The 231,371-nt window shown below is 47.9% G+C and overlaps 1 protein-coding gene and 4 long non-coding RNA genes across 12 annotated transcripts; 3 read left to right on the top strand and 2 right to left on the bottom strand.

Annotated features, from left to right (window-relative positions):
* Positions 1-5,112: 5,112 nt before the first annotated feature.
* SEZ6L (seizure related 6 homolog like) lies at positions 5,113-197,828 on the bottom strand. Of its 4 annotated transcripts, none has more exons than XM_086346041.1 (17): positions 197,231-197,825; positions 74,569-75,336; positions 73,674-73,807; positions 71,347-71,539; positions 68,917-69,102; positions 64,836-65,001; positions 60,832-60,998; positions 60,043-60,237; positions 57,916-58,054; positions 34,173-34,369; positions 28,931-29,125; positions 28,423-28,614; positions 17,198-17,392; positions 13,310-13,342; positions 10,331-10,445; positions 10,114-10,216; positions 5,113-8,399 (listed from the first exon to the last, which is right to left on the bottom strand). In XM_086346041.1, the coding sequence occupies exons 1-17, from the start codon at positions 197,808-197,810 to the stop codon at positions 8,370-8,372; spliced, it is 3,588 nt and encodes a 1,195-aa protein (XP_086202167.1). In that variant the 5' UTR covers positions 197,811-197,825; the 3' UTR covers positions 5,113-8,369. The 4 variants fall into 4 exon arrangements, with proteins under 4 accessions (XP_086202167.1, XP_086202168.1, XP_086202169.1 ...); XM_086346042.1 differs by having other exon boundaries at positions 10,331-10,442; XM_086346043.1 differs by having other exon boundaries at positions 10,331-10,439.
* Positions 75,114-94,407, top strand: LOC147355681 (uncharacterized). Of its 2 annotated transcripts, XR_015144029.1 has the most exons (3): positions 75,200-75,295; positions 90,683-90,876; positions 91,916-94,407. It is a non-coding gene; the product is annotated as an uncharacterized LOC147355681 (long non-coding RNA). The 2 variants fall into 2 exon arrangements; XR_015144030.1 differs by lacking the exons at positions 90,683-90,876; positions 91,916-94,407 and adding an exon at positions 79,343-80,648 and having other exon boundaries at positions 75,114-75,295.
* Positions 184,839-188,891, bottom strand: LOC147355680 (uncharacterized). Its single transcript, XR_015144016.1, has 2 exons — positions 188,752-188,891; positions 184,839-185,682 (listed from the first exon to the last, which is right to left on the bottom strand). It is a non-coding gene; the product is annotated as an uncharacterized LOC147355680 (long non-coding RNA).
* On the top strand, positions 186,143-192,638 carry LOC147355679 (uncharacterized). Of its 3 annotated transcripts, XR_015144019.1 has the most exons (5): positions 186,143-187,127; positions 187,333-187,463; positions 188,617-188,895; positions 189,638-189,749; positions 192,319-192,638. It is a non-coding gene; the product is annotated as an uncharacterized LOC147355679 (long non-coding RNA). The 3 variants fall into 3 exon arrangements; XR_015144018.1 differs by lacking the exons at positions 186,143-187,127; positions 187,333-187,463 and adding an exon at positions 187,476-188,139; XR_015144017.1 differs by lacking the exons at positions 186,143-187,127; positions 187,333-187,463 and adding an exon at positions 187,476-188,139 and having other exon boundaries at positions 188,545-188,895.
* LOC147355677 (uncharacterized) lies at positions 197,685-207,648 on the top strand. Of its 2 annotated transcripts, none has more exons than XR_015144027.1 (4): positions 197,685-197,820; positions 199,216-199,334; positions 205,028-205,173; positions 207,277-207,648. It is a non-coding gene; the product is annotated as an uncharacterized LOC147355677 (long non-coding RNA). The 2 variants fall into 2 exon arrangements; XR_015144028.1 differs by having other exon boundaries at positions 204,917-205,173.
* The last annotated feature ends 23,723 nt before the right edge of the window (positions 207,649-231,371 follow it).

The raw sequence follows: 231,371 nt of genomic DNA, 5'->3' as shown, positions 1-231,371 counted from the left end.
ACTGATTGTCCTTCACATTCTTCTTAGCTTGTGGCACGACATTCTGCTGCAATAAACAACCCTTGTAAAAAATCCTCCACCCCTGGTGCCTTGTATTTCTGTGGGATAAGTGGAATAAATTATGATTTCGCACACCATAGGCTATAACTCAGCTTTAGAAAGAATGAGCTGGAGCTTTGTGTAATGACCTGGCGAGATGCTCAGGATAGATATGTCCTCTCGCTATCAAGGGGGATTTTTAAAAAGCAAGGTGCAGAATTTTTTCTCTTTTTTGAGGAAAATGAAATCTCTCCTTTGTCTTTTTAGGAGCGAAGGGAATGAATGGTGTGGAAGGAAACCCATCGCACAGTGAATATTACTGTTTTAAGGATGTGGGACTAGACTTGAGAAGGTTATTAGCTCACTTGCTAGTCTGGTGGATTGTGTGAATTGTTTTAATCTGCCTGGGCTATTTTTGTACACATATATTTCACATGCAAGCAAAAATGTAAAGACAGAAATAAATATGTGGCATTTATGAATGACCTCAAAGTAACAAACTCTACCCTTTCTGCTGACCCCCGCTTCTCAAACAGTTGAGGAAGGAGGTCCAGGTTGGGGGTTGGGGAAATGAACAGGCATATCTTGCTTTTGCAGAAGAGGGTGGTAGGGTTGGTAGATAAAATATCCAGTTAAATGTGAATTTCACATAAAGGATGAATACATTTTAGTATAAGTATATCCCTAACTGCACGTTCCCACTGGCTCAGCTTGGGTCATGTGACCATCTTGGGACTAATCAAGGAAACTCTGATTGCTCAGAGGGTACTCAGGTGCTCACAGACTCAGAACTTACTTACACTACAGAGTTACATATATTAAAAAATCTGATTTTCAAATTTAACTGGTGTCCTAGAGTTTTATTTTCTAAATTCGGTGACTCGATGTGAAAGGAAGGAAGATGTCCGGTGGGGGGTGGGGGTGGTGAGCAGCGGGCCCCAGTTCTAGAGCGGGAGAGCGCGTTAAAGTTTGGGGAGGGAGAGAGATGAGGACAGGTGCCCAGGAACATGAGACTCTTGGGGACAGAACTGGAGACAGAGGATTTAAAATAAGTTTCCTTGGCAGATATGCCTCCCCCTCAGTTCCCTTGAGGGACCGTCAATAGAATTCGATTCTCACCAGGCTTCCCTGGTGGCTCAGATGGTAAAGAATCCACCTGCAATGAGAAGACCTGGGTTCAATCCCTGGGTTGGGAAGATCCGCTGGAGAAGAAAATGGCTACCCACTCCAGTATTCTTGCCTGGAGAATCCCACGGACAGAAGAGCCTGGCAGGCTAGTCCCTGGCGTCACAAAGAGTCGGACGCGACTGAGTGACTAATATTTGTGAACTTAGAGTGGTTGAGGGTGAATGAGCCCTGGGTCCAAGGTGAGCCCATTTTTTAACCATAGCACCTTTGGCCTGTTTCGTGGGCAAGGAGGAAGAACCAGGGACGTTTGTTTCTCTTTCTCTGTCAAGAGTCAAGGGCAGTGCACTCATCCTTCAAATTGAAAACCATTGTATCAGAAACAATGCATCTCATCGGATGACTTTGTCCACAGGGAATGACCCACAGGCAGTGACGCGTGCCTGTCCTTTAGGATTAGGCAGACCTTCAACTAAAGCCAGGCGGAGGTTGCCACCTGGTGGAGGAAAGCTACCCAGACCCTTGCAACCAGTCATACTTTGGTTGATATTCTTTCTTCACAAATACTTAAGAATGCCTGTGTCAGGCAACAATGTTGCCAACAGTAGTATTAATAGCATTGTCTTAAAATGGGAATTTCTGGGGCTTTCTGGTGGTTGAGTGGTTAAGACTTTACACTCCCAATGCAGGGGGCCACGGGTTTGACCCCTGGTTGGGGAACTAAGACCCCGCCTGCCATAGGGTGTGGCCAAAAAAAAAAAAAAAAGATAAAGGACTTTTATTGTGTGTTTTTTTTTTAAGTTGTACATTAAAAAATAAATAAAATGGGTATTTCTTAGTTGAATGTAAATAAAAACTTAGAAATGTGAGGAAATAAAAAATAGGTCTTTAAAACTTGTAAGCCATGAAATTCATATTAAAGCTACTTTTTCTGTCCTGTGCCATCTTTTAGGTCAGAAGGTTAGTAAATCTTGGACAGACTCATAACAAGGACAGAGAAAGATGGGGAGAAGAGGGAAGACATCGGAGGGAGGTGAGAGACTTGGAATGGGAGGTTGGTGGGGGCACAGGAGCTGAAACATTGATAGAACTTTCCAGAAAGTGGCATTCATACCTTATCTGTGCTTTTAGGTTCTGCTTGGGTGAAATATTTTCTCTGTTTATACAGTTTCTGAACATACAGAACCATCACCTGTGTTCACGGAGCTGGTTTCCAGCATTATTATTCTTGGGACAGGTAGGTGGATGTTGGCGCCACCAGAGGCCCAGAGTTTTCTATCCACTTAGTATCTGTCCATGCTTAGTGTCTTGCCTTTGTCCTCATGCTGGAGTCTTTCATTGCATGATGGACACTCAAGTCCTGAAGCATCATGACTAGGTTCAGAAAGGAGGAAACAGGGAGCAGGGATGTTGGTGCTGTATCAGCTGAGTCTGTCCCCTCTTCCCAGGAAGGCAAAGACTTTCGTAGACAACCCTCCCTCCCCAGCAACACACACACACACACACACACACACACACACACACACACACAGCCAACTTCAGCTAATGCGCATTGACCAGAAGGAGTTAGAAGATCAACCCTAACACCAAAGGAGGCTGGGGAAATGGGTAACAGGATTGTCATAATTGAAACCAACCGTGACCTGTTGTTGGAAGATGGGCTCATGGCTGCTGTTGTTGCTGAGCAAAACTGCAGTTCTGTTAGCAGAGAGCAGAGAAACAGACATTGGATAGGGTGACTTTCAGTGTCTGCCCCAACATTCTATCACTTTTTCCTCCCACACACAGGGATGTAGAAGCCCCATACCAGGGAGCTTCACAATGATGTAGAAAGACATCTCCTTCCTATTGGGGTCCCTCACCCCAATATGCTGCTTATCATTGATTGAGTCAAGATTCAGACTCAGAGCTCTAGCTCCTAACCACTGCTGAGTCCAGCCAAACACCTCCTGGGACAAAGCCAAGAGAGGCTGACACTGCATTCAGGGGGTCCATGGGATAAAAGCCTGCTTGGGTTCTGGGTGCTCCAGGAGGGAGCGGCACTGCTCAGGCTGGCCTGCAGGCATTCCTACCCTAGACATGGACCAGGAGCCGGACCTCCTGCGTTCCTTCCCTCATGGACAAGCTGTGTGGACTTGGGCGAGTGACTTGGCCTCTCTGAGCCTCAGGCGCCACATCTGTAATGACAATAATTTTACTAAGAGTAGAGCCCAAATGAGAGATTAAAGGGCATCAAATAACTAGCAAACCCAAAAGAGAGAGGGCTTCCCTGGTGGTTCAGTAGTAAAGAATCTGCCTATCAATGCAGGAGATGCAGGTTCGATTCCTGGGTGGGGAAGATCCCCTGCAGAAGGAAGTGGCAACCCACTCCAGTGTTCTTGCCCGTCAAATCCCATGGACAGAGGAGGCTATCGGGCTACGGCCCATGGGATCACTAAAGAGTCGGACAGGACTGAGCGACTGAACAACAACAAATTTAAAATGTAGGAAAAAACGAAACGGCACGCAGTCAACAAATGCTAGTGACTAGGACTATAATGGTTATTGTTGCTGTACTATCCTGGGAGGGGTCTCACTGGTCACTGCCTTAGGGTTATCTTGCTTCTGGCCCAAGGCAGCCCGTACTGCTCAGTTTGAAGCGCATTTACTGGTGCGGGTGGGTTCCAGTCTCAGGGAGAGTTCTTGTCTCTCCACTACTGTTCTAAACCTGCAGGCAGTCGGGCCTGGGAAACAGACTCTCGGTTTCCGAAAGTATCCTAGGCACACTACCTTGTCTTCTTTATCTAGTCTGTCCTTCCTCCTCGTCTCCGTTCCAGGACTGATTGAGTGACAGGCCTATGGGTGAGTCAGCCCCACCCTGGTCCCGCCAGCGGCCCCGCCCCCTAGGAAGGTTCTCCCCGGAGGACCTTTCAGAAGCCCCGCCCCTTCGTTTCATCGCGGAAGATGATTGGACAGCTGCGAGGAAGGAGCACGCCCCCACCACCACAGGGATGCTACCGCACGTGCCTCCCCAGCCCTTTCTCCATTTGTTGTGAGTTGTCCCTGAGATCTAGAGCGACCTTGGAGACCCTGTTCCCCTAATCCTTGAGAATTACTTAAGCTTTGGATTCGATTCCCCACGTGGCCGCCGGAGAGAACATTAAACAGAGTCCAGTCCTGTCTCCCTGCTTGGGGTCTGTCCCCTTGCACCCTCTCCGCCCCTCTCCCACCAAGCAACCCCCTCGCTCCACCTTCCAGCCACACTGGCCTTGTCCTTCAAAGAGGACAAACTCCCATCGGCCTCCCTCTGCCCCGAGGATTCCCCAGCAGCCCGGTATGGCTCTATTCCTCTAAAATCACCTCCTTGATCGCTCACCCCCAATCCCCCTCCGCACCTGGCTCCTCCCGGCACTTGTCATTCTTGGCACGAATCGTGGCTTGCAGTCATCTATCAGGATTTCTCTACTTTCTTCTGGGTACCACCTGGAGCATCGCTTCGTCAAATGGAGACATGCTAGTGATGGTTAATTGTATGTGTCAACTTTACTGGGCTAAGGGGTGCTCAGCTAAGGCTAAGGGGTGAGTCTGTAAGGGTGTCTCCCCTAAAGATTAGCGTTTGAATTGGGAAACTGAGTTACAAAGATCACCCCCACCTAGGCAGGTGGGCATCTTCCAATCCACAGAGAATAAAAGGTGGAGGATGGAGAATTTGCTGGGCTTGAGGTAGAACATCTCTGTTCTCCTGCTCTTGGACATGGATGCTACTGGTATGTCCTGGATGGTGGTGTGTCTGATGACGGCAGTGGACACACTGTTCTGCACTTTCCCAGAACCATTCCCGAGCTGGCAGTCCTGCCTTGGCATCAAAGTGTCAGTATGTGTCACCCCAGTCAAATCCCCAGAAGCAGGAAACAGTTCCCTCGGTGCCATCCTGGAGTGTTTATAACAAAACCCCCATAGCTTTGACTCTTTTTCGTTTGTTTTATTAGCATCAATATATACAAAGTGGAAAATGACTTCATTATTTTAGCTTAGAAATTTTGTTTTGCATTTAATTTGGGCAAAAAAATGGAAATGAAAACTCCCCAGGAGAAAGCCTACCTACCTTTGGGGGCTCTAAACAACTCAATAAAACCTGACCTCAAATGACCCAGTGACCTCAAAAAGCATAGGAAAGTCAGACCCTTTGGGTCGACCCTAAAGAAAAAGTCATTTTTACCAAGGCTCACACTCAGCCTCAATCTACCCATGTGTTTGCCAAGTCCCGTCCACGTATACAACCATTTGGGTCACGCAGCCACTTTGTTTCTTGCTGGGCTGTTTGGCAGTTTCCAAAGCCATCAGCCTGAGGTTCTGCAGGCTCTCCAAGGAGCTGGCTTCAAAAGATCATTTTTTAAAGCATGTCTGTGGAACTAAGTAAGGATGGCCATCAAGTAGCGACCGGAATACTTATGTTGGCTAAATAATTCTACCCTCTACCCCTGAAAAAAGCAGAAGGATGAGTTCCAAGCTGAAGAGGATTGAGTGTGTGCCTTTTAAAGCACAAGGTGGTAGCTGGCAGATACAGCTTATACGAATTAGCATGTAATACACACCATCACATGCATTCTTTGAAGCTCGAAATCTCTGTAAACGTATTTCCCCGATGTTTTACAAAGGGTAGCTTGTAGGACGGTTCAGTCCGTTCTCGAGTTTCTCAGGATTGTAGCCTATTCAAAAATATTTAATCCCAGCAGATTTTAACATTGATCTTAGAAAAACAGACATGACAGGAGCTGAAGTGAGATGCCTGGTAAATTTTTGGCATGATTATCATGATTTGTTTCACCTTTACATATTACAAAGACACATTCAGATATTTGAGAAAGAAAAATAGACACCAACCTGTCCTTCAATCACACTATACCTTGTCAAGCTTGCATGATCCAACTTTTGGCTTAAACAAACTTTTAAAACATGGTTACAGGAGCTGTACTACTAAGACAGAACTGATACATTGGAATCCTTAAAAAAAAAAAAAGAAAGAAAACAAAACTCCACCTCTCTACTCTTTCCAACAGCCAGTAAGAAAGCCTAGGCCATAGCTTGGCCAGTTTTAGGGAACGGGGTTAGAATGAAGATTTTATTTTTTGTCAGTCTGTACGAAAGGCAAACGTTTAGTGTTCACGTAACCATAGTCTGTTCTAATATTAAATGTCATTAATAGACTTCTTCATTCTGGATGACCCAGGGTTAGGGCTAAATCAGCCACAAATAGATATCAAAGCAACGACTGGATTCTGCCTTTTTTTTTTTTAAAAGGGTTTGCATTATTTGCATTGCTGCTGTTTCTCCAGACATGACATTGCTCACTAACGGTCTGGAACATTTCTCCTCTGGTTCTTTCATAGAATGGGGTGGACTCTGGGCGGATGGAAGGCAGCGTTTTATGGCCTCTTGCTGTGCATCATGAGTGCATGCTGGAAGGAGCAAGTGTGCAGGATCCTTTTCTGGCAGAAGGAAAATATAGTGGGCCTCAGACCCCCCGAGACTGAGGACCACGGTCCTGCTGGGAGGAGGGTGTATGTGTCTGTGTGTCTGCAAAGCCAACTGCTCTATTCTGTTCCAGAGGCTTTCTAAGCAAGCGTCCAAGACGTGGACTCCAGGCCATTGCCCCAAAGGCAGGGCAGCCTGAAAAGCCTTTCAATGTTTGAAAACCGGCTGATTTAAAACAATTCTAGAGAGCATGAGAAGGTGCCAGAGAGGACCCCCAAACCACCAGGCTGGTGCACCTCTCTGAGCCATCAGCCATCACTTGGGAGATGAACTAGCCTCACATGGGCTATTACTTCCGAGCATCCTTACCCCTTGCCTTCTCTTTACACCTATATTTAGAAAAAAAAATCTTCCAGATAATCACATGCTCACCAGTCCTATTGGGGTGGGGCAAAGGACCCTGATAAAATACCAGGATGCTCACAGGATTAATGAGCTGCTGAGAAGCCCTTCCCGGCCTGAAACTTCTCCTTCCCTCCTCATTGGAGTGCAAATAGTATGATGGGATGCCATGGAGGTTTTAAATCCCCTTTCCTATTTCTAAGCACCTCCATGGTCAAGCATTCACACCACCATTCAACATCTGGCTAGAGCTTCAGAGAACAGAAAAGCAGTTTCTTCCTATGGGACCCTCCCTCCAAAATACTTAAATGTAAGGGTCTTCTGAAGGTGCCACCTTGCTTGAATCTCCACTATGTTAAGGGCTCTGGTGTTCCAGCATCCCGGGAGGGCATCAGAGCTCATCTCTGGATTCCTCCTATGCAACCCTATACCCTTTTAACTATACGGGCAACATTCCTCATGCCTCCAAAGCATGCAGATCAATCATCACAGCTTGAGGGTGGCCTTGCTGAACACAGTGATCGATTCTGGCCCTGGGGGCATAAATTACCTGCTCCTTCATCATTGGAAGAGTGTCACGGGAAAGAACATTTTATCCACTCCATTCCCTTACCCAGCGATCCCCCTCATCCAGTTCTTCACTGGAATTCAAATCGCTCATCTTCTCTGAAAACTTTCCTTTGTCATCTGTCACCTTTATAGAAAGAAAACATTTTCTTAGTTTGCCAGCAGCCAGGGAGGCTGGGGTGGTGAAAGAGAATGTTCATGTCACAACTTTGCTGCCCTCAGAGGGGCCAGGGGGGAAGAAGCTGGGGCGAATCCTTTGAGAAGCCCGGGAAATCGGAAGGATGGATGCAGACTGATTTTGGAGCAGAGCTGTTTAAGTCTCCGTGCCAAATTCCAACCCCAGTTAATTCAACAAGAAATACCCCTTTCCAACCTAACCTTAGATTTGTACGAAAACACCATGGGCATGGATCCTGAAGATGCATGCAATCTGATGCAGCCGTAGTTGCTTATGGGAGAGACAGCCTGTTGCGTTCTGTTTTTTTCCCCTCTTCCCTCAGCTGCTGCGTTTGCCGTTTTACAGGTCCTCCACCCGCCTTCACGACTGAGGCCGTGCCACGAATTTGGCTGCAGCTGCTATACATCCAACCACACACCTAAACTCGATTTTAAATATAATAAATACAGCGAAGAAAACAGTAAGTCTCCAGTAAAGAGTCTAAAGAAAAGCCAGCCGACACTCCGGGGTTTCCATCAAATGCCACATGGTCTCTAGATGGGTCTCTCAAGGAGGTTGTAGCTGCGTTCGTATTTGTACGTTCCCGTCCCACGTGGAGCTCTCTCTAGATGGAAACTTCGTACTCTCTGGTTTCCTGTGAGAAAGCGGAGCACAGATCTGGTGACCCCTTGTGTGGCAGAGGGACTCCTGGCATGGTTCTGGATCTCCACTCCTCCCTGTACCCAGCACTGGACAGAGGACTTTGCAGTGCTCTTGGCTCTGGCCTTGACCTGCTTTTGCCAGTGGGTTATGGTAAAGTGGGGCTTAAAGAGTGCATGTGTGTTTCTGCCTGTGTCTGCCCTTCTGCCATCAACATAAGTGGAACATGCCTTGATGGCCTCTGGCACGATCAAGATGCTGATGAGAAGATGAGAGTTCTGGACAGCAGAGTTGGGTCACTGGCCAACAAGCCAGTCCCAGATGTGTACGTGAGGGCTGCTGAACCAGGACTACTGCCCAGCTGAAACTAGCCAAAAACATTGTCCCATGGATCGATGAGCAAATTAACGCTTTTTGGTTTGAGCGACTGACTTTAGGGGCTGTTTGTTACTCAGCATTATCATAGTTCTAGGTGACTGATACACAAAAGTCTAATACACATAATGATACACATGAGTCTTAATAAGGTCTACTTTCCAAAGTACTATTTTTCGTCAGCTTGACCTTCTTTGAGGATTCAGAAACAAGCTACATATGTGTAAAATAACATATGACTTTGTCTTACCAGTGGCAAATCTAAAATGACCACAACATGTAGGCAGCAATCATTTCCATTTCTCCAATATTCACTGAGTGTGTGTGATACACTCCAGGCTCCCAGGGCAGAGAAGGGAGATACAGGAAGTCAGAGACTTGGACCTGGAGGGGTTGCTGTCATATGCTTTAATGGAAGTCTGTATTTCCCACTGGGTCAACACAGATAAGCAATTCTGTCTGTGTTTCATGGTAGATGAGACTGTGGTGGGAAGACTCCAAGGTGGTCCTCATGATCCCCATCTGCCTGGCTTTCACATGCTTGTATGATCCCTTCCCCTTAACTGTGGACACAACCTATGACTTGCTTCTAAGCAACAGAGTACAGAAAAGGTGTTAGGATGTCACGTCTGTATTTTATATTTTACAGGACTGTGGCTTCCTCTTACAAGGGGACTCTCTCTCTCTCTGATTTTGAAAAACCAAGCTGCTATGTTGTGAGTCGTTCTACAAGAGGGACACACGGAAAAGAACTGAGGTTGACAGCCTACAAGAAACTGAGCCCCTCGGTCCAACAACCTGCAAGGAACTGGATGCCATCAGCATCCATGTGAGCTTGGATGTGATCCTTCCACAGTCAAGCCTCAGATGAGAACGTAGCCTCGACTGACACCTTAACTGCAGCCTGTGAGTCCTGGAGGAGAGGACCTGCATAAGCTGTTCCTGGACTCCTTACCTACACAATCTATGAAGTAATAAATGGGTGCCTTTTCAGGTTCCTAAATTTGCAGTAATATTGTCACACACCAATCAATAACCAGCGCAGGAGCTCAGAGTAAGTGGGAGTGCGAGAAGGTTAGCAGGGACAAGGAACAAGTCAAGTTTATGCCCCCCAAGTACTGGGAGACAATTGTACACCATCACACAGTGAATTTGAAGGGCTGTGATGCTGCAGAATCACGAGTAGTCTTCTGGGGTCTTGGGGGGGATCAGCCACTGGCCATGCCTTTCTGTCAGCAGCATCGTGAGCAAGAGAAAATTAAGCCTCTTGTTTTGATGTCCATGAGTTCAGAGCAAAGAGGGAGATCCCAGGGAGAGAAGGGAGACTGACTCACCCCCGTCTCATAGATGGGGTTGTCGAACTCGGTCTCCACGGTGATCTGGCTGTAGGGGTGGGAATACATCAGAGGCAGGCGGAGGTTGGAGTAGTAACGGCACCTGGAGAGAGGCGGTCAAGGGGACAGAAGTGACTTCTCCTGCACAAGGAGACCTCAGCTTGCTGGTCGTTGAGGGGGTTGAGAGCCCCCATCCCCACCCAGAGCCCCGCCGTACCTGGTGATGTAAATGTAGGCTCCTCCCAGCAGTAAGGAGATGATGAGGACAGGGATGAAGATAGCCAGAGCCATGTTTCCTCCTTCCAGAGATGTCTCTGCTGCCGCTTCTGCTACTGAACACACAGCCGGTGAGGGTACCCGGCGCCCAGCGCGGGGCCCCGCCCTCCCAGCCCTGCACCTACTCCAGGAGCTAATGCCGGAGTGGGTGAAAGCCTTCCTCCTTGGAGAGCTGTCTCCAGAAGGGAGAAGAGGCGGAGACTGGAGGAAACGGGGCTGGTCCTTTGCAACAGAGCCCAGACTCAACCCTGGATGGGGTGGTCATGGACACCATGGAGAATTACACGCTTTTAACTCGGCTCAGTTGGTAAAGAATCCACCTGGAATACAGCAGACCCATGTTCGATTCCTGGGTCAGGAAGATCCCGTGGAGAAGGGATAGGCTACCCACTCCAGTATTCTTGGGCTTCCCTTATGGCTCAGCTGGTAAAGAATCTGCCTGCAATGTGGGAGACCTGGGTTTGGTCCCTGGGTTGGGAAGATCCCCTGGAGAAGGGAAAGGCCATCCACTCCAGTATTCTTGCCTGGAGAGTTCCATGGACTATACAGTCCACGGGGTTGCAGAGTCCAACAGGACTCAGCGACTTTCACTTTCAATTCGTTTCTTCTAGGGCGGGGTGAGGTGATTAACAGTTACAATCTGGTTAAAACCGAATCCAAGGGAAGACTTGGAGAAAACTCACAACGTGCTAACTGGAAAGGCAGGTTTGCTCGACTTCAAGAGAAGACAGGGTTGTGTCTAGAATGGCAGGTCCCCTCCAGACCTGCTTAATCAGACTCACCAGCAGAGGGCGCTGGGCAGTCAGGTCAGTGCGCGGTACCCACACGCCCCATGACACCCCAACTGTGCCAACTCGGGTTTGATTCTCAGAGGCCGCGGCTGCACACTCCCGGGTAACCCTCTCGGCCTCACCTGGAGCCCCCCACTATCTCCCAGTAATCTGCAGAAATCACAGGAACTATCAGAACTGACGGAGGACGAGATGGCTGGACGGCATCATCGACTCCACCGACAGGAGTTTGAGCAAACTCCGGGAGATAGTGAAGGAAGGGGACCCTGGCGTGCTACAGTCCATGGGGTCGCGAAGAGTTGGACACGACTGAGTGACTGAACAACAACAAAATGATAATTCAGTGTGGAGGTGAAGGGGGGATGGGGGTGTTTTCCCAGCAAAGCCCCGCATCCCTTTTGGACACTTGACCTCCGTTTTTCTCTGCCATTCTCTGTGGCCATGTCTAACAGAGCTCGGCTGCATGCCAATCTATAATCCATTAACTGCCACTGTTTGGGCCTGAAAAATCAATTTTAATACCTATGATAAATGCGTGAGCACAGAACATCACAATGGCATCATGCCCTCTGAACATCATGCCCCCAGGCGTTTGAGACGTTCTCACGGTTCACAGGTTCTTGGAAGACAGCAAAGGAAGGGCCTGAGTTGAGCATAAATGCCCTGTTTTTCCAGCGGACAGGCTAATACAGGCTCTGTTCCTGTACACACTTGAGCCCCAGTTCCATCTGCTCGGATTAAAATGTCATCTGTTGCAAGAGAGTGCAACTCATGACATGTAATTCCTACCGCCCCAGATTCTAAGTGAACTGCGTATAGTCAGAAAGACAAGTGGCTCCAAAAATAATTTAGAAATCATCCAGTTGGTTAAACTTAAAAGATAGTTAATTTGTTTTGGCTGTGCTGGGTCTTCACTGCTGCACAGACTTTTCTCTAGTTGCGGCGAGTGGGTTTCTCATTGCTGTGGCTTCTCCTGCTGTGGAGCACGGGCTTAGGGAGCACCATCTTCAGTAGTCCTGCTGCACAGGCTTGGTTGCTCCGTAGCACGTGGGATCTTCCTGGATCAGGAATTGAACCTGTGTCTCCTGCACTGGCAGGTGGATTCTTTACCACGGAGCCACCAGGGAAGCCCTAAAACTTTTTCTTTTTTTTTAAACAAAATATTATTATTATTTTCTGACTTGAGTGGTTTTGGACCAAACTAGATAAAGGTTATACAGAACAGAACATTTTATGTATGAGAGGGGTTGAAAAGGGAAGACAAAATCCTGTATCACTTTTAACATCTGTTCCCCATTAATAAGTCTCGCTTGGTAATTTCTAACAAAAGAATAGAAAACAGGGACTTTCCCGGCAGTCCCTTGGTTAAGAATCTGCCTGCCAGTGCAGGGGCCAGGGTTCGATCTTGGGTTTGGGAAGATCTCAGGTGCCGTGGGGCAACAAAGCCCGTGTGCCACGACTGTAAGACTGAGCCTGCACGCCCTAGAGCCTGTGCCCCGCAGCAAGAGAAGCTACCAGGGTGAGAAGCCTGTGCCCGCAACCAGAGAGCAGCCTCCACTCACGGCAACTAAAAAGAGCCCACGTGCAACAACAAAGACTCAGCACAGCCAAAAATCAGAAACATACACACACAAAAACAAGGGGCGGGGGTGAGGTGGGGTGGGGTTGCCCAGGTATAGCTGTATTTGGGGGAAGCAAAAGATGGAGGGAAAACCAGGTCGCAGAGCATCCCCTAGGGAAGAGGTTTCCCTCCTGAAACCAGGAGTCTGCTCAGCATGAAAGGTGAGGCGTTCCTGGATTTAGTTCCTCAAATAGCACCACATGGTTGAAAAGTTTGACAAGAGGAGCGTGTCTTTCTCAGGCATGTGGACCCCCAGATGTTTTCCGCTTGGCATCATGAACAGAACTGGCGTCTGATCTCTTTCGGGTCATGGTTAGGACCATAAATTGCAAATGCAATTTTTTTTTTCTTTACAATATCATTTGTTTTCAAATTAGCTTCAGCAATGTGAAGGCAGAATTTTTGCTTTTTTTTTTTTTTTAAGCATCTGGATAAGGATTTCCAAGGGCCTTCCCTTGCTTTCTGCTCTTAGCTTGGTTAATGAGGTGTTTTTCTTCGTGGGACTCACCTTCTAAGGCGTGTTCAAAGCTGTCTTGATTAACTGAAAGAGAAAAATTGGAGCACTGGTTGGTGTCGGGTGAATTCACTCTGCTTGTATGAAACGAAGGTGCCCCCCGCCTGCCCCCCTGGCGCTCCCCTGCCCCCCGATTAAGTGCATAAGTCCATGCCCTGCTTTGCTGAAGTTAGTGCTGCATTTGTCTGTTTGTTTGAAATCTTGGGCTTCTGGAATTAGTGGGAATGCCTGGCCTCATTCCCTCCCTATGTTCCTTAGAGAAGATGAGACATACGAAAGGAACAGGGCAGAAATCACTGAAGACTCACCACGTGTCAGATACCAGGCGTCAAGACCTTTATATATATTTGTGCTTAATCCCATTGGGTGCTTACTATTATCATCTCCATCTAACAGATGAGCAAACAGAGGTTCAGAGAAGGGAAGTGATTTCTCTGACACCACACAGCTTCTAAGCGATGGAGGCAAGATTTGATCCTGCTTGGCTTCCTGCGGCCTCTGCCCTTAACTACATAGTTCTGATCCCTTTAGTGTTTTTCAAACTTTGAAACTTTTCAGTTTTCAAAGGCTGATGGATGGTGAGGGGTGAGGCAGAAATCTCCAGTCCTCAGCCCAGCCAGGGGAGACACTGTTCTCCTGCTTGGAAATATGCATTTATGTGAACCTTTCTAATTTCACTGTTATTTTGTATTGATTTGGAATATAAGGTTTATATGCCATATTTTCATTCATTTATTGCCTTAGACTGGAACTCTCTGGACTTTGTTTATTCACTGTGCAACTTCTTTGGAGGTTGAGGATGCTGGAGGCTGGCATCTTCATGCTTTGGCATCTAAGTCATCATGATAACTGAGCACAAAAATATACCCACACAGGGACTTCCCTGGTGGTCCAGTGGTTAAAACTTCACCTTACAATGTAGGGGTTGCAGGTTCGATCCCTGGCTGGTGAGCTAAGATCCCGCGTGCCCTGTGGCCCAAAGGCGAAAGCGTAAAACAGAAACAAGACTGTAACAAACTCAATAGAGACTTTAAAAATGGTCTACATCAAAAAAAGTCTTTAAAAAATATACCCACACAGGTGGGGTTCAAGGATGGAAACCCCCAGAGTGAAGGGCCTTGATGAAAAGATTGTATGATAAGGTAATGAGAAGCGGTGACCCACCCCAAAGGCTCGGCGAGCCTCACGTCATACCTAATACCAAGGCTTCCTAATTAGAGCTTTGGTCAAAGTGACTCTGACTTCCATCATTACCAAGTGATGATAACAAAACCAGCTGAAAAAATAGTGTACTAACTCATTCACTGACTCCAGCCATCTCTGGAGCCAGGGCTTTAGGAAAATGGAAGGATTAAGGCAGATGTTTTCCACCCAAGACATGAATGGGGCCTTGACTGTGTGTCTGGGGGAGGGGGCACGTAAGCTTCCATGAAACCTTAGAAATGGAAGGAGATGTGGAGCCAAGTGTGATCAGTGGCCTTGTTGGGGGTGGGGGGAACACATGCCAAAAAGCAGCTTCTTGGACTCTTTTCTGGACCTGCCAGTGTGGCATGTTTGGGGGTGCATGTCTGAAACTCCAGGATTCTGAAGCTGCTGACCCAGCCACTGACTCTCCCTTAGAAGCCCTGACCTCAGTTCAGTCCAGTTGAGTCGCTCAGTTGTGTCCCACTCTTCGCGACCCCATGGACCACAGCATGCCAGGCCTCCCTGTCCATCACCAGCTCCAGGAGTTTACTCAAACTCATCTCCATTGAGTTGGTGATGCCATCCAACCATCTCATCCTCTATCGTGCCCTTCTCCTCCCGCCTTCAGTCTTTCCCAGCATCAGGGTCTTTTCAGATGAGTCAGCTCTTTGCATCAGGTGGCCAAAGTATTAGAGCTTCAGCTTCAGCATCAGTCCTTCCAATGAATACTCAGGACTGATCTCCCTTAGAAGCCCTGACCTGGGCTTACCCAGTTATCTCACACAAAGGGAAACCAAGGTCGGAGGTGGTGGGGAGCGGGGCTTCCCCAAGGCCATACAGGTGGTCCAGGGCAGAGCCAGGCTGGAGCCTGGGGTCCCTCAGTCCCAGGGGGTGGCTTTATATTGGTGCTCAGTCATTCCTCCAACTCTAGACCATAAGCGATGAACCTCACTTATTTGGGGAAGAGGAAGTGATTTATTATTTCCTTACAGAGCTGGTGGGGTAGGTCTCAAGAGTGGCAATGGAGCAGAGAGACAAAGGCAATTATCTCCCAAGGCAGTGTCTTTCCTGGTGGGCAGTCTGTCACAACTGAGGGGCCAGGACCAACTCAAACCTGGCGGGGTTTCAAAGGCAAGGAATTCACCATTAGCAGAGGTGGGTGCAAATCCTAGGCTTATCTCGTTACCAGCTGTGTGGTTTAGGGAAAGTCACTTAACCTCTCTGAGCCTCTCTGTCCCCATTTGTGAAATGGCTCACCGATCTCAGAGTAGAGTCATGCGGCCTCCATGAGGTGATTTGGGGAAAATCTTTTTTATATGGGTAAAATTCACATAAAATTAACCATTTGAATTCTGTGTCCAATTCAGGGGGCACTGATGACATTCAGTGCTGTACAACCATCACCTCTATTTAGTTCTAACACCTTTTCCTCATCTCAAACAGAAATTCAGTATCAATTAAGCAGTTACCTCTCCCTCTCCCCAGTCCCTGGGGCATAACTAATACCAGTCCCATCTCTGTGGATTGACTTATTCTGGGTATTTCCCTCCGACTGAGTCTACACTACGTGACCTTCTGTGTCTGGTTCTTTCACTGAGAATAACTTCTTGAAAGTTCATCCACATTGTAGCACAGATTTGTATTTCATTCCTTCTTATGACTGAACAGTGTTCCCTTATATGAATATGCCACATTCTGCTTATCCATTCATCAGCAGATGGACACTTGGGGTGTTTTCATCTTTTGTGAATAACGCTGCGCTGGTCGTTTGTACCAGTGTTGGTCTGAATACCTGTTTTCACTTACTCTGTGCCCATACCAAGAAGTGGAAATTCTGGCCAGGAAAGTATTTTTAAGCCCTAATGCCGAACTTCATTAACAGGCATTTGGGGATCTGCTGAAGTTATGGGCTCCCAAGGAGAAACGTAGAACTGTATGTCTCTCTTCCCCTGGGGAGAGAATTCAGAGGATTTCTGCCTGATTCTAAAAAACGGTATTAATATTTTAAAAGGTTAAATCCACTTGCCTACAGCATTGAATGTATTTAGGATACGATTAAGAACGTCACACCTCAAAGATGCGAATAAGTGGACCCAAATCTCACTAGGTGCGTCATAACTTAATTTCAATGATTAGAAAGAGTTCACTGATTCTAAAATACATTTCCCCTCTTTTGCCCATCTCGGAGATGGGGGTGTCTTACAATCAATCACACGGGAGTTACAATCAGTGCCACCAGGTGGCGCTCACGATGCCTGTGCCTCTGCAGCCTTCAGTCCAGGACCAATAGCCTTCGGAGATGGGGGTGAGCATCTCGGGAGAACACCCCAGAGATGACAGGGGAATACCCATCACCCTCGGGAAACAGGTGGTTGTGAGAAGGGGCTGAAGGCGGCAGGAAATGTTTAAGCCATGCTGTCCAAGCAGGAGTCACAAACAGGCAGCCTCTCCTTTATGATAGAAATCAAAGCTCATTTAGGAAGTACAAACATAAATGCTAAGCACGGAGAAGGCACCGTGTCATGGTTTAATTGGTAGCCATTTCCTTTCTCAGCGGTGCAGAAAATAACGGTGGTGTCTTAGTTGTAGCGAAAGTAGCTCGGCTTTTTAAAGCAAATTTAGAGTCACTGCAAGTCAGTCTCGGCACCTCTGGATCCCTCGGTCCCCATGACCCTGGGAGGGGGCGGGGTTCTTTACCTTTGCAGACGGGCAGCGGCCCGTTCCAGTGCGATGGCTGTCCCAGGATGCAGCGAATGGTCACTTCGCCCATCAGCTCGAAGCCCTCGTAGCACATGAAGGTGAGGGACTCTCCAGGCAGGTAGAGTCGTTTGTAGAGGATCTGGTACCCGTTCTCCGGCAACCCTGGGTTGTCACAGGCCAGGGACTCCTCCGCTGAAGCGCAAGCCAAAAGGAGCTCTGATGAGATGACGCGAACCTTTGGGGCCTCCCATTCTGAGCGCGTGTGATCTGAGGCCAGGCTCTGCAGCCTCATTTCTTTGCAACCCCGCCTCGCACTGAACTGTCTCGAATTCACCTTTCCCTCTCCCACCTCTGGGCCTGGGTTACATGTGGGCACAGCAGAGTGTACTAAGCTGTGGAATCTGGGTTAAAAATCTGGGTTCTGCTGCTCGCTAGCTGTGTGACCTCCAGCATGGGCCACAACCTCTCTGAGCCTCAGCTTTCTCAATGGTAGAATAGTAGCAGTACCTATCTCACAGGGATTTGGAAGATTCAATAAGATAACGTGTACAAGTGCTTAGCATGCCCTTGAAATGTAGGTACTCAGTAAATTATGAACTCTTCCTCTTTCTTCTCAACTTGCACCTCACCTGCTCAACCAGTCTGGGTAAGTCTTGTCTTTCAACACGCAGTCCTCATGTCTCCTCCTCCAGGAAGCCCTCCCTGATGCCCCCTACCCCTAATTGAGTCACTGGTCTCTTGGGGGTTCTTCCTCCACCACAACACTGCCTACGCTGTACTGTATTTAATAACAGTCTCTTTCACTTGAGATGAGCCTGTTAAGGCATGCCTGAACCCTGTTAAAGCGTACTTGAAGCTCAGGGCCTGGTATACAGTAGGAGCAGCATAAATGACCTCAAGAGATACAGTAGGAGCATCATAAATGATGCCTACTAGCTTAAGAATTATTGGAGAGTTGAACTGCTGGTTTAACCCATTCCAGGGCCAGCGTGTGATATAGTTCCTTTTCAGCACCTGGATGGAATGGACACCCAGTGAAAATTGCTCTGCATACAAGACTACAAATCCTGAAACATTAAAACACGTTTATTATTTAAAAAAATTAAACTGTGGTAAAATCCACAATATAACATGGACCATCTTAACCATTTTAAGTGCACAGTTGAGGAGTGTCAAATACATTCCTACTGTTGTGCAATGTCCAGAACTCTTCATCTTCCCAAATGGAAACCGTCCCCATCTAACACTGACGCCCCATCGCCGTTCCCAACCAGCCCTTGGCAACCACCATTCTACTTTCTGTCTCCGTGACTTTGACTATTCTAGGAACATTATGTAACTGGAATCACACTGCATTTGTCTTTTTGTGACTAGCTTATTGCACTTAGCATGATTTCCTCAAGAGTCATCCATGCTGTAGCATATGTCAGAATCTTCTTTCTTTTTAAGGCTGAGTCATATTCCATGGAATATGATGCTTAAATGATGCTTACTCCTTGGAAGGAAAGTTGTGACCAACCTAGACAGCATATTAAAAAGCATAGACATTACTTTGCCAACAAAGGCCCGTCTAGTCAAGGCTATGGTTTTTCCAGTAGTCGTGTATGGATGTGAAAGTTGGAGTATAAAGAACGCTGAGCGCCAAAGAATTGATGTTTTTGAAATGTGGTGTTGGAGAAGACTCTTGAGAGTCCCTTGGACTGCAAGGAGATCCAACTAGTCCATCCTAAAGGGAATTAGTCTTGCATATTCATAGGAAGGACTGATGCTGAAGCTGAAACTCCAATACTTTGGCCACCTGATGTGAAGAACTGACTCATTGGAAAAGACCCTGATGCTGGGAAAGATTGAGGGCAGGAGAAGGGGATGACAGAGGATGAGATGGTTGGATGGCATCACCAACTCAATGGACATGAGTTTGAGTAAACTCTGGGAGTTGGTGATGGACAGAGGGGCCTGGCGTGCTGCAGTCCATGGGGTTGTAGAGTTGGACACGACTGAATGACTGAACTGAAGTGAATATTCCATTGTATAGAGAGACCACATCTTGCTTATTCATTCAGCCATCAATGGACACTTGGATGGCTTTCCCTTTTGGCTACTTTGAGATAATGCTGTTATACAAACACGGGTGTGCAAACCCCTCTTTGAGACACTGCCTTCAATTCTGTGGGTATATACCCAGAAGTGGGATTTCTAGACCGTATAGTAATTCTAGGTTTAACTTTTTGAGGAACCTCCATTCTGTTTTCGACAGGAGCAGTACCCCTTTGCATTCGCACAGAGAACCAAGGTTTCAGTTTCTCCATGCCAAATCCTAAAACATTTCTTTCCTCCTGGATCTTGCTTTGCTCTACAAAGACCCAGGCCTTTACACATCACAGCTGCACTTGCCATCCATGTTTCAGAGAAACTGGCTTCTTTCAACAGCTTTCAGTGCTCACTTGATTAGCGAAACTTCTCAGAAGAGATGACATGCTGTCTCTTTTACCTGAAGGATTCCTGTAATATCTGAGTGATTTCTACAACTTAGAGGTATTATTCGCCAGCTTGTCATCAACCTGACTCTTCAGGCCCTCAGCTTAGAACATGGAGTAGGCGGTCTTTTATTATTTCATAGCTGGTGATTCTGTTCCACTGGGGGAAGAGGCAGGTTCTCCTGGTTGGGCTGTCACAGCTTTGTGCGTCGGCTTCCTGCCCTCCTCTTGGCTGGTTCCTGGCTTTACATTGAATTGGCCATATTGTGCTAGGTGGGTTGATGCTGATCCCTCTGCCCGAAATGCCCTTCCCCTTCCTATCTAGAGGAGAGTGCAGTGGAAAGGCTAAGACAGACCTCAACAATCTTCACCTGCCACATTAATGCTCTTCGTAGCAGGACCTGTGACTCACTTCCAACCAATAAACTCACAGGAAGAAACGCTGTCACTTCTGTGAGGATGTAACCGAAGACTGTGGTTTTGTCTTGCTAGCGCACTCTTGTCTTCAGAGCAACAACTGGCCATGTAGCAAGGAACTGAGGGTGACGGCGGCAAGGAACTGAGTCCTTCCATTAACCACGCAAGCTGGAAAGCGCCTCCTTCCCGTGCTGAGCCTTCAGATGAACCAGGGAACCCAGGGAAGCCGTTTCCCTGACTCCTGAGTGTTATCTGCAGTGCAGCAGAGTGGCCAGCAGGGGGCAGTGGCAACTCAGAAGACTCCTCGCCCACAAACTTTCCCTGGAATTTTCTTTCATAAATGAACGGATGAATGAATATAACAAAATAATTCACTGAGCACTTTCTATGTGCCTGTCACTGTTCCTGGCCCTGGGGAGATAGAAAGTGACAAAGGACAAATTCTAGGACCTGGAAGCAAAGGACGATACGGCAGGAAGAGGAGAGGGAGCTGTGTCCAGCTGTTCTCGCCCGGCTTCATACGAGAATCACCCTGGGTTATTCAGTGAGCTGGCTCTGCCCGCTAAGGTATTTTAATCAGTCCCCCAGAGCATTCTTTTTAAAGTTCCACAGGTGATTCTAAAATCCAGCCAGCAAAGAAGATGTACTGAGAGCCAAGAGGCACACGAAAAGATGCTTCACATCGCTAATTATTAGAGAAATGCAAATCAAAACTATAAGGGACCACCTCACACCAGTCAGAATTACTGTCATCAAAAAGGCTACCAATAATAAATGCTGGAAAGGGGGTGGAGAAAAGGAAGCCCTCCTACCCTGTTGGTGGGAATGTCAATTGGGACAGCCGCTATGGAGCAGTATGGAGTTTCCTTAAAAAAAAACTAAATATGGAGTTACCATGGGACCCAGCAATCCCACTCCCTGAGCATACGTCTGGAGAAAAGTCTAGTTCAAAAAGACACAGGTAGCATTGTTTACAATAGCTAAGACATGGAAGCAATCGAAACGTCCATCAGCAGAAGAATGGATAAAGATGTGATGTATTTAGGGCTTCCCAGGCGGTGCAGTAGTAAAGAATCTGCCTGCCAATGTAGGAGACACAGGTCCAATCCCTGGGTTGGGAAGATCCCCTGGAGAAGGAAATGGCAACCCACTCCAGTATTCTCGCCTGGAAAATTCCATGGACAGAGGAGCCTGATGGGCTGTCGTCCACGGGGCTGCAAAGAGTCAGAAGTAACTGAGTGACTGAGCATGCATGCATACATGCATGCCGTGGAATTCTGTGCTCACTCAGGCGTGTTGGACTCTTTGTGACCCCGTGGACTGTAGCCTTTCAGGCTCCTCTGTCCATGGATTCTCCAGGCAAGAATACTGGAGTGGGTTGCCATTTCCTCCTCCAGGGGGTTTTCTCAACTCAGGGATTGAACCTGAGTCTCTCATGTCTCCTGCGTTGGCAGGCAGATTCTTTACCATAAGCACCACCTCTTTTAACTATTACAACCCCAAGACACACTGTTGTGGCCATCCCCACTTTATATCTGTGCAAATGAAGAACTGCTGGGGTATCCCACTGGATAACCTGTCAAGCCAGTTAGTGGGAGAGACAGGATTCACATCCAAGTGGTCCAAGTCCTGTTAATCGCTGCACCAGAGAGCCCATTTTACAGATGAGGAACCTGAGGCTCGGGCAGAGGTCTCTTGTGAAAGGTACACAAGAAGGAAGTGGCTGAGTTGTGGTTTGATTCTCTGCCTCCAGAGTCAGTCCAATTCAGTTTTGACCCAATCATCAGTAACAGTGAGAAGAATTCCACATGGAATTCCATCCCTGGTAGAAACCAACCGTCTTCGAAGGCATCTGTGTTTATCTCCAGTTCCCAGAAGACGGCAGGAAAGTGACATGGGAAGTAACTTGAATTTGAAACTGGAGGCCAGGCTCTGCCGCTCGCTTCACGTCTCTGGACTTCATTTTTTTCCTGCCTGTTAAGTAAACGGACTGGACCAAGACCTCATCTGTGAGCTGAGATGTGGCTGGACAATGGCATTCTCCCTGTGAGGATGTACTCACACTTTGAAATAAGATTGTTTAAGGCAGGTATTTTCCAACCTAGATGCTACTGACATTTTTGGGCTGGGTAATTCTTTGTGGGAGGGGGGTGGTCCTGAGCCTTGCAGGAAGTTGGACAGCATCCCTGGCCTCTGCCCACTAGATGCCAGCATACCCTCTCCCAACAACAATCAAAGATGCCTCTAGAAACTGTCACTGACAGCTGTCCCCTGGGCAGCAAATTCAGCCCGGTTGAGAATCACTTGTCTGAGGTCTAAACAATTCTGATGGTAATCTGTGTGATGTCGTCCTGACCTCTCCCAGGAATTCAAGTGAGTTGGACTCACGGCTTATAGACATAATCACCAAGCTACCCTCATTCCCTCCCAGCCACTCCTCTCTCCCCTTTGGTACAGGAGAAAATGTACATTTATGGAGCACATGTGAGAAAAATGCTCAAAATCAGGTTGCTTGCTTATTGCTATGAATGGTTTATAACACACTCTACAGTAGTGGAGCATTGAAACTGAGTGGTAATTAGCAACCAGTATTAACCGAACACTTATATGCTAGACACATGGTTATGAGCATCTGTATCTATGGTTGTCATGGTCAGTTTTTCTGATGAGGACACCAGCTTTGGCTTGTTTAAGTCACGCAGCTGATAAGTGGCAGGGCAAACTTGACCTGCTGGATTTGAAGTCCTGTGCACTTAGTGGTTCTGTGATAATGAAGGTTTGTTCCAGTTGGAGCTAGTGGTAAAGAACCTGCCTGCCAATGCAGGAGATGTCAGAGATGCAGATTTGATCCCTGGGTTGGGAAGATTCCATGTAGAAAGGAATGGCAACGTGCCCCAGTATTCTTACCTGGAAAATCCCATAGACAGAGCCTGGTGGGCTACAGTCCATTAGGTCGCAAAGATTTGGACATGACTATAGTCTAAGCTATAGACTTAGCACAGCACACATTGCTTTCACAGAGACAGGAATCTCTAAATGCTCGAGCCTGGCATGCTGGCTGAGGTGAGGCTGCTGGGGACAATTCATCAGTGGAAACTTTTACTATGGCCACCATCTGGCCATGAGGGTTCGGTCCAGGTCGGGAACTTTCCAGGTCTCGTATTTGTGGGTTCTGGGCTATGAAGGGCCAGGGCCTCTTGGGGGATCCCTACAAGCCTCCCTGGAGATTCCATCCAGAAAACCCTCACTGACTGTGTCAGATCCTCATGACTTTTCACTCCCTCCAAAGAAGGGAGGTTGCAACGAAGCCACAAAGCGTGATAAAGAGCATGTTAGCACTGCCAACCATGACAAAGACAGTAACTGCAACAAATACTGTCATTTTTTTGAGTCTGCTGGGACCGAGGGATACAATGACCAAATGGATACATTCCTGGTAAGTGTGTGACTCTGAACATAACAGCAGATCATTTCAACCAGCTGCAGCAAGTGCTGTGCAGCTATAGGAGCCGTGGGAGCACGGAGGAGGGAAGCATGACCTTGCCGAGGTGGGCAGGGAGGCCTTCCTGGAGGAGGTGATGCTGAAGATTCATTGTTATTCCTTTTACCGACTCGTGTCTCCTCACACATCTTCAATAGATCCCAGGCTTCCTGACTATGCGGATTGTGTCTGTTTATATATCGCTGTGTTTTTTGCTGTATTTTCAGGACCTACCACCACTGTTCCCAAACTATGGACCGTGGTGCCCGGGGTGCCACTGTGAACTCATGAGGGTGCTGTGAGGTTTTTAAAAATGTGGAGGAGACACAGTGACGCTTTCCAGCCCCATGTGAACTCCTACTTTGGGGAAGCTCACTATTTTAACATCAGACTGAGCTATGTCCTTTTCGATGATGCTAGGTTTTCTCTGGTTGCTCTGCTAAAAAATCAAGATGGACCAGGAGATGCGGGTGGCAGAGCCCAGCCTGACGCTAAGAGGCTGAAATGTTTGGGAGAACCCAGACGGCACACACATCCCCACAGTAGTAATTGTGTTATTAATTACAGATAAGGGGACGGGGGAGCCTGGTGGGCTGCCGTCTATGGGGTCGCACAGAGTCGGACACGACTGAAGTGACTTAGCATAGCATAGCATAGCATTATTTAAGAATGAAATAAAAATACGATCCTTTCTGTGAATTCATGGGCATTACTTTTTCAAGCAGCTACTAAGTTGTCAGGATATAGCTACTTATTAAGTGGTTTGGAGCTAACTGGTTAATAAGTGTAACTGCTAAGTGTTCTATCCTGGGAAATCTATGAAACAATCCTGGCATTCTAGAGATTCTGTGAATTGAGAAAGTTGGGGGGCCTCTGTGTCGGCATCTGCTTGCATATAAGAGGACCCATTAAATGACTGAGCTACATCCAATAACCCTGCCTGGTAGGAAGTAGTAATCCCCTTTTCACAGATGAGGGATCGAGGCCCAGAGAGGGCAAGCTACTTGCCCAAGGTCACCCAGCAGAGCCGGGGGTGGGTCTGATGGCAAACCCCAGACTCTTCCTTCTCTTATGATCTGTCTCTTCTTCAAGTGGCCTGGGGTAAAGGAACCAAGAGTGAGAACTCATGGCTCTGAGTCCCAGCCTGACCAAATTATGGCGTTGGTAAGTGACAGTCAACAGAGGCTGCAGACATCCTGAGCTTATACAATTTGCCGTCTGCTTCCTGATTCTCTTGGTAGAAGAGCTTGGTCAGCAGCAGAGCCCCAGAGCTCTGCCCAGGAGCTATGACTGCAGAGAGGCGAGGCGGGAAGATGATGCTTTGGGGGGTTAGTCAGGCTTGAGCTGGAATCCTGAGCGCTTCCCTCGCCTGCTGTGTGACTTCAGGAGAGGTGCTCACCCTCTCTGGGCCTTCTCAGCCTGCTTTCGAGTGCACACACGCACACAGCTCATGCAGTTTTGTGAGGGTTAAGCGTGTGAATGTTGGGGAAGGGCTGGGCACAGCCACAGTGCCCATCAAACTGGGCTGTTTCCTTGGCTCAGCAGAGGAAACATCTTAGAGCTGCTTTAGGTTCAATAACCTCATTCTCATCACGGAATCCGGATGCAGCCTCCCCCTCATTCTGGGCACCTCGCTGCTAGACCCTGGCAGTCCTCCCGTCTCACGCGTCATCTCCCGTCAGCCCCGCCAGGCCTGGAATGATGCTGGAACCCCACGCCAGGTTCTTCCAGCATCTAAGAGGAGGACGGCGTGTCTCCTGACACCCGGCTTGACTTGTGAACTCATTAGCACGGGTGTCAGGGACGCCTTCTCACCAGAGTGCTGCGGATCCCGGGAGAGGCAGAGGCCCCGAGGCAGGGGACTGCCTTCTGGGAATCCCAGCAGCTGCTGCGGCCCAGAGGCTCTTTGAAGACTGTGCCTGATGAGTGAGGGGCCTTTCCTTTCTTTTTAAAAAATATCTCCACCCTTCAGTATTTTTAAATCAACAGCTATTTTTAGCTTTTCATCTGTAGGTCTCAGCAGCTTGCATGACTCAAGATGCTTCTGACCACCCCCCTCCCACATTGGGTGCAGTTCACCTTCGGGGCTTCCCTGGTGGCTCAGCAGTAAAGAATCTGCCTGCTAATGCTGGAGACCTGGGTTCAGTTCCTGGGTCAGGAAGATCCCCTGGAGAAGGGAATGGCAACCCACTCCAGTATTCTTGCCTGGAGAGAATCCCATGGACAGAGGAGCCTGGCGGGTTACAGTCCATGGGGTCGCAAAGAGTCAGACACAACTGAGCATCTTTCACTCACTCACAGTCACTGGGGGACATGAGATCTGTATTTGCTTCCTGGGCGGCTGTAACAAAGGTCACTAGCCAGGGGGCTTAGGACAAAAGTCACTCCTTGTCTCCTAGCTCTGGAGGCGAGAAGCCTGAAGTCAAGAAGGCAGCAGGGTCCTGCTCCCTCCAAAACCTCCAAAGGCGGGTGCTTCCCTGCCTCTCCCCAGCTTCTGGTGGTTGCTGGCCATGCCTGGCACCCTCGATTTGCAGGCGCGAAACTCCCATCTCTGCTTCTGTCATCACGGGATGCTCTCCCAGCGTCTCTGTCTCCATCTTGGACCAAAATCTCCACTTTACTACAACATTTGCTTTTATCGTGGTTGTCTGGACCTGAACCCACAGTAACTCCAAGGGCTGCCTGTATCTGTTTATCCAGTAGAAGAGGACAAGGACTTTCCGGCTTTCCAATTGTCCTCCGACAGCGACGGCTTTTACCCGTCTGAATGGCAGGACCGCTTGTTTATGTGGTCATGAAAAAGGTCCACGAAGCCTATTTGGAAGACTCGTGAGAAGCGATAAAACATAGCCGCTGGAGCGGAAAGCCACGTCCTTAAGCCCTTTGCATCAGATGTAGATGAAGTGAAGTGAAAGTCGCTCAGTCGTGTCTGACTCTTTGCGATCCCATGGACTATAGAGTCATGGAACTCTCCAGGCCAGAATACTGGAGTGGGTAGCCTTTCCCTTCTCCAGGGGATCTTCCCAACCCAGGTACTGAACCCAGGTCTCCTGCACTGCAGGCAGATTCTTTACCAGCTGAGCCCCCAGGGAAGCCCCCAGGTGTAGATGAGTTTACAATAAACATGAATAATCAACATCTACCTTCTTGGTGTTCTAACTCTTGATTCTCCAATACTATCGGAGGCCTCAGTGTGGCTCTGGGAGCTTGGGCTGGCTGTGGATCTGCTTGAAACACACTCACGCAAGACAGCGCACAAACAGCAGTGTTGCCGATGCCTCTGAATCCCGGACATTGCGTGAGGCTTTGAGCCTTCTGCGGAGCCTCTGCTGCTGCTGCTGCTGTCACTTCAGTCGTGTCCGACTCTGTGCGACCCCACAGACGGCAGCCCACCAGGCTCCCCCATCCCTGGGATTCTCCAGGCAAGAACACTGGAGTGGGTTGCCATTTCCTTCTCCAATGCGGGAAAGTGAAAAGTGAAAGTGAAGTCGCTCAGTCGTGTCCGACTCTTAGCGACCCCATGGACTGCAGCCCACCAGCCTCCTCCGTCCATGGGATTTTCCAGGCAAGAGTACTGGAGTGGGCTGCCATTGCCTTCTCCGCTGCGGAGCCTCAGGCTTTCCTTAAGCAGTGGGTCCCATCCCTCTCAGCACAGCAGAATCCCTGGGGAGCTTCTGAAACTCAGGCTGCAGCCCAGACCTACAGCGTCCGGATGTCCAGGGAGTTTGCAGACATTCTAGACGACTCCCACGCGCTCCTGAGGCTGAGACCTCCAGACCCCCGCTCTCCACCTCCTCTGCCTGGTGAGAATACGGTGTTTCTCTTCCATTCTCAGCGTGACCTTAGGAGCCTTTTTGGGGTTTGTATGGTAGAGAAACCCCCAAAGAGTTTTTTTTAAAGCCAAACATTTGTTTTGATGGCTCCGTAGAGGAGGCCAAAGAGTTTAAATCCACTCTATTTACTGCCCTGTGGATGCTTGATTTTAAGCACGCAGGGTCAGGCCGGTCTGGATCTGCCTCTGGCGTCCTGCATAACTAACTATGCTGTGTGACCTGGGGCAACGATTTCATCTCTCTGAACCTCAGTATCTTCTTCAGAAGATGGAGACAGTACTGCTGTGTTCACAAAGCTACTAGAGGAGGAAGAGAGGGAATTCTGGTAAAGGAATCAACCAGTGTGTGTGTGCACGCACGTGTGTGTGTGTGTATGTGTTAGTCGTGTCTCTTTGGGACTCCATGGGTTGTAGTGTGTGTGTGTGTGTGTGTGTGTGTGTATGTTAGTGGCTCAGTCGTGTCCAACTCTTTGGGATGCCATGGGCTGTAGCGTGTGTGTGTGCGTGTATATGTATGTGTTAGCTGCTCAGTCATGTCAGGCTCTTTGGGACTCCATGGGCTATAGCGTGTGTGTGTGTGTGTGTGTGTGTGTGTGTATGTGTATGTGTTAGTCACTCAGTTGTGTCCGACTCTTTGGGACTCCATGGATTGTAGCCCGCCAGGCTCCTCTGTCCATGGAATTCTCCAGGTAAGAATACTGGAGTGGGCTGCCATTCCTTTCTCAGGGGATCTTCCAGAACCAGGGATCGAACCAGGGTCTCCTGCATTGCAGGCAGACTCAGCGCAGTGCCTGATAACTCACTGTAAATCTTAACCATATGATAATGTTTACCATAAATGTTGGAGTAGCAGCACCCTCAATCCTGTGAGCTGTGGTCATAGGACGGTAATCATAATAAATGCTCCCAACAGTGGGTGCTGCCTCCTCACAGCCCAGCCCTCCACCAGTAAGAAAAGGAAGCCAGCCCTCCCGGCAGGGTCCCCCGGGGGCTCAAGTCAGTGCGGAGGACTCACAAACACAGTGGGGCAGGCGAGAGGTCCAGATGGGGGTGCCGGTCTCGCGGCTGTAGCAGGTCAGGAGCGAGCTCCCCTCCAGCACGAAGCCTGGGTTGCAGGTGTACTGGATGGTGGTGCCCACCAGCAGCACGGGGTCAGAAATCAAGCGGGTCGAGTGGTCCACTTCCCCGGGGTCAGTGCAGTACATGACTGTGCGAGACAGATCAGACCAGGCGGCGTTAGGGCCACACGACCATCGGTTTGCTGAGAACTACAGAACGATCTGGAACACTTCCCCACTTAGTTTTTTCCTCATTTGAAAGACAATGCATGTGGCTGGAGAATAGGCCAGGACAAAAGAGACTTGATTTTAATTTCGCTTTTAAGAATTGGCGCTCCCGAGAAATGTTTGTGCCAGGGTCCGAGGACCCGTATGCAAGGTTGCACACTGCACCTAATGGTATTTGTAATGGAGGGATTTACCGTCTGATGACCTAAAGGGAAAAAAAGCCAAGACGGCTCTTACTTTTCTCGCAGAATGGGGGGTCGCTGCTCCAGCTGAGGTCCCACTGGCAGGTGAGGGTGTCGCTCCCCACGATGTCGTAGCCGGGGTCACACTGGTAGGTAATTCGGGCCCCCCTCACGAGCTCCGTGTGGGAAGTGGTTTTCCAGCCGTTCTGGATCTCGGGCAAATCAGAGCAGGAGTCGTTCCTCGACACCTCTTTAAAACAAAAATGTCATCCTTAGATGCGAAGGTGGCCTCTCTGTTGGGGGTTTGTTTTATGAATGTCAGAGGGAAGAGCAAATAGAAGATGAGGCCTCTGGAAATATGCAATACAACTTCTGAAACCTGGCAGGAGCTCTTAACCTGCAGGAACTCTTAACCTGCAGGAACTCTTCTAGAGGGGGCTTTTACGATGACTTTTTCCCACTGTAGATGTGCGACCTCCGGCCCCAGTCAAGCCTTCGGATGACAGCAGCTTCAGCTGACATCCTGACCACAACCTCACGAGAGATCCCAACTCAAGACCACTCAGTGTGAGCTCCTCAACTCTTGACTCACAGCAACTGTGAGGCAGTAAACATTTATGGCTAATTTGGGCATGGGGAGTCATCTGTCACATAGCAGTAGGTTGCTCCTGTCCTCAGCCTTGGGCTTCCCAGGAGGCTCAGTGGTAAGGAATCTGTCTGCCAACGCAGGAGAGACAGGTTCCATCCTGGGGTTGGGAAGATGCCCTGGAGAAGGAAATGGCAACCCACTCCAAAATTCTTGCCTGGGAAATCCCATGGACAGAGGAGCCTGGTGGGCTACAGTTCACAGGATCACAGCAGTCGGACATGACTAAGCATGCATACATGCACATGGCCTCAACCTCATCCTAAGAAATGTCCATAGATCTATGGGCTTGATGGATTAGCCACATACATTTTTTGTACTGCAGATTGAGACAAACATGTAACTATTAAGATAGAATAACTATTGGTTGCATTCTTCAGATCCCATTGCCTGCCATCAGTGAACATTAACCACACTCCAGAAAATGCTACACACAGCTTATCATCACACAGTCTTCCTCCAGAATAACTCTGTTTTCCTCCTGCCAACCTTTGTTACTAAGGTAGCAATCCAAAGCCCACCACTACGACTCTCGCTTCAGAGTGCCCACTGCACAGATTTTGAGACAAGAGCTAATTACACCATATAATTAATTTGTGGCTCTTCTGTGCTTCTGGGGGAAGCAAAGCACCTCCTCTGTCTGCGGGAAAGTCATTCTGAGAAACAAGCAATGGTTTTTCCCCGGGATTTCATCATGATTTTATTTGAGGGAAGGAGATCTCCTGGGTGTCTGCGAGAAGGAGGGGAGCGGGAAACGGCTTCCAGAATTGCCTGGTGGGGAGCAGAAGCCTCTATTTTTAGGCCTTTGAAAAATCAGCCAAGCCCTGGATTTGGGACACAGCTGCAAAAGCTCAGACTCGGATGAAAGAGGAGAAATGGGGGCAAAGACGGAATCTGCGGTCTGCCTTGTGCCAAGAGTTTTGAGACAGAACGATTTGCTTGCCTGACTTATTTTTTTGCATCTTCTTTTTTTTTTTTAAATATTTATACTTTAATTAGAGTACAATTGCTTGACAATGTCATGTTAGTTTCTGCTGTACAACAGCGTGAATCGGCTATATGCACACATATATATCCCTTCCCTCGAGAGCCTCCCTCCCGCTCCCCTCCCGCTCCCCTCCCGCCCCTCTAGGCTGTCACTGAGCACGAGTGGAGCTCCCTGTGCTAGACGGCAGCTTCCCACTAGCTGTCTATTTCACTCAGTGCTACTTGCTCCACCCGTCCCTCCCTCTCCTGCCTCAACGTGTCCACATGTCTGTTCTCTACATCTGCATGTCTGTTCCTGCCATGTGAATAGTTTCATCAGTACCTTCCTTCTAGATTCCATATATGTGTGTGCCTTTTCAGTGAGCCGACACGACTAAACATTTCCACAGGACCTCCAGTCTCCTCCAGGGCACTCATCACGTTTGCCATTGCTCAGCGCTGCCACCGTGCAGCAGAGCCTTGGCTCAAAGTGTGGCCCCACTGTCCACTCACTGGGTGACCTTGGCCCAGTCACACAACCTTCTCTTCTTCAGTTTCAGATTCAAGAGACCCCCCTGGAGACCCTGCTTCAGGAATCTACGTGTTCACCAAACATGCCAGGTGAAGGTTCTGGCATGATCTGTTCCTATGAAACTCTGTTAACTTTGCCAAACTTGCCTAGGAGGCAGATAACTTCCCTTCTAATTTTTTGTTGTTATCGTTCATTTTTTAGAAGCTGTGTGGCGCCTGTCACGTCAGTAAATATCTCTGAGCCTCACTGTCCTCAATCATAGAGTGGAGACAAGAATCATGACCCTGACTATCCCTAGAGGCAAGGTGGGAACTAATCAATGTGCAGGATGCCAGAATAACACTGATATGAGACGTATGGAGTCAGTGATTTGTTTTGACTAAGACGTGAGTGCCTACCATGTGGCAGGTGCCAGGATTTAGGGATCTGAAGTCATGGTTCCATTTTCATGGTCAAGATCAGCACGATGGTCCAATTTTTGGCAAAATATGTATTGAGTACATGCAACCACTTCCCAGTCTTATGCTCATAGCAGACATCACTAATCAATCACAGCAACTTCTTTCTTTGAGTCAAGCTGAAACCTCCCAATCCTTTTCCACACAACACTCCAGGGAGCCACAGTCATTTGATTGGAGCTAACCCACAATGTGGAGCTTATTTATTATCCTGGGATTAGAGGAATAAACACACAAGTGACCAATAACTCTTTGCAAAACACTGCTTACTCATCTCTGCTTTTTAAGTCCCTTCCCTCCCATATGCTTGGCCACAGACAATAGCAAAACATAAGAAGCAATGAGGAGACTGTGTCTTTGCTTCTGTCTGTGCAGAGAAGAATTATGGGAAGTCAGAACCATGTAGGTTCAGAGTTCCCATGGACAGTTCTGACAGCATCCAGGGCAGATAAGCCTTGGCCACCTTGCAGAGCTGGGGTCAGGCCTTGAGATCAGTCTAGGAGCTTCAGAATTCTCTAGATGACAAGAGAAACCCCCAACCCTCCCGTTTGACCCCTCTACTGGACGGGAGTTGCATCTACATCTGGTTAAATCTAGACCCAGTGTAGCAAACACCTCTCCCGTACCCATGACAGACATCACTAATCAATCATGGCACCCTTTTCCACTGACTTCAGACCTGGCTTCCTCTGAAATCAACATGGTCTTCAGGCCAGGTTCAGTTCAGGTCAGTCGCTCAGTCGTGTCCGACTCTTTGCGACCCCATGAATCGCAGCACGCCAGGCCTCCCTGTCAGGCCAGGTAGTGATGAACAATTGATTGACATCAAAATTAAATACAAGGTTTCCTCGGTGGTCCAGTGGTTGAGAATCCACCTTGTAATGCAGGGGACCCCAGTTTGATCCCTGGTCTGGGAAGATACCACATGTCGTGGAGCAACTGGGCCTGTGCGCCACAACTCCTGAAGTGGTACAGTTAGAGGCCATGCTCTGCAGTGAGAGAAGAGGCCCCAACAAGAAGCCTGTACCCCGCAGTTAGAGAGTAGCCTCTCTAGTAGCCACACCTAGAGCAAAGCCCATTTGCAGCAACAAAGACCCAGCACAGCCAAAAAAAAAAAACTGTTAAAAAAATTAAATACAGAAATTAGCTATGTATTTCTTTAATAGAAATAAGAAAAACCGGAACTGTTCTCTCTTTTTGTGTTACCTATACGAGCCAGGCTGTGCACCCCGGGGAAGCACTTGCTGGAATCCTGTGCTCATCAGGATATGGTCCTGCTATTGTCTGCTAATGGGACTCTCTCTCCCATTTTTACTAACTGGCTCAAGGGCAGGGAGAGAATTCTATTTGTTCCTGTATCCTGATGCCTTGCACAGGGCCTGGCATGAAAGTTTGTGAACCAAACTCTCTGGAAACAGAGACAATGGATTTGAAGATGAAATAAAATAATACACATAATAGTGCTGGCCAATTTCAAATTGTCACACGAATCTGAGTTTTCCGGCATCAATTAACAAGAACACCTCCTCTTCAAGATAGTGCCAAACTGAACACTGGCCGGGCTTTCTGGTCAACCTTGGGCAGCCTTGGGGAGAGTCAGATTTCCATCATCAAGCTGAATGCAATTTTGGAAGACTGACCCGGGTACCAGAGGAGACAAATGAGCAAAACCTATGACCTCATCTTCCAGGAGGGAGGGAGGTGGGGAAGAAAGGTCTAAGGAGATGGATTGAAGCTGAGTCACCAGAAACTCTCCCTCCAAAGGCAGCTGACTCCGGAGGGCACCTGGCCTGGAAAGCCTCTGCCCAGGGCATTGGCCGGTAAAGAAGGCGTGGAAAGTGGCAGCCATAACACTCTGAAGAACTCAGCACTGCAATCAAGGGTGAAAAGGCCCCCGAGACACGTAACAAAGAAGACAGACACTTGTGACTGCTTTTCTGAGAGATGCATGTAGAGCAGGGAAGGGATGGGAGTGTCCACCAGCTGGAAATAAAAAGCAGGGGACCAAGAGGGCTATTTTGAGGCATTATTCTGCCATCTTCTCTGTCTGCCAGCTTCCCAAATGAAGTCATATTCCCTGCCTCAACAACAACACCAACAAGCAAACAAAACCAAACAAATGCAGGGGACTTATTTTCAGACGCATGAAGCTCCTTAAGACAGCCAGTGGTCAGGGAAGTGGATTGCATTCTGGAGGCCAGAGAAGGTACAAAGAGAACACTTTGCATCGGCTGAATATGGGCAAATCTTCAAGCCAGTGGGAAGAACCAAAGACATGGAATCTTGTTCAGGTAAGACTACTGATGGAGATGCACTATGGCCACAGGAGGAGTTAAGTTCCTGCAAAAATCTCCAGGTCAATAACGTGTTAAGTCATGATCTACTAAGTCCTGGCGTCAACCCCGTGGAAGACGCATCACTATTTCCATTTTACAGATGACAAGAAGAGGCTCAGAGAGGTTAAGTAACTTGCCCAAGGTCACACAGCCATTGATGACAGTGCTAGGACTCGAACCCTGGTCCTTCCGATTAGAGAGCCCACCTCTTAAAAAAATGAAAAAACAATGTATATTTCCTGTGCCAATATATTAAAAAAACTCAGATAGCACCACACTCCCCAAAAGACACATCTAGAGGGAACGGTCTTGGCTTGCATCTAACACAAAGACAGACAGTAACTGGCTAAAACACTTACCGATGTAGTTCATGATGAATCCCTGGCCCTTCCCAAAGATGAGGCCGGCGGGGTCCGAGTGGAACTGGATGGTTAGGTCCGGCGTGGACGAGTACAGCTTCTGGGGGCCGCTGTTTCCCAGGTACTGTCCCAAGATGTGGGGCATGACCTCGTCACCGTCGTAGATGGTCAGGATGTCACTGTTGCTGAGGTTCAGGCTTGGGGGACAGAGAGAAGAGGAGGGGTCTTGAGAAGCCAAGTTACAGGCATTCAATAAGACTATTATTTTTTTTCAGGCAGCACTCATTCTCTCGAGATATACTATGTGGTCAGGGCCCAAGCTAAGAAGTGGGGGGTGAGGGAGCCACAGGCTGAACCTGTAAATGGCCCATGCTGGTCTTTCCTGCACGCAGGAATGGATCTGTGCATGGACTGGGCTTTTGAAGACTCATTCGTGAAATGACCATTCCTGCCGAGAGGTCACCGCAGGGCCAGCAGGTGTGCCTTCGATACCCCCGTCATTAACAACCCTTCCCTGGGGGAAGTGAGTGCTGGCCCTGAGCCCCCTGCTGGCGGTGTGACATCTTTCTCTGACGCAGAACAAGCTGACTGCTTGCTAACTATAACTTGCCTCCTCATATAAAGTGAAATGATCTTTCCACTTATTATGTGGCAAATGCCTCAAAATCAGCCAGGTTATCTATTATGTTTTGAGGATGGGACCGCGGGTGGGGTGGAGAAAGACAAAAGATTCATGGAAGATGCTCCAACCTGCCATCACTATTCATACTGGCATGGGATGACACACTTTTAAAGACCCAAACACAGGACAGTCCACTGATGAAGGACAGTTAACAATCCAGGAAGCACTTCAGTAAGGCCCAGAAACCAGGGCTATGGCAGGCGTGCTGGACAAAACTGATTTCTGATTGTAGGGACGCCAGATAATTCAGCTTTGGCTGCATCAATCAAGGCAGTCCTGATTGTGTCCCCTCCCTTCCTTGTGTCCCCTCCCTAATATTTCCAAGAATTTACTAGGTGTTAGGGCTTCCCAGGAGGCACTAGTGGTACAGAACCTGCCTGCCAGTGCAGGAGATCTAAGAGACACGGTTTTGATCCCTGGAGGACGGCATGGCGGACCACTCTAGTATTCTTGCCTGGAGAATCCTATGGACAGAGGAGACTGTGGGCTACAGTCCGTGGGGGTCACACAGAGTCAGACACAATTGGAGCAACTTAGCATGCACGCAGCATGTGGCAGGCGCTGTGTGGCGCTCAGAAAACAGGAGGAGCCGCAGAGCAGTGGTCTGTTCAGACTAGAAAGCCAGGGATTGCGGCAGGAGTTATCATCGTAAGTGCAGAGAAGGGAGTCTAACGTAGATGGGGCGCAGCATGGAAGCCTCCCTGGAGGAGGTGGCACTTGCTCAGGACCCAAAAGAAAGAGAAGGGGACCACAAGGCAGGTGTGCAGGAGAGGCAGAGAGGGCAGTGCCCGTGGCAGAGGGAGAAAGGGAGAAGGGTCACGGCTTCCAAAGGGGCACACCTGGCGGCCCCTGTGCCCAGCTTTGGGAACAGATGTGGGAATGGAGACTAGGCCACGAAGGATTTAGAGAGCCAAGTTTAGGTCCTCTGGGTGTCACCTTGCAGGGGATGGAAGACATGAAAGGATATTAAACAGGAGCATCCTGACGGACTAACTCACTGCCAGAGGAGAGGCGTTCCAGGAAACGGCCTTCAGTGAAGTTCTGGGAACTGATGCAGGATGATGACGCCTCCCCCCACCAAGCTTCATCCAACGCCCAAGGGCAGTGTTTGCTGCCACTCTGGGAGCGGGGAGGAGATAAGAAAACTGCCCCTGGTGGTGCTTCGAGGAGTAAGAACAAAGCGACACAAACACAAGGCCCGCCGCTGAAGGTCTGCTTCCAGCAGGCAGGGGGTGCGCGGCATCCTCCATCCCTCATGTCTAGTTGCTCCAACGAGTGGCTTTGGGAGATTCCAACTGCCCCCACACCCTCCATCAGCTTCCCCTGCACCACTCCTCAGAATATCCTCTCCTGAAAAAAAGGTCTGCGCTTGCTTTGCACACAGGGCTTTAAGACTAAGTTCCCAGACTCTGCCTATCCCCTGCCAGTTTCCAACTAAATGACAACCTCTAAACCCCTATTACATTGACATTCAGGAGTCACTACCTTCTTCTGCATACAGTAGGTGCCCAGTAGATGCTATGCTATGAAACAGCCTGCCGGAGAGTCTATTTGGCAACAGAAATAGTAGGGTTAATGTCAGCTTTTGGACTATGGAAGAGCCTCTTAACTCTAAGTACCATGAAACATCAATGGCTCATGAAAGCGCTGGAGCAGGCCAGTATGAAACGCAGCAGAGTGGAGACGTTTGTTCCATAAGCCGACTTCACAGCCAATTCGCTGCAACAGTGGTTTGCAGACATGCATGACTTCACTTTATTCTATCATTCATTTCAATGATCTCAGTGCAGCAGAAGCATCTTCTAGGGTGCAAACACCTTTCATTTGAAAACCCAAGAGCAACTGTCTGTTCTTTCTAAAATAGGAAGGAACAGTGCTCTGAGAAGAGCACACAGCCTTGGGAATCAGAAAGGTCTGGTTTGATTCCTGTTTCGACACTTTGATGGAGGGCTTGTGGTTTTTCTGAAGTTCCTTGCCTATGAATTGGGCTTACCATTTCCAGTCTGTGTCATGGGCTTTCAGAGTGATATAAGGGATGCAGGAGATCTGGGATCAGATTCTAGGTTCACTGATAGCACCTGGGCAGAATGTTATGTCATGTTGTAATGTTATTATGGGCATCATCACCATCCCCATCATCATCACCACCATCATCATCACCAACACCACCACAACCATTATCATCACCATCAACACCATCATGACCACAACCATCATCACCACCATCATCAACATCACCACAAACATCAACACCACCACTACCATCACCACCACCACAAAAATCATCATCATTATCATCATGACCATTATAATCATCACCACCACCACCACCATCATCCCGATCATCAACACCACCACCACCATCACCACCATCCCGATCATCATCACCACCACCAACACCATCACTACCACCACCATTATCATCACCACCATCATGACCATCACCACCACCACCACCATCATCACCATCATCAACACCACCACCACCATTATTATCACCACCACCACCACCATCACCACCATCCCGATCATCATCACCACCACCAACACCATCACTACCACCATCATTATCATCACCACCATCATGACCATCATCACCACCACCATCATGACCATCATCAACACCACCACCATCATCACCATCATTACCATCATCAACACCACCACCATCATCACCATCATGACCATCAACACCACCACCATCATCACCATCATGACCATCATCAACACCACCACCATATTGACCATCATCAACACCACCACCATCATGATCATCATTACCATCATCAACACTACTGCCATCATCAACACCACCACCATCACAATCCCCACTTTGATGCTTACCAAGAAAACAGTAATGATAAAAATTAGCCTGGAGCTGCTGCCTTGCTGGGGGCAGAACAAAGGAAGAAAGGGGAGGTACTGGGAGTGAGCCGCCCATCACTGGCAAGAACAGAGATGTTTCCCAGGTCTGGATGTGAACCCTGATGAAGGCAGCCCCTGTGCATCTCCTTAAAAATGGTCCCACCCTGAAAGGGCAATAGAATCCAGCAGAGGGCAAGGTCCAGACCATCCAGGCTGCTGCTGTTCAGTCACTTCAGTTGTGTCCGACTCTGTGTGACCCCATAGACGGCAGCCTACCAGGCTCCCCCGTCCCTGGGATTCTCCAGGCAAGAACACTGGAGTGGGTTGCCATTGCCTTCTCCAATGCATGAAAGTGAAAAGTGAAAGGGAAGTCGCTCAGTCATGTCTGACTCTTAGCGACCCCATGGACTGCAGCCCACCAGGCTCCTCCATCCATGGGATTTTCCAGGCAAGAGTACTGGAGTGGGGTGCCATTGCCTTCTCTGCCAATATCAAATACGCTCTATAAGAGCAAGGAAAAAAGATTAGCACTCTATACCTTCCATAGTGTAACAGGGTGGTGACGTTTGGCTGTCCTGTGAGAAAGAAACAGCCCAGAGCCCCTTTCTCATTGCAGAATTCCAAGCCCAAGAAGACCTGTAGAGGGAGGGGTGAGCTTTTACAACAAATAATCTTTACAGCTATATGATTATTAGACTCAACTACACTTGTTGTGACCAGAAGACCCATGAGAACAAAGCTTTCAGCCAGAGAAGCAAAACAATGGAGAAGGTGTATGAAGGATAGTGGGAGAAAGAATAAAGGTACTTTCTCCTGTATCCTTCTTGTTCAGTCGCTCAGTTGTGTCTGACTCTTTGCGACCCTGTGGACTGCAGCACACCAGGCTTCCCTGTCCTTCTGGATCCATCTTTTTGAGAGGCTGGTTCCAATGATATACACAAATGCTGGTAATTGATTTTCCCTCCTGATCCAAAGATGAGCCTGTGTTTTTGCTTGCCTATTCAGCTGTGTTTGATACACTGAGTTCATCCAGGGTCCCTGCCGCTGGGCCACCCCCCAGCAATCGAGAGGGAAATGCAGAGACTTAACGGCGGGCAGATTGGCCACAGGGCAGAGCAGGGCTTTCAGCAGGGGATAGAAGAGAGATGTCAGCTAGATACAATCTGAGGAGGCGCCGAGAAATCAGGATGTCAGTTTGACTCCAGTGCCAACGGGAGATGGAGAGGTGCTGGCAGGCAGGCGGGTTTGATCTGACTGGAATTGGGTGTAGCAGGTCCCCCGCAGGGAGGATTCCACGGGAAGACAGAGCTCCCCACGGCCAGCCCCCGCCTGTGCCAGCCCCCCTTAGCTGTCAGAGGGAAAGGCTTTCCTTGGGCGCAGGGGTCTTGAGCTCTTGCCGGAAGATCGCGGCCTCTGCGTCTCCTTCGACACAACAAGCCATCTCTTTCTCCTTAGTCTCTGCCATTGGCTTTTCTCCATCTTTCAGCTGGATTGTGGGGCGATCTGAAGGCTTACTGACTCCGTCCTACCCTGGCTCCCACCCCTCTCCCAGCAGCGGTCAGGTAAATCCTTCCCAAACACAAACCTGGACGCCTTCCCTCAACAGTTCAGTAGAGGAGCAGACGAGGTCTATTCACCCAATGGAATCTTATTCAACCATGAAAAGTGTCTGGGGACAAGACCTCACTTAGCATTTAAGTGACGCTACTGGCTCAGTATTACCCATTCAAACAGCAACCCCACAAACTAAGACATATTACCATTTCCTCACAGAGAAGGAAACTGAAGGTCAGCCAGGAGAAGCCATCTGCCTAAGGTCACATATGTGGTCACATATGATCCACACCTTGGATCAAACCTATGTCTGTCAGAGCAAAAGCCCAAGATAGGAACCACTGTTTCATACAACATCCCATGAAATTCCCACACAGATGTGCCCCCAAAGTGTACCCAGACAAGGACCTATTGTATAGCATGGGGAACTATATTCAATATTTTGTAATAATCTATAAGGGAAAATAATCTGAAAAAAACACTTATAACTGAATCAACTTGCTGTATGCCCGAAACACATACAACACTGTAAATCAACAACACTTCAATAAAAACAAGAAAGAAAAAGTATGCTCAGGTTCAGTCTTATCTCAGAAAATGCAAATTAAAAATTACAAATAAAACTTGCAGAATGAGGAAACCTTGTTTCACTGTTCCCTGCATCCCAATATGCCTTTGGTTCACATGCTGTCATGACTAGAGTTCATTTGAATATTTCTTCTTTCTACAGACTCCCCATGTAAAAAATATTTTGTCTCCCAAACATTTTACATTTCTTGGTCACAAATTTGTTTCATCTTGTTGCTGATGGCATATAACAGAGTATGTGATAAAGTCAGTGTTAAACTGACTACTTGGTCTGGGTGATTTTATTTCAGTAGAATGAGATTTGTTACAATTTTGCAAATATTTTAAGAGTCTGGAAAAGATGCTTAAGAAACGGATATAGCGTTTGCCTCGATGGAGGGGGCTGTTTGCTGGGGAAGGGTGGGAAACTTTCATAGTAGACCCTTCTGTACCTTTGGGGTTTGAATCATGTGGGTATTTTATCTCTTCACAAAGGATAAAACCAGCCCGAGGGACCCTCATCATAGCTTCCACAAGGGTCTAGAAAGCCAAAGAGGTGAAGATAGAATGTAAATTTGAATCTGACATATATTAGCAAGTGTACTTCCTCTTGACCAGCAGAGGGCAGTGTGCACTTAAGCAAGACACAGGCATCTCTTTCCCCTGCAGGGCAACCCCATCTCCCCATCCTTACTCCAACAAACCAGGACCCTGCAAGTGGGGAGAAGGTGGTAGGGGAGCTTTGTAACCGCTGAGCTGTAGTTAATATTCCACAGAAGGCGCAGAAAGAAATGACGAGCAAGCCACCTTGCTTCTCTTACTCCTTTCCTAACAAACATCTGACCTTTGCTTAGCAATCTCGCCTTTAAAAGCCTCTCCTGAGTAGTATTCACAAGACGATTTGCGGTAGACAAACATCTTTGGAAATGTCTAATGGTTATGTATTTATTTAAATGTGAATTAGAAAAATATATAAATATATGGTTTGCACATCAAACTTCTCATTTCATGGACATTATCTTGCTTAGAGGAAGTCAAGTGAAAAAGGCAAGCCAATTTAAGGAGGGAAATAAAAAGCAGCTGGTAATAGAATTGGGCTGTGGAAATAGCAAAAATTAGCCCACAGAATTCCACTCCGTTTTTCAGCCTTTCAGGACTTCCATGGGGTCCACGGGGCAGGGGAGGGGCGGGCAGCCCACCTCTGCTGTCTCAAACATCTTTGGACACCAGATCCTTTGCAGCCTCAAGACCTGCCTTAGCCAGGCTGGTCCTCTAATCTGGAATGGCTCTCCTCTCCTCTCTGCCTGACGTCATTTTATAGGTCCCTCTGCGCTTCCTACACCCTCCTGCATCTATGGCCGTATGATAGCTAGCCAAGGCTTTCAGAAGGCTCCCTCAGAGCCAGGAGCTGTTCTTAGCACTTCACACGCACCCTTTCATTTTATCCTCAGATGAACTCTCCAAGAAGCATCATTCTTACCCATTCCACAGATAAGCAAACTGAGGCACCCAGAGGTGAAGAAACACGCTGAAGCTCACAGCTGGTCATATGGGAGAGCCGTGTAGTTATAAGGCATGATTCTAGCACTGAACCGTGGGACTCTACCTGCCTATGTCAGCTCTCATACCAGGCTGCGAGCTCCCTGAAGGGACATGCCCAAGCTCAGGGCTTCATAAAGGTGAAATAAATGATGAATGATGGTGAATTTATTTCTGCTTTTTCCAGGTGAGCAAACTGAGGCTCAGAGGGATTTAATGACTTTCTCAAGAAAACACCACCTTGCAATCAAGGCAGGACCTCCACCGGACCACAGAGATGGGTGATTAAATACACCATTGACTTTAAATAAGGGAAAGAGGAGCAGAACCCATAAATGCAGTTGTAAGTGCAATAAAACTTCTATAAAACACGTTTTTTCTGAAGGCCTTAAGAAAAAGACTTGTTTAGAATTCTTTTGTATCCGTTCTCTCTTCATATCCCCTCAGCCACATGGTGAGGAGACCTGAGAAAATGAAGTCCCATTTCACAGAGAAGTAAACTGAGCCCACGAAGGCCCGGATCCCATGGCCTCGGCTCCTTCACGAAGCCACGCGGCCAATGCCAGGCGCTCCCTGGCACCGTGGAATTGCTGAGGGACCCTCTGGCCCAGGGCTAATTTGGTTTCAATTTAATTTGATAGAATAGAAGGTGGGACAAGAAACCATGTCACCTCCGGGGAGGGCAGAGAAAACCAATCTCTCTGGCTCCCTAAAAAGACCCATTAAAGCATAAAAAATGAACAGTTTTCTCATTTCCTTCTCTGTCCTTCCCTATTTCTCTGCTTTCTTTCCTTCCTTTCTCTTTCAGATGCTCACCAAGTGCATGTCTGTGTAGGGCTCAGACCCAGCCTTCACTCAGTCCCGGCTACACAAGAGAATCTCTGGGGAGATTTAAAAACTCCTGATGATGTCCAGGCTGCATCCCAGGTCAACGGGACCCTCGGCATCTCGGGGTGCAGGTCCCGGGCATCAGTGTCACTGAAGTTCCCCAGGAGATTGTGCTGGCAGCCGGGACTGACGGCTGCTGCCCTGGAGGTTTCAATGTGGGTGAGACCCCACCTCTGTTCTGCCTCTCTTCCCTCCTTTTCCTCCACTTTTCTCCTTGTCTTGACCAATTCCCCCTCGGATCTCCAATCAGAAGGAGAAGAAACATACTCCCCCCTCACTGGATGTGCCTTTCCTCTGGGGCCACCCCACGGGCTGACCTGCCTCATCCCTGGGCTGAGCTGATTCACAACATGGCGGGCAAGGCTTCAGCAGGATCAACAATAAGGCACATCGCCCCCAGCGCTGCAGACCAGTGGCAAGCCCAGCACTTCTCAGCTGCCTTGCTGGGAAAGCAGAGAGAAATCAGTCCGTAGCCGCCATGGCGCTTTTTGCTCCATCTTGAGAGGTAGTGTGAAGAGAATGAACTCTGGGTTCAAATCCTCAGTGTGCTGGTTTCTAGCTAGGCGACCTTGAGAAAGTGACTTAACCTCATTGATCCTCAGTGTCCTCACCTGTAAAATGGGGATAATATTGCTGAAAGCTGTCAACATAATAGTCAATGCCAGGAATTCAATTAACAGAGCATATTTTTTTTTGTCTGTGAAAAAAATATATTCGTAATGAATTATACAGCCTGCTAAGGGGAGAGGGTTGTGGTGTCAGGAGATATCATTGAGAGCCCCCCCTCCCCCTGTTGCTTCTTTGCTTTGTGACTATGGACAAGGCACTTGCCCAGCCTGGGCCTCAGTTTTTCTAGATGAAAATCTCAGAAAGCACCAATTGTAAAAAAAAAAAAGAAAAGAAAAGCAAGAAAGTGTGGCCACAGTTTCCTTCTGCTTCACGCTTTCCTTCTCCCCAAGAGGTCGGACCCCCATCTTCCCTGCCCTCTCCATCACGAGCAGGTAAGGGATGGGGTTGAGAACTCAGGGATTCGGACACAGGCTGGTGAAGCTTGGGTTTCCCGCACCCAAGGGTGGCCAGAGGCGGCCTCGCAGCTCTTCCCGGACTTTCCTGTGTGCAGACACCCACATCGCTCCCTCTTTCTGGATAGGAGTTTCTCCACATTTACACAGTTAGTGGGTGGGACGGAGGCCTTCTTCATTTTAGGACCTCAGTCAGGGTAAAAGAGCTGAACTTGAGAGAGTATAATTAAAGCATAAATTAGAGTTTAATTAAGGGTGGGTTGGGACTTGTGGTGTGTGTGTAGTGCGTGTGATGTGTTGTCTGTGTGTCTTGTGTGTGTAGTGTGTATGGGGTATGTGTGTAGTGTGTGTGTTGTGTTGTGTGTGTGGTGTGTTGTGTGTGTGGTGTGTTGTGTGTGTAGTGTGTGTGGTGTGTTATCTGTGTGTGTTGTGTGTGTAGTGTGTATGGGGTATGTGTATAGTGTGTGTGGTGTTTGTGTGTGTGTGTTGTGTGTGTAGTGTGTATGGGGTATGTGTGTAGTGTGTGGTGTGTTGTGTGTGTAGTGTCTGTGTAGTGTGTGTGGTGTGTTATCTGTGTGTGTTGTGTGTGTAGTGTGTATGGGGTATGTATATAGTGTGTGTGTGTTGTGTTGTGTGTGTAGTGTGTATGGTGTCTGTGTAGTGTGTGTGGTGTGTTATCTGTGTGTGGTGTGTGTGTAGTGTGTATGGGGTATGTGTATAGTGTGTGTGTGTTGTGTGTGTAGTGTGTACGGGGTATGTGTATAGTGTGTGTGGTGTGTTGTGTGTGTGGTGTTATGTGTGTGTGTTGTGTGTGTAGTGTGTATGGGGTATATGTGTAGTGTGTATGGTGTGTAGTGTGTGTGTGTGTTGTGTGTGTGGTGTGTTGTGTGTGTAGTGTGTACGGGATATGTGTATAGTGTGTGTGGTGTGTTGTGTGTGTAGTGTGTGTGTGTTGTGTGTGTGGTGTGTTGTGTGTGTAGTGTGTATGGGGTATGTGTGTGTTGTGTGTGTAGTATGTGTGGTATGTTGTGTGTGTAGTGTGTGTGGTGTGTTATCTGTGTGTGTTGTGTGTGTAGTGTGTATGGGGTATGTGTGTGTAGTGTGTATGGGGTATGTGTGTGTTGTGTGTGTAGTATGTGTGGTATGTTGTGTGTGTAGTGTGTGTGGTGTGTTATCTGTGTGTGTTGTGTGTGTAGTGTGTATGGGGTATGTGTGTAGTGTGTGTGGTGTGTAGTGTGTGTGTGTGTTGTATGTGTGGTGTGTTGTGTGTGTAGTGTGTATGGGGTATGTGTGTAGTGTGTGTGGTGTGTTGTGTGTGTAGTGTGTGTGGTGTGTTATCTGTGTGTGTTGTGTGTGTAGTGTGTATGGGGTATGTGTGTAGTGTGTGTGTGTTGTGTGTGTAGTGTGTATGGGGTATATGTATAGTGTGTGTGTGCTGTGTGTGTAGTGTGTGTGGGGTATGTGATCTGTGTGGTGCGCATGTTGTGATCTGTATGTGGTGTGTGACGTGTGTGTTATGTACGTATGTGATATGTGGGGTGTAAGATGTGTGTGGGGTGTGCATGTGTCTGTGTGGTTGTGTGTGCATGGTATGTGAGTGCACACAAGCGCACACACACACACTCCTGTGCAGAGAAACGCAACCCCGGGCCCCGCATCGCTGGAGGAAGGTGCTCCGGGCTGTCACAGCGGGAGCCGACAGCTGCCGGATCTGTTTGCTGTCACTCTGAGTCCCCATCATGACGCACCCTCTTGAAGCCATCCCCTCGTACAGCCTGGTGTGGCTCATCTCAGCTGCCAAAACACATCCCGTGCAACCCAGGGCAGGCTCCGGGAGGGCAGGAACGGTCCTCCAGGAAAAAACCAACCATTGGGAACCTCGAGGGCTCCCCTGGGCTTCCCCTGGAGGTGTGATGTAGCTGCACAGGGGCCCCCCGGCCGTCACAGGGCCATGCTTGGAGCCTCTGCCCCCGCCTGGCTGCCAGACCCCACTGTGTGAACTCACGGGTTGTTTAGAGAATTAACTAAGTTGACAGAGGTGATGCACTCCAAAGAGTTTGGCGTGCAGTAACTGAGTGTTTTCTCCAAGCCTCTGATAAGCTAACGCAATGCCAGGCACGTGGTGGGTCCTCACCGAACACTGGCTGGAGAGTGAGTGCCAGGGTCACTGCACATCAGACAAGCGATGTGGCTCGCGGGACGCGGGACGTCAGATCTAACTACGTCTGAGCGCCGTGGGCTCCTGGGTGTGCACCAGCAAGGCAGGGGCCAGGCTTGAGATGGGGGGTGGAGGGGGGTGGTCCCTCCCACGGCTGCAGATGCCAAGGCTGCGAAGAGCTGACACAGCCGAGGAGTGGAAAAGGGCATGTGCTGGGGAGGACCTGTCCTAGGACTGTGTTTCCGGTTACCACTCACACCAAAAATGGGGGGAAGGGGAGTGATCAATCAGTAGGACGTCTGGGGAGTGCCTTAGGATGAAGCTTCTTCATCCCTCAGTGCCCGAAGTTGGGGGCAACATTTGTGTGTGTGTGTGTGTGTAGTTGTATGATAGAGCTCAATTTGTACACACATCATGGAAGGAGCTCATCATCATCATCATCATCACAGCTGCCAAGTAAACTACTGAGTGTGTGCATGGTGTCAGGCCCTTGCCAAGAGTTCCATCTTCCCAGGAACTCTAAGAGGTGGGGACTCTATTATTATCATCCTCCTTTTAAAGGCAGGGAATTGAAGCTCACAGAAGTAAAGTGATTCATCCGAGGTCACACAGCCAATGAGGCGCAGAGTTAGGACCTGAACTCAAAACTTCCTTTGCTGTTGTCGTTCAGTTGCTAAGTTGTGTCCCACTCTTGTCGATCCCACAGTCTGCAGCACAACAGGCTTCCCTGTCCTTCACTATCTCCTGGAGCTTGCTCAAACTCATGTCCATTGAGTTGGTGATGCCATTCAACCAACTCATTCTCTGTCGTCCCCTTCTCCTCCTGCCTTCTTCAGTTTTTCTCAGCATCAGGATCTTTTCCAATGAGTCGGCTCTTCGCATCAGGTGGCCAAAATATTGGAGCTTCAGCTTCAGCATCAGTCTTTCCAATGAATATTCAGGGCTGATTCCCTTTAGAACCGACGGGTTTGATCTCCTTGCAGTTCAAGGAACTCTCAAGAGTCTTCTCCAGCACCATAGTTCAAAAGCATCAACTCTTCAGTGCTCAGCCTTTTTTGTGGTCCAGTTCTCACATCCATACATGACTATTGGAAAAACCATAGCTTTGACTATACGGATCTTTGACAGCAAAGTGATGTCTCTGCTTTTTAATATGCTATCTAGGTTTGTCATAGCTTTTCTTCCGAGGAGCAAGTGTATTTTTAAATTTCATGGCTGCAGTCACCATCCTCTATGACAGGCAAAAGAAGGGCTTTTCCTCTTCCTGAAAAAGTCTCAGGATCTTTTGAGAGTGCCTTCCGCATGTCAAGAAGCATCAGGTGGAGACAGAAACATTTTCTGATTCTTTATGCCAGGCACTGAGCCCTGGGTAGAATTCATAGCTGTGGGATCATAGGCAAGTTACTTTACTTCTCTGGGCCTCAGTTTCTTCATCTGTAAAATGGGGACAATGATAGTCATCTCCTAGGGACAGTTGTGCACAGGGATATCATTTGGAGCTTCGGACTGGGACCAGGAGACCTGAGTTCTCACCCCTACTCTTTGTTGGGTTTAGCTTGAGTGCAGAAATTATTTCAAAGCTCTGGAGCTCCCTCTGTGTCCAGACCCTTTGTATGGAGGCTCCCAAACATCTGCCACCAAGAAATGGAGTCCACTTCTCCATCCCTCGAATCTGGTCTGGCCCTTCCTTTGTGATTCGCCATAGGATACCAATGATGTCGTGCCAATTCCTGGTCTAGGCTCACTCAAGAGGCAGTGAATGCTTCTGCTAATGGCTGTGGAATGCTGGCCAGTTGCTACAGGAAGGAGACCAAGCCAGCTGTTGGATGATGAGAGACCCATGGAGTAGAGGTGAGCCATCCCAGGCTACGGCTGCTTAGACTGACAGCCAGCCCACCCCAAATACGTGAGGCCAGCCATGGACCCATGGGGCCACCTACCTGGCCCATAGTTGTCCGCAGACACAGCAGAGAGTCAGCTCAGACCAGGAGAACCCCCCTTGCTGACCTGCAGACTCATGAGACAGGACACAAATTTTCTGCCAAAGCCTTTGACTGTGGGGATCACAATAAATTGTGGAAAATTCTTCAAGAGATGAGAATACCAGACCACCTGATCTGCCTCTTGAGAAATTTGTATGCAGGTCAGGAAGCAACAGTTAGAACTGGACATGGAACAACAGACTGGTTCCAAATAGGAAAAGGAGTTCGTCAAGGCTGTATATTGTCATCCTGTTTATTTAACTTATATGCAGAGTACATCATGAGAAACGCTGGACTGGAAGAAACACAAGCTGGAATCAAGATTGCCGGGAGAAATATCAATAACCTCAGACATGCAGATGACACCACCCTTATGGCAGAAAGTGAAGAGGAACTCAAAAACCTCTTGATGAAAGTGAAAGTGGAGAGTGAAAAAGTTGGCTTAAAGCTCAACATTCAGAAAATGAAGATCATGGCATCTGGTCCCACCACTTCATGGCAAATAGATGGGGAAACAGTGGAAACAGTGTCAGACTTTATTTTTCTGGGCTCCAAAATCATTGCAGATGGTGATTGCAGCCATGAAATTAAAAGATGCTTATTCCTTGGAAGGAAAGTTATGACCAACCTAGATAGCATATTCAAAAGCAGAGACATTACTTTGCCAACAAAGGTTCGTCTAGTCAAGGCTATGGTTTTTCCTGTGGTCATGTATGGATGTGAGAGTTGGACTGTGAAGAAGGCTGAGCGCTGAAGAATTGATGCTTTTGCACTGTGGTGTTGGAGAAGACTCTTGAGAGTCCCTTGGACTGCAAGGAGATCCAACCAGTCCATTCTGAAGGAGATCAGCCCTGGGATTTCTTTGGAAGGAATGACGCTAAAGCTGAAACTCCAGTACTTTGGCCCTCATGCAAAGAGCTGATTCATTGGAAAAGACCCTGATGCTGGGAGGGATTGGGGGCAGGAGGAGAAGGGGACGACAGAGGATGAGATGGCTGGATTACATCACTGACTCGATGGACGTGAGTCTCAGTGAACTCCGGGAGTTGGTGATGGACAGGGAGGCCTGGCGTGCTGTGATTCATGGGGTCGCAAAGAGTAGGACACGACTGAGCGACTGATCTGATCTGATCTGATCACTGAATTTGGGGTAATTTGTTATACGGCAATAGCTGACTGAGAGGGCAATCTTGGGACAGGCTTTCCCCATCTCTGGGCCACAGTTTCCTCATGTGAAACAGGATGAAATTTGGGCTCTATGAACTGTGCTGCTCCAGATTCCCTAGAGTTTTTGGCTCTGGAAAAAAATCCTTTCTCTCTCCGCTAATGGACTGGAGGGCTTTCTTTCTATTGCGGCCATTTCTCTTCATGATTTATGCTTGCTGTCTGGATATGGGTTCCCTTGTGGCTCAGATGATAAAGAATCTTCCTGCAATGCAGGAGACCCGAGTTCAATCTCTGGGTTGGGAAGATCCCCTGGAGACGGGCATGGCAACCCACACCAGTATTCTTGCCTGGAGAATCCCATGGACAGAGGAGCCTGGTGGGCTACAGACCATGGGGTTGCAGAGTTGGACACAAATGACTGACTAACACATTGAGTGTCTGTGCTTCTGGGGGGCTGCCCTCAACTCTTTAAAAATATATATTAGTGGCATGCAGGATCTTTGCTTCATCATGCAGGATATTCCATTGCAGCACATGGACTCTGTAGTTGTGGCTGTGGGCTCTCTAGTCATGGTGTGTAGTGTCTCTAGTCATGGCTGTGGGCTCTCTAGTCGTGGCTGTGGGCTCTCTAGTCGTGGCTGTAGCTCTCTAGTCGTGGCTGTGGGCTCTCTAGTTGTGCTGCGCAGGCTCCAGAGTGCTTGGGCTCATCAGTGGTGGCACATGGATCTTAGTTCCCCAACCAAAGACTGAACCCCTGCCCTCATATTGCAGTGTGGAATCTTAACCACTGGGCCACCAGGGAAGTGCCTGCCCTCAACTCTTGGCTCTCCCTTCTTGCCTGGCTCTTGGGCTGAGTTCTCACCTCCCAAAGAAGCTATATCTGTTTGATGGACAGGAGTGCCCCTGGACAGGCACTTAATTTTTAGGGTTTGGAATTAACTTAGCGCAGAATGGGTTGGCAGCAGCTGAAGAGACATATTCCATAGCTATCAATCATATGGTTACTGGGGTTTGCTATTAGGTTCTTTTATTTCTTGGCTGATGGATTGTGCTGGGGTCCATAAACAGGGAGAGATTTGGGGCTGTGCTCCACAGTGGACCCAAGAAAAGCAAACTGGAGCCTGGCTGAAATTTCTTTTTTCCAGAAACATATATATGTATATATAGAGAGGAAGTAGGTGTGTATATATATATGAAGTAGATGTCCAGGAAAAGGGAGGAGGGTATCTCTTCAAGCCTCAATATTTCCTTCTGTAAAATGGGTCAAGGGATTTCTCCTTCGCCGAACACTTCATTATCATTTACTGTGTGGGTATAATACTGGATTTTGGCCCCAGAGACCTGGGTTCAAATCCCGCTTGGTTTCTTTCTAGCTGGGTGACCGTGGGCAAGTGACTTCACCTCTCTGAGCCTCTTGAGTTTTCCCATCTGTAAAATGGGGGCAATCACAATGTGACCACACAGGTTTCTCAAGTGAGAGTTATATGACTTGAAAAGCACTTAGTGGCTGGCAAACAGGAAATGCTCAATGAATTTAGATATTTTGATGCCAATGATAACTGCCATCATCATTCATGAAATAATTCCTGCCAAGTGTTTGCCATAAAGTCTGGCATATAGGAGGGATGATTATCTGCCAATTTGATGCCAGAAACCTTACTGAGAACTTTACATGTTGTTTAATAAACATACACATTCAAGATATCTCTCTCTCTCTCTTTTATTCAACAGATATTTATTGAGCACTTACTGTGTGCCAGGCCCTGGGGATATAAACAAAATATCCCATTGCAAGGCAGCCACCTTCTGTCACCTGCCTGAAAATGCAGTCTGTAAGCAGCAGAGTCAGACTTCAGAGGAACTCTCTCTGACCCTAAAAGAGCTGATACCCACTCTAATGGCAGAAAGTGAAGAAGAACTAAGAACCTCTTGATGAGGGTGAAAGAGGAGAGTGAAAAAGCTGGCTTCAAACTCAAACTTAAAAAAATGAAGATCATGGCATCTGGTCCCATCACTTCATGGCAAACAGATGGGGAAAAGTGGAAGCAGTGACAGATCTTATTTTCCTGGGCTCCAAAATCACTTTGGATGGTGACTGCAGCCACAAAATTAAAAGACGCTTGCTCCTTGGAAGAAAAGCTGTGACAAACCTAGACAGAGTATTAAAAAGCAGAGACATCACTTTGCCAACAAAGATCCATATAGTATAAGCTATGGTTTTTCCAATAGTCATATATGGATGTGAGAGTTGGACCATAAAGAAGGCTGAGCACCAAATAATTGATGCTTTCGTACTGTGGTGTTGGAGAAGACTCTTGGGAGTCCCTTGGACTGCAAGGAGATCCAACCAGTCAATCCTAAAGGAAATCAACCCTCAATATTCACTGGAAGGACTGATGCTGAAGCTCCAATACTTTGGCCACCTGATGCAAAGAGTCAACTCACTGGAAAATACTCTGATGCTGGGAAAGACTGAGACAGAGGATGAAATGGTTGGATGGCATCACCGACTCAATGGATATGAGTTTGAGCAAACTCCAGGAGATAATGAAGGACAGGGAAGCCTGGTGTGCTGCAGTCCATGGCATCTCGAAGAGTCAGACATGACTTAGCTACTGAACAACAACTCTTTGACTCTAGAAGCTTCGTGTCTGGCATGCAGCATCTCTGAGGTTGTGGCCCCAGGGCTCAGCTCTTGCAGCCACACTCAGGCTGTCTTTCAGGGCCTAACTCTGACTTGCTGCGCAGTGCTGGGCAAGCCACCTTCCCTCTCTGGGCCTCCTGCCAGGTATTCCATTCTTGAGCCTCTTCTCCAACCACTCCTTAGTTTCTTTATTCCCCTTTTTATGCTTTACATTTTGAGAGAGCAAGAATGAGAAAGAAGAGAGATTTAAGAAATTCAGAAGGCTTCAGGGACTTCCGTCGTGGTCCAGTCACTGGGCCTGTATGCTCCCAACGCAGGGGGCCTGGGTCCAATCCCCGCTCAGGGAACTAGGTCTTTTTGCTGTGGTAAGACCCCATGTGTTGCAAAGATGATCAAAGATCCTGTGTACTGCAACTAAGACCCTGGCTGCTGCTGCTGCTGCTAAGTCACTTCAGTCGTGTCTGACTCTGTGCGACCCCATAGACGGCAGCCCACCAGGCTCCGCTGTCCCTGGGATTCTCCAAGCAAGAATACTGGAGTGGGTTGCCATTTCCTTCTCCAATGCATGAAGTGAAAAGTGAAAGTGAAGTCGCTCAGTCATGTCCGTCTTTTATCGACCCCATGGACTGCAGCCTACCAAGCTCCTCCATCCATGGGATTTTCCAGGCAAGAGTACTGGAGTGGGTTGCCATTGCCTTCTCCGGAGACCCTGGCACAGCAAAATAAATAAATAAATATATTTTTAAAAAATTCTGAAAGATTTAAAAGATTCACATCCAGATGCACTTTAGGGTAAGCAGCGGATTCCTGACGGAACTGGCAAGTACAAGGTGGGTCAAGGACTAGGTATTTTGGGTATGAAGGAGGTACAGTCTGGGGGCTCCTGACTCATCCTACCCACCTTCTTACCTATGATACTGACAACACAATTAGAGGGTTCTAATTACTGCTGCCCCTTGGAAGAAAAGCTATGACCAACCTAGATAGCACATTAAAAAGCAGAGACGTTACTTTACCAACAAAGGTCCAAATAGTCAAAGCTACGGTTTTTCCAATAGTCATGTATGGATACGAGAGTTGGACCATAAAGGAGGCTGAGCACTGAAGAACTGATGCTTTTGAACTGTGGTGTTGGAGAAGACTGTTGAGTCCCTTGGACTGCAAGGAGATCCAACCAGTCCATCCTAAAGGAAATCAGTCCTGGGTGTTCATTGAAAGGACTGATACTGAAGCTGAAGCTCCAGCAGTTTGGCTACCTGATGGGAAGAGCCAACTCATTGGAAAAGACCCTGATGCTGGGGAAGATTGAAGGTAGGAGGAGAAGCGGATGACAGAAGATGAGAAGCTTGGATGGTATCACTGACTCGAGTGATACCATCACTCGAGTTTGAGCAAGCTCTGGGAGTCGGTGATGGACAGGGAAGCCTGGCGTGCTGCAGTCTATGCGGTCACAGAGTCGGATAGGACTGAGCCACTGAACTGAACTGAACAAGGTGGCTGCTGCAGTTCAGGGCATCCTCTGTGATGCCTGTAACACTGCGTGAGTCCTTGGTTCACAGGGGCCCCTCGGGCAATGCCCTTTTGCCATTACAGTTTCACCAAAGGACACTCCTCAGAATCCTGCTTGGAGGCCACCCTTTCTGTGACATTTCCATAACCCCAGTGCCTCAACCCAGCCCCTCCAGCCACAGCACTGTGCCTGTATTCCGTGGAGTTGTCTGCTTATGGTCCTACTTCCCTTCCTGACCTGTGAGTTGCTGGAGGCCTGGGACCCTGCCGGCTTCATCACTGAGACATATAGCTGCTGCCCCCAAAAGGTTGTTCAAGTCAATGCAAGTGTAGGCTATGGTGTGCATGCGAGCCCTGGCTCTGTCCTTCCCTGGCTGTGGGAACTGAGGCAGCCGCTTCGCTCTCTGCGGTGTCATTCCCGAATCCACTAAGCGGTGGGGATCAAGGCGGACTCACGAGGATCCCTGGCACCTGTAGTCCTCATTGACGAAGCGCCAACTACATGCCGGGCCCCATGTGATGCGCTCTGCGTACGTTATCTCTAAATTTGGGTAATTACCCCTCTGCAATTATCTCTGCTCACATTAGCGCTAATTTATGTAATTATTATCTCCACATAATAATGTTCACATTTGTTACTGCTCTCTGGGATGAATGATGCAGCTCAGGGCCCGGCACGCAGTAGGTCTTTCATAAATGATGACTAATTAGAGCCGCTATCCTAATGCCCACAGCATCAAGAGTTGGGCCCAGAAGACAAGGGGGAGAAGAGTCCCCTCTTGAGGGCCACAGGTGGCTGAGGTCCTCATGACTAAGCAAACATTCCAGCACCTACTACAGGCCACCTACCCAGCTAGTCCAGCAGCGCAAACTCCTTCCCCTTTCCCCAATGTGATAAATAACAATTGCAAACACTTAGGCCACGTGAGGGGCCCCGAGGATGGAATTATTTTTACTATCAAAGCCAAATTGGTTTACTAAAACTGTCAGCGGAAACCAAGCAAGATAAATTAAAGCCAGCAGCTCCTGGGCTGCGTGGCTTCCTCGCTAGTGAGATGCTATTTTCTTTCCCTCTGTGGGAGGAAGCGGGCGCCAGGCCCAGATACCGCTCTGCCAAGTGTGTGCTGGGGTTTGCCGTGGAGAGACCCGGGCTGGTGACCCCGAGGGCTCAGCTCCCTCCTGCGATGCTTTAATCCTGTTAGCTGCCTGAATCCCTTCCCCTGCTGCCGGGTTTGGGCACATCCAGACTCCCTGATGTGGCCTTCAAGGCCCTGCCTGATCCCACGGCTTCCTCATTGGTGTCGTGCCTCTCATATCTCTGAGCTCCAGACACACAGGCTAGCTCCTCTCACAGGCTGGCGAAGACCCCAGACCCTGGAGACATGGCAAGCAGAGTTTGAATCCCAGCCGTGTGATCACAGTCACCGTTCTACTTCTATGCACGTGTGTGTGCTCAGTCGCTCAGTCATGTCTGACTCTTTGTGAACCCTGTGGACTATAGCCTGCCGGGCTCTTCTGTCCATGGGATTTGCCAGGCAAGAATACTAGAGTGGGTTGCCACTGCCTTTTCTAGGAGATCTTCCCGATCCAGGGACTGAACCCGCATTTCCTGCATCAGCAGGAGGATTCTTTACCACTGAGCCACCCGGGAAGCCCTCTACTTCTATGGGTTTATTCATCTGTAAAGTGGAGATAACAACCAGACTTGCCGCCTATGTTTGTTCACAAGGGATGTGAATGCCTGGGATGCATTAAACGCTCAGCGCATATTCCATGTTATGGATGAAAAATCAGAGAGTCACTCTTCCCGCTTCTGGACCTTAGCGCAGGCTGTTCCTTTTGGCTGGAACACTGTTCCCTCCATCTTTGCCTGTGTTCTGTCTGTTCCAGTTCACAGGCAGTGTGCTGGAACCAGTGGCTCCTTATGGGTCATATGAGCTGATCGTTAAGGGTCCAGGCATTTGGTGAGCCTGTTGATGTTGTGTTGATTGCTTGAAATTGGTTTCACAGTGTAAGTATTTACACCGAGGAAATTGGCAAATGCTGCAAATCAGGGAGCTGCTCCCCAGCCCACCAGCCAAGAAAAGCCATTGTGGAACCTTGACCAGCATCCTCCTGCTCTAGAATAACCCCATGTCTTTTGGGTCTGAGCAGCTGGCAGGATAGACGACTCCTTTCTGAGATGGAAAGATGAGTTAAAACAGGTTTGGAGAAAGAGAATCAGGGGGTTTAAGTCTGGGGACTTCATTGGAGATGCCTCTTAGATATTGGAGTGAAGAGGTGAGAAAGCAGGTGGGAGTAAGGTGAGCATAAGAGCTGTATATTCCTCGTAGGATTACTTGGAGGAGCAAATCAATTAACACTTGGGAAGAACCTCGCAGACAGTAAGTACTCAGTGATGAAAACGGCTTTCCTCACCACCTGCATGAGAAATGACCTTAACCACCGTCTAGACTTGGAGTTCCTCAAGTCCGAATCTGGTAGGGAGATACTTCTTATAAAGAGGGGGCATTATTTCTAAAAATTGAATTTACATTCAATAATATTGCAGAGAATATTCAAATATATTGCAGAGAAACGCAAATCAAAACTACCATGAGGTCTTACCTCACACTGGTCAGAATGGCTTTGTTAAAATGTCCACAAATAACAAATGCTGGAGAGGGTGTGGAGAAAAGGGAGTGCTCCTACACTGTTGGTGGCAGTGTAAACTGGTGAGCCCCTACGGTGAACAGTATGGAGGTTGCTCATGGAATGAAAATAGAGCTGCCATACGATCCAGCAATCTTACTTCGGGCATATAGCTTGACAAAACTATCGATATAATTTGAAGAGATAAATGCACCCCAATGTTCACTGCAGCAGTATTCACAGTAGCCGAGACATGGAAGCAACGTAGATGTCTGTCAACAGGTGAACGGATAAAGAAGAGGTGGTACATATACACACGGGAATACCGCTCAGCCATAAAAAGAATGACGTAACGCCACTTGTAGTGACACAAGCAGACCGAGAGACGATCACATTAAGTGGAGTAAGTCAAAGGCAAATACCGTATGATATCACTTATACGTGGGATCTAAAATATGACACAAATATCGTATGATATCACTTATACGTGGGATCTAAAAATGACACAAATGAGCTTATCCACGAAACAAACGCAGGAGCGCAGAGAACAGACTTCTGGCTCCTGAGGGCGAATGGGGTGGGGGAGGAAGGGTTGGGAGTTCGGGATCAGCAGATGCAAACTGTTATGTAGGATGGATAAACAGCAAGGTCTTATTGCATAGCACAGGGAACTATATTCAATATCCTGCGATAAACCATAATGGAAAAGCATATGAAACAATACATGTAACCCCTACCCAACCTCCACACTCCAGCCACATTAAACTCCCGTTTAGCCACTAAGTGGGCCACTTTCTCTTTCATTTCCAGACTTTGCACATGCTGTACTCACTGTCTGGACCCTCTTCATTTCTCTTCATCACTTGTGAATCTTCTTTCATCCCATCCCAGAAGTCACTGCCTCCTGGAAGCCCTCCATGATTTCACACAGATGCCTGCTCTCCCCATCATTGCTCTTATCACACTGCACAGTTTCATGTCCTCATTCACTAGACAGTGAGGGCGGAGACTGTTCCACCTTTCTCACAACTGTATCTCCAGTGCCTAGCCTCGTGTTCCCACACAGTAGGTGCACAGCATTTTTTTTTCAGAGTTTATAGAGACCAGTCAACCCACTCTTCCAATATAAGCTCTATGGCTGAGTTGGCAACTATCAGAGCCTTTTCAGTGCTTGGCTCATAGCAGATACTCAGAAAACATGTCTTGAATGAACGAACACTTTATTCCAGGCTCTAGAAGTCAGAGAGCTAAGAATGGGAGAAAGGGGGTGACTTATCATTGAGGAGGGAGGGAGGCAGTGGGCAAGGGAGACTTAACACCTGCCTCCAATAGCCACAAAACACCATGTTCCAGGAATCTCATTATAGATGAGAAAAGCCAAAGCCCAGAGAGAAGTCCAGAGTCACAGCTGTAGGTGGAGGAGAAATTCTGACTCAGGTTGGCCCGACCCCAAAGCCACAAGAGACAACTGTATAAATCTATGACTCAGGGCAGCCTCTGAGGACACTCCCTCTGCCTCCAAGGGACTGCTCCAAAGACAGTCACTCATAGTCTTGCAAATCATCTTCCTCTTGCCAGGCTCCTCTGCAAAGCCAGGTAGCCCTGGAGTTCTGCTTCCTGGTCAAGTGGGTTCTATTCAAGCTTGTGGGGAGAGCTGACCCCCAGAGGTCCTGTCTGCATCCAGAGAGGCCCTCCTGAACTTGGCACCCAACCACGTGTCCGAGCCTGCTGGCAAGCCCTTTCTTCTGCTTTTCTAGCCACCACTGTCTGTCTCTGTACCCTTCTCCTGATCCCTGTGGACTGAGAGAGGGAAAGTTCTGGATGGAGCATCTAATAGGTATCCTCACTGAGTATTGGAAAATAGACACACAGCCAGGGAAAGTCCATTCATTATAACACGTCTCTTTCATTTGGCAATCACTGTCTGAGCGTCTGCTGTGTCAGGCTCTGTGTAAGATGCCGGAAGAGCGATAAATCAGACCAGGTCCTGACTGCAAGGACCTTCTGGTCTAGTTGAGTGAGACAGACAGGAAAACAAACTACTGTGTGTGTTAGACTTCCTTCCTCCTCCTGACCACACTGGCCATTCGGTCCTGTGAAAATGCTGTCCTTGCTCTTGGCACAGGGCCTTCAGGGGATTCTGTTCCTTTTGAATATGTTCACTCCAATTCATCTTTACATTCTGAGCCTTCTCAGATGCTCCAGGAAAGGCTTCTCTGACCTTCCTCTTGACATCAGATCCCCGTTATAGAATTGCATAGCATCAGGCACCTTTCCTTACCAAGGTGCTTTAACAAAGTTACATTGAAGCATCTCCTCATTTAGTGCATGCTTCCTGAGCAGACTGAATTTCCTGAGGACAGGAGCTCTTTCTGGGTGTGTACAATGTTGCTCCCCCACCATAGGGACCCCGGTTCTTTGCACAGCCCCTGACACACAGGAGGTGCTTAATTAATAGTGGTCGAAACAATCAAGCAGAAGCAATTTCTTCCTCAACTGGCTAGACCTGGGGGTCCACCCATCAGAAACACTCACAACTGGATGTCTAAGAAGATCCGCTTCTCCTCGCCCACATGGATCTTCCAGACACAGTCTTCACCTTCCACGTAGGGCTCCGGCCAGTTTGGTGACAGCACCACCCCGGCCACGGCAGAGAGCTCCCCACCACACATGGCTGTAAAAGACACAGACAGACAGACATGATGCATAAGGAAACAGATATGGTATAACAGCTAGGAGTGTGGGCTATGAAACCAGACAGTCCATAGTGTGGAAGGATTAAATTCAGACCGGCCACCTGTCTCCTCCAGTGGAAGGCTGGCAAAGGCGGTCTAAGGACATTGTACTGGGGGTTCTGCGACCCTGGGGTTCAACCAATTGAGAAGCAAAAGTCTTTGAGAAAATTCCAGAAAGCTTCAGAAACCAAACCTTGAATTTGCCACTCACCAGCAACTGTTCACATAGCATTTACATTGCATTTAGGACATTCCTGTATCATTTACATTGCGTTTGCAATCGTCTACGTAGTATTTACTTTGTATTATAAGTAATCTAGAAATGATTTAAAGTATATGAGAGGATGTGCCTTTTTATAAAAGGGACTTGAGCATCCATAAATTTTTGTATTGGGTTGGGGGGTAGCGATGGTTCTGGAACCAGTCCCTTGCAGATACTAAGGGATGGCAGTTGCTCTTTCAGGACCAAGGACAGAGCCCAAGGTTTCAAGGAACTCTTCAACAGCCTCCCCCTTGAGCAGGGGGTGTACTGATCAAGAGATGGTGCATCTGACTCATGTGGACCTGAGTTCGAGTCTTGTCTCAGCCACCAAAGGATCTGTTGACAAGGCATGTAAGTTCTTGGAGCCTCAGCTGTCTCCCTCTGGACAGCAGGAAGAAACACCAGTGTGGACCTCACTGGGTAATTCTGAGGCTTAACTGAGCTCATGGATGTCAGACACAGCACAATGCCAGGCATAAGGTAAGCATTCAGTAATTCTTAGTTAATGTTACTGTGGAGGGTCCTGGCTCTGAACTGGAAGTGGAGATGTGTGGCCGCACCTGGCCCTTTAAATCTCACTCTGCGTTTGCCTCTTTGGAAAGTTCTCAATGTGGCAGAGGCCAAAGCACCAATAAATTCCGCTCTGTTAAACCAGCACATTTAATACAGGGATCAATCCCTCACCACGGCAAGGCTATGACTTCACGCCAACCACCATCTGGGCGGCGGCTGCCAGGAGCCAGGGCTCTGTTCATTATTCCACATTCCCCACGTGAGTTCAGGCTCAGAGCGGCTCAGCGGTCTTAAATATGGAGAAGCAGGGAGGGCAGGGCACTGGGCACCCACATAGCTGAGGGTTCCAGAGAGCCGACACTGTCCAAAGGGGCAGAGAGCACAGCTTTCGGAGAAGAGAGAGACCAGAGTTCCATGCCTGCTTCTGCCAATTACCCTCAGTGTGTTCTGAGGCATGTCACATCACAGCTGCTATTTCTTCGTCTGTACATGGGATCAATAATAATATGCACCTCAGGTGGTGGGCTTCTCTAGTGGCTCAGCAGTAAAGAATCCTCCTGCCAATGCAGGAGAGTTCAGTCCTTGAGTTGGGAAGATCCTCTGCAAGAGGAAAGAGCAACCCACTCCAGTATTCTTGCCTGGGAAATCCCATGGATGGAGGAGTCCGGTGGGTAACAAACAGTCCATGGAGTCGCAAAGAGTCAGACATGACTTAGCAACTGAACAAGACAGGATTGTGGTGAGGATGAAATCATATAATGGACAGAGTGCCTGCAACAGTTTTTTTTTTTTTTGCACTCCTCTTAACAACTATTATTATCATCATTATCATTAATTAGACTCAGGGTTGCCATGTGCTGTTGGGTGAGTTGTGCACTGCACAAGTCTGCATAGTGTATGTAGGAACTGAAATCCATGCAGAGATCTTCTCACCAAGCTATGCACGACGGGGCCTTGTGTCTGGAGGAAGGGGCCCCTTTTCAATTTTATCCATTTTGTGATTTTCTCAAGGATCAGCAGCAAACCTGACCCAAAGGAGAGTGAGCCCTGGAAACGGTTCTGATCCTAAAATCAGTACACAAGCTGGATCTCTTCATCTGAAGGAGTAGAGGGCCCTGGGACACCCTGGAGGGAGGGCTGTGACCCACTCACCTCTGCACAGGGGCTCTGTGTCATTCCAGTACGGGTCTCGCATGTTGATGCACTCAATGATGGCCGGGCCCTGCTCCAGAGAGTGGCCAGGGTCACAGGTAAACTCCACTATGGTCCCGATGTTATAGGTCGGGTCGGACGTGGTGAAGTTCCCGTTCTGAATGTAGGGCTCGTAGCAGTGGCCTTTCTCAAAGGCTGGGGCCAGAAAACAAAAGAGGGCAGCTGCTCACGCGAGCCAGGGGAGGCTCACAGGGCTGTGCTTACGTGAGTCAGGGGAGGCTCGCGGGGCTGTGCTCACGCGAGCCAGGGGAGGCTCGCGGGGCTGTGCTCACGCGAGTCAGGGGAGGCTCGCCGGGCTGTGCTCACGAGAGTCAGGGGAGGCTCGCGGGGCTGTGCTCACGAGAGTCAGGGGAGGCTCGCGGGGCTGTGCTCACATGAGTCAAGGGAGGCTCGCGGGGCTGTGCCACAAAAGCAGGTGCCCCTCCTGCTGCTCAGCGAAGTCCCATGGAAAACGGGTACCAGACCCCCCACTCCAGCTCCTGCTGACCTGCTGAGGGCCCTTGGCCATTCACCTGGCCTCTCTACCTCTTTATTTTCATATCTGAAATGGGAACAAGGACCGTTGCCTCCCCAACCCCAAAGAGGCAGCCTTTGGAAGTCCAAGGGTCAGTCTAGCCATGGCCTCCTCTTCAGTCTTAGCAGGTCACATTTCTACCTCCCAAGACCCAGCCCTGCCATGCTTCCCACAGCGACAACCCAGCAGAGGGGGCGGCCCCCCAGGACCCTCACCCTCGAACCGGATGTTGAAGGCTGAGGCCGCCGGCGGCTGGTTGGACGTGAATTCTATGCGGATGGTGTGGCCATCGCTCAGCAGGCCCTCAAAGGGGACATTCTCGGTTTGGAAGGAGTCGTAGAGAAGAGTGGACTTGTTGGTCAACCCGCTGTAGACCATCATCCTGGCAGTGCGGAAGGAGATGGGGGTCAATGAGAGGTCTTCAGGGGCCACTGACATACAGCAGCAGGAGGTGTGTGCTGTGAGCACCCACTCTGGGACCGCATTCCCTGACTCACACCCCGATTTCACCCCATACTCACCAGGATACTCTGCATCATCTCACCAAATTTGTCTCCCTTTCTGTACAATGCTTATCCTAGACTCATGGATGGATTCTGAACTTGAAGGAAGGTGCTGGGTATGATGTAATGACCAACTGAATTAATAGACACCAATTATTTATTACTAATATGGGCTTCCCCAGTGGCTCAGCAGTAAAGAATCTGCCTGCAATACAGGAGATGAGAGAGATTTGGGTTCAATCCCTGGGATGGAAAGATCCCCTGGAGGAGGAAATGGGAACCTATTCCAGTATTCTTGCCTGGAGAATCTCATGGACAGAGGAGCCGAGCAGGGGGTCCATGGGGTCGCAAACAGTCGGACATGACTCAAGTGACTTAGCAGTAGCAGTATTTATTACTAACTAAGAAGTTGCGATGATTGGGCTAATAACATTCTTGAAACACTGATACACACACACACACACACACACACACACACACACACACACACATGTAATCACAGTCCCAACTTTAAATTCTGAGCTGTGGGATTTTGGACAAGAACATTTTACCCCACCGAGCCTCAGATTCTTCATCTGTAAAATGGGTACAAGAGTGTGGGGATTAGAGGCCGAGGTATAGTGTGCAGGACAGAGCAGGTGTGCAGGTCAGACGACCAAGTGCTGGACCGCTATAGGGTCTGCCACTGACTCTTGCCTCCTGAGGACACTGTGCGTGCAGTTAGAGGAGTCCCAATTTCCAGTCCCCAATTCCCATCCACTGAGGTTACACAAGTCTCAACCCATCTCGGGCCTCACTTTCCACAATCCTGAAAGGAGGGATCACAAAGTCTTTCCTATCTATCTTACAGGGGGCTTTGAAAAGATGAAGCACCCTGAAAACTGAAAGGTATCAGACATGTTGGTATTCATTCTTAGTGTTATTAAAACCCTTTGGCACTTGACTCTTTGCTAGCCGTGGCAGTTTTAAAGAAGTTATGCAAAGATATGGAAGGAACCAGTACACAAATTGGATCACTTACTTTTATGGATGGAATCATAAACAGGCATTTTTAATTTTTCAAGGTTTTTTTTTTTACCATGACCCATTAAAAGGGTTTATCATATGAATTTCTAATGTCATCAAAATGTAGAAATGTTGGAATCTCAGTCTGTTTATTCTGCCTTGTGTCCACTGTGATTCAGATAAGGAGGGGGCTGGGGTGGAGGCCAAGGGCCTCTTCACAACCTTCTAATCCCTCTTGACTTTATTGTGTCTTTGGGGTCATGCCCAGGACTCTTCTTTAGGAGCACTGAAGCCTTTGGCAACAAGGGCAAATCCTCAGGATCTCAAAATCTCTGCAGTCAATGACTCTTCCCAAGATAGCAGTTTTCTAGCTATGTTCTCTAGAATGTCTGAAATAGGGAGAGTTTATCTCAAATCTATGTATAGTCTATGGTCAAATGGGCTTGGAAAATTTAAATGAAAATTAAACATTGTTTTCCCCTGCAGGACTTGGCAGTGTCTTTGCCAGTGAACATGCCTTGATACCAAGATAGAGCCTGGGTATAGTGTCTCCTAAACATATTTGACCAGAGAACCCACTTTCTATGCTGCATATTATGGGACTGGAGTTTAGAAAGAATTCATATTGGGGGGCTGGAAATCATCTTTAAAATTTCATTTCACTCCTCTACTCAAAATCCTTCCATGACTCTCTACAGCTTACAGAAGCATCTGGCAGCCAAAGCCCTTCAGAAGATGGCCCACATTTACCTCCTCATCTTCGTCCATCTCCACTCCTATTCTCCCAGCTTGGGCTAGCTACTCCATCCACTCACTGTATTTTGGGTTCCCTGACTGCATCTCTAAGGTTTAGACCAAGGTCCCATATCTTACATGGAGCCTTCTCTAGCTCTAAGCTCTTGCAACTGTGGTATTTAAGCTGTTTTTTCCTCATAAAGTCCATAGACAGAGAAAGCTCCCCTTTCTTCTTAGCACAGCGAGTATCTTCACTCGTGTGCGTGTGTGTGTGTGTGCGTGTGCACACATGCGCACCCTGACCTTTGACCTTGATGAACGACTCCAGACTTCTTTCCCCAGAGACACCTGAGCACCGGCTCTCCCTGGTGGTTGTCAACACCTCCCTTCCATAAACCTTTGCAGGGCTCCACCCGGTGAAACTACAGTGTCCATGTATGTGTCTGTCGGCTCATCTATCAGGATTTCATAAACTTTCAGAAAATACTCATTTTGGTTAATTTTTCTTTCTCTCTGCTTGTCACTGTCTGGTCCACACGCACACTTGGTTTATTCTCAGCACCGTTCAGAAGAGCCAAACCGGAGGTCTGAACGTTAAAAAGCATTCATCACTGAGGGCTCCCGGGTCTTACTTCTCAATGAGTCTCCAGGGGGAAGAGCCTGGGCATCTGTTTTTCTTAAAGGTTCCTGAGGTCATTCTGATGCTACAGAGAATCCACGCTCTGAAGCCCCCATTCCACACCTTGTACTTTAAGGCAGTGATTTATTGATATGGAGTTGTTCAGGATAAAGCTGGACGGTTTGGAGGGAAGTGGACTCCAGAGTTGGGTAAATTATTCAGTTGTCTTGTATTTTCTCAGAATCCTTTCCCAGAGGTTAATGGTTTAGGTCTGAAGCTTCAAAGAAGCCAGGACACTGTAATTTTAAGTTGAAAGTCGGACGGGCTCCAGGACTCGAAGGTGCTGGCATTCTGTGGATGCCCTACCCGTACCCCTCAGCACTCTTTGCTCACCCAGCTTTGGCCGGTTTCCAGAGTCTCTGAGAATCAGCCAGTTCAGCCAGCTCAAGGGGTGAGAGCAATGCTGGGGAGCCAGTGTGTGTCCAGGAGCACCCCTCCTCTAACAGTGGATGAGTGGGTAGATAAACACCCCAGCTCCCTTGCCCTCTGACAGGAACTCTCTGAGCCATGCTAAATACAGCTTCCTGGGGCACCCCTGTAGATAAGACACCTGACTATTAACACACACTGTATCTACTCCCTTTCCTTCTCTTCTCATTTTCTTGGTGCTTTCTAGGATCAGCTACTAAATAAACCACTTTATCTCACACCATTGTCATCCTGTCTGTTTCCAAGGGAACCCACTCCAACAGAGCAATTCTAAGCAGCCAAGATCCTAATTTTCTAGAATGTTCCACAATATTCTGGAATAAGGTCTCAGCTTATCAAAGTTTTTGGATTCCGGCTTCTGTGTTTATTACTTAGCATCAACATATGTGCTCTTAGCTAAATGCTGTCTTGTTATCGAAAGTTCCTTCGTGGGCATACATCTGGTTTTTGAATCTCAATTTCCTGTCACACCAGGAACCAATGTTCTTCTCTCCCATTCTCCATCAAGGCTAACACATGATTTGGGCACAGAGCAGGTGCTCAGGAAACTCTCTCTCCTTGCTCCACTGCAAAAAAGCATGTGCAGGAGAAGGGACGAGGCAGTGCAAGGTAGGGGGGACTCCCTTCCTGCCTTCCCCCTACCCTGTGTGACTGGGGCAAGCCTCTTCCCCTCTGTATGCCCTGGTTTCCTTACGTGTAAAAGGAGGAGATCAAAACTGACGGTTTCTAATATCCTTGCCTCCCTCCCCAGCTCTTCCTTTCTTGACCTCCATGAGCCAACAATTTAGCCATTTCAAGACTCCCAATCCCCAGCCACATCCTAAGAGTCTGGGAAGGTATGAGGCTGCTAGGGCCCTCGGGGGCTTACCTGTCCCTCTCGTGCAGCGCCAGCCTCTCAAAGTGCAGGTGCAGCTTCTGGCCCTCCGGAGCCTCGATCGTCCACACGCAGAACTGGCTCCCACTGGCATTTGCAGAGTGACTTGGGGACAGGACGCGGCCGATGGTGGCGTTGTGCACCGCCCCTCCACAAGGGGCTGGAGCCAGACGGTAGGGGTGGGTGGGCAACGAGAGGATTGCAGAGAGAGGTGGAGGGGAGGATAAGTGGGTGTTTTATCCTTCTCTGACCCCAACCCCTTAGGAAGAGGAAAACCGTGGGCAAGTCCCCTCCTCCTGAGACAGGTTCGTCCTGTTTGACAGGAGGTGCAGTCCCACGACTGGAACCCCTGCCACGTGCGCTCCACGGTGGGGAACGAATGACTGTGACTTAACGCACTGGCTGTGCCCTGGTTCTCAGCTACAAAATGGTAATGAAGAAGGACATAAATAGGCAGTTCTCCAAAGAAGAAGTCTGCTTTTAGTACTTAGTTAAGCACTCAAAAAATTCCGCCTCACTAACAATAAAAGAAGAGCAAACCTAAACTACATTCTATCTCCGTCCACCTAATTGGTCCAGATAAAGAGCAGCAATAAACGGGAGGCGCCATCCTCAGTGATGAGAAATGGTCGCTCTCATTCAGGTCTGGTTAGAATGCAAATTGCTATGACCTTTCAAGGGGGAAATCTGATGAAAAATATGGAAAATGCGTTTAAACACTTTGACCTGGTAGTTAAGGTTCTGTGGACTTATGTCAAAAAAAGACTTACAGAGTTTCACAAAAATGTATGATGTTCACTGTTTGATTGCTTTTAAGAGCAAAACACTGAGAAACAACACGAATGTCCACTTACAGACGCTTGGTTAAGTGCATGCCATTCATATGGTTTTTAAAAACCTTGTTACCAAAGAGTACTTCAGAATATAGGAAAATACTCACTATATTTTAAGTGGGGGAAAAAAAGTTAGAAAATGGTCCGCCATACCTATTTCAATGAGCTGTATGCAAAGATCAATTGAGATCAGGGGTATAAAAGTGATTTGTCAGACTCTTCAGCAGTTTCGTATTTCTTGGAAATATTTTTTTTTTTTTTTTTTACCAGAGTCATATATAACTTTTATCATAAAAATCTAACATACATGAAAAAATGATTTGTGAACTGAGAAGAGTTCTGCAAACGTTGGGAGGTAGTTTTATTCTTAGAAGATATTTGGCTCTCATTAAATGTTTGTTGAATGACGTCATGACTAATAAAGAATTGCAGAGATGAGAAAGGCCGATAGCTCCCTTGCCTGCTCTGGACTCTACTGTGTCCTACAGCAAAGATGTTGCTAGGAAGACTGGCACTTTTTTTCAGGACCACGGACAGAGTACCCGGTCACCCATCTCTCCACTCTGCCTCATGTCCCAAAGTGGAGGTTCAAATCTGCCTCGTGTCACTTACCTGCTGTGGATCTAGGACAAGTCCCTGAAGCTCTCTGAACCTCTAGTAAAGCGGTAATAATAATTCCACCCTCCTTATGGGCTGAGGTGAGAAATGAAACACTGCGTGGAGACGGCTTGGCGCCATCCCTGGCACAGAGTAGGTGCTCAGAATGCAGGCAGTCTTATTGCCCTACAGCTCAGGGGCCGAGGAGATGGACGAGCTGTCCCTGGTGGGGGGCTCCAGCCATCTGTCCTCTCTGAGCGGCTGCTCATTTGCTGCCTCTGTGCTCCCCTTCCTTGCCTTATTAAGCCGACTGATGACTCTGTTTGGCTTCAATTTGCCAGCCGTGGCTCCCCATCCATCTTTCTTAGCACAAATTGAGGCTTAATTCCTCTCTGATTTCATACATAGATAAAAATTAACTCGAGGGAGGCATGGAGACCAACTGCCCAATGGTTTGGATTTTTCTTTTCTTTGTTTAAACACACACACACACACACACAAAATTCTGAACAGCCTTGAGAGAACAATACTGCAATCATTAAATCTCGGAATTTACCATCAGCTCTCATTTGCATCTTGAATTCCAGGGACCACAAATGCCTGGAGGGCAGGAATGACGTTTTTCTTATTCCCAGTATCCTGTTTGTACGTGGCTCATGGCCTGGCACAGAGTAGGTTAATGTGAGCAGCCTGTACTCTCCTGGCCACGGTCAGGACTTTTGAGAATCTAACAGGGTATTACTCTCTCGATAACTGAGGATGGTCAAGGTTGCAGCCACTGGTGCAGACAGAGTGCAGTATAGTGTGCTTCTCAATCTATGATGTGCAGCCCGTGAACCACACAAAGAGCATACTAAATGCAGATTTTTGATTCGCTTGGTTCTGTATGGGGCCCAGGATTATGAATTTCTAATAATCTAAGCAGTCTGCACTTTAAATAGTGAATGTGTAAGGGAAACAGCTCAAGAGAGAAGGACTCTAGATCCAGTTCAATTTCTATCTGGTGACTGAGGAAGAAACTTCACCTCCACGAGCCTCAGTTTCCTCATCTGTGAAATGGGGATAAAGGTTCACATCGTGTAGGACTGCTGTGAGGATTTACCACAGCCCTGGTGTATGGACTGGGCTCATAATATGGCAGCTGTCACATCAAAAGCTCAAGCAACAACAACCAGAAAAAAAAGCCCATAAATTAGACTTTGTCAAAATTAAGGACACTAAGGGGGCGACAAAGGATGAGATGGTTGGACGGTATCACCGACTCAATGGACAAGAGTTTCAGCAAACTCTGGAAGATAGAGAAGGACAGGAAAGTCTGGTGTACTGCAGTCCGTGGGGTCACAAAGAGTTGGACAAGACTTAGTGACTGAACAACAAAAAGCACACTATTGAGAAGTGAAAAGACCACCCACAGAGTGGGAGAAAATATTTGCAAATCATATATCTAATAAGAGACTAGTAACCAGAATACATAAAGAATTCTTACAACTCAAGAAAAAGACAACTACATTTTAAAAATGGGCAAAAGACTTGAATAGACTTTTCTCCCAGAAGATACACAAATGGCCAACAAGCATAAGAAAAGATGATCAATGTCATCAGCCACTGGGAAAATGCAAATCAGAATCACACTAGGATACCTTCACACTCACTAGGATGGCTGCCACAATAAAAAGAAGACATGGAAAATAAGTGCTGGTGAGGATGTGCAGAAACTGGTACCTTCATGCATGGCTGGAGGGAAAGGAACACGGTGCAGCCAATGGGAAATACTTTGACGGTTCCTTCAAAACGGAAATGTGGAATTACCATGTGACCCAGCAACTCCGCTTACGGGTACATAAGCCAAGAGAAATGACAACGTATGTCCACACCAAAACCTTTACACACATGTTCATAGCAGCACTATCCATAACACCTCTGAAGTCCAAAACAACTTGAATGTCCCCCAATAAGGGAACAGATAAAATGTGGTCTATATAATGGAATATTATTCAGCCATCAAAAGGAATGAAGTCCTGATACATGCTACTATCTGGATGAACCTTGAGAACACCACGCTGAGTGAAAGAAGCTGGATTCAAAATATCACATAACGCATGATCCCAGGCATACGAAGTGTCCAGAGTAGGTGAATCTGTAGAGACAGAAAGCAGGGGCTGGGCACAGGGGGAAACAGGGAGTGACGGCCAGTGGGTCCCGAGTGTCCTTTAGGGGGTGATGACAGAAGTGGTGACAGCTGCACAGCACTGTTAACGTCCTAAATGTTACTAACGGTCACTTTTACGTCACGTGTGTTTTTATCATGTAACAAAACTGGCTGCCACCACATTTTTGGAGCAGTCTCTTTCCTAAGGTCAGTCTTAACACCACGGGCTTCCCTTGTGGCTCAGACAGTAAAGCATTTGCCTGCAATGCGTGAGACCCAGGTTGGGAAGATCCCCTGGAGGAGGGCATGGCAACCCACTCCAGTATGCTTGCCTGGAGAATTCCATGGACAGAAAAGCCTGGCAGACTACAGCCCGTGGGGTCGCAGAGAGTCAGACATGACTGAGCGACTAACACTCTCCCTTTAACCCCCGGGGGCTGGTCTCTCCTCTCTTGGGAGACCATCCATGGTGGGTCCGGCTGAGGCTGGCGTGTACCTGAGCAGATGGGCTCCCGGCTGCTCCAGTGGGGCTTGGAGGCATTGATGCACGTCAGCGTCTGGGCGCCCTGGAGCTCATAGCCCAGGTGGCAGTGGAAGTGGGCCTCCCCGCCCGAGTGCAGGTCCATCACCGTGACGTCCCCGAAGTCAGGCCGGCGGGGGAAGCTGCAGCTCAGCATGAAGGCTGGGGAGAGATGCCGGGGCAGACAGTCGTCTCTCAGAGCCAGAGACGGAGAACGTGACCCACATCCCGGGAGCTGGTTTATGCTGAGGAGAAAAGATGAGGCCCCCGGGGACTCCCGAGTGCTAAAGGAGTGTATTTTTGTGACTCGAGTTGATCACGTGCTGCTGAGACTGCCGGATGAGCACTTTTCTCTAGGCTCCAAGCTCACCCCCACCCCCCACCCTGCCTAACCGGAGACAGCAGGTTTGGGGTGGAGGGGGCCCCACCCCTCCCCGGAGCCTCTCTCCATGTGGAGACAGAACTACTTTCTCCTTGAGCACAGGAGGGACGGGATCACCCAGGTAGGTTAGTCCCACCGCACGGGCAGCTTAGGTGTTTGTTAAAAATGCAGGCTCTTGGACCAGGGTTAGGAGAAGCAGTTCTTTAGGAAATGCCAAGGATGTGAGAGCTGGAACTAAGTCCCGGGAGGTCAGGGCTTGGGCTGTGGAAGAGACTGATGTGAATTTACGTTCTCTTACTCCATCACTTAAAAACCGGGTGACCTTGGGGAAGTGACACAGTGCCCTGAACTTCACTCTTCTCCTCTAGGACTGTCCCTATCGCACGGGTGGCGGTAAGGATTAAATGGGAAATGCCAAAGGAGAGCCTCCTTCGGCCAATGTGCAGTGCACAAAGCTTGCTGGATGCATCGAGTGGCAGAAGGGTGCACATGGCCACATTGAGCTCCTCAAGTTTTATTTTCATAAGAGAATGCAGAGTCCATCCCTGGACTGTGGTTTGACCTCTCCTGCAGTTGAGGATTTCTGCATTCCCAGTACTCATGAGGAGGACTGAATTCAAGTTCATGGCTCAATGAGCCATTTTTTCGCCCATTTTTTAATTAACAAAGACAACAGACGCTCGTCTGCATACTGAGAAGGTGCGAGGGAACGGATACTCCTGTATACAGTCATCCATCTGTTTCAGAAACATCCAAGGGGAAATTTTTAAATGAAGTATTTTTCCAGACATTTGGTCAATGTGATGTAAACGTGGATGGCTGCTGATTTCCCGAGGTGTGGCGAAGGGCGCCCCCTTCCCTGGCAGATACTTGGCAAGTACCCAGGGAGAGCTCCCAGGAAGGAAGCGTCCCAGGAGGTGGGGGAAAATGGGATGACATTGAAGGATAGAGAGAAGGAAGAGAGAAGAGGGGGGTGGGAATGAAGCAAGGGAGAGGAGCAAGAAAAGAAATGAAGGAAGCTGGGACTTTCCGGATAGTCCAGTGGTTAAGACTCTGCACTTCCAATGCAGGAGGCCGTGGGTTCAAGCCCTGTTTGGGGAACTAAGAACCCATATGCTTTGTGGTGCAACCAAAGAAATGAAAAGAAAGAAAAGAGGGAAGAGAAGAGGGGGAAAAGGTAAATAAAAAACAAAAGGAGACCAGAAGCAGACAAATACAAAAGAAAGTGGAGAAGAAGGGGAAAAAAAAGCAAGGGACCCTGGCGGCAAAGGCTCCCTCCCAGAAGCCCGTGGGCCTTCATGGGGTTGGTGTCAGATTCAGGGGCCATGAACTTGAATGGGAAAAGGGGGCTTGCTTATTCTTCACTGAACAGGTTCAGGGTTAACTGCAAAGGTAGACGACAAACTGTTACACAGTCACAGTACCGTGGCTTCGTCACCAAGGGAATCAGACATGTTCACATCAAAATGAGTATCTTGACATATTTCTTATGCTCCTTTGAAATTACAATAATTATCAGAGCCACTGGGAAATATGATTTAATGTGTTAATAAAGAAGCACATAGATTATGATATCATAGATCAGAACAATGTTTTGACAACTGCTATCCAATATGAACGGCTTCCTTTTGAATTGTATATATTTTATTTTATGCTCTCAAAAACACGAATCTAAGGGACTTCCCTGGTGGTCCGGTGGTTAAGAATCCACCCTGCAATGCAGGGGAGCTGGGTCTGATCCCTGGTCAGGGAACCAAGACCCCCTGTGTCTCGGGACAACCAAACCCGCATGCAGCAACTAGAGAGTCTATGTGACACAATGAAAGAGCCGGCACGTCGCAGTGAAGATCCTGCGTGCCGCAGCTAAGACGAGATATAGCCACATTAATTAATTACAAAAGGAATCGCGAATCTAAGAAGGGGTCCACAGTGTTACCAAACCAGCACAAAGAGGCTGGCAGTCCTTGGTGCTGGAGGGGAATGGAGGCCAAAGGGACATCTCAACAGCCCCGGCCCAGCCTTACCCTGGTAGTGCAGCTGGAAGGTCCCGAGGCCGTCGTCCTGGAAAGTGCGGAAGTACACGGAGATGGTGTTGGTGGGGCTGCGGATCACCTGGCCCTCGACCAGGAGCGTGTGGTTGGCCAGGACGGTCAGGGAGGGGCCATCCACCCCTCGGATGGAAAGCAGCTCCCCCTCGGACAGGTTCACGCTCTTCACCTGGGGATGGGCAGGGGAAGACAGGACCTGAGTCGTGTTTGAGACAGCGGGTCCTCCCAGGGTCTGAGGATCCCCAGGCAGCAACCCCCTCAAGGGGCCCCTAGTCCACGGGGTGGACGGGGGCCGCGACCCAGCCCTGGAAACTCTTGGAGCCCTGGGAACCTCTGGGCCCCCTGCCAGCTCCCAGGGGAGGCGCCGCAAGGATCTTCAGCCCCCTTCACTGGGTCCCACAGGAGAGGCTTTCTGGAGGCTGGCAGCTGAGATAGATTTTCCTGCAGCTGGCAGGTGGGGATAGGGCTTTGATCAGCTTGGGCCTGAGGTCCCACCTCCAGGGAGACAGGAGAAGGCATTTCATCTGAAGGTCAGCTCCAGGGAGGAGGGAAAATTTTTCTGTTGCTCAGGGTCCCCAGGGCCTAAAATAGTGCCTGGCACATAGTAGGTGCTTGACTATGCGCTCGACTTTGCAGACTGACTGAAGACATTCTTGCCCTTCTGCACAAACTGGGGACGGAGTGCGGGGTCGGGGGAGGGGGTGGCCATCTCTAGGGCTTTCTCAGGCCCACGTTCTTATCCTCCCCGATGCTGGCTTCAACGGCAGAACCTCCTCACAGGACTGTGTACTTGGTTTGCCGAGTCCACTGTCCAGGCTTGGGAGAGGAAGAAGGGAGATACTTTACTTACAAAGATAGTGAACAAACGGAGGAGGGGGTGGGGTGGGGACTTAGTCAGTCCCCAGTGCCCAATTTGAATGTTTCCACTTGCCGTAGTGTGGCCAGGGACTCCAGATCCTCTGCCTCTTGTGTAAACAAGGCAAGAATTACCCACGAGCCCTTCCCCTTTCAGCCCATATATATATACACCTTACTCTTTTTTCTCTTTGATGAACTCCTACTCATCTGCCAAAGCCCCACTAAAATTGCCCTCCTCTGTGACACCTTCCCTGACTGCCAGGGAGGTTGCCTGTCTCTCCACTGTGATCCTACATCCTCTGTGAACGCCTGTTAGAGGTCATTTCAAATGGCAGCCCAATGTCTTCCATGTGCGTCTGTCTCAACCATAAAACAGTGACCTCCCTTAGGGCAACTCCTGCACCAGTTTTGACACCACCATGCCCCCCATTGCTACGACTGGAACATTATAGACGCTCGATGAAGGAACTCTGCTGTCCCTGACAACAAGCGCCACACAGTATTAGACAGAGTGGATCTATTCAAGTGCAGGGAAGTGTTCCTCAACTGTCAGCATCAGATGAACGGCAACTTTTCTCCAGTTTAATTCCGGGAACATTTATAAAGTACCGACTACATGCCACGTGCTGGGCCAAGCTCTGGGCACACGTTCTGCCGAGAGGCTTATCTTTGATTCTCTCTAGAAGTCAGAAAACCTTCCTACGGTAGAGTTCTGCTTAGGTCATGCATGACTCTGCTTAAAATCTTTTGGGGGCGCTGTCTTGCCCATGAGAACAAAGCGCACACCCAGCCTTCTGCTCTTGGCCTGGAGGGGTCTGCCACCACGTGGTACCGGCCTCCGTTTCTGGCTTCAGGGCCGCCCTTTCCTCTCCCGGACGGTGAGCCGGACAGGTCACCACTTGTTGGCACGTTGCCTCAGTGCATATAAAAAAGCGCTTCTAAAGATGGGGCGGTGGGTTGGGTGGGGAGAATGGGTAACAGGCATTGTGCGCCCTCTCTCTCCCCTAGACTCTGGCTGAATACTCTGTGCACTGTCATATATATTCCTCCCTGAAACTCCATAAAGTAGCAACATTTTCATCTCTGTTTCACTGATGGGGAAACAGACTCAGAGAGGTGGAGTCCCTTGCCCAGAGTCATGCAGCATTAACTGGTAGAGCTGGGACTTAAAACCCAGGCGTTTGAGGATGATGCTACCCTGCTTTCCCCTTCTTAGTTTGCAGCCAAAAGTTTATGAATCAAATGAACCATGTGGGGCTTCCATGAGTTTGTGTGTGTTGAACAAGCAGGATATCACAGGACTTTCCTTCTGGGTATAACGGCTTACAATCTGTCAATACATCCCCTTCCCTCCATGTGTGCCAAGCTAGTTCTTCTGAGTTGGGAACTTCTATTCAACTGCTGCTGGAAGAGGCAGCCAAGGCAGGGCAACCTCGTGGGGTTACCTGGAGCTCCACCCCATAGCCAGTGTAGACCGTCGCGTTGTACGTGCACTCCAGGAAGTTGTTGAGGGGCAGCGGCGGGTAATCACTGGAGTCGATGTACCCTTCAGGGTCAGAGAAGCTCACACTGCAGAGAGCTGGAGGAAAGGCACTGTCATCAGGACACAGAGAAGAGCTGAGGTGGCATCTCTCAGGTGGGCTGTTGGCTGGAATAGGGCCTCTGAACACTGGTGTTCCCATCCCCGCTCCTTCCCCTGCTGTTCCTCCTCCTCAGCTCCACACTCAACATAATAATCAAATGGCAAGAGCTGACATGGGACTGATATTTCACTCTTATCTTAGAGACAAGTAAAACAAAGCTCAGAGAGGGAGCACATTTGGGCCAAGGTCACACAATGAGCAGGGGTCAAAAATCCAGAGCTCCCAGTCTTTCCTGAGCAGCCACATTGCATCTGTCCCAGATCAACGCGTAATTGACAGCCGATGCCCCTGTGATGCGCTTGAAGATGGGATAGAAGACGGAAGAAAAGACTGGAACACGGAAGTGTGTTCTATCAAGTTCACGAGCGGGGAGAGCAAAAGCACCTTGGAAGGCTAGGGCTTTTTAGGCAGGTGAAAGGACTCTGTCCCTGGCGGAGCGGTTTTGAACCCTGCTCTTCAACTGTGAGACCTAGGGCAGGTTGTCTGATGTCTTAGGGTCTCAGGGGTCTCATCTCTGAAATGGGGATGCTAGTTTTGAACCCCAGGGTCAAGTTCATAGCTAGGGCTGCATAGATGGTAACCAATGGCAGGGCATGCACCTTCCCGGGCCCCCCTCCCCCCACGCACTCCCTCCCCCCGTCGCAGAAGCTGCCTCCTCACAGTGGCTGCAGCGCCGGAGGGGCTGGGGGCTGCCTACCTGGGGCCTGCTCGGTGGTGATGACTGTGGTGGTGATGATGGTGGACGTGGTGGTCTCCTGGCTCTCCTCTGAGGCTGACCCGGTCAGCTCGGTCTCCCCTTTGTCCATCACCGTCACGGGGCTTGCATCCTCGTGGGGAGCCTCTGGGGCCTCCTCGGGCACGGCCGGCGCCCCGGGGTCGGGGCTCCGGGGGAGCGTGTGGGCCACCAGCGGCTGCGAGGTGAAGGGGGCGATCTGCAGGGGCGCGGGGGTCGTGGGGACCGCGCCTTCCTTCCGCTCCAGCCAGAGGGGCTCCTCGGAGGACAGAGACAGCGGGCGGGTCTCCTCCCCTGCGGAGGCCATGGGGTCCTGGTCACCGGGTGGGCGGGGCTTCCCCGGGGCGATGGACAGAACTGGGCCCGGGGATGCCGGCTGGGACGCGGTCCTTTGCGTGGCCGCTGCGGGCGTGGCCTTCGGCCTCAGCTGCTTCCTGGCCGAGTTCACCTGCTTGAGCGAAGGCGGCTTCTTCCTGGCGGGGAAGGAGTGCCTGGTGCCCGGCTCCTCCGGAAGCGGAAGCAGCGTAGACACGGCCGCTGGGTCTTGAGGCGCGAAGGGGACGGTCCCTTCCAACTCCGGTTCGCGAAGCTCATCCCCAGACTGCACTGGATTCAGAGGGGCCGTGGTCACGCTCTCTTCGGGGTTCTCCTTGCTCAGACTGCTGCTCCCCAGGATTTCGGAGGGCAGAAGGTAAGTATCTGATTGGCCGGCATCTCCCTCCGGGGGCTCATCTTAGAAAGAGAACAGAGGCCAGTTAGCGTGGGGCCGGGGACTTTGAGTCCTCTACCCGGCCCACGCTGAGGGTGGCCCGTTTAAGATGGGACCCAAGGCTTGCCAGGACGCTGGCACATTTTGATCCGTAGATGTGGGGCTGCCACCTTTCTTTCCTTCCTTTTGCTGACTATGGAGACTTAGAGTGATCTGGGCCAGCCCCAGTTAAGCATTAGAGCTATAGAAATCGAGGACGCAGAATCTCATGGTCCTAATAAGAAAGCAGAAACAATCGTATTCAATGTGATAAATGCTTAGGAAGAGAGCAGCTCTGTGTGCCAAGAGGACAGAGAGGATAGGCCTCTAATCCAGTCTCTGGGTGGGACCACCATGTACAGTTGCGCAGGTTGCTCACTGCACAAGTTCATCCCAGTAAGAGGATGAAAGGGGCTGTAACCAACCCACAGTCTCTTCTCCAAGTTGTGTGCCCTGACTCAGGGCTGTATTGTCCCGGGACTGGGGAAGTTTGGATGTTTTTTGTTTATGTTTTGCTTATTTTTAACTAAATACTGTACAAGTGACCTTGTAAGAGCTGCAGGAAGATTTGAGGATCCAGAGTTATGAGGCAGAACAGAGGGGTGTGGGAAGACCCTGGAGGCCTGGCTGAGGTGGGTGGAAAAGAGGAACGAAGGAGAACAGAGGACAGAGTTGGGGGGTGTGATTAGAGAGAAGGCTGGGGAGCAAGGAGGTCAGGGTCAGGCTCTGGCGGGCCTTATACATCCTGCTCGTTCCTTGAGATTTATTTCTGTCTTGAAAGTAAAATCGCCTATAATTTTAAATAAGGGCTGGCCCAGGCCACTGTTTGGCAGAATCATGTCTGAAAGCAGCCTCATCATCTACTTCTTTGACATTCAGTTCTGCCAAATGGAAGCTGGCAAATGGCTTTACCTCTCTGAGCCTCAGTTTCCTGAGCTGTGACATGGGGCTGTTGTCCCCTGTCTCCTAGGGTGGTCATCGTTCAAGAGGGTGATGTAGGCAAAGCAGACATACACATTTGCACAAGTGGGCCCCTCACCCACAGTGAGCGCCTGGCATCGGCTGCTGTCATATAATCACCCCTCAGCAGGGGACCTGAGCAGTCAGAACACTCCAGATGAGGAGCTCAAGATAGAGAGGAATTACGTCCTGGGGGACAAAGGACTGATCGCTGTCCTTGTCAGTTTCCCCGCAGAAAGACACTCACTCAGCCACACGGTCTTGGGCCCTTCAGCACTGTCATTCAAACTGATCTCCCTCAGAAAGGTTCATTCGCTTTCATGGAGTCAGCAGTGGCAGTGGCTCAGTCTATCTAGACTGCAACAGTGCGATTGAAATCAACAAATATTCCTGTGGTATAACACTGATTACCAGCCGGTGGGCATTCCAGGCCTATGGGAACGCTGGGGCGGAAACAGACATCGGGGAGGAGAGGGTGTGCAGAGGAGCTGAGCACAGATCCAGGTCACTTATGCCAAGCAGGTTGTCTTGGTCCAAGGTGGGATGCATTGAGGCTTTGGGGTTAGACCTGGGTTCAGGTCCCACCTTTGACAGTTGCTAGCCGCATGGACCTGGGAAAGTCCAGTAAGCCTCTTTTATGTAACAGATCATGGGATCAGATCAGACATGGGGCTGCTGGAAAGCTGTAGCTTTTATGCTCACAGTCGCTTTTATCAGATGATTGGTACTGACCATCTTTGTAGATTGTCAAATGAGAAGGCTATGGGGCAGAAAGAAGAGAGGATGAGAGTTCAATACACCTGGCTCCCAAGACCCAGCTGTGGTTCGATGCACAGAGCTTGGATGCAGCCAAGAGCTTGGGGGACCTGCACGGTGGTCCTCTCCCGGCTGCCACTCCCCATCATAACTGGGTATGTTATGATGGGTAGGTTTCTTCTTCTCTCGGTGTGTCAGATGGACAGCTAGACTGGATGAAGTCTAAGGGTCCTTCCAGCTCTGACATCATTGATTTTTCAAACAATCAGGTGACTGATAAGTATGCTCAGGGCCTGTTGGTGATCTTGCTAAAAAGGACAAAGTGACAACCTCAGTCCTGACACGGGCTTGTGAGTTTTGTGGGGCTCTGTGGCTACATTAGTTTCTGCCAGTCTGTCCACAAAAATGTCCCCTTGATCACAAGGGAGTGGAGGAGAGACAGGAAGAAGAAGAGGGAGTGGGAGACAGAGATGTTAGGAAAACACGCTGTGTCAAAGGTGATAAAAGATTATAGATGATATAAAGCACGTTGATGTGCCTTGGCCATAACAACAGTGATATTTATAACATTGCCTCCTGATTGCTTTATTGAGTGCCGAATATGTGCCAATATTTAGCTGAATATTTGTTAAACACTTTGTATCCATTACTTCATTTAAGTCTTTCTCAACCTTATTAATTAGAAATCAGTATTCTTATTTTACAGATGGGCAGATGGAGGTTTGGGATATTCAATAACTTTCCAAGATCATAGAACAAAGCTGGGTTTCCTGCCTTGGTTTTCCTGATGGCACAGACCGTGCTGCTGCCTTTAAGAAATATGGGGCATATATATTTTAAGAACATGCAGTGCTGTCAGCTGCACCCCCCTTGTCTGCTTGAATCGGCCTCTCCCTGCTGCAACACCCTTCTCTCTAAACCCTTGTGTTGCATTTCTGCTAACTGGGATACAGCGTATTCCAACACCCCATAGATGATAGCCCCATCCCTCAGTGCATTCCTTGTTAAAATACAAATTGCTGGTCTCCCCTGCCAGACCCATCACATCTGGATCTTCTCTGAGCCCAGTGAGACCCAACACAGCTGGGGAAAGCAGAAGGAAACAGGAGAAAAATGATCCTATAATCAATTCCTGACTCCCAATCACTGCTCCCACCTCTGAGGTCCCCAGGAAAAAACTGGTGCCAATCTCAGCAGCGATAAAGCATTTTTGGAAGCAAATCCATGGGAATCAGTCAGTCTTTTCCCCACTGAACACCTGACTTCCAGGAAGAGTTGTATATTTGCTGTGTCAATTCACCTCCCTGCCCCCAGTGCCCCTTACCCCTCCGAGCTCACACGCGCTGGGTTCTGGCTGGCCGGCTGGCTCCAAACTGAAGGCCATGTTCAAGAGAGATGAGTACATATCTGTGATCTGAGTGTATGCAGCCCTGGAGATGCAGTGTTTGTTCTCAACTGGGACACAGGCCAAATGAGTGCCACATGAAACCATGTCCCAGTGGGAATTAGTCAAATTGGATTCCACGGCCTCAGAGATCCAGAGACTTCGCTTGCTCAAATAGGCTGGCTTTTCCCGGGGCTCCAGTGACCACCGAGTTATGTTAACTCCTCTTCCCCGAAGCATTTAACTTTTTCAATCCCCATAGTTACATTTGGCTGGTTCTCCCTTTAATGCGGGCATTCAGCGCCCCACTGGGATGCTGTCAATCAACTATTGAGTGAAGGTGCTGGGTGCTGACTCTCCCTGCCGGTTGACCCTCAGCGTGAGAGAGTCAGCGCTTTAGGACATGGTCCCTGTGTTCGAGAACTTCGGCAGGCGTAGCAACAGGTCCTCCTGCATAGCACAGGGAACTATATTCAATAACCTGAGGTAAACCATATGGAAAAGAACATGAGAAAGCATGCGGATAGCTGAATTGCTTTGCTGTACAGCAGAAATTAATACAACGTTGTGAATCAACTCTACTTCAATTTGAAAAAAAAAAAGTTAGGAAGGCAGACAAACAACGAAAACTCAACATGGGTACCAAACAGAAGAGACGGAGTTTTAATTACATCCGTATGCTGTTTTCCTCTCTTGAGACAGCGTGGAGCAATATCGAAGGCAACTGAGCGTTTGTTCTGCCTTCCAAGTTGGGAGAAACACCTCTCTCTCTCTTTACTAACGTTGATGGGGAGATGGAAGATTAGACTTGGAAGCATGCCATTAAAGTCGAAAAAGCACATGTTCGGAAGCCTTGAAGCTGATGATTTTTTGTCTTAAATGCCCAGCAGCAGTGGAATGGCCAAGAACGGCCTGGAATCTGAGCAACCGCGCATCATCACACAGGCACGAAAGGACAGACCGAGAAGCGGAGGAAACAGAAGCCGGATGACGCTTCTGCTGTAACGTTCCGTGAAAACAGCAAGATGGAAAGTTCTAGGTGTGGATGCAAACGACCAGACGCAAACAACTCAAGCAAATGGCGATGCAGAGTCTTTTTTTGACTCAGAGGAATGGCCCCCACGCGTGGTCCTGGCTGCCTCTGGGTGGTGGGACTTCTGGAGACGTGTTTGCTTCCTTCTACTTGTGGGCATTTTCCAAAATGTGCGTAATAAGTATTCAAAACTTCTAAAGAGAAAAAGAATTATGAAAAGAGGAGGGTTTAGATGCTGCCTTTAGCGCCTTGTGGTGGGGAGGAGGCGGGAAATCAGACACACGTTTGTAATCAGGGATGTGCTTTGTTCATTGAGTCACCGAACCCCATGGGATGCGGTCTCCTGGTGGGGATGTCATTGGGCTGTTCACAGTCGGTACTTTTAAGAGGAGGGCATGGCAGGTGGATCGATGGGTATGTTTGCTAAACGGCGGTACAAAAAATGCTAGTCACTCTTCTCTTCGACATTACTCATATCTGATTCAGTGGTGCGTGCTCGTACCTTCACTCTCCACGAGGACTTGCTTAGCTCACTCTGGTGGGTTTGCCTGGCCTCATCAAGGGACAAAACCCCAAACTAAATGTCACCTCCTGCAGATGGAACGTTTCCCAGAGTTTCTGGTCACGAGGTATCCAGAGGAAGGGCTGGAGGTCTAGAGAGGGAAAACGGACTGCCCAGGATCGCACCGCCTTTTTGTATCCATAACAAAATAATGAGAAGCCCACATCCCGCAGCTAGAGAGTAGCCCCTGCTCTCCACAGCTAGAGAAAGCACGGGCGTGGCAACGAAGACCCAGCGCAGCCAAAAAGAAAGAAAGAGTGTTTGAAACTTGGAAAAAACCACACCCCAGCGCATCAGGCAAAACCAGAAACAAGCCCAGGAACATTTGACTGCCCTGAAGAATGTCGGTTGATTCCATGCTTCCTATATCTGGGCTGGGCCGCAAGGGGCCATCCCGTGCGTTGCAGAATGTTGAGCATTATCCCTGGCCTCCACTTGCTGCAGGACAGTAGCACCCTTTCCCCAACCCCTGGGGACAGTCAAAAATGACCCAGACCTTGCCAAATGTCCCCTGGGTGGGTGGGTAGGGAGGTAGCCAAAGACCCTCTAGTTGGTGACCACTGGTATTGCCCTCAGAAGTGAATAGACTTCCCGCTTCGTTCCTGGAGTTGATATGCTTTGTTTCACTTACGTCGTTGACTTTTAGGGCAGAGAAGGTCTTAGGCTTATCCCTACTTTACACATAAGGACACTGACATGAATGAGGGCAGTGTTTCTTCCTCTCACTCACGTTTGATCATACATTCAGTGAGCACCTGCTGTGGTCCAGACACAGGCAACAGGGGCTGGCATGCAGAGGTCCACCCCAGAGGGCAAAGAGCCAGAGCTGATGGGTACAACCCGGAGAGGACCCGGCTCACCCAGCCCACTCAGGCCTGCAGGAACGAGGCCCCTGGGGGTGGATTCGTGGTTCTGATCACACCTGGATTGGAGAGGAGTTTCTGGGACAGAAGGGGCAGAGACAGATAGAGGGGGTGGGCTTGGGTTTCATCTCGTGCTTCACTGGCCGCCTTTCACCTACACCCGGGCGAACAATACTGATGTTCAGGCTGTGATCAACACCCTGTGAAGTGCCTTCCCAGCTGTGATCTCATTCCAGCCTCCAAACAACTCTGTGAGTTTGGTGTTTTGTTTTTTTCCCATTTTATAGATGAAAAAAAAAAGTCAAGGCTCAGAAAGAGGAAGTGACCTGTCCAAGATGATTAGAGCAAATTGAGGATAGGATTAGATACTTTCTGACCTTGTTCCTGGTGTCCTTTCCTCTTTCCCACATCTGCAAATATTTTTTCCCCTATAAAATAGTTTATTTGCAAAATGCAGGAATACTTGAAAGGTATGAAGTCAGAAGTGTCCGCCTTGTACCACCCTGACTCATCCACCAGTCCTGCCTTCCAGAGGGAACCCCTGTTAATGGGATCTTGCTTAACCTCCAAATAAAATGTATTGACGTAAAAATAGTAAAGTATGTTACCTTAGAATGTGGGGCGGCACACAGGAGTGCGGGCTTGGGGTCAGAATCACTGGGGTTCCAGACTTAGCCTGCAGCTAACTGCCCACGAGACCCTGGACAGCCCCTCCCTTCTCTGGGCCTCCCCTTTCTCATCTGTAAGATGGGGTCACACAGTCTTATCTCTTAGGGTCGTGGGAAAGTACAATGAAACCACGAGTGTACAGGACAGCTCACGCAGCAGCCGTCAACTCTCATGAGCTCTTTCATTGCTTTCTATTGATCTGAATATTCACCGGATTATGACATTGTGTATACTGCTCTGTCACTAAGAAATGCATTTTGAAACATTTTAGTCATTCAGAAAGAGTTCAAGGCTAAGCCAGCAAATACCCATGTGTGTATACCTTTAGCTTAAGAAACAGAATGCTCACCAGTACAGTCAAAGCCTTTGTGTGTTCCTCCCTACCATCTTTCTCCACCTCCTGGGAGTAACTTCTGTCCTGAATTTGGCCTTCAGCATTCTCATTTATTATGTGCATTACCTGTATTTAATATTAGCAGTCATTGTGAGCATTTATTATACATGTCAATACCTCTGAACACTGTATGGCACTGTGCAAACTTTCTGCATGAACCCTCCTGAAGCTTGCTCCTTTTTTTCTTTCCTTGCCCTTTCTCTTATTCGACACTTTGGGATTCATCTACATTGATTAGTGTGGTTTGGATGGATTCCTTTTCACTGCTGCATACTACTCCATCATGCTGGTGTTCCACCACCATTTTTTTCACTTAAAGTCCATCGTGGCTATCTTTCTGTCAGCACCTATGCAGCCATCTCATTCTTTTTTAATGGCCACATTAAAATATGGGCTTCCCTGGTGGTATAAACACTTACATGGTTGAACCAGGCTCTTGATTAACATTCAGGTTGTTGGCGTTCTCTACCCTGTCATCCCAAATAACACAGCAGTAGAGATGTACCTTTGGTGAGCATGTCCAAGTAATTCTTCAGGAGTGTGTCCCTGACGTTGCACTCCTTGGCCAAAAGATTTACGTATGTAAAACGTTGGCACTGAAAAGGCACCTTCCAAAAAGACATGAACCTGTTTATTTACCCTGCCGCCAACTCTACACAAGACTGCTACTGCCCTCCAGGCTCTGTCTATGCATAACTTCCAATGACTTTTTAAAAAAATTTAAATTTATTTATTTATCATTGACTGTGCCGGGTCTTCATTGCTGTGCACAGAGGGATGGGAAATAGATGGGGAAACAGTGGAAACAGTGTCAGACTTTATTTTTTTGGGCTCCAAAATCACTGCAGATGGTAATTGCAGCCATGAAATTAAAAGACGCTTACTCCTTGGAAGGAAAGTTATGACCAACCTAGATAGCATATTCAAAAGCAGAGACATTACTTTGCCAACAAAGGTCCGGCTAGTCAAGGCTATGGTTTTTCCAGTGGTCATGTATGGATGTGAGAGTTGGACTGTGAAGAAGGCTGAGCGCTGAAGAATTGATGCTTTTGAACTGTGGTGTTGGAGAAGACTCTTGAGAGTCCCTTGGACTGCAAGGAGATCCAACCAGTCCATTCTGAAGGAGATCAACCCTGGGAATTCTTTGGAAGGAATGACGCTAAAGCTGAAACTCCAGTACTTTGGCCACCTCACGCGAAGAGTTGATTCATTGGAAAAGACTCTGATGCTGGGAGGGATTGGGGGCAGGAGGAGGAGGGGACGACAGAGGATAAGATGGCTGGATGGCATCACTGACTCGATGGGCGTGAGTCTGAGTGAACTCTGGGAGTTGGTGATGGACAGGGAGGCCTGGCGTGCTGCGATTCATGGGGTCGCAAAGAGTCGGACACGACTGAGCGACTGGACTGGGCTGGACTGGACTGTGCCGGGTCTTCATCGCTGTGCACAGACTTTATCTAGTTGTGGTGAACAGGGCTCCTCTTTAGTTGCACTGCGTGGACTTCAAATTGTGGTGGCTCCTCTTGCTGTGGAGCACAGGCTCTAGGCACGTGGGCTTTAGCAGCTGTAGCGTGGGCGCATCTGGAGTTGTGGTACTCAGGCTTAGTTGCCCCGTGGCATGTGGAATCTTCCCAGACCAGAGATCAAACCGGTGTCCCCTGCATTGACAGGTGGATCCTTAACCACTGGACCAGCAGGGAAGTCCTTGCAGTTGACTTTTAACTCAACCATCTGAGCTGGAATCTGGGGCAGATGGATCCAGGCACGGTGCGTTTCTAGAATACCACCTTCCAAGGTGATTCTGAGGTGCTCTCTCGCTTTCTCTAGTTGGTGCTGAAGCTGTGTCCAGGTTTGGTCCTGACCTGTTGCCTGCACCATCAGACTTTTATTCCAGAGCATCCAGGAAGCCCACCTTCCACGGGTGCTACGGAAGCCCGCCCCACCACAGCCAGACTTCATGTCACAGATCAGGCTGGGGATCGGTGGCTCAGGAAGGCTAGGGATGCTGTGGATGCTGGGGCATGAGAGCAACAGATGTCCTGTCTGAACAGCAGTAGATTTCCAGGTAGATGAGGTGCTTAGTCAGGTCTCAGAATAGAAGGACAGCTATGGTCACGACACCCACTGGGATGGTACAGAGTATTCACAGTACAAAGTATTATTTCTATTAGCAAAAATGTGCAAACAATTGACCTGCCTGTCTCTAGGGGGCAAGTTAAATGATTACAGAAACGCAGTGGAATACAGGCAAGGTTCAAAGAGATGAGATGATGTCATTGGTGAATTATGTGGTGAGTAACCTGGCAAGAACATTCAGAATTACATCTCCCCTTTGACTCAGCAAGCCCACTTCTGGGAATTTATCCTGCAGACACAGGTCTGCCCACATGCAAAATGACGCACACACAAGGTTAAGCAATGCAGCACTGTCTGTTGTAGCAAAAGACTTGGAGACAAACCAAGTATCCATCTGTAAGGTTAAATCAATGACAGAACATCCGGACAGAATGCCGTACAGCTGCAAGGAAAGGCTGGCGAGACTGTCTATGGCCCACAGGGGAGGGAAGGCGAAAGTCTGTGCCGGGTTAAAGAGCAAAGTGCACAACAGTGTGAGGAGTCTGTTGCTTTTTGTGTAAAAAGGGGGGAGAGGAAATAAAGCTAGATATGTTGGCATTGGTTAATATGTGCATAAAGAAGCTTTGAGGGAGTGGGAGGGAAGTTCACGAAGGAGGAGATATATGTATATTTATAGCTGATTCACATTGTACAGTAGAAACCAATACAACATTGTAAAGCAATTATCCTCCAATTTAAAAAGTGAAATAATCATAAAAAGAAACTTTGAAAGTGGTTATGGGGAGGTGGGGCATTGGAAATTGGGAGGATGACCAGAAAGAGTGGGAAGGAGAATTTCCACTGTGTACCTTTACATTGACACATATATATGTATCTATGCATATGTATATATACATTTATAGCTGTATGTCCTACTCAACAACTATGTAACTAATTCAAAAATAGCATGAAGAATGGCAGAGCTATGTGCCAAGGCAATTCAGTATGAGCTGAAAAAAAATCAAGGTAGAGTAGTGGGTATACGAGCTCTCATGGGAATAAAGGGAATACATTTGAGCAAAGTATTGGAAACTGCCTTAGCAGAGCAGGAGTGAGGCTTGCAGTGGAAGAGGGAAACACTTTTTACTGCAACTGTTAAATAGTTTGATTAATTTGTAATGTGCATGCTATAACCAGACATGAAGTTGCTAACATCCATTGGATCATCTGCCTCTTGAGAAATCTGTATGCAGGTCAGAAAACAACAGGTAGAACTGGACATGGAGCAACAGACTGGTTCCAAATAGGGAAAGGAGTACGTCAAGGCTGTATATTGTCACCCTGCTTATTTAACTTATATGCAGAGTACATCATGAGAAATGCTGGGCTGGAGGAAGCACAAGCTGGAATCAAGATTGCCGGGAGAAATATCAATAACATCAGATATGCAGATGACACCACCCTTATGGCAGAAAGCGAAGAAGAACTAAAGAGCCTCTTGATGAAAGTGAAAGAGGAGAGTGAAAAAGTTGGGTTAAAACTCAACATCCAGAAAACTAAGATAATGGCATCTCGTCCCATCAGTTTATGGCAAATAGATGGGGAAACAGTGGAAACAATGACAGACTTTATTTCTTTGGGCTCCAAAATCACTGCAGATGGTGACTGCAGCCATAAAATTAAATGATGCTTACTCCTTGGAAGAAAAGTTGTGACCAACCTAGACAGCATATTAAAAGCAGACATTACAAAAGTCCATCTAGTCAAAGCTATGGTTTTTCCAGTGGTCATGTATGGATGTGAGAGTTGGACTATGAAGAAAGCTGAGCACCAAAGAACTGATGTTTTTGAACTGCGGTGTTGGAGAAGACTCTTGAGAGTCCCTTGGACTGCAAGGAAATCCAACCAGTCCATCCTAAAGGAAATCAGTCCTGGGTGTTTGTTAGAAGGACTGATGCTGAAGCTGAAATTCCAATACTTTGGCTACCTGATGCGAAGAACTGACTCATTGGAAAAGACCCTGATGCTGGGAAAGATTGAAGGTGGGAGGAGAAGGGGATGACAGAGGATGAAATGGTTGGATGGCATCACTGACTCAATGGACATGAGTCTGAGTAAACTCTGGGAGTTGGCGATGGACAGGGAGGCCTGGCGTGCTGCAGTCCATGGGATTGCAAAGAGTCTGACGCAGCTGAGCGACTGAACTGAACTGACCTGAATAATTAGTAATAGTAGTGAACTCCCTGAGGTTTGCCATCCCAGTTTCAAAGGAGAGCAGAGAACAAACCCCAGCCTTTCTTCAGGTTTCAGACAGTTCTCACCTTTCCACAGGCAGTGGGGAAATGTGCCTCACTCCAGCAGGGAATGATCCACTTCTCCATCCCCAGCCCCCTTCCACAGAGTGGAGGGACCATCTGATTGGAGGTGTAAGGGAGGGAGGTTCTCGGGATGTCTGATATCCACAGCATCCCGTATCCAGGGCAACGTTGCTGAACCAAAAAGCCAGCAGTGTGGCTCCCCCTCTTTCCCTCTGTCTTTCCAGACTTCTCTCCTTGGGCCTGGGTACCCAAATCAAAGTCATCTGAGAAGGGCAGGGCGTAGGCGCCCACCTGTGGTCTTCAGCCCAGCTTCACTGGTCATCAGACTGGTCCCATCTGGCTCCTGGTGCCCGCTTTCCCGCACTTGGTTAAACCAGAGGAGAGGGCCACTGAAGGGAGTGACAAGCCAATCAGTCGGTGCAGTCCCCAACTCTGCACCAACTAATCATAGAGTCCAGAGTCTCAGGAGAAACTTCTCCCGGTCTCATGACTTGCTTATTGTATCTTCACCTGGCACTTCACACTTGTCAAGGGAGTATGGAATTTGCAGTTTTATCACGTGGCCGGTGGAGGGCTTATACTTTTGTCAAGACAGATGGGAATCTTCATACAGATAGAGCTTTGCGAGGCATTTAACAGGTGCTTAGGACATAATGAAGTCCCCTTCTAATCCAGAAATTCTAGAATTCTGAATGTGGTCATGCCTGGGTGGCGGGGAGCAGGGTGTGGGCATCACTCACACAGGATCAAGTGCCCAGGCCTCATTGTGGTACAAGCTACTCTGGTCCAGTTCTCAGCTCTCACAGAGCCATTGCTCTGACTTCCTTTTTAAAAATCTCTATTTCTTCTCTGATCTCTATTATTTCTTTCCTTCTGCTGAGTTTGGGTTTTGTTCCTTCTTTTTCTGGTTTGTTTAGGTGGCAGCTTAGGTTGTTCACTTGAGATTTTTCTTGTGTTTTTTGTTGTTGTTGTTGTTTTTTGTTTTTTTTTGAGGAAGGTCTGCATCACTCTGAATTCCCCTCCGAGAACTGCTTTTGCTGCATCCCGTAGATTTTGTATGGTTGCACTTTCAATGTCATTTGTCTCAAGGCATCTTTAAATTTCCATTTCAATTTTCTCATTGACCCATTGGTGTTTTTAGTAACTTCCTTCCCTTTCAACCAATTTTCTCTTCAAGACTGAAATGGACAGACTTCTATTGCACATTCTCTTTCCACCTGTCGATGGGCTAACTGACAGGGAAATGAACCCAGAAAAAGCGAGCAGACTGGGATCATGGATTGACCATTCATGATCCAACGCTTCCATTGTGGGGGCACAGAAAGGCCCAGGACCCCACAAAGAGGAGAGGCAGGAAAAGCCCTCAGCATGGGATTGGCTGGCATAACCCAGATCATCTAGCCATCCTCTCCACCAGGCTCAGACATTCATCACTCTGAAAAAAAAATCATCAAAGGAGATTATTTCTGGGAGCACCACGTCGTCGCAGACAGAGCATGGGAAACATTCAGGGCAGGCCAGACGCCGTGGGCGGTCAAGGCGCCAGGGTTCCTTTCTACACAGTCCAGTGGGGGAGCCGGATAAACCCAGCTTTTCATTTTCACAAAGCACCGAGGAACCCGAGTGCCACCATGACAGGAGATGAGACAGCAAGCTGTATCTTACAGAGGTATTTTTAGCTGTCTTGTTATTCCTACAACATGGTTATGAAAACCCCGTTTCTCTTCTGGACTTGACCTCATAAGTCCAGCCCATTCCACCCACAGCAGGTCAGGAAGATCTTTCCAGACTACCCCCTTGCAGTGGCAGGTGTCTCTCCTGGATTTTTCTGCCGTTCCCTTAACTCCTAACAGTACCAAAGAGATACTCTTCGATTTTCTCACCTTATCTTGATTCCTTCCAAAAAGATAAGCCGCCACATAAATCAGGCTCTCCTATTTGGCTGGCATCTTCCCCGTTCTTCCTCACTAGGAGCAAGTTTCCCGAGGACAGCAATCAGGTCTGCTCCATTCATCACTGTCATCCTGGAACCTCTTCCATGACAATGAGCCTGATACACAGGCAGCCTCGCATCAAAATCTAGTTAATGAATCATGGTCACGCCTGCAGCACTGTTGAGAATAAGACTTGGGGTCTTAGATCAAGTCCACCTCTTTAAGTGAGGGATTACAGACCAGCAGACTGTTAGCACTACTGGCCCCCATGAAGGGAAATCCTGAGGGCTTCCCAGGTAGCTCAGGGGTAAAAAATCCACCTGCCAGTGCAGGGGACATGGATCCTTTGGGTCGGGAAGATCCCCTGGAGGAAGAAATGGCAACCCACTCCAGTATTCTTGTCTGGAAAATCTCTTGGACAGAGGAGCCTGGCAGGCTTCTCTCCAGGGGGTTGCAAAGAGTTGAATGTGACTGAGCACACACCCAAATGGAAGTCCTTAGTAGACAAAGATGTTTTGGTTTAAGGTTTTGAGGCTGGGAAGCTGTTCTCGGTGAACGTACATACCTACTCGTTCTGATTACAAAGCAGAATTTCATCACATTGCAAGCAGGGAGCAGGAAGGCAGCCCATTCCCATTTAGCAGTGGGAGGGCAAATAGAAACCCAAATCATGAATTTGTTTGACAGTCTCTTCATTTCCCTGGCACTGCTCAATATGCCATAGTCATATGGCTGGAGGGGAAATTTTGGTGTGGTGTAGATATCACCTGAAAAAAAAAAAATCAACCCTGAATATTCACTGGCAGGACTGATGCTGAAGCTGAAGCTCCAATACTTTGGCCACCGAAAGCGAAGAGCCAACTCACTGGAAAAGACCCTGATGCTGGGAAAGCTTGAAGGCAGGAGAAGGGGATGACAGAGGATGAGATGGTTGGATGGCATCAGTGACTCAATGGACATGAGTTTGCGCAAACTCCAGGAGATAGTGAAAGACAGGGAAGCCTGGCATGCTGCAGTCCATGGCGTGACAGAGTCGGACACGACTGAGCGACCGAACAACAACAAACATATCACTGCAAAGAGCACCCCAGCTGTACCTGTGAGCAGACCCTCTGACTCACCCCCATTCCCCCTGACGCCCCCCCACCGCCAAGTCTGCAGCAGAAATTCAGGGGGCTACAGGGGACTTGGAGCAGGTGTTAAAAGGACAAGCTTGTACAGGCAAGAAAAGACTCAGTGTTTCCGCTGCAAGAGTAATTATCCGATAATTGTCCTCTGTGATCTGGCATCTCCCCCACGAATGGGCCTCCTTTGTAATTCGTGTTGGGTTCAGAAAGCCTTGGACGTTCTTTTATGTCCAGTTACATCTCATCAGAGCAATGCCGGGGGTGCATCCATCTTCCCCGTGAATGAGCCCACATAGCTGCTGGCATGGGGGTGTGAACCTGCCTTTGTGCCTTCAACAATCTGATTAACTGTGGGTGACATCAGTACCAAGTGATTAGCATCTAAACACTCCTCTCCTTCCCACCTCCATCACCACCCACCCCCGTCCCCAACCCCGGCTCCATTCACATCTCATGGGGCTGCGACATTGTGATTTCTTGCCGGTAGCGAGGGGGAGAGGAACTCAGTGTGATTTATTTGTGTGCAGGAAACTCAGTGAGTCATTGAGAGCGGGTTGGGAGACAGACACGCAAGACAGCTCTGAGAGGAAACCCTTGGTGGGACATCTGTCTAGATCCAGTTACCTATATAGTCGCATAGACAGATACCAGACTTGGGAATGGACCCAGATGGTCCTGAGTGAGTTCAAGACACATCAGGAAGCTTCCAATTTCCCTTCACCTGATTGCTCAGGTTCACAGACGAGAATAAAGAGCAGATTGCCATCCGGGGATGCTTCTATGACAGGCTCAGAGAAGAGAAGACCAGGGACTCGGGAGACCTGGGTTTGGGTACTGGTTTCACCACCAATTTCCCATCTGCCTTAGGCAAATTCTCCCTCTCAAAACCTAGCTCCTTGCTCTGTAAATTCAAGAGAGTCATCTTTGCCTGGTCAACCTCAGAGGAACAAAACCGTGACAATGGGAGGGGTGGGGAGTGCTGTGTAAGATTAGCGTTACAACTGTGAGGCTTAGTTTGTTTCATTAAAAAGCTGAAGGCAGGCCTTTCTGCAGACAGAATGTGAACAGCAGTGACTTTACTGGCTGGAGAGAAACAGAGCATTTCTTGGCTTTATGTGCAACACTGAAATGCTCCCCGCCCCCCATTTCCTGAAATGTAGCTATTGTTATCTTCATTTTAATGATGGGGAAACACAAGTAAGTGGTAAAGAGCTAGGATCTGAACTGGGGCCATCGGACCCTCAAACCTATATTTGTTCTGTGTCCCTCCTCCAGTTGATCCCTGACCCTGGCCTGGCAGCTTCCAGAGCGAATGTCAAGTGTTACCCACTACTGACAAATTTCAGAAGACCCGCTCCAGCTGAGAGGTCCCCAGAGATGGTGGAGGACGCTGACCGTGTAGCAGAACGCTGGTTGCTCCTCCAAAGGCCCAAACTACAGAGGAAAGTGGAAGAATAGCTTCTGCAAAGGTAAAACCTCAACAGGTAGGGGAGGCGGCCCCAAACCCCCATTTTACAGGCAGGTAGACTGATGCTCATGGCATCTGGTCCCATCACTTCATGGCAAATAGACGGAGAAACAATGGAAACAGTGAGAGACTTTATTTTGGGGGGCTCCAAAAATCACTGCAGATGGTGACTGCAGCCATGGAATTAAAAGACGCTTGCTCCTTGGAAGAAAAGTTATGACCAACATAGACCACATATTAAAAACCAGAGACATTACTTTGCCAACAAAGGTCTGTCTAGTCAAAGCTATGGTTTTTCCAGTAATCATGTATGGATGTGAGAGTTGGACTGTAAAGAAGGCTGAGTGCCAAAGAATTGATGCTTTTTGAACTCTGGTGTTGGAGAAGACTCTTCTCTTGGACTGCAAGGAGATCCAACCAGTCCATCCTAAAGGAGATCATTCCTGAATATTTCACTGGAAGGACTGATGCTGAAACTGAAACTCCAATACTTTAGTCACCTGATGCAAAGAACTGACTCATTGGAAAAGACCCTGATGCTGGGAAAGATTGAAGGCAGGAGGAGAAGGGGATGACAGAGGATGAGATAGTTGGGTAGCATCACTGACTCAATGGACATGAGTTTGAGTAAACTCCAGGAGTTGGTGATGGACAGGGAGGCCTGGTGTGCTGCAGTCCACGGGGTCGTAAAGAGTCGGACAGGACTGAGCAATTGAACTGAACTGAACTGAAACCGAGGCTTATGGTACAAAGGAAAAGGCAGATTCGGAAGGTGAGGATGCCTTGTTAACTCACCCTACGGCCTTTGGTAAGCCCACTCTCATCTCTGGGCCTCAATTTTATCCTCTGTTTGATGGAATCATCTCTTCAAATAAAACCTTAAGACGGATGACAGTGTATGATGTAAAGAGTTAACTCAGCCAGTCTTGGCCATCCCTACCCTGCAGAACCCTTGCCCCTGGCTCCTGGGGTGTAACTTTTAGGCCTGGAGGAAGAAACTGTTTCTACTTACCTTGCATGTCTCCCCTGCTCTCTTTCAGATGACTTTGTCCATGCCAGCTCCACACCTGCTAACGTCTAGGTCAATTTCAACAGGGACTTAGGCAGAAATTAAAAGCAGAGATGTCATTTGCCAACAAAAGTCAGTATAGTCAAAGCTATGGTTTTTCTAGTAGTCATGTATGGATATGAGAATTGGACCATAAAGAAGGCTGAGTGCTGAAGAATTGATGCTTTCGAACTGCGGTTCTGGAGAAGACTCTTCCAAGTCCCCTGGACTTCAAGGAGATCCAACCAGTCCATCCTACAGGAAATCAACCTTGAACTTCCAGTGAATTCATTGGAAGGGCTGATGCTGAAGCTGAAGCTCCAGTACTTTGGCCACCTGATGCGAAGGGCCAACCCCTGATGCTGTGAAAGATGGAGGGCAGGAGGAGAAGCAGGTGACAGAGGATGAGATAGTTGGATGGCATCACTGACTCAATGGACATGAATTTGAGCAAACTCCAGGGGACAGTGAAGGACAGGGAAGCCTGGTGCACTGTAGTCCGTGGCGTCATCAAGAGTTGGACACGACTTAGCGACTGAACGACAACAACAACAGTCCCATTCCATTCTGTCTGGTCGTGTGCTATACATTCTGTCTCATTCCATCCCCTCCCAGCTCATTCGTCCCCTCCCACCCTACAGCCTCCCATCCCCTTCCATTCTATCCCATGTGTAGGTCGGGGGAACACAGGAATGCATGACACAGCGTTTCTACCCACAGCCTCACTCAGGTCAAGGTTCTCACCAGGCATAGATGAGCTCAGCTCATCCCGGGGAGAGGGGTTGGCACCATCTGATGCCAAGCCCCAGGCTCCTCCATTCTCTAACCCCTAGGCCTTGATGTCTGCCTCCTGGAGTCCGGCCAGCCTCTGCCCAGAGCCTAATGAGCTCTTGCAGCCAAGAAGAACACTGCCTCGGGTGTGCAGGGGCCCAGGGCTCAGCCAGCACACACAGCTGCCCTTCACTCCCAGGCCCGCCCACTGGGCAAGGTGGTGGGCACGGGGCTCCAAGAAAGCTCCGAGGTCAGGGGGGGCGGATTTGATGGTCTTCAGAGTGGCCATTGTTGGCCCCCGAGGCTGGCAGGGACTACACAGAGGGCCTCAGTGCCCTGGCGCCCACCTGGCCCCCTTCATGGGCACTGTGCCTGCCCGCACTGGCGCCAGGCCATCTCCCTGGGCTGGGGGTGGGGTGGTGGTGGGGGGAAGGATGTCTTCATTCACTTGGCAGCCGACTCTGCGAAGGTTGGCTCAGCACATGTGGACTTATGACACGGAGAAAGAGAGAGGGCTGAAGGAGGAAAGGTGCTCGGCCCTCTTGTTCAGGAACAATAACCGCAGCTTCATTCATTTTTACAACAGCCACCACTTTGGAACTTTCTGAGGTGCAGCATTTTATACGCACTGTCATTTAATCCTCACCACTGCTCTGCAGCAATGGAACTGTCAGTCTCCCCATTTTGCTGATGGGAAAACTGAGGCTCAGAGAGGGAAATTTACTCACCCATGAACACACTGGGAGAGGGTGGTAGAGCAAGCACTCAAAACCAGGCATGTTTGACCTATAGGCCCCTTAACTTCTAGCTCTTGCATTTTAGGGCCTATTGAAAACATTCTAGGTCCATTATCTGACTTAATTTTCACAGTAGCCATTTGTCCCTTCATCCATACCCTCATACCGTCCTTCAGCAAACTCACCAAGATCTCACTGGGTGCCCAGCACTGTGCTCAGAGATGTGGAAGGAGGAATATAAGACAAAAGAAGTCTCTGTTCTCAGAGCAGGTGGAAATGAAAGGGGAGGCACCTAACTCCAGATCCCTGCTTTTCCTCCGGGTCACCCACACCCTTACTTCTGCCTGGACAGTGTAGGTTTTCCATTTGTCATGAGATAACCAGACGGAGCCTTGCCAGGGAGTAAGAACATCGGGTGAGAACTCGAGTCTCCTGTGTCCAACACCCAAAGATGGTCATGCAGACTGTGCTTAAGAGTCTCTCGGTCCCAAACATACATTTTCATCCTTTTCATAAACCTTACTTGAAATGTAACAAAGGCAGAGAAAAGTCTACTCAAGTCTTTCTTAAAAGTCTACTCAAAAGTCTTTCCCAAGCTGGACACACCTGCACAGCTAGCAAACAGATCAGGAAGCAAAACGCTGCCAGCACACTGCATCTGCTGGTAACACCTCACTCCAAGGGAACCCCAGTTTTGCCTTCTGAGATTTGTTTTGGCTGTTTATAAAGTCATTGGGTAATTAGGCACTGTGATCTCTTTTGTATCCAACTTCTTTCATGCTCTTTTCTGTGTCTGACTTCTTTCACTCATTATGTTTGTGAGATTTATGCACGTGATTGCATGTAATGGTAGGTCATCCCTTTTATATTGCTGCATAGTATTCCATTTGTGACTATATCATATATTATCCATTCTGGACATCTGAGTTGCTTCCCGCATTTGGCTGTTATGAGTAGTACAACCATGAACATTGTATTATGTGTTTGTTTTATTTTGGTGCACGTGTGTGTTCATTACTGCCGGGATATTCCCAATGGAATGCTGGTAGCACAGAGTAGCATGTTCATCTCTAGGAGACACTGCCAAAGGTTTAGTCCAAAGCTTCCAACTTTGATGAAAAAATCATCCAGCTGCTTTCCTATGATGCAGTAAACTAGCAGACCAACAGAAACCTAATGTTGTTTATAGAAATACTAATAATGACTATTTTTATTGCTGTTCTGTTGTTCCTATCTTTCAAGGACTTGGGAACAAAAGCCCATGCTAAGCACCAAATGAATGGTTTGGATATAAACCCTACCCAAGCGCACATTCAAAGAGGCTAATCGCACATTATTCCAATACCAATTTCCAGTTTCCAAGGGTCGGCTGGCCACGCGCCCTCCTCATTTTGGTGTCTGGATCGTTAGTGGACATCTCATTACATCCTCGAATGGGAATTGTTTCCTGCAGCCCCTTACTTAACTAAGTGTAAAATGAATCCAAGCCCAGTGGGAGGAGGCTGGGCTTGCCTGTGATGAGGCTTCAAGATGGCTATGCACATTGAGGGGCGGGAAGGTGGAGTCGGGGGGCAGGGGTCCAGGCATGGGGGGAGCCACAAGCAGCCAGGAGCCACCCGGGAGGCTTCCCCGTGAGAGCCAGCCTTAGGGAAGCGGGCTTTAAGCCGGAGGCAATGCACCCCTGCTGTGTACCAACTTGACCTCCTTTGAGTGAAGAGATGACATAGGGAGTATAGAGACGGAGTCGGACAATTCTACAGTGGTCCAGAGTTTAAGTCTCCCCTCTTCAAGGCACTGGAGACATCTGTTCTGTTCAGTACATGCATGCGTGCCCAGTCACTTCCGTCCTGTCTGACCCTGTGGACTGTAGCCCACCAGGCTCCTCTGTCCATGGGATTCTCCAGGCAAGAATACTGGTGTGGGTTGCCATGCCCGTCTCCAGGGGATCTTCCCAACCCAGGGAGTGAACCCACGTCTCCTGCACTGCCGGCAGAGTCTTTACTGCTGGGCCACCAAGGGAGGCCCTCTACTCAGCACTCTCGCCCCTTCCTATTTTCTGCCATGTCTTTGCTGGTGTTGTTACTGCCACATGAAATTCTTAACTTCCTGACACAGAAGCTCACACACATCACAACCATGCACACCAACATCTCTGTTTCCAAAATCTCTGCTGCACCTGCTATATTGCAACTTAAGCCTCTTGCTTTTGCTACTATTGCCTGGTTTTTCTTAGAGAGGCAAAGGAATCCTTATTTGTTTAGTTGGAGAAACTGAGCTCATGGAGGGAAAGTGACTTATCCAGTGTTCCCCAGGAAGTAATGAAGATGACGACATAACAGTAACATCTCAATGATAATAATTGAGTCTTTACTATGTGCTAAGAGCTGGCTTCAACATACCACCACACATCATCTGATTTAATCCTTCTGTGTCAGGCCCTGTGTCTGCTCCATTTTATAGATAGGGAAGAAAAGTTGTGACCAACCTGGACAGCATGTTAAAAAGCAGAGATATTACTTTGCCAACAAAGGTCTGTCTAGTCAAAGCTACGGTTTTTCCAGTAGTCAGGGATGGATGTGAGAACTGGACTATAAAGAAAGCTGAGCGCCGAAGAATTGATGCTTTTGAACTGTGGTGTTGGAGAAGACTCTTGAGAGTCCCTTGGACTGCAAGGAGATCCAACCAGTCCATCCTAAAGGAGATCAGTCCTGAACATTCATTGGAAGGACTGATGCTGAAGCTGAAACTCCAATACTTTGGCCACCTGATAAGTGAGAAGAGCTGACTCATTTGAAAAGACGCTGATGCTGGGAAAGATTGAAGGCAGGAGAAGGGGATGACAGAGGATGAGATGGTTGGATGACATCACCAACTCAATGGACATGAGTTTGGGTAAACTCCAGGAGTTGGTGATGGACAGGGAGGCTTGGCGTGCTGCAGTCCATGGGGTCACAAAGAGTTGGACACAACTGAGTGACTGAACTGAACTGATAGATAAGGAAACTGAGGTTCAGAAAAATGAAATTACTATCCAGAAGCTTCTGAACTCAAACTCAGCACTGTCCCCAGGTTTGCCAACTCTGGAGCAAGTTTTTTGTTTTTTGTGTTTTTTTTTTTTTTTTTTAATTTATTGGCTGTGCAGGGATTTAGTTGCAGCATGAGAATTCTTTTAATTGCAGCATGTGGGATCCAGTTCCCTCACCAGGGATCAAACTTGGGCCTCCTGCATTGGGAACGTGGAGTTCTAGCCACAGGGAAGTCCTGGGCAGTATTTTAAAGCACATCTTGTATTTCCTGGCTCCCTGACACTTTCCCAGGGCTCTCCTTTCTGATACCATCCTTTTCCTTGGATGCCCTCTCCTCCGTCTCTTCCCAGTCCTCACCCTTTGTACACTAGGCTTGTAACACAGGAATGACAACTCACTGGCTACCACGAAAACAATATTGGTGGGTGAGATAATGCAATATTGATCTTCCCACGGTAGATTTGGTTCCTTGCAGCCAAGTGGAAGGGAGATTAATGCAGGGCCCCAGCGAATAGCAAACAGCATCTGTAAGGCAGCTTCTGTGACAAGCAGGATAACATGCTTTATTAGCCTCATGACAAGACAATGTTTTACCATAATTTTTGATCAGAGACTGGGTGATGTTAGTATCAAAATGGGTTTGGGAGGCAGTCACGCTGGATAAGTAGCAAATGAAAAGTGAAGTTGGTGGTGGGGACTGGGAGGTCAGGGGTAGAAGTTAAACTCTGTTTTTCCAAAGCGACACAGAAAATGCAGTGTGATTGCTCAGATCCCCAAACTAGGAGGCTGGGGTTCCAATGCTGACTCTGGGGCACTGACTCTGGGACTTTTATGCCTCCATTAAAGTCTCTGATCTTCTGCTAGAAAGCCTTGGGCATTGCTCTCTCTGACACCAGTGTTTCTCAAGAGACCATCTGCAGCAGAATCTTCTGGGTTGGTTTTTTTTAAAATGCAGATTCCTAGGTTCATCTCAGACCCTGTAAATTAGAATTTGGGTGGAGGGGTGGGGCCAAAAGGAGTCTGCAGTTTTACCAAGTGCCCTCAATGAGCCACATGCTGTTTAAGCATGATGTTTCAGAATCATTGCCTTGGACTTCCCTGCTGGTGCAGTGGCTAAGAATCTGCCTGCCAATGCAGGGACACAGGTTCGATCCCTCGTCCTGGGAGATGCTACATGCCGAGGAGCAACAAAGCCCGTGTGCCACAGCTACTGAGCCTGAGTGCCCTAGGGCCTGTGCTCTGCAATAAGAGAAGCCACCCCAATGAGATGCCGGCACACCTCAACCGGAGAGTGGCCCCCGCTTGCCACAACTAGAGAAAGCCTGCATGCGGCAACAAAGCCCCAGGGCGCCCCAAAATCAAGAAAATATTTTAAAAAAGAAGCATGGCTTTCAGGAATTCTGGGCATGGAGAAACTTACATCCCGTAACATCCCCACAGCCGTGCCATCACCCCAGTAAAGCTGAGTTGAACCACACTGCAGTGAATCATGTAATCTCCGTGCAGCACTTGGCCACGCACATGGCACGGTCATATTCACTGTCCAATTTGATTCTGGAAGAATCTTGGGGAGAGAAATAATCCTTTCCATTTTACAGAAGGGAAAACTGAGGCTCAGAGATGCAAAGGGCTGTGCCAAAGGCTTCGTTTCCACTACACAAAGCAGCCAGCGCTGATTCCCTTCCTTTCCTTCCAACACATCTTGCTCTCTGGCATTTGCCCAAGGCTGGTGGTTCTCAGGGCTTCAGCTGGGGGTGATTATGCACCCCCCTGCAAGGGGACAGTTAGCAATGTCTGGAGACATTTTTGGTTGCCATGATTGGGGTGGCGTCTAGTGGGCAGAGGCCAGCTCCCTCTCCAACAACCATCTAGTCTAAATGTCAGTAGCGCTGAGGTGGAGAACCAGGCCCTACAGGCCCTATGTCATCCCCCCTGATTCTATTCTAAGTTCACTAAGATGCTTCTGGTGAGTGTAGGCCCTGGATCCCTCTAGCTGCTGAAGGGAGGGGGCTTTAAGGAAGAAAAGGTAAATTCTGGGAGACAAGGTTAGGAAGCTGATTCAATTGTTGCATGATCTTGACCATGACACCCCTCCCCACCGAGCCTCAGTTTCCACTTAGGTAGGACAGGGGTGAAGGGACGAGGCTAAACGAGACTTCTCTCTCGCTTTCAACCTGTCCTGTGATCTAATTATGTCTAATCTTCCGTCAATGCTGGGTAACCTCTTTTGGAAGGCGAGACAAGAGCCGAGAGGCTGGCGTTTGTGAAAGGCGAAGTTACACTGCATTTTGGCCGATCCATCTTCCCACCTCATCAGCCAGATTGGCTCCATGTTCAAAAAGGAACTCCCAAAGCACAGAATGCTTTGGAAGGAAATGGGATCGGAATTTAATTGATGGCCCGGGCGGTATGCCACGGCTGTTAAATTACCCTGAAAAGCCAGCCCATTGTTCTGTACAGAAGCCGCTCGGCCTTGTTTGGATAATGCCGTGTGTTTGAATTCAGCTTCTTTCCCTCTGGACCCACTGTGAGTTAAAGCCTCTCTCTGATGATGCCAGTGGGCCAGATGCAGGCCAGGGTCCCGACGGCCTTCACTCACATCCTTGTTGGGAGGGTCCTGAATTCAGCAGAGCCTCTGCATCTAACGCCTGTGCTGTATTCTCTCCAGGCACCTTTGCCAGGGTCCGGGTGATCGTCTTCGATCTGACCATACCACCCCCTGCCTTAAACCCCCTGCCACGGATCTCTGTCACCTATGCCAGCCACCCCCAGGTTCTGGGGGCTAATGAGAGGTGTGCCACCGGAGTAAGTTTGGAGATACACTCTCCTCCTCCTGGACAATGCCCACTTTCATGGTCAGGCTCTGGCAAATCCTGCTGCAACAAGAAAATGCGTCCAGCTTGACTTGAACCATGTTTCCCAAATCGTTTGCATATGAATCTCCCTCCCACTCTCCTTTTTATCCACATCTCACTATTTGTGTCTTATAAAATAGGCTTCCACAGAACTCTGGTCTGAGAAACACTGATCTGTAGAGAAGCTCCAAAGGCCCTTCATGGAAGGGTTCTTGGCTACTTGGCCAGCCTCACATCCTGTCTTCCCTGCAGTCACCCTACAGCCATTTCCAAATCCCTGACATTTCCCCCAAACCCACGTTTTGGAGGGGCAAGCTACTGTACAGTGGTACAGTACAGTGGTTATAGCCAAGCCTGGAGTCAATGAGTCACTGAATCATGTTTTTGACATTTTGACATTTCCTAGCAGTCTGAGCTGAGAGCGTTAACCTCCATGACCTCAGTCTCTTTACCTGTGAAATGGGTATAAGAGCACCACCTCATGCTGCTGCTACTGCTGCTAAGTCGATTCAGTCCTGTCCGACTCTGTGCAACCCCATGGACGGCAGCCCACCAGGCTCCCCCATCCCTGGGATTCTCCAGGCAAGAACATTGGAGTGGGTTGCCATTTCCTTCTCCAATGAATGAAAGTGAAAAGTGAAAGTGAAGTCGCTCAGTCGTGTCCGACTCTAGCGACCCCATGGACTGCAGCCTACCAGGCTCCTCCATCCATGGGATTTTCCAGGCAAGAGTACTGGAGTGGGGTGCCATTGCCTTCTCCGGTACCACCTCATAGGTAGTTGTGAAAGTTAAATGAGCAGATTATAGAAAGAGCTTAGAACATAGTGGGCTCAGTCGCTTCAGTCATGTCCAACTCTGCAACATCATGAACTGTAGCCCACCAGGCTTCTTTGTCCATGGGATTTTTCAGGCAAGAATACTAGAGTGGGTTGCCATGCCCTCCTCCAAGTAGGACATCAGTTCAGTTCAGTTCAGTTTAGTCGCTCAGTCGTGTCCGACTCTTTGCGACCCCATTAATTGCAGCACACCAGGCCTCCCTGTCCATCACCAACTCCTGGAGTTCACTCAGACTCACATCCATCGAGTCAGTGATGCCATCCAGCCATCTCATCCTCTGTTGTCCCCTTCTCCTCCTGCCCCCAATCCCTCCCAGCATCAGAGTTTTTTCCAATGAGTCAACTCTTCGCATGTGGTGGCCAAAGTACTGGAGTTTCAGCTTTAGCATCATTCCTTCCAAAGAAATCCCAGGGCTGATGGCCTTCAGAATGGACTGGTTGGATCTCCTTGCAGTCCAAGGGGCTCTCAAGAGTCTTCTCCAACACCACAGTTCAAAAGCATCAATTCTTCAGTGCTCAGCTTTCTTCACAGTCCAACTCTCACATCCATACATGACCACAGGAAAAACCATAGCCTTGACTAGATGGACCTTTGTTGGCAGTATTGTCTCTGCTTTTCAATATGCTATCTAGGTTGGTCATAACTTTTCTTCCAAGGAGTAAGCGTCTTTTAATTTCATGGCTGCAGTCACCAACTGCGGTGATTTTGGAGCCCCCAGAAATAAAGTCTGACACTGTTTCCACTATTTCCCCATCTATTTCCCATGAAGTGATGGGACCAGATGCCATGATCTTCATTTTCTGAAGTAGGACATAGTAGACCCTTAATGTTAGCTGTCCCAGCTTATGATGGCTTGACTTACAATTTTTCTACTTTGTGACACTGCAAGAGAGATATACATTCAGTGGATACCATACTTAGAAGGTTGAATGTGGATCTTTCCCCAGGTTAGCGATAATGTGGTCCAATCCTCTCTTGATGCTGGGCAGTGGCAGCAAGCTGCAGCTCCCTGTCAGCCACGCAGTCACAACCAGTACACTTAAACCATTTGGTACCCATATAACCATCTGGTTTTCACTTTTAGTACAGTATTCCACAAACTTAATCAACAATTGTAAAATTGTAAAAAGGTTTTGTGTTACATGATTTTGCCCAACTTGAGGCAAATGTTAAATGTTCTGAGCACATTCAAGGGAGGCCAAGCCATGATGTTCAGTCAGTTGGAGTATAAATGCATTTAAACTTATGATATTTTCAACGTAGGATGGGTATACTGGGATATAACCCCATGGTAAGTCAAGAAAGATTTGTATACTGCTCTGACGTTTTACACATTATTCCCTCTGTCAGAAATACCATCCCACTTCTTGGCCATCTGGTAAACCTCTTCTCAGTTTCAATATCCCAGCTCTGATATCATCTCTGTGTAGAGGCTTATTCTTGCCTCTTTGGAAGAGACAGGTGTTCCCTGCCCTGTTCTGCAGGATCTTGCCGGCCTGCTTGCCTTTCTTCCTGCCTTTATTCATTTAGTTTAACCGAGTGCCTGCTCTGGGCCTGCTATCCTCGGCATTGGGGATGCATTGGAGGCAGCACAGATCTGGTCTCTGACTTCCTGGCACTGAAAGTCTAGAAGGAAAGACAGATGTGAAACAAAGGCACAGAAGATCAGCTGCCACCAGGATGGGAGCTACGGGGCCACTTACCAGGGATCTGGTTTCTATTCTTGCTCTTAGTATGCTGCATTTTAATGATTTGTTTTCAGTCACATCTCTCCCATCAGACAGGGAGCCCCTTCAGGGAGTCTGACTGAATGCCTGAAACAGGAAGATGTGCCTGAAATGTTTACTGAATGGCGGGGTGGGGGGTGGGTGGGGGGGAGCAGGAGCGGTTGGGAATGACCCTCATCCCTGTGTCCCCTTTGACCAAACATACCTGCCAGCTACTATGACATTTACCACCGGTTATATCATAAACCCAAGCCCTGAAGGAGGAGAAGAGAGAATGACCTGGTTTATTCTATTTGAAGAACTCAGAGTTCCCAGTGCCCTGGGTACCTCTCAGAGCTCCATTTTTATTTCTTAAAGAAAAATAATAAACCAGGTTAGCACTAAAGAAGATGAATAGGCAGAGAAACAGGCTGGCCAGCGGTCCGCCGCTCTCCAAGGTGCCATCCTTGTCAGTTCCAGGGAAAGGGAGGGAGGAAACGCAGGACTCCTCAAATAGCTCCTCTCTTTCTGAGGTGGGGAATAGGTAATCGTCTCAATTAAAATACAGACCAGAATATTTAATGGCACGGAAATTGATTTTGATGCGGTTTAAATAAATTCCCCCTGGGGAAAATGGATATTACTTGGCCTAATTTGGTGGAAGTGTTCATTTCCTTCCCAGCTCAGAACTTGAGTATGGGAGGTTCTGTTCACACAAACGCAGAGCTGAATTTGTGTCTGGCTCAGAGGACTCTTCCAGGGGACAAGACGAGGGAGGAGTCCAAGCACAGGTCAATCAGAGCAGAAAACTTGCCCCAACTCCACCATCCTCGGCTCCTCTGAGTGCGTTTCCATGGGAAGAATCTTCTGGAGGGTGGGTCTCATGGTCCGGCAGCACTGTCTATGGTGTCACTGAGAGTGGGAACCAGGTGGAGGAGCGGTCAGTGATGCATGGCCCTGTGTGATTTCCCCAACCCTAGCAAAGCATCTAGTGCAATATGAACACACCGCACCCTGTAGGAAATTCACGCGTCGGTTCTCTCTAAATTGCCTTTCTTGGAAAGAGGGTGTGAGGAAATGAACCTGCGTTTGCTGCTCACCAGACACTGCTGGGCTTCCCTGGTGGCTCAGGGGTAAAGAATCTGCCTGCTAACGCAGGAGACCTGGGTTCGATCCCTGGGTAGGGAAGATCCCCTGGAGAAGGGAATAGCTACCCACTCCAGTATTCTTGGCCTGGGAAATCCCATGGAGAGAGGAGGGCTACAGTCCGTGGGGTTACAAAGAGTCGGACACGACGGAGTAACTAAACAACAACAATAATAAGACACTCTGCTAGGCCCTTACAGCTCCTCTGTGCGTATCCCACATCAGACATTATCACCGGCAAAGGGAAACTCCTGGCGTGCGTATCCCACATCAGACATTATCACCGGCAGAGGGAAACTCCTGGGTTGAAAGCGGAGGCAGGCAAACCACGGCCCATGAGCCAGATCTGGCTCACCGTCTGTTACGGTAAGTAGTTTTATTGAAGCAAAGCCATGTTTTCCCTCTTACAGAGAGTCTATGGCTGTTTTTCTGCTGCCATGGCAGAGTTGAATGACTGTCTCAGAGACTGAATGGCCAGCAAAGCCTCAGATATTTACTATCTGGCTCTTTGAAGGAAAAGTTAGCCAACCTCTGGTTTGAAGTGTGAATGCGTGAAATTACCATTTTAGCCATGCAAAGCAGAAACAGGTCAAATGGCACCAGTCTCACGTGGTTCGATCTAATGCCCCATTTTGGTGTTAAACCCCATTACACCCCAAGGTGTTACACCCTAAGCTTGTACAGCGTGTCTCATTCATCCTCCTCACTTGTCTTTGTATCGTAAACAGAACTAATGGTCAGAGAGGTTAAGTGATTTGCCCAAGGTCACACAGCTGGAAACTGACAGGATCAGGATGCACACTAAGGAGCCCAGCTCCAAGATAATGGCTCTTCCTGCTCCCCATGGCTCCTCCCGGGGAGCCCTGACAAGATCTGTGCTCTGTTGTCAACCTCTGTGCCCTGGGAGTCACCGAATATTAACACCCTTCCCCGCCGTGCTTATTCTAGCAAGTGCAGCCTCAGCGTCTGCCAAGAATCCAGAAATGAGATGACCCTGCATTGATTCTTTGTGTTACTAGCAGTAAAGTTTGTGATTGGAATCCTTGATCTGAGAGATGGCCAGAAGTCATCTCATCTGTCCAGGTCAAAGGTTTCAGAGTTATCGCGAGAGCAACGAGGGTTTTACACATGGGGGGAGGGCAGAGGTGACACACTAGCTGTGCAAACATCACTCTCCCTTCTGGCTGCAGCTTGGAGAGGGGCAGGGGTGAGAGCAAAGAGACCCATCCAGGTGAGAGATGATGAGACGGGTAGCAGTGGAGCCAGAAAGCTGAATTAAATCTAAGACAGATCTGCTTAGAGCCAAGAGGTCTTGGGACTGGAGGGTGGGTGGAGGGAGGGCGCGTGGATTGAAAGAGGGAAAGGTGGCAAGGGATGGTGCCTGGTGCCAGGCTTGTGCCTGAGCAATCCAGTGGAGACTGAGGACTTCCCTAAGAAGGACAATTCTGAGTGAGGACTAGGGTTAGGAGGAAGGTTGGGTTTGTTATGTAGGTCACTGAAGAAAGGGGCAACTATCTCAGTTGATTGTTGGAAGAATAACTGAGAGAATGTTTGTGCAGAGCTGAGCACGTAGTTGGTATTCTATACATGCAAAGTTTGAGAACGTGAAAGGATTTCAACAAAGGCACGGGGCAGAGTGAAGAGAACATGGCTTCTGCAGACAGACAGACTGGGGTTCGAATCCCTGGGCTGCCTCTTTCTCTCTCATGTGACTCTGGACGCTCTATTTCATTCATCTGGGACTTGGTCCCTCTTCTGGAGGCTTGGATGGGTAGGCACCATGCTAAGTGATTGATACACCTGTCCACATTGACCCTCACACCTGCCCTGATAGGTAGAGGCTGCTACTGCCAGCCTTGTGTTAGAGATGAAGATAGCGGAGCTCAGGAAGGAGAAGCCACCTGCCCCAGGTGCCACCGCAAACGGCGGGGCTGGACTTGGCATCCAGGCCTGAGGGCTCTGCAGTGATTCTAGTCTCCAGGTAATAATGTCCCCGCTCCCTCTTGCGCTTGTAAAAATGAGATCAAGCGAAGGGCTAACATGGTGTCTGGCACCTAGTATAGATTTCAGGCCGCACGGCAGTGCTGAGAGGTCTCAAGTCCTTCCCATAAGAGTTTAGGGGAACAAAGGGTAGGTGGTCTGGGAGGCTTCCTGGAGGAGGTGGTATTAGATCTGAGACAAAATGGTAGTCATTCTAGGAGGGCAAGTCTATGGGAAGAGGAGAAGATGCTTATGGATGCTCTAAAATACAAAATCAGTCATTCTGTAGATTGAAAGGGAACCAAAGTTCTTTGCTTTGTGCTCAAACCGTCCCCTCTTCCTTCTGATTTAGCAGCCTCAAGCTGGTCTCTCTTTAGGGACTGAGCTTTGTCAAGATAAGTAAGTTGGGCTTCACACTTTGGGCTCCTGGCACCACCACCCTCCATCAAACTGCACACGTTCGTCCTCTTTGTCTCCAGTGGTGACCTTTTTCACTCAGATTTCAGGCTCTTTGCTTAAACATCACCTCTGCAGCTTTTTAGACTAGGTCAGTCCCCATTTCATGCTCCCTGAGCTCCTGTGCTTCTAATTACTTGCTCAACATCTGTCTCTCCCCTCGGAAAGAAGCCCGAGTGGAAACAATACCTATTTTTACAAAACTAGCCCTTGCAGCAGCTCTGAGTCGGGCGCACACAGGAAGCTAAATAAATGCTTGAATAAACGAATGGATGGGTGAGTTTGTATACCTCATCTTGGTTCTTTTCCACACCGGGATTAATAACTCTCCCTTCCTTCCTTCCAGGGATTTCTATAGATTGCCAGGAGATGATATGTGGCTGAGTCTCATGTCTACCACAGTGATCCAGAAGGCTCATATTTACCTTCCAACTTAGAAGAGTCATAGCTTCCTTAAAAAAAAAATACCCACCAGCCTAGCCCTGGTCACTCTGGAACTCCTCTTTCTTCCCAGGATAACCCAGCTCCTTCCTCCCTGGAGATGAGTCCAAATACTCAGTCTAGGCTTTTCAGACCCTCCAGTGCTGGCCCAAGCAAGAAAGTGAAAGTGAAAGTCACTCAGTCATGTTGGACTCTTTGCGACCCCATGGACTGTACAGTCCATGGAATTCTCCAGGCCAGAATCCTGGAATGGGTAGCCTTTCCCTTCTCCAGGGGATCTTCCCAAGCCAGGGATCGAAGCTAGGTCTCCTGTACTGCAGGCGGATTCTTTACCAGCTGAGAAACCTCCCCAGTATTACCTCCTCCTGACCCCTAATCATTTAGGCTGACCCCTGACCCCTGACCCAGTATTACCTCCTCCTGACCCCTGATCATTTAGGCTCTCTCGCCCACACCCCTGGAGCCCTCACATGATCGAAATCCTGTGGTCCCCTTTGCTCTTCCCCCTTGATCAACCCATCTCCTCCTCAAAGCCATCCCCAGTCACCCCAGTCCAAACTGACTGCTCTGAAATACCTGTATCCCTTCTGTCCAAACCCTTCCTTTTTGGCATTTGATCTGTGTCCACTCCAACACCCCACCTATATTCTCTGAGAGAAGAGGAGGCCTTGTCTTGGCCAACTCTGTTTTCTTAGAGCAACTAGTGCCTTATGCTGAGCGAGGACATGCTACTTACGGACCGCCTCTCTAAAACACACCCATACCCCCTGCAGCTGCTCTTTCAGTGTCCGACTTCCCTACTAGACCATACCTTTTATGAGGGCAGGGCATCTTCACATCTCCTGCTTCCTGGCCCACTGCAGTGGAGCAAGTAACTCAGTAAGTGTTGGATGAATACAGCACGTACCTGTCTCACCCTGACGTTTCTCTCTGCACTGTGTATCTTTCATCCCCTAATTTGATCCCTAATGTTGACAAATCAGCATTTGGTGGTGGGGGGGATACTTTCCCTCCCCATATTCTCAGGAGGAAATCATTTTGCAATCGTTCAAAGCATAATCAAACCTTCATAAAATTACACACCTGCAGGGCCACACGTAAGTCATGGCTCAGTTTTTTTTTTATCCTTCAATAGGACAGAGATCACAAACTTTTTTTTTTTTTTCAGTTTTTCAAGAAGTTGAGAGAAACTATGAGTTCTGGGAGAGGGAAGACAGACATGATCCGTACTCTTGAATTACAAGGCGTGTTTAAGATCCCCTGGAGAAGGGAATAGCAACCCACTCCAGTATTCCTGCCTGGAGAATTCCATGGACAGAGGAGCCTGGCAGGCTACAGTCCATGGAGTCTCAAAGAGTCAGACATGACTGAACGACCAACACTTTCACTTTTCCTACAGAAGACGGTGATTTGAAGGATTGTGCCCTTAAGAGCTCCTACCCCTGTGTTAAGACACTTCAGGGTGTCTCTCCAAGTCCAGTGTCCTCTTAACTCCCCTGACCCCCTTTCCTGCCATGCTCTCTTCTGCTATCTCATTCCTTACACTCATTTTTTTCCTCTTCCCCATGGATCTGTGACTTTTGTCCTTTCTTTGCCAGCTGAGCTAAGAAGGAAAGCCAGTGAGAGCAGAGGAGTCTTGCAGCTGTGAACTCTTGGGTTCCTCACCTTTATCTGCACTCCCAGCTGCCTTGTAAGATTAAACTCTATTTTGAAACTCATTACTGTACACACAGATTCCCCCGTCCCCCAACTCTCCAAGTCTGTCCAGGACAGAGGGAAATAGTAATCATTTACATCAAGGCTGTATATTGTCACCCTGCTTATTTAACTTATATGCAGAGTACATCATGAGAAACGCTGGGCTGGAGGAAGCACCAGCTGGAATCAAGATTGACGGGAGAAATACCAATAACCTCAGATATGCAGAGGACACCACCCTTGTGGCAGAAAGTGAAGAAGAACTAAAGAGCCTCTTGATGAAAGTGAAAGAGGAGAGTGAAAAAGTTGGCTTAAAGCTCAACATTCAGAAAACTAAGATCACGGCATCTGGTCCTGTCACTTCATGGCAAATAGATGGGGAAACAGTGGAAACAGTGGCTGACTTTATTTTTCTGGGCTCCAAAATCACTGCAGATGGTGATTGCAGCCATGAAATTAAAAGACACTTATTCCTTGGAAGGAAAGTTATGACCAACCTAGATAGCATATTCAAAAGCAGAGACATTACTTTGCCATCAAAGGTTCGTCTAGTCAAGCCTATGGTTTTTCCAGTGGTCATGTGATGTCAGAGTTGGACTATACAGAAAGCTGAGCACCGAAGAATTGATGCTTTTGAACTGTGGTGTTGGAGAAGACTCTTGAGAGTCCCTTGGACTGCAAGGAGATCCAACCAGTCCATTCTGAAGGAGATCAGCCCTGGGATTTCTTTGGAAGGACTGATGTTGAAGCTGAAATTCCAATACTTTGGCCACCTGATGCGAAGAGCTGACTCATTTGAAAAGACCCTGATGCTGGGAAAGATTGAGGGCAGGAGGAGAAGGGGATGACAAAGGATAAGATGGCTGGATGTCATCACTGACTCGATGGACGTGAGTCTGAGTGAACTCCGGGAGTTGGTGATGGACAGGGAGGCCTGGCGTGCTGCGATTCATGGGGTCGCAAAGAGTCGGACACAACTGAGCGACTGAACTGAACTCTGCATATAAGTTAAATAAGCAGGGTGACAATATACAGCCTTGACGTACTCCTTTTCCTATTTGGAACCAGTCTGTTGTTCCACGTTCAGTTCTAACTGTTGCTTCCTGACCTGCATATAGGTTTCTCAAGAGGCAGGTCAGGTGGTCTGGTATTTCAACTCTTTCAGAATTTTCCACAGTTTATTGTGATCCACACAGTCAAAGGCTTTGGCATAGTCACCTTCATAGTCTAACCCAAATCGTAACCCAGTGCTCTTTTATTTCTCTCGTGTGGGGTGAAAATATAATTCCCTCCTCACTTCAGCGACTGTGGGGGTCTGATGGAACCTGTGATTCTAGAAGCCTTCCATTCCTGCTCCCTTCACTTCCACTCAGCCACGGAGTCTTGTAATTGCTCGTTCTTTCAGCTTCACCAGGTCCTCTACCCTCCACGCCCTGCCATGCCCACCAGCCCAAGCTACCGTCATCACGTGCCTGGACGATTATTATATCCTTCTCACTGGTTGCCCTCAGTCCACTCTCTCCCTCCAAAAGATCCTCCTTTCACGATGATTTTTCTAAAATTCAAATACAGCCATAGTACTCCTCTGCCTAACAACTTATTGATCAGAGATGTATTAAAACATCTGTTACCTGAACGTTACTGACTGGAGTGTCTCAGTATTCGCTTACATAACAAATCGCTGGCCACAGGCATTTGTTTTTGCAAAAATCCCCAGGTCAACAATGTGTTAAAATCCTTGAGATTTTACCCTCAAAATATGGTTGGACTCCTCCGAACACCGTGTGCAAGGCCTTTCACTTCCCAGCCAAGCCTTCGTTTGGAGCCTCAACTCCCCTTGGGTCCCCACTCCAGATCCTTTATGATTCATTAGCTAATGATACAGCATTAAACACACACTAATAGATACATGCAGTAGAAGCATAGTGGTTAGGAATATAGGTCCACCCGTCAGACTGCCTGGGCTTGGATCCAGTTCTGCAGTTTGCTAGCTGTGTGTCTTGCCGTTGTACTCGTTTTCTCATTTAAAAATAGAAAAAGAAAAAAAAATGTAGTCGCGCCTACTTCCGAAGGCCGCTGTAGCGTAAATGAGATAATTTACACAGAGGTCTTAACACAGTACACACCTTTTAAGAATGTTATTACAAATGCTGTATTACCTGTGCCTTAGTCCACACTAGTGCTTTTGCCCTCTCCTCGCCTGGTTAATTGCTAATCTTCTTTTTAAAAAAACTATTTATTTTGGTTGTACCGGGTCTTAGTTGCAGCATGTGGGATCTAGTTCCTTGACCCAGGGTCAAACCCAGGCCCCCTGCATCAGGAGTGTGGAGTCTTAGCCACTGGGCTACCAGGGAAAGTCCTTAAACTATTCTTTTTTTTTTTTTTAATGTATTTTATTATTGAAGGGTAATTGCTTTACAGAATTTTGTTGTTTTCTGTCAAACCTCAACATGAATCAGCCATAACTATTCTTAAACTCTCAATTCAGGAAGCACCTCCTCCAGGAAGCCCATTTGGATTCTCAGGCCAGGTTAACGACTCCCTGATCTCTGTTATGTCTCACAATGACCTGTGACGATGTGTGTATCTGACACATGCCATGTGAGTTAGGGGCCGCGTCTTCTCTTTCTTCATCCTCAGCGTCTGGCCTCCACTGGGGGAGCATCTGTCGAATGGATGGACATGTAAGAATCTTACTTTCCTACAAGCCTGTGTGTATTTCAAGGGTAGAAGCTGCTGCTTCTCTCCCTGCTCCCCCTCCGACAGCTCTCCACCCAGACCTGGGCAGAGTGGATGCTAACAAAAGACTTTTTAGCTCGACTGAATTGGAAATGACAGACTCATTCCAGGAGTCCTTGCGTGGCCATCTTGATGAGGGGAGAGGGCGGCTGGTTGGCAGGAGCATGCCGGTAAAGCGAGCCAGAGTTGGTATAAGCCATTTATTCTGAAAGAACGAAAGCTAATCTTTCACAAGCAGTCTGGTCGGATCCTCGTTTCTAATACAGATGCTATCAGGGTCTTAGATGTGATAAGCTCTCCAGGGTTTCTGTAAGACTCTGAATGCTGGCTGGAGTTAAATGCCTGTTCTCTTCTGAGTCCCAGCAACTCCCTCTAGACCAGCGAGCTGCGGATGTGCTCGATGTCGGGGACAAACCCAGATTCTCCTTGCAGGCTGGGGTCACGGAAATGGGGGGGTCCTTGGCACCCCCTGCTCCCTCTCCCCATGGCTGCCCCTCTTCGGCCTTCAAATCTCATCATGAACACCTTCTCAGAAGGATCTTCTTCATCCACCTTAAATTAAGAAGGCTTTATGATTTTACCGATGCCCCATTTACTGTGAGACATGAGGTCAGAAGTAATTTCTGTCTGCTTTCCCATTATATCCTTTATGCCAACACAGTACTTAGCACATAGTAAATCCTCAGTAAATATTTATGGGAACGGATTCATGGATAGGAATTAGGAGTGCTGGGAGGCCCTAGGGGACCATTTCAGTTCTCTGGCTCCTTTCCTCTGTAAAGCGAGAGAGTTGAATGGGATTTTGTCGGGTCCCTTCTGAGTCCACTGTCTGCGAGCTTCCAGGAATGAGATCAGGGAGAAAAGCATCTCACACTGGATGTCTCTCTTCTAAAGCTAGAGCCTTGCTAGGAGTACTCACCTAGACTGGGATTTCTCAACATCTGCATTCAATGTTTGGGCTGGAAAGTTCCTTGTGGAGGTGGTGATGATGGCGGGGGTCGCTGCCCAGTGCACGGGAAGGTAATGAGCAAGATCTATGGCTTCAGCCCATGAGATGCCAGCAGCAGCCCCCTGAAAAAGTTATAACAACCCCAGATCTCCCCAGACATTGCCATACATCTGTTAAGGGTGAGTTGCTCCCCACCCACATTGAGAGCTCCTTCTGGGGATCACGGAGGCCTGCCCTGATCTGAGGTCATGCTGAGGCATCCGGACTCTTTCCTTCACCAGGAGCATGTCTTCCCCTTGAAGGACTCTCAGCAGGTGCCAAGCTCCCTCCCTGGCAGTGGCCCTCAGACGTGAGTGGGTATCAGGATTCCCTGGCAGGACCCGTTAAAGCCAGACTGCTGGTTCCTGCCCGCCCCACTCCCCCAAGCTTCTGAGGCAGCAGGTCTGGCGGGGGTGGGTTGCAGATTCTGTGTTTCTGATAAGCTCCCAGGTGATGCCGCTGCTGCTGCTGGTCCAGGAACCAGACTTGGAGAATCGGTGCCCTAGGGCAGTGGTTCCCTAACCTGGCAGGACACGAGAGCCACCTGAACAGATTCTGCCAGCCCAGGTCACACCCCAGCCCACTACATCAGCATCTTTAGGGTGGCACCGAGGCAGCTGTGCTTCCTAAAGCTCCCGGGGTTGCAGACAAGCCTGGGATCTCTGTCCCTACGGTACAGAGTGAGCCATGAGCACCTTCTCTACGCTTTCTGCATTCTGTTCACTCATAAGGAGCCCTTGGACCATATTGGCCACGGGGAAATACTGCGAGGGGAGAAACCTGCCTTCCATTCGTGTGTCAGTCCCCTCTCCACTCAGTTGGCCTCTTACCCACTTTGTCAATTCACTCATTGGCTCATCTCCCTGTCCCCATGTCTCTTTGTTACTTGTTTTCTGCACATGCCCGTTCATCCGTTAATACCGCACTGCTTATCCGCTGCTCACTCCCTACCTAGCCTCTTATTCATTGCCCTTCTCCCTGCCCATTGGTCATTATCCTCCCCCATTTTTAAAATTCGCTCATTTATTTTCCTGTCTTGCTTCGCGAGCAGGGAGCTGGATGACTAAGATGGCAGACCTTTGCACGTGGAACTCTCTCCCCCGCCTCCCTTCCCCACCTCCTCTCCCGATCCTCCTTGAGGTTTCAGAGTCATTGTCACTTCCTTAATCTCCCAGACGGGCTCAAATCCCTTTCCTGTACTCTTACACCCCTACAGCTCCCACAGATGTCATTTTACAATGACTTTTAAATTATGTGATCACTGTTCGTCATCTGACTTCATTAGGGCAGGGGACCTGTCTATTTTTGCTCTCACTGGACGGCAGTGTCTAGCCCAGTGCCCGGCCTTGTGTTGAATGAATACTGCGAGGCTGCTTGGACACCTGCCGCAGGGCACCCTCCCCTGTCTGCCCCGTCAAGGTCCTTTGTCCTGGCAATTAGTGGACACAGAAGTGACAGCCCCAGGACTCTTTCTCTAGCAGCTGTGGGCCCAGGTAGACTATGAAATCACCTGGAAAAGACGGAGGCAAACCTAATCCCTATCTTGGCAAAAGTTATCCTTGGTGGTCAAGAGCGATTTCTCAGGTTGGTCTCAACTGCTGCATTTCAACCCAGGATGTTGAAATGGCATGCTATCTGACATTTGCCCTTCAGAGCAACTGATTTTAGGTTTCTCTCTAAGCCTTCCAGGCTTCCCTGGTGGCTTCCAGGCCCCACCTACCAATGCGGGAGATGTGGGTTTGATCTCTGGGTTGGGAAGATGCCCGGGAGAAGGAAATGGCAACCCACTCCAGTATTCTTGCCTGAAAAATACCATGGACAGAGGAGCTTGGTGGGCAACAGTCCATGGGGTCAAGAAAGGGTTGGATACAACTTAGTGACTATTTAACAAGAGCCAGGTTTCCAGGCCTCTCTAGGTGGGAAAGCTGTAGGGGCCTAGCGTAGACTTCCTGAAGTATTCACCAGACTCCTGGGAGGAGCACAGGGCAAGTTTGTAAATGCAGATGCCTGGGTCTAAGATGGGTAATGCCTTATGATGCCTACATATCCCTAGGCCAAAGGGAAATGGGCCATGGGAGAGAATTCCAAAGTGTTCTCTAGAGCTGGTCTGCACAGCACACCCCAGGCTGGTTCCTTAGCCCTAGTTAACCAACACAAGTTAACTTTAGAAACCGGAAGCTCCTGACTCTCTCACCAGCAACGAGCTAAGGGGACCAGGTAACAGAATTCTGAGGACAGGAAACGAGGAGTGAATGGCTCAAGAAGATGAGGTGCACATGTCACCATGGAATGCTACTCAGCCACGAAAGAGTGAAATAATGCCATTTGCAGCAACAGAGATGGATCTGGAGATTATCACACTAAGTGAAGGAAGTGTGTCAGAAAGACACAAATCACACGCTATCACATATGTGGAATCTAAAATAGGACACAAACAAACCTATAAAATAGAAACTGAATCACGGATATAGAGAAAAACTGGTGGTTGTGAATGAAGAGGGAGTTGGGGGAGGGAAGGATTGGGAGCTTGGGATTAGCGGATGCAAACTTTACATATAGGATGGATAAGCAACAAGGTCCCACTGTAGAGCACAGGGAACTGTACTCGATATCCTGCGATAAACCGTAATGGAAAAGCATATGAAAAATATATGCACGCTGTACCCGACCTCCGTAGGAAGGGCTGGGAGGTTGGGGTTAGCAGATAGAATGTTTTCTATATAGAACAGATAAACAGTAAGGTCTTACTCTATAGTGTGGAAAACAGTATTCAATATCCAATGATAAACCATAATGGAAAAGAATATAAAAACAATGTATGTGTATGTGTGTATATATGTATATATATATAACTGAATCAATTTGCTGTGCAGCAGAAATTGACACATTATAAACCAATTCTACTTCAACTGAGGGGAAAAAAAAGAATTCTGAGGACAGGAAACAGCCTGGAGATACCCACAGACTGACAAAATCTATGCAGGATGCCCTGCTGCCTGGGCAGCTGTCCAAGGTCCTAGCTTTGCTGGGATTGTATCACTATTCCAGACCTTCCTCCCTACGACCCCTGACTCTGACCCTCTTTCCCAAAGTCCCCCACTCCACATGGGCCAGGCACGCAGTTCTTCCCAGTTGGGAGGGCCGGCCCAGGGAAGCCACTGCCTTGGGAGTATTTATCTCATGTTCGGGGACACGTCTCCCTCCTTCCCTCTCTTCCATCACCAGTGCTGGCTTTGACTAATGAGCATCTTTGTGCGTACAACTTCCACTCCTGTCGGATCCACTTCTAAGCACAAATTCCCCAGGGTGAAATTCTTTGGTCAAAGGGCATGCAGATTTTTACAGCTCTAGCTGAAAGAACTGCCACACTGCTTTCCTAAGGGGTCTTTCAAATTACAAACATCCTCGCTTCCCAATAACACAGTAACCTTGCCAGCACCCAGCCTTGTTGGTTTAAACATTTGGAGCTAATTCAGTCAGTGTGCTGCGATCCCTCAAGGATACCACCAGGGCCATTCACTTGACCCCCGTGAAGGATGAACCTTTCCCGTGAGCTTTCCACTTGTGGCTTGTGGTGGTGAATTATTTAATTATGCACTCTATTTGCGTTTTGTGGTCTAGATTTTCAAAAGGATAACTGTGAATAAATTATACTATAAGCCTGTGTTTATCAAATCTTTTCTTTTTCATTATCACCCATCCCAGCAGGCTTTTAAGATAATTTTTTTCCATGAAAATTTAATCCGGGAGCTAGACTATGTACCTCTTTCTGTACTGTATGTCGATCTGTGCTTTACACATACACAGGAACTCAAGAACTAATTTTTGTCCCACTGGGGGCAATATTGCCAGTATTAAGAATGGATGCAACAAACTAAATTCAACTAAATAATTCAGTGAAGCATAATAATGAACTAATGATCCCGAACTAAACAATAATTCGGCTAAAGACGTAAATTCCACAAACACTTCCTGGGACTTCCTTGATGGTCCAGTGGTTAAGATGCTGCGCTTCCAAGGCAGGAGGTGCAGGTTTGATCGTTGGTTGGGGAATTAGATTCCACACGATGCGTGGCCAATAAACAAATGAATTAATTTAAAAAATAAACACTTCCTGGGAGGCTGATATGTACCAGCAATGAGTTAGTCATTGTGGATTCAAAAATGAAGATGGCAAGGGCTCTGATATCTTCTCTTCTGTCATTTTTTAACGCAGATAGATGAGGCTGTTGAGAAAGGGCATTGCAAGGGGGAGGCAGAATGGACTGCCTGAAGAAAGGTCTGGGAACAATCAAATCCAACCAAACAACAACAATAGGAGCCGCAATGCCAATAAAGCAGGTGAGAGGTTTGTGGGCAGAAGCATTTCAAGCAGGAGCAGAAGCGTGATCAAAGATTACACATGAGACGTCCTCCCGGTGCGTAAGGATGGGCAGCCTGGTGGCCAAAGGGGGACCCGGCAGCAGGGGACCTGGTTCCAAGCCCAGCTTGTAACAGACACGCCATGTGACTCTGAACCCGCCACGTCACCTTGGATTCCAACTCTGCAAAATCAGGGAGACTGATAAGACCCACCCCACCAGGTAGGTCTGAGGGTCGAATAAGATAGTGTCGCCTAAACTCTTGGCACAGTGCCTGGCTTAGAGTCAGGGCTCGAAGACAGTTTGCTGTTAATACCACTGCGTTCATGTTAAGAATGTTGCCTGGAGGCTGTCAGACACTTGTGGGTGAGGAATGACCCCGCCCAGAAGGGGTTTCAAGGGTCCCAGACAGAGTGTGACCTTCTGATGTGGCACTGGAAGTATATACAGTGGGCTTCCCAGGTGGCACTAGAGGTGAAGGGTCCGCCTGTCAATGCAGGAGATGCAGGTTCGATCCCTGGGTGGGGAAGATCCCCCAGAGAAGGAAATGGCAACCCACTCCAGTATTCTTGCCTGGGAAACCCCATGGACAGAGGAGCCTGGCAGGCTACAGTCCATGGGGTCGTAAAGAGTCAGACACCACTGAGTAACACTTTCACATTTTCCTAATCCAGTATGACCTCATCTCAACCAAGTACATCTCAAAAGACCCAAACATTGAAGTTGTATCCAGGAAAGGTCAACGTTCTGAGATTCCCGGTTGCTATGAACTTGGAGCGGGAGTGATTAACCCAGGAGAGAGGGTGACTCATCTGAGGAAGCAGCAGAGCTCAGGCTCATACCCAGATTCTGTAAAGCCGACATCTGCGCTTTGGGCTATTCACTAGGGACACAAGTAGGACCCCTCTGCCTTCCCATGCCCTCGTCCACTTGGGTGTTGGGTGCACATGAGCCAAACAAAACAAAAAGCTCTGGGCAAAAACAGGAAAGCCAGAGGGTCATTTCACATCATGGGATGAAACTCTGGGCCCCTTTTACCACTATGGTGGAGCTCTCTCTGCCTCTCCATTCAGACCACACAGTCTCGATGCCTGTAAATCCCTCCAGTGTTTATACAATGCGTTCACATATGTAGCACCCCAGAATGACTGGCCTTCTGACAACTTCACGAGGTCTGAGCAGTCACTCCCATTAGTCTGATAGGAAAATGGAGACCCAGATGGTGCTTTCAGGAAATGCATTAGAAAGAATGGGCTCAATATCCCAAAGTGCTGGGCTAACAAAGAGGTTTATTAATAACTAATTAAGAGTAGCAACAATAATGCTAATAGTGGCTGCCCGTAACCAACGCAATTCTGTGCAATAAACATTTCCAGGCATGGTGCTAAGTACTCAACCAATATTATCTCATTTAATTCAATTAACGAGAAACGTGGTGAGTTAATTGACTGTTGTGAGGAGAAGTACTAGCAGATCTGCAACGAGGATGCTCTTGCATCCTGGAAATATTTTGTTTTCTTCTTTTGGGCATTGGTGAGTAAAAGGGAAGAGGGGCAGACTGGGTCATGGTGGGGGGAATAGAGGACTTTTCCACTGAGAGACATACGAGAGGGTCTGTTTCTATTTCCTTCTCCAGATTAACTGTCTCAGAAAGCAACATGCCCCCTCCTCCCCTCCCTTCCCCTTCCCTTCCTTCTTCTCTTCTAACAAACACCTATGCACCATTGGGGGAGGGTTAGGAATACAGCAATGAAGCAAACCTGGTCTATGCACGTGCTTTTCTTCTATAGGAGGCTGGAGGGCGGGGAGGGGTATGTCTCATAAGCGCTTGAACTCAGGATTCTCAATAGAATTTAGCATCGCCTAGTTTGGAACTGGATGTACAACCCAGACCAGGCCTGGGAACTCAGGGACAGCGAGAGTTGGGTCAATTATTAAGACTCAGACAAATGAACGCTTGAGGATTAACCTGCCTAATTACTCTCAATACCCATAAGCAATCCCGTCTTGATGTGTAGATGATATAGTATTTAATTTCCTTGAGCTCTTTCCTATAATTATGTATCAAAAAGAGAAGATGAAAGGGTACTGTGTTGTCTGCTTCAGTCTGGTGATCTCACATTCTCCACTAAGTGGACGGTTTACAGGATTTGATCTTTGCCCTCTGCAGCAGAGACCAACAGAGTAAGGGGTTATCATCAGTCAGCCAGTCAGTCAGTTCAGTCACTCAGTCCTGTCCGACTCTTTGCGACCCCATGCATCGCAGCACGCCAGGCCTCCCTGTCCATCACCAGCTCCCAGAGTTCACTCAGACTCACGTCCATTGAGTCAGCGATGCCATCCAGCCATCTCATCCTCTGTGGTCCCCTTCTCCTCCTGCCCCCAATCCCTCCCTGCATCAGAGTCTTTTCCAATGAGTCAACTCTTCGCATGAGGTGGCCAAAGTACTGGAGTTTCAGCTTTAGCATCATTCCTTCCAAAGAAATCCCAGGGCTGATCTCCTTCAGAATGGACTGGTTGGATCTCCTTGCAGTTCAAGGGACTCTCAAGAGTCTTCTAAGAAGTACTAATACTAGCAGTAATACAGTAAAAATAGTAATAATAACAACAGCAATAATAATCAATTTTAAGAGCTTGTGGCGCACAGGAAAGAGGTAACATCTCCGTAAGGCATAGGGACAGGGAGATCCAGAAGAAAGGAAGCAGTTCCCCTCAAGGCCACACTCCAGGCCGTGGCTGGCCTGAGCAGAAGACCTGGTATCCTGATACCAAGGCCAGCACTCTTTATGGACAATGCCAAAGAAAGCAATAACCACCAGCATTTGGTGTCATTTCCCCTGGGCCAGGCATTGGGTAGGCAAAGAGTATCACAAGTCATCACAAGAGCCCTGAAAAGAGGCACCGTCAGCCCATTTTCCAGACTGTCCTAAGCCCCCATGGTACAGGATGCAAACCAAGGGGTAAGGGCAGGCTTGGGAGAATCCCTGCCTGGAAGAGGGAGGAGGAAGGGGTATGGGGGCGTCCCAAGGGCTGCCTTGTAGCCTGTATCCCAATTCCAGCTGAACAGTTTTGCCTCAATTCTCCCTACATCTCCTTCAATCCTACCGCGTTTCTGTCTTTCTAAAGTCAAGCTTTCGGCTGCCAGCGATGCTGGCTTCAAGGTCCACAGGAATGATGCCTGGGGAACTGCAGAGCTATCTTCGCTATGGGCAAGCAAAGGTTGCCATGGAAACCCTTCATCCCTTCGCAGACCTGCAGCCTGTTCTCCCTCCCCTGATGCTCTGTCCCTCGCTTCCCCACTACACAGAGGCTGGGTTGACCAGAAAGCCCAGATAAAAGCCGGGCACAACTGTCAGTCTTCCTTTGATGCATACTTGCCTCCCCACCTCTGGCCTCCTTCCAATCCATCTTCTACATGCTGCCCAAATGATTATCTCCTGTCCAGTTCAAGTCATGTCACCCCCCTTGCTTAAAACCTGCCATGGTGCCCCAAAGCCAGAAGGAGCAAGCACAAACTCTTTGTTCTGATATTAAAATGTCCCCCTCCTTCATAATAGAGATATACACAGGAGCATTAAAACCCCACCAGTGTGTGGGCTCCAAGAGGGACTAGATCTGTCTTGCTCATTATTACTTCCCTGGCGCCTAGCTCAGGCTTACAGCATATAGGAAGGAGAGAAAAAGGAAGAAAGTGAAAAATGCTGACTTCTTCTACCCTTAGCAGACCCTCTGCTTCGGTTGTCCATGAGACAAATTCAAGTCTGACATACTTCCTCAAAGTTCTTCCCCCAAGACCAGGCCGGTCTCTTTCATAACTCTCTGCCAAAATCCCACTGATTCTTAGAAAGCTCAGCTCAGCTGCCACCTCCTCCAGGTAGACTTCCCAGGTACTCCCTTTCGAACCAATGTGTCTCTATTCTAGAGCTCACTGGGGTGAGCTCTGTGTGTGCAAAGCACCTTTGCCTCTCCTCTGTAAGTACTTTGAGTTTCTACATCCCTGCCCGCCCCGCCCGCCCCCCACCTCCCCAACCGGTGACTAGAGCTAAACACCATGAGGTCTCAGGAAGCAAACATATTTTGGATTTATTTGCATCAAAGGCCATTGTGACTTTCCCTCACTCCAGGGCTTCTTAGCTCATGGAAGGGCAAGGTTCTCAACTTCCACCTGCACTTCCTTGGATGATGGCCCACTCTGCTGATTTTTCTTCTCTGGAGAGTCTAGTGGGTTAAACAAAGTCACCAGACCAAGTCCTTTGATGAACCTCAGGGCTCTCTCTCTCTTCTTTTAGTTGCTGTGTTACCATCCTTGATTTCTTTGCAATCTGTTCTCCATGTATCAGCTAGAGATGCTTATAAAACTCCAACCTCAACAAGGTCGCTCCACGGCTCAAAGCCCTCCAATGGCTTCCCTCTTGTTCTGAGTGATAGCCAAAGCCCTTGGTCTCTAGGATGACAGGCTGTGGACTGAGACACAGGAGGGAAATGGGGCATGGTGGTCCTGGCTGCCCCTCTGGGCAGTGAGTCTGAATGCCAGCTTCAGGGATAGCTGTGTGATTTGGGCAACCAACTCCTCCTCTCTGAGCCCCAGGGACACCAGTGAAGGCATCTGAATCCCCCTATTATCGCGCCCCCCCCCACCAAAGTCAATTTTCCTTGAGCTTCTTGGGTATGATGGTTGTCATTGATGTGTATCAATCCCTTAACACCCAGTTAATCATAGCATCTCACTCTTTTTAAAAAGTCTTTCTTCAATTTGTTACAATATTGCTTCTGTTTTATGATTTGTTTTTTTGACTTCAAGGCATGTGGGATCTTAACTCCCCGACCAGCATCCCTGCAGTTTGAACCTGCACTCTCCGCGTTGGAAGGCAAAGTCTTAACCACTGGCCCACCAGGAAAGTCCCAGCATCTCACTTTTAATAACCTCGAGGAAGCCAGGCTCAAGCCCTGGGGCTCCCTTGTTCCTTGTGCCTAAGCTACGTATGACTTCTAAGCCCATGACGTTGACAGAGAGAATGCCAGCCCGTGGCATGAGGCAAAGAACCTCCACTTAAAATAAGACAGAAGCCTGAAAGCCCCAAAAGCTATTTTTAACAGAGTCTAGAAGTGTTTGTTTTAAAAATATCATGAAATGGTTATTACCGACCCTTTTTTCCCCTCCTCCCGCCTTCTTCCCAAACAGGTGCAGTAAGATTAGTGGTAATTTAAAAAAGCAGGATTGCCTCTATGTCAATTTCTTGCTAATGAGCAAAACATGCCGTGTAATTGCTACGTATTGAAGGAGGCAACAATACATCCTCGGCGGCTGTTTAATACACTGGGGCTTGGTGGAGCAGATGTTCTGAGACTCGCTCTCCAAGACGGAGGAGGCAAGCCCAGAGCAAGAAGGTGATGCTTCTCTTTCTGCTTGGTCCAGTGCTGGGCCCCTTGGAGGGCGTCAGACAAAGCCACGTGTGTGTGACTCAACATGATAGATTCCCGGAGGCAGAGCAGATGAGCTGGAAAACAGGTTGGGGCAGTATGGGAGGAGGGTGAGGGTGCCCTGCAACCTCTGGATCATAGCAAGTTCTTGTATTTTGACTTGCCACAAGCCAGGGATGTCCCCTGGTAGCTCCGTGATCTTTGGCCTCTCTGAGCAGCAGCCTCATCAACCCGTGAATGGGGATCGTAAGACCCTAGTGCATCTGGTGGGGATGAAATGAATGAAGGACTAGGTGGGGATGCCTGTTTCTAAAGTGCCCACGTGGACTTCCCTGGTGACTCAGCTTATAGAATCGGCCTGCCAATGCAGGAGACACGGGTTTGATCCCTGGTCCAGGAAAATCCCACTTAATTGCTGAGGAGCAACCAACCCCGTGCGCCACAACTCCTGAGCCTGTGCTCTGAAGCCTGGGAGCCGCAAATACTGAGCCCTCGCACCGCAACTACTGAAGCCTGAGCAGCTACGGTCCGTGCTCTGCCATAGGAGAAGCCACTGCAATGAGAAGCCCCGCGCACCACAGCTAGAGAGTAGCCGCCCACTGGCCGCCACTAGAGAAAGCCAGGGCAGCAACCAAGATGCAGCACGGCCAAAAAATAAACAAATAAACTGTTCACGTGACTCACTCCCCCACAGGGTGCATGGATGCCTGCAGAAGTCACCCTCCTCCGTCTGCATGTGGCAAGGTCCTTGGTGCTGGGGAACTGGTGGACGTGGACATCAAATATCACATCTTCACGGGGCCTTCCCTGACTACCTCCCGACTCAAAGAGGGTGAAGACTTATCATCTGTATTTTTCTTTTGCTGATGAATTCCAAGCACATGAGATGGTGCCTGGCACATAGTAAGCGCCCGATTCCTCTTAACTAAATGATGCCTTTGGAATACCTACCCTAGCGCCCATGACACAGCAGTAGCTCTGTAAGTGGCAGCCCATAAGTTATTTTTTAAATTGCTCTGGACTTCCCTGGTGGTCCAGTGATGAGAGTCAGCCTCACAACGCAGGGGACACTGCTTTGATCCCTGGTTGCGGAAATAAGATCGCACATGCCAGAGGGCAACTAAGCCCATCCTGCAACTACTGAGCCCGCGAACTGCAAAGGAAGATCCCGCAGGATGCAACGAAGACGCAGCCAAGTAAATAAATAAATAATATTTTTAAATGAACTGCTTAGAGCAAAGCGCTTTCACATTGCATTAAGTGTCTGCCATCTGCCAGGCCCAGGAGCAGATGCTATTACATGAATTATCTTCCCAGTGCTCCCAACAGCCAAGTAAGGCAGGTACTGTTATCACCACATTTGACGGAGCTCAGGGAGGGGAGGCAAGGCGCCCACACTCACACAGCTGTCAAGAGGCAGGGGCTGATTGCACATCGCTCTGTCCTGAGTTCCAGGTCCCCTTTCAGGGCCAGCCCCGTCTGTGGAACAGATGGTCATGGAAGTGCCTGATGAATGCCTCTTCCCTTCCACCAAGAAGGAGGGCTTGTCTGTTGAAGCCTTTCAACAAGGAGCCAACAGGAGTGAGTGAGCGGAGAGGGCGCAAGAGACACAGGGAACAGCGTGAGCAAAGGTGTGAGGGGTCAAACCAGATGCGTTTATCATGCTTCCACTCTGGGTCCCACCCCTGGGGAAGAGGCAGTGATGGGTACCCAAGGAGACACACCCACCTGGGAGAGAAACAACACCTGGAAGATGCCAGTGGATGATAAGCAAGAAGAGAATAATCCCATGATTCAGTGTTTGCAGCTCCAGAAGCCCCAGCTCCAGGCTGGTGGAGGGAACCTGCTCTCCCTAGGTTAAACCGAGGCTGAGCTCTGTGTGTGTGTGTGTGTGTGTGTGTGTGTGTGTGTGTGTGTGTGTGTGTGTGTGTGAGGGGGCAGGCAGCCCGGGGAGGTGCTGCTGGAGGTTGGAGAGGGAAGAGGAGGACATTAAAATGGAGGGCTTCCTACCTAGGCTGCACGCAGCAGCCCAAGCTCATGCTGGCAAGTTTCAGACGCACTTCTCCAAAGTGGAAAGTGCCATGAGTGTTTTGCAGACCCTGGTGGCTCAGGGCGGCAGCACAGCACACCGGTGTCACGTTGATAAGGTCACCAAATGGGCTCAATTGCCCCTGGGCCCGAGGAAGAGGCAGCAGGCGGAGCTGGAAGGATCTGGGGGCCGGGGTCTCGTCTTGCATCTGTCCCCCAGGGAATGCAAAGCCAAAGAACCTGGGCCGTGGAGTCCTGGGGCTTGGGTTCCAGTCTGCACCCCACTTCTCACTTCTCCGTTTCCTCCTCTACAAAGTGAGGGTTTGCATAGTCCCTCCTCACGGACCGGATAGATGAAACAATGCCTTGTGAACACTGAAGAAATAGGGGGCAGGGACTTCCCTGTGGTCCAGTGGCTAAGATGCCACTGTCCTGATGCAGAGGGCCTGGGTTCGATCCCTGGTCAGGGAACCAGAGCCCACAGGCTGCAACTGAGTTCACATGCCCTAACGAAGACCCGAGGCAGCCAAATAAATATTTTATAAAAAAAGACAGAAATAGGGGGCAGAGGCTTGCCTGTCGGTGCTTAGAAAGGCTTCGAATCAGCAAGTTCCTGCCGACCACCTACTATGTGCAAGACACTAAGACGCGTGCTGGGGAGGGGGGGTTGTGAAACCCACTGCCAAGGGCTCACCCCAGCCTGCCCTTCAGCTGGGTGTCTACTTTCTGTAGTTGCCACTCAGCAGTTAAACAAGGTGTTCTAAACACAAAAACAGCACCGTGCGCTCTAGTTATTTTGAGAGGCAGGCTAGCCTAGTGGTTGGCGGCAGGAGGGTCTGGGGTCAGATGGGGCTGCTCTCCCTCGTGATTCCGTCCCGCCTGCCTGGGCCTTCACCCAGAGACTCACCCTTCTCAGAGCTCCAGGCTCACCATCTGCATAGCCGGGGTAAAAATAGGCCCTCTCTCACGGAGCTATTGTGAGAGTAAATGAAGAACCGTGTGCGGAGCCTGGCGTACTGTCAGCACCCGATCCACGGCCACTGCTTCTGCACTAATCATTGTTGTTGTCATGTGTGCACTTCACGAGCTCGCCTCTTACGTGGCTGCCTTCCGGGAAAGCAGGGCCTGCGTTTTGCTCCCCACTGGAGTCTACAAGTCCTCAGAACCATCCTCACTTCATCATAAGGTGCTAAGTTTCTAAGTAAACGAAGGGACGATTGAATGAAAGCCATCTTGTCCCAGGGCCTGCCTTTATCAACACAGTTCCTGACTTCTCCACTCTTTCAGATGGAGCTGGTATTTTCAGCTCTTATGCTCATGCCTGGGTTTCCTGGGTTTCCTCTTGTGGGTGCTTATGAAACGCCAGCCTATGTGCCTGGGCATTACCCTGGACACTGACAGCATGGGGCTCCAAGCCACAGCTAAGCCACCTGAGTTAGTCCCCCTAATCCTCTGACCAGTGCCTGGCCCTTAATTAATAACAGGGACATGGTTTGCTCAAGACCCCACCTCTGCCCATCTACCTACCATCCTGGGTCATCGGGAAGACCCCGGCCCCTGGGGAAGACCCCCCCTAGGAAGACCTCCTCAAGCATTTGGGCCTGGCTGCTCCTCCATCGAGAATAATCCCAGGCTGCAGGCCTGAAGTGGAAAATGAATATTCTGGCCGCTTTTCAGTTTCCAGATTGATTGGGGACAAATGGGAACTCGGCCCCCCTCAACCAATCATCCAAGGCAGTCAGCTGTAACTAGGTACACACTTAAACAGCTGGCGTGTGAAATAGCACACCCGTACTCTGCTGATGACAGAAAAAATAACCCAAATCCTCATTTCTTGCAGTGGCTGGCTTGGAGGCCGGGCCGTGGGTGGGATGGGTCAGGGGAGAGACGGGGACACCTCAGTAGCCCCAGATGTTTCCTCATTAATGCCCTCTACCCCATCGTATACTGTAAAATATGTTCCGCCTTCCACAGTGCTTTGGTGAAGTAATAAGTCATTCAGTTCCCTGGTTTTATCAATCAAATAATGAGTGACACTTAAACAGTGTTCACTTTGTGCCAAGCACTTTACATGCATTAACTAATATCCTCCCAGCAACCCCACAAGGTAGGTACTATCCTAATACCCATTTTACAGATGAGGAAACTGAGGCACAGAGTGGGGAAATAACCTGCCCAGGTTCACCCAGCTGGTAAGCGGTTCCGGTTCCCTCTCTGACATTTTGGGACATCTTCATGCAAACGTGTACCAGGAGTCTCCTATTCCTGAGGTGTTGCACCAGAAACTGAGGATAAGGGATCCAAGACTGGTCCTGTCCCCTTAGAGGTGCTGCGGGGACAGCAGACCTGTAAATGAAGGCAGGGAGCCACTGCCGATTGAAGAAGACCATCTCAGAGGCAAGGCAGCACTGAGAGCCTTCGCAATTCCATTTAATCCCCGTAACAACCCCATGAGGTAGGAATGCAAGTACAGTATGCGTGTTGGACACGTGGGGAAACAGAGGCCCAGGGAGGTGCATTCATGCCTCTGGGAAGTGGCTGAGCTGGGATGTGAGGTCAGGTCTGTGTAATTCAAGATTCCACTCCCTAGAGGGTCCCCGGAACACAGGTCTAGGTGGTCAGGAGACGCTTCTGGGAGGCAAGATGGTGAGCCAAGGACTGGGTGAGGCAGAGGGTGAAGGGGGAGCTGGGAGGGGTCTCAGGCAGAGTCTGGATGTGAGAGAGGCTGGTATTTATGGGCTTCTGCGTGGCAGAGAAGACAGTACTTGATCTCAGCCAAAAGGCCGAGAAGGGATGAGAAGGGAGCAGAGGGAGGCAGGAAGGGACGTGGTGACAGCGAGGTCCTAGTGGCTGGCAGTGCCCATGCCAAGCTGAGCCTCAGAGGTCACAGTTAGGGGTCATCCTGCAGACAGTATCCATGAATTTTAAACTCAAATAATCTGACCTCTGAGCTAGCAGATTCAGCCTTGGTTTTGTTAAGTAGAGAATCCCCCGCAGGATTTTCAGAACCCTTACCCTAGTTCTCAAACCCTCCCCCATCACCCTTTTCAAAGACCATTAGGGTCTGGGGACCCCAGACCGGGAACTGGCACTTTAGCTGATAAACTACCTTTCTGAAATAAATGTCATGACTGCAATTTATCAGGTCCACAGGCTCAAAACGTTTGACCCCTCCCTCCCCCTCCCAATTCCATTCCCATTCCTTATTATTTAAAGTTCCCTTCCTGGACAGATCAACCAAACACATAAATGAATGGTCTAAAAGAGCTGCTGGAAATGTGGGGGCCACACTGGGAAGACCACACATCACTCAGACACGAAGAAGTTTCCACACCAAAGTTCTCAAGCAATTAGAGGGTTGGGGAGACCTAACGGGCTGGCAGCTGTGACTCCGCAGAGATGAGCCGTGTCCCCAGTCTGTCTTCAAACTCCAAGCATAATCAGGGACGGGATGACAGGTCTAAAGGCAGGGTAGCTGAGAACTTTCCCCTCACATCAACCTAGAGGGGCTGTGATCACTGAGAAACCACTGGACAGGAAGGTGGCCTTTGTGGGAGGTGGCGGGGAGGAGACAGACTGAGCCACTGAGCACTGCATGGAGACCCACACGTCTCCTCTGCAAAAGGGACCTCAAGGGCAGGGCAGGCCTATGCCCCAGGATGCAGAACTGCCACACTCCCCTGAAAGGGCCAGGTCTGCCCACCTCAAGAGCTTCGCTTATCCCAGGTCCTTGGTTTAGACTGCCTTCTCTCCCTTTCACCTGGCTAATTTCTATTGATTTTTAATATTCAGGATAGGTGTTGCCTCTTTCAGGGAGCCTTCCTGGAATATACTATCCCACTCATACTCCCACAGCCTCCGTGCTCCCCCATCATAATTATTGGCTTGTCTCTCTTCCTGTCTGGCCTGGTGACTCCCCGAGGACAGTGGATGTGGCCGTGGCTGCGTCTTACACGTATTAGTGTTCCTAATGCCTACCGTGGTTAAGTATTCAGTAAATGTTTGTTGAATGCAGGAATGAAAAAATGAATGAATGAATGACTACATAGAGATCCCATGACAGTGGTTCTCCAAGTGTGACTTTGCCTCCAGGGGATACTTGGCCATGTCCGGAGACATTTTCTGTTTGTCGCAACTGTGGAGACGGGCAGCCAGGGATGCTGTTAAATATCTTAAACTGCACAGCACAGGACAGGCCCCCAGTCCACTCTTGGCCCAAATAATTACCCAGCCCCAAATGCCAAGAGTTCTGAGGTTGAGAAATTCTGCTCTAGGGGTCGGGTCCACTGTGTCCTGTGTCTACGGCTGTAGGAAATTGGAAGGAAAGGGGAAAACACAAGCCCCGCCCCTAGTGAGTTTATAATCTGGCAAAGCACATAAGAGAAACATCTGAGAAAGCACTAGAAAAGAGAACAGGACAGAAACTCACCGAACACTCCCTACTATCAGGCACTGTGGGTAGATCTATCCCGTTGAACTCCTACTCATCCTTCAAAACCCAGCTGAAATATCACCGCCTCTAGGCAGCCTTCCCTGATGCCCCAACCCAGGCTCAGTATGCCTTTTTTCTCTGCTGCTGCCGTTTCCATTGCACCATCCCATAGTTATTCATATATGTGATCATCACCCCTCAAGCCTGAGGACAGAGGCTATGTCCTAATTATCTTTCTTTCTCTGGTTCCTGGAGAATAGTGAATAGTTTACTAAATGTTAGAGGACATGAACATAAGAAACAGGACTACTGCAGCCATCAAGCCAATGGTGGGGTTTTGCACCTTCTGGAACCTGGGGGAGGACTGCGTAAGGGCCACCACCACTGAGATGCCCAAGAATGCCAGTGAGGTCCACCACCACTCTTGACCTGCCATGGAGGAGGAAGGCTGTTCTGGGCTGTCAGTGCTTTGTCACTGACTCGGCTGCCAAGCCAGAGACAAGACGTCCTCCCAGTGAGCCCGTCAACTAACAAGCTATAAATTAAAAAGGAGGAAAAAAAAAAAAAGGTCTGCTAATTCCGACCCACTCTATTTTTTACTCGCAGCTGCTTGGGAGGGAATGCACTGTGACTTTCAGATGGAACATTTCTTTGGCTGAAGTTCCCCTCTCTCTGCCTGCCCTGGCATTTCCCTCCTCCAGGGTCCGGGCTGGATGGAGTCGAGCAAGTGTGGGCTTTGAGTTCTGGCCCTGCCGCTTCTTCACCGTGTCTCTCTGCACCTTCCTTTTCTTGCCTGTAGAATCCCAGTATCTCAGCAGTTCCAGAAAGCACTTAGGGGTGAAAGGTTGCCCGTCCATTGCCCTCCATGCCAGCATCTCCCAAGTGCCCTCAGAGGATCTGAAACTACCTGCAAGATGCTCTTAGTTCAGAAGGAAGCCTGGATTTCTGATCCCTGGAAGGAAGCCCTCCCCACCCCAGCTGCCAGTCCCCAACACTTCCCCCTCGGTATCCCTTTCCAGCCTTTAGAGAATATTAACACTCTGTCTATGATAATCGGGTCTCAAATATCACTGAGTCATGCAACTCCCTCACTGCACACACGGGGAAACTGAGGCTCAGAGAGGGGAAAGAGCTTAGCTGGGCCACACAGAGAGGGGTGCAGAGGTGCTGGGCCCCTGGGCCTCTCTTAGGGTACTGCACTTTCCCTTTCAAAGTTATAACAAGGGCATCTGCCGTTTATTCAGTCCTTGTTAATGTGCCAGGCACTGAATTATCCTAAAGCTTGTAAGGGGAAAGAAATACCCATAAAAGGGAAAATTGATAAATTGAACCTCATTAAATGTAAGAACTTCTACTCTTTGATAGACACTGTTAAGAAAACATAGTCAAGCCACAGATGGGGAGAAACTATCTGCAGATTTCATATCTGGTAAAGAATTGTTCCCAGAATACATAAACGATTCTCAAAACTCGATAGTAATAAAATAAGCAATCCCCCAAAGAGGGTAAAATATTTGGACAGGCACTTTGGTACCCCAAAGCTACATGGACGTCAAGCAAACTCATGAAATGATGTTCAACATGTTAATCATTAGGGAAATGCAAATTCAAATCGCAATCAGACACCCTGACACACCTATTAGATTGGCTAAACTAAAGACAGATAGTTGCAAGTGTTGACAGAGACCAGAAGCACCTGGAACACTCACATATATGTGGTGGGAGGTAAAATGGTACCACATTGGTAAAGAGAAAGCTTCTTCAATGTAAACCTGCCCTACGATTAAGAAACTCTACTCTTGGGTGTTTACCTGAGAAAAATGAAAACCTATATCCATATAAACACCTGTATACATGTCTACAGGAGCACTGTTCATAAACAGCCGCAAACTAGAAATAACCAAATATCTATCAGTTCAATAGGGGAACGTATAAACAAACTGTGGGTCATTCATTGAATGGGATTATGCCTGGCATAAAAAGGGATGGTCTTTTGATATCCATGAAAACACACATAAATCTCAAAAAACCACTATACCGAGTAAAAGAAGCCAGATGAAAAAATCAGAGTACATATTACATGGTTCTATCTAAAGAAAACTCTGGGAAAATGCAAACTAATATATAGTATGGTAGTGGCATGGAGAAGATGAGGGGAGTAGGGAGGGGTAAGAGGGAGGAATTTTTTTTTGAGTGTATGAAGACTTTTTAGGTGGATGGATGTGTTCATTGTCTCGATCGTGGGGATGGTTTCACAGGGGTATATGTATCTCAAAATGGATTGACTTGTACATTTTAAACATGTGCGATTTATTGGATGTCAGTTATAGTTAAAGAAAGCTGGAATAAAAAAAATAATACTGTGAGGAGTAAAACAATTTTCCTCCTATTTTATAAGTTAAACTGAGGCTCAGAGAGGTTACGTCACTTGCACAGGGTCACCCAGCTGGTAAGCGATGGAACTGGGACTCAAAGCCATGAGAGGGTGAGTAAGAAGTCCTACCTCTCAATCGCTAGTCCAATCTGCTGCTAGCTCCCAGTGGGTGGTGTTATCTGTCATATCGTCCATAAAGCGAGAGAGAGAAAGAGACAGAGAGAGACAGAGATGGGAAAGAGAGACAGAGAGAGAAACAGAGAGAGACCATTTGGAGTTCCTCCCTCTCATCCCTCTCCACCCCACCGGCTTCCCCCACGCTCTCACAGATCTGCTCACTGTCAGTATGCCTTAGTTTGCATTCTCTACCCCATTTTATATAACTGGAATCGTGTAGTGTGTAGTCTGGTTTTTTTTTCGGTCTGGCTTCGTTCACTCAGTATAATGTTCTTTTTTGAGATTCATCCATGCTCTTGACAGAGATCGGGGGAGGGAGAGAAGAAGGGGGAAGAGAAAGAAAGACTCCCCCAGGGGAAGAGGGGAGTTGCCTGAGGTGCACCCACACCTCTCCTGGATGATTAGTAACTGGGGGGCTGTGTTCCCCAAAGTCTGGACCGACCAGCATCAAAGCCTGTCCTCCAGAGAAGCTTCTTCCCAGGACACCTAGCTGTACACACCAACGCCTCCAGGGGGCGCTTGTCCCGGAAGGACTGGGCTCCCCTCAGGTCCTGTCTCTGCCTCTCCACCTCCACTCCCTCACGGCACTCTAGCTAGCCTGCCTCCCCTCGATGTCTCCCAGGCTGGGGGGGCTTCCCTGCCTTGGGTCCTGACACATCTCCCCAAGTGGTGTGTGCACTCAGTCGTGTCTGACTTTTTGCGACCCCATGGACTGTAGCCCACCAGGCTCCTCTGTCCTTGGGATTCTCTAGGCAAGAACACTGGAGAGGGTTGCCATTTCCTGCTCCAGGGGATCTTCCTGACCCAGGAATTGAACCCACGTCTCTTGTGTCTCCTGCACTGGCAGATGGGTTCTTTACCTGCTGAGCCACCGGGAAACCAAGGCGGTCAGAGAGGTCCTTAAAGTGTTGAAGGATGGCCTTGGCCCTCTTCGTGGCCTCCAGCTGCGCTAAGACTGGACTCTTTCACTGGCCTCAGAGCCCCATGTGGACTTCTCCTCCCAGGTCCCCAGCCCCGCCTCCCACAGTCCCATCCTCACTCCCAAGCCTGCTTTTCCTTCCCGGAACCCTCCCCTGCTAGATCCCTGAGCAGCCAGCTACCCCTCACTGCCCCTGTCTCAGCTCAAAGACCACCTTCCATGACGGGCTCCAGACCACCTTTGTAAGACATCATGTGTGCACACCCCCACACCCATGGTTACAACCCCTTTGCATTGTATGGTCACAGTCTGAAATCACCCTGCTTATTTGAGGGTTTACTCGCTTGTCATCCGTATCTTGTGTTTAGATCAGAGACTTGTATATACTAAGCACCCAAGAGATACAGCTATAGGGACTTTCCAGTGGCTAAGACTCCATGCTCCCAATGCAGGGGCCCTGGGTTTGATTCCTGGTCAGGGAGCTAGATCTCACGTGCCGCAACCAAAAAATCTCACATACTGCAACAAAGATCAAAGATCCTGCCTGCTGCAAATAAGAACTGGCACAGCCAAATAAATAAGTAAATAGTAAAAGAAAAAAAAAGAGAGAGAGAAATACAGGTACAGTGAGGAAGGGGTGTCTAATCTAGCACATTCACCCCAATCTTGGAGAAAAGCTGTGTGACACTGGTCCGAGTACTTAACATCTCTGAGTCTCAGGCACCTCACCTGTAAAATGAGTATAATAGACTTTCCTTCCTCACAGCTGGAAGGGTGGAGCCAGACACAAAGAGTGCTATTAACACATGATAATGCCCCCTTTATAAGTAGTAGTATTTCCTCTTTGGGTGTGAGGATTGATAGCTGGATTTGGGAAATGACTGCAGGACCTTCTGGGCCCCTAGTCCAGGACAAGCATCCACTTTCCGTCTGCAAGACTGTTCTGGGGACAGTCACTCCACGCACGACAGGATGGGGCAGATCCCAGCAGACGCTGCCTCTGAAGAGCATGAGGGAGACGGCCCTGATGAAGAGGTTCCGCGAGAGACAAGGGGAGATTTCAGACAACCTCGCATTTGTATTCTCCACGCAATGCACAAGGACACTGCATCTCTAAAAAGGGAACAATCGGAGATTAGGGAAGATTGCTGTGAGAGAAAACCTTGTTTAAATCTATTACTGAACAAAAATGGTCTGTGGGTTTTGAATGGAAAATTTGTGTTTCTGTTCCCATCTTAGATTAACCCGTGGCAGAGCGCCGCTGAATCCAGGAGGGGGTGTGGGGGTGGTGTTGGGGGCAGGGTGGACAGAGTCTAATGGCTGATATTCAGACACTGTTTCTAAATCCCCTGTGCTGAGAAGGAACCTGCAGGATCCCTCGGAAGCCCCAGACCACCACCTGACATGGTCATCCCTATTTTACAGATGGGGAGACTGAGGCTCGCTGGGAGGAAGTGGCTTGGACAGGGTGATACATTCAGGGCAGAGAAGGCTGAGATTTGAATTCATGTCTCTGTTTTAAGTGTCTGAACTCCTAGCATATGCACAGATGTGTGTGCGTGTGCATGTATATGTGTACATGTGTGTGACTTACTGACTTTTAGGGCAGGAGGGACCTCAGAGGTCAGCTTATAGGGCCACTTCCTTTCACAGATGGGGAAAATGAAGCTTGGCTGGGGAAGGAATTTTCTGGGAACTTGCCCAGCTGATGCTTGGAGGATTTCAGGAATTCCCGATTGAACGAGTGCTTATTAGGTACCAGACCCCATGCTAAGGCTTCCTGTTGATCTCATCCACTCCAGGAGGAGGAAGGCACCACATACCCATTTTGACAGCTGAGGAAGCAGGGAGAGGTTAAGTGGCCATGCAGCCATCAACAGTGGGGCAGAAATCAGAACCTAAATCTGCTGGACTCCAAGGACAGTGCTCCTTTCATTCAACAGATGTTCACTGAATGTACGTGCCAGGCTCCATGCCAGGGATGTGCAGAGTGCAAACATATTCACAGTTCATGTCATCATGGAGCTTGTATTAGAGTCTTATGGGAACTTCCTTGGCGGTCCTGTGGTTAAGTGTTCGCCTTGCAATGCAGGGGGTACAGGTTCGATTCCTGGTCAGGGAAATAAGATCCCACATACAATATTGTAACAAATTCAGTGAAGACTTTAAAAATAGTCCACATTAAAAAAAAATCTTTCTTTTTTTTAAAAAGAGAATCTTATAGAACAAGTGCAAGTTCTATGGAATTAACTCAGCTATTGCTAGTTACAGAGCCCCAGCCCGTAGCAACAAGAGGTCAGTGATAAGTGGACCAAGGCTGACCCAGCCACCCCACTGTGCCAGTCATCCCGGATTCTTCTCTTTCCACTCCCTCATCCTTGTGTGGCTTTTCTCTTCATGGCTAAAAGATGACTGCTACACCAGTCTTCATTGGGTTGGTAATCCAGCCAAAGATAAAGGGAAGAGGCAAAAGGGCAAAGGGCATCCAAATTGAGTCTGTCCTCTTTTGAGACTCTTTCCCAGAAGTCTCAACAGGACCTTCTGCTTGCATCTCATTGGCCAGATAGTGTCACATGGCCATTCTTACCTGCAAGGAATTCTGGGAATTCAACCACAGTAGAGGAAGGCTAGTGAGGATGGGAGTGGGTCAAATGTTGGGTAAATCCATGCGCAGCTTCAGCCACAGGGCTCACAAGGAGGCTGATTTTAACAGAATAATCACAGAAAAATGCAAGTGCAATTACTAGCTGAGATAAGGAGTCTGAAGGAACAGAATAAGATCCTCTGAGTATATATTTAAGTTTCCGACCTCAAAGGCAAAGGGCACTGTTGCTTTGCAGAACTGATGCTTGAGTTGGCCTCTGAAGGATGACTATGTGAGCTTGCTGAAGGTAGGAGGGAAGTGTGTTCCAGGCGGACGGAACAGCTTGTGCAGCGGTGAGAGGTGGGCAGGGACTCAGACCCTGCTGGGAACAGTAAATTATATTCATACTTTTGGTCTCTATTCTGAAAGCAACGGGGAGTCACCAAATGGTTTTTAAAAAGGGAGGTGGTGTTGGCAGACACGTGTTTTGCAAAGATGGCTGTGGTGGCAGCATGGAGGGTGGATTGCCAGTTGGAAACCAGAAGACCAGCAAGGGGCCTGCTGCCGTCGGCCTGCTGAAAGCTGATGGAGGCTATGCCTTGGTTGATGGCAGCAGGGATGGAGGGAAAGTGAGCCGCTTGGAGGAATATTTAGGAAGTAAAATGGACAGGTCTTGGGAATGGATTGGATAAGGGAGTGAGGGACAGCGAGGTGTGAGGGATGGCTTCCAAGTTTTTGTCTTGCTCAGGCACACACATGGTAACACTGTTCACTAAACCAGCAAATTCTAGAGAGAGGGGGCCAGGTCTGTGGCCTGGAGGAACTGCGGGTGGAGGAGCCTGAGCCAAGGGAAGGGTTGCTGCTGCGTTCAGATTAGAAGCCAGCCTTTCTTTGCAAATCCTTCACCTTTCAGGCAGCCACACTTAGCCCTGTTTGTTCCCAAATGCAGCTGCTTTGGGGTTCTTGTTCAGTCCCATTTACTTACTTCCTGTCCAGATCGCAAATCGCCACTTGGGATGGCAACACTTTTCCTCGAGCGCATCATCCATCTCTCTTTCTCCATAGGAGATGTGATGTATTACCCAGCGTGGCGAAAAGCATCATCCTGTTGGTTCTCTTACTTCCTGGAGTCATCCAAATCCTCAACCGTGGATGCTGGGCCTGGGTCACTGTCTAGTTTTCCTTTTATTTGTTCAGCTTGTCCCCCCATCCTCCTTTTCAAAATCAGCCAGCCCTGCTGTCTAATGGCTTCTGACAGGTTGAGTGAGCCCGCTGCTTGAAACCAGTAATGTAGGAGCAGGCACTGGCTGGCAGAGGTTGCCCTTCTTAGTATTATGTGGATGGCATCGATTAGGGGAAGCAGGCCAATCTCTCTGAGTCAGCTTCTTGACTAGTGACAGGCTTGTCCTGTGTTTGGCCTGACAAGCTACTTGCCCAACAAAGTTCCTGCTAGCTGTGCAAAGCTAATCAGAAAATTGAACTTGCTTGACTCTGGGGTAAACTGGAGCATCCACTGATGTCCTGAGTTGCAGGATGGCTGGAGCAAATCTTTCGAAGTGTTTTTAGAATCATTCCACCACAGATGATTGCGACCCATCTGAATTGGGGCTGATTTGTTATGCAGCATTATCATGGCAATAGCTGACTGATACAGGTAACTGGCATCCATATAGCTACTTAATCCCTAATCTAGGGTAGGGACTGACCTTGATTGCCTCCTTTCTCTCTTACTCTGTTCATCCAATCCCTCAGCACCTCTTGCCAACTTGTCCTTCAAAATATACCTTGCCTCTGTGTGCCTTCTCCATCAGCCACTGTCACCATGCTAATCCTATGTCAGCTTTCTCTAAACTCTCATCCAGATGACAGTGATAGGCTCCTGCTGGTCTCCCACTTTACCCTTCTTCAGCCTGTTCTCCAGCCAATGGCCAGAGTGAGTTTTAAACACTCATATTAAATCACCCCCTGCTCTAAACCCTACAGAGACTTCCCATTTGCACTTTGGAAAAAACTCAGTCTCTTTACCAGGGCTTCGTAGGCATGAGGTGATTTGTCCCTGCCTGCCTCTCTGGTATCTCCTATTTTTCTGCATCCATCACTACCCCTGGTTACAGAGAACAGCACTGGGCCAGGGCCCACCATCCTGACTCCCAGTCCACTCCCCCTCCTGCTCCACAGAATAACTGCATGTTGGGGTAACAGGTGTCCTCAGACATCCCTTACTTCTCCTGCATTGCAGACTCGCCAACTGAGAGACATCTGAGACAGAAAGGGTAAGTCGACTCCTTCCTCACTCCCCTCCCATCATAGTTTCTGCCTCCAAAAGCTGTCTCACGATTTACAGGCTCCTTAGATTAATTGTCAGCAGCAGTCAGGGTTATTAGGGATTTTCCAATTGGATTCAGGATGGCGCACTAATTCAGCTTTTTTTTCTTTCCCTTGAGATGTTTTTCTCAATGATGATAACCCACTGGGTCTGCCTCTGATCCCTCGGTGCTTAATAACAAGGCCACTTTAATAGTAATTAATTCCAATATTGAATATATTTTCACTAAAAGCAGAAATGACAGGTTAGATTTAGTGAGCTATGAATTATCAGACCTAGACGACACCAGCTTTGCTTTACAAATGCCGAGGATGCCCCAGAGTCTCAATTTCCCACCTTCTCCTAATACTAGGGACTTAATTATAGTGACAATGATGATGATAACAATAACTATTACTGTCAACATTTATTATTTTCAGCTTACCAAATACTGTGCCAAGCACTTTACCTGCATTATCTGAATTAAAACTCACAATAATCTTTAATACTGTGGCTCCTATTATCCCCATGTTACAGTTGAGAAAACTGAGTCGCAAAGAAATGAAGGGATTTTTCTCAAGGTCCCACAGCCAAGAGTCCTCAGGGCCAGGAATCAAACTCAGGCTAACCATAAAATCTGCATTCTCCACTCCTAAGCAACACTTCTCTCCACTGAAGGGGAGGCCAAGGAGCAGATATTGTGCGTCAGAAGTTATGCTTGAATTCAGCTTGAGAAACTCAAGGTACTCTACAATGTAATTAAAATGAGTGGATAAAAAGGACATGGGACATGTGTACAGTGGAATATTTGTTATTGTTGTTTAGTCTCTAAGTAACGTCCAGCTCTTTGCAACCCCAGGGACTATAGCCCGCCAGGTCCATCTGTCCATGGGATTCTCCAGGCCAGAATACTGGAGTGAGTTGCCTTTTCCTCTTCCAGGGGAATCTTCCTAACCCAGGGATCAAACCCATGTCTCCTGCATTGGCAGGTGGATTCTTTACCACGGAACTGCCAGGGAAACCCACAATGGAATATTACTCAGCCATAGAAAGGAATGAAAGAGGATCCTCTGTAGAGATGTGGCTGGATCTAGAGTCTGTAGTGAAGGAGGTCAAAAAGAGAAAAACAAATATCACATATTAACATGTATATGTGGAATCTAGAAAAAAGGTATAGATGAAAACATCTGCAGGGCAGGAAGACAGACACAGAGAATGGACTTGCAGACATGGGGTTGGGGGACAGGGAAGGGTGACATGAATTGGGAGAATTGGATGGACATATATATACACTACCATGTGTAAAATAGATATTAATAGCTAGTGGGAATCTGGTGTACAGCACAGGGAACTCAGCTCAGGGCTCTGTGATGACCTAGATGGGGGAGGGGAGGCCCAAGAGGGAGGCTCAAGAGGAAGAGGATAAATATATACTTAGAGCTGATTCATTTCACTGTACAGCAGAAACTAATACAACAGTGCAAAGAAATTATACTCCAGTGAAAAATAGACTGTGTTTGATACAAAGGACTTTCATGGCTTACATTGCAACATCTTTAGACAGCCCTGGAGTTGACGTCTAACTTCTTAGCAGTTGTGGGATCCCTGCCTAGAGACTTCATCCAGATATAACCTTATTTCCTCTCTTTTTCTGTCCACCTCATCTCATTCCACCCTAATATACCCATTTTGTGGATAGGAGATGGAGCATCCAAGGGAAGGGTTGAGTGCCTCTCGTGTCTGGTGTGAGCCATCAGGACCAGCGGTTATACTGCCCCCTAGCGGTGGTGCGTGTGTGCGGTGGCGACTGACTGAGATCTCATGGACTGTAGCCCACCAGGCTCCTCTGTCCGTGGGATTCTCCAGGCAAGAAAACTGGAGTGAGTTGCCGCTCGCTCCTCCAGGGGATCTTCCCAACCCAGGGATGGAACCCACATCTCTTTCGTCTCCTGCACTGGCAGGCGGGTTCTTTAACACTAGCGCCACCTGGGAGATAACCGCAAAGGACATCATAACCAAAGAAGAGTTTCGTGTCGTGCAGACCAGGGTTCCTCAGCCCCGGCCCTACTGACACTTTGGACCAGGTAGTTCTTTGTCTGGGAAGCAATCCTGGGCACCATAGGGTGTTGAACAGCATCCCTGGCCTATACCCACTAGATGTCAGTCGTCCCTGCTCAGCTGTGACAACCAAAAATGTCTCTAGACATTGCCAGATGTTTCCCAGGGGGCCAAAATTGCACCCCCCTCCCCCAGTCGAGAAACACTGCTACAGATAAAACTCTAGCAGCAACAACGTGTCACAGGCCGGTGTTATTAGGGATTCCTATTGGGTTCCAATATGTAGTATATTCTGTTTACATGAATGAAAAAATGGATTTTTTCATATTAAGCCATTTTAAAATCATTTTTCACCACATGGATGATGAAAGGGCTCCCCTCAATTTCTCCTGGAATATTGGAATTGTTCTCATATACCAGCAGGTTTTGTTTCTCTGCAAATGCTGTTTCTCTCCGATTCACAGCTTCCTTCTCTAGAATGCCAGGCGTGATAATACCTAGCCCTTAGGAGTGGCAGAAGGTCCTGTGTAAGTGCCTGGTGTACAGTAAAGGTTCAATAAATACTAATTTCCTTCCTCCCTTGAGCCGGCAAGGATTTCTTATAGAAGAAGAGGTAAGTGGAGCAAAGCAGGGAAGTGAGTGGAAGACTGAGAACAGGGCCCTTGGTCTGTGTCCTGGCCCTGCCACTGGTCTTGCTGTGTGACCTTGCATAGGTTGCCCACCCTCTCTGGGCCTTACTTTCCCAAGTCTGTAAAGTGAGGACGTTGGATTAGAAACTCTCAAAGGCCCCTAAGCTCTAAACTCTAGGTTTCTATAAAGCTGTGCAGGGCAGTAGTTCCCTATTCCAGCATGCACTAGAATCCTCCAAGGAACTGGTTAAAATCAAGTTCCCCAGGCCCTGAGATTAAGGGTTTCTTATCTAGGGAGTTCTGATGGAAGTGGTTCTGGGCCCATGCTCTGGGAAATCTTATCCTCACCTACTGATTATCCAAGCGCATCAGAGGGCCCGAAAGTTTGTTGAGAACACACACACGGATTTTTCTTTTTTTCTCTGTAATAAACTCACTTCTGAAAAGTTGGCCTGAATATAACAGGTGGCAAATCGAAACTCACTTAACATAGATCTTTTGAAATGAAACTTCCTGGACTTTGGGTCCAAGCAGACATCAACCAAAAAGTGTTCTGGATTCTTAGCCCTGTGCTAGGGGCGGAGGGGTGGGTGGTTTTATGTGTGTGTTTTGGGGGGAGGTGGTGAGTGTGTGTGTATCCTGGGGAGGAGAGATGGGAGGAGTAGTCATTTTTTGAAACCTCACAGTGTTATTGGGTAGAAAAGATGTTCACAGATCACAATAACACTGGGTGTCACTAACCCGAGTGAGGGCTTGTTTGCCCGAGTCGCACCTAAGCTCGCTGCATGCTTTTTCACGGGCAGTCGTCCTAACACTTCTTCAGGGCCGTGGCGGCGTCTCTGTTGCACACACAGGACAGTGGAGCCTCCAGACACTGGACTAGCATTCTGTCATTTTGTTAGGAAGTGGAAGACCAGGATCCTCCCAGCCAATCTTCCTCCTACAGCCCAGTGATTTAACCATGGCCTGACGCTAACAAGCGCTCCGGTCAGTTTCAATCATGGGAAGTGAAAGTTGTGTAACCAAGATGCTAATTGGCAATTAGACAACGGGAACACACCGTGTGAGAAAAAAGACCAGTCTCTGTGGCTGGAACAGACAGCAGAGGGAGATTTAATTGGGTCTTGAAGGCTGTGGGGAGAATCAGATGGACAAGGGCAGGGGGTAAGCTGTGGGAGTGAGAGAGGGGATCTGAGTTGCATTTCATTCTTTTTATTTGTTCAACATTCATAGACACTTCCTCAGGAGGTTTGCCTATTCCTTTCTCTTTCCATTCCTCCTCCTTTTATCTTCCCCTTCTTTTCTTACCTCTCTTTCTTCTTTCATCCACCACTCACCCTACCTCCCAGCCAGCCATCCAGCCAGCCAGTCAGCCTGTCTTCCACCCATCTGTCCATTCATCCTGCCACCCTTCCATACATCCATCTACGTGTCCATCCACCTATTCATCCACCTATCCATCCTGTTTCCCTTCCTCCCATCTATCCATCCATCCTGCCTTCTTTTTATCTCTCCATCCATCTAGTCATCTATCCATCAGTCTAATATTTATTGCATGATATAACGCAGAAATTCCCCTTCCCTCTTTTTCCCTTCTCCCCTTCCCTCTCTTCCTTCCTCCCTCTTTCATGCCTTCTTTCATTTCCACATATATTCCCCCAAGCGCTTGCTGGCTGCTAGACTCCTCACTAAGCCCTGGACATACAAGAGCCCCCCCGCTCTGCAGGAGCTCCAAACCTGATGGGGGAGAGAGAGGCAGAAGATTATGGGATGACAGCGATCGGTTCTGCGCATGCTACATAGGGTGGCATCCATCCCAGGGATGAAGTCCAGGTTGAGGAAGAAGCCTGTCCCATGAACTCACCTGGCAGTAAGAGCTGGTTCCCCCAAGACAGCTGGGAGAGTGGAAAGAGCTGGGAGGGCCACGCCCTAATGCCTGGGGCACTCCTGGGTGCTCAGTTTCCTCATCTCTACAGTGGAGAGCAACAGCTGCTCCGTCTGCCTCCAAGGGATGTAGCGGGGTTGAGGACCATTATTAATACTGCGTCTGACTCAGGAATTCTATGCCAGTATCAGGTCCACTGGTGGGGCTTGCCAGTCTTGATCAGCACTGCAGCCCCTGTATTGTAGAACATTCCCGCCACACAACAGGTGATCAGTAAATATTTGTTGAGTGAACGAATGAATGGGTGAAGATTTCCACTTGGCAGATATGGCATCCGTGACCCAGAAAGCTGGAGCCATCCGCCCGCAGTCCCACAGTGAGTAGGTTGGTGGGCACGGGGTTCTTGCTAGAGCTGTTAGACGCTGGCGTTTGCGCACTTCCCACTTGCTGTGAGGCTTCATTCTCCCGTCAGAGCTCACTGGCATCACCACCACAGCCTCCTCGTCACCTGCCCGGTACCCGGGTGATCGGACACCATTCTCGTTATTGTCATTGCTGTCACTGGGCACTGCGCGTCCCTCCTCACTGCCAAGGCCAAATCTGCCCTGTTCCCACAGCTAGAAGCCTCAATGAGTCCCCCTTGGGCTTCTGCTTCATTCTTTCTGTTGGTTTTTCTCACAGCATGTGATTAAGAAAAAACGCTTTTAGAAAGCGGCAGATTCTAGGTTCCCTGGGCTCAGAAGATGGATTCACAAGAGAATGGTCCTTGACACGGGAGACATGAGTTCATACGGAAAGCAAAGCAGCATGTCATCTGCTCAATGATGAGTTCTAATTGCTTAATTCTTTCAAACCAGCCATATATAGAACAGATTTTGAAAAAAAAAATGCACAGAGGACTCTGTCTTGCTTACATTTCCATTGTGATACAATTTGCATCCTACCTGCCTTCCTGCTGATGTTTGCCAGGAACTTGGAAAACCTGTATTTTTTCAGCATCTTCTATGAAGAAGAACTGGGAACATTCACAAAATTTGCTTCACTGAAACATTCAAACTGCCCTGAGAGGAAGGTGATGGGATCCCTACTCTGTCAGCAGAGGGAAGTGGGGCTTAGAAAAGTCATGTGCTTGTTGGTGCCAGAACCAGGGCTTGAACCCGGGACTTTCCAATGCTACAGCACGCTGCCTCCATCAAGACATGTGAGACTTCTGGCTGCAGCCAGGGGATCATCTTTGGCAAAGAAACAGAGCAAAGCTCACTGCTCTTGGTGGGGCCTGGACACTTACTTCACCACTTTGAGCCTCAGTTGCTGCCATCTGTGAAATGGGGATATGACTAGCCCTTCAGAGGGCTTTGGTTGGCACTGAAAAGGGACAATGAAGTGAAATTTACAAAGCGCTTAGCACTGCCTGAAACATACAACCCTTCAACAAAGGGGAGACCATGGTTTCCTCTCCTACTTGATGGTTGTTTATATCTTTGCATCTGTTTCCCTTCTCAACTCTGTGTTCATACAAGGCAAGGAACATGTCTAAGTGACCTCTGTGCCCCAGCACCCAGGAGACTGACGGGTCTCTAGGAACTGTTTGCTGAAGGAGCAATGAAATGAACATCGGTGTTCACTTTTTGCCTTCACCAGTCTCAGAACGCCTCCTGAATTCGGGATTCGATTCACCTCTTTATGAGAAAAAGCCAGGCTCCTCACTTCCTATAGCAGCAGGTGGTGAAGGGATTTTAGAAGCTGTTCTATGGGAAGTCTAAGTGGAAATCCCTTGGAGAGGGGACTTCCCATGGAAGCACACTTGCCCGGCCCACTTGGGGCCCCAGGAGCCCATCTCAGACCAGCCCTAGAGGCTTGTCACCCATTTTACAGATGAGGAGAGTGAGGCCCAGAAACAAGAGGGCAAGCTCAGGTCCACACAGATAGGGATTGTATGGGTGGGGACTTCAGTAATTCCATAATCAAATAATAATATCATTTGAGTGAACTTGAATGATATTATTATTTGATTATGGAATTATTCTTTGAATCACTTCCAAAGAATAGCAAGAAGAGATAAGAAAGCCTTCTTCAGCGATCAGTGCAAAGAAATAGAGGAAAACAACAGAATGGGAAAGACTAGAGATCTCTTCAAGAAAATCAGAGATACCAAAGGAACATTTCATGCAAAGATGGGCTTGATAAAGGACAGAAATGATATGGACCTAACAGAAGCAGAAGATACTAAGAAGAGATGGCAAGAATACACAGAAGAACTGTACAAAAAAGATCTTCATGACCCAGATAATCACGATGATGTGATCACTGACCTAGAGCCAGACATCCTGGAATGTGAAGTCAAGTGGGCCTTAGAAAGCATCACTACGAACAAAGCTAGAGGAGATGATGGAATTCCAGTGGAGCTATTCCAAATCTTGAAAGATGATGCTGTCAAAGTGCTGCACTCAATATGACAGCAAATTTGGAAAACTCAGCAGTGGCCACGGGACTGGAAAAGGTCAGTTTTCATTCCAATCCCAAGGAAAGGCAATGCCAAAGAATGCTCAAACTACCGCACAATTGCACTCATCTCACACTCTAGTAAAGTAATGCTCAAAATTCTCCAAGGCAGGCTTCAGCAATATGTGAACCGTGAACTTACTGATGTTCAAGCTGGTTTTAGAAAAGGCAGAGGAACCAGAGATCAAATTGCCAACATCCGCTGGATCATGGAAAAAGCAAGAGAGTTCCAGGAAAACATCTATTTCTGCTTTATTGACTATGCCAAAGCCTTTGACTGTGTGGATCACAATAAACTGTGGAAAATTCTTCAAGAGATGGGAATACCAGACCACCTGATCTGCCTCTTGAGAAATCTATATGCAGGTCAGGAAGCAACAGTTAGAACTGGACATGGAACAACAGACTGGTTCCAAATAGGAAAAGGAGTACGTCAAGGCTGTATATTGTCACCCTGTTTATTTAACTTCTATGCAGAGTACATCATGAGAAACGCTGGACTGGAAGAAACACAAGCTGGAATCAAGATTGCCGGGAGAAATATCAACAACCTCAGATATGCAGATGACACCACCCTTATGGCAGAAAGTGAAGAGGAACTCAAAAGCCTCTTGATGAAAGTGAAAGTGGGGAGTGACAAAGTTGGCTTAAAGCTCAACATTCAGAAAACTAAGATCATGGCATCCGGTCCCATCACTTATGGGAAATAGATGGGGAAACAGTGGAAACAGTGTCAGACTTTATTTTTCTGGGCTCCAAAATCACTGCAGATGGTGACTGCAGCCATGAGATTAAAAGATGCTTACTCCTTGGAAGGAAAGTTATGACCAACCTAGATAGCATATTCAAAAGCAGAGGCATTACTTTGTCAACAAAGGTTCGTCTAGTCAAGGCTACGGTTTTTCCTGTGGTCATGTATGGATGTGAGAGTTGGACTGTGAAGAAGGCTGAGCACCGAAGAATTGATGCTTTTGAACTGTGGTGTTGGAGAAGACTCTTGAGAGTCCCTTGGACTGCAAGGACATCCAACCAGTCCATTCTGAAGGACATCAGCCCTGGGATTTCTTTGGAAGGAATGATGCTAAAGCTGAAACTCCAGTACTTTGGCCACCTCATGCGAAGAGCTGATTCATTGGAAAAGACCCTGATGCTTGGAGGGATTGGGGGCAGGAGGAGAAGGGGACGACAGAGGATGAGATGGCTGGATGGCATCACTGACTCGATGGATGTGAGTCTGAGTGAACTCCGGGAGTTGGTGATGGACAGGGAGGCCTGGCGTGCTGCAATTCATGGGGTCGCAAAGAGTGGGACACGACTGAGCGACTGGTCTGATCTATCTGAAGTGGAATCACAATAGGATGGATACCCCAGAGGAAGAGAGAGCGAGCTTGGGACTTTCCTGGTGGTCCACGGAAAGGTTAAGACTTCGTCTTTCAATGCAGGGGGTGCAGGTTCAATCCCTGGTCACAGAGATAAGATCCCGCGTGCCTCCCAGCCAAAAAACCAAAACCTAAGCCAGAAGCAATACTATAACAAATTCAGAAGACTTTAAAAAAAGAGAAAGAGAGTGCTCCGTGGGAATGACAGGCTGAGAGCTGAAGGAGAAGTTAAGGTCAGGAGGCAGGGAGGAGCACGTGAAGGGAATGTTGAGGAAGAGAATAGCAGGTGCAAAGGCCCTGTGGCGGAGGAGCCAGTGTGGCCAAAGCACAGAGAGCGAAGGGAGGATGTGAGCAACGCAGATGGAGCCGTGAGCAGGGCTGGGATCCTGTGTGCTTGGAAGTCCCAAGGAGGAGTTTGGGTTTGGTTTCGGGGAGGGTTGTGAGCAGAGGGCCGACACAGTCAGGTTCGGTTTTAAAACACCCCCGTGGGAGCTGGGGAGACAAGAATGGAGAGATTTTGAGTCCCGGCCTGCTGTTGCCTAGTGGTGTGACCCTGGGCGACTGCAGGCTGTGACATCAGTTCACGAGATTGTTGACTGGAGTAAGTGAGATAACAATGAGTTACTAGAGTCCTCATTAGGGCTTTCCGGGTGGCTCAGTGGTAAACAGTTTGCCTGCCAAGGCAGGAGACACAAGTTCAATCCCTAGAGTGGGAAGACCCCCTGGAGAAGGAGATGACAATCCACTGCAGTATTCTCACCTGGAGAATTCCATAGACAGAGGAGCCTGGAGGGCTACGGTCCAAAGGGTCGCAAAGAGTCAGATACAACTTAGCAACTAAACAACAATAACAACAACAGAATCCTCATTAGTCAAGAGAGCTAAGAGCCAGGACCCCTGGGTTCAAATTCTGATTCCACCCCTTTACCCCTCTGGGCAGGCAGGAGAGTCCAGTGGTTAAGAGCTCTGGCTTTGACACCAGATACCCGGGGTCCAGGACAAACCCTGCCACTCACCTCCTAGTTGCGTGCCCTTGAACAAGTAACCTTTCCTCCTGAAGCCTCAGTTTTCTCATTTGCAAACTGCGGACAACGATGGGAACCGCCTGGTGGGGTGGTTGTGGGAATTTCATGAAAATGAGTAGCATAGTGTCTGGTAAGTAACGGCAACCATTATTATTATTATTGTTGTGTTCTGTTTCTATTTGCATTAAGGACAATGCGCTACTTCCCGGATCAACATTCAGAACAATAAAGGAAACATCCAACAGCTTGGGGATGGGTCAGCTGTACCCTCAGAGGTCAAAGTCCTGAGAGTGATTTCCCGGGGTAAATTCTAAGATGACTCAACGGACAGACTGTTGTGGCCAAAAGCACTGGGTTCCATCCGCAGCCCCTCCGCCAGCGGATCGCGTGGCCCAGGCCCTGGCTCGCCCTGGCTCTCTGTTTCCTCCTCTCCGAGCATTGCTCCTGAAAGGAAATGTGTGCCTTTAACTCGCTGCCTGATCAGAATGCTCCAGGCTGGGGGCAGGGAGAAAGGAGGATGGGAATCACTCAAGCTCAATTTCCGCGGCTTCACCAAGTGCTCCTGTCACTTGATAAGCAGAAGCCAGGACCTCAGCTTTGCTGGTGTCAGGGAGAAGTCGGGATGGTTCGGCGCGTAGCAAAGCTCGCTTGTGGGATCAGGCTCTGCAGATAAGGTCCAGCTAATCAGACAAGATGCCCTCCAACCTTCCTCAGATCCTCGCTCACTGCCAGCCGCCAAATGGCCCTTCTTTCTAGAGGCCAACGCGTTGAAGGCGATCCCTGATGAGGCTCTGGGATTGAAAATTTATCCCAAAGCCCAGTATGGCTCCTGGGCCTAAACTTCAGGCTGTGAAATGCACAAAGAATTCCTTTTTATCCATTCATTTCTCCCTGCCTCTTACAGCTTTGCTCTCTGATTCCCTTTTGGATGGACTCTCTCCTCTTCCTTTCTTTCATCTCTTCCTGTGTCTCCATCAGGGGCCAGTTTGCCTTTTTGGTTCACCAAAGCATGACGGCGGGAGTAGTCCATCAAGAAAGGCCTCCAGGTAAAGGAAAAGAAAACCAAAGCCTTACCAAGAGAATGTGAAACTGTGTCTTAGGCCAAAATTGAACCATACAATGATCTCATTTAACTTTCCAAGTTGAAATAATTTAAAATCGAGCCATCCAAATGATCTCACATTCCAATTTAATTAAAAAAAATTACAACATCTATTTACATATATGAAATTCAGTTCTAACCAAATACCACGCATGTAGAAGTTGATGGACGTTCAGTTCTAAGAAACGCTCCTGTTGAAACATTTTGCTCTCTTCCTTTAGAGTAACCGTTTCTTCAGCTCAATAAACATGTACTGAGGGCCTGCCTAGTACCCAGTCGCTCACTTGCAGCACTTGTATGTCAGATTCTCTAAATACACCATCTCATTTATCACCCGTGCGGCCCCATGAAGGGGCATGTGCCATATTTCACTGATTCTCAGGTCCACATTACTTGACATTTTAATGTCTCTGATATGAAACGCATTTCTGAAATCGACACACAGCATGTCAGAGTCCCATTGATGGAGTTTTTAAATTCCTGAGTGGCCCATAAAATACCAGGTATCTTAGAGTCAATGCAGGCTTCCCTGGTGGCTCAATTGGTAAAGAATTTGCCTGCAATGCAGGAGACCCAGGTTCAGTCCCTGGGTTGGGAAGATCCCCTGGAGAAGGGAATGGCAACTCACTCCAGTATTCTTGCCTGGAGAATTCCATGGACAGAGGAGCCTAGTGGGCTACAGTCCATGGGGTCACAAAGTGTTGGACACAGCGACCCCTGGGTTGGGAAGTTCCTCTGGAGAAGCGATAGGCTACCCACTCCAGTATTCTTGGGCTTCCCTGGTGGCTCAATTGGTAAAGAATCCGCCTGCAATGCTGGAGACCTGGATTCCATCCCTGGGTTGGGAAGATCCCCTGGAGAAGGGAATGGCAACTCACTCCAGTATTCTTGCCTGGAGAATCCCTATGGACAGAGGAGCCTGGCAGGCTACGGTCCATAGGGTCACAAAGAGTCGAACATGACTGAACGACTAAGCACAGAGTCAATGCAGAAATAGAGTCACAGATGTAGAAAACTAACTTATGGTTACCCAGGGGCTGACGGGGAGGTTCAGTTCAGTTCAGTCGCTCAGTCATGTCCAACTCTTTGAGACCCCATGAACAGCAGCACGCCAGGCCTCCCTGTCCATCACCAACTCCCAGAGTCCACCCAAACCCATGTCCATCGAGTCGGTGATGCCATCCATCCATCTCATCCTCTGTCGTCCCCTTCTCCTCCTGCCTTCAATCTTTCCCAGCATCAGGGTCTTTTCAAATGAGTCAGCTCTTCGCATCAGGTGGCCAAAGTATTGGAGTTTCAGCTTCAACATCAGTCCTTCCAATGAACACCCAGGACTGATCTCCTTTAGAATGGACTGGTTGGATCTCCTTGCAGTCCAAGGGACTCTCAAGAGTCTCCTCCAACACCACTGTTCAAAAGCATCAATTCTTCGGTGCTCAGCTTTCTTTATAGTCCAACTCTCACATCCATACATGACCACTAGAAAAACCATAGCCTTGACTAGACGGACCTTTGTTGGCAAAGTAATGTCTCTGCTTTTTAATACGCTGTCTAGCTTGGTCATAACTTTCCTTCCAAGGAGTAAGCGTCTTTTAATTTCATGGCTACAATCACCATCTGCAGTGATTTTGGAGCCCAGAAAAATATAGTCAGACTAGCCATTGTTTCCACTGTTTCCCCATCTATTTGCCATGAAGTGATGGGACCAGATACCATGATCTTAGTTTTCTGAATGTTGAGCTTTAAGCCAACTTTTTCACTCTCCTCTTTCACTTTCATCAAGAGACTCTTTAGTTCCTCTTCACTTTCTGCCATAAGAGTGGTGTCATCTGCATATCTGAGGTTATTGCTATTTCTCCCGGCAATCTTGATTTCAGCCTGTGCTTCTTCCAGCCCAGCATTTCGCATGATATATTCTGCATATAAGTTAAATAAGCAGGGTGACAATATACAGCCTTGACGTATTCCTTTTCCTATTTGGAACCAGTCTGTTGCTCATGTCCAGTTCCAACTGTTGCTTCCTGACCTGCATATAGGTTTCTCAAGAGGTAGGTCAGGTGGTCTGGTATTCCCAGTGGGATGAATTAGTTGGGAGATTGGGAGATATGAATTGGGAAATATACACACTACCTCCTACTCCAGAGGATTTCCTGACTCAGGGATTGAACCCGTGCCTCCTGTGTCTCCTGCACTGCAGGCCAATTCTTTACTCATTGAGGCATCAGCTGAGATACTATATGTAAAATAGATAGCTAATACGTACTGTATAGCACAGGGAACTCTACTCAATGTTCTGTAATGACGTATATGGGAAAAGAATCTAAAACAGAATATGTGTGTGTGTATTTATATACATGTGTGAGTGCACATATATATATTTATGTATGAGTTGACTTTGCTATACAGCAGAAACTAACACAATATTGTAAAGCAACTATATTTCAATAAAAATTAATTTAAAAAATGTCATATGAGAATCGATGAAATCTTTTACAGTGGAGGAAGCAGAGGCTCAGACAGTGAAGCCACATAGCTGGCCGGTGAAAGAGTTGGGATCCAAGCCCACACCTCCCTCCTGCACAGCCCCAGGCCCTCAACCATCTGCATCTCATTCCAACTCTATATCCACCATCCCTGGGAGCCTGGGGTCAACAGATCCTGCCTCAATCCAGCCTAGACTGTCAGAATTAGTCCTGACAAGTCTGTTCCAAATCTAGATGGCTAGATTTGGGAAAATCTAGCCAAATAACCTTGTGGATGACCTACTTCAAACACTTCCTCTTCCAGATGACTGGCCAATGGGTTCACAGCAAAATACTGAGAAAGCAGTGAGACCAGGATCCAGACTCGTGACCTCTGGGCGTGTGATTTTGTTCATCAATGTTAAGAGTTCGATTTCCAACCAGCCCCTGTCTCAGAGGAGACATTTGCCTCTCCTCTGTCTCTTTCTATCTGTAAGCTGCCCACTCTCCCTTCCCTCTGTTCCAAATCTGGGCCTATGGGCTCCCAACTCCCTTTGTTGAGGTTTTTTATAAAAACAAGGTGTTACTGTCTGTTCACACTTTTCCTCTGGGCAAGCTGCTTCCTCCCTGAAATTCCCTCTGAGCTCCAGCCAGCAAATTCTCATATGTCACCTTCCCAGCGATATTCTTGCTTTGTATGGTTCCACGTTTTATCTCCCTCTTCTCTTCCACCACAGAATCCGTAACCTTGAATCCTGCAGCATATCTGGGCAAACGGGTCTCCATGTGCATAGCTAAGAATAGCCAACAATTACTGTCTCTTTCCTGAGTGCCAGGCCCTGTACTAAGCACTCCGTGTGCATCAGCACATTTCACCCTCAAAACAGCTCTATCGCTGTTTCCATTTTTCAGATGGCCTCAGAGAGGTGAAGTGACCTGCCCAAGGACACACAGCTGAATTGCACATAAAGTTGATTCCAAGCCCCTTTCGCAACCTCCAGACTTTACAGCTTCCCCCTCCTTCAGTGCTTCAGGAAGTCACTGACCACCCCCCACCCCAAAGTTAGCAATTTCTCTTGCAGTTTCTTTTTTGGTTCTCACAATAATGCTGTGAGTACAATTGCATTCCAGGCAACTTGTGGGCAGAGAACGGCACTGGGTAGAACCTGTCTTGCCTCTGGGCTTTTGCACCACATTGGACTTGTTATTCAATCCTTTCTAATTTAGAAACTTCGAGTCCGCTGTGTGCTGGGTGCTAAGGAGAGAAAGCAAAGTTGAAGTTCTGTTCTCAGGGAAGAAAGTTTAGAAAAAGGCAATAGGAGCTCTTAACCTGCGATGCAGGGATAGGCTTTGGGGGGCTGTGGTCTGTGAACCAACCAAATTATACGCCCCATGGTGTTCAGTACGTGCATTTTGGGTGCTGCTGTCCATCTCTTTCAGGTGGCTGTGGTCTTCTTGTCGTTGTTTAGTTGCTAAGCCGTGTCTAACTCCTTCCCGACCCCAGGGACTGTGGTGTCTCCAGGTTCCTCTGTCCATGAGATTTCTCAGGCAAGAACACTGCAGTGGGTTGCCATTCCCTTCTCCAGGGGATTTTCCTGACCCAGGGATCGAACCTGGGTCTCCTGCATTGGCAGGTGGGTTCTTTATCATCTGAGCCACCAGGGAAGCCCCAGATCCTCTAAACAGATACAGACCACATGTGTTATGACAACGGCCATGAAGCTCAAGATAAAGTGGAAAGCATGGCTGTTTTCACTCCGCAGATGGGAAAGCTGGACCCCAGCAAGGTAAGGAGACATGCCCAGGGCCATCCAGCCCCTGCCCGCAGCCAGGAACTCAGTCCATTTCCTAGCTTCCTCGTATCAGGTTTCTGCTCTTCTCACCCAATGATAAGTGAAAGACAATTACCCTATGATGAAACAGCTGTTTTGCTTTAAAAACAAACAGAATCAAGGAGAGGGTTATGTGACAAATTAAGCCTCATCGCAGCCACACAATTTACTGCAAGTCATTCTGACCACTGTGGGCGGGGCTTACGGACCCTCAGCCGGCCCCCACCCTGGGACTGAGGATGTACCTGGATGCCCAAGTCACTGATACTGGACTTTGGTTCTGGTAACAGGGTTTCTGCCTCCCCTCCAGTCTCAGCCCAGGGCTTGTCAGTTCTGCTGAGTCTTGCCAGTCCATGCCTCAAGGACCAGAGTGCTGACTCCAAGACTGGGGTCCAGCTTCCTACTCTAATCTTACCCTGATGTGTGACCACAATGCACAGCCGTACTCTCCAGGGACTGTACTCTGCCTTTCCTCACATCTCTAGCTGCTAATGCAGCACCCTGCCTGCCACCTTGCTTTCTCCTTCCAGGGGTACCATCTGCTTCAAAGCCCCCTATATCCTCAGGCTGTGCCTAACTGTATCCCATTCTAAGCCCTAGTTTCCTCATCTCTAAAAGCAGTGGCTGGAAAGATTGTCACTGTCGTTGTTTAGTCACTGAGTTGTGTCTGACTCTTTGTGACTCTTTGATGGCAGCCCGCCAGGCTCCTCTGTCCATGGAATTTCCCAAGCAAGAATACTGGAGTGGGTTGCCATTTCCTTCTCCAGTAGCAGGGGATCTTCCTGAGCCAGGGATCAAACGTGCATCTCCTACATTGGCATGCAGGTTCTTTACCACTGAACCACCAGGAATCCAGCTGAAAAGATACACCCAATCCAGTGTTCACTGCAGCACCAATTACAATAGCCAGGACATGGAAGCAATCTAAATGTCCATCAACAGAAGAGTGAATAAAGAAGATGTAGTGTGTGTGTGTGTATATATATATATATATATATGTATGTATGTATATATTCAAGGGAATATTACTCAGCCATAAAAAGGAATGACACTGGGTCATTTACAGAGACGTGGGTGGACCTAGAGAGTATCCTACAGAGTAAAATAAGTCAGAAAAAGAAAAATGAATATCATATATTGATGCATATATATGGGATCTGAAAATAGTACGGATGATATTTGCAAAGCAGAAATAGAGAAACAGATATAGAGAACAAATATATGGGTGCCAAGGGGTAAGGAGGGTGAGAGGAACTGGGAAATTGGGATTGACATATACACACTATTGGTAGTATGTATAAAACGGATAACTATTGAGAACCTACTGCATAGCACAGGGAACTCTACTCAATGTACCGTGTTGAGCTGAATGGGAAGGAAATCCAAAAGGGAGGGGATATATATATGAATGGCTAATTCATTTTGCTGTATAGTAGAAACTAGCACAACATTATAAAGCAACTGCTGCTGCTAAGTCGCTTCAGTCATGTCCGACTCTGTGGGACCCCATAGACGGCAGCCCACCAGGCTCCCCCGTCCCTGGGATTCTCCAGGCAAGCACACTGGAGTGGGTTGCCATTTCCTTCTCCAACGCATGAAAGTGAAAAGTGAAAGCGAAGTCGTTCAGTCGTGTCCGACTCTTCTCGACCCCATGAACTGCAGCCTACCGGGCTCCTTAGTCCATGGGATTTTCCACTCCAATAAAAATTAATTACAAAAATAAAAGCAGTGGCTGAAGCAGTGATTTTTCCAACTGTTTTTAACTATAGATCTGTTATTTCAGTGAGAACGTATCATGAAAGATGATATAAATGGGCTTTTCTGGCTGACTCCATGGGGCTACAAAACCTTTAAGTTTTTATTAGAGTAAGCCCCAGGACCCATACCATGATCCGAAAAGCCCTGCATGGCCTGAAACCTTCCCATTTCCCTGTTTTTTCTCAGCCACTGATCTGCTTCTAATTCCTGACACCACACACGTTCCCTCCATCCTGAGCTGTGGAATGCATGCATCGTCCTCTTTCTCTGAAGCACCTCTCTCCTTCACCTCGCTAGTTTCCATCTGTCCTTTGGATTTGATCACTTAACCAGGAAAGCACCAAGCTCAGGCTGGAATCTCTGACACACGAAGGCACGGCCCCAGGCCCTTCCCCTCTCTCTTCTATGTCTGACTTTCTCTCTGAGGACACTGATTCTGTCCACTTTTGCTCCGCTTTGTCTGTCTGTCACGAAGTAGCTTTTGATGAATATTTGATGAATGCCTGAATGTGATGTGAAGCTCAGAAGCCCCCCTGGGCTGACCATAGACTTCGCCAATATCCACTGGATCCTGACGGGGGGGAGGGGGGGAACCTTCTGCATCACTTGTATTTTTCTGAGGCTAAAGTTTTCTAGAACTATGGCTGCAGTACTAGAGAGGGCTTCCCTGGTGGCTCAGTGGTAAAGAATCCGCCTGCAATGCAGGAGACATGGAAGACGCAGGTTTGATCCCTGGGTCAGGAAGATCCCCTGGAGGAGGAAATGGCAACCCACTCCAGAAGTCTTGCCTGGAGAATCCCATGGACAGTGGGGCCTGGTGGGCTACAGTCCATGGGGTCGCAGAGTCAGACAGGACGGAAGCGACTGAGCTCGCATGGCTGCAGTACTAGTGTAGACCCAACGACACCTCAGGATGGCTAGGTAGGCAGAGTGGGTCTTCCTTCCCTCAGACTTTATCTTCTGGGGACTCCCCTGGTGGTCCAGTGGTTAAGACTTTGCCTCCCGACGCAGGGGGTGTGGGTTCGATCCCTGGTTGAGGAGCTAAGCTCCCATATGCCTGGTGGCCAAAAAAACAAAACATAAAACACAAGCAATACTGTAACAGATTCGATAAAGACTTTAAAAAATGTTCCAAAAAAAAAAAAACACCTTAATTGTTAAAAATTAGACTTTATCTTCTGGGCCCAGGATCTAGAGCGGGAGAGGGGCTGGGTTACGTTCTTGTCCACAGCTTTGTTTCTGGATGGCATTGCTCTTCAATGAAAGGGCAAAGGATTTGGCCAATGCAACTCACAGCACAATCTCATTCCAACAGACTCCATCAATGAAATGCCTTGGCAGGACTGAAAGTTGATTGTAGAGAAACCTCTTGAATGGGGGGGGGGATCAATCTTTGAACTAGTGTTTCCTTTCATGGGGTGGAAATTTCCATCACCACAGTACAGATCCTGTCGGCCTCTGTGGTTCTCTTCTCCAGGAAACGGAGAAAGAAAAGCGAAAGTGTTAGTCTCTCAGCTGTGTCCAGCTTTCTGCAACCTCATGGACTGAAGCCTGCCAGGTTCCTCAGTCTATGGGATTCTCCAGGCAAGAGCACTGGAGTGTTACCTTCTCCAAGGGGTCTTCCTGACCTAGGGATGGAACTCAGGTCTCCTGCATTGGAGGCGGATTCTTTACCATCTGAGCCACCAAGGAAGCCCAAGAAATGGAGAAACCTGGTCAAATCTGTGGGGGGAGGCCAGAGCTTGGGGGATAATAAAGCTTAAGGGCAGGATTCATAAGGTCAGATGCCTATGAAAACTGAGAGAAATTGTGAATGAGTGGACAGCGGGGACCATGTCGTCTTATGGGACAACCCACGCCAAATTAAGGGGCATGATCAGCTATTCACAGTCTGGTAATGTGGGCCCTGGGTGTCAAATCTTCTGATTTCTCTAGGGATCCCTGAACTTGGGATCTTTCCTACAAATGTCTTCCCCATTAAGCATTGGACTAATTCATCGAAAATGTAAAATATTTCCAGGCTGAAGCTAAAAATGCATGTGGGTTAGTTTTGGCTTGTAGATTCTCTCTTCTGATTAGACGCTTGGAGAAAAGTCCAACTTCCTCTGCCTCCCCAGTAGTCCTTTGGACTGGAGTCAGAAAACCATGGTGAGAAAGGGGGTGGGGAGAGAGGAAATGTGGGCGAGGGCACTGGGCTGGTGTACGAGGGTGCGGGTACCCACTCTCCCAGGCAAGACACAAAAGAAACCGCCTCCGACTAGAAGCTGACTAGCCCATCACTGCGTGTCACTGACATCGGAATTACATTAAATTATCACCACACGAGTGCCTTCCGTGCTTGTTGTTTGTGTTCCAAAATGTCCCAATGAATTCTAAAAGGAGCGCTATGTTCTCTTAAAGGAAAAAAAAAACAAGCCCTAATGTTCTGTCCTTGATCAGAACCCACTCAGGAAAATGAGTGTTCTGAATGAGAGCCTTCCCTCCTCCTCGCTGGGGGAGAGGGGGAAACAGTGAGAATCGACTAAGACTTTGGATTAGTTCAAGGAAAAGTTTATTTTTTTTCTTTTATCATTGCTTTGTCTTTCCATCAAGAGAAAGTGACCTGATAGATCTCAGAGGAGAACAGAGGGAAAGAAGCAGTCTGTGCGTTGGGGCAGAGTGTGGGATAAGTGTAGTCTGTTGCTTGAGTTGCTATGTCGTGTCTGACTCCTTGAGACCCCAGGGACTGTAGCCCACCAGACTCCTCTGCCCATGGGATTTTCTAGGCAAGAGTACTGGAGTGGGTTGCCATTTCCTTCTCCGGGGGATCTTCCTGAGCCAGGGATTAAACCTGCATCTCCTGCATTGGCAGGTGGATTCTTTACCACTGAGCCACTAGGGAAGCCCAGGGGAAGGGTATATATTTACTGAGAAGCTTTTCAGATGGTGGGACTGGGTTACACTCCCGCCTTGGTTCACAAATGAATGATACCTTTTGCTGCATAGATGTTCGGTACCTACAGCTTCACAGGACATATTTACCATTGACTGATCTTCCCTTCCTTCCTTCTCCTTCTTCCTCCTCTTTCTCCATCCATACCTTTATTCAGTAAACATTTTCGGAGCATTCTCTCCCTCTCCGGCACCAAGCTAGGCAGAATGGATAAGATGCATCTAATCCAGTCACACCAGCTGCATAGTTAACAGCTTATCGAGCTAAGGTGTATTAACACATCATTTGTTCCCCAACACACATTATTGACGGGAGACATATCAATAGTCACTTACATAACAAATCGCTGGCCATCGGCATTAGTTTCTGCAAAAATCCCCCGGTCAATAATGTGTTAAGTGACATGAGTCCATCTCCATGAGCTCAAAAAATAAAGTTAAATAATTTGGGCAACTTGCTTTAATGTTCTTCGAGACAAGTATTGACCAAGGTCATGGACATCTGCCATTCTTGGTCGCTGTCCTCTCATGCCTCTCAAAGGGTTGAACGTCTTGCAAAAAAGTAAGTGGTCTTAGGGCATAATGTAAGAAGAGTATGGTGGAGAATATTGGGTTTTCCTTAAAACTCACTTCCTGCTTCTCCTGGGCACAAAATTAGACCTCACATACCAGCCTCCGCTGTAGTTAGTACTGACTGAGCCCTGCCTGCCTGTGTCACTTCCAGACCCAAGCCATTAAAAGCCCCAGTGTTAACCTTCGAGAACCCATCAAAGAACTCAAGGCCCAAGGTTCTCGGCCAGACCCCCAAGAGAGAAGGAATTTACGTGCCTGAATGTCCGAGAGGACTGGTGCCTGTTAACTTGGAATGTCCTCAGTAGTTCTAAGTCTTTTTATTTGTCATTTACTTGTTAAAGCATCTTCCGTTACTTACCCTAATCAGTGCATCAGCTCTTTCACCAAATGAAGAACTGACCACCTGTTGCAAGACTGGATTAAAATCTGGCCAATGGGATGGATAGGCAAGAGGTGTGTGGTTCTCCTCTGTGGTTGCAAGCTATGGGATTTTTTTCTTCTTACCTTATGATCCAACTTTAGAGCCTCGACCGTGGATCTAAAGGTGTAACTTCTCTACCTGGAGCATCATCTGGGACAGTTCATAGACAAGGCAATTCAAACTGAGCCAATGCTTGGGTCAAATGAAGTAAAACCTCAACTCCCATCCTCCCAGCACACATGACCCACAGCAATGTCAGTTACCTGGGCCATTTCTGCACAAGTAGATGTTTACCTGGGCTTCACTGACAAAGTGATTATAGCAAGGTATGCCCTGGCATGCTTTCAGAAACCCACTCAGTCCTGTCCTGGGTCAGGCTAGAGCGCAATTCACCCAAACTTCCAGTCCATGTGGGTTTATCACTCATCTTGAAATAGAGACAAAAATAACCAGTTCCAAAGATTGTGGATTACACACACACACACACGTGCGCACACACACACACACACATACTGCTACTATGGCTGGTACACAGTACCCTTCCTGTAATCAGATCCCAAGAATGACCCTTCAGAGATCAAAGACTAGAACCTTTACAAAATGCTATAATATTATGATGATGGTCATGATGTTGGGTGACTGACGTGCCCTCAGATAATAGCTATAAACGCTAGAGCCATTGGAAGGTGAACAAAAGTAGGCGGACTTGTAAGAAGATGTGAAAGAAGTAAAATAAACCACACGGTTCAATTGATTGTTTTTGTGGCTTTTAGCGTTAGAGCAGGCTGAAGACAGTGCTGCTGGGGAAAGCCAAAACTCCAGGAAAAACGTACGGTCTCAGGAGGAGCAGAGGGGGGAAAACAAAGAGGAGAGACCCAGACAAACAAAAGTATACCAGAAGAGAAGGTTCACATTCACCTGCACCCACACACCTTAGATGTTCACATGGGGACTTCCCTGGTGGGCCGGTGGCTAAGACACCGTGCTTCCAATGCAGGGGGACCAGGTTCGTTCCCTGGTCAGGGCACCAGATCTCACACAGCACAGCTGAGAGTTGGGATGCCACACCTAAAGACCGAAGATAGCATGTGTTGCAGCCAAATTGGACACGACTGAGTATCTGAGTACAACATGAGGGTAGGTGCTGTGTTCTGTGGGCCGGCCATGTGCCTGATAACTTCCCTGCACTATTTAATCTGGTCCTAACAACAACTTTGTGAGAGAAATATTCAGGTTCATGGTGATGAAGGAATCAAGGGTCAGGGAGATTAAATGTATCACCTAAGGTGATGACATTAACAATTGATCGAACCAAGACTTCAGGTTTGACTACACAGCTTATGAGAATTCTATAGCACTCTGCCTCTAGCGTGGTTATCAGCATTGTGGTGTCAGAGCAAGAAAAATGGAGGACTGCATTGCCTCTTCATTCTCACCATCTCATGACAATTACAGTGGGTTTAAGTGATGTGGAAAAACAACAGGCAAAGAGCAGCAGAACAGAAAACACCTTTCCCAACGTCTACCTTTAGCGAGTGGCCTCGTGTGCCAACCCCTCGTGGAGCTGATGTCAGAGTTTATGCTTTTTGCTTTAAACAAAATTTTAGATGCATTAAGAAGGAAATAAGGGTTGTCAGGGTTCAAGAGACACTGGATTCATTCCATAGATACCTTCTAGGAATAGGTAGTCCCTGGAGTCTTCAAAATAAATTACTGTGACTTCACCAGGCATAGGAGATTAGTATCTAAACCCAATGCTTCAATGCCATTTTCAATTTTCTATTCACAATGAGATGGCTCAGTTTCTCTGGGTTCTTCTACCTTTCTCTGAGAGTTTAGCTTAAAACAAAGTTTCTCTAGGTTATGTGACAGCACCTCAGATGGGTGCTGCTTCCTACTTCCTGGAGTATTTGATTATCCTCATTCACCATCCAAACAACCCACTGTGGACGGCTGGACCATCTCACTGTCTTGACACAGTGTTGACTCTGTCCTTTCTGAGCTTTTGAAGTTTTGGATGTTATTGCTGGAGGCTTAGTCTGATGGCGGGAGTTTTGAATCTTGACTCTTCCTTATTTTAGCTGTCTAACCTTGGACAAGTCATTTTACCTCTCTGGGGTTTTTTTTTCCCCCTCATTTTCAAAGTGTAGACAATAAGAGTGCAGGAGACATGAGTTGCACTTTCGATCCCTGGGTCCGGGAGACCCCCTGGAGAAGGAAATGGCAACCCACTCCAGTATTCTTGCCTGGGAAATCCCATGGACAGAGGAGCCTGGTGGGCTACAGTCCATGGGGGTTGCAAAGAGTTGGACACAACTGAAGCGACTTAGCACACACAGATGATAATAACAGTGCCCTGCATCTGACCTTTGGGAGGTTAGGGGAGATAATGTATGTGAAAGACAGGGAGCGGCTGGCATACAGGACATACTTAATCAAAAGTCCAAAAAATCACATGCTAGGCAGAGCTCCTGGCCCATAGACAAGGAGCTGGTATCTGTGTCCTGGGGCAGAAAGGGGAATTGAGAAAAGGACGTGGTTCTGTAAATTTTCTCAGAGGAGGGACAATCTGGGTTCAGTTCTGAAGGGTGAAGAGTAGTTTTCTAAGTGGGTTGAGTGGAGTAATTATTCCAGATAGTAGTAACAGCATTTTCAAAGGTTTATGTGGTAGGATATTGGCTGGAGGGGTGGGAATAAAGCTGGAAACTTAGGCTGTGATGAAGCTGTGAGGGGTCCTGTTTGTGCAGTGAAGGATCTGGGCACTCACTCTGCAGGAGATATGAAAAAGGTAGAGACTGACACTTCACAGGCACTAAGCGGGGAAATCACTTCAGCAGGAAGGCGGAAGATGCATTCCAGAGGCATAACGTGGAGAATGGAAGAAGTCTGACTTGTCTGGCGTAGGACCCATGAAAGAGGTTGCTGACCTGCACTGAGCAGTAGCTGTGAGGGTAGACAAGAAAGGGGGGAAGTCTCAAATCGCTTCAGAGATGACTAACCAGATACCCAGAAATGCTTGAAAAGAAATTAAGGCTTGATTCACTCTCGAAGAGGAAGAGATTCTGCTAAATTGATTTTTGAAAGGACTCTCAGGAGAATTAAAATTAATTCAAGAAGAAAGCAATTTGGTTCAAGCCATGGTTCTTAAATGGCAACGTGATTGGTTTGGAGGAGTTGTTAAAATACTAATTCCGGGTCCCCTCCCCCAAAGGTTCTGGTGCAGAAAGGCTAGGGTGGGGAGCCAGAAACCACATTTTTAGTAGGTGCCCAGGGGATTCTGAGGGCGGGGACTGAGAAACAGGGGCTTAGGGAAAGAAGAGTAATAGGCAGGATGCACTTAGAAAGCCATGCAAGGGACTTCCCTGGTGGCCCAGTAGCTAAGACGCCGAGCTCGCAATGCAGGGGGCCCAAGTTTGATCCCTGGTCAGGGAACTAGATCCCTCATGCTATAACTAAGGGTTCACACCTTAGTGAACACGCTGCTAAAGATGCAGCATGCAGCAACAAAGATCAAAGATCAAAAACCCCACATGCCTTCTACTAGGACCTGGCACAGCCAGACAAAACGTAATAAATAAATATTTTTTTAAAAGCCAGGCAAGACTAAATTGAAGCAAGGGCTTCAATTCCCTGAAGCAATCAGGGAACACTTGAGGAAGAAGGCCCCCTGTGAGCCGAATCTTAAAGGGGGAGATGAGCAGTGGGGAACACATCCAGGTAAGGAATTTGTCACAGTTAACAATCGGTGCCTAGTTACCAGCAATGAAAAGACCATCCTGGCAGATGGTAATTCATTGAAGACAACCCTGAAGGGCAAAAAGAAATCAGACTGGAAGGCACCTTAACTGGTGGGTAAGCGGTGGTGGTGTTTGACCGGAGGTGCCAGCGACAGCCATATAGTCTTGAACAAGGAGAGGCAGTGAAATCCACCAAATAAATGGAGCTCCACCTCTCTTAAGATCCGACACTGAGCTGTCTCTGCCAATTCTATCAACAGGAGGGAAAATGAGGAGGCAGACGAGGGCAAGAGGGAGTCAGGGCTGCTGGTTCAGAGGCCTCTTGGTTATGGGATGAGTCTGTTTGCATGGCGAGCCCAGTGGGTTGCTGGTTGCCACAAGCCACACTGGTGTAAAGTGGTCTCTTTAATCAGAAAGAGAGTGAGAGCGTGAGCTGGGAGGGAGCAGGACACAGAACCACAACACGGATTTCTGTGACGCTTCTTCAGGAAGCTATCAGAAGGTTCAGGACTTCCCTGGTGGTCAGTGGTTAAGAATCTGTCTTAACCACAATGCAGAGGATGCTCGTTAGAGCATATGTGCTTCAGTCTCTGGCAAACTCGATGAGCTTCAGCCTGCCTGGAGCCTTCTCATATACTGTTCCCTCCGGAAGAACACTCTTCCATGCTCCACCTAGTAAACTGCTTCATATCCTTCCACTCTCAGTAGAAAGATACTTCCTCAAGGAAGCCTTTCCCAGCACCCAGGCTGGACTAGATGTCTGTTTTAGATGCCCTCCAAGCAATAGACCCAGGTGGTTAAGACCCTGGGCTCTGGAACCAGATTGCCCAGATGGCGCCACTTAGCAGCTGTGTGACCTTGGGAAAATGTCTGAATCTCCCAGAGCCTGAGTTTCCTCATCTATACATTGAAGACGATATTAATAGCATATACGTCATAACTGAGTGTGATTTAGTGCATATAGTCTGCTAAGAACAATGAGTGTCATTTAGTCGCTCAGTCATGCCCGACTCTTTTGTGACCTCATGGACTGTAGCCTGCCAGGCTCCTCTGTCCATGGGATCTTCCAGGCAAGAACACTGGACTGGGTAGCCACTTTCTTCTCCAGGAGATCTTCCCCACCCAGAGATCGAATGCGTCTCCTGCATTGGCAGGAGGATTCTTTACAACTGAGCCACAGTGACTAGCACATAGCAAATGCTACAGCTATTGAGAGCCCTCCGTACTGGATGTTTTTCCCCTAAGCAGTTTGTTCTTGTCACAGTGGTAGAAATGATTATGTGTATGATCATCTGTGTCACGGCTGACTTCCCATGTAGATTAAAGACCCTAAGAGGGATCATGTCTGTATCATGTCCTGCTGTGACTCCAATTCTGCCATGTAGCTGATACTAATATAGGTTGGGTGAGCATATTTAGTCAAACACCTTGAAAGCTAGGGATGGGAAGTGCTTCCCCAAGGCTGCAGAGGGCATGGGTGCTAGCATTGCAGAGGGGGTTCTAGAATTAAGGTGCCTTAAAATTCAAAACCCTTGGGGAAGCACTTTGGAAATTTTTAGAGTGTTCTACTCAAATTCTGGCATTAACATCCTTCTTGCCTCATAGTCACAATGCCCTCCTTGTCAAGAATGAGAGAGAAGTTGAAATATTTAATGTTCTCTCTCTCTTTCTACATCTGTTCCCCCTCAGCTCCTGGGATCTCCATCATGCAGAGAGCCCACCCGGCCTCATCTGGAGGCAGGGCAGGCAGGAGGCTGTGATGGTTTAGGTCTTTAAACATACCAGGTTCCACGAGCTTCCCTGATAGCTCAGTTGGTAAAAAAATCTGCCTGCAATGTGGGAGATCTGGGTTCGATCCCTGGGTTGGGAAGATCCCCTGGAGAAGGGAGTGGCTACTCATTCCAGTATTGTGGCCTGGAGAATTCCATGGACTGTGTAGAGTCCATGGGGTCCCAAAGAGTCGGTCACGCCTCAGTGACTTTCTTTTTCACCAGTTCCAATGCTGGCTGGCTGCGGGACCCTGGTTGGATCTCACACCTCTTGGATCTCAGTCCCCACATCATACTGTGGAGGTGACAGAGTGTAAACATCCTTGAGTTTTGTTGAGGGTTTAGATGACAAAATCCTGCCTGGCACATAGTATGGGCTTAGTAAGTGTTCCTGTGGTTATGACAGATTCATCCTTATTTTACTCTGGGAAACTAACCCCAGGGAGGTGAGGGATGTGACAGAGGACTAGAACGAGAGGTTTGAGCATCCATTCAAGAGGACTGTACCAAGCCTTCTACTTGCCCACTGTTTATCAAGGAGGTGAACAGGAAACTGCTCTCACCTCGAGGGGCTCAGAAACTCCTAGGAGAGAGAGAGAGAAGCTAACAGTCACCACAGGTGCTGTCCACAAAGAGACATATCTGGGACTGGTAAGTCACTTCAGTCGTGTCCGACTCTGTGCGACCCCATAGACGGCAGCCCACCATGCTCCCCCATCCCTGGGATTTTCCAGGCAAGAGTACTGGAGTGGGGTGCCATTGCCTTCTCCTATCTGGGACTAAGGGAGCACAAAGGTCACACCTAAGTGAACCTGGAGGTTTCCGGGCAAGGACACACAGACATGTAAGGACAGGCCGCCCAGGCGAAGGTGAGAGATGAGAGAGGGGCATTCTAGGAGATGGCAGAAAGCAGATTTACTCCTCAACAAATGTCTGTGGGACATGCTTTTGTATACAGCGCTCTACGTCCTACAGAGATGGTCTAGACCCTGACACCTTGACTGTTCATAAACCGATCACAAGGGTAGAGGCTCTGAGCTGCAGGCCCAATTCACAGCCAGGCTGCTTCTCGCCAGGGCAACTCTAGGAATTGCTCCATTAGGGGGAGCTGCAGTGACAGCCTGTCCTTAGCCGTTTGATTAGAAAAACAAAAGTATATAAAGAAACTTTCCATGAGTGAAACAGATCGCCAGTTCCAGGTTTGATGCATGAGACAGGGCACTCAGGGCTGGTGCACTGGGATGACTCTGAGGGATGGGAGGGGGAGGGAGGTGGGAGGGGGGTTCAGGAGGGGGGAACACATGTACATCCATGACTGATTCATGTCAATGTATGGCAAAAACCACTACAATATTGTAAAGTAATTAGCCTCCAATTAAAATTAATTAATTAAAAAAAGAAACGAAAAATTTAAACATTAAATAGTGCTGTATAACAATTAAGGAAAATTATTGCAGCTCACTTAAGTTTTGAATTATTTCTATTAAACACTAGTTCATGATGATTAACGATTCCTCACATGCAAACTCCGTCACACGTTGAGTAGGGTGAGTATTCTAAATCACCCAGGGGCTGATCATTTTCGCAAAGGTCCGCTCTACTTTTGCGTGATTGCGATTGAAGAACAGATCTGCCCTTCCACCCACATCATCATGAAACTCTCCTCTCCTCTGCCACTAACCTCATCAGAAAAAAAAGGAAGACATAAAATTGATGAATTGTTTACCGGGAGAAGACTATCAGAGTTAACCCCCATCACCTCTCTGTCCCTCTCACTCAGGATTCAGTGTCTGACAATGGCCTTGAGGAAGTGTTTTGGGGAGGAGATGGGCAGGCCTTCTCATCCATCAATCTCAACAGCCCATGACTCTTTCAATGTCTATTAGAGAATGTGCTAGCCTGAATTTATGGAAACCCACGAGGACCTCTGTGCCTACCATACCTGTGGCTGAGGAAGTTGGGGGAAGGACATTTCCGTTTGCTTATTGGGTTCATCAGACAGTAGGTTCTACTTCCATATGAATCAGAAATGTAACCATTTGTTTAAAGGGATCTATGAAGATAAGGACATAGATATGAGGGAGACAGAAAATGGATCCCTCAGGTGTGGAGACAAAGGAACCCTCCTAAACTCTTGGGGGGAATGTAAATTGGTGCAGCCACATGGAGAACAGGATGGAGGTTCTTTAAACTAAAAATAGAACTACCGTTTGATCCTGTAGAGTCCCGCTCCTGGGCATATATCCAGAGAAAACCATAATTCAAAAAGAAACATCACTCCAATGTTCACAGCAACACTATTGACAAAAGCCAAGATACAGAAGCGACCGAAACGCCCACCAACAAATCAACGGCTAGAGAAGATGTGGTCCGTATACACAATGGCGTATTACTCAGCCACATGAACACACATACAGTCAAAGTTTTAATATTAGAGAAAGGAAAAGAGCTAAAGGGAAGTATGTCCGTTAGGAGGAGGAGATGGTTTGAGGCAGGGAGAAGGAAGAAGAGGGATTCAGGAAGTCTGGGGAACCAGCGACATTTCAATCTCACCCCACCACTTACTGTCTGTGTGATCTTGGCTAAGGAACTTAACCACGGGGTCCCAGTTTCTCATCCATGACGTGAAAATAACAGCAACAGCACCAAGTTCAGAGGGCCGTTTTGAGATTTGAAGGACTCCATCCAGATGAGGTGCCTGGCCCAGGACTGGGCTCATAATAAGCACAGATTAAAGGTTGTGACAGCGACCTCCCTGGTGGCCTAGTGGTTAAGAGTCCGCCTGCCAATGCAAGCGACACAGGTTCAATCCCTGGTCCGGGAAGATTCCCGGTCCTGGTCCTGCCAGGACAATCCCAATCCCTGGTCCTGCCGCAGGACAACCAAGCACTTGCGCCACGACTGCTGAGCCTGCGAGCCACACTACGGAAGCCCTCGCAACCTCGAGCCCCTGCTCTGCGACAGGAGGAGCTGCCGCAATGAGAAGCCCACACACCACAGCTAGTGAGTAGCCCCCCGCTCGCTGGGGCTGGACAACAAAGACCCGTGCGGCCAAAGATGAACAAATAAATACATATTAAAAAAACAATAAAGGCGGTAACTCACAAAAACTGTCAGGCTCACAGGTTTGTAGCAAGTGCCCGTGGACACCAGCTCCCTTTCCTCCTCTTCCTGTGTTTATTTACGTCTGAAGACCCATGGGGGCTGAAGCTACAACAACCTCCTTTCTTGCCCCATGGTAAGACGCTACCTATTTGCTGAGTGCAAATTAGCAGAAGGGGATTCATCAAGCTGCGAAAAAGCTGCCCTGATGGTTATCCTTACCTTGGGCCCTGGGTGTACCTCTCTTTGCTGGTTTTGCCACATAAAGATGTCTTGGAAACATTCAGAGATAATGGGACTGCAGGAAGAGTACCAATTAAATTAACCTTTCCCCAATGGCATCAGGTAGACGAAACAAGCCCAGATAATTAAAGAAACGGCTTTTGCCTCTCTCTTAAGTTCCCATTTTGTACAAAGTAGCTTCCGACCGTCATCACACTGTGGATTTCCTCTCAGATGAATAGACACAAGTTCAATTAGTTCCCAGATATCCTCTCCTCCCGGGCCTGGCTGTTGTGCAAAGAGTAGGCTTGAGATTAGCCCAGAGGGTGAATGCTACACACAGCCCCTGCTCTGCATCAGGCCCTTGGCAACTTGACACCTGGTATGGTTCTCCATCTACTTTTTTTTTTTTTTTTTAAATCACAGGCTCTAACACAGTGATGGTGCAAAATGTTGGTCAGAGAATGACAAAGGGCTGGCTTCTTCCGTCACTAATTTGCAAGTGACTTGTTCCAGTTTTTTTCCATTCTCTAGGAATCAATTTTTTTTTTTTTTCATTTACCAATGAGCAGACAACTCTGACTTTAAGGACCTGTCCAGAGTTGATAATCTCTAAATGTCTTCAGTAGTCTAGGCTTGCTATGAAACTTCCAATGATTCTCTGATCACCCCCATTGTCTTTCCAAATTGTTGAGCATGACTCTCCTAGAACTTGGCTGAGACGGCTGGTTTCCCCCATTACATTTTTCCTTCCTCTTTTGTTTAATTATAAAAATCGCCACGTTTTAGCTGGAGACACAGCCATCCAGGATATACTGATGTTCTCAACCTATATTGTAGTTGTTCTCAACCTATCTTGTAGCCCATGGGGCTACGTTATGGCCAACAGGAAGTAAGAGGTATGACTCCCACCGAAAACCCTCAAAAAGAAGTGTCCACCACTCCCTACTGACCCTTTCCCACTGGCTGGAAGGTGGGTATAAGGACATGAGCTGGAATGGCTGTCTGTGATGATGTGAAGGAAGGTCCTTGTTGAGGATACTCTGCATTCTCTAAGCGGGAAGGAGCCTGGGGTCCCTGGGGATTCCAGATCCATCTTGTTAGCTCTGAACCATCCATATTGATTGAGAAACCAGCCTCTGTCTTAGCTACTCAACCCACAAGTGTATTTTGATTCTCTGGCGTAAGAGTTGACCCTATGTTATTAATAACTTAGCCTGTAGAGGTGAGTCTTGCTTTACCCAGTAGTAAGATTCTGGAAAATGTATGAATAAACGGAATTATTGTGTCTTCAATCACACTCTCCATGTGCCTGGAGAAGCTGTATGTTGGGGCAGTTAAGAGTAGGATTTTGGAGCTAGCACCGAGGTTTAACTCTATTGCTATCTGTGTGGCCTTGGACAAGCTACTTAGCATCCCTAGGCTTCCCTCTGTTCTGTTTTTTCATTTTTCCATTTACAAAGTGAAGGTGATTGTATTCATCTCACAGGTTTATTGCGAAGACTGATTGAGATGCTGATTATAAAGTCCTTAGCATGGGAACTCACACTGTAGAGAAGCACTCGGTAAATAATATTCTATGGAATTATCTGGGAAGTGAAAAAAAAACAAATGTCCTAGAATCCACCAGCACAGATTCCGGTTCCACTAGTCTCGAGTGGGGTCTTGGTAACTATGCATTTTAAAGCTTTTCCAGGGACCTCCCTGGCAGTCCAGTGGTTGGACCCCCGCACTTCCACTGTGGGCATGGCACAGGTTTGATCCCTGGTCAGGGAAGTAGGATTCAGCAAGCCACATGGCATGTCCAAAAAAGTGAAATAAAGCTTTCCAGTTCCTTGAATAGTTGGGAACCACTGAATTAAAGGAATCTAGGGGGAGAACTTTCTAGAAATCAGTTCCTGATTTGTGCTTGCTCCTTGGAAGGAAAGCTATGACAAACCTAGACAGCGTATTAAAAAGCAGAGACATCACTTTGCCAACAAAGGTCCGTATAGTCAAAGCTATGGTTTTCCAGAAGTCACGTATGGATGTGAGAGTTGGACCATAAAGAAGGGTCAGTGCCAAAGAATTGATGCTTTTAAATTGTGCTGGAGAAGACTCTTGAGAGTCCCTTGGACTACAAGGAGATCAAGCCAGTCAATCCTAAAGGAAGTCAACCCTGAATATTCACTGGAAGGACTGATGCTGAAGCTGAAGCTCCAAGACTTTGGCTACCTGATGTGAAGAGCTGACTCATTGGAACAGACTCTGATACTGGGAAAGATTGAGGGGAGGGAGAAAAGGGGACGACAGAGATAGTGAAGGGCAGGGAAGCCTGGCACACTGCACTCTGTGGGGATGCAAAGAGTCTGAGACGACTTAGCAACCGAACAACAACGAGGGAGAGGCCTTTCGGTAAGTCAATTCCTGAGTCGCCCATCGTGCGAATACAGCCACACCTCCAGCTGAGTTGTCCTCGTGGCCCCTTTCTGTTTTGTTTTCTTCCCCGTCATCTCTGGGTACACATGTGTTCCTCCCATCACTGTCCATAGCATAAGCTTCCAGAGGGATTCCTGAGTCTAAGGTGCAGTCTGGCCCTGATTCCAGTGATAACTAATATCTGTATGGCTTATGGGCTTTCTGGAGTACTTTCATATATATCATCCCACTAGATCTTGGCCACAGCCCTGTAAAGCATTTAAAACTGGTTTTTACCACCATCATCACTCTCACCTCTGTTTTAAAGATGAGAAAACTGAGGAGGCTCAGAGTGGTTAAATAATTTCTCCAATGGGAGCCCAGATTTGAACTAAGTTCTATCTGATTTCAAAACGTGTGATTCATTCCTGAACCCCTCTGCTTCTCTAATATTACATTGTGATTACTGAATGAGTCATTTCTTCATTTATTCAATACACGTTTGTAGTCTCAAAGACCAAAGAGATGGATAATTGCGGGAGCTGATGAAACCCTGGGTAGACCAGCAGTTTCTCCCTATTTGCTCAAATCCAGCTGTGAGTTTGGTGAAAGTGTCAAGGAGATCCGAAGCCGCTAAAGCCCTCTGGAGAATCCACAGGGGGACACCAGACCATGCCAGAGTTGCCCAGGAATTCCATGTGAGGAAAGAAAGACTGCACAGATGGCCTTTTTGTCCTTTTCTCCAAATCCACCCCTTATCAGATGAAGCCATTCTCTTTGGCCAGAGCAGCTTGAAAGCTGCTGTGAGGCCACTCTAACGTCTAACTTCCCCCAAGCCAACTGCAGATCAAAAACATCAAGGTGAAAAGCCCCTGTCATCCAGAAAGCCTGTATTCCATTTGCCAAAAAAAAAAAAAAAAAAAATGTTTCTCTTACATATTATATAACTCCAGGGAGGCAGTTGCTTAGCAACCAAGCCCAGTTGGCTGGGCTGGGAGGAGTTATTAACTCTTCCTGCAGTCAATCGACATTGTTGAGTCTTCCTGGAAGGCCACCAGCTACCCCATTTTCATAACGGAAAGCTCATGACATTCATCTGTCCCTACACCAGCACCCCTCCTGGCTTTCTTTTCACCAGAATTGCCTAAGTGACAGCAGGAAGCTCACCTAGCAAGACCAGCCTCAGGCTTTCCTCAGCCCATGGAGAGAATCTATCGAGAATCCATTTGGTCATTTGAGTTACATGAAATGAAACACCCAGCAAGCAATAGAAGTTAAATGCCCACATTGCCGTATCAACATGCATAATTACATTTTCAGCAGGAATTTATAGAACACCTATGATGTGCCAGACCCAATGTTAGGTACTGGGGATCAGCAGTGAAAAAGATTGTCAGTGCTCCAGCCTGATGAACCTACATTCTAGTTGGGCACATAGATGTTACCTATGAAAAGAGAGAAATAAACAGGCAAATTCTCTAGCTAAACTGTAAGTGACAAGCCTCACAGTTGTTCAGAGTATTTGAATTGACTAATAGAACAACATTTGGATACAGTGTATAAGCATAACATGTGCAAAGCGAAAGTTCTTCATTTGTGTTGGATGGACTCTTTGCAACCTCATGGACTATTCAGTCCATGGAATTTTCCAGGCCAGAATACTGAAGTGGGTAGCCTTTCCCTTCTCCAGGGGATCTTCCCAATCCAGGGATTGAACTCAGGTCTCCCGCATTGCAGGCATAATCTTTACCAGCTGAGCCACAAGGGAAGCCCAAGAATACTGGAGTGGGTAGCCTATCCCTTCTCCAGCAGATCTTCTCGACCCAGGAACTGAACCCAGGTCTCTTGCATTGCAGACAGATTCTTTACCAACTGAGCTATCAGGGAAGCCCAATATGTGGGCTTTACACCATGATACACTTGACTGGTAATAAAGACTAAGTCCTATGTAGTATATGTAACTTTTGCCAAGTAAATAGAATCAAACATGAAAATTTTATGAGTGTTTCAAAAAAGAATGGTTCCAAAAGGCTAAAGACATTGTATAGCTATCTTTGTATCATATTTATTAAAGGATTTTCTCTAATGTTAAAAAGAAAAACAAGCTAATTCTGTTTATCTTAAGTGCTTTGAAGGAAATAAAATAAGGGGTTGTAACAGAGCCCAGTGCCTGTGTAGGAGGGGGTGTATCTATGTCTACAGATATCTGTATGCCCCCACATAAATTTATCCATCAGTAAGATGTGTCCGTATGCTGGAAACACCAGGTTGCTGCTGACAGATATCTTCCATTCAATGGCAGCATTGCAAGAGCCCTACAGCCGATCTTATTCAATCTCCAAAATCCTTCCCATCCCTGTGAATGGTGCTTCCAGATCCAGCCAGTCACTCAGGCAGTAACCTGGGGCAGGGTGGTGGGGTGGTGGGGTCGTGGGGTGGTGGGGGAGCACCCTTGATTCTGTTTTCTCCCTTTCCCCCACATTTTATCCACCAACAAATCTATTGACTTTGATTTCAAAATATACCTTCAACCAGCCACTTCTCTCCATCTCCACAGCTCCCACGCAAGTGCAAACTGCTCCTCTGCCCCTGACTCTTAACAGCTTCCCCACGGGTATCCTCTGACAGTCCTCGTTCCACCCAGCAGCCACAGTGAGACTTCGTCAGTGGAACTCAGACCCCATCACCTCCTCCTCTGCCGGTCACCTCTCCGTGCCTTGCCTCCCACCGTTCTCGGGCTGCCTGCGGGAGCCTAGCTGCTTCTCTTGACCCGACTCTGACCACTCCCGCCCTCACTTACCAGCCATGACGGCCTCGGTTCTGACTCAAGCAGGGCACGCTCATTCTTTACTCGGGGCCTTTGCACACGCTGATGCCTTTGCTCCAGGGCTGACAAACCCTTACTGCTCCATCAGATCGCAGTTCTAAGGTTGCCTCCTCAGGGAGGCCCCCCCAACCACCTGATCCCAGCACCCTGGCTGATGCATTTGCAGCAGTCCTGTTTGTAACTGTGTTGTAAGCAGCCTTTGACAGGAAACAGCTCTCTCCAGGGAGCCCCTTTCATCCTCTCACTAACCTTAGACAAGTCACCCTCCTGCTCTTCCCATCTCAGGCCCTAGCACACCTTTCAAATCTATTGACCGCACAACACCTCGCCTAATCAGTTGGTTCTTTTCATAGATCAAAGAAGTAGAAACAAAGAATAAGTAATGAACAGATGATCAGATCTATCCCCTTGCTTCCTTATCAGTAATCTCATGAACAAACTGTAAACAAACTCCAACGTTCACTGCAGCACTGTTTACGATAGCCAGGACATGGCAGTAACCTAAATGTCCATCAGCAGATGAATGGATAGACAAGATATAGTACATATATACACTGGAATATGGAATATTCCTCACCTATAAAAAGGGATGAAACTGGGTCATTTGTAGAGATGTGGATGGGCCAAGAGTCTGTCATATAGTGAAATAAGTCAGAAAAAGTAATACAAATATCATTTATTAACACATATATGCAGAATCCAGGAAAAAATGGTACAGATGACCCTATTTTCAGGGCAGGAATAGAGACAAAGATGTAGAGATCGGAAGTGTGAACTTGAGCTGGGGAAGCTGGGGTGAGATGAACTGGAAGATTAGGATTGATATGTATACACCATCACGTGTGAAATAGAAAGCTAGCAGGAAGCTGGTGTATAGCACGGGAGCTCAGCTAGGTGCTCCGTGATGACCTAGGGGGCGGGATGGGGGTGCGGGGTGGGAAGGAAGCCCAAGAGGGAGGGGATATGTGTACACATGTGCCTGATTCACATCGCTGTACAGCAGAAACGAACACAACACCATGAAGTATACGCCCCGCCCCGCCCAAAAAAAGATAGCATCTAAGGGAAAATCACAAGGAGTCAACAAGCCTGCAAACAGTGGCGAATGGTGATGCCCCCATCTCCATGATAGCCATCCATGCCATCCAGACTCCAGGTAGCCATCTCCATGACTAACCGAGATTACTTCCCCTTTTCTCTTAAAAAACTCACATGGCTGAGCAGACTCTTTGGAGGTAGGTTTTGGGTGACACTGAGTTCACCATCTCCCCAGATGGCCGGCACTCTGATTAAAAGCAATTTTCCTTTCTACCCACACGTCTGTCTGTCTTCTCTCTCTCTCTCTCTCTTAGTATTGATTTTTGAGTGGTGAACAGTTGGACCTGATTCAGACCGTGTGTTTCTGTACAGATAAGTATGTATGTTTAACTTGCTTGTTGTTTTTCTCCTCTTATAGACTGAGCTTCATGAGGGCAGAGACCACATCTATCTGTTTGCAATTATATCTCCAGCATCTGTCCTGGAGCCATGGCATATAGAGACACTGTTTAGATATTTCTATTTTCCAAATGAATGAATACAACATAATAAAATAGCTAGAATTTACTGAGAGTGTACTACTTCCCAAGAACAGTACCAAACACTTAACATAGTTAAATTAAATCTCATTTAATTTTCATGATAACCCAAAGAGGTAGGTGTTACTATCCCCATTTTACTCATTTATCAAATTTTAAATTAATTTTTCACATTAAAAACATTTTTAAAGTCTTTACTGAATTTGTGACAACATTGCTTCTGGTTTTTTCATTCATGTTTCTTTTTTTTTTTTTTGGCCACAAGGCATGTGGAATCTTAGCTCCCTGACCAGGCATCAAACCCACACCCCCTGCATTGGAAGGCAGAGTCTCACCCACTGGACCACCAGGGGAGTCCCTACTATCCTCATTTTAGAAATGAGTCAACTAAGGTTCAGAGACAGGAGCCGATAAGACCAAGGTCACACAGCCAGGCAGTAGCTAGGATGAAAACAGAACAAAGCTTACTTTGACTCCCAAAGCTGGGCTTTTCAAGCACTGTAGAATTCTTGGTACCTGGAGAAGTTTTATGACACTTTTTTTTAAACCACACCCCTCTGCTTTACTGCATGAGGAATATTTCACCCAAAGGCAGCAGGCTTATCAAAGGCAGCTTGAGAATCTGACATGGCATTGCAGGTGGGCTCAGTCAGGCCAGTCTTGCAAAGTCAGGCAGAGTCCAGTTATCTGGACAACCAGAGCAGACAAAAGGACCCCACGTGGAGTCATTCCCAATTGTGCCTGGGAGGTTTGCAGGACATCTGAGATGCTCTGCAGCACAGGGCATCTCCCCACTGCTTTATGTCCAGCACAGATCTGGATTATTAAAAAGAATGTGTCAATGGAAGCCGCTGGAGCTCAACGGTTCTGGAGGTGGAGGGAATTTGGTTAGGATTAAAATAAGATGATGCAAATGGCTACCCCTTTTTGGGTGTTTGGAGCCCTCAGTCAGGATCCTTACATGCCTCTGGATCCACTTGAAGTCCTTCCAGGTGGGCACTCTTATCCCAAATTTACAGATTAGAAGAGGAGAGATACACCGGTCCACTTCAAGTTGTATGGCCTGTAAGTCGTGGATCTGGAGTTCCACCTGAGGTACGTGAAGATCCAGAGTTCTCTTTCCTGTGCCATCAGGAATACCCCATTCCGTGATCTCCCAACCCATCTCTAAGGACCTACTGCGTTGCCCAATGATTGATTCATATACATATTCCTATGATATCATGAGATGGCCAGGAGGAAACTGTTATTGTGGGTCACAGACAGTTGATATGCCATTCAAGCTTGCCAACTAGTGAGTGTAAGGTCAGGCTTTCTGAATTCCGGGGTGGGATTAGATAGTCACATACACATTTAATTCACACCACCTTTGCTTCAGGGTGTACTCAGTTCAGTTCAGTTGCTCAGTCGTGTCCGATTCCTTGTGACCCCATGGACTGCAGCATGCCAGGCTTCCCTGTCCATCACAAACTCCCAGAGTTTACTCAAACTCATGTCCACTGAGTCGGTGATGCCATCCAACTATCTCATCCTCTGTCGTCCCCTTCTCCTCCTGCCTTCAATCTTTCCCAGCATCAGGGTCTTTTCATATGAGTCGGTTCTTGGCATCAGGTGGCCAAAGTATTGAAGTTTCAGCTTCAGCATCAGTCCTTCCAATGAATATTCAGGACTGATTTCCTTTAGGATGGACTGGTTGGATCTCCTTGCAGCCCAAGGGACTCTCAGGAGTCTTCTCCAACACCACAGTTCAAAAGCATCAATTCTTCGGTGCTCAGCTATCTTTATAGTCCAACTCTCACATCCATACATGACCACTGGAAAAACCATAGCTTTCACTAGATGGACCTCTGTTAATAATGTCTCTGCTTTTTAATATCCTGTCTAGATTGGTCTAGGTGTACTAGTTATAGCAAATATCTGCAGGATAATCATCTTCAACATCATCATCTTCTTCTAAAGGCCAGGATGATCAACAGAATGAGCTAGCCTGTACAATAGCACTCTACCCTCAAAAACCACTTGCTTTCCCCATCTGTGAGATAGGTATTTCGGGAGTGGGCTCTGGTTGCATCTAAGGTTGTTTTTACTCCCAAAGCTGTCACCTCCAACCTTTGAGTTTGCTCTTCTCTGAGCCTGAAATGCCCTTCTCTTTTCCATCTTTGGGATAATATCTCTTTACTCATCCTCTGGGATCCAGCTCAGGGATCACCTCCTCCAGGAAGCCTTCCTTAGAACCCTAGTCTGGGTCAGGTGCATCCTTGGAGTTCTGTGGCTGATTTCTCTACCCCAGGACACATTGCTGTTTGTCAAAATTGTCTGCTTATCCATTCAGCCTCCCCATTGGCCTCTGACTCTTTTGGAAGCAAGGATTCTGTCCTAGACAGCTTCTTTCCTTCAACAACCAGCATGGTTCCTGGCATTCAAGAAACACCCAGCATGGATTCTCTGTATATGCAGCACCATGATCTCCGATGTGGTTATTATTCCTGGGAGAACTGAACCCAAGCAGCCACAGGGAGCAAAATTGAGTGCTATGACAAGTCTAAACATCACAGAGACTCAAGAAGCATATAGAAATATAAAGAGAAAATGGCTTTTCAAAGTTGAAAAGAAGGAAAGAAAATTCACATTGGCTGTGAGTTCACATAGGCTTTGTTGGTGTGCTGGGGTCAGGATGGGATAACTAATTTTCTCCACACATCTCCCCAGTGTTCAAAAATGTCCAATAAGGGGGGAAATCAAATTGGAAAAATAGTATCTTTGTAAAATTCACACTATTTTAGGACAATGTAACGCAATAAGATTGAAGAAGAGCATCAAGCCAGGGTCAGCTCTTGGCCTAGATGTACACTTGCTCTGTGATCTTGCATGAGTTACCTTCCCTCTCTGAGTCCTGTATGCTGAAACTTTAAAAAAGGGAGATGGACTAGGGTATTCACCAAGTGTTCTGATGCATATATATTCCTCAGGCACGGAACCATGTTTTTCTCACATGGATTTTCAGGTGACATATTAAGGGTTTTTTTTTTTCCTTTCCTTTGGGGAATTTTTCTCATTTTTCCATGTTCAAAGACACACAAATGGCTCACAATTCCCTGCTGTTGTAAGAGCAATTTGCCTTCATTACCCTAAAGCTTTCAGCATTTCTTGAAACCACTTTTTATATGGAAAAAAAATTGTTCGTGATGTGATCACAGGAGATAAACCTGCTATTTCTTGTTTCAAAAAGTAATCAAAATGCTTCCTACTAGAGCAGGTACTCATTACAATTTATGACGAGGGCTGAAAACTACCTTTATTGTCTTCTTTCATCTGCCCAGAATTATTGTTTCTGTTTAGGACAGGAAAGCCTAGAGGGGTGGAGGGTGGATGTGCTCTTCGGCATGATGTTTATGCTTCATGCTGTGTTTCTTTCACATATCACAATACCTTGGGTCAAACAGATAGCTCATTTGTATGACCTCCTTCCTTTCCTTCAGTTCAGTTCAGTTCAGTTCAGTTGCTCAGTCATGTCTGACTCTTTGCGAACCCATGAATCGCAGCACGCCAGGCCTCCTTGTCCATCACCAACTCCCAGAGTTCACTCAAACTCATGTCCCTCGAGTTGGTGATGCCATCCAGCCATCTCATCCTCTGTCGTCCCCTTCTCCTCCTGCCCCCAATCCCTCCCAGCATCACAGTCTTTTCCAATGAGTCAACTCTTCACATGATGTGGCCAAAGTACTGGAGTTTCAGCTTCAGCATCATTCCTTCCAAAGAACACCCAGGACCGATCTCCTTTAGAATGGACTGGTCGGATCTCCTTGCAGTCCAAGGGACTCTCAAGAGTCTTCTCCAACACCACAGTTCAAAAGCATCAATTCTTTGGCACTCAGCTTTCTTCACAGTCCAACTCTCACATCTATACATGACCACTGGAAAAACCATAGCCTTGACTAGACGGACCTTTGTTGGCAAAGTAATGTCTCTGCTTTTGAATATGCTATCTAGGTTGGTCACAACTTTCCTTCCAAGGAGTAAGCGTCCTTTAATTTCATGACTGCAATCATCTCATTCAACTAGGAATCAAAAAAAAAAAAAAAAATAGAGGGAGGGATAAGAGAGAACTTGGGAAATGGACCTATTTTACTCATTAAGGCCTGAGGCCTACAAGCTTTTTAAGAGACCATGAAAATGTCTGGGAGCTAAAAACAATATATTGGCTCCAAAATAATAAAACTGCACAAGCAAAATTAATAAAGGCTCAACGTAAATGGCTCCATAACATACCATTATGTCAGCCTTAGTATTTTTGAAATTTAGTGTTCATAAAGTTTTATTATATTTGAAAAGAGCTGATGGGTTAAAGTCTCATTTCACAAGGATTCTGAGTTATGCTTGATGATTTTTTTCAAGAAATTACAGATAAACGTAAATTGAGAGAGTTACTGTGGTAACAAAATAATTCCAAAAGCATAACTTTAATATTTCCTGTAAAATGTTACAATAAAAATGTATTTAATTTCTATGATACAATGTGAGTTTGGGGCGCCAAAGGAAGAATGTTTAGGGCACATCAAGGTCCTAAAATGGCCTTGCATAGGATGTGCTGATGAACAGGTTGATAGATGAACAGAGGAATGGATGGACAGATGGATGTTTGGGTGGAGAGAGAGATGAGTGGATGGATTCGTCAACAGGTGAACGGATGAAAAGATGGTTGGATGGATGAACAGATGTATTTAAGGGCATCACTCCAGCCCCAGTGACTGGTCCAAAGATGAAGACATAAATCAAGTCTGACTCTATAGTACATATATTAGCCTACTTAATCCTTCTTACCACCTTCTGAAAATAGGTCCGCCGCTGCTGCTGCTGCTAAGTCACTTCAGTCGTGTCTGACTCTGTGCGACCCCATAGACGGCAGCCCACTAGGCTCCTCTGTCCCTGGGATTCTCCAGGCAAGAACACTGGAGTGGGTTGCCATTTCCTTCTCCAATGCATGAAAGTGAAAAGTGAAAGTGAAGTCGTTCAGTCATGCCTGACTCTTAGTGACCCCGTGGACTGCAGCCTACCAGGCTCCTCAGTCCATGGGATTTTCCAGGCAAGAGTACTGGAGTGGGTCGCCATTGCCTTCTTCGAGGTCTGCTCATAAATCTCTTTTAAAGATGAGGAAACTGAGGCATAGAGATGATCGATAACTTGCCTGAGATTGTAGAGCTGATAAATGATAGAGATGCAACTTGAACCCAGGTGGCCTAATTTTAAGCTAGCATGCGTAATTGTACAATATCTGGCCTTTTAGTATTTGGTACATAATATGTCCTCCAGAAATAACCAGTTGATGGGTTTTATCATAGATGCTGAAAAATATATGTTTCCTCGCATTAAGTGCTTAGTTTACAAATTTAAAGTGACTGAACCCCTAGGCGAATTTGACTGAATGACCTCATGTATTTTTCTACATATGACATTTTCATTTTACTGGAACTTGACTTCCTGGTAGCCTTCAGTAAGTGGAAACTGCTAAGAACTAAGAATGAGTGAAAAATGAAAGCTTGCAGTAAAAAAATGCTGCAAAGGGTGGGCTCTAAGGCTAGCAGCTACTTTTGTTGGAAGAATCCCTCACTCTGATTCCGCACGCTACTTCACATGAATGTTACCTGTCTTCATAGCTCAAGGTAATTTGGCCATCTGGGAAGAAATCAGTGTAACCTTGTGGAAGGAGTCGCTGACTCGTGAATCAGACTGATTAAAGGGTTGGTATCAAGTGTCCAGCACATAGTAGGTCCTTGATAAATCATGCCCATTTTGATGGGCCAGTGATAAGGTTTTCATCCCTTCTCTCAGTTTCCTCACTTATAAACTATGGATTATAAGAAAAGTCCTCCTGGGGTATTTCCCAAGTTTGTTGGATAGTAAGATAACAGAAATAAAAATGACTTTTAAGTGGCCAAATGCTGCTTAAGTGTAAGGCAGTATTACAGTTATTACTTCTAGAGCAGTAGGAATTATACTATTGTTAATACTTTCTACAATGAATCATTATGACTACCACTATCATTATTACTGCTGCTACTATAGAAGAATATGATATTAGTCCTTAGGTTCCTGTAATATTTCACGATAATCTTCTGGGTTAAGAGTCACCACCCTTGGAATGAACACCCAGAGTTATGGGCTCTCTACTGAACCTGAACCAGTAGCCCCTCCTTGGTACCTGAGATGAATTTAACAAGGGTCCCTTGGCACAAGGAGATATAGAAATAAACTAAGTATAGTGAGGTGAGAGTACCTATCATAGCAGCTTCCAAGCACATGGTAATTGCACAATAGATTCTCTATCATGAATAAGTATGAGACGTAGCTTAAAGATGGCTGCCAAGACTGCCATCGAAAGTCTAATTCCTCTCCTCTTGAATCTGAGCTGGCTGTGTGACTTGTTTTGACCAACAGAGAGCAATGTGCAACTTCTAAAGCTGGCCCCTGTGAGATCCTAAGCTTTTGCCTCTGTTCTTGCAACACTCCCTCTTAGAACCTAGCTGTCATGCTGGGAGAAGCCCAAGTCACATGAAGAAGCCACATGAGGGAAAGACAGATGCTCTGGTGATAAGAAGCTCAAGGTGTCCAACATGTGGCTGAGCCCCTTAGATCTTCCAGACCATGTCAAGCTGCCTGATGTCCGTGGCTCCATCCAACACTATACGGACCAGAAGAATCTCCAAGCTGAGTCCTGTCAAACCACTGAATCCCTGGAGATAATAGATGGTCGCTATTTTAAGCCGCTAAGGTTTAAGGGCGGTTCGTTATGCAGCAATGGCTAACTGAAGCAAAGTGGGTGTTGGTGTTCCAGTGAGATGTTCCTAACCCAGTTTCAAGAGGCTCGGATGGCTCCCCGAAAGACAGCATGCGGACGGCATATGGGGTTTGCGGATGACGCAGGCATGAAAGGGTTCCAGCTTTCACACATGAGTCAACCCTCTTCTTTAAATGATGCTTTTGAGTCCAAGGCAGATAAGTGACAAGAACCAGAATTTTAAAATCTTTTCTCACCCGAATAATTGTTTCTCCTCTTTAGGGATCAGCCCCTCTCCCCTGGCTCTAAATCAAAATGACAGAGTCTCCAAATTGGTTCAGGTGCTCATGCATTTATAAAAATGTCTTTTGCTGGAAAAGTCTTGGTATGTCTAATTTCTGCCCCAAGCACATTTTTATAGTTAAGCTATATTATAAATGTCGTTTAATTTACCCTGCAATGTTGGGCCGCCATTAAACCAAGAGCCAGTGATAATATGTATAAGCTCTTTTTTGGACAGTCTGATCAGGGCTTGGGAGGAGGGGATGGGGGGCATTTAATCATCATTTGTCCAAATTTGTACTCTTCTCCTCACCTCTCTGCTGCCTTTTCTGTATTCTAGCTGCTGCAGGAAGGACAAAGAAAGCCTTTCAAAGCACCCGGCCAGGTTTGAGGGGGCAAGTCTGTGCATTGGTTGGAGGTTTGAAACACAGCTGAAGGGTCAAGGGCTGAGAATCCTGTGGACTTCTGAGCAGGCTCAGAGCATCAGTCTCCCTTCCATGGTGCTTGGAGAGACTGTGCTTGGAGGGGTGGGTTGCACTGGATGGAACTTAAATGGTTCCAAACCTTACAAAGGAGGCAGGAAACAGGTGAGCCTGTCTCATGGTGGGGAGAGAGGAAGTGGGATGAATCGCCCCCTCTCCAGCCCTGTCTGTAAGGGTTTCCTAAAGAATCCTTCACTTTATCAACAGCTTTGGAAACCAGATCAGGCCATCCCCCAGTTCACAGTGGCTTCCAAGCATGGGAGAATAAATCCCCAACACCTCTTGGCCGCCCTCCCTGCACTGTAGGTTCTGGCCCCACCACCTCCTAACGCCCTGTGCCCACTTTCTTCTCTTGTTCTCAACACTCTGGCCACTAAGGCTTTTGCTTGCTCTCTGAATGCCCCCAAACTCTGGCAACTTACCCTGGCCAAGCTCAGAGCTGGATCCTAACATATCACTGGATCAGCCTGGGCTCCGCAAGAGCAGAAGTGGGTGAGAGGGCTGACGGCAGAGGTAATTCATGTCAGGGAGGTCGGCCCAGTGCACGGCAAACCTGGGTCTGGTGCACAGGAGGCTGGGTGTGATTGATCCCCTGCTCCACAGGGCACATTTATTTGGCTCATTAAAGGAGTTAACTAGATTTCCAGAAAGAGAGGAGCTGGGAGACCAGGACTGCCCCTGGGGAGGGAACACAGAGTAGGTTCCCACCTCTACTCGTGCATCAGAGAGACGCAGTGGATTCACTTAAAAGTCCTTCAGACATAAATAGAAATCCCAGCTCGGGGTCTTTCTAGAGCTATGTGACCTTGAGCAAGTCCCTGACCCCCTCCAAGCCTCAGTGGCAACTGCTGTAAAGTGGGCATAATAGTCTATAACATACACGGGTCCACGATGGGGCCTTAAATGAGATAAGGCGAGTAGAGGTCATAGCGTGTGCCTGGCAGGTAAGTGGTCAGCATAATTATCATGAACAAAGGCATCATTAAAGGTCATGGTTTGGGGTCAAATAACCTGAGCACACTTTACTGGTGCATCAGAAATCTGTAGATATAGTGGGGTAGCGCTTCCAAGGGACTAAGCAGCGGTGTAGGCCAAGTATTTGTCTTTAAAAGCTCCCCATGGGATTTTAACTCCCGTTTAAGTCCATTTTGGAAACTACTGATTGAGTCCAGGCCACTAGATTTAGAGATGCAGAAACTGAGGTCCAGAGAGGGAGAGCGATGGGCCCAAGGTTACACAGCACATCTCCACACACACACACTCAGCTCCAGAGTGCAGCTCTCCGACTCCTGGCTGGCTGGGCTTTCTGCTAGTCCATGCCAAGAAGTTATGTTAGGGTTAGGGTACCTGCTTGTGTCTAAGCCCCCAAGGGCAGTGTGAGGGATTCGCTCTTGGCTTATACTCTTTAGAGGTTAGACATGCTCTCAGAGTCCTCAGCTCCTATTTTAAGTATACAGCGCCCCGGAGAACATCTAAAGTTATTTGGAAACTCTTTGTCTTGTTTATCATCACACACTGGCAAGCTGAATCTTTTCTCCCCCATGGCTGGGCTGGGCCATCCCTTTCACCCCCTCGTGCAAATAATGAGTGATGGCTGCAGAGGAGGCAGCCCACCCAGCACACGGGCCGTTCACGGATGCCTGATGGAGCAATGAATGAATGAATGAATGTGCCGAATCAGGGAATAAATGAACGATCATCGAGAGTAAGTTCCTTGAGGGCTGGTACTGTTGGTTTTTGTTCCAGGGCCTGGAGCGGAGCCTACCCAGTAGATACTCATTAAATATTTGCTGTCATGGTTGAATCAAGTGAATTTCCAGCACCTCAGTGGGAAAGACAGATGCCTAAACAAAAACCAAGAATAGTACAGGCTTATTCCGTCAGCAGGGGTGCCAGCCTGAGGCCTTGGCACTGGCAGAGAGAGAGGCGGCAGAGAGGAGGCATCAGAGAAAGGACCCCAGAAGTGGGTACAGGGTATCGAGAGTGGGGAGGCAGCCAGCAAAAGACAGTCTATCTCGGTTTAGTTCTGGGCCTTGTTCCAATTACAGCAAAGGGACCCAAGAAGTAGAAAAGCAAGTCGCACACCAATGTGGGAAGCATGGTGCCCTGCTGTAAGAATTCAAATTGTATACGCTGGGACTTCCCTGGTGGTCCAGGGGTTAGATTCTCTGCTTCCACTGCAGGCGGTGGGGGTTTGATCCCTGGTTGGGGAACTAAGATCCTGCATGGTACACAGCGTAGCAAAAGTAAAAACAAAAACAGTGGATATGCTTAAATTGAAACCAATGGGCCGGTTGTCTGCCAAAATTTCAGTGTCAGGAAAAACCAAGGCAGAAGAACCATTTCTTACATGAAAAATAGGGCTCATTTTCAATATCACTAGGCTCTCGAAGTTGTTTGTGGCTATCTAATACGATAATGGGTACTCTCTGCCACATGTGCACAAGTAAATGACTATGTTTATTACTACTTAAAATAAAACTAGTCCAGGACCTGAAAGGGGTAATTTGTTTGCGGCCAAACCTCATGAACTGATTGTCCAAGTTTATGTTTTATGGAAATAGTGGGTATCCAATTTACGTATGTACTTTCAGGTGTGTCTATGTGATTCTCTGCAATTCGGGATGTATTTTTCCACATGCAAAAGAGAATGTGGTGCCCACGGAGTTGCTGTAAGTGAAATCAGTGATGTTGCTCTCAGTACATCCTGATGCAGGTCTCTCGTCTGTATCTATGAAATCCGGGATGGTTCTTGAAAGTTCTCTTCGAGTGGCACACTTTTGTGTTTCATGAAAGAGCACCCACTAATTTTTTTGTTTTGTTTTGTTTTGTTTTCTAGAAATGAGGGTAGGTGATACCAGGGCATTTTGCTTTGTGCAGATACTAGCCAGGAATGACAGGCAGCAGCCCTGGGAATTCACAGCTCCCAGGCCTGGTCCCTTGGGGAGAACCTCCCGCTCGCCTGGAAATCATCAGGTCAGCACAAGAAGGGATGGAGGAGAGAAGAAAAAACTTGTATTTTTCTGAGTTACACCTGAGTTTGAAGAATGGTCAGCTGTTAAACTCTTTGAAGGCAAGATTATGTTTTATTCATCTATCTCTAGTCTGTGCCAACTACCTGGTACAGAGAAGGAGGTCTTGCAGGATTCCCTGCAAGCCACAGCAGGGATTCCCTGTTAGGGCATTAGAGGAGCTTGTTTCCTTCTCAGCCTTTCCAGAGATCTACTTTAGAAATAGGGAAGGGGCATAGTGGAGAGACAGACAGAAAAGACACAGACTGTGCCCTCTGTAAGCCCCTGATGGCAAGAGGGTCCATGGAGGACCAGGCCATGCCCACCTGGTTCCTCATCTGGGGTTCTGTGGCTGATCTGAAGTGAACTTTGTACATAAAACACTAGCCGGGGAGTGATGGCTTCACCCACCTGGATCCCTGCATTCTTCATAGAACCTCAATTTTATGAAATAAGATGATAAAATATCTTACATTGGGGAGCAGCATTTAGATTTGGCTATTGTAAAGTCAATATACCTCTGTGAATGAATTCCCCTAAAACGTTTTATCTGTGGGGTTCAGGCAATTGTGAATTCTGTTCCTGCTGGTAGTTATATACAAGTCCCTCTTCCTCTGTTGAGACTCTTGGGAAAGGTCATTCATTCATTTATTCATCAGATCAGATCAGATCAGTCACTCAGTCGTGTCCGACTCTTTGCGACCCCATGAATTGCGGCCATATCTAAATCGAGTGCATAATTTGCTTCAGGCACCGTGCTACGTCTTGATGGACAATTCTTTATTTCAAGTAGATGAAAAGCTTTTTTCCACAAAGCACAAAAAACCTTCCGTGGTTACGCACCCAGAAGTGATGAAACTGGGTTTCAGACTCTAGTCTCTCTGACCCTAAACTCTGAGCTCTTGGCCACTGCCCTACAGCCAACAAGCACCAGCTGATGGCCCGATGTGCCATGCTCAGATGTCATTGACACAGACTTGAGGAGTTCTTAGTCTGGGAGGCAGACAACCATGCCTTAGCAGGCATGCTGATACTAAGCATTTCCTGCACACTAATTAAGAAGAATTCCACTTCAGCAGTCATTCAACCAACAAGTTTGCGTTTCTTGAACTTCTGTTTACTGGAGATGGACTGTTGAGTGGTGGGGACTGAGACAGAAATATCATCTATTCCCTGCCTTGGAGGACCGCATTGTCCAGGAGAGGAGAGGGGCTTCCCAGTGCTTGCATCTGTGGGGAAGCGACTGATGATGGCCCATCTATGTATCCCACAACCAGACACCTGCTGTGTCCTGACACAAGTCTAGGTCCTGAGCTCGGAATCACTCCCTGTGGGTATGCACTATAGTGCATCCTTTTGACTTTTCTGTGATATCAACTGTAGGTCTAATGCAGGAGATGTAAGAGATGCTGGTTTGATCGCTGAATCAGGAAGATCCCCCGGAGGAGGGCATGGCAACCCACTCCAGGATTCTTGCCTGGAGAATCCCATGGACAGAGGAGCCTGGTGGGCTAGAGTCCATGGGGTCACAAAGAGTGAGACACGGCTGAAGCAACTCAGCACACCTGCAATGTAGGTCTAGACACATGTTTAATTAATTAGGATGATATATGTTACATATTGGAGAAGGCAATGGCACCCCACTCCAGTACTTTTGCCTGGAAAATCCCATGGACTGAGGAGCCTGGTAGGCTGTAGTCCATGGGGTCGCTAAGAGTCGGACACGACTGAGTGACTTCACTTTCCCTTTTCACTTTCATGCATTGGAGAAGGAAATGGCAACCCACTCCAGTGTTCTTGCCTGGAGAATCCCAGGGACGGGGGAGCCTGGAGGGCTGCCGTCTGTGGGGTCGCACAGAGTCGGACACGACTGAAGCGACTTAGCAGCAGCAGCATGTTATATATATTATACATGTTCCTACATTACTCAGCTCCTACCATGGGAGCCAAGTTATTCAGTTATTCTACAAGTTATTCAGAATTAACTCTTGGCTCCTCACTACAATCCTATGATATGGGTCCTCCTGCCATGCTCACTTCACAGTTGAGGAAACAGACCTAGAGAAGTTAAATTACTTGCCTGAACTTACAAAACTGGCTGAACGGGAGAGGCCTGAGGCTTTTTTGAAAAAACAACCACAACAAAAAGTTATTTCTAACTCCAATGCAAGTGAAAGTATGCAAATTAGCTCCAGCACATCATCTTTTATTTATGCCATAAGTTAGGCAAATTTCCCTTCCAAAGCCCTGGAAAATGAGGCCTGATTCCACATATTTTGCATTCATTTCCAAGGTGGCTGGCCCCCAATTAGCTTTACAACTTGGTAAACCTGCTTTAAAGTGGGGCACGGAGGTGCAGGCCTGATCAGCGGTCCAGGGAATGAGGAGTAGGAGGCGCACTGGTTCTCTCCCTGGGCAAATCGCTTTATCGTTTGGGGGTGCACGTCCGTTTCCAGGGCTGCCGTGTACAGTTGCATAGGTCGTGCACTGCTTAACTTCAGGGGAGGTTTCACATACACTGCAGTGTGAATAGCTCCTCCTGCAGTTGTGCAGGTAAGCGGTCCTCTGCATTGCATTCTCACAATCCACCCTGTGGAGGGAGGCAGAGGAAGCACCATGTTCGCGTTCGACAGATGGAAACCGAAGCTTAAGTTGATGAGAGCACTCCCTCCAGCATCCCATGATGACACATAAATGGCAGAGCCGGGGTCCACGTCCAGGCCTAACAGGGGGCTGAGCTCACCAGTCTCAGGAAGCTCCCCCTGAAAACAGTTCTTTTAAGCTCTTCCTCCCCATTTCCGTAATGTTAAAGCTTTGGAGAGAACCAACCTACAATAGCTACGTTACTGAAACCACGCTTAGAACCACATCCTGTTTCCCCACTGGCCTCCGACATTGCTGTGCTTCTGAAGGCCCGGTTGTCATTCCGGAGATGGCCTTTCACGGGAACGGGCAGGGCTCCTGGGACCCAATCTCGAAGCTTCTCTTCACTTGCTACCTTAGTCTGATTTCCAAAGAGAATGAGGGTCACGTTAAATACCTGAAAGTGAAAGGTTGGTCACTCAGTCGTGAACACTCCTTGTGACCCCGTGGTCTGTAGCCCACCAGGCTCCTCTGCCCATGGGGTGCTCCAGGCGAGAATACTAGAGTGGGTTGCCATTTCCTTCTCCAGGTGATCTTCCTGATCCAGGGATCAAACCCGAGTGTCCTACATTGCAGGTGGATTCTTTACCCTCTGAGCTACCAATATACCCATTTATGAGAATCCATCTCATTGACTTAGATCATTCTTTCCTAAGTTTACCCAAATGTGAAGATTGTGCATTTCCTACAAATGCCCTTCCTTGTGCCCCCCAAATTTGAGCCATTCATGGCCGAAGAATGACTTTCTTTCTCTCTTTCTTCGTTTTTTCCTTCCTTCCTCCCCTCCTATCTTCCTCTCACTCCTCTGCTCACCAGAACATCTGAGAATAGAGAGAGAACCCCTGGCCCCCAGGGCCTCACTGTCCAGTGAGGGGGCGCAGACAAACCACAGACGCTCAGGACACACTGATTCTCTCGAGCTCTCTGGAATGTGTTTGTCAGTGAGGCCTCCGCTTGATGAATATGGATGTGCGGCAAACGAGTTCCAGAGCCACATCTTCGCAATTAGAAGGGCTGAAGAAGCAGCAGTTGAGGCCAGCGGAGCAAGTGTGTGAAATGTCATTAGCGGCGATTACTCAACCCCAAGTGAAGACCTGAATGGCTCAGGGTTATGCCTCATGCAAGCTTATCACCCCAGCGCGCACGACTGGATCAAACACAAACAGCCAAACCTACTGCCTGAGCAGGACAAGCCACGTTCCTCTTAAGAACCTGAACCGGGAAACACGAAGAAGCTGGGTGCTAGCAGTATGTCTACACTGCCAGGACCCAGTATCATCCACCAGAGCTTTCGGTCAAGATGGAAACATTCTCTCTCCATGCCATCCAATAAGGGCAGCCACTGGCCACGCATGGCTACTGAGTGCCTGAGATGTGGCTACCAGGACTGAGACAGTCACATTCTAATTTGATTTATTTTAATGAATTCAAATCTAAAATTAGATAGCCACACATGACTAATGGCCTCCACAGGAGGCAATGCATCTGTAGAGTATGAGCTGGAAGAAAGGTGGGCATGAGCTGCTGTATCCGCCCACCACAATCTCACCTCAAGCCCCAGGGATGATCCCTGGGGTCCTACTCGCCCAAAGCCGGCCCTGACCACATCAGCTATGCCTCCTGTGACCCTTCCCTGACTCTCTCCACCCCAGGCCCCACCCCTGCTGGGTTGCTCAATCAGCCAGCCTCTACAACCCGTGGTGAGAGACAGAAAGCCCAGAGTTGCACCTGGCCTGGGACCTGCATCTCTGAGCCTCCCTGGCTAGCTCTTGCTTGCCTGACTCCAGCCGTCTGCTTGGATGGTTCCACTGTGAAGCCACGATGGTCCACGTGTCAGTGGAGGTGATGAGGGAACTGGACAGCGTGTGAGCAGAAGGGGACACAGGCAGTGGAGGGGCAATAGATGTACAGAGAACTGCAGATGCCGTGAAAGAGAAACGGACAGGGGAGCCAGGCCCTGGAGCATCCCTGGTCCATTATCTGAGGTATCTTTTGAGCAAGTCTTCTTGTTCTCAAACTATCCTGAACAAGTCTTTGATCTTTACAGCCCAAAGAAATTGTGGTTCCTCTCCTGGAAGCCAGCCCGGATCTGGAAATTTGAGAATCAGCTCAGAGCAACAACGGCAAGAAGGCATCACCGTCATTTCAGAGCGATGCGGCTTGTCTGAGACCACGCAGGTGGGAAGGGATACCTGACTCCAGAGCCTGTGCTCTCTATTTCACTTCACTGCCTTGCCCAGTGGGGCTCTTGATCTTGGGCCAGTGCCTCGTTTCAGCTGAACTCACTGATTTACCAGCTAAGCTTTGGCACGTGCCTACCCCCAAGCTAGGAATGGGTGAGACCAGACAAGGAAACTGTCACCCAAGAGCTCAAACCTGTTCTTCTTGCCTCTACAACTTGTCACAAGCTCCAGCTCCCATGTATTAGACTGCATCCGCCCTCCTAGCTCTCATCTCCAGCCCCTGGATCATCTCTGGGATCCCAGTTGCCCAAGGCTGGCCCTGACCACATCAGTTCTGCCTCCTGTGGCCCCTCTCTGGCTCTCTCCACCCCACAGCCCTGCTGGGTTCCTCAACCAGCCAGTCTCTACAACCCGTGGCGAGAGCGAGGAAGCCCAGGAGGGGCACCTGGCCTGGGACCCGCGTCTCTGGCTGCCCTGGCTTGCTCCTGCTCGCTTGACTGGAGCCATCTGCTTGGATGGCCCCCTTCCCAGGTGCAAGCTGGTTCACTGGTGCCTCAAGATTCAGGTGCCAAGTCAGCAGAGGAGGAGGAAGCTACAGTTTGATTTCAGCTTCTGCTGAAGCTCCGTTCATGCAGTCATTCTGCCATGGCCACATAAGATAAATATCCAATGTGAGTAACGGAGGCTACTGTTTTACCAGACACATGCTTTCATAGCCTCATCTCTCTGGGTCTCAGAACATACACTTGAGAAGAGCTGGGATTCTGTGGTTCTTAAAAAAGGGAGAGAGTCAGTTTAGAATGGGAGTAAGGGGCTTCCCTGATGACTCAGTGGTAAAGAGTCTGCCCGCCAATGCAGGAGACACAGTTCAGTCCCTGGTCTGAGAAGATCCTACGTGCTGCAAAGAAACTAAACCCGTGATGTGCAAGTTGTCCAGTCGTACTTGACTCTTTGTGGCCCCATGAACTGTACAGTCCATGGAGTTCTCCAGGCCAGAATTCTGGAGTGGGTAGCCTTTCCCTTCTCCAGGGGATCTTTACAACCCAGGGATCGAACTCAGGTCTCCCACATTGCAGGCGGATTCTTTACCAATGGGTTCTTTACCAGCTGAGCCACAAGGGAAGCCCAACTAAACCTGTGTGCCACAGCTATTGAGCCTGTCCTCGGAGCCTGGGAGCTGTACCTGCTGAAGCCTGGCGTGCTCTAGAGCCTGTGTCCACAGCAAGAGAAGCCACCACAACGAGAAGCCCACACGCTGCAACTAGAGAGCAGCCCCTGCTCGCCGCAACGAGGGGACGTCTGCACAGCAGCGAAGACCCAGCACAGCCAAACACAAATAATTAAAAAATAAAAAAGAATGGGAGTGAGAAGAAAGGAGTCAGAGGTTCCAGCTCCAGCCCCGCCACTCACTTGCAGTGGGACCTTGCGTAAGTCAGGCCCTTTTTGTCTTTGAGTCTCTTTCCTCAGTAAAATGAAAACATCAGGAAGAGGATTAAGGCAGGTGGGGGAGCTTGAAGAACTGCTTCCATCTGAAGAATATCACAGACCCCAGGAAGCGTAGCTTATTAACTTCTTTTGCAGAGCATCTCTGTACCAAGCCCCACTCCACCCCACCCCGATCCTCGAGAAGCAGGCGGAGAATAGACCGTCACCCCCAGTAAAGGCCCGGTGCTGGCTCAGAGTGACAGAGCAGTTTGTTCAAGGTCACATATCTAATGGAAAGCAACAGAGTCAAACCCAGGTTGTTCTGACTCTGGAGTCTGGGTTTTCATTCACTTTGCTACTTTTTCTGTTTTCAGCCAGGCATTTGCTGTTTTCACAGCTGAAAGATCCTAGAGAAGGCAGATTCTATAACAGCCCTTGTGGTGTCCAGGAAGTTCCTAACATGAAATGAGCTAAGGCAAGGGGTTAATCATTGCATCCGATATTCCCTTTGGAAAGAAAGGTGCCCTCAGCAAGCGTTCAATGAGTGGCCCATCTCGTGGCCCTGTGTCTGCGCAAAGGTTATTTTCTCCTCTTTACACAATTTCTCTCCCTCCTCATCTTCTAATTTTTCTTCCCCCCTTTTCCTCTTTGTAGAATTCTTCAGTGAGTTCACATCTATTATCTCATTGATTTTCCTCATGGCAATCCTATGAGGTAGACACTATTATCAGCTTCATTTTTCAGGGGAGGAACCAAGTCTTTGCTGCCAAAGACCACACAGATGTAGGAGAACAAGTCGGGAGTTAAATTCAGATCTCAAGATTCTACCACCTCATCACTAAGATTAAGATGAAAGGTAATTTAACAGAGTAAATGTGTTTGCACTTACACTGGGTTAGATGCAGACTATGAGAGATTCAGCTGAGGTTTTTGAAAAGTGGCTCAGACAGTAAAGAATCTGCCTGCAATGCAGGAGACCCAGGTTCAATCCTTGGTCAGGAAGATCCTCTGTAGAAGGCAATGGCCACCCAACTCCAGTATTCTTGCTTGAAGAATTCCATGGAGAGAGGAGCCTGGTGGGCCACAGTACATGGGGTCGCAGAGAATTGGGCATGATTGAGTGACACACTTCCACTTCAAGAGAGATATGGATGAGTATGATTCAGCTCAGGTGTTTGAAAAGGTTATTGTCTAGTGGGAAGGAGGTGTGTAAATTGGTGACTCATTGGAGCATGAGTTACCAGGAATAAGGGAACAGAATATGTTGGTGGGGGAGACAGAAGATCATTCATAACTGGTGTAAAGAGGAGAGAGACAAGGGATGGTCTTATAGAAAAAGATAATTAGGGACTGGGTTTTGAAGGATGAATAGAAGTTCACCAAGTGAACAATACTAGCAGTAATGGCAACTTTTTATTGAGTGCTTGCTCAATACACATATCTACATATGTGTATTCTTAACCATCTTGCAAGGGAGACATGATCCTCCCATTCTATGAATCAGGCCAGAGTAGTTTCAGAACACTAAAGCAAATAGCTTAGATCATGCCGCTAGATCAGCCAGCTGGGGATTTAATCTGGTCCTCTCTGAACTCCTCCAAATGCCTAGGATGACAGCACAGGTTGAGGAAAAGCATGAGGAAAAAATGAAGGGTGGCTTTACCTAGAAGCCATCAGAGTGGGCAGAGAAGGTTAGGATGGACTGTTTCTCCTCTCTGTGATCTGCTGTGAGACACCTGGCACCCGCCCCTGGGTTAGAAAACATCTCTCCTCCTGGAGGCCAAGCTGCCTTGATTTCTGGGTTTGCATCAGCTCTTGATGTAGCCATTGCTATGGGATACCTATATGCTAGCACCCTAGTATTTAGAACAAACTGGTGCTTCGGAATCAACCAGTCTTGGGTTTGAATCCTGACCGTATCACTCATTTGCATGACACCTTGAGCAGCTCCATCATCGTTGCCATGACACCTGTACCTTTCTAAGAATCAGTTTCCTCGTCGGTAACATCTAGTTAGCAATATCATCTGATAAGGTTGGGAGAGGATCAACTGAGTGAATAAAGAGTAAGGACACGGATGATCCTCTGGCACAGAGCAGCCCACACTCAGTGGCAAACAAAAATGTTGTAGTTAGTAATTCTCTTATAAAACGCCCAGGAAGAAACACACGGGGGTGTTTGGAGTCTTTCGTGCCAGCACCCACCTCACTGAAGCTTTGCTTTTCTGGCATGCATGAAGCATCTTGCCTCCCGTGTCTCATCCAGCCCCTTGAGGACAGCGTTGTATATGGGGTAGTGATCCATTTTACAGATGGGAAAATTGAGGCTCACAGCCAGGAGATGCCTGAGCCCAGGTCCTGAACTCAGGGGCTTACAGAAACCAGTCTTCTACACTGTGAGTTGTCCATGACTGATTGAGTGGCCTGTGAACATGAGAAAATACAAACAGCCAAAATTTCAAAAGCAACCAGTGAACCAGCTGTATCACTCAGCTTCTTTCATGAAGTCTCCTTCCCCTTCCTGGGAAGGAATAACCCTTATGCTTTTTTTTTTTTTTTAAGAACTGTTAAGTGCTCGAGAAAGCTCTAGTTGATTTTGGCTTCTGTCATGTCAGTCTTTGAAGTTGGGTGAGGTGGGGGTTGGGTCCATGCAGCCTGGCTGCACACTGATGGTGAAGCAATCTGTACACATTTCACCTGGAAATATAGCAGGACCTAGCTTGGAAGGTGCTATGCCCTGCAGTCAAGCCCACAGACTCAGCAGTTGGGTACTTCTAGGACTTCCTTCGTGGTCCAGTGTTCAAGACTCCATGCTTCCACCTCAGGGGGCATGGGTTCAATCCCTGGTCAGGGAACTAATATCCCACATGCTTCATGGCACAGCCAGAAAAAAAGAAAGGAACTCTACACCACAACAAATCCTATGTCTGCACCTTCTAGCTGATAACCGTGAGCTTCCAGAATGGATCGCAGCTTCTCTAAGCTTTGGTTTCCTCATCTACACAGTGCAGAGAAACGGTGATGATTAAATAAAATAACCCATGTAAGGGCCGAACATATGTCAAGTACTCATTAGATATAAAGGCAGTGAATTAATTGCCTACACATTCATTGCAGCCTCCTTCACTTTACCACTCACTTCAATTTGACCAGTTTTACTCGTGTGCTTACAACATGCCAGAAATTGTGTAGCCAGAGGACAGACACCCCCCCACACACACCTGACAAGTATGTATCAGCCTCTCCCAGGAGTCCGCAGAACCAGCACGTTAGCTGGGGCAACAGCAGCAAGAGGCAGTCGAGGGGGACGGGGTTCTAAAGGCTTCTGGCTCAGGCTTGGGTCTGACGCCAGATTACAACCACTTCTTGGCTTTGTGACTTTTGACTCATTGCTTAACCTCTCTGTGCCTCTCTCTCCTTGGTCAGGAAGTAAGGATAATGACGGCATCTATCTCTTGGGGCTGTTGTGAGTATGCTCGGAACAAACCTCCACAAACCAGTTATCACCAGGCTCGGAAGGAAATCAACACTCCGTAAATGCTGTGTTCCTCACTGACACAGATCCAGTCAATTACGTCACTCTGGTCCATTGACTTCACCCCGACACGTCAGCCTTTGAACCTCTCCTAAAGGCAGCCAGTCCTCTCCCGACCCCCACCGTCACCACCAAAGGGCTTCCGAGGAACCACAGTAACCAGAGGATTATGTGAATATGCAAGTCCCCCCCCACCCCCGCCCCGGAAGCAGTGTTTACCCAGGGCTGTGCGCTGTTGCCTGTACTCAGCGTCTGGGCCTGGCTGTCTTCGGAGAGGAGTCCCTCGGTGTCATCACAGCCTCTAGTGGACAACAGCGGACACTGTGGCTCATGGCCTTTTGTCCCAGCTCTCAGCCCCTCGGCAGTGGAGTCTAAGGGAGTGCAAGGAGGGTGGGCAGGTCCCAGGATCTTTCTGGGCTTCTCACGTGTGAGCGTGCGTGCGTGTCTGCCTCCCTACCCGACCCGCTCACTCCTGTTTTCCCTGATTCCACAGGTGTGTGACGTGTTCTGAAAGCGAAGCCTTCCTCAGGATCATCACTGCCCCATCGTAGAAATCTCCCATGCAGCTGCTGATACTTGGACCAGCTCAGGGAAGACCTCACCAGCTGCCTCTGGCCAGAATGAAACATGCCCACCTGTGATATCTCTGCACTCAGATTTACCCTCCACCCTTGACTCCCAAGCACATCACGTGGCTAGGACGCTGGTGATTTACCTGCAGGTCTTTCTTGCTAGGCTACCGTTACCGGGATAGGGGCCTCATCCCATCATTCCATGTCTCTGGCACCCCATGCAGGGCCTGCTACATGCTGAGAGTGCTCCTATATCTGTGGCTCAGTCGCTCAGTCGTGCCTGACTGTGACCACATAGGCGGTAGCCCACTAGGCTCCTCTGTCCATGGAATTTTTCAGGCAAGGATACTGGTGTGGGTTGCCATTTCCTTCTCCAGGGGATCTTCCTGACCCAAGGATCCAACCCGTGTCTCCTGTACTGGCAGGTGGCTTCTTTACCACTGAGCCAACTGGGAAGCCCATGTAGAAAGTGCTTAGTAGATGTTGAATGAACGGACAGATAACTGGATTTTCCAGAAGACTCTCTCCTTAGGTCTTCTTTCCAACCACTCTTCTGCCATCCTACGTCTTTGGTATAATGAACTCTGCTTCCTGGTGGTAATATTGAGGTTCAGAGAGTTATAGGAAGAGAGTTTGAAAAGTCTGCACCAGGTGACGAAAATTTCTCACCTGGGGCTACTCCTTACCCTACCTCCAACCGTCTACTTGGGACTAAATTATGCGGGTGTTTATGTCAACGTTTCCTTCACACCAGCCTCAAGGATCTGCTTTGGAGTGGCAGCGTGGTCTTTGGAAAGGAAGGAAGAAAAGAGAGTAAGCATTACTTGAGTACCTACTGTGTGCCAGGAGCTTTACAGGCATACGTGTTATGAAGTCACAGCAACCGTCCTTCTCGTCTGGGAACATTAATCCCCACGCCATCCCCACCCCACAGGTGGCGGAGTGGGGGCACCCTTCACCGTTGAAGACAGCACATGAGCAACGAAGCTGGACCTGACCCAGGCCACTCCGACCACAAAGCCATGTACTTCTTTTCCAGAACTGTTTAAATCTAATTGCAGGGTCCAATCCAGTCAGACTCCTCAGAGGCACCATGCTGTGGCCTCTTCGATGTTTTTGCAACTTAGCTCCATGAAGGAAACCACAAACTCATATAAAAAAGGCAACTGGACTCTGTATTCTAACGATGCCTTCCTTGGAGCATTCTCTCTCCTTATTTTCACCTTTCTTTCCTCTTTAGTCACTGCATATGTCAAGTGCCATCAAATAATTTCTCTCATGGAAACAGGAGAGCTCCATTCTACTGACCTTTGGCACTGCACACGCTTGGTGGTTCCAAAGGTCAGAATTCGCCTCGTCTGCCCTCAATCACCAACTGTAGCTTTGAGCGCCCCTAGTGGAAGTCTGTGCCAATAGCATGTCGCAGAAATTGTGGACCAAACATGTGGACCAATAAATTGAGCCCTTTGGAATCACTTTTTGAGTAACAGGAATGAACTTGTGAGCAAAACTAGAAAACAAGCCATTCTGATCAGGAAAAATCCCTTTGCTCTGGAGGAGGAAAGAGAGGAATGTAACATTATTTTCCTAACATCCAGCTGAGCCATAGGAACACAAGAATCGTCAGGCTTTGAGGAGGTGGCCCCAGGAAGGGGCCGTTCACACTCCACAGGCCAAAAAAAGAGAAAAGCCATTCCATCATGAAAATAGTCTTTAAGTGAATCTAACAACGGTGTACATTAGAGACTGGAGGAAGCAGCAATTTTGAGTCTTACTAAGCAATACAGAATTTACATTATTAATTCAAGGAAAATGAAAAGAAATTACACTCAGCTCTGCAGTCTTAGCACGTAGTTACAATTATTCCCCATGTGCATATCTTAGACAATAAGAAGCCTCTTCAAAAACAAGTTACACTTTATACTTATTCATGCCTCACAGCAAAATGGCCCAGAGAATCACGTGACCCGCATAAGAATTTAGCAACAAGTTTCTTTCAAGTACTGTATTTACAAATCTCCTCACTGCACCAAAAACAGAAGGACTGGCTTGCAACCCCGAGTTAGATGAATGGTTCTCCAGCTGACATTAGTGGAAGTTGGGCTCCACGTTAAAAACAGAATGTATTGGGGGAGGTCAGTTGCTTCCAAATTCTAACTGGCTACCCTCCCTCCCTTCTTATGACTCAGAGTCTTAGAGTCAGAACCACACTGTTATTAATGAGCCTTCTGAAGTAGTACACCGGTTGACTTTAATTTGGCAATGACCTGAAGTTAATGAAAAATATATGCTGGCTAGCTATAGAGTCGAGCAGTTGGAAAAATAATATAAAATGTCTTAAAAATTAAAACACGCACACACATTTTGTGAGTGAAGCCAGGGGAGGAGGCAGGATATAAAATCCTTGCCTTGGATGACGATTCAATATGTACCATTAAGACATTTTTTTTTTTTCCTGGAGGGGGATATGTTTTAGAGTGCGTCCTCAGAGGTAGAATGACTTTAGAAAAGCCAGCCAGCAAGCTTCCCATTCTTTTTTTTGTGTGTGTTAGTCACAACACAGATTCAAAAAGGGGGATGAGGGAGAGAGAGAGATCTGGACTCCGTTCAAGGCCACCAAGCCATTGTTGGAAAAGACAGCTAATTAAGGAAGGGCATGCGGTGGTGGAAACGATTTATTTAAGCCAGTTCTCTTCCCCCCATCCTTCCCAAAGAAACTGTCCAGAACTGGTGTAAATTGTGAATATTACTGCCTCATAAAAGGGGGGTTCTTTAATGATATGCTTTGTTAAACAAAAGGTGATGAATTATTTCCTTCGCTCTGCGCTCTGGGCTCCACGTTTACAGAGGAGGGGGTGGGGGTAAAATGCCTGATTTATGCTGAGGAGGGCACTCCAGGCTGTGGGGAAGAGTTGAAGAGGAGAAGACCCAGAAACAGTGCCCAGGAGCGCAGAGCTGTCCACGGCCTTTGGTGCTGAAACCAGGTGTGTGCGCCCGGGGTGTTCAGAGCGCCCCAGGGAGAAAGGGCAGCGTCTGCCCCCTGGTTCAGGTTCTAGACGTCTCAAACCAGACAAGGGGATCGAGATGGACAGAGTGTGCGCCATCCGGCTTGTCTTCAGCCTGGGCAGACCCTGCAGACTGCCTGCTCTTTCCCGCCCGAGTTACTGGGAACGGGGGAGTTGGACCTTTCAAGAGGGGAGTTCTACCAAGGCTCCCCTCCCCTCTGGGGTCACCAAGTGGCCTGATCAAACCCGCGAACGGTCCTGGGGTTAGCTTTGAATGAGTTAGGCGCTGTACTCGCCTCTATCTCAGCTCCCCCTCCCCAACCATCCGCTACAACTTTCCCAGTGGGCGCTCAGCCGGGTGGAGGAGAGGCTGCGGCTCCAGGTCTGGGAAGGAGGAGCGACCATTCTCCCCTTTCCAACCTGCAAGCACGTGCTGGGTTAAACTAGAAAGCCCTCCCCCTCCCCCAACCCCCAATTGAAAATAGTGCTCAGAGACGCCGGGCTGTTAAAGGGAGAAAAGGACGGGGGTGGGGGAGTCGCTCAGGTTCCCGCCTGTGATCTAAGATCTCCTCTCCCTCCCTCGCTAAGTTCGGAGAGCCCGGAGCCCCCCTCCACCGGCCTCCAGGCGAAGGCCACACCCAAGTTCTGCTTCCAGACACTTGGTTGGGATCGGTCCAGGGACCCAGGCCCCCGGGGGCAGCCTAAACCGAAAGAAAGCACGGGGTCCCACAATGGGAGGGCGCGGCCCGGGAACGACCCCCAGGCGCACTGTTTAAATCCATCCCTCAGTTGCACGGCGGGTCAGCTACCCCCTTCTCGTCCTCTCCCCGAAAGGGTGAGAATTATCTGGCACCCGGCCCCGGGGGTGCGGTTTGCAGTGAGCTCCGGGAATGTGGGGGATTGAAGGCGACCCCACTCCAAGGAGACTCTCTGGGACTGCAAAGGGGAGTGAGCCCCGGAGCCAGGGAGGCAGGCAGGGAGCCCGCGGCCGAGGCAGGAAAGCGCCCGAGTCCTTCAGACACGTCCCCGCCTCCACACTCCCAGCAACACGGCCCAAGGGGACGCGGTGCCCAGCCCCGAATGTAGGCAGCCGCCCCCTGCTCCGCAGCCCAGCCGATGAGGGGCGAGTCCTCCGGATCAGCCAGGACGAGCCCCCCCACCCCGCAGCCGCCCAGTACTCGCGGCAACTTTGCCCCCTCCCCCGCCCCGCCCCTCCGGGCGCTTACCTCCCGCTGGAGCCGCCGCGGGGCTGCCCAGGAGCAGGGCGAGGAGCAGCGCGATCCCGCCGGGTCCCGCGGCTGCCGGCCGGGCCGCGGGCATCGTGGCTGCGGGGCGCTCGGAGCCGCGGGCTGAGGGGCGGGCGGACGGCGCGGGAGCCGGGGAAGGAGGGAGGGGGCGAGCGAGGAAGGGAAGGAGGCGGCAGCCGCGGGAAGGGGGCCGCGGGCCGGGGCAGCCGCCGGAGCCCCCCGGAGCGGACGCGCGCTCAGCCCCGCGATCGCTCTGGCCGAGCTGCGCCGGGCGCGGGCGGGCGAGTGAGGAGGAGCCGGCGAGCCAGCGAGCGAGCGAGCGAGGAGCGGGCGGGAGGAGGGAGGGGGCTGGGACCGACTCGGTGCCGAGCGAGCGCGGGCAGGAAGGGAGGGGGCGGGCGGGCCCCGGGTGCCAGCCTCCTCCCCTGGCCGCCGGCCCGTCGGCCCTGCAAAGTTTGACGCCGGTTCCCCTGGCGTCCTGGGGGCCGAGCGTTTCCTCTCGTTGGATGCTCCGGCAGCCCTCCGCGGGCACGGCCAAGCTGAAGAGCGTCCGGACCATTTCCCAGACGGTGAGATGGAGGCCTCCGAGCTGAGCGCAACCCTCAGCCTGCGCTGCAGCCTAGAGTCTTTTCCATGGCTTACTCTTTCGGACAGATCCCAGTTTCAGCTCTCTCGGCCCCAGCCAGCTCTGTTCCCTGACCGCCCTGCGTGTTTCCAAAGTGAAGTCCCCATAACCTAGAAAGTCTCCGACTCTGGGGACCTGATGAGAGCTGTCAATCTCCCGGCACGGTGCAAAGGACCGCAAAACCGTGCATCCCCGACCCGAGGGCTTCCCACACCTCGGAAGCCCAAGCTGGGACTGCAAGTTACAATGTATGCACGCTCTCATCCAGGCACCTCGCTCAGGTTCCTCTCGCTAAGGGGGCTCCGAAGCCGCCGAGGCTTCCTCAGCTCAGTCCCTTCCCCGTGGAGCTGGCGTCCAAGGCCTTCCCTCATCCCTGTGCTCCTGACCAGCCCTGATTCTCACAACTTGTCTTTTCTCCGCGAATTGAGGTGACGAAGGGAGACGGGCAGAGGCTTAGCTGCACCCAGGCGGGGCACAGGCGTGCACCCACTCCTGAAAACTGTGCAGACCACCTTTGCAGATCCCCAGTCAGCTCCCAGGGCCTTGCACCCAGTTTAGAGGCGCTCCCTTTCCCTCCCCCCATCCACCTTGCCACACTGTGGCCGCTGTTGCAGCCTGAGCAGGCAGAGGGAGACAGATGGAGAGAAGGTTGCAGGCAGCCGTGGGGAGGGATGTGTCTTCAGCAGAGTGGAGGAGCTGGGAGTCCCTGTAAGGAAAGAGTGGGGGAGGACGGCAGGGGAGAGGGGAGCACTCTGGTCCAGGTTTCCCAAATACCCTCCCCACCCAAAGCTTCCCGAGTCATGCATGCCTTTGGTCCTCTTGTACAGGGTCCTCACTAGCGGTCCAGGTCTCCATCAGGTTCTGGGGGTGTGTGTGTAGAGAACCCCCCCAATAAAACCCAGTCCTTGGCTGCAAGAAGTTTCCGTTCCTGGCAGTAAAGCCAAGTGGTTTTGATAAAAGAGGGAGGCTGAAGCACACGGCGCCCAGGAGCTGATTTCTCCTCTGGGGAGGATGCAGCAGCCCCTTGCTTTGCTGGGTTAGGCTGGGGGCTCTGGGAGGGGTGACCTTGCCTGTCCTGCTCATCACCATCCACTCAGCACCCACACAGCGCTAGCATACAGCAGGCTCACAACAATGCTTGTTGAGTGGAAACGTAAGTAAGGACAGAAGATGGACAAAAAGGGAGAAAGCAAGGGAGGGGAAAGCAAAGAGACAGACCAGCTCTACACCTGGAAGCAAGGAAACTGCTGTTTATAAGCAGCTCCTGTTTGCCAGGTGTTACAATGGTATAATTTCATAATGATCCTAATGGTGAGGTGTGACTGTATCAATCCGACAGGTACGTTCCTGAGCCCTAGAGCGCATCACAATCTATGCTGAAGTCACTTGGCCAGGATTCAATGCCAAGTCTGAGTCCAGAGATCAGAACCCACTGCATCTCAACAGGCTGTTTGCCAGGTATTTGATGGCTGTGAGTCCATGGATGTTACCACCCCCTCCCCGAGCCATGCTGCCTGTGGGATCTTAGTTCCCTGACCAGGGGTTGAACCTGTGGCCCCTGAAGTGGAAGCGCAGAATCCTAACCTCTAGACTACCAGGGAATTCCCTTCAACACTTCCTTGTTACCAGGAGACCATAGTGAATAAAAGTCCACCATCAGAGACACTCCTTTTGGTAAAGTCATGGGGCCTCTAGAAGATCAATTGCTTGCATGCAGGTGCTTTATGTGGTGGGAGTGACATCGTAAACTCTTAACTTATTAAACACATGGGTTGGGATTTACAAAGTCCTGAGAGAAGGAGACAAAGACCCCGTAATCTGAAATTGTGATGGTGGGACTATAAGGGGATTTTCTAACAGCAATATCAACCCCACCCCCACCCCCAAGAAGTAATACCATGATAGGAAAAGAATTCTGCAAGGAGCCAGAGCAACTTGCAGAAAAAAAACTTCCGTAGCACAATTTCAATACCCGTTTCACAGATGAGGAAACTGAGGTTCAGGAAGGCGAAATGACTTCCTCAGTATCATGTACTTGGTCCACCTTTGTCCAGGCTTCTGCTCTGTTGCCCTAGGCCACTTCTGGACTGGATTCTGGTATCAGGGTGGACTTCCCCACTCCCCACTGCTGCTGAGGGAAAGAATCCCAGATTTTCTGCAGACCAGATGATATGTGCTTACAATGCTGGCTACTTTATATGTTGCCACTTGATAAATCAGCTCTTAGGCAGCTAAAATTGGTCCAGTGGAAACAAAGTGTTAGATTCTAGCCTCATCTCTTCCTGCTGGGTAAGAAGGGCAAGTTATTTAACCTCTCTGAGTCTTACTTTCTTCTTCTGAAGAGTGGGGATAAAAGTGACACTTAGCCATAAGTTATTTAACCTCTCAGAGCCTTACTTTCTTCTTCTGAAGAGTGGGGATAAAAATGACACTTAGCCATCTGGGGTAATTGACACAAATGGATAATAACATCACTGTGACAGGAGGGGACACAAGAGCATGTATCTCAATAGGGTTCCAGGGAGCATCCCTTGAACCATAAACTGGCACAAACCATAAGGGAAACACTCAAGGTCATTCTCAAATGTTTGGTGTTGTGAGCCATAGAGTCCTGGGCTAGGAGTCTTCAGCTCTGGTCTCTTTTCTGCTGACACACTGTGTGATCTTAGGTGAGTCACCAGCCTCTCTGGGACTCCATTTCCTTATCCACACACCCACCTATCTGTTCATCTATGCATCCATCTATTCATCCACTCACTTACCCACCAGCCCATCCATCTCTCTATCCCATCTATCTGCAAGTATTTCTTGAGCATCTACCATCTATTGAGTGGTTGTGCTAAGTCACTTCAGTCGTGTCCGACTCTTTGCAACCCCATGGACTGCAGCCCATGGACAGGCTCCTCTGTCCAGGCAAGAACACTGGAGTGGGTTGCTGTGCCCTCCTCCGGGGGATCTTCTCGACTCAGGGATTGAACCCATGTCTCTTACATCTCCTGCATTGGCAGGCGGGTCCTTTACCTCTAGCGCCAGCTGGGAAGCCCATCAGTTCAGTAGCTGCCAAACGCTATGCAAGGCGCTGCGTCCACAGCAGACTCTACCTCTTGCTCTCTAGGGCTGATAGTTGTGATGTCAGGCAACCTGAGTGCCCCGGTTCTTTCCAAGGTTAACGTTCTATACCAGGGGAAGCAGAGTGGTTAAAAATGGGCTTTGAAACCTGACAGACCTGAGCTTGAATTTGAATTATTTCTCAGCTCCTAACAGCGGTGTGCCCTTGAACAACTGTCTTAACTTCTCTGAAACTGTTTCAACAAAAGGTTGCCATTTAAGATGAAATGAAATAATCATTATCAAGCCCTTAGGATAATGCACATAGTATGTAGTCAACTCTTCATCCATCTGTCCTTCTATCCATCCATCTAGCCATCATTTCAACAAATATTTTTTGAGCACCTCCTATGTGCCAGATACTCCCTTAGACCCTGGGGATGCACAGATGCACGAAGTCCTGATCTTTGGAGCTTATCTTGTCAGGTGAGGGATAGACAGTAAAACCTTAATAAGAATTTCAGAAAGTCTAAGTTCTGTGAGGAAGAGAAAACAGCATGAGTTGAGAGTAAAGGAGGCACAGCACATTCCTTTCCAGGGATCAGGAGATGTTTAAGCAGAGGAGTGAATGTTGTGGGAAAGGTACCCAGTGAAGATTTGGGAAAGAGCACGTTCTAAGTAGAGGACACAGCAAGTGCAAGGCTCTGAGATGGAAAGAGGCTGTTGTAATGCATGCTGGCCATTGTAATAAATGCTAGGCATTGTCATAATTCTCTGATGCCATTTTTCTGTCTACAGGGATCATAATTAACCAGGGGATTGACTCAGAGTGCTACAGGAAGTCTATACTCAGCAATTACTCTCGCCGACAACATACAATATAGGAAGTGTCCATTTTTATTCACAGTCCTGCCCCGTCCAAACCCAGCATCAGTTTCTCCCCTAGGAACATCTGGTATTGGAAAAGTCTTTATTACTGGGGGGAAAAAAAGAGAAAAAAATCTGTTGTTTTGGAGTCAAAATAGGATAGGAAGGAGACATCTTGAAAAAGATGGAGTGAGTAAAAAGAATAAAAAGAATTCCCAGCAAGAGTCTAGTCCAGGAGACAAATCCAGCCTGGGTCACTGATGGGCAGGCAGAGCATCGAACCAGCATCTCATGTGTTTTCAACCCGGGCTGCTGAAGCTATGCAGCCCCATGCAGGGAGCCCCGTGGCTGTCACGTCACTAGTCAGATGCTAACAAGGGAACGGTGACCAACTGCAACGCAGGCACCCCTGCAATTGTGCCTCTTTGGTTTCCGTGGAAATGCTCCATCTCTGTCTCTTGCCCTGGCTCTTGAGAAATGCCGGCTGCCCGGCAGAGATTCGACCGCGAGACAATGCCTTTGTTTTCAAACTGAAAGTTTACAGAATACAAAGCGAGCCTGCAAGATGGCTTTGCGTTTCCCAGAGGCTTGTCTGGGCAGACAAGACGGGAACCCAAATCACTGTCAGACAGAGGGAAGAGACAGAAGGAGCGGGGCAGACGAACAGGATCTCAAGGGACCCCCACAGTCCGGCTCCTACAAACCCAGCTGGGAGGTTTTCCTGGGTTTAGGTTTTTGAGTCGCAAAGGTGAGGGAAAAAGTCAGTTAAAGATGCCATGGATATTTATACACTCTGCTGGTGCTATGAATTTTGACACATAACATTTTTCAGACAGTGAAGAACAGCTTGTATCTGCATACGAGGACAGACCTGGGGACTATTCTAAAGACGTTCATATATGGTGGCCCTAGGAGCACTTCTGTCCCTTGGAATCAGTTGATGTGTAATGCCTGAGTCTGAGGGAGTTGGTATTCCCTCCTCTATGTGTCACCTCTGAACTTCAAGCTCCTTGTCTGTAGAAAGCGAGGGATATTAGTAATGACTTCCTAGGGCTTTTGTAATGGTAAGAGACAGGATCTGTGTTCAGTGCTGAATCAAGTACCCATGCTGTCGCAGGTGCTCACGAAACAGGAGGAATTATAATAATGTATTATGCAAATTGTAGTAAGATCCCCCTGGAGAAGGAAGCAGCAATCCCCTCCAGTATTCTTGCCTGGAGAATCCCTTGGACAGAGGAGCCTGGTGGGCTACAGTCCATGGGGTCGCAGAGTCAGACATGACTGAGCAACTAACACCTTTTTTTTTTTTCTCATACAGATTGTAAGTGAAAAGACAGCCCAGATGCCATAAGAAGCTCTTCTCTAGTAGGGTTTATTAAATGTATTTATGTATGCCCAGAACCAGAGGGAAGTCCAGCTGGGGTTAAGGGTCTAGAATCAATAAGACTCCCAAGCCCGTCGGGGACTTAGCCAATCTGATTCATGTTCCACGTGACTTGTCTCACTTGAAATTAACCAAGGCAGTGCTGCTTTTTTCATTTTATTTATTTATTTTTCTGCCGGATGGTGCAGTACCACCAACGTTACTTTATTTTTTTTTATTTTATTTTATTTTTAAACTTTACATAATTGTATTAGTTTTGCCAAATATCAAAATGAATCCATCACAGGTATACATGTGCTCCCCATCCTGAACCCTCCTCCCTCCTCCCTCCCCATACCATCCCTCTGGGTCGTCCCAGTGCACTAGCCCCAAGCATCCAGTATCGTGCATCGAACCTGGACTGGCAACTCGTTTCATACATGATATTTTACATGTTTCAATGCCATTCTCCCAAATCTTCCCACCCTCTCCCTCTCCCACAGAGTCCATAAGACTGTTCCATACATCAGCGTCACTTTTGCTGTCTCGTACACAGGGTTATTGTTATCATCTTTCTAAATTCCATATATATGCGTTAGTATACTGTATTGGTGTTTTTCCTTCTGGCTTACTTCACTCTGTATAATAGGCTCCAGTTTCATCCACCTCATTAGAACTGATTCAAATGTATTCTTTTTAATGGCTGAGTAATACTCCATTGTGTATATGTACCACTGCTTTCTTATCCATTCATCTGCTGATGGGCATCTAGGTTGCTTCCATGTCCTGGCTATTATAAACAGTGCTGCGATGAACATTGGGGTACACGTGTCTCTTTCCCTTCTGGTTTCCTCAGTGTGTATGCCCAGCAGTGGGATTGCTGGATCATAAGGCAGTTCTATTTCCACTATTTTAAGGAATCTCCACACTGTTCTCCATAGTGGCTGTACTAGTTTGCATTCCCACCAACAGTGTAAGAGGGTTCCCTTTCCTCCACACCCTCTCCAACATTTATTATTTGTAGACTTTTGGATCGCAGCCATTCTGACTGGTGTGAAATGGTACCTCGTAGTGGTCTTGATTTGCATTTCTCTGATAATGAGTGATGTTGAGCATCTTTTCATGTGTTTGTTAGCCATCTGTATGTCTTCTTTGGAGAAATGTCTATTTAGTTCTTTTGCCCATTTTTTGATTGGGTCATTTATTTTTCTGGAGTTGAGTTGGAGGAGTTGCTTGTATATTTTTGAGATTAGTTGTTTGTCAGTTGCTTCATTTGCTATTATTTTCTCCCATTCTGAAGGCTGTCTTTTCACCTTGCTGATAGTTTCCTTTGATGTGCAGAAGCTTTTAAGGTTAATTAGGTCCCATTTGTTTATTTTTGCTTTTATTTCCGATATTCTGGGAGGTTGGTCATAGAGGATCCTGCTGTGATGTATGTCAGAGAGTGTTTTGCCTATGTTCTCCTCTAGGAGTTTTATAGTTTCTGGTCTTACGTTTAGATCTTTAATTTTATTTTATTTTTTAACTTCGGTGTTTTGGTTGCACTGCACACATGTACGATGTTAGTTCCCTGACTGGGAATTGAACCCACGCCCCCTGCAGTGGAAGTGCGGGGCCCTAACTGCTGGACCGCTGGGAAACATCTTCCAGCCCGCTGCCTTCCTCTCCCACCTTGCCACTCTCTTCAGAATGGAGTACTGAAATACCAGGCTGTGTCAGGTCCCACCTGACCCATATCCTGACCTTTCTTCCGGTTCCCCAGCCAAAACCCAGCCTCTGTTTCCAGAAGGACAGGAGGATGGGGAGAAGAGGACTAGGGTCTGGTGACCCTCTGAGACCCTGTGTCTTTCCATTACCCTACACTGCTCCCCAGAAGGAAGCACCACTCAGCATCACAAGAACAGAGACCCAGGGAATCTCTCTTCAGAGGTCACGGATGGACTTGAGTCCAGGAGCCCAAGGGAGAGCAGAAGGAAGCTGGGGAGCCCAGAGACTGCCCCTGACTCCTGTGTGATGTCTGTAAGTTCCATGCCCTCTCTGACCCTTCATTCACCCATAGGAAAAAGGAGAGTACTGAGGGAGGCCTGGAGTGCCGTCAATCTATGGGAATAACTTCCACATCCAAGTGATGATGGGCTGCAGATATCCCGGAGAGAATAAAAGAGGATGTTTTACGGCACTTGCCTTAGTGTTTACCACTCAGTACCTCATTTAACCCTTACAGCCACCTGAGGAGGCTGAATCACTGTAACCCTAGCTCTCGGTGGTGGCGGTGTTTTACTTACTCAGTTCAGTTAGTTCAGTTCAGTCATGCAGTCGGTCCGACTCTTTGCGACCCCATGGACTCCATCACCAACTCCTGGCGTTTACTCAAACTCATGTCCATTGACTCGGTGATGCCATCCAACCATCTCATCCTCTGTTGTCCCCTTCTCCTCCCTCCCTTAATCTTTCCCAGCATCAGGGTCTTTTCAAATGAGTCGGTTCTTCACATCAGATGACCAAAGTATTGGAGTTTCCGCTTCAGCATCAGTCCTTCCAACGAACACTCAGGACTGATTTCCTTTAGGATTGATTGGTTGGATCTCCTTGCAGTTCAAGGGACTCTCAAGAGTCTTCTCCAACACCACAGTTCAAAAGCATCAATTCTTTGGTGCTCACCTTTCTTTATAGTCCAACTCTCACATCCATACATGACCACTGGAAAAACCATAGTTTTGACTAGATGGACCTTTGTTGGCAGAGTAATGTCTCTGCTTTTTAATATGCTATCTAGGTTGGTCATAACTTTCCTTCTAAGGAGTAAGCGTCTTTTAATTTCATGGCTGCAGTCACCGTCTGCAGTGATTTTGGAGCCCAAAAAAATAAAGTCAGCCACTGTTTCCACTGTTTCTCCATCTATTTGCCATTAAGTGATGGGACCAGATGCCGTGATCTTAGTTTTCTGAATGTTGAGCTTTAAGCCAAATTTTTTTCACTCTCCTCTTTCACCTTCATCAAGAGGCTCTTTTGTTCTTCTTCACTTTCTGCCACAAGGGTGGTGTCATCTGCATATCTGAGGTGATTGATATTTCTCCCGTCAATCTTGATTCCAGCTGGTGCTTCATCCAGCCGAGTGCTTCTCATGATGTACTCTGCATATAAGTTACATAAGCAGGGTGACAGTATACAGCCTTGACGTGCTCCTTTTCTGTTGCTTAGTCGTGTCCAATCTGCAACCCCATGAACTGTATAGACCACCATGCTCCTCTGTCCATGGGATTCTCCAGGCAAAAATAGTGGAGCAGGTAGCCATTTCCTTTTCCAGGGGGTATTCCTGACCAGGGATCAAACGAGGGACTCCTGCATTGGCAGGCTGATTCTTTACCACTGAGCCACCAGGGAAGTCCAACCCAAATTCCTACCCTAGCCTGGAGGGTCCAGATCTGGCCCCTTGACCTTCTCTGACCTTTTCCTTTTTTTAAAAAAAGACATTTGTTTGATTATTTGGCTGCACCAGGTCTTAGCTGCTGCATGTGGGATCTAAGTTACCTGACCAGGGATTGAACCCCGGCCCGCTGCATCGGGAGCATGGAGTCTTAGTCACTAGTCTCTCTGACCTTTTCCCGTGCTTCCCTTTATGAAGGTCCAGCTGCCAACAGTCAAAACCCAGGGCTGCCTCTTGTTCTTTGTGCTTGCTCTTCCCTGCTTGGAAGTTCTTCTCCTGACAGGCACACAGGTGGCTCATTCCCACCCGCAGGCAGCTAGCATGGCACCTCCTCAGACAGAACGTCCTTGGTTTTAAATCCTTTTAGCAAGTATCACCGGAGAAGGCAGTGGCAACCCACTCCAATACTCTTGCCTGGAAAATCCCATGGATGGAGGAGCCTGGTAGGCTGTAGTCCATGGGGTCGCACAGAGTTGGACACGACTGAAGCGACTTAGCAGCAGCAAGTATCACTCTCCAAAGTCATCTTATTTCCAGAAGTGTTTCTAGGTGTACTATCTATGTTCTCCTCCTAGATTCTAAGCTCCATGAACAGAAGAATTCTTTTCAGCATAAAGCACAAAAGAGGTTTTCAATGAAATCTTGTTCAGTGCTGATTGACTGACTGACTGACTGAATGAATTTCCACATTGCAGATGAGTAAACAGTGGCAAGGAGATCAAACCAGTCCATCCTAAAGAAAATCAACCCTGAATATTCACTGTAAGGACTGATGCTGAAGCTGAAGCTCCAACACTTTGGCCACCTGATGCAAAGAGCTGATTCATTGGAAAAGACCCTGATGCTGGGAAAGATTGAAGGCAGGAGGAGAAGGAGACAACAGAGGATGAGATGGTTGGCTGGCATCATTGACTCATTGATATGAATTTGAGCAAACTCCAGAAAGTAGTGGAGGACAGGGAAGCCTGGCGGGCTGCAGTCCACGGGGTCGCAAAGAGTCTGACACAACTTAGCGGCCGAACAACACCAAACAGAGGCTCAGCTGGGGGATGACATTTGCCAGCAGTCACCAGTCAGTGACAGAATGGGGACTCGAACCCAGGGCTGCCTGACCTCTGCCTGGAGTTTCTAACCACTCAACCACACTGCCTAGGAATGAGGTATACCTCCCGGCAGTAAGAGTCTAAACCAGCAGGAGTTCCCAGCCGGAGACATGATCTAGGTGCCGCTGTCTGAATGTCTGTGAGCATTTCTAGTTGTTTCAAGAAAAGGCGACGTCAGCGGCACCATTAAAGCCTGCTGTTCCCCGTGCCATCCCTGCCATCCCCACGTATTAGAATAATGGCGTGAGAAATAAACAGCCTTTATGGACAATTTTATACAAATGGCATGCACTGTTTGTTTCTCTTACCGTTACCATGGCAGTGATGGTCTCTGGATAACTTCCTGTTTCTACATGATGGAAGGGAATGGAAGAAAATTGCTTGGGGAAAATGTGCCAAACAAAGGCTGTTTCCTTTTTCTCATGCCCCACCCCCTGGCACTCCACGGCAGCTGCACACTCTGAATACCTATGCCCGGGGCCAGGGCTGCCTCTTAACCTAGAGCCTGCCATGGCTCCCTAGTGCCATGAGCTGAAGGCCAGGAATCTTGGCTCGGCTGTAAGGTGTCTACTGCCTGCCTTCCTCTCCTGCGCTTTGTCTTCCTGTCTGTAGCAACCCCCTCCTCGTTTTGCCCCCTCCCCTTGACACGTCACGCCCCATGCCGTTCCAGCCCCCTGGGCAGCACGTCTGTCTCCCATGTCTCTGCCGGCCCAGCTGTTACTCGGTTTTTTGAGTCATGGTTTCCATGTGGTCCCGTGACCTCTCTTCTCTCCTCCCATGCCCCAATCTGGGTGAGATATTTTTCCTTCCAGTTTTTCCCACAATCCCCTCAAGCATGGCAGGATATGATCACTCAGATATCAGCCTATTGGCGGGCAGGAACAATGCCTGATTCTCACAGTGTGCCAGGAACACAGTAGGTGCTCAATAAATGCTGGTCGATCCAAATCAGAAAAAGAAAAATCAGCCTGTGTGAGAGGCTGCCTATGGCGTGTTGTCTGAGTGCACCTCATTCTTTGGGAATAAATGTGTGTCGGGGCGGGGGCGTGGGGTTTAAATCAACACCCTGAGACAAAGCGGTGCTTCTCAACCTCGGCTGCAACTTGGAAGCACCTGGAGCTTTTGAGGAATTCTGATGCCCAGGCTGCCTCCTAAATGAGTCACAGAGACTCTCTCTGGGAGAAAACCCGGGCATCTGTGTTCTTTAAAGCTCCCCAGGGGACCCTAGAGGGCAGTCAGGGTGAGAGCCACTAGGCTCGAGGTTCCCAATCAGAGTCTCTAGAGTGGTTCTGTGTGAAAGTGTGGGACCAGGGTCTCCTGCAGACTGAGTGCAAGGACCCAGAGCTGGGACTGAGCCGAGATCCCCATGCTGGCTGCATGGCAGGCAGCTAGGTGCCTTCCATGCAGCACACCAGAACCCTCTCTCTAACCTGTACGGCTGACATCATGATACTGAGACTCAGACAGCTGTGAGATTGCCCACGTCCCCATGTCCAGGCGATGGCAGAGAAAGGATTTGCACCCTATGCCCAGAGTCTATGTCCTTGAGCACTTCTCTAATGCAGGCAGGGTGGGGCAGAGGGGAGGAGCTGCAGATGTCAGAGGTAGCCTGGCCACCCAGGACCCGCCCCCTGCAGAGGAGTGCCCTCTGCCTCTTGCTGGCTCAGGCAGTACCTTCCCCTCCCTGTCCATGCCCTGCTTTCTATTCTCTGCCTTCTCCCTCCCTCTCTCTTTCTCTGTGTGCCTGTGTCTGTCTGTATCCCTCTCCCTCCCTGCTTCCTTCCTTCTGTCTCTCTCCCTTTCTTCCCCACCCCCAGTTCTTCTAGAGCGGTGGCTGGGAGCAGCAGAAACAGCCAGCCGCCAGGGCTGCCCGGAGGTCCCTAATTAGAGCATCCTGGGAGCTGGGGCGGGGGTGGGGATGGCGGGGGTGGGGGGGATGGAGGGGGTCTGGTGATTGCAAACCACCCTGTTAGCCACAGCCTCAGCAGTTTCTGGGGCACGTCTGGGATGCGGCATCCCCAGGGCGATGATTTAGGATTGGAGGAGGAGGGCCGGTGCTCCCCACACACTCAGCGCTGACTTGGCATCCACCGGGCTTCTTTGCACTTGTTTTCCAGCTGATGTTTATTGTGTGCTTTTTAAGTGTCAAGTCCCGTCCCCACAGCTGCCCTATAAACCAAGTCACCTGCACAGTGGAATTTGGCAACAAGAACAAGAGAACACACATTTCCATTTTCCCAGCGTTGCTCAAATTGCAGTGAAGCCTTCCTTGAACAAAGGGGTTATAAGTTGTGACCCCTCTTTGTCCCACCTCTGACACCGCGTGCTACCCCACCTCCTGTCCTGCTTTATCTCTCCACACACTACTTCTGAGCATCTGACTACTCTACATTTTTATTGCGTGTGTTATTTACATCTGCCTCCTCCAACCAGAATATCAGCCTCACAAAGGAGAGCTGGGAAAGAATGTCTGAGGATGGCATCTCAGCAGCTGTAGGAACCTAGGAAGCTGGAACCCTCCTGAGCCCTTTAAAGAGGCTGCACTTGGTATGGAATCACTCTCCACGGCAGGTCATGTGCCCACCTCTTGGACAGAACAGGGTAAAGTCTTTTGATTGACAAGCCCACCAGGCCTGCATCTGATGAATGGTTCTCAGAACGAAATAGAATTTTGGTCTGTTTTTTCTTTCTTTCTTTCTTCACTCTTGTATCCCCAGCACCTAAATGTGCATTTGCCCATAACTGGAAACCACGGTGCATTTGTGGAATGAATAAATATGTCTACATTTTACTTAACCTCAGAGTTCTGCTTTCTTAGTCCATCAATCATAAATGTCACCCCAAACTTAGAGTAATAGAGTCCAGCATATTACCCAGCACATGATGGGGGCTTTGTCAATACTGGATGAAATTCATTACTATATTTGGTATCTAAGGGCCTTCCTAGGTCGTGCTACTGTTTAAGAAGCTGTCTGCCAATGCAGGAGATGTAAGAGACTTGTGTTCGATGCCTGGGTCAGGAAGATCCCCTGGAGGAGGGCATGGCAACCCACTCCAGTGTTCTTGCCTGGAGAATCCCATGGACGGAGGAGCCTGGCGGGCTACAGTCCATGGAGCTGCAGAGTTGCACACTACTGAAGCAACTTCGAACTCATGCATACTTAAGACTTTTAAAAGGAAGAGTCTTGAGAGGAAGCTGATTTTGGCTAAATTCAGCCAGAAACAGGTGGGAGAGCTTTGTCAGAAGGTTAGGAGTATCTCACAGACCAAAGAAGAGTTGGGGAAGCAGGTCTGAAGGCAGCATCTCCAGGACGCTCCCACGTTCTTTAAAGAGGCTGCACTTTGTCTGAATCACTACCCAGGTTGGCCCACTTCTCGGACAGAAGACAGAGTAAAACCTTTTGATTGACAAGCCCACCAACCCTGCACCGAATAAGTGGTCCTCAAAACAAAACTAGGTGTTGATGCCAAGATGAAGATGAGTCCCATGGCTTCCCTGGTTGCTCAGTAGTAAAGAATCCACCTGCTGGTGCAGGGGACATGGGTTCTATCCCTGATCCAGGAAGATCCCACATGCTGTGGAGCAACTAATCTCATGAGCCACAACTACTGAGCCCTTGCACCCCAGCTACTGAAGCCCACACACCCTACAGCCCAGGCTCCACTGAGCATTGCACCTAGAGGGTAGCTCCCACCCGCCACAACTGGAGAAAACCCCACACAGCAGTGAAGACCCAGCACAGCCCTTCCCCCCTGCCAAATAAATAAATTTAAAAATAGAGATGAGTGTGAGTTTTGGTTAGGGGAAAGCAGTGGGTGCCCATGATAACTGACCTACCAAATCCATTGGGTACCCCAGTAGCATCTATGTGGCTGTGAATGACCCATGTAAGGACTTCAGGGTTTTGAGTTTTCCATGTTTCTTTGTCCCAGCCACCTGAACTATCTGGATAGCAAGGGACCAGCTGCAGGTTGCACGGATGGGCATAAGCATTATGGCAAATCTCTGAACTTAGAAGACCCAGATCCCCTCCAGTCTACTTAAAATTGGTTCTGGAAAAAAGGTCCACCAGTCAGTCTGGCAATGGCCAATGGCCAACAAGCCATTAGTGCCTTTAGAACAAGAAGCACAAACCAAAAAGTGGACTTGATGGCAGAGACCAATCACTGTATTGATCAGCATAAGCTAGGTTACACTGCTGTAACAAAGAAGCCTCAAACTTCCAGTAACTTAATGCAATGTTGGTTCATTTTTCACTCGCAAAGGTCCTATGGGGATTCCACTGCTCTCCAGGACAGCTGTCCTCCCTGCAGGGATGATCTAAGTAACTTTCATCTTGTCGTCTTGTTATCTCTACATGTGGTTTTCCAGCCACCACTCTTTATTGCCTCGAAACAGAAGTGACATATTTCTGCTCACAGTCTATTGGTCAGAAGGAATCACATGACCTCACCCCAACTGCAAGGGAGCCTGGGAAATGCAGAGGACCACATGGAATATTTGATGGGCTCTATTATCTCTTCCAGATATACAGATGGCAGAAAAACTTCCTGGCAACTAAAGCTATGACGGTGGGACATGAACCTTGCAGGAAGCAGCACAGAAAATCCTCTGAGTGAAGGCTGTGACTTGAAACCTGGAGATTCTTGATTTTCTATTCTAGACATGCCTGAGCCATACCACCACCACTGCAATCTGTTGAGTGGATGGAACTAGATATTCAAGTTGGAGAATCAACATGGTTCAAATGGCTAGCTCCATGCTGGGCACAGCCCGCATCCCTCGTCACATTCCCAACATTCCCTCGAAAATTTCGCTCATTTTACAAATAAGGAAAGAAATACAATGACTTGCCTGAGACTGAATATCTTATAAGTGGCACAGATTAGAGGGTTACCTGAAGCGAAACTCATAGACTTTCCCCCACACCATGAAGCTCACCAGAGACATGGCAGGCGTTACAAGAGCCCTCTCTCCGCTGGATGGAAATGACAAAAATGATGTTAATGGTGATAAAGATGATGCCAGTGATGCTGCTACTGCTGATAACAACTCCTAATGATTAATGTGTGACTTCAGTTGAAAAATGAATAATCTTGTTAATTCTCTCAGTCACCATGTGAGATGGGTTCTACCACTGTTCCCATTTTGCAGATTAGGAAACTGAGGCTCAGAGAGGCCAAACGAAACTGCTCAATGTCACATGGCTAGTAAATAGTAGAGTTAAGATGTGGATGCATAGTCACCAAGTTCAAAGCCACTCCATCCTACAGAAAAGACAATTCAGTTGGTCGTTTTGTCTACATACTTCCAATCACCAAGTTTAGTTATTTTTCTTTAAACCATCCACTTCCTGTTCAGGAATTTCTTAGATGTCTACACAACTTTCATCCTTTTTTGAAACAGTTCTTAAAAAGGAATGAGAACAGTGTGGCCTGCCCTACCTAGGATCCAGAAAAGAAAGACAAACACCCTGATTATGTTCCCCATAAATATATACATCCCCACTTCATTGTCCTTAACAAAAGACAGATGCTAATTAAAATTTTCACTAGCATTTACAGACTCCGTTTTAATTGTACCAGATCTATCTGAATTTACTGTAGCCCTCTGACTAACAGGGGAAGAAAATCAATAACCATACCGAAAAATTTGGATGTGTTATACGACTAATTTCAATTTTATGTTATAATCATGTTTTAATGTGGCTCCTAATTACCATAATTAAGCTGCCTGTGACAGTGCTGGCTGGGACAGAAGCTGTTACTATTCTAAGATGACTTGTCGAAGGTTTTTCCCGGATTCCGGGTGCAATTTGCCATTTGGCTGGTTTGGGGTGCGATGGGAGTGGAATGTGTGTATCTGTGTGTGTGTGTGTGTGTGTGTGTGTGAGATAGTTCTTGGAGCCCTAACTCTTCCCAGGAAAGCCTTGGTTCTAAGGTTAAAGCTGAACCAAGTATCATGCCCACGTCATTTATTGAATATTCACTGAATACTTACTATGTGCTAGGTCTTATTCCCTTTTCTCCAAAAGTTAGTTTGGGTATTTTGTAAATTGCTACGGGAAAACTTGAACAAACTTCTTGGCCAGCCCAATACCAGGACCTGGACTGTTGTTCTCTTGACTACATTGGATGGTGCAGCTCTGGCGGGGCAGGTGAGGACCACACGGACAAGCTGGGTTAACAGCTCCCTGCCTGAGAAAGAACACAGGAGCTTGGAGATCAACTGCCAGGATATTCAACCACAGGGCTTGCTTGTTCCCAACCTTTAATAGCCTGTGGGATCCCACTGTGAAACTCAATGAACATGCAGGCTCCGGGGCTCTTTCCCATGAAGGTTGTGGTCCAATGGGTCGAGGGTGCGGCCTGGGAAACTGCCTTTTAAGTAGTATGATGGTGATTCTGAAGCAGGTGGTCCACAGGGTTCTCTGAGAGGAATGCTGCTCAAGCTTAATAACCATCTTTTACAGATGCAGCAACCGAGGCTCAGGGGAAAGTTCAGATCACAGTAACCTGGATGATCAGAACCCAGCCATCCACCTCGCTGGCCAGAGCTGTCCTCTGCTAGAAGAGGGAAAAAGTCAGCATTCCCAGGTACTTGGTATTTCAGGCACACCCTCTGTTACTGACAGACAATCATGGTGGTAACAGACTAAGGTGACCTGAGTTCACCCAATAATTGCAGGTGGGGCTAAAGAGTAAATATAATCCTCATTAACATAAAGCAAACTTCACTATAGAGATCTTATACGAATTTTAAGCACTGGCACAGACGAATCACATCCTTCATTTATTCATTTAGCTTACAGGAAAAAATATTTCAGAATGCTTGTGAAATACATGCAATAAGAGACACCAAAGCTATATCAAGCTCCCCAAATTCAGTGTATGTAACTATGTATTTGAATTAAGATGAGAGGCGTGTGGACACAGGCATATACCCAGCTAGCCAGCTTAGATGATCACCTGGACAGAGAAGCAAGAGGTGAGGAAGAGAAGGAATGAGAAAAAAAATGTAGCAGGATGAAATAATACAGATGGCATAATGCTAATTAGATGCAGGGTACAAAATTCTATACATACATTCCCACAGAGGTATAAAACTTAAAAATGCATCTACACAAGTTCTGAGAAGAACAAAATAAGAAGAAAGTAGAATTTCCAGGTAATTAAGGTTGGTGTTTTTTTTTTTTTTTTTAACATTACTCCCCATCCCTCCTGACAAAAATAAAGAAATTGGGGAGACAAGGATATACGAATATAACAGCAAGAGAGAGTGGAAAAGGAGTTTCTATCCTATGGGCATTCTCTAGGCAGGGATTCTCCAACTTTCTCAAAATAATAATTATCTGGAGGGTTTGTTACAATGCAGATTCCCAGGCTCATCCCTCAGAGATGCTGATTGTAAGGAGAGTCTTGTGTAGCTCTGATGTATATTGTGATTAGGACACAATCTGGTCCCAGACAATAAAGCCTTCCCTCAGCCCCCTTCCTCCTGGCACCATTTGCTCAGGCCTGAAATTCTGGTTAGAATCTGCTTCCTAAAATAAGCCTATGTTAAAACACAATCTCTATCTGGAGGATCATCTGTTAAAGTTGATCTTTATAAGACAGTGTGCTAAGGTGAATCAGACCTTTAAAACTTTTCCTGATCCTGGGTTCATGTGCTAAGAAAAGCAAATATTTATCGATTGCTTACATGCCCAATGCTAAGAGCTTTCTATGCTCTTAACAGCTCTAGGAGCTAATACTCTAATGATCACCATTTTCCAAATAAAAAAACTGAAGCACAGAGAGGTTGAGTAATCCACGCAAGGTCACACAGCTAGGAAGTGGAAGAGCCAGGTTTTGAACCCACATTATCTTATATTAATATGTGATCAAACCCAGATCTCTCACGTCATGGGCAGATTCTTTACCATCTGAGCCACCAGGAAAGCCCCATATAAATATGGGACCTCTCCCCAAAGGAGACAAAAGGAGGAGATGATATTATGACTCTGGGAATCCAAAATGAGGAAAAAGACACACCACAAGAAGGTAAAGTAGGGATCTAAACCAAGTCTGATAACCATATTTCCCAAGTCAAAATTCCTATGCCTGGTTAGACAAAAAAAAAAAAAAAAAACCCACCACAAAAACATTTTTTTCCCCATTTAGCAAAGGTTTAAAGATATAATCATGCTTACTTATCTTCTTAAGAAATAAGATATATTGAAATGAATAGAATGACCTGATTACACTGGACGGAGAATGGACATGTGAACACAGCAGGGAAGGAGAGGGTGGAATGAATTGGAAGATTAAGGCTGACATACACACACTGCTGCTGCTGCTAAGTCACTTCAGTCGTGTCCGACTCTGTGCAACCCCATAGACGGCAGCCCACTAGGCTCCCCCGTCCTGCCTGGGATTCTCCAGGCAAGAACACTGGAGTACACACACTACCACATGGAACAGAGAGCTAGTGGCAACGTGTTATAAAGCGCAGGAAGCTCTGTGATAGCCTGGGTGGGTGGGATGGGGGGATGGGTGGGAGGGAGGTCCAAGAAGGAGGGGGTGCATGTATACATACCACTGATTCCCTTTCTGTACGGCAGAAACCAACACAACTTTGTAAAGCAATTATATTCCAGAAAGCAGCAAACAAAAAACCCACCTGACTATGGAAATGTGACTGGATCCCTCAATCAGGATAAAGATATGGGTCCTGGGTATGGAGGGTACCAAGGCCTGGGGTGGGAGTGTTTTATTTTAAATCCTCTGACATCAGGGAGACTTTCCCTGTAATCTGATGCTTCAAGGAAAGTGCTGAAATATACTAGATGAATGAAAAGTATCAAGAGACCAGTAGTACTGCATTGGTATGGAAACATCACAGTTTTTCTTAACGGACATACCTGTGTGATGGGCATTCGGGTTGTCTACTTTTTGGCTATTACAAATGAAGCTGCTTCAAGAATTTGTTTACAAGGGTTGGTGAGGCATGTTTTCATTTCTCTTAAGTAAATCCTTAGGAGCGGAACGGCTGTATCGGACAGTAGGTGTGTGTTTAATTAGGAACAACACGATGGCTTTCCAAAGTGGTTGCATCATTCTGCATATCCTCCAGGAGCTTGTAAGAGTCCCAGTTGCTTAACATCCATGCCAACACTTGTTATAATTCAGTTTTCCCATTTAAGCCATACAGTGGGTGTTTGGCGGTTTTAATCTTCATTTCCTTAATGACTAATGATGGTGTGTATCCTTCCACATGTTTATTTGCCATCCAAATATCTTCTTTGATGTATGTTTAGTTCTTTTGCCTATTTAAAGTTTGTTTTTATGTTTTTAAATTATTGTGTTGTCAGAGTTCTTCATATATTCCAGAGGAAAAAACTTTTGCTGGCTATGTGTTCTCTAAATATTTCCTTTCAGTTTGCAGTGTGGCTTCTCATTTTCATCAGTTCAGTTGCTCAGTCATGTCCGACTCTTCGAGACCCCACGGACTGCAGCGCACCGGGCTTCCCATCCATCACCAGCTCCTGAGCCTGCTCAAACTCATGTCCATTGAGTTGGTGATGCCATCCAGCCATCTCATCCTCTGTTGTCCCCTTCTCCTCCTGTCCTCAATCTTTCCCAGCATCAGGGTCTTTTCAAATGAGTCAGCTCTTTGCATCAGGTGGCCAAAGTATTGGAGTTTCAGCTTCAACATCAGTCCTTGCAATGAATATTCAGGACTGATTTCCTTCAGGATGGACTGGTTGGATCTCTTTGCAGTCCAAGGGACTCCCAAGAGTCTTCTCCAATACCACAGTTCAAAAGCATCAATTCTTTGACACTCGGCTTTCTTTATAGTCCAACTCTCACATCCATACATGACTACTGGAAAAACCATAGCTTTGACTAGATGGACCTTTGTTGGCAAAGTAATGTCTCCGCTTTTTAATATGCTGTCTAGGTTGATCATAGCTTTTCTTCCAAGGAAGAAGATAGATACACTTAAGCATATCTTAAATATTTTTTCAAACTTTTGTGAAATTCAAGCCAATAGAGATTTTTTTCTAATTTCTCTCCTAAACATTTTATAATTTCAGCTCTTGCCTCTGGGTCTATGATCTCTTTTGAGTAATTTTTGTATCTGATTTGCACTGAGTCAAGTTTCTTTCACTTATTTATTTTACATGTAGCCATCCAGTTGTTTTAGAACTATTTAATGAAAAGATTGTCCATTCCCCCATGGAACTGCCTTGGCAACACCACTGGAAATCAATTAGTCATATATATGTGGGTCTATTTCTCAACCCTCTATTCTGTTCCATTGATCTAAATGTCTATCTTTATGTCAATACCAAACTGATACTGTCTTGATTACTGTAACCTTATAATGCATGTTAAAATCAAGCAATGTAGGTCTTCAACTTTGGTCTTTTTCAAAATGATTTTTGCTCTTCTACATCCTTTGCTTTTCCATATGAATTATACACTCGCCTTATAAATTTCTGCAAAAAAGTCCTTCTGAGGTTTTAATTGGGATTGCACTGAATCTATAGAGCAAAGTGGACAGCCCTGACATCTTAACAATATTGAACGTTCTGACTCATAAATGTGGTTTATCTTCCCATTTATTTATGCCTTCTTTAATTTCTTTCAGCAATATTTTATAGTTCTCAGAGGTCTTAAATACTTTTTGCTAAACTTATCATGAAGTATTTCACATTTTTGATGTTATAGTGGTGGCATTAATTAACTTCAGCTTCCAAAGAGTTGTTCTTAGTTTTGTTGTTTGTTATTTTTCAGTCACTCAGTTGTGTCCGACTCTTTGCAACCCCATGGACTGTAGTACGACAGGCTTCCTTGTCCTTCACCGTCTCCTGGAGTCTTCTCACGTTCATGTTCATTGAGTCGGTGATGCTATCGAACCACCTCATCTCTGCCTCCCCTTTCTCCTCCCGCCTTCAATCTTTCCCAGCATCAGGGCCTTTTCCAATGAGTTGGCTCTTTGCATCACGTGGCCAAATATTGGAGTTTCAGCTTCAGCGTCAGTCCTTCCAATGAGTATTCAGGACTGATCTCCTTTAGGATGGACTGGTTTGATCTGCTTGCAGTCCAGGGCCTCTTAAGAGTCTTCTCCAGCACCACAATTTGAAAGCATCAATTCTTTGGCACACAGCCTTCTTTATGGTCCAAAACTCACATACATACGTGACTCCTGGAAAAACCTAGTTTATAGAGATGCAATTCATTTTTTGTACATGAACCTTGTTAATCTCACTTATTACTTCTAGTAGCTTCTTTGAGGATTCCTAAGGATTCCTTTGCAAAATCTTTAGGACTTTCTATTGAGACCATCATGCCTTCAGCAAATAATTTTGGTTTTACTTCCTCCTTTACAATCTATATGCCTTTAATTTTTCCCCCCTTCTTTATTGCCTTGAAGAGAACTTCAGGCAAAATGCTGGATGGACATGATGAGTGTGGACACCTTGCTTCACTCCCCGTCTCGGAAGAGAACCACTCAGTCTGTCACCATTAAGGGTGCTGTTATTTGTAGGTTTTTTGGGTAGACACCTTTTATCAGGTTAAAAAATTTCTTTCTATTCCTGAATCGATGAAGATTTTTTATTAGGAATGGATATTGAGTTTTGTCAGATGCTTTTCTGCATCAACTGAGCAGTTCATTTAATTTGCCTTTTTTGAAACAGTATTTATTTATTTGGCTGTGTGCGTCTTCGTTGTGGCACGCGGGATCTTCGTTGCTTCATGTGGATCTTTCATATGATGAGAGTGTCTCTTTCAGGGAGTCCGTATGACACATGGACTCTCTAACTGTGGCACGGGGGCTCCCGGGCACATGGGCTTCAGTAGGTGCGGGACTCGGGCTTAAGTTGCTTTTGGCTCATGAGATCTTAGTTCCCTTTCCAGGGATGGAACCAGCGTCTCCTGCATTGCAAGGTGGATTCTTAACCACTGGGCCACCATGGAAGTCCTCTTAATTTTCCTTTTTTTAATTCCTTAATGTGGCAAATTCCATTTATTGACTTTTCAAATCTTAAATCAGTCCTGAATATCTAGCAGACACCACACTTAGTCACAATGTATTATTCTTTTTATATATATCATCAGATTTGATTTGCTAGAACCTATCTGCCACTGCAGGAGACATAAGAGACGTGGGTTCGATCCCTGGGTTGGCAAGATCCCCTGGAGGAGGGCATGGCAACCCACTCCAGTGTTCTTGCCTGGAGAATCCCCACGGACAGGGGAGCCTGGAGAGCTACAGTCCATGGGGTTGCAGAGTCAGACATGACTGAGTGACTAAGCACGCAGGCAAGGTAAATCCATGTTTAAAATTGCTAGGAATTGCCAAACTGTTTTCCAGAGTGGCTGTACCATGTGCCATCCCCACAAGGCATACAGTTCCAGTTTTGTTTTTTTTTTTTTTTACATGCTCACTAGTGCTTATTAAAGCTTTTTTTTTTTTTTTAATTACGAAATGCTTTTTTTTGACCCATTAAAAATGGCATCTCAACTTAGGCTCCCCAGGTGGTGCCGTGGTACAAAATCTGCTGCCAATGCAGGAGACACAAGAGACTCAGGTTCGATCCCTGGATTGGGAAGATCCCCTGGAGAAGGGAATGACAAACCACTCCAGTATTCTTGCCTGGAAAATTCCATGGACAGAGGAGTCTGGTGGGCTACAGTCCATAGGGCTGCAAAGAGTCAGACACGACTGAGCACACACGCACACACATGATTCAACTTAATACCGAGGCAGGAAACAGATGAGACCCAGGCTGAGCCACGGGAGTTCATCCCTGTGGACTGATACTCCAAGACAAAATAGCAAGAGAGGGGCTGAGCCCTTTCCAGGTATGAGACCACATATTTCTCAACTCTGAGGTTAAGGAGAACTTCCCTACTATACGCACGCAGAAAGGCTCTTTGGAGGTCAAAAGGGAGGGGGCCTCCACAGTAGGTGAGGTCAACCAACCCAGAGGCCTCTTCACTAAACTCCTTCTTGGCTAAGAAATGCGCACTTGGGAGAACCCTGCTGTACTGGCAGCAGGAGGACTCTGAGCCAGACAAAGCAAGACGACCGGTCAAAGGAAACCTTGAAGAAATGCCTCACATAAGTGATTCAAGGGACTTCCCAGGTGGCTCAGTGGTAAAGAATCTGCCTACAACACAGGAGACTCAGGTTCGATCCCTGGGTCAGGAGGATCCCCTGGAGAAAGGAATGACAACCCACTCCAATATTCTTGCCTCGGAAATCCCACAGACAGAGGAGCCTGGCGGGCTGCAGTCAGTGGGGTCGCAAAAGAGTCAGATGTGACTTAGCTACTACATCAAGACCATGAAATGATTCAAATGACTGAGAGCGTGACTCCTGTCTGAGCCCGCTGGCTTGTGTCTATTCACATGTACTCTTTTCCTCCTAATAAGCGCTTTATCCATTTCACTACTTTCCATTTCTTCATTAAAATTCATGTCTACAAAACCCATGGGCCAGGGCCTCGTCATTGGCCACTGGCCCTGGTGGTATAGTGACTAGGATTCTGCACTCTCGCTACCACCGCCTGACTTCAGTCTCTGGCAAGGAAACTGAAATCCTGCCTCAAGAGACTTCCCTGGTGGTCCAGTGGTTAAAACACCACCTTCCAAAGAAAGGGGTGCAGATTCGATCCCTGATTAGGGAGCTGAGACCCCACATGCCTTGAGGCCCCGAAACCAAAACCAGAAAATAATATTGTAACAAACTCAGTAAGGACTTTAAACATGGTCCACATCAAAATAGATAAATAAGCATAGCTTAAAAAAAAAAAAAGAAAGAAATCCTGCTTCAAGCCGCTGCAGGCTGAGGCCTCAACTAGCAGCCCATTATACAGATGTGGAAGCTGAGACTCAGAGGTAGGAAGCGGGAGAAATCTGACTCCAACTCATGTTGGTCTGTCATGCAGACTCCAGCTTTCTGAGATGTGCATGGCTGCCTCTCTTTCTCACTGAGAACTCAGCTGTGACTTTCCTCTCCAGTCTCCAGGGGACCAGGCTCCAATCTCAGAAACCCTTTCATCTTTTCCCTCAGGCCCTCTGGAGGCTGGCTTGGCCTCTGGATTTGTTGCCTCGGCTTGGCTACGGAGAAAGCCCCGTTCCATGTGTGTTGCCCGTACAAGACAGATGCAGAGAGAAATCAGGGCTCGCCTAGGTGTGTCTGAGTCCCATGGGGTTATTCCCAGATTGGTATTCACACCAGGAGTTTCTCAGTTGCGGCTTCATGCAACCCCTATAAATTGTGAGATAAGCTCATTTGAGCCTGTTACTACATTATTGTTACAAGAAATCCTCTTTCAGGTTTGTTCAATGTGTGCTATTACCTGGGGAAGAACAGATTTATATATCGTACACAAATATAAAAATTATAATTTCTCCAGCTACTTATCAACACACAATTTTCTGAAAACACATTGTTTTAGAAACATGCTCTAACACCCCAAATCTCTGTGCTATAGCCCCTCTCCCAGGCAGGAAACACTGGAAACCTGGGCTGGAAGACCAGGCTGGCTTCTGCTGAGGTCTCCACTGCTCTGTGGGGAAATCAGAAGGGTAGTGTTGAGAGAGTGCTCAGAAAGCCACACTTTTGTAATTTAAAGGGCTCTCTTCCATCCTATGATTATCTGTTTTTCCTACCTCTGAGGGACTAAAATGCCCTTGCTTTATGAAATGATGGTGGTGAGAGACGGTAGTCATTTTTACCGGAAAATGGAATACACTACATCCATCCACATGTGTTTGCTTTTTATCTGTTTACTTTTGTGACTGATCAGTGATGTCCCAATGTCTGGGAAGTACTGTCCGGATGACCCAGGGTTGGTGGAAATATACAGACCTGGCTTTCACTGTGGCTTGACCACTCTGTAGCAATCTGATCTTTGGTAATAAGAACAAAAGAAACAATAATAATGGTAGAAATAAACACCAGTAGATGTCTTTCTACGTGCCAAGTACCTTTCTAAATACCGTATGTTCATAAACTCATTTGGTTTTTATGACACCCAAGTGACGTAAATAGAATTAAAACTGCCAGGATAGTAGTGACTCAATTAACAAGAAATTGACAAGAAAGCTATTTGGCTTTTGTGCCTGGTTCCTGGCACAGAGTTCCTAAAACCTTTGTAATTTCCAGAGTGATAAGCATGTTTAGTTTGAATGAAGTGCCTTTCAAATGAAGTACCTAGATAACTTCAGATGGAGGCTGGACCACACAAAGACTTGGATCAGAAGCTTGGAACATTCAGCCCTGCCTCTCCAGCAGAGGGGCTGAAGAATCACCAGTGGCTAATGATTTAATCAGGCTTCCCAGGTGGCTCTCGTGGTAAAGAACCCACCTGCCCATGCAGGAGACATACAAGATGCAGGTTCGATCCCTGGGCAGGGATGATCCCCTGGAGGCGGGGCATGGCAACCCACTCCAGTAATTCTTGCCTGGTGAATCCCATGGACAGAGGAGCCTTGTGGGCTGCAGTCCGTAGGATTGCAAATTGTTGGACACAACTGAAGTGAATTAACAACAGCAGTAGTGATGACTGAGTCAGTCACACCTCTGCGCTGTTGTTGCTCAGTCATGTCCAACTCTTTGTGACCCCATGGACTGCAGCACGCCCGGCTTCCCTGTCCTTCACCATCTGCCATAGCTTGCTCAGACTCAGGTCCATTGAGTCGGTAATGCCATGCAACCATCTCATTTTCTGTCATCCCCTTCTCCCCTGCCTTCAATCTTTCCCAGCATCAGGGTCTTTTCAAATGAGTCAGTTCTTCACATCAGGTGACTGAAGTATTGGAGCTTCAGCTTCAGCATCAGTCCTTCCCATAAATTTCAGGACTGATTTCCTTTAGGATGGACTGGTTGGATCTCCTTGCAGTCCAAGGACTCTCAAGAGTCTTCTCCAACACCACAGTTCAAAAGCGTCAGTTCTTCAGCACTCAGCCTTCTTTATGGTCCCACTCTCGCATTCATACATGACTCCTGGAAAAATCATAGCTTTGACTAGACGGACTTTTGCTGACAAAGTAGTGTCTCTGCTTTTTAATATGCTGTCTAGGTTGGTCATAACTTTCCTTACAAGGAGCAAGCATCTTTTAATTTCATGACTGCAGTCACCATCTGCAGTGATTTTGGAGCCCAAGAAAATAAAGTCAGCCACTGTTTCCATTGTTTCCCCATCTATCTGCCATGAAGTGATGGGACCGGATGCCATGATCTTAGTTCTTTTGAATATTGAGTTTTAAGCCAGCTTCTTCACACTCCTCTTTCACCTTCATCAAGAGGATCTTTAGTGGCTAACAAACACATGAAAAGATGCTCAACATCACTCATTATCAGAGAAATGCAAATCAAAACCACAATGAGGTACCATTTCACACCAGTCAGAATGGCTGCAATCCAAAAGTCTACAAGTAATAAATGCTGGAGAGGGTGTGGAGAAAAGGGAACCCTCTTACACTGTTGGTGGGAATGCAAACTAGTACAGCCACTATGGAGAACAGTGTGGAGATTCCTTAAAAAACTGGAAATAGAACTGCCTTATGATCCAGCAATCCCACTGCTGGGCATACACACTGAGGAAACCAGAAGGGAAAGAGACACGTGTACCCCAATGTTCATCGCAACACTGTTTATAATAGCCAGGACATGGAAGCAACCTAGATGCCCATCAGCAGATGAATGGATAAGAAAGCTGTGGTACATATACACAATGGAGTATTACTCAGCCATTAAAAAGAATACATTTGAATCAGTTCTAATGAGGTGGATGAAACTGGAGCCTATTATACAGAGTGAAGTAAGCCAGAAGGAAAAACACCAATACAGTATACTAACGCATATATATGGAATTTAGAAAGATGGTAACAATAACCCTGTGTACGAGACAGCAAAAGAGACACTGATGTATAGATCAGTCTTATGGACTCTGTGGGAGAGGGAGAGGGTGGGAAGATTTGGGAGAATGGCATTGAAACATGTAAAATATCATGTAAGAAACGAGTTGCCAGTCCAGGTTCGATGCACGATACTGGATGCTTGGGGCTAGTGTACTGGGACCACCCAGAGGGATGGTATGGGGAGGGAGGAGGGAGGAGGGTTCAGGATGGGGAGCACATGTATACGTGTGATGGATTCATTTTGATATTTGGCAAAACTAATACAATTATTTAAAGTTTAAAAATAAAATAAAATTTAAAAAATTAAAAAAATAAAATAAAATTCAGTCCCACCCTCAAAAAAAAAAAAAAAGATCTTTAGTTCTTCTTTGCTTTCTGTCATCTGCATATCTGAGGTTATTGATATTTCTACTGGCAATCTTGATTCCAGCTTGTGCTTAATCCAGCCTGGCATTTCACATAATCTACTCTGCATATATGTTAAATAAGCAGGGTGACAATATACAGCTTTGACGTACTCCTTTCCCAATTTGGAACCAGTCTGTTGTTACAGGTCCGGTTCTAACTGTTGCTTCTTGACCTGCATACAGGTTTCTCATGAGGCAGGTCAGGTGGTTGGGTATTCCCATCTCTTCAGAGTGCCTAAAGAACTGTGGATGGAGGTTTGTACATTGTACAGGAAGAGTGATCAAGACCATCCCCAAGAAAAAGAAATGCAAAAAGGCAAAATGGTTGTCTGAGAAATCCTTACAAATAGCTGAGAAAAGAAGAGAAGCTAAAGGCAAAGGAGAAATGGAAAGGTATAAGCTTATGAAGGTAGAGTTCCAAAGAATAGCAGGGAGACATAAGAAAGCCTTCCTCAGAGATCAACGAGAACAATAGAGAGCATTTCATGCACAGATGGGCTCAATAAAGGACAGAAATGGTATGGACCTAACAGAAGCAGAAGATATTAAGGAGAGGTGGCAAGAATACACAGAAGAACTGTACAAAAAAGATCTTCATGACCCAGTACCATGATGGTGTGACCACTCACCTAGAGCCAGATATCCTGGAATGTGAAGTCAAGTGGGCCTTAGGAAGCATCATTACAAACAAAGCTAGTGGAGGTCATGGAATTCCAGCTGAGCTATTTCAAATCCTAAGCAATGATGCTGTGAAAGTGCTGCACTCAATATGCCACCAAATTTGGAAAACTCAGCAATGGCCACAGGACTGGAAAATGTCAGTTTTCATTCCAATCCTAAAGAAAGGCAATGCCAAAGAATGCTCAAACTACCGCACAATTGCACTCATCTCACATGTTAGTAAGGTAATGCTCAAAATCCTCCAAGCCAGGCTTCAGGTACCTGAACTGTGAACTTCCAGATGTTCACCTGGATTTAGAAAAGGCAGAGGAACCAGAGATCAAAGTGCCAACATCTTCTGGATCATCAAAAAAGCAAGAGAGTTCCATAAAAACATCTTCTGCTTTACTGATTACACCAAAGACTTTGGCTGTGTGGATCACAGCAAACTGTGGAAAATTCCCAAGATATGGGAATACCAGACCACCTGACCTGCCTCCTGAAAAATCTGTATGCAGGTCAAAAAGCAACAGTTGGAACTGGACATGGAAAAACAGATTGGTTCCAAATTGAGAAAGGAGTAAGTCAAGGTTTTATACTGTCAGCCTGCTTGTTTAACGCATATGCAGAGTTCAGTTCAGTTCAGTCGCTCAGTCGTGTCCGACTCTTTGTGACCCCATGGACTGCAGCACTCCAGGCCTCCCTGTCTATCACCAACTCCTGGAATTTACTCAAACTCATGCCCATTGAGTCAGTGATGCCATCCAACCATCTCATCCTCTGTTGTCCCCTTCTCTTCTTGTCCTCAACCTATCCCAGCATCAGGGTCTTTTCAACTGAGTCTGCTCTTTGCATCAGGTGGCCAAAGTACTGGAGTTTCAGCTTCAATATCAGTCCTTCCAGTGGACATTCAGGACTCATTTTCTTCAGGATGGACTGGCTGGATCTCCTTGCAGTCCAAGGGACTCCCAAGAGTCTTCTCCAACACCACAGTTCAAAAGCATCTATTCTTCAGTGTTCAGTTTTCTTACAGTCCAACTCTCACATCCATACATGACCACTGGAAAAACCATATGCAGAGTACATCATGAGAAACTCTGGGCTGGATGAAGCACAAGCTGGAATCAAGTTTGCTGGGAGAAATATCAATAACCTCAGATATGCAGATGACACCACCCTTATGGCAGAAAGTGAAGAGGAACTCAAAAGCCTCTTGATGAAAGTCAAAGAGGAGAGTGAAAAAGTTGGCTTAAAACTCAACATTAGAAAACTAAGACCAGGGCATCTGGTCTCATCACTTCTTGGCAAATAGATGGGGAAACAATGGAAACAGTGACAGACTTTATTTTTGGGGGCTCCAAAATCACTGCAGATGGTGACTGCAGCCATGAAATTAAAAGACACTTGCTCCTTGGAAGAAAAGCTATGATCAACCTAGACAGCATATTAAAAAGCAGAAACATTACTTTGCTAACAAAGTCCATCTAGTCAAAGCTATGTTTTTTTTCAGTAGTCATTTATGGATGTGAGAATTGGACCATAAAGAAAGTTGAGCACTGAAGAATTGATGCTTTTGAACTGTGGTGTTGGAGAAGACTCTTGAGAGTCCCTTGGACTGCAAGGAAATCCAACCAGTCCATCCTGAAGGAAATCAGTCCTGAGTGTTCATTGGAAGGACTAATGCTGAAGCTGAAAGTCCAATATTTTGGCCATCTGATGCGAAGAACTGACTCATTTGAAAAGACCCTGATGCTGGGAAAGATTGAAGGCAGAGGGAGAAGGGGATGCCAGAGGATGAGATGGTTGGATGGCCTCACCAACTCAATGGGTATGAGTTTGAGAAAGCTCCGGGAATTGGTGATGGACAGGGAAGCCGGGTGTGCTGCAGTCCATGGGGTCACAAAGAGTCGGACACGACTGAGCAACTGAACTGATTCCCATCTCTTGAAGAATTTTCCACAGTTTGTTATGCTCCACACAGTCAAAGGCTTTAGCATAGTCAATGAAACAGAAGTAGATGTTTTTCTGGAATTCTCTTGCTTTTTCTATGATCCAACAGATGTTGGCAATTTGATCTCTGGTTCCTCTGCCTTTTCTAAATCCAGTTTGAACATCTGGAACTTCTCAGTTCGCATACTATTAAAGCCTAGCTTGGAGGATTTTGAGCATTACCTTGCTAGCATGTGAAATGAGTTCACTTGTGTGATAGTTTTAACGTTCTTTGGCATTGCCTTTATTTGGGATTGGAATGAAAACTGACCTCTTCCAGTCCTGTGGCCACTGCTGAGTTTTCCAAATTTGCTGGTATATTGAGTGCAGTACTTTAACAACATCATCGTTTAGGATTTGAAATAGCTCAGCTGGAATTCATGACCTCCACTAGCTTTGTTCATAGTGATGCTTTCTAAGGCCCACTGGACTTTGCATTCTAGGATGTCTGGCTCTAGGTGAGTGATCACACCATTGTGATTATCTGGGTCATGAAGATCTTTTTTGTATAGTTCTTCTGTGTATTCTTGCCACCTCTTCTTAATATCTTCTGCTTCTGTTAGGTCTATACCGTTTCTGTCCTTTATTGTGCCCATCTTTGCATGAAATGTTCCCTTGGTATCTCTAATTTTCTTGAAGAGATCTCTAGTCTTTTCCATTCTATTGTTTTCCTCTATTTCTTAGCATTGTTCACTTAGGAAGGCTTTCTTATCTCTCCTCTGTACTGAAACCTCCACAAAACACTTGAACGATGGGTTTTCGGTTGCTGAACATGTCAAAATGCTGGCAGGGTGGCACACCCACCTGGAAAGGGCATGGAAGACCCGCACCACTCCCCCATTCCTTGCCCTGTCCATCTCTTCCATTCGGCTGTTCCTGGTGATTTATCTTTCATAAAACACCAATAATAACGAGTGAAACACCCTGCTGAGTTATCAGAGCCCTTCTAGCAAATTATCCAGCCTTGGTGGTGGGGTTTGCAGGAACCACCCCTGCCCTGGAATGGGTAGCCAAGTTGGGCAGAAGTGTTCTAACCTGGGGAGCGCAGGCTTGTTGACTGGCACTCCAAGCAAGGCAATCTTGTGGGACTGAGCCCTTAACTTGTGAGGTCTGCATTGACTCTGGGTCGTCAGTGTCAGAACTGAATTGAACTATAAAACTCCCAGTTGGTTTCAGAGAATCAAGAGAGTTGATTGGTGTCAGGAGGGAAAAAAAAAAAACACCTCTCCAGGGTCAATATGTTGCTGACCCATAGTAAATGTCCAATTAATGATTCCTTCTCTGCTTGTTTTCCTCCAGGCAAACGCTCTACACTTCTCACAAAGGGCATGTTAATTGGTTAAAGACTTGGGTTTGGGGATCTAACAGGCCTGGATGCAAGTCTGGGCTCCCCCCTTTCTGGGCGGGCAACCCCTGGGCAGTTTGCTCACGCCCTGGGCACCTCAGTGACTGAAGACTGGAGGGCAGCTTGAACTGTATATAGCAATCATCTGCCGTCGGCGGAGAAGACCAGAAATGAGAGACTCGGAGGCAGTGTCTATATGAATTCCGCTTCTCCATTTTCCTCCTCCTGGATGGGATCCATCTCTGATTGCAGTGATGTGTGACTTAGTCTCCTGCCCGCCCTCCGCCTGGCAGAGCCAGCTTCCCTCCAGCCCAGTGTCTCCTCCCCGTCATCGGTGCTAACCCCAGCGGATGGAGGCCTGGCCCGCTGCAGCGGAGCGTTAACAAAAGCTTGAGTCAAACTTCATTTCCTCTTGCCCGGGGAGCCTGGCCTGCCATGGGCCAGGCGCCAGGCCAGTGCGCTGCTGGCAAATGAGCTCATGCTGCCTGAATTCACCACTTGCAGTGTGTGGGTGAGCAGGCATGCACACTGCCACCCTCACCCCTGCCATCGAAGAGGCCCCAAGGAGATCAAGCTCAATGCCCATTGTGCAAATGAGAAAACCGAGGCTTAGGTAGGCAAGGTTGCCTGCAGAACAGCCCAGAGCGGGAAGCAATGGCTGGGGCTCAAGTCCAGGCTTTTTCCAATTCTGACTGTCCTTGCTTTTATGCTGTTTTTCTTGTTTGCTCTTAGGTGCAAATGACTCATTAACCAAGCTCAAAATACAACACCCTCCTTGGAGAGCCTCATGCAAGGCAAGAAATACAGCAGCTGGAGGGGAGGGTTTTAGTGGCTCCAGAACTGTCCTGCAGGGTCTTGAATGCTTATTTGGTGAGCATTTAGGAAAGCTAGTGGTTGGACTTTTCATAAATCAACTCATGCCATCCTCATAATGACCCAGTGGGGTCAATGTGAACAGTCCCCAATTTGCAGATACAGAAACTGAGGCTCAGAGAAGAAATGTAGCTGTTTCAGGACTGCACAGTCAGGAAATGTAGGGTGATGATGTGAACTCAGGACAGTGGCTTCAGAACAAATTTCCTGTTGTTCCTGAATGTTAACCCACGTGGCAGCAACCTGTGCCTCCTGGGGCTGGCCCAGGGGTGCACTGCACAGACCCGGATGAATCTTTGATATTCTCTCTCCTGCACACAGTGGGCACGATGCTGATCACAGAGGAGCTATAAATACAGCAGAACAGAACCTTGCGCCTCCAATGGAAAGGGTCTAGCTAGGGAGCAGGGACACCTGGTTCTGTTCTTGGCACTGTCACTCAGGGCTTACCCTTTTCTTCTTGGAGTCTGAATTCAAATTCAATCAAAGAGGGCAATGAATTCCTACTTGTGTGCCAACTCCTATCTGTTGGAACTTGACGTCTAGCATTGTACTGAAAAAAATCTTGAGACTCAGCAATCGATTAGTAATGTCTGTCACTACAGGGGTGGAGACGGGTGTGTTTCAGGAGTTGCTTCTGCCGCATCTGCAAATCCCAAACCAGGGGCTAAGATCTGGAAAAAGAACCCGAGTCTCCTATGTCAAAAAGCAGCCTGCTTTCACTTCAGCACTCATCAAGTGGGGCCAAGACCTTAGGGTGTGCCAGATAAAACCTGACGTTTGCAGTTTTACTTGTTAAAACTGTCTACCCTGCAGGAGTTGCAAGTTCGAGTCTCCAGAAGTGTCTCTCCAGCAGCTTGATTTAATCTCAGAATTAGCCACAGTTGATATACAGGCACGATCAGCTGCAGACTTCTGTGAACTTTCTTCTTCGTTATTCACTCAGCCTAGCTCGGGAGCTGTGAATAGAGGTATAGTCATACCCCAGTATCTGCAGGGGATTGGCTCCAGGACCCCACCCCTGGAGGATGCCAAAATCGTCCATGCTCAAGTCCCTTATATAAAATGGGGTGGTATACGCATATAACCTATGCACATCCTCCCATATACTTCAAACCATCTCTAGATTACCTGTAATACTTAATACGGTATAAATGTATGTGTGCACACGAGTGCTTATTTGCTCAGTCGTGTCTGACTCTTTGCGACCCCACGGACTGTAGCCCTCCAGGCTCCTCTGTCCATGCGATTCTCCAGGCAAGAATACTGGAGTGGGTTGCCATGCCCTCCTCCAGGGGATCTTCCCGACCCAGGGATCTAACTTGAGTCCCCTGTATTGCAGGCTGACCGTTTGAGCCACCAGGGAAACCCAAATGCTGTATGCTGTGCTTAGGCACTCAGTCATGTCTGACTCTTTGCTACCCCCATGGACAGTAGCCCTCCAGGCTCCTCTGTCCATGGGGATTCTCCAGGCAAGAGTACTGGAGCGG

The sequence above is a fragment of the Bos grunniens genome, chromosome 17, assembly GCF_055505025.1.
Source record: "Bos grunniens cultivar Pamir isolate PY7600 chromosome 17, Bosgru_T2T1.0, whole genome shotgun sequence".
NCBI lineage: Eukaryota > Metazoa > Chordata > Mammalia > Artiodactyla > Bovidae > Bos > Bos grunniens.
The sequence above is the reverse complement of the archived record's forward strand: the minus strand, read 5'-3'. Positions and strand labels throughout refer to the sequence as shown.

Bases quoted from the DNA above. Each gene is read 5' to 3' on its own strand.
- SEZ6L (XM_086346041.1), bottom strand. From the start codon at position 197,810: ATGGTCCGGACGCTCTTCAGCTTGGCCGTGCCCGCGGAGGGCTGCCGG. The intron at 58,055-60,042 runs GTGAGTGGGTCA...TGTCTTTTACAG, and splicing joins CACAGAGCCCCTGTGCAGAG to CCATGTGTGGTGGGGAGCTC. The intron at 8,400-10,113 runs GTGAGTCAGTCT...GCTTTCTCACAG, and splicing joins ACCCCATCTATGAGACGGGG to GAAACCAGAGAGTACGAAGT.